The 220,435-nt window shown below is 45.3% G+C and overlaps 27 protein-coding genes across 36 annotated transcripts; 17 read left to right on the top strand and 10 right to left on the bottom strand.

Annotated features, from left to right (window-relative positions):
• Nucleotides 1-4,776: 4,776 nt before the first annotated feature.
• LOC6551330 (transmembrane protein 132B) lies at nt 4,777-11,012 on the bottom strand. The gene is made up of 13 exons (XM_001978384.3): nt 10,288-11,012; nt 9,772-10,064; nt 8,592-9,707; nt 8,325-8,530; nt 8,096-8,255; nt 7,624-8,024; nt 7,198-7,556; nt 6,714-7,133; nt 6,522-6,657; nt 6,336-6,459; nt 5,820-6,267; nt 5,504-5,757; nt 4,777-5,403 (listed from the first exon to the last, which is right to left on the bottom strand). The coding sequence occupies exons 1-13, from the start codon at nt 10,340-10,342 to the stop codon at nt 5,389-5,391; spliced, it is 3,987 nt and encodes a 1,328-aa protein (XP_001978420.2). The 5' UTR covers nt 10,343-11,012; the 3' UTR covers nt 4,777-5,388.
• Nucleotides 11,013-11,345: 333 nt separating this feature from the next.
• LOC6551329 (myosin regulatory light chain sqh) lies at nt 11,346-13,524 on the top strand. The gene is made up of 3 exons (XM_001978383.3): nt 11,346-11,502; nt 12,490-13,021; nt 13,082-13,524. Exons 2-3 carry the CDS (start codon nt 12,602-12,604, stop codon nt 13,184-13,186), a joined length of 525 nt encoding a protein of 174 aa, XP_001978419.1. The 5' UTR covers nt 11,346-11,502; nt 12,490-12,601; the 3' UTR covers nt 13,187-13,524.
• A 341-nt stretch (nt 13,525-13,865) lies between these two features.
• LOC6551342 (UDP-xylose and UDP-N-acetylglucosamine transporter) lies at nt 13,866-16,722 on the bottom strand. Of its 2 annotated transcripts, XM_026981981.1 has the most exons (3): nt 16,458-16,722; nt 16,232-16,337; nt 13,866-15,136 (listed from the first exon to the last, which is right to left on the bottom strand). In XM_026981981.1, the coding sequence occupies exon 3, from the start codon at nt 15,132-15,134 to the stop codon at nt 14,076-14,078; it is 1,059 nt and encodes a 352-aa protein (XP_026837782.1). In that variant the 5' UTR covers nt 15,135-15,136; nt 16,232-16,337; nt 16,458-16,722; the 3' UTR covers nt 13,866-14,075. The 2 variants fall into 2 exon arrangements, with proteins under 2 accessions (XP_026837782.1, XP_001978418.1); XM_001978382.3 differs by having other exon boundaries at nt 16,232-16,722.
• Nucleotides 16,723-17,236: 514 nt separating this feature from the next.
• LOC6551341 (vanin-like protein 1) lies at nt 17,237-19,103 on the top strand. The gene is made up of 2 exons (XM_001978381.3): nt 17,237-17,296; nt 17,448-19,103. The coding sequence occupies exons 1-2, from the start codon at nt 17,237-17,239 to the stop codon at nt 19,077-19,079; spliced, it is 1,692 nt and encodes a 563-aa protein (XP_001978417.1). The 3' UTR covers nt 19,080-19,103.
• A 13,339-nt stretch (nt 19,104-32,442) lies between these two features.
• Nucleotides 32,443-34,624, top strand: LOC6551340 (vanin-like protein 1). Its single transcript, XM_001978380.3, has 4 exons — nt 32,443-32,539; nt 32,597-33,239; nt 33,601-34,330; nt 34,399-34,624. The coding sequence occupies exons 1-4, from the start codon at nt 32,468-32,470 to the stop codon at nt 34,622-34,624; spliced, it is 1,671 nt and encodes a 556-aa protein (XP_001978416.1). The 5' UTR covers nt 32,443-32,467.
• A 110-nt stretch (nt 34,625-34,734) lies between these two features.
• On the top strand, nt 34,735-35,515 carry LOC113564501. The gene is given in 4 exon segments (XM_026981977.1): nt 34,735-34,743; nt 35,124-35,185; nt 35,250-35,399; nt 35,401-35,515. Coding segments are annotated over 4 exon segments (336 nt in total).
• A 930-nt stretch (nt 35,516-36,445) lies between these two features.
• Nucleotides 36,446-37,717, top strand: LOC6551339 (vanin-like protein 2). The gene is given in 8 exon segments (XM_026981976.1): nt 36,446-36,559; nt 36,562-36,704; nt 36,706-36,782; nt 36,785-36,949; nt 37,180-37,249; nt 37,251-37,480; nt 37,483-37,623; nt 37,626-37,717. Coding segments are annotated over 8 exon segments (1,032 nt in total).
• Nucleotides 37,718-38,132: 415 nt separating this feature from the next.
• LOC6551338 (vanin-like protein 3) lies at nt 38,133-39,893 on the top strand. Its single transcript, XM_001978378.3, has 2 exons — nt 38,133-38,867; nt 38,926-39,893. The coding sequence occupies exons 1-2, from the start codon at nt 38,159-38,161 to the stop codon at nt 39,789-39,791; spliced, it is 1,575 nt and encodes a 524-aa protein (XP_001978414.1). The 5' UTR covers nt 38,133-38,158; the 3' UTR covers nt 39,792-39,893.
• Nucleotides 39,894-42,271: 2,378 nt separating this feature from the next.
• Nucleotides 42,272-122,276, top strand: LOC6551337 (voltage-dependent T-type calcium channel subunit alpha-1G). The gene is made up of 26 exons (XM_026981648.1): nt 42,272-42,473; nt 43,293-43,469; nt 63,993-64,022; nt 82,012-83,002; nt 88,274-88,385; nt 89,641-89,872; nt 89,936-90,110; nt 95,579-95,700; nt 95,942-96,096; nt 97,196-97,288; nt 98,835-99,061; nt 100,514-101,141; nt 101,411-101,434; nt 102,200-102,556; nt 102,738-103,648; nt 103,733-103,942; nt 109,006-109,171; nt 111,858-112,013; nt 112,636-112,818; nt 113,036-113,329; nt 113,408-113,569; nt 113,652-115,078; nt 115,353-115,545; nt 115,610-115,759; nt 117,473-119,395; nt 119,458-122,276. Exons 4-26 carry the CDS (start codon nt 82,065-82,067, stop codon nt 120,400-120,402), a joined length of 9,783 nt encoding a protein of 3,260 aa, XP_026837449.1. The 5' UTR covers nt 42,272-42,473; nt 43,293-43,469; nt 63,993-64,022; nt 82,012-82,064; the 3' UTR covers nt 120,403-122,276.
• Nucleotides 122,277-123,486: 1,210 nt separating this feature from the next.
• On the bottom strand, nt 123,487-133,671 carry LOC6551336 (neprilysin-1). Of its 2 annotated transcripts, none has more exons than XM_026981424.1 (9): nt 133,244-133,671; nt 130,908-131,495; nt 127,969-128,067; nt 126,372-126,499; nt 126,194-126,311; nt 125,063-126,069; nt 124,843-125,005; nt 124,462-124,778; nt 123,487-124,407 (listed from the first exon to the last, which is right to left on the bottom strand). In XM_026981424.1, the coding sequence occupies exons 2-9, from the start codon at nt 131,329-131,331 to the stop codon at nt 124,135-124,137; spliced, it is 2,529 nt and encodes an 842-aa protein (XP_026837225.1). In that variant the 5' UTR covers nt 131,332-131,495; nt 133,244-133,671; the 3' UTR covers nt 123,487-124,134. The 2 variants fall into 2 exon arrangements, with proteins under 2 accessions (XP_026837225.1, XP_001978412.1); XM_001978376.3 differs by having other exon boundaries at nt 133,347-133,671.
• Nucleotides 133,672-135,933: 2,262 nt separating this feature from the next.
• Nucleotides 135,934-144,169, top strand: LOC6551318 (multiple inositol polyphosphate phosphatase 1). The gene is made up of 5 exons (XM_015155142.2): nt 135,934-136,305; nt 136,648-137,081; nt 142,884-143,275; nt 143,547-143,747; nt 143,810-144,169. The coding sequence occupies exons 1-5, from the start codon at nt 136,125-136,127 to the stop codon at nt 143,979-143,981; spliced, it is 1,380 nt and encodes a 459-aa protein (XP_015010628.1). The 5' UTR covers nt 135,934-136,124; the 3' UTR covers nt 143,982-144,169.
• On the top strand, nt 137,235-142,938 carry LOC26526319 (regulatory-associated protein of mTOR). The gene is made up of 3 exons (XM_015155964.2): nt 137,235-139,239; nt 139,298-142,717; nt 142,884-142,938. The coding sequence occupies exons 1-3, from the start codon at nt 137,802-137,804 to the stop codon at nt 142,889-142,891; spliced, it is 4,866 nt and encodes a 1,621-aa protein (XP_015011450.1). The 5' UTR covers nt 137,235-137,801; the 3' UTR covers nt 142,892-142,938.
• Nucleotides 144,170-146,155: 1,986 nt separating the features above from the next.
• On the top strand, nt 146,156-148,879 carry LOC6551316 (protein THEM6). Of its 2 annotated transcripts, XM_001978372.3 has the most exons (4): nt 146,156-146,215; nt 146,967-147,217; nt 147,788-148,002; nt 148,079-148,879. In XM_001978372.3, the coding sequence occupies exons 2-4, from the start codon at nt 147,058-147,060 to the stop codon at nt 148,487-148,489; spliced, it is 786 nt and encodes a 261-aa protein (XP_001978408.1). In that variant the 5' UTR covers nt 146,156-146,215; nt 146,967-147,057; the 3' UTR covers nt 148,490-148,879. The 2 variants fall into 2 exon arrangements, with proteins under 2 accessions (XP_001978408.1, XP_026838083.1); XM_026982282.1 differs by having other exon boundaries at nt 146,195-147,217.
• Nucleotides 148,880-149,839: 960 nt separating this feature from the next.
• On the top strand, nt 149,840-151,325 carry LOC6551315 (protein THEM6). The gene is made up of 2 exons (XM_026982283.1): nt 149,840-150,161; nt 150,472-151,325. The coding sequence occupies exon 2, from the start codon at nt 150,503-150,505 to the stop codon at nt 151,082-151,084; it is 582 nt and encodes a 193-aa protein (XP_026838084.1). The 5' UTR covers nt 149,840-150,161; nt 150,472-150,502; the 3' UTR covers nt 151,085-151,325.
• A 1,709-nt stretch (nt 151,326-153,034) lies between these two features.
• LOC6551314 (tetraspanin-9) lies at nt 153,035-158,663 on the top strand. The gene is made up of 6 exons (XM_001978370.3): nt 153,035-153,304; nt 155,981-156,051; nt 156,869-157,060; nt 157,130-157,324; nt 157,404-157,564; nt 157,627-158,663. Exons 2-6 carry the CDS (start codon nt 155,989-155,991, stop codon nt 157,865-157,867), a joined length of 852 nt encoding a protein of 283 aa, XP_001978406.1. The 5' UTR covers nt 153,035-153,304; nt 155,981-155,988; the 3' UTR covers nt 157,868-158,663.
• On the bottom strand, nt 158,551-159,880 carry LOC6551313. The gene is made up of 4 exons (XM_001978369.2): nt 159,501-159,880; nt 159,316-159,438; nt 159,123-159,254; nt 158,551-158,783 (listed from the first exon to the last, which is right to left on the bottom strand). Exons 1-4 carry the CDS (start codon nt 159,711-159,713, stop codon nt 158,700-158,702), a joined length of 552 nt encoding a protein of 183 aa, XP_001978405.1. The 5' UTR covers nt 159,714-159,880; the 3' UTR covers nt 158,551-158,699.
• A 1,566-nt stretch (nt 159,881-161,446) lies between these two features.
• On the bottom strand, nt 161,447-164,002 carry LOC6551305 (fibrous sheath CABYR-binding protein). 2 transcript variants are annotated; one of them, XM_026981686.1, is made up of 6 exons: nt 163,897-164,002; nt 163,737-163,840; nt 163,606-163,677; nt 162,277-163,529; nt 162,019-162,205; nt 161,447-161,936 (listed from the first exon to the last, which is right to left on the bottom strand). In XM_026981686.1, the coding sequence occupies exons 1-6, from the start codon at nt 163,985-163,987 to the stop codon at nt 161,541-161,543; spliced, it is 2,103 nt and encodes a 700-aa protein (XP_026837487.1). In that variant the 5' UTR covers nt 163,988-164,002; the 3' UTR covers nt 161,447-161,540. The 2 variants fall into 2 exon arrangements, with proteins under 2 accessions (XP_026837487.1, XP_026837488.1); XM_026981687.1 differs by having other exon boundaries at nt 163,606-163,848; nt 163,897-163,938.
• Nucleotides 164,003-164,240: 238 nt separating this feature from the next.
• On the bottom strand, nt 164,241-174,865 carry LOC6551304 (sushi, von Willebrand factor type A, EGF and pentraxin domain-containing protein 1). Of its 3 annotated transcripts, none has more exons than XM_026981683.1 (15): nt 174,643-174,865; nt 172,916-173,501; nt 169,482-169,744; nt 168,436-168,910; nt 168,224-168,376; nt 168,009-168,158; nt 167,750-167,926; nt 167,223-167,518; nt 166,754-167,162; nt 166,425-166,604; nt 166,225-166,351; nt 166,048-166,160; nt 165,632-165,985; nt 165,049-165,573; nt 164,241-164,881 (listed from the first exon to the last, which is right to left on the bottom strand). In XM_026981683.1, the coding sequence occupies exons 2-15, from the start codon at nt 173,055-173,057 to the stop codon at nt 164,748-164,750; spliced, it is 3,498 nt and encodes a 1,165-aa protein (XP_026837484.1). In that variant the 5' UTR covers nt 173,058-173,501; nt 174,643-174,865; the 3' UTR covers nt 164,241-164,747. The 3 variants fall into 3 exon arrangements, with proteins under 3 accessions (XP_026837484.1, XP_026837485.1, XP_026837486.1); XM_026981684.1 differs by having other exon boundaries at nt 172,916-173,492; XM_026981685.1 differs by having other exon boundaries at nt 172,916-173,446.
• Nucleotides 174,866-178,006: 3,141 nt separating this feature from the next.
• LOC6551303 lies at nt 178,007-180,784 on the top strand. Its single transcript, XM_001978366.3, has 6 exons — nt 178,007-178,254; nt 179,049-179,598; nt 179,663-179,789; nt 179,904-180,055; nt 180,115-180,443; nt 180,502-180,784. Exons 2-6 carry the CDS (start codon nt 179,161-179,163, stop codon nt 180,653-180,655), a joined length of 1,200 nt encoding a protein of 399 aa, XP_001978402.1. The 5' UTR covers nt 178,007-178,254; nt 179,049-179,160; the 3' UTR covers nt 180,656-180,784.
• On the bottom strand, nt 180,581-183,418 carry LOC6551302 (glutathione hydrolase 1 proenzyme). Its single transcript, XM_001978365.3, has 4 exons — nt 183,028-183,418; nt 181,983-182,968; nt 181,595-181,788; nt 180,581-181,524 (listed from the first exon to the last, which is right to left on the bottom strand). The coding sequence occupies exons 1-4, from the start codon at nt 183,116-183,118 to the stop codon at nt 181,017-181,019; spliced, it is 1,779 nt and encodes a 592-aa protein (XP_001978401.1). The 5' UTR covers nt 183,119-183,418; the 3' UTR covers nt 180,581-181,016.
• Nucleotides 183,419-183,452: 34 nt separating this feature from the next.
• LOC6551301 (regucalcin) lies at nt 183,453-188,038 on the top strand. Of its 3 annotated transcripts, none has more exons than XM_026981414.1 (3): nt 183,453-183,597; nt 186,983-187,701; nt 187,761-188,038. In XM_026981414.1, the coding sequence occupies exons 2-3, from the start codon at nt 186,983-186,985 to the stop codon at nt 187,951-187,953; spliced, it is 912 nt and encodes a 303-aa protein (XP_026837215.1). In that variant the 5' UTR covers nt 183,453-183,597; the 3' UTR covers nt 187,954-188,038. The 3 variants fall into 3 exon arrangements, with proteins under 3 accessions (XP_026837215.1, XP_015010629.1, XP_001978400.3); XM_015155143.2 differs by lacking the exon at nt 183,453-183,597 and adding an exon at nt 185,425-185,520; XM_001978364.3 differs by lacking the exon at nt 183,453-183,597 and adding an exon at nt 186,417-186,507.
• A 195-nt stretch (nt 188,039-188,233) lies between these two features.
• LOC6551300 (chromatin accessibility complex protein 1) lies at nt 188,234-188,915 on the bottom strand. The gene has a single exon (XM_001978363.3). It carries the CDS (start codon nt 188,906-188,908, stop codon nt 188,411-188,413), a length of 498 nt encoding a protein of 165 aa, XP_001978399.2. The 5' UTR covers nt 188,909-188,915; the 3' UTR covers nt 188,234-188,410.
• A 311-nt stretch (nt 188,916-189,226) lies between these two features.
• On the top strand, nt 189,227-191,459 carry LOC6551299 (protein LSM12 homolog A). The gene is made up of 5 exons (XM_001978362.3): nt 189,227-189,935; nt 190,257-190,387; nt 190,447-190,563; nt 190,634-190,765; nt 191,215-191,459. The coding sequence occupies exons 1-5, from the start codon at nt 189,791-189,793 to the stop codon at nt 191,341-191,343; spliced, it is 654 nt and encodes a 217-aa protein (XP_001978398.1). The 5' UTR covers nt 189,227-189,790; the 3' UTR covers nt 191,344-191,459.
• Nucleotides 191,460-191,677: 218 nt separating this feature from the next.
• LOC6551298 (pleiotropic regulator 1) lies at nt 191,678-193,367 on the top strand. Its single transcript, XM_001978361.3, has 2 exons — nt 191,678-191,905; nt 191,964-193,367. The coding sequence occupies exons 1-2, from the start codon at nt 191,793-191,795 to the stop codon at nt 193,291-193,293; spliced, it is 1,443 nt and encodes a 480-aa protein (XP_001978397.1). The 5' UTR covers nt 191,678-191,792; the 3' UTR covers nt 193,294-193,367.
• A 525-nt stretch (nt 193,368-193,892) lies between these two features.
• LOC6551297 (ubiquitin carboxyl-terminal hydrolase 7) lies at nt 193,893-199,820 on the bottom strand. Of its 2 annotated transcripts, none has more exons than XM_001978360.3 (4): nt 199,106-199,820; nt 197,290-198,734; nt 195,771-197,168; nt 193,893-195,680 (listed from the first exon to the last, which is right to left on the bottom strand). In XM_001978360.3, exons 2-4 carry the CDS (start codon nt 198,550-198,552, stop codon nt 194,931-194,933), a joined length of 3,411 nt encoding a protein of 1,136 aa, XP_001978396.1. In that variant the 5' UTR covers nt 198,553-198,734; nt 199,106-199,820; the 3' UTR covers nt 193,893-194,930. The 2 variants fall into 2 exon arrangements, with proteins under 2 accessions (XP_001978396.1, XP_026837510.1); XM_026981709.1 differs by lacking the exon at nt 199,106-199,820 and adding an exon at nt 198,807-198,897.
• A 345-nt stretch (nt 199,821-200,165) lies between these two features.
• On the bottom strand, nt 200,166-202,207 carry LOC6551222 (probable cytochrome P450 311a1). Its single transcript, XM_001978359.3, has 4 exons — nt 201,884-202,207; nt 201,446-201,823; nt 201,025-201,374; nt 200,166-200,944 (listed from the first exon to the last, which is right to left on the bottom strand). Exons 1-4 carry the CDS (start codon nt 202,032-202,034, stop codon nt 200,369-200,371), a joined length of 1,455 nt encoding a protein of 484 aa, XP_001978395.1. The 5' UTR covers nt 202,035-202,207; the 3' UTR covers nt 200,166-200,368.
• Nucleotides 202,208-203,498: 1,291 nt separating this feature from the next.
• Nucleotides 203,499-206,330, top strand: LOC6551221 (probable cytochrome P450 318a1). Its single transcript, XM_001978358.3, has 7 exons — nt 203,499-203,879; nt 203,946-204,137; nt 204,208-204,408; nt 204,897-204,966; nt 205,036-205,351; nt 205,408-205,903; nt 206,050-206,330. The coding sequence occupies exons 1-7, from the start codon at nt 203,714-203,716 to the stop codon at nt 206,232-206,234; spliced, it is 1,626 nt and encodes a 541-aa protein (XP_001978394.1). The 5' UTR covers nt 203,499-203,713; the 3' UTR covers nt 206,235-206,330.
• Nucleotides 206,331-220,435: the final 14,105 nt, after the last annotated feature.

Genomic DNA, 220,435 nt, shown 5'->3' with positions numbered 1-220,435 from the left:
AGCTGGCGGCAAAAGGAGCCCAAACGGGAGCAAGGGCGTCCGGTACCTTGATTTCGACCCCGAAACTCCAAGGTTCCCCACACAAACTGGCCATGGGGCCGGAATGAATCTTCCGGCAGACGTCGAAAAGACTGCATTTGCGATATTATCAGCGTATAAGGCAGTCACCTTTCATCATGATATGATATCATATTGCCCCATCATAATTCAGTTACGACGCATTATGTAGATAAGGAGTAAGGATTACTTAAAAAATACGAAACACTTGCGATTATTTGTTTTTTTTTCATTTTATAATATGTGGTTTATTAATAAATTATTTTATTTAAATTAATTTTGTCAGTTTTCATTTTTGAATATTTATAATATTTTTGTTTGCTTCTTTCGTTTGTTTGCCTTCCTTCGTTTAAACAATATGTGTCCTTCGCTTAATAATATTGTAATAATCGTAGTAATAATAATAATAATAATAAACTACTAAAGTGTTATACATGGCAACATTTAATTTCATTTCGTTTCGATTCGGTTCGGTTCGTTTAGTCTCGTTATGGATTTGGTTTTTTGGGTTGGATGGTAAGTAAACAAGGATATAACGATCGGAAGGATCGGGATCGGCATGAACTGATTGATGGAACTGAACAGCAAGCAAAAGTGTACGACTATCGGATTTGATCGTCTTCTATATGATGAAAAGGGGATTGAATTTCATTGCTCGAAAGTGTTATACATTTGGTATGATTTATATATGTATATATATATTTTTATAATCTTTATACGCTGTTTATATATGGGTGTGTATATACTATATAGTAATATAAGCATTTCGTGGAGATCACTCTTTTGTGTCCTAGTGTGTGTGTGTGTGTGAGTGTGTGAGTGTGTGAGTGTGGTTTTGCTTGCTAAAAAACTTCAGATTTCTGGGAGTAGAAGGGAGGATAAATCATATATCACTAGCTCTTAAAAGACATGCGCTGCCAATAACAACAAGAATTGAGTATCGCTATCTTTACCGTTAATCGTAATCGTTATTTTATCTGGGCTCGCGGGGGGACTGAGGGGCGGTGGAGCATGGGGTAAGCACACATTTACATACTTACATACATACATACACAACAACTACGTTAATAACCGATACAAATGTTAACAATTATGCGGCGGATCGATGGACATAGAAGTGCACTATATCGCACAAAAGTTTCCCAACGACCTTGGCGAGGGGGGCGGGGGGGCAGGGGACTGGGGGCGGTGCAAATCAGCGGGGTGCTTGGAGGGGGGTTGGGTGGCATCTAGGCATTTTCTCGAAGCGGGGATATCAGGCAGGTGGGACATTCATAGAACTTACATGGCAAAACATTAGATTCGTATAGTAGTTTTCCGAATTACTCCGATTCTTCTGCTCCTTAGCGTAATTAGTTATTTTTCTTGGTTTTTTGTTCTTGTTTTCTTTTCTTTTTTTGTTTGGATTGTTTATGGTTTTGGTTTACTTTTTGTGCCAAGCGTACACACTCATTTATATTCGATTTAAACATATACGTATTTAATTTGTATGTATATTTAAGTATAGCCTAATTTTTCGGTTTTTATTTTCCATTTTTTTTTTGCAAAAAGCAGCATAAACAACTTTTGTGATTCTCATTTTTTCTTAGCATTTGTATAATTTTTCGATTATATTTTATATGCATATGTTTTCCTTTTCAGTTTGGTTTGCATTACACTTAGCCGGCGCCTTCTTTATTTTTTAGCACAATATAGGTATTATATTATTAACTATATATAAATCGATGAATTTCCAAGTTTCAATGGGTTCGAAAAAAAAAATCAAAAGTTTCATTTTAAATCGTTTTCATATTTTAAGTGCATTTCTTTCATGTTCTTGTGTTTTTTTTTTTGCTTTTTTTGTTTTGTTTGTTTTGATATTACATACAAGTACATACAGCTTAGGTTTTTAAGGGCGGGGCGTGGCAGGGGGCGTTAAAAGCTTGCCTTGACTAACTATTAAACTATGGGTGTGTGGGTGTGTGTGTTGGTATGTATGTGTGTGTGTTTTGTATGGTGGGGGAGTGACAAAACGAACAAAAAACGCTTTGAACTGACTAGAGAAGATCTAAAATTCGGCTTAAATTCCAGTCGAAACATGCTAAACAATAATGTACAATCTAATATATGGGTGTATACGTATATATAACTAGTTTAAAAAGAAAAAAGGTATATAAAAGTCTTTGCATTGGAATCGTTAAACACATACTAGAAGGATTAAGCCGATCCGCGAATTGAAGCCAAGAAGCCAAGCATTTGTCTAGACTAAAAATGCTGATACTCGTCAATCGCCTCACGCCATTACAATTTTCACTAGGTGGTTCCGATCCGCACGGCGGTTCCAGACTGGACTCCAGATCGGCTAAGACTAAGTTCTTTCAATGGAGGGAGGCTGATGCTTCTTCGTACTCACTTCGTTCTGTCCAACAAGCAAGCTCGGAAGAAAGCTAGTGCTAAGCTCGATGCTGGGCGTGTGGCGTGTGTAAAGTTACATATATAAAGTTATAAAGTTATGGCACTGGTAAATGCTGGAAGCTTCAGTTGGCCTAAATCTCACTTTCACCAATGGCAGTGGCAGTGTGTGGGGGTGTACATATGTATGTTTGTTTCGTTTTGCTTGTGCGGACTAGGATCGTGGATATGTGGATATGTCATCGGGTGTCATACTGTGCGGGGTCACAAAAGGTTGAGGGGTTGAGGGCGTGGGGCATAGGCAATTGCATCTAGTACTATATGCTAATGATATTACAGGTCCAAATCGAAACAGGATGTGTCCACTGATGTGTTTAGCAGTCCTTACATCGATAGAGGGGGAGCAAATCAGGATTAAGTTTAATAATACGGCACAGTGCGTTTGCCAGCTATAAGGCCAGGATCTCATTCAGTTATTCTGACGCATTTTCGATCATAATTGGCCAGCTTCGTTGGCTTATGGCCGCGAAACGCACTGCACTTTCAACACCTTATGTACAGTACAGTGCAATAAATGTCCGCAGGTCTTTCAAGGACTACAAATTTAGTTTACAAACAATGCATTCGTGCGCTTCATTATTTAGAGCCTTACAAAAAATCAGATATAGATTGCTTAATTTCGTTTTACAATTGTTTGCTTTGCTTTTGCTTTTGCTTTTGCTTCTGCATTTGCATTTGCTTTGTTTCGTTTGCGTTTGTTTATCGTTTCATTCAGCTTTGTTTTGTTTCTTGTTTCTCATTTCATTTTTTTTTGTTTTTGGACGGAACAATTTACAACATATGATTATGAAACAATGAGAGAAACGAACATAATACTTAGATGGCCTCTAAAATATAAACTAATCGGATGAGACACTTATGCATAGCTACAGATGTGATTACAGATCTTACGAACGAAATTAAACAGACTTACACAAAAACGAAAGAAGACAAAAACGCGTTTAGTGGCTACAAGTATGATTGGCTAATGGAATGAAGTAGCTTTTGGGTGCTTTGATATACACATATGTATATATAGATGTACATATCCCTACAACTCGATAAGGAAAACGAACAGATGCAATTACAAATATGTACGTAGAAGGAGAGCGCGCGTGTGACACACAAGCAAATGAATATATAATCATATATCTTACCATCTATATGGAGATTTATAGATGGTAAGTTGGCCGTTCTGCTGACGGCATTTGGTTCATCCTTGCGTGTTACAGTGTGTCTTCGATTCGTGTCTAATTTCGCTATTCAAAGTATGGCTTTTCGATTTGGGTTTGAAGTAATTTTGCACTTGTTCCTTTTCTCGTTGGTAATAAATACAGTGTAATGATATAGTAATAATCGTAAGACAAGATAATAATAATCAGTAATAATAATAATGGTAATAAATATGCACGTATGCTATAAATATGGTAAATTTGTTATATAAAGCTTGGATCGCTCGGTAATATCATATAATATTTGGTTACACATTTCCCCGCTACTGTTTGTGATTCAATTTTTGGGGGTTCTGTCTGCTTTTAGCTTCCATTTCAATGCAATCGATCAAATAAAGCTCATAAGCGTCTATATATTATTTTGTGATTTGTGTGGTGTGTTGTGTGTTTCTTTTCTAGGTTTATCGATTTATGATTGGTATTAGGTATTGGGCTTTAATTGCCAACTTATAAAGCGACGATTTCTGTTCAAGTTTCCGTTTTAGATAATGTAGCATTTTGGATTATCCTTCGATTTGCTTTAGATTTTAGCGCGCGCTATATAATCATAAATATATATATATATATTTATATATACGTGTGTATAGCATGTATATTATTCAGTTTTTAAGTTCTAGCGACTTTTGGGAGCGGTGCCCGGCACATTTTGGAAACTCTCCTCTTTTTCTCAACTTCTCTCTGTCGCTGTCTCCCTCACTTTCGCATTCGCATTCGCTTTCGCTCTATCTCACTTTCTCTGGCGCACACACACACACGCACACGAAATGCAATCACACTCACACAGACGCAGATGCAGACACAGACACAGACACAACAGAGAGTAGATATAGGATATGCAAGATCGGGCCGAGATCGTTTGAATATTGAGATGTTGAATCGAACCAGACGGATGGGACACGCGACATTATCTAAGGATGCGTGTGTGTGAAGCGAAGAGAATGGGAAAAATGTCTGGATTAAGCTATGCTTTAGATGGCTGTTCCTTAACTGCACCATAGTACTGATGCAGATGCGGATGCAGATACTGATGCAGATACATATACAGTTACAGTTACAGTTACAGAGATATAGGTAGTTGTATACTATATGTGGTTGCCCGTCGATTCCGATTGTGTCAGGCACGCGCTCCTCGAGATACACTTGGATTATCTCCACGTTTACATATGCCTATAGGTGTATGCATTAAATATGAACTTAGCCTAGCAATAAATATGTTTCTCCATCGAATCATCTCCTTCTCCTTCTCCTTGCCTGTACGCCTGCTCGGCTGACGAGTGCGTTTTGGGGCCGCCTTGCTCGACCTCAGCACGGATTGTTTACGGAGTTGGTGGAGCGGCATCAAGGTTTGCTTTAGAGTACTGGGGGAGTATTGCTAGAATTGCGTTTAGATGTGTGCCAGGTTTGACGTCTAGAACTGCCTGCTCTCGATGTCCAACGCTCCATCGTAGGCATCGAATGCATCAGCGGCATCGTCGGCCTCTCCGTCACCCGTGGCCAATGGTGTTGCCTTGGTTACGGTGATGGCTGTGGCCGTTGCCACGCCGGCGACCAGTTCGTCGAGCAGCTGCATCTGCTGGCGAGTGGGCGAGGTCAGGGGCGTGGCAACCGTTTGATATCGGTGATGGAACGTTGACAATATCTCGCGAATTTTAGCAATGATCTCCTGTACTCAGGCATTTGACTCCTGCGGCACACAAGTGTTACATATCAAAGAGAGAACGACGCGAATTCATTAGATTTCTCTGCTGGAGCAGCTCAAGTGCACAAGCGTCGGGTTTACTCACCTTTAGGTTGTCAAAGTAGTGCATGATCTGCTCGTAATCCATGTCAAGATCGTCCAGACCAAGACGCTCTCCGGGAGCGACAGACTCATCGACGGTGGCCGAGAACATCGGATTGCCCACCACGGTGGCGCGCTTGACACGCGACGATTTCGTGGTGGGCTCCTGGCTGACGGCGCTGGCTGGCAGCCTTATAATCTCGTCCGTTCCATTTGAGTTGGCCGCATCCCCAGTGCTGCTGGCCATGCTGTGGTTTTCTGTTCAAACGGTTCGTTAGAAGGTACCCTCTATGCTAAATACTAACTAAATATATGTCTACCTTTAGCTTTGCCCTGGACTGCTGATGTGGACGGCGTTGCCGGCGAAGACGCGGCTGCTTTGGTAACTCTCTTTGGTGTCAGCGAATCGAACTGGAACGCGTTCTTCTGGTGCGGATTCGTGTACTCCACCAGCTTCTCGGCGTTGTGCAGCTCCTCGTGTTGCTGCTGCTGTTGTTGTTGCTGCTGCTGCTTGATTTTGTTGTGCGCCGCCTTAATGAGTGGCTCCTGGGTGAAGTTGTGGCTGTGGCTATGGCTGCGCTGATGCTGGTGCGGATGAGGATGTGGATGTGGATGGGCATGGGCTAATGGATGAGGGCGCTCTGTTGGCGGCTGCTGATTCGGCTGCTGATTCGGCTGCTGTGCCGGCTGTTGGTTGGCATTGCTATCGCCGTTCTGCAAATGCTCACGTCTGTACAGCTGACTGTATCGCTTGTTGGGTGCTGCATCCTGGTAAGTAAAAACAATAAACAATCAATATAAGCTCGTTGATTTGAAGCTCGCGTTTGAGGACATACCTTTACAGATCCAGTACCGGGCACTGGCTGAACCGGCAGGCATGCTCGGGCGCCCACATTCCTGTGCGGCGGCACTGGCGGCTTGTAGTCCAGGGCATTATCCTTGCGCTCGTTGGCCAAATAGCTGCAGATAAGTGTTTAGGTTAGCGTCGACTGGTGCAGAATACTTCTGGGCGCAATACTCACTGGTCGGCGTGCTGCTTGTTTAGATTGGAGGCCGGCACGATATGCGTCTGCAGCTTAGGCTGTTGGTCAAAGGAGCTGACGCGGCGGCCATTGTCGTAGTTGACAATCGGATTGCTCGTGATGCGCATGCGGGAATCTGCTGAAAAATGTTGCCTTAAGTAAGTTAAACCTTTTGTAAAGCTCAAATGTCACCTCTGGGATTCAAATGCGTGTTGGTTTCCGCCACAATGGACTGACGGTCGATGGTGGAGCGGCCCAGCCAGACCCAATCGTGTGCATTCGTAGTCGACTCCTTTAGGCGCACATCCCGGAAGCCTCCAGATCCACCAGAACCATTGCTCTTGCCCGCCGACAGAGGATCCAAGCCAGATTCAATCATTGCTGGCCGGAATTTGGAGGCATACACAACGCACGAGATCACAAACACAATAATAGCGAAGCAGAACGCCGTGAGCAGGACGTACATGCCCAGTTCCATGGTGGTCATGGTGCCTGTGCCAGCAAGACCCTTGCCGTGATGACCCTTATGAACCGCCTGAATGCTGCCCCGATGCTGACGCGCCTGAACAGTAGGCTCGTACAGCTGGCTGGAGTCCCGCAAAGGGATGCCAACTGAAACAGGGATTAAGCAAGAATAAGTATAAAGAGATACAGTCATAATATAATCTGCACCCACCAATGATGTCGGCCAGATCTCCAGTTTGCCTATAGTTCTTTCTTTCCCTGCCCACAGTGCCATCATTTTGGATTGCCTCCTGCTTGTTCACGATATCCACATTGTTGAAATCCACTTCGATGGATGCCAAAGCACTGGCCAGTGGTGCTACATTCGATTTGTTCTGTTTGGAGCTGCTCAGCGTGCCACGACGCTGGCGGCACTCCTCGGAAAGTAAAAGAGTCACGCGCAGCAGGTTACCATTGCCCTCGCCGACGGCTATGACACGTGGATGATGGGAAGCCAGCATGGGAGCAAATGCCACCACCTCGGTGTCCAAGCTCTCCACCAGCAGGAAATAGTCCTCCACGGCAATATCTCTGTAATCACAATAGTTACCATTTTATTGAATGCAGCCCAGTTGTAAGTTGTAAAACATTCACTCACCGCAAAGGAGTTTTGGAGCCATCGGTAAACTCGAGATCGATGTCAAGCAGTCCCTCCTGATACTGAGCAGTCAGCTTGTGGGTAACGGATGTCTCCGCCAGGTAGCCGTTCTCAATCGTGTTGTCCGGACTGATCGTGAGCTGCAGGCCCGAAATGACGCGCACTATGAGCTTGGAAAGGTTGACCTTGTCGCTGCCCACACGGATTTCCTTGGTGCCAATTACTCGACCCGTTATGGGCGACAGGACCTGCACATCGGTGCGTCCCATGGACTTGCCCTGCAGAATTCGACCCTTCAGAGATGCGATCTTGGGATCGGCCACACGGAGCAGCGGCTGCACCAGATCCGTGACTCTTAAGCCCGTACGCCGTGAGATAAAGTAGCTGGTGCGTCCAGAGTTCTGTTTCAAAGGGATGAGGCAAACAAGAAATATAATAATTTTTGGCGCTTAAGACGCTCAGTGAATCTTACCTGATCCACGGCCAGGAATTTGGCGTACACCTCCACGGGACTCTGCTGATAGCGCGCTCGACAAATCGTCTTGTCTGCTCCCAGATTGTTATAATAGTTGGTTCCGTGCTGACCCCAAACGTAGGATCTCTTCTTTCTCCGACGCGACTGCTTGTTGTGTCTGCCATAAAATGTATCAGAATGATTGGTAAGGCATATTCGTGGTTAAACTATAGGATAGTCAGCTTACAGATAGTGATTGTCATCGGTTACTTTCCATCCCTTGATCTGGGAGAGACGGAAATCGGATATGTAAACCTCCAGCGGGAACTCGGGCATCCAAACGATGAACTTGGCCACACCCACATATGTACCATACTTGACTATGACCGAGGCATTGGATGAGCCGCGCTGCTCGGAGCCATCCACATAAACAGAGCTGCAGGAGGAGGAAACCTGAAAGAAGTGGATTGGTTATTTAGCTATCAATTGAGTAGACCACAGTATTCAGACGCACCTTGATCACACTTTCGTCTTCGGCATGACAGGAGCTCTGTAGCGTCACATCGGCCACCTTGCCAGCCTGCGAAACGATAAACACCTTCATGGCCTGGGCTACCTGCCTGCCGGTTAGCACCGCCGTGTTCATCACTTCCCAGATCTTGGCCATCGGCAGCACCGCCTGAATGTCATCCTTGTTGATCTCCAGCTTGGCAATTAGTCGCTTCTTGTTGTCATCGGGTATGACCAGTTCTCCGGAATCCTTGTCCTTTGGCGTGTCATAGACATGGGTCACGGACCACACAATCTTGCCACCGTCCACAATATCATTGGTGTCCTCGGCCACCTCGAGCAGCCATGAGAATACCTCAAACACCTCGCTGGTTAGGTTACCTCCGCTTTCCAAACTCGATTCGGCTTCTTTGCGAAAAGCAGTGACCCGGGCGGTGGTGTGTTTGGGATTCTCCTTCTCAACAGAGACGCTCCATTGGTCTGTGGAGGCAGTGGCGCCCAAAATCTTCAAGCCCGCCTTGACGCGAGCTCTCACTGTGAAAGAGGCCACCCGCTGATCGGGATATTGGTGGAGAAAGACGGGCACATGGAGACGAGACAGTGGATACAGTGGATGTTGGGGCAGCAGAAAGGTGACGGCATCATCGGCACGCAACATACGATAGGGAGTCCTGGCGGCCAACAAAGGCACCTGGGCGAATGTAGTCAACGGTTGGATTTGCACCTTGGGCTCGCACTGCTCGGGATTCCTCAATGGTGGTTCAAAGACACTGTACGAGACCTGGGCATACCGCTGCGGCACTTTGGGTGGCGCCTGGCCACTGCCGTCTTGTGTGGGCGCGGGCAGCTGGGGCCACCAGCCCAGTGGCACCACCACTTCGGCTACGCAGACACCGTCCTCGCCCTCCGGCATGCAGCGTCCTTTAAGCGGCTGCTCCGAGCCCATGGCTACGTGCAGGAGTACACAGACCTTCTGACGCTGCAAGTGACCACCCGGATCGGCTCCGGCGTGGAATAGTACCCGAAGCACGGGAGCATCCTGCGATACACTGGAGCGTACTAAATGGGCAGAGATATCCAGGTGCATGTTCGGCTGCTGGAGCTCCAGTAGAGTGGCATTCTGGGGGGGAGAAAGTGGGTTAATAAAACGCCTGTTTGCTGGCCAGGATTAGGGGACAACTCACGTTCATATAATCGCCCGACTGGCTGTCCATTGTGTCCGGCACAATGTAGCGGGCTGGCACCGTTTGTTTCGTGGAAAATGGTCCATAACTGGCGCGAATGGACACCGGCTGCGTGGTCTCCACCACAGTGAATCTGTCCAGGGATAACACGGAGTCGTAGGATGATCGTTGCCGTAGTGGCGGCACCGCCGAGGATGTCTGCACGTTGGCGATCTCCGGCGTCACAGGTGGTTGGCGGGCGTGCTTCAGAAAGAAGCCGCTGTCCGGCGCCTCGAAGTGCACCTCCACGGAGTCTGTCGAGGATTGGTTACGGATTTTTCGAGGGTTGGGAGCAGATAAAGACGAGAATTAGTTAAATTATAATTGGTAACATAGGGGTTGGGGTTTTTCTTGAGCACGGAGGTCACCCAATCCTCCTTTACCCCCTCCCCCTGGCTTACTCCCTCCTCCCACTCCATCGTTTTTTTTTTGTGCGTTACCACCCCCCTTGGTTTGGAAACTTTATTTAATACTTACATGCCAACGACAGCTGCAAAGCAATTATGAGGCAGTATCTCATCATCTTGTTCATGTGCAGGAATCCAAAATATATCGAAATCCTGAAATCCTGTGGCGACCCACTCGTTAATTTGCTAATTAACTGTGCCCGCACTCTCGTTATTTTCACTGTTCACTCGGTTGTGGGGCTTGATTGACCGTTAATCCGTTAATCGTGCCAAAAGTTAACCGTTAATTCGCTCTGGCTAGCACTTTTCGTCCTTTTTTCTCGCTCAGCAATACGCAGCACATCCTTTATTGATTCTTTCCAGTGTGCCCACACACCAACACACACCCACAAACCAACACACACTCACACGCTGCTCACACACACAGCCGTGGGCCACCTCGCACACAGATACACATGCACATGCAGGTATAGACACATCTCCTGCAAATCGCGCAGTTAAGTTCGAAATTAATTGGACCGCGACCGTGCCAACCGATTCGATTTCCACTCGACTCGCTTTTCACGCGCTGGCAAGGATCTGCTGGGCTGGAAAATCCCTCGTTCGACGCCCTAATGCATGCCTCTTTTCATTCAGGTCTCTTAGAATTTTACACAAATATCGAACATCCCAAACACTTTGCAGTGTGTCCATACCGTATTGAAAACAATATCCTAAAATAGTTGTACTACCGTATTTGGAAATGCTGTAATAACGGGCTGCCAGACTGCGCAAGTACTCCTGAAACACTCCAATCAGCACGCGGGCATTTTAAAAAGTTAATACCAAAAAAATACTAATGTATGACAGGGAAAATTAAAATTAGCAAAAGGCATTGACTATAAATATATTTTTAGCAAAAACCGGATATCCTACAAGGCAAATGGTATTTCTTTATAAGGAACATTTTGAAACTAATATGTTTTAGACAATTTGCGATTCTAATTGGAAAAACCTTTAAAATGAACTTTCCTTAGACTCATTGTTATTTGCATTCGATTTTGGTATGTAAAATGTATTTAATTTATTTTTGAGTTTATTATTTTGAGTGCAAAAACATGTAGTATTTGCAGTATTATTTAGTATATACCGCGGTATTCTTTGGTTAATTCACACAGCTTGTATGTTGGCCACACTTGCCCTTCTCATCGAACCGAAATCGCTTTTATAAAAGACAAGAGTGCAGCTGGTTACAAGTTGCATTAACGAAACTTCAAAAGTATTAGACACTCGACATTCGGCAGCTGTGAGTATGAATCAAATCAGGCGCAATCAAGCAAACATAATCGATCAAATAAACGAACTGCAGTCCCAAAGGGCGCTGCCCTTTGTGGGTGTGCGTGTGTGAGAGTGTGTGCGTATGAGTCAGCGTCGGCAGCGCGCAAAAGAAAACAATTGTTTTTGTGCTATAAATGCATTTAAATGTCCAACCGAATGTGTTAAATCAACGGAGTCGCAAACATTTGGCCCAACTTGAGATCTCGAGTGTATTTGGGTGCTTCAACTGCTGTTTTTTTCGGGCCTTTTAAGGCTTTAATTGAAATGTGTGCGCTAGTGTGCGTGAGAATGTTTTCAATGAGCCAAATACGTGTGTGATGTTGTTTTTGTTAGCCGCAGTTCAACAGCATTGATAAACACCCATACACATGCACGCTCTGTTGGAGAGGAGAGAGCGAAACTCCCATACGTGTCATTTTCGTATGCGCGAGTGACTCAGAGCAGCTGCGCATGTGTGCGTGCATGAGTCGCACACAGTGGGCGCCCGATATTGTGAACTTATAACTGTAAAGGAAGCCTGAAGTTATCAAGTAGCTTTTGCTGTCGTCTGCATAGCCAGTAAATCCCCTTCCAGACATAAAATTCTTATTACCACTTGCATATCTAGTAGATCCCCGTAGATCTAGTAGACCCAAAATTCTTTTTACTTGGATTTATTCATAAATGTAATTTTTTAGTTACAAACTTTGTAGTTTTTTTTAGTTTAGGAAGAGGTAGTAAAACTTTCATATATTAGCTATTTTCTAAAATTAAAACTTGCTGAGTATCAAATAGATGTGATAAAATACAAATGGTGGAAGCATTGTAGCGAGCGTCCACTGTATGTTGACACAGTTTGTTTGGAGAGCAATGAAAATCGGTTTCAGCGGAATTCGCTGCAATATGTCTATATATAGCCATAAATACATACCCGGCCGCCGAAATGCTAATGTGAGTCGTCGTTTTTCGATTTCAGATCCACGCCGCACACACATCACTTAAGCGCGAACCACTAGTGCCAGTAGCTCCACAGGCCAACTCCACTTAGCTCCATTTGCTGCAGCAGAACCACCACTCCATCAGCAATCATGTCATCCCGTAAGACCGCTGGACGTCGCGCCACCACCAAGAAGCGCGCCCAACGCGCCACCTCCAATGTGTTCGCCATGTTTGATCAGGCGCAGATCGCCGAGTTCAAGGAGGCCTTCAACATGATCGACCAGAACCGAGATGGCTTCGTTGAGAAGGAGGACCTGCACGACATGCTGGCCTCGCTGGGCAAGAACCCGACGGACGACTATCTCGATGGCATGATGAACGAGGCGCCCGGCCCCATCAACTTCACCATGTTCCTCACGCTCTTCGGCGAGCGGCTGCAGGGCACCGATCCCGAGGATGTGATCAAGAACGCCTTTGGCTGCTTCGACGAGGAGAACATGGGCGTCCTGCCCGAGGATCGCCTGAGGGAGCTGCTCACCACAATGGGTGATCGGTTCACAGACGAGGATGTAAGTTGTCAAGTTTATGATATCAAATTGCAGTTTTTCTATATTCGTTCGGATTTACAGGTGGACGAGATGTATCGGGAGGCGCCCATCAAGAACGGTTTGTTCGACTACCTCGAGTTCACGCGCATCCTTAAGCACGGTGCCAAGGACAAGGATGAACAGTAAGATCGAGAGCAATCGATGCATAAGCCAGCTGCCTATCCAATCAGCCTGTCCAAACTATCCATCATGAGTTTCGTTTTGATAATTTAATATATATATATTTTTTTTGCTCTCGCACCTTCTGTTCTTTGATTCCTGATATTCCTGTACTTACCTGTGCATTTAAATTAAACAAAAGAAGCCAACACAAGCGAATGTTATGTACGATACTGTAGTGTGTGATGTTGGAGCCAGATAACACGATTTCCCGAAAAACTCCTTTCATAAGTATTAACTCATTGAATATACATATATATTACCTATATACAAATACATACTTATACAAGAATGTGGCAATAAAAGTTTGTTTTTCTTACACTCGAACGTGCGCACTTCCAACTCAACAGAACAGGCTGCAGAAATCCTTCAGCCAAAAAACTGATCAAACAAGAGAAATTTTTGGTAAACTAACAGCATTGTGTGAAAATGAAAGAGAAGGGCTGTGAAACACCTTCGATTTCGGAAATTAGTCAAAAGTTTCTTGGAATCTTCGACAAGCTGACTAATTATTCACGTCTCGAGGTCCCAAAAACTCAATCTTCAAAGCTCATATCTTATCGCATATTTTGGATTCGGAGATATTACAGTTTCCGTAAATATATTTTTCAAGAATTTAACGAAAAAAAAGGAATCAACGTTGTATATTACAAACTTTTGGACAATTATTTATTAAAAAAAACGAACATTTGAAAATGTAGAATGACACGCATAAGCTCATTTTGCGATGGACGAGAATTATAAACCAGACAGAGACGGCTACACACTAGGCAAATTCTATGTACAAACAAGGCGCTTAAACTACAAATTAATGGTTAATGGCCTCTGCAGCAGGAACCAGCACAGCCCTCGGAGATTACTCCACCTTCTTGGCCAGCGGAGCTTTGTCGAAACTGGTCTTCCGGCTCGACCTGGTCCGATAGGCGTCCCTCACCTGGTTGATCACATTTGCGAAGAGTATTGTGCCGAAGAAGACCAGGATGGTGCCCAACCAATGGTTCATGGTGAAGGGGTTCCGGAAATAGATGATGGAAAACATCAGCGAGACGAACTTGCGCAGGGTGACCACCAGCGTGACGGTTAGCGAGGCACATTCGGTGGTCAGGACGTAGACGGCACTGATGCACACATACTGGGTGACCACATTGCACAGGAGGTAGAACAACATCAGCGGGAATTTCCATTCCAGGCCAATGGCTCCCAGCAGTGGCACGGCCACTGGCTCCGATGACCATGCGATGCCAAAGTGTTGGACTATATTGCCGGCCATAATCAGAAAACCGGGCAGGGGCAGCATGTGCGTAAAGAATAACGCCTCACTGGGATGCTTGCCGTACTTCTTGTATATCACCTCCTGGTAGATGCCCATGTAGGCGGTGACCAGCAGGGCGATCGTCAGCAAACCAATGCCCACCGTCCACCAGAAGAATTCAGAGTAGGAGGTATCCACCTTGAGGCTGTGATGGGTGTTATCCTTGACATCGCCGCTGGAAACAAGGGTGCATAATATAATGCCAGCCGTGATCATGGCCACAGAGCTGTACTGGCGCAGATTATAGCGCTTCTTTAGCAGCACAATGCCCATGATCATGTTGGCCATCAGTGATCCGCTGCGGAAGATCATGTGCAGCGGCATGGGTATGTTGAAGTTAAACGCGTAGTTGTTGCACACGTTCGCCCCAAAGAACAGGGCCACCAGGATGACGTAGTCCTTCAGCGCAATCTTCGGTCGCACCGTAAAGAACTTGGAGGTGAAGACCAGGCCCTCCAGCGCGATGAACAGGAACTGGGCGAAGGTGATCAGGTTACCGGCTCCCGGATCTATCTGAATGATCAGCTCCAGGAAGACTACGTTGCTGCAGCAACCGATGAACACGAACAGCATGCCCAACAGGGCCTTCAGATTGAGCGCCATATCTGAAAGGTATGTGAAATTTAATAAAATATAGATTTAATATTGAATAAACCATTGACAAATTAAATGGATCCAACATATGCTATGAAAACAGGCGTCTGAACAATCGATGTAGAATTCCGTGTTTAATTTTGATTTTCTGAGTATTTTGTTGAGAGTTTTTTTTTTATTTTATCTTGCTTGTAAAACATTCCGTGCTATCGGGTACTTTAAAGGGGTAATAAGTAAGTACATACATATGTACACACTTGCACGAAAATTACTCAACACATTCGCAAAACATTGTCATGATTACGTAGCATTTATTGCATTAAAGCGTGCTCTGAATATGGTAATCAAAATAATTAAGAACTATTGATTATTCAATTTTATTTTGAATACATTGCTACTAGCTGATGAAAATACATTTCCAAACCATTATTAATTCGCAATTCAGCATAAACGATTGAATTCCAGCACACGGTGTTACCGAAGAAAAACATACATATGAGTATAAATGTTTTAAAAGAGAAATACACATTTGCATATGTACATAAATTATTATAATTCCTGCGCATTGGGAATAAATGTGAAGCTTATCATTTAGCTCCGAGATTTATGACCCTTCATAGCTAATAGGTTTATGAGATACAAAAATGGTTTATGCAAAAGTGCTTACCAAAACTAGAACTGATCGTAACAAAGCGCCATAACCGCCTTTTCGGTGGAATTAGGTACATTTGTATGTACATATGTATGTATTTATGATGACAGTTTTATTCACTTTATTACTGAGATCATGCGGTACTAACAATTTTTATTGAGATATTAAGATTCTAAGAGAGACTTTCTGCCAATCCATGATAAATTTTTAGTCAACCCGAATCGTATCGAATAATGGCCGATACCTGATCGATTTTTTCGATATTTGTGATCGAATTCTGGCTCTTGCTCAGCCGTCACTGAACTCAAAGGGCATTTCCAAGGTCGGTGGGTGGATTTAAATCGCTGCCCGCTCAGGGTTAGTCGACAACTTGGACAATTGTCACGTTGCCGATAAGAAATACGCGCTTCGTTTAAACTGAACACAACTGACAATCGTTATCGGTGTTACTTACCTTCGCAATGGGAGATATTCTAATCCGCGGGATGTGCGAGATAGCGATGCTTGCTGGTCCGGTTTGTTGACGGATCTCAGATCGCGATTCTCGATTTTTTGTCTCACTGGCGGGATGTTGAGATTCAAGATTGATTATATCAGTTGCTTGCTGTATAAGCACTACTCGCACACACACACACACAAATGCGAGCTATTAGAACATGAATATGCACCAACACACGAACCTGCGAATCAATTATCTCTATCTTTCGCAGCGCGACCTTCACCGTTTTTCTATCTCTCTCGCGCGCTATGGGCTCTCCTTGGAATGAAGTTTACCGTTCGTTGGGCGCATTGGAACTGCGGTAATTAGTTTTTAGGTAGCCCGCTAATAACTGTTAACAGCTCTATAACAATCTTATTGTTTTGTTGTACTTGCTGCCGCGTGCTGTTGTTGTTGAACAGCTGAGGTTCGCTGCTGCAGTGTGACCAGCTTGTGTTGGCTCGAAAAATGCCGTCGGTTGGAGAGCTTTAAGTTCCGCGCGACTATCAATATCGCTTGCAACCATAATCGCCAATCGAATTTGAATTTTAAAATGCATAACATTCCACTTGTTAATTGTTTATATAATTTAAATATGGAATTAAATATTATTCCGAAAATATTATATGAGAGCCATTTGCATATTGGAGCATTATAAAGCGCAACGTGAATAACCATAACGGCTTTGACCAGACAAATACGACACCTCATTTAATTGCTATTTTTTACTTTTAGTGTTTTCATTTAAGCAATCCGCCAAGAAATCATTAACCCCTTGTTGACGAGCATACATTGCACAGATAAGTGTTATATGAATATTGGGGGCTCTAAACTGCCGAAATGCAGTATCAGTCGCCCCGTAATATAATATGCATATATGCAAGATAGTGAGATTTCATTCACCTGATTCCTGATGCGTAGTCTTCGTTTTTGGCCAAGATCTCGATGGCCTGGCAGTTGGATTTCGACAAGCGTTTTAATATGAAGTCCATGCACTTGAGTTTTCTGCTCCTGGCAGCGCTCCTCAGCAGTTCACATCAGGTAAATTTGGTTTTACTACATATTTCAACATGGGAATAAGTATATAAGTGCAAAAATCGGTAAATGCATGCATTATTAGGAAATGCATTATTTTTCCAAGAGTATTTTTTATTATGAAGGACAAAAAGTGTGATTTATATTCTATCCATAGCTGTCCAAGCCGGAAGATCCCATCTATACGGCAGCAGTGGTGGAGCACAGCTCGCCAGAGGGCGATTCTCCAAGGACACGCACCATTCTAGCTTCGGAATCCTTTCAAAAGATCATTGGAGAAGTCGGGGATGTGGACATCATAGTGTTTCCCGAGCACGTGCTCAATAGTGACGCCACGGCCACCTTTGTGCCCCATGAGTTCCAGAACATAACGCCCTGCTACCAAACGGACTACGAGCTGTTCCTCATCGAACTGTCCTGCTCGGCGAGGGCTAATAGCCTGTATGTGGTCATAAACGTGGTGGAGAAGGAACTGTGCGCCCATGGAGCTGGTTCCGACACCCTTGATCCTTGTCCTTCGACTGGAGTTCGGTACTTCAACACGAATGTGGTGTTCGACCGAACGGGCAGGATTATCTCGCGTTACAGGAAAACCCATTTGTGGCGACACGAGTACTACTCAATATCAGTGCTGCGAACTCCAGATGTATCCACATTTACCACAGACTTTGGCGTAACCTTTGGCCACTTCATCTGCTTCGACATGTTGTTCTATGACCCGGCGTTGAAATTGGTAGTGGAGCACAATATCACGGATATCGTGTATCCCACTTACTGGTTCTCCGAGCTGCCATTCCTGGGCGCGGTGCAACTCCAAGAGGGTTGGGCATTTGGTAATGACGTCAATGTCTTGGCCGCAGATGCCAGTAAGCCAGCTGGACGCACTTCCGGATCGGGTATCTATGCTGGACGCGGTGGCCGACTGGTGGCGGAGATTTTCGAGCAACCCACCACCAAGTTGTTCATTTCGGAGGTGCCCAAGAGGAGCCATGGGCAACTGTCACCCAGCTTCACGCCGCTGTTCACGCCGCAGCGGAAAACGCAGAGATTGACTGGCTTGGCGGCCTATCGGGATAACAATGTGGATATATTCGAAGGTGAACTTTTGGCCGAGGACTTTCTGAGCTTCGAACGCCAGTTGTGCCACGGCAGCTTTTGCTGTTCCTTCTCCATCGAACGGAAGGTCACCAGCCCCGCGGAGAACGAGGTGACCTCCAGCGAGGCGAAATCGTATCGCTATAGGATCGGCGTCTACTGGGGCAATGAGACGACCGTCATTGGCGTGGATCGCACTGAGCAGGCCACTTGTGCTCTGTTTGCCTGCACGGATGTGCGTATCGCCAGTTGTGGCTACATATTCCCGGAAAACCAGGAGGTCATCAATACGCACCATTTCACCAAGCTGAGCATCTCTGGCAATTTTCCAGCTGCTCCACGTGGTCGTCGATTGATCATGCCCAGCACCTTGAATGCTCTATTCCTGCCCGTTTCGGTAGCCGATTATGAATGGCAGGAATCACCAGAGGCGGCGAAAAATCTGGATCAGCCCATATTGGTCGATTTGAAACTGGCGAAGCCACAAAACGACCTGCTGACCTTTGCCATTTGGGCCAACTATTTCACCGAGATACCCAGCACCCACAATTTGGATCACATGCAGCCCCATGTCACCAGTCCCTCGACTTCCGCATCCTCGGGTATTTCAGCACTCGGGATTTTCTGGGTTCTCAGCTGTCTCCTTATCGTTAAGATTACTTCAGATTACTCAAGGCAAATATCTTGGTCATAATGCTAACGAATATACTTTGTTTCTTACCCCCCTCACTTCATGACTCAATTGTTTTATTCGGTCATGTTTGTTTTTGCTTATCTGAAGCCAAAAATATACATGTAAATGTATGTAGGACAGGCAAATCTTATATCTTTTTTATTGTGCGATAAAAGTTTTGTAGAATTATGGTAGGCGAAAAATTCAGCCAGAGGAAAGACATTTCCCAAGAATGAACAAATGAACAAATGAACACAGTTGTGGATGCAAATCTCTACAGAAATTGACCAGCTCCAAGCAGATCCAATGCAATTCCTACGAACTGACCGTTACTTTCGCTGCCGTTCGTGGGTCTCCAAAGGGAGTCGGTTATTATTTGAATGAAGGCAGCACAGTAGCACCACCCACCCACAGTAGCAGCACCGCCCAGCAGCGCCGACGAACGACCTTGTGGAGATTTGCTTCCAGCGCAGGCGCTCCAAGGACCTCTGCCAGCGCTGTTTGCATTTCCAACAGGTAGCGACGTCGCCGTCGCCGTCGCCGTCGACTTCGAAGTCCATGCAACAGTGGCCGCTGTTTATAATGAGCCAAGGCCGATGATTAGGGGGATGCGGGTGTGTGTGTGTGTGTGCCACCCAGTGGGTGGCAATCCTCATCTGCCTAAGACTCACACACTCACGCATCAATGTAGCATCTTCAATGACAACGACGACGACTTCTCTGCGGGAGAATCCTGCTGGACAGGATTCACGCTGTGACTTTCCGTGCGATTAAACATCATTTGCTTGCTGATGCCACGCCGTCACCTGCCACGCCTCCCGCACTTCCGCCCACCGCGGAGAAGAAGCAAGAGTACAAAAAAGGAAATACAAACCAAAACTTTCTTCGAGTGCGAAAAGGTGTCCAGAAAAGTCAACAAGAAAAAAGTGCCGAAAAAAGAGTTTACCATGTCCAGATTGCCAGCATATTTGGCTGATTTGAAACAATTATGGCCACGCCAGGTTAATTTGTTACTAATATCTTGTTAAATGTTATGCAAAGTTCAATTTCTTCGATTTCATCTTAATTTTCGTGCTTTTACCGCAGAGTACAAGGACATAAGCTGTTTGAATTGGAGTTATACGCCCCCACTTCACGCCCACTTCACTCCCCCTTCACTCCCCTCTGTGTAATTTCCCTCCATTTATTTTAAGCCCCCTCTCCCCATTATTTTTTCCTCCCCCACCACCATTCAATTCGATTCCCAGGCCTTGGTAAACACTTTTTTCAGCACAAAAATCAAAAACTTTGGGCTCGCTCCGCTTTTTAGGGACACCACGGGTGGTTTTAGGGTGGTTTTAGGGTGGCTCAGGGTGGTGCTACGGCTGCTGCTGCTGCTGTGGCACCTGCCACTTGAAAATTCCACGCGGCTTCTGTTACATTTTGATTTATTTGTTGAAATTTATTGTTAAGGTGAATGGAGGCGCAAAGTTGCCAGCGAAAGGGGCTGATGAGTGTGGAGTTTTGCGCTTATGTATAACAGGTGGTGAAGGTCGCCGTCTCAGCCATGAAATATCTGGCCGTACTGGCTTCTCTACTACTTTGCTTTTTTCAGCCGATTTCCAGTGGCTCGACTCCGACCTGTCGAGTGGCAGCGACGAGGAAGGATTCTCAATCAGAATCAGTTCCAGTCATTGACACACACACACACACACACGTACGGAAGGTCGCCGCATTAGCAACTAACCGCACTCGGAACTGGGAACCAATTCGATTACCATTCTCCTGGCCACACAGTGCACAAAAGTGTGCAGAAACGTGCAAACGCGAATTCTTCAGCAATGCTGATTCCGTAAAAAGCTTGGGAAGTTACCAGATTCTATAACGTAAGCATTTTCATATCATATCATATCTAGATACGCGAATTTTTCAGTCATGGGCAGTTTTTCCATTCTCGTTCCTTGTTTTTCGGTTTGTATTTTATAACCTTGTTTTTGGCTGTGCAGTTGCCTTTTCGCCACCTCCGTATCGCCAGTGCTACAGTCACTTCCCTGAGGTCTCAGGCAGAACTGATTGAATTGAATATCAGTTTTCAGCTGGCGCTGCTACCCAGATTGCCACGCCCCCCGGCGCCACCTCCCCACAACTTCCTTCCCTGTCGTTCTGCCGTGCGATTTGAATTTGAATGGAAATGATTTCACTTGATTTTCATATTTTTATTACGTTCCCGCTGGGCTCACCTGGCACACCAACACACACACATACACGTATGTGTGTATATGTATCCGGAGTTATGCCCCATCTCACTCGCTCGTTGTGCTCGCCCCTCCCTTTCGCACACATCCGAACGCCTTTTTGACTTTATTAAAATGTATTGTAAACATGGCTGTGAGGGAAAGCATCTTGCCATATTTACCAGACTTACCTGGCCACAACTTTTGGTTTTCGGTCGCTGCCAGAATGCAATTCTCTAATTGTCTGCCGATTTGGCCCAACATTTGCGGCTTTTAGATGGGCAAGCAATCCGACTAACACCATAAATTGGTACTACATATTGCCAACTTTCCCAGGCGACTAGAACTGTATATAAAGCCAATTTAAATGTTCAAAAACTGCGTTTTAAAATATAGTGATACTAGCAATATTGGTGTACTAATTTGTATATATAACTGTGCAGAATATTCATAAATTATCGACCAGCGAACTGCTTTTGTAGTGGCCCACTGCCATTGATTTGGGAGACCCAATTTTTGGCCACTTGTCCACGCAGCCTGCTCAGGTATATATTCGTACATATATGCACAAATGAAATATACATACATATATATTGTATATATGTATCCGAAAATTTGTATGTGTACATGCAGATGTATAATTTAGCTGGAGTAGGGGAAACCGGGCCGAAACAAAAATATAAATAAGAAAGAATATGATTACGTATACGCAACGTGGAACTTCTTTAACTTCAAGTGCGTGAGAGTGTGAGTGCGCTAGTGAGCGATTGTGTGCGTGTGTGTGTCTGTGTGTGTGTGTGTGCCTGGTCATTACGCACGTAGCATTTGTATGAATGGAAAAGCCACCCACCATCCACTCAACAGCCCACTCCATTCACCTTGCCGCATCGCTGAGCACATAAAAATAAATCAAGTTTTTCTTCATTTCCTTTGCTGTTCGTCGACTTTTCCGCCCCTCGAATTTTCACCCAGACTTCTGCCATTTGCGTTGTTTGTGCGCCAGGCATATGCCATTTTCGTTCTTTTTTTGTTTAAGATTTTAACTTTATGTGGCATACTTACGGAGGCGAAACGCCCAGGTGGAGAAGCTAACGATGCCGCTGACCGCGTGCGTTCTTAACGCGTTTTTTATGCTAAACCCAAATGAAGTCAGCGAAGGCAGCTAACTGGTGACTGGTAACTGGTAACTGGTGACTGGTAACAGGTAACAATGCCCGCAGGACAACAGCTAATATCTAAAAAATAATAAAATGCCACGGCGGGCAGCCGCAGACAAGTGTGCAACAGCAACAGGCTATAAAACCACAAGTGGTTACACCATCGACAAAAAATGCCACAAACTGAAAACTAGCAGTTGCACGCAAAAAATAGAGTGGTCACAACCAAGCTAAAATATGCATATGATGAATCTACAACTTAACACATGGCAACAAAGCCTTATTGGGCAAATGCAATTTTCATAGCATACTTTTATGCACTACCCAAAGACTTTAGAGCTTGTCTTTTATTGTTGTTCATACAAAAACTAAAGACCTAAATGTCACTGTTTCCATTCAGTGTAGGCAAATGAAAATTACCCAAAAAAGAAAACAGCGTCCAAAACAAACAGTAAAAAACGCGTAAAGCGGCCACAACGTTGCCAATAAAAGTATTTATATAACCGCACCGCCAACAGACAACAAGATCTCAATTAGTTTACATAAAACCAGAAAAAGCGCGACATATTAACCATAACCAGCAGCAACAGGCAAAAGTGTGGAAAAACTGAAATGAAAACTACAGAAAGTTATGAAAGCTTTGGTGCATAAATCAGAGTTAGCATAAAGGAAATAGATTGAAAATCCAGTAAATTAGCGTATGTATTGTAGTTCGCAAGGGAAAATTAAGCAACAATGTCACTCAATAACAAAACAACTAGCAATGTAACGAGCGAACAATACGAATTGCAAACCGCAATTTTGATGGAAACTCGAGTCGGAAAACGCCCCGTAAAATTTGTGAATAATATGAGAGATTATTAAAGTTAAACGTACATTTTTGTTGCGCTCATCAAATGTGTGGAAATTGAATTGAAAAGCATTTTATTGCCAAGGCAATTCACGTCCCCCGATTTCCCATGTACCATGTACCATGTACCATGTGCCATGTACGATGGAACCATGGAACCATGGAACCACCTTTTCAATGTGTGCTATAACTTTCAGCATTTTCAACACGTCAACGCTACGTGTTGATGATGCTAACAATTTTCCATTCCCATTGCAGCAACAAAAACGGGTGTCGCGGGTGGAAATTCATTCAAACTGCAGTGGCATCCAGCGCCATAATAATGCCATTGCCAGAACTTACACACGATTGCACTGCGAGCGTTTATATTTCATTTCCTGTTGCATTTTATTGCTGACTCCATTATTGAGGGGCCAGCGGGACAAAGGCGGCCAGCAGGTCGGGAAGGCTGGCCAGGATGGTTAGGATGGGCATGGATCTAATCGGGTTATGCCACTGGATGACTGGGTGCAGCGTGAGTGCGGAAGCCAGGGATTAGTTGTATTCCATGTCACCTAGCGCCGATGTGCTTTCAAGGCAATGAATAAAGTAGAACTTGATTGGATTTCGAGAGGCTTGGCATTTAAAAAATATTCACATATTGGGCATGCAGAAACCGCTGAGATTTAACAGGCGCTTAGGCAATCCATTCGTACTTTCAGCACATATCTTACACGTATGCTGAATAGATCACAAATTTATGCTAATTCTAGACCTCATCCATGCAAATATTGTTCTACAGCGAGCAGTTCGAAGTGTGGAGTATTTTTAGAGATCCCAATCGATTGAGCCACCGATTTGAACTGTCTGTTATTACTTTATTGTTCTATATTTATGCACATGCACTGGCTCAAGTGTCCTTCGAACTTCGCACACACTCACACAGACGCACGCACACTGAGGCGCATAAATTCACACACAGATACAGGCACAATGCAGCGACGTCCTTGCTCCTTGATGGCATTGAATGCCGCGCACCGCCCACCACCCACCGCCCAGCGCCCAAAAAGCAACCCACATTATTTTCATATTAGTTTTGAAAAGCGCATTAAGTGCGGTTGGCTCCCGTTTCGCATTAAGTTCATGTGTAATGGCTCGCATTATTATCCTCATTTCGGAGTCCTGTGGCCGGCACCAAAATGGAAATATGCAAATGCCAAAACGGCTCCGAGCTTCTGAATTCGTTGACATGGCTGCGGATACAGTATACAGATACTGTGAAATTGCCTCACCGCTAATCGCTGGCGGTGAAAATCGAGCGCCGACACATTTCGAGGACATCGCAAAAGGCCAAGGATCAAGGACACATAACACATATGTAACTTTTATTCAAGTGCTTCTAGGTGTTACAGTTCTCATTTGACTGCACTTACATGTATGTTTTGAGCAAAAATATTCTGGCTCGAACATTTTGACAAAACAAAGGCCCAGTAGACATTTCCCCTTTTTCAGGCAACTCCTGACCTGCCGAAAGTTGTGTCATCAGGATGTCAGATCCTGCGACACACTCCATTGCCTAAACGAAACGGTTCCAGAATGTTTTCGCATATATAGTAAGTAATTTCGGAGCTTAGCCTATGGGCCAAATCAAGCGTAAACTGTCCGATAAAACGATAAACAAAACAATTAATTGCATTGTGGCCATGTCCGTGTCCATATACATGTCCTGTGCCAGGACCCTTTTTAATGACTATTTTACGCACACGACTTGCCTTTCGGCACACGATTTATTATGATTGGGGCTCGGAATTTGGGCTTACGTTTGGGATTGGGACTGGGATTGGGATCCACCATTGCCTGGGTCACTGACTTCTCCTTTGGGGATGCAAATGTGTGTCCCGCTCGGCCAGAAAGCGGAAACTGCTCGAAAAGTATGCCATAAATAAGGACGAGGGCAAAGTGCACGGCATATTTGGCTCCCGAATTGTTCCTTCGAGAAGTGCGCAATATACATGTACATAGTACACATATATTTTTTGTTGTGCCGCAGCGGCGAGCAAACGAAATATTTAATAACAGTGTGGCATGCCCCAAAAATTCGTTCCTCAAGCCATTCCCGACCCGCAAAATTCCCGCTTTTATTCGGTTGCTGCACAGAAATCTCGCCAAATCACGAGAAAACACTGCAGGTACACAAAATGCCATCGATTAATTCCTGAAATAAGTTTCTCCGTTGCAAACTTTGCGATTGGCTACCTTAGTCCTGACAGATAACCAATTAAAAAGTGTCTTGATTATGAAAGTTTAGCCGTGTTGTTTATAAAACAAAAAATCAAACTGATATGCTGAGCAAATCTAGCTTGTAAGGCAACTATTACATTCAACTTTAACAAACTCGTATTTACTTTAAAGAAGTAAGGGAAAGAAGCAGGGAAAATCCGAGGCAAATAAGCGAATAAAAACGAAGGTTGCAAATTGAATAAAGAAGTGACACAATCGACAAGGATACTGCCGCTGATACTTCCGGCCGAAAAAAAGGAGAAAAATAAATAGAATGGCATAACTGCAGCTAGTCTGTGTGCGAGGGAATTTTCCACACAGTTGTGCGCCGATTTTCCCCAGAATTCCTATCGCTTTCCACCTTTCCACCCCGCCACCCCGCTCCCCCGCCAGCCGCCCACGTATTGCCTATAACAAGCCGCCAATTACGATAGAAATCTAGAGAATGTGCAAAATCGAGCAAAAAATTTGCGACTATAAGGCGAAAACAAATTTACATGCAAATCCATTTCAGCCATGGCAAGGACACGCCAGGAGCCAAAATGGCGACACGCTCCCTGTCTGTGTGACTGTATGTCTGTGTGTGTGCGTGTGCGTGTGTGTGAGTGTGCATGTGTGTGTATTTCAGCCAACAAATTATCTCAATTTAGCATAATATTTACTGAACTGCATTGAACCTTCGCCAGACGACAGGAGCAGCAAAAAAAGAAGGCGGCAGTGGAAAGGAAAAGCCAGTGAAAAGCGATGAAAGCGGTGAAAGCGGAAAAGCTGGGCCAAGAATGGTGGCTGCATCCGAGGGAATCCCCCAGAATGTTGGCAATAAGAGCTGAACGGAGCTCGTGATTGTAATTACGAGCTTATAATGTTCAATTGGCCACGAGAGTGGCCTAAACAAATGTTTCCAACACGTTTATGGGGCAAATGGAAGTGCCAAGTTCAAATGTAAAGTTTATTAAGTAGATAAAGACTTCAAATAATATACCTTATATATTGCTACTGCTATGGGTGATATTTGAACTGTTCTGAAGGTAATATTGTTAAATAGTACTTCAAATGTAGGCATTCCGATGGAAAAGCATCAATTAACGTTTGCTGGGAAAAAACCCATCAAACGTTGTTAAATTAAATAAAAATTAAAAAGTGTATAAATTGATGGCCATCCATGATGAATTGGAATCCAGCTTAAAATGTGAATTCCGTTGAAATGGAAACAAATATTTAGCCTTTAATTAAATGAAGCAAGTTTCTCAATGGCATAAATAATATATATAAATTATATTTTTTTCAAATGGCAGATTTCAGCGTAGGTCAATGGATAAATGCAACTCGCTGTTCATAATTGAATTCACTCATTCAAGTGAAGTTGCCATCCAATGCAACATCCACTGATTTATTGGCCAAATTCGCGTATTTAATAAAGTGGTTCTCGTGTACGCATTTGTGTCACGACTGCAGCACCGAAGTAGCAAAAATATCGCGAGCTAAGAAATTGAATTTCAAGTCCTTGTCATCCTGCCACTGACTTATGGCTGGTCCTCCCCCATTTCCCCCATTTTCCCCCCTGATTCACCTGGCTGTCGTGGGCATCCATTTCATGCATGGCGCTCTGACATTCCATTCCATTCGATTCGATTCCATTCTTTTCCATTCAATGCGATGCCACCGAGGCAGCCGCGGCTCCTCCATTCGATATCAGTCAAACTAATGGCGCTTGATTCTGTCTATTGAAAAGTCCCATTGCTGTCATGCCTTCGGTGGAAAATTTTTCGGTGGTCTGTGTAGGGTTGGCAAATTGCAAACTTTCCTTTTGCCTTGCTGCATTTCGCTGACATTGAAAAAAGGCGCACAAGACGCTGGAAAAGTCGATGCAGCCACCTGAAATGGGCAAAAATTCACCAGGAGTGCCACAAAATTCTCCAGTGTCTTCAAGACTTTTTGAAAGGCTGTCCAAAAGCATGCCGCACAGCATTTGACTTTCCCTTAATTTGTTTGGCTGGAGCATAGCTCTCGACACCTTTTCACTTAAATCCTCAAAGGTTCTGGATTTCCATGTGGCAATTGCAGCTGAGGAAATTGTGGCACACTTGCCAAATTGCTAAACCAATTATGACTGCCCAATTGATTAGGGACCTTCAATTATCACAAATTGAATCCCGATTTACAGCGAAGCCTAATCCAGCAAATAGAATATATTGCTGCCAAAGGTGTGGTCCTGCCAAAAGGATTCACTTTCAATTTAAGTCCTTCTCTTCTGCCCTGTGTGTGTTTTTTCCCCAGAGCTTTTTCAATTTACTAACGGAAATCCAGGCAGTAAAGCGCATTCAATCAACTGCTCCTAACTTTGTTGTGAGGTGGGATTTGGGATTGGAGGCTGGGTGGCATGGCCAACATTAAATTTATATGTCAATAAATCTCGAGGAGCAAAAGCCAAACGGCAAGTCATTGGCTTAGGCGGATGTGCGAGTAGTGCAGCCAGCCATTCCCATTCCCCGCCTGGCAAAACTTATTAGCCGACGCGTTTAAGGCCATTAAACCAAGTCAGGTGGCGTGGGGTCCTGCCACATACACGGCCATAAATCAGAGGGCCGACATGGCCAGCCATGGCCCACAGGTTGGCAGGGGCACTTTGGTGGTCCAGTGACAGTTTCCCGATACAAAGGATTAACATGGCAACTCAATAACACGGAACTGCTGCCCTAAGTTGACAGACTCTTGTAGAAACTCGTGCTAGATTTAATTGAGTGCCTGCAGCTTCGCTTTCCCCGAAAAATCGATTTGATTGCTTTGAAAACATAGCTGTCTTAAGCATAGCTAAATATTCGATATTTGCAAGGGATTTCTGGACATATATTGGATAAAAATGCACACACAGCTGCAGGAATGACTGTTTTGTGCAGTTTTGAATTAAATTAACTTTAATTTTGTTGCATTTTTTGTTGCGGGATTGCATCATCAAATTTTGCCAGAAAATCGTCTCAATTTTAAGTGTTTTGGCTGAGACGCCAATCGATTGGCAATTAAGTTACGAGCTCAACGAGGTATTCCATATTTGGCTTAGTTTTGGCATTGTTGTCTGAAACACTGCTATAATTTGGCAAAAAAGCTATGTTTTATTTAATATTTTACTGATAACTTGTGCAAAATAAGCCACACAACTTAAAACTATTGAAAAATGATACATTTTTTTAATTTTAGATGGTTTGGTAAGTGTGTAACATTATTAAAATCATTAAGATGTGCAATGGGAAGGCCGATCGACTAGAAATTCCAGTACGAGCTCGACGAGTTATGACATTCCATATTCGAACCATTTTGGAACTTCCTATTGGGAACTAAGCCACGTTTGACATGCAACAGCTTCACTACAATGCCACTTTAAGTTTGTTTCCATTTGCAGATGCACTTCGAGTACGCTTAAGCGCAATATTACTTCGAATCGGGCGGAATACCACTTCGTCCTTGGCAGTTTTCTGCTGCCACAACAAGCGGCTAATCGCACACATGTAAGCACACTTCTCAGGCTTTTCCACCCACTCATGTGTGTGCATACAGTTCATTTTCGCAGTGCGTATGCGTAATAATTCGTCACAGGTTTATGTGGCTTCTTGTGTGTCTGAGTGTGAGTGTGTGTGAGTGTGTGTGTGTTGTCGGTTGCTTGTTGGCTGCTGTGTTTGCCGGATTTAAGCGTTTGTGATTAATCAGACAGCCAGTTCGCAAGCAACTGACCCACTTCACACCCATGGCCACTTTTCGGCGACTGCCGCTGCTGGTGGCATAAATCTCAGCCAACGTGTCGTATGAGCGATGTCAAATGCAGGCCCACTGAGTGCGAAGTGGAGTCAGTCTCCTGCCGCTCTGCTGGCGCATCATTAATAATACTTTTTAGTTTGCAAATACGCATGTATGTGTGTCTGTGGGTGCCTTTCCTCCTTTTTCCGGCTAACAAATTGCCCGGCTCAGGGCACAACAAAACTGCAATTAATCAAGCAGACAAAAATGTGCCGCAAGTTCCAGGGCCAACTTGCCATATAAGAGCCAACCCAACATATGATTTTGTGGCCTGACTAATCAGTGATTGAGCGAGCATTCATTCGTTCATTTCTGGTCATCGAAGTCCTGGCCTGATTATGCGCAAACAAAAGAAAAAAAGGTCCAGGACTCAGCTAGAAAAAAGAGCGGGCCTAATATACGTATAAAATACGACCCAAGAAATGAAATAATTTGTTAGTCAGGGAAAACGGAGATAAGAGGTCCAGGAAGAAGATCTAAAAAGTGCCTGACAGCAAGGATTGCTCGCACCGCAACACTGCGAGAAAATGGGGGTTGCAACAATACAGAGATCAAGTGCTTAGACATGTTAGAGATGTGCACCCAAATAGCTGACATGAAATTGTTGCATTTTTTAAGCCAAGCAACTATTGCTCACCACTGATTTTGCTGAGTGCAAATCCCATATTAATGTGTGTTTGGTTGTGTGTGATGGCTTCGTTCGTCTGGCTGGGCAACAAGTGAAAATCCATTTGTTAGAGGAAATCGTGCAAAAAGCTTAAATACGAAGCTTAAACATAAGTAGCAACGAATGCCGCACACACACAAACACACAAGCACACACACGCACACACACCCTGAAATGTATGCGCACAAAGGTATATGTATATGCATATGTGAAGCAGGCCAAAAACTAAATGAAGCTGCCGCCGTTTTGCCATCTTTAAAGGGATACCCTAACTGTCAATCGGCACGTGGGACATTTTCAAACATTTGTCTGGGAAATATATCAAAATGTGTAATATGTCAAGCGGCTATCAAAGTTTACAGTATGTAAATGGTATTGACTGTTATAAAAACATGAATCAGATATCTTTATAACCATTGCGTTTGGACTTAAACGATTAATTTCCCGTCTATGATGTGTTGTAAACTGTTAAAAAAGTTGATGTGAAAACGATGGTACTATCGATATTATCGATGGAACATATCGATGATATTGCATGATATTATTCACTTTTTGGAAGAGCATCCTGTTATCCTGGTTGTGGGGATTAGAAGTCTCTTTCAACCTTTTTGTGCTCTCTCCTCCTTCTCCCCATTCTCCCACGTCGGCTTTTGTTGCTGTTTTTGTTGGGACCTCGTCTTAGCTTTTAACGTGTTTTACCGTTCGTTTCTTTTTGCGCATAAAATGAGCAGGTAACAGGCTTGTGGGTGTGTGTGTGTGTGAGTGTGTGCGTGCATGGTTGAACTCCCTTGGGTAAATTTTCGTATTTAAAATATATGACCAAGACATTTTCAAACATTATTTTTTAATTTTATTCTTTTTTCTCTTCCTTTTCCCTCGCCTCAGCCTGCTTGGCAAACTTTTTGCGCACTTTTGCTTGCCGCAAATCAATTTGCCAGGACGAGGAAGAAGTGGAGCGAAGTGGGGCTGAAAAGAAAGGAAGCGGAAAGGATTGCCGAGTAGACTTTGTTAGGGGAGTTCCCCGAATTTGTGCTGCATCCACCACGAGGCGAACGCCTTTTTTCCGGGGGCATTGAGTCGGCAGTGGAGCGTATGGAAATGCATTAAGTTCCGAGATGACTGCACGTTTTGGGATTTGCGAATGGGATTATCTTGGCACGAAAAGAGATCTTTATGCTTATAAATGCTGCTGCATATTTATGGCAGCTGAATAAGCCCAATAATGCTCGAAACCCCGTCAAGTGCTTTGTGGGCCAGAATTGTGGCCTAATTTAGCCGCTCGATGGAGTGTGCCACAATTTCCTTGGCAGACGGATAACTTTGTGCTTTTGCCAGGTGGCTTGGCATATTTTCTAAAAAGTTTCGATTGAAATTTATCGTAATTAAATTAGCTGTTGCTTACCAAACTTGATTTAATTCAGTTGGCATGCAAGCTGCAAATAAATGCCTAAATCATTTAGCGAAACATTTCCTTATCTTGTCGGCAAGTGTTATTCGCCACAATAGCTACAGTTAATTGCAGATAACATCGAAGTGTGCAGATAACATATTGGACAGCTATATAAATGTTCTGATAACTCGACATGAAATCGCAAATGTCAGTGGAAGTGACCGATAAAAGTGGATCAATGTGGATATGTAGTGGAGATGCAGAGCACTCACCAGCGTACCTAGCGAAACATTTACGACCAACACGTTTTAATAACAAAATGGCATAATTTTCTCATAGGAAAAGAATAGCATAGTGCCTATGGCATAAAAGAAAATCAAAGGAAACCCAGATACCCTAATTTACTAAAACTGACAACCCACCGCTGATTTATTTTGCCAATTGTGGTAATGGATGGTAAACATTTAATGGGCGCAAATAAAAATCAATGTTGTAGTACAAATCGAGGGAACTGATAAAGAAGTCTGTCATATAATATAGAAGGGTATGGGTTCGGTCGACAGGAGAGAACATCGGACTTGGATAGTCTGGGTTGCGGCGATAAGACTGCTGGCAAAATAGTTGGCCCAAGCCCAGCCAGTCCAATGTGCATCGCAGCGAACCCACTAATCACGCTCCCGGGTAGCGGACATGACTCCCGGAATAGAACAATGCCAGAACAACCCATAAAACCCCTTTAAAATTAGCGATTTAGCCGAGCTGGTGCTGGCAATCTGGCCATTTTCTTGCTTTTAATCATACTTTGATTGTTTGTGCCTTAATGGAGTTGGTGTACCTTACCTAAATGCTAAATTCCTCCTTTTATGGTTGTATCCATTTGGTATACTCTAATACCTAGTAGTTTCTTTGACTTGGGCACATCATTCAACCACTAGTATCTGAATTATTGGCAGCACTAGAAAGAGCGAACCATTCGATGTTCATAGAGCAGACCCCAAGATAAGATTAAGTAGTTCAGGGTACTATAAAAGCCTCGATGCCTGAAGCTGTGCCAGTCATTGGCGATTCTCAGGCTCCACGCGAAATGTCGAATACTTGGTGGAGGCTTTCAATAGTGCTACTAATCCTGGGGCTAATGCCTGGCATGAGTCAGCAGGTGGGGCTTCCATTTGGCAACTAGTGGATTGGTCTTGATGGCTATCGCAATTTTCAGGCGGCCCTGGCCGAATCCGATTACTATACGGCCGGCGTGGTGGAGTTCCAACAGTCGATCTTCAGCTTGTCGGCCTGGTCGGACTCCCTCGCGGGCTATGTGGAGATCATCAACTCTGAGAAGGCCAGTCCCACCGACATCATTGTGTTCCCCGAGAGCACCCTAAACTCCGCGGGCTCCACAACCTTTGTGCCCAATCCCGCGGATCAGATAAACCCCTGTTTGAGTGACCCCAATGCCATCTTATACGAGGAGTTCCTGGTGACCCTGTCGTGTGCGGCCCGCAATGCCAGCAAGTACATTGTGATCAATCTCACCGAGAAGCAGAAGTGCGAGGATGTGCCCGAGGATACGAGGCCCTGTGCCTCCAACGGACTGAACGTCTTCAACACCAATGTGGTGTTCGATCGCCAAGGAGTGGTGGTGTCCAGGTACCGAAAGGTGCATCTGTACGGCGAGCCCAAGAACAGCACTTTTCTCCCCGAACTGAGCACCTTCGAGACGGACTTTGGGGTCACATTCGGGCACTTCATCTGCTTCGACATCCTGTTCTACACTCCAGCCCATCAGCTCATCGTGGAGCAGGGTATCACGGACTTTGTGTATCCGACCATGTGGTTTTCACAACTGCCCTTCCTCACGGGTAAGACTTAGACATGGGCGATAAGGAAAGTGGGGGCTAGTTCATTGACATGTGTCTCTTATCGCCGCCAATGGATTGCTAATTGATGGCTCTCGCAACCTCTCGAATTGGAGTGCCTGGAACCGATTATGTGTGGGTATCAGGCTGTAAAGACTAAAATGTCGCAGGTGGCACGTGATTAGGCAGCTACTTACTAGAGACTGAATTAGTAAGTCAAAAAGTAAGCAAATAAGCCGCGCCTAATTTGCTTTGTAGAAGCTTTATCGTTTCACCTCTTACCACGCGAATTCTTCAGAACACCTAAATTAATCGAGAAAATGGGCAGATTCTTACGATTTTTAAATGTTTTTTGTTTCAACAGCTGTTCAGACGCAACAAGGTTGGGCCTATGCCAACGACGTGAATCTCCTGGCGGCTGGAGCCAGTCGTCCCTCCGTTGGAAATAGTGGATCGGGCATTTTTCACGGACGCTCCGGCACCTTGACCAGCGTTATGCGCCAGGACTCCGGCGAGAGGGCCATCTATGTGGCCCAGGTGCCCAAGTACACTCGCACTAGAGCCCAGCAGCAGCGTGTGAGGAGGAGCACGCGGGAGATCCAGCCCCGCCAGGTGGCCTCAAGCTCGAGTTACCACATGAAGCGTGATTACCTGGAGAACTACGAGTCTGAGCTGCTCCAGCTGGACGGGGGCGCCAGTGGAGCTATCAATAGAACAATCTGCCAGGGCAGCTTTTGCTGTAACTTCGACCTAGCCTGGAGATCCCTGGGCACGGCGTCGGAGAATGGTAGCTACTACAGCTATCGATTGGGTGCCTACGATGGCTGGCGCAACGAGTACAATGTGGATGCCAATTACATACGCAACTGCGCGCTGTTCACCTGTACTGGGGACTCCATCGATGATTGTGGCAAGCTACTGCCCACCGAGGGCGAGCTCCAGCAGTCCCGTGTGACCTTCACGCGCCTGGAGATCGGGGTCATCTATCCCGAGTCGCGGGAGTTCCTGCTGTTTCCCGACACCCTGCTGGACAGTCTGCTGCCCCTGGAGCCCAGCCAGTTTGACTGGTCCCAGCGGAAGCCCACGGCAGACAGGTGGGTTATCGAAGGGACGTAGTATTTGTAGGTCTTATATTATAATACGGGCTTTCCTTGTTCCTTAGCTATGTCCAGGAAGTGCGCTTTGCGCTGAAGGAGTCCCAGGAGCTGAGCAACCTGTTGACCTTTGGCATCTATGGAAATTACTACGACAACGCGTGCACTTTTGGTGTTGGCACCGCGGAGGAGCAGCTGGCCTGCGGCTACAGAAGCGGATCCGCCGGACTAGGAATCCTTGGCGGATGGCTCGCCATGCCGATGATTATCCTGGCTATTGCCAGGATAGGTTAATAGGATCAAAGTGTAAGTCCAAGCAACACGGATTTCCTAGGCATTTTATGCAAATACCTTAGGCTCCACATTGTGTTGGATGCTTCTTTTTTTTTTAGACCTTATGCTCGATGCTAACAGTATTTATGTTGTAACAACCTAATAAAAAATACTCTCGACTTGTTGATAATTATTTAAGCCTCTTGGATATGCAACACATTTTTGTACATTTAGTGAAGACGTGTGTTTCCCTTGTTTTAGATTATTAAATATTTATGAAATTCTTGGCTAGTTTTGGTGGCAATTTTCACTTGAGCAGATAGCAAAGTAGGGAAAGTTGGTAAAGTTGGTTAATGAAATAAATTCTGTATAGCAATGGACATATTACGATTTGGCTGCTTATAATTATCTAAATTAAAAAATCAAGGTTCGTATAAGCAGCCGACATAAAAAGCCGTAGTTGCTGCTCCAAAATCGTCAGTTATTCTTGAAAAAAGATTTCGAATCCACCGAACTCTAGAAAATAACTTGGATATGGACACTTCTTCTGCTGGGACTCGCTTTTTTCGAAGAAACATCTGACGTACATTGGTTTCTTTAACTTTAGGGGTTCAAGCATATTAACATATTTTACAGCAGGGAATTGGCGAAATGGCGAAATCAATGCAGCAGTGACGAAGAAACTGAAAAGTTTTTTGGATAACTTCCGGAAGAATAACACCGAGGTTCTCAACTGGATTCCAAGAATCCGTATGGCATTGAATAGTAATACCACCTGACTAGCGAATAAGTTCGAGTTTTGGCTTCGAGAGTTTGGAGCAACAGATTTTGGATCGCATTGAGGAGCTGGATAGCATTATTCCCCATCAAAAGCATTCAAAATTAACTGAAATTGAACTTCAAAAGAACTGAAAAAGGCTCTTAAGCAATCCAATTTCAAGAAAGTCGAAAACTTGTCCGTACTATCATTTTGATGCCAACAATTTCCCATATAATATATTATAATGATTCGAAACATCCTTTGATAGGTAAAATGTCGCAGAGCCACAAGGTATAAATAATCCCTTATACAAATCACAAATTGCTGATTATTCCTTTATCATAATTTCACATATTGGTGATTGAATACTTTTGGGCACATAAGGTGGGCGTTTACTTTATTTGAGGGAATCTGGGCATTGAAGATTTTGAAGTGCCAAAAAAATGTTTGTTTAGTATGAAACTGTATATTTTTCGCTTGGCACCAGCAGATCTCTGCTCTTTTAAACTATTAATTTATGTAAGATAGTATTTTGCACTTTAGCCTCAAAAAAGTCACGTGTCATCGGTGATAAGTGGATTACCTAGTTGATAACACCGGTCTATTAAATTGATATATACTTGTAGGCTTAATTTTAAGTGCAACTGACTAAGTTGCTACTTCAAATAATTCGATTTTCAAAGCATAAGTTTCTTTTGGTTTTTTTCTATATATATGCAAGCTATTTCTTAATTAGGAATTTCGTGCTTACATATTATTGAAACTCTTATTTACTTCATAAATAAGATTTTAGCATTTATTGTTGTGTTTTAGCTAGTTTGAGTGTCAAAATATGGAACCACTTAATCTTCGAAGTGCAGACAGCATTTGCTTTTGACATGTTTTTGGACAGATAAGATTATCACGTTTCTCTTGAAAGTTGCTATAAAAGCCGCAAAATTTAGAAAGTGGTAAGTCACTTGCCAATTCGAACTGGGCAAAGAGCATGGCGATGAATTATTGGGGGTTTTTCCTCTTTTGTTTAACCCTAGGCTTAATGCTGAATTTGAGTCAGCAGGTGGGTGAATGAATCTGAATCTATAATGCACTCACCCTTGGAATTTCGGGTTTCACTTTTCAAGAGAGATTTCTATACCGCTGGTGTGGTGGAGTTTAAGCCGTCCAATGTGTTGTCCGCTATTTGGATAAGCCACTAATAGCCACTGGCTATTTGGAGATAATCCACTCGCAGAATGCCACTTCTACGGACACTATTGTGTTCCCAGAGAGCACACTCAGCGACATGGGTGCCACGACCATTGTGCCCAGTCCCGAGGATCAGATAAACCCCTGTTTGAGTGACCAATGAGTGCACCAATGTGGTGTTCGATCGCCAAGGAGTCGTGGTGTCCAGGTACCGCAAGGTGCATCTGCACGGCGAGAACAGCCGGAACTGAGCACCTTCCAGACGGACTTTGGGGTCACATTCGGGCACTTCACCTGCTTCGACATCCTGTTCTGCACGCCTGCTCATCAACTGGTGGATCAGGGAGCCACCGACTTTGTCTACCCGGCCATGTGGTTCTGCCAACTGCCCTTCCTCACAGGTAAGTCGAGAAATGGGTGAAAAGTGGGTCAGTTCACTGACTTGGACCTATTAACTGGGTCGAGTGATTGCTAATTGATGGCTCTCACGAAACCCTTGAGATGAAGTGTCCTTCATGCGGAATGTTCAAGTGGTTAATGCTTGCAATCTGCTCTTGGAATATTTAAACCTGTGGCCAATTCAATGGTGATAATTTGCACTTAATAGTTGATGGTATTTTCTCTTCAAAAGCGTTTCAGGTCCAGCTGGGTTGGTCCTATGCCAACGATTTCAAATTGTTGGCTGCTGGAGCAAGTGATCCCACGGATGAAGCGGGATGTCACCCGTCAAGTGGCCACCAGTTCAAGTTTCCACATCAAACGGGATTATCTGGAGAACTTTACCAGCGAGGAGGTGAAAATCGACGCTGGAAGAGCCGGTAATCTTAGCCAGATTCTGTGTCACGGTAGCTTCTGTTGTCACTTCGATCTGGCCTGGAGATCCTTGAGGAATCCGGCGACTAGTAACACCAGTCACTACAGCTATCGAGTGGGCATAATGACCAGAGGTTGGATGTCAACTATATGTTATGGCATTCCATAGATGATTGTGGTCAGCTGCTGCCTGACCTTCAGAGGCCGCTGGTGACCTTCACCCATCTGGAGATTGGGGTCACATATCCGCAGTCACGGGAATTCCTCTGTTTCCCGATACCCTGCTCGATAATCTCCTGCCTCTGGAGCCCAATCAGTTTGAATGGTCACAACCACAGATCTCCGAAGAGAGGTGAGTCAAGATCTACGAAAAATAGAAACCATCTAATTATATATTCTTTATAGCCAAGCACCTCTTGACCTTTGGCATTTACGGTAATTACTACAATAATGAGTGCACTTCGAAGATATAAAAGATACATTATAAATGGTAGAATAATTATACTTTGGAGGTATCTTCTGAGCTTGTAGATATTTTCAAATAGAGCCCGAAATTCTACTTTAGTTCCTAAAAATCCTATGCACGCACAAATCTGCTGACTTGGCCAGACTGATTACCGATCCAAGCGATTAGATAGTAAATCAGGCGAGACCTGATATGCCGTGGGAAATCTAAATCTAAATATAAATATAAATATACATATATGTATATATGAATGTGTGTATACAAAGCTAGTATGAAAGGTGAAAAAACCGGTTGGGATTAGTCGGCTTGCGATCGTTGAGCTAAAACCACCATGGCTGCATTCCTCCGCCGTGGATTTCTCTGGCTGCTCAGTGTTACTTTGCTTTTGGCTGATGTGGATTCCACTGAGAATACATTTTATACGGCTGGGGTAGTGGAATATCGACCGACGATTATGGGCAGCAGTTCAGATCAGCTATTGGAGGCGAATCTGGCTGGTTATCTGGAAATCATGGCTTCTGGCAACGGCACCACGGACATCATAGTCTTTCCGGAGGCCACTCTGAATAGTGTGGTTACCCTGACTGCGGTGCCAGAATGGACGAAAGAAAGTTTGTGTGAAGAGCAGGTTGGCGATGATCCGGAGATAGCGCCTTTCCTGAGATCTTTGGCCTGTGCTGCCAGGGAATATAGCACCTATCTGGTGGTCAATGTCAAGGAGCGGGTTCCGGAGCAATGTACTTCGGATGAGACATGTTCCAGTCGCGGCTATTCGATACACAACACGAATGTTGTGTTTGACAGACAAGGAGCGGTGATATCGCGCTATAGGAAGTGGAATCTCTACTTAGAACCATCCACCAATCGGACCGAATCCCCCGAAATGGCCACCTTTACAACGGATTTCAATGTGACCTTCGGTCACTTCATCTGCTTCGATATGCTCTTCTACACGCCGGCTCAGGATTTGGTGGAGCAACTGGGCATCCGCCATGTGATTGTCACCAAAATGTTCAACTCAGAGCTGCCTTTCCTCACAGGTAATCAAGGACAATAATTGATTAACGAATACAATTATATTAATCGCCTTCGTGGCAGCCTCCCAATTCCAGCAGGGATGGGCGTGGGCCAATCGGGTGAACCTCCTGGCCTCCGGAGGAAGTCTTCCGCAGGGTGGAATAAGTGGCAGTGGAATTTACGCTGGTCAACAGGGCGCTCTGGCGCGACTCATGATCACGGATGCACTGGAGGGCGAGAGGAAGTTGCTTTTGGCCAGAGTTCCCCTCAATCCTGAGGAGCCGATAGCCACGGATGAGATTCTGGAACCGGAAAGGACGACTCCGGTGAAACTAAAACTCCTGCAGCAACCGGAACTAAGTAACTTTGCCACCTGGGAGTTGCCCATGGTGCGGGGTAGTTCGGTGGACAAGAGGATATGCCAGGAGGACTTGTGCTGCCAGTTCCGGGTCACTTGGACCCCGATGGAGGCCCAACAGGAATATAACTACAGATTGGGTGTTTGGGTTGGCCAGCGGCGGTACGAGGAGGAGCAGTACAGTGCCATCCGGCTGTGCGGTCTGTTCGCCTGCAGAGGCTCCACTGTGGAGAGTTGCGGCCTGGTCAGCGAGGAACAGGAGCACCTGCAGGGGCACCGAGTGGTGTTCACCCAGCTGGAGATCCTTGGGGAGTTTGTCCGCAGACCTCGACGTCTTTTAATGCCCAGCACTCTCAGCTCCTCCAGTCTGTATGCTCTGCAACCATCCCAATTAGCGTGGTCCATGGAGGAATTGGACAGTGTAACGCGGATTAAGATGGAGCTGCGCCAGCCTCACAGCCAGCTAATGACCTTCGCCATATATGGCAACTATTTCGATGAGTATGCGAGTGGTGGTGCTGGAAGATTGGGAGCCCTGCTGTTTCTCCTAATCACGCCGCTAATTATGAGTTATCTATTTCGGGAGTAGGTCGATCCGCGCCACAGCTCATTTCTACTTGTTTTGTTAACTATTTGTATGCTAGTCTATGTTTCAAATTAAGAGATTCCCCTTTTCCCCTAATTTTTTAGAAACATTTGAAAATATTATTAAACATGAATCCAAATGGGGGAAAACTAACAAATAAAATGATTCAGAAATGCGTAATTTTCGTTGAGCACTTCAGAACTATTTAAATTAAACAAGTCTATTATTTGCCAGTCGTTTTTCGCAAATTCGCTTTAATGTTCGTTCATAAATCAAAGAGAGATGCATAAAAATGTTGATTTATTCGCGAGCCTGTCAAAACGATTAGGTTCGTTTTGTCGCCTGTGCAACTCATTAAAATCAATGCGTACATGCATAAGTGTGAGTGAGTGTGCTCGTGTGTGTGCGTGTGTGTGTGCGTGAGTATATGTGTGTGGTGTGTTGCATTTGCTGCGGGCTGCACTTTATATTTGCCATTGTTTGTGTAGTTGCCCTTAAGCTGGCACATTGTAATTAAGTGTCGCTCAAACAGAAGCACACTGCCAAAAAATCCGGTATTTTACGGTATGAAAGTACATAATAAATATGTGGAAATATTTTCATTACCTTAAGGCGCCATGTGGCCAATTGCAATTCAGATAATAATTGCGATGCAAATATATGATACGCTATGATACATGTAAATGCTTTTGATATTAGTAGATATACATACCCACAACTATTATTCATGAAATATAGATGCTTTATAAAATAAATATGCTGAAAGTATTTGCCCAATCTATTTTCTTCTGTTTAGAAATATAAAAAGTTTCTAACATTTTTAGTTTATTTCATGAACTAACTAGCCGTTTACAAACAAAGTGCTGCGTAATTTTGCCCACTTTTTTCCAGTGCATTGGACCGCATCACGTTGTCTATTTGGCTGCCTACTTTATGGAAATGGAGGTATCGGCAATGAAATGGTGTCAAGTTCATGTCATTAAGGTGTGATTAACAAAAATTAGTAGCTGCTTAACGGGACCAAGAGCAATCCACCCCGAAAATCTCCCCTCAACTAACCAAAACCAAAAACAAAGAGCAAAAAAAAGAAGAAAAACAGACGTCTCAGCGAGAGCAACAGTGTGTTGGCTGGAAAGAGCAACAGCTAACGGAAAGGCGACCTCCACCCACCCACTGGGAAGCCACCCGCCACCCACCACCACCCACTGAATTCAGCAGGTGAAGCAGGCGAAGCAACACATGAAGCTGGCTTCGCTGTACGCGTCGCTGCCAGCGTCGCTGTCGGCGGCGACGTCGAGGAACGAACAGCGTCGAAAGTTTTCATTCATTTCAACTGTTGCTTTCCACTTGTTAGCGCACGAGGCCGACTGGAAGGCGAAGGGAAGTCCGACTGGAAGGGCAGCAGCCTCAGCAGCGTCACGCTCTCCGTGGAAAGTCTCCACTGAGAACACCTGAGCACAGTGCGCATTCTGACTAAATTAAATTACCAACAAAAGAGCACACTATAATTAGAATCAAATAAAAGGACTAATGATTTCCGCAGAAATAGAGTGCATATTTTTGTATATTTTCTCTCATTTTGGTCGAAAATGTTCATTACTATATGTATGTTCGTAAAATTAGTTTGGTAAATTCAGTATTGCAGTGGGTAGAAATTATTTGATTTGAATTAAAAGTTGAATATTTTAGTTCCAAGTTTTACTTTTCCATCCCACAGTGCGGAGTGCGTGAGCGAGGACGTGTAGAGTTTGCGGATGGCGGCGTGTAGACTGCGTTATATTTGCCTTGAATTATTCAGGCAGATATGTTTTATAGATCAGGGCAAAGGCGCTGCGCTTTTGGACGGCCGCGCTGGAGAAAATGCAATTAACGGAAAAGACTAACGGGGATACAATTTCTAGAAACGCAGTTAGTCAGCGGGCGATCGTGGAGTTATTTAGTCAGAGCGAAGTTTAATTTAATGGGGTATAATTCTTTTGGTCTCCTTAAATAAGTGTTTTAAACTAAACAAGTCCAATATTCTCTTAGCTTGCACTGCTCTTAAGTCTCCGACGCGTGCGCATTATTAAGTCAATTATTTAGCCCAACAGAATTATTTAAATATGGCATATTTATATGCTGTAATAGGCTCATTGCTAATTAATGCAAAAATTTGGTAAATAAAAAGCATAGCTCAAAAACTGCGACTAAAAAATGCTAATATAATTTTGAAATGATTCCACTGATTTGATTTTGATTTGATTTGTGATTATAACATATTGGTAATTGCTTTTGTTAATTTCATTATTTTTAAACGTTGGCGTGCTTAAAACTGTAGCTTCAGCGAAGCTAGATTGGCGAAATCTCCCCTGGGCTTCCGAGTCCAGTCCGGTGTATCGGTCGTGTCCGTTCGTGTTCCGTCGTGTTCGTGCACGTCGCTGTCAGCGACGTCGCTGCTGCTCTGCCGACTGCGCCGCCGACGCGTTGCGTGCTTTGGCAAACGTAACGGCACATTCTGCGGAAGCTTTCGGCGCGTGCAACATCCAAACATCCAGTAGGCGTTCAGCCTCCGAGCGGATAACACTGCGTTGTTGTAGTTCTTGGAGTCCCAGCGATACGATACACACACCACCCACTAAAAACACACACACACCCAGTAAATAAAACACCAGAGGAGCAGTCACACCAAAATCAACACTTAATACCGTTGGCATTCATATTTTCAAATAAATAATTAAATAATACATAATTAGTGCGTGGCAAACAGAAAACCAAAGACAGATTTCGAATTTTTTTAAAACGTTTTTTTAAGTTCCCAAAAGTTCTGAACTCTTGAAGAAAACAAAAAAGTGATTGACGATAAAGCTAACAGAGCGATCTTTTGAAAATCTTCTAGAATACTGAATGCATACGGAAAGAAACGCCGTTTTTTATATTTTAAGTTAACATTCAACAAATAAATAAAAAAAAGTGATTTTTTTTTGGTATTTGTGCGCTAATCGTTTTAAACTTTTTGATCTTTTTTCTAATGAAATTTACTTTATTACCATAAAGTGCTTCTTAAATTTTTGAATACCCGAAAATTAGCTTGTAAATAAATAACAACTTTTCGATGCGGTTTTTCAATATTCCCATTTTCATTTTTATGATTGCTTCTCAATAAATAAATAATAAACGAGCGTGAATGATTGCCTTACATTTTGCTCGGATGTAATTTATATTCAGATTTTCTCGTTTTTTTTCGAAAGAGTTCTGGTGTTCGGAATGTGTTTTTTCATCGTTACCCCGAGGTATTTTGGCATCGAACGCCGACGGGCGATTTACAGCAACAACAATCAACAATCGCGGACTTCCTGGGCGCGCAACTTTTGTTTTGAAATTCTATATAGTTCGATATATGTATATATATATATATATATATATGCCGATCTCTATCGCACACGCACACACATGCTCCCTCACACCCCATTAAAAAGAAACCCAATGTTTGTTGTTTTTTTTCGGTTATTGTTGTGACTTTGGCAGAGACACCAGATAAAAGACAACATCAAGCTGAATGCGAATCGAAAATTCGACAAGAATATTCAAACCCGAAATTGAAATTGAAACAAAGCGAAAAGTTTTCGGAAAGCAAAGCGGAAAAGGAGAAAATCCAAGGTAAACAACAACCACCAAGTAAAAAGGCCTTCGCAGCGGTAAAAGGTGAGTGAAATTGCCAATGGAACTTGTTTTCTAAGAATATCGTGCAGGTGGTGTTTTTATTTCTTAAAGTACATTCTGCGGGAATGTGCTTTAATTGTTTCATAATTAATAACCAATAAGGACCAAGTTTGTATTTTACATTACCAACTCGGTGTCGGATTTAACAAGTACCAGTAGATAGGCACATTTAAATACAGGCTGCTTGTATTTTTAAAGTGTTAATGGAATGTTGATAGAGCCTTAACGAAAAAGTCATGTTGGAAAAGATAAAAATCGAAACAGGCAGAGGATAAATCACAGAGTTGCGACTCGTTGCTGAGATATTTTCAAGCACTGCCCCTTGGGACTTACACTTTTCATCGGCCCTTTAATATTTTCCTTTGGCTTTTGTTTGTCCGATGCTTTCTTAATGGCTTTCCTCGGTCTTTGTGTGCCATCGAACACTGTTTACAATTCGATTTTGCATTCTTCTGCCATTCCCATTTCTCAATCACTGCTTGCTCTTGCCCAATTTTTTTCGGAACTTGTCCTCGCATTAATTGTTCCTTGATGTTTGTTCTTCCATTCTCCAATTGATTCCTTTTTTACTTGGTCATTTCCTGTGATTTTGTAATTAAATGGAAGCGGAGCTTTCTCGGGGCAACACTTTTTCTCTTCGTGTACTTTAAATTTCCATTGACTGCGTGGCGAATCAAAGTTGCCAACTGTGCTTATGATTAATATCCTAAGAAATGTGCCAGATTGTTGAGCGAATTATCAAAAGAAAATGTTTTTGAAGGCGAGATGAGGTGAGGCTGACGCACTGGGTGTATGGGGTTATTGGAAATGTTTTTTCCTTAATTATTGGCCAAACGGCATTAAATTTTCAAGTATTTACTAAAGCTTAACAAAACACAAACAAAGGCGAACACATTTTCCCTGATTTTCCTCGGTTTTTCACTAAATAAACGGGCCAACTGAATATGTGTGTGTGTGTGTATCTTTGGCTGTACATAAGATTATCGAGTACTGGAGGCATTTGGATATTGGCAGCTGTTCGATCTGTATCTGTATCAATAAAATGCCCTCTCTCTTTCCCTCGATTTATTCTCTTAGATTTTCCCATTATTTACTTGTCCGGATTTTGCTAAATGAATTGATTATAAAGCCCATTGGGGGGTTGGCACATGTCTACACGCATATTTTTATGCACATACGTGTATGTATATAAACAATTAGCAAACTGTTTTTGATTGTTTTCAAGATATGGTGCGGGGGGTGGTGGAGTTTTTCTATGTGGTTTTTCTTAGATTTTTCCTGTTCTTTTAGTAAATTGAATTAACGCAAGTTGTAATTGTGAATGTAAATGTAATGCGCGAACAGCTAGCGATATCTAAAAAGCAAAGCTACATACATATATGTGTGGACACACACACACGCATGCACATATGTACCTGCATGTATGTATATGTGGCTATATAGAAAATCCGGACGGACAGACGGACAGCCCGACGGACATGTAAACAGAGGCAAGCCAAAGGTAACAAATGGCTTTTCAAATAAATTAGCGGGCGGCAATTGTAAACAGAGACAGACAGAGAAAGAGCAGTCCATATATCTATAAGGAGCGAAAGAGAGAGTGAGAGAGAGAGAGACAGGGACACAAAGAGGGAAAGAGAGCGCTGGCGAATACTAGAAAGAGAGGCAAACACACTGGACACGGTCAAATGGTGATGGAATTTGCGACCAGCAGCAGCGGGTTGCCCGAATAATTACTGCATTTCGCACAGCCCGATGAATCGAAAATAGTTTTAATTGATATCAGGCAAATATTGAAATCACTCACTCGTTGCCATTCATGTTCAGAAATTATTTTGCCATTCAATTAAGGGAGATGCATACATAAAACTTCTTTTTAATTTAATAACTATATATTCATAGCCTATGTGGTTAATATTGAATCAATCTGAATTCCCAAAGTAAGAACCTCATTATAAGGCTTAAATAAAGGCAAATCCTAAGATGAAATTGGAATGCCCATTGGTGATGCTGCTTCTTCAGATGGATATCAAATTCAAAAGTCCAAATCAAAGTCTCTGGATTTCTCTTTCCGTTCAAAGGATAAACATTATCCCATTTAGGGGACGCCATTGCTTTGGCGACCCTCGTAAAAAGGGATTGAGAACTTGGGTAGGGGCATTGCCAATGGATGGGATGGCAGCAGATTTAACCGGTTGTGAGCGGTTTTAGAAATTTTCGTTTTTGGAAACTATCCGCACCGCACTCACCCGAGTATTTGCATTAAGCGTCCATCGACGGCGGGCAGCGTTCATTAATTATACAATTACATCTAGCGGTGGCCATTTAAGGGGTGGCAGGGGTATAGCAGGGGGGCTTGGGGCGAGTGGGCGGTGGGCGGTGGGTGGTGGCCGGTGGGTGGTGCATAGACAGACCATTCCGCGTTGCACATGGCTTACGGGGAGCACTCAGCTCATTCAACTGCAAAGCAATTCGCGGAAAACCCAACTGAGTGTGTGCGTGTATAGGTAGTACGTAGTACTACTACTGCTGCTGCATTAGTGTGTGTGTGTGTGGGTGTGTGTGTTGGAGTGCTCTTCTTCTTGCCACTCTTCTTTTGTGCTGTTTGCTTTGCCCCGCGTTTGATATGCAAAATTCAGAATGTTTACCTTGAAATATGCCATGTCACTTTGCAAGCGATGCGAGTTGAATACTCGATGGAGCACAGCCAGAAAGAGAAAGAGCATAACAGAGAGAGATGGAGCGAGGGGGGAGGGGAGAGACGTTGCAAAATATCCATGTACATTGTGCATTGTACATTATGCTGCCTGACAGGTAAACTGCAAGAAAAATCAAAAAAAAAAAATCAACTTTGAAAACGATCTTTGATATTATACAAAAGTCTACGGTTTCAACGTTGACAAAGTGAAAAGATACATAAGGTTTCTGTCCATTATCATAATTCAAAGAATAGAATTTCGTGTTTCATACATTTTTCTAGATATGTAGGTCTTTTGAAGCGTATTTTCCTCAGAGATCCTTCTTTGATATTATGTAGAAAATATGACTACATTTTCTTTCCGTGTGCGAATTGCAAGGGCAGATTAACTTTCATGAGCTTCAGTCGAACGGTCAGCGGTTAATGAGAAAAGGAGGCGTGGTTTGGGCAGGGGGGGCGTGGCAGGTCGGAAAGGCAGCCACATAGCCGCATTTGATGAGCTTCTCCGTCCGGAGTTCCACAGTTTCCGAGCTCCCGAGCTGTGGAGTTTGAAGGTGAGAGGTCACCAGAGTTGCAAGAGCAAATAGGGAGCGGATGGCAGTTGCTCACTCACTACCAGATATGGCCAGAAATTGGCCAGACTTGCCGTTTGTTCATCCGTTAGCAGTGTTTTCCCTTTTCTGGGCCACCTCTTACCTGTCATTTAGCCCAGTTTGTCCCAGAGATCAGCTTTTGTGCTACGCGGTCGTTGCAGTCGGAATTCCTGGGACTTTACTCACGGAATATTTGCTTTACAGGCACTCCGGACGAGTCCTTTCAAGTGGCTAAAGTCTGAATAAAAAGTGAGAAAGGGGAGAGGTACAGCTTGTGTACTTAAATTTTGAATAATTCAACTGACTTGAAATGTATCCCCAATGAAAGGTATCACCAATAGGCTTAAATTCATTTTTATGTACATAGACATTTTGCATTCGGAACTCTGTAAATTATTTCACATGACATAATTAATTATTAGCGAGTATTTATTGAATCGTAAATTAAAATGGCAACACACAAAATCGTCGTTTAATGAGGAATGTTTATTTGTATTTTATAGGAAAAAGTTATAAACTTAGGCTGCAGAATGATTTTCGCCATAGCTGCTGGGGCTTTAAGTTACAAATTATTTGCAATATATTTGCAGATATAAAATTACCAATTATGTGTTCACAGAAATAGTTAACTATACAAAGAAGAAAGGTTTACTGAAGATGAATTAGTTGGGATTTTTTCTGAAATTTAAGTAAATGTTTCATTATTTCCAGCAATGATCAACCAACTCTGGCTCGTGTTATTTGCTCTGAAATGTTATTAATTTCTCTGTTTAATATTTGCTTGTACTCAACCTCGAATTCCGTATATTAATTAGACCTAACCGTATTTGCATAGCTTCTTATTGTTCGAAACTAGATGCTGCATTGGGCCAAAATCACCTGCAGCTGTTTGGGATTGCAACTCTAGATATTCGCAAGTGAAGCATTGGTATTCATTTCAGCCACATGCCACGCCCCCAACGCCTACAGCTCGCCCCGTACCGGCACTTAACCTTCGACCTGCTTGCAATCGCAGGACTTCAGGCCAGACACATGTACATTCCTATGTACACCTGCCATTTTGGTTCAACTCCATTTCCGCACAACAACGGCAACTTGTGTGGGGCAAATTCAATATGGCAGCAGCGTTTCCGGCTTCAAGTTGCAACATGCAGCTGGACTTTTGTCATTGCATTTTCTCTTCCTCCTCTCCCTGAAATTACTACATGCAATTACGTTTTCTGTTTATTTGCGGCTTCATCTCCGAGTGAACTTTTCTCCCACTTTCCTTGCGGGAAAAAGCGACGGCGCTGAGTGGGCGCAAAATTTGAAGGCGGGAAAGGGGGCGGGGCGGTGGCAGAAAGAGAAGGGCCTTAAAGGAGCTGCGGAGGCGCGCGTTTTGCTAACCGCGAATACATTTTAATTAGCAGCTAAAATATTCAAACTGAAAATTGCCCTTTGCCTGGAGGGCAACAAAGCGCCCAAAACTCCCATTCACCCAGCCCTAAACCCGCTCCTTCTAAGCACCCAAAACAGCTCAGCCACCCAGTCATCCAGCCACCCAACCCCACTCACCTGTGCCTGTGTTTGTTTTTGTGTGAGCACCCAGCTCCAAAAGTTTTCCAGCCTCAGCAGCAACAGCTTCACTACACAGCGAAAAATGCCAGTGTTCTTGGTCAGCACTTAAATAATAAATGAAGGACAAAATATTTGGTGTTACATATATTTAAAAGACATTTCGAACCAACAAACAAAACCAGAAAAAAAAAAAATCAAAAATAATTATTTACATTTATAATTAATTTGTTTCTCATATAACTTTCATTTTTTCCTGCTTATCGCCCTCCTAAAATGGCTATGAATTTTACAGTTTAAAGAGAGGCCAAGGTTTGGACAACTTCCCTCTAAATACTTGTGAAAATATGTCAGCAAAAGTTGGTGGGACCAAGCAGATTTGAAATATATATGTATATAGAGTATATTCAGTCGTGCATATATATGCAATAATAATTATCATAAACATAATTTTTAAAGACTGTCTGTAGCTTAAAGGTTTTTATTCTTATTTTTCGGCCCAACAGCAGCCAGGGAAGTGAATGAAATGAAATTTGAAAGTCGTTGACTGTGGCTCCTCATGAATTTTAATTCGAAAATCTTAACATTGCGAAACTTTGGTCCTTTGAAAGAAAGAAAAAAGAACAACAGACAGATCAAAGAATAAGCATTCGGAATTCGGGAAATCCATTGGCAAAATTGCGGTGAAGTGGGCGGTGTCTTTCAGTGTCAAATATGCTAATTAATTTTATCTGCTGTGCAATGAATAAGTGACAACAATTATGTACGTGTCGCTCATTCCAAAACTTGCCGCATAAAAAGCCCACACACACTCGTGCACGAAAATGATATGGCAACAATGTCTGCGACAATCGACATTGAGCCCATAAAATATGATTAATTATACAGATGTATGCAAGAAACACGCATATAAATGGCTGTAAGGCAGTTGAATGGAAAGTGGTTATTATATTATCTGATGAAAATAAAAGAGCGTAATATTCATATACGGTAAGCAAGAAATGTTGGTTAACTCTATACGTATACGTGATTTTTGACTTCTTGCGAATATTAAGTATACGCACTGTTTCTAATTTCATAAAGCTCTATAAGTGAATGGAAAGTGGTTACTATATTATCTGACATATGATAGCTAACATATCCCGAAAAGAGGTTAATATTCATGTATGGTAAACAAGAAATGTCGGCTAACTATACGTATACGTGATTTTTGACTTATTTCGAATATTAAGTTACGCACCGATATTAATTTTATAAAGCACTACAAGTAGCCCATTGCTGTTTGCTTGAAAGCGGGTTAAAGCCTTGGTTAAATGAAATTTTTAGAATTTGGTGTCCAAGTCCAGAGCTGGAAAAAGCGGATTGCTCTTCTTCTGTGCAAAGCCTTAGTGAAATGCGCACAAACATACAGAGACATTAGCGCTGGTTAAAATTGCCAAATAGCAAAAAAAGAGAAAGTATAAAAGTTTCCAACGGAAGAGGAATTTTTGGGGAAAGGGTAGAAAGCAAAAGTTCCGACAACAAATAACCACAAGTGGATGCCACAGCTGGCCAAGCCGTTGCTTCTTTTTAAGTCTTTTTTTTTTGGTTTTTGTTTTTTCACATTCACCCCCTTTGTATCCCCGTTTACTCACCACTTTTCTCTTTTTTTTTTTTGGGAGCTTTTCGTTGTTTCTGTTGGTTTTCTGTTTTTGCGGTAACAGTTGTCAAAATATGGTTAGGACATGAAGTGAATTGAATGCGAGCATATTTCATTCCCCTGGAATTCGGGGGAAAGTGTGCAAAACAAAAAAAAGTAAGTGTGCGGTGGACAAGCGGGCGAAAAAGTCCAGAGTTTTCCTCACGAGGTACTCGTATTATTGAATCAAACTTTTACTTGGCCGGAGTCCTCTGTGCTTGCCATTTGGGAGGCTATTAAAGTGAAATTTTGTTGGGATTCAATAAAGCTTTGAAAGTGGGAACGCAAGTAGCAAAGACACACTTGTTTTTCATATGGTGTAGGCCTTAAGTGTAGCACTTCCCGATTTATGTGTGAATCTGATCAGCTGATCCAAAGCCAAAGCAAAGCTAAATCGTTCAGCGAACTGTTTTCATTGATTGGAATTGATGGGCAGCACGACGAGTTCTGGTTTAGTTAAGGCGTATCCAAGGAAAATGTGTGACACCCACTCAATCAGAAGCACCCTTGCACACACACACACACACTCACACTCACACACACTCAGACACTCGCAAGCAGCGCGATTCAATTTCCGCTGTCAGTTTCTGTCTTCATTTTGGCATTCGGTTTTGTTTTGACTGTGAGGTCTTTTGTGGACCAACTGTTGCCATATGTATAGATTCCCACACTGAGCACTGAAAAAAATGATATTTTTGATACAACAAAGCACACAAAAGTATGTATAGTTTTCCAGCTTCAGTACCGAGTTTTGAAGTATAACTCAATTTAAATATTTGATGAATGCTTCAAGGACATGCATGTTTTCTCTGTGCATCCCATATGTGTATGTGCATTTTTCTTTATGCATGTGGTTCTTGGGCCACTTCGCAGCACCTCATCCTTCCATTCAGCTGCCTTCTTTCCAATCACTTGCCATTTTCCTCAATGACGAACAATTCAATTTGCCGCCGAAGTCCTTTCGATGGCTTTTCCCCCGCTCTATAAGCCCCTTTCTCGCACTTTGGCAAGGTGTCCTTTTTGGGTCCAAGTGCACTTTTTCAATTCCAATTCGAATCTCTGGCTTTGATTTTCCCTCGCCTTTGCCTCGCATACAAATTATACATATTTCTGTTGTGTCTGGCATAGTTTTATTTCTCGCTTTGTTTTTCCCTCTTTTCATTGGTCGCTGTAGTATTAGTTCTGTTGTTGTTGTTTATTACCTGTGCATTTCCAAGTGTTTTGTTTATGGAGCTTTCTTCTTTTTTCGAGGGCATTTTGTTCTTATGATGCTGTAAATTATTCGCTGCCTGTCGATGGGCAAACTCATAAATAACAAATTGCGAAGGCAAGTGCAGAACTTTAGGATAGGAAAGGGGTTGTGCGGAAATGTGAAAATGTCAAGGGGAATTTTCCTTTAAATAGCTTGAATATTGAAAATTGAAATATATCCCGAATAAAATTGTAAATAATAATCCTCGGCTAACTGCCAATTTTTAGCCACATATTTTGCCAAATGTAATGAACATGATTTAAACCTGATTCCAATTTGTTGCATTCCCAACATATCTATGTCAATGTATATTTTATTATATTTATTTTCTATTCATCTTTATTCGTGACCTGCTTTCCCCATCCGATCCACCATTCTGCGCCGGATTATAAATTCCCCCTTGTAATTTCGCGCCGAATGTTTGTCTCGCTTTCAGCAATATTTACCCATCCCATTCCGCTTCTCCTATTACCCGGAGAATACAATTTCCAACGCAAACAGCAAATGCGAACAACAATTGTAATTGGGCATTAACATAAGCAGGCGCCCGCAGAACGAGACCCTCTTTAACCACCCCTAAAACACCCAACACCCGCAGCTACCCAGCAATTCCCCATGTTAAACATCAGCGATGAATCCTCCAGCGAAACGTGAGCTCGTACTGGGAAGCCCACTCCTTGCCCACTCCTTGCCCAGCCTTTGAACACAGACCCCAAACCATCGAAGGATCCGTATCACAGCTCCCTCAGCTCCCTCAGTTCCCTCAGCTCCCACGGCGCCCATTTGAATGTTTCCATTTCGGGGCGTCAATTTATTGAATTTTAATTAATTTTATTGCCCGGCATTGTCGTAAAGCCCTTAATGATAGCATCGCTTACCACCACGATACAGTGGAGCCAGCGGAACGGGGGATTTAATATTATTGGACAGGTATAAGCCTGGCAATGTACTTAAAGTTATCGGCTCGAGACTGTTATTGAAATCAAGTGGACTCTATTTAAGGATATTTGCCAAATGCCTAAAGAATAAAAGCTTTCGATCCTTGAATGAATATGTAGGTTGAATATGGAATACATATCCCAAACGGTCTGCTTAGAGTTTGCTTAAGTGTGCAAGGTCACACTGCACAGGAAAAGCAACCCTGATGAGTCTTTCCTCGTGCCGAGGCTCCACTGTGTTTTGGGCAAATTTTATACAAATGCTGAAATTATGGAAACTGCGTTGACGCTGCAGCATAAAAGCAAATGTGCCACGGGGGCCAGAGGGTGGTTAGCTGGGTGGATGGGTGGCTGGGTGGCTGGGTGGTGACATGGCCTGCCCCACCTCTGATAGGCAGATGTCAAGGCCGTGGCAATTGTAGACGCAGCTCATTATGCCAAGCGGATGCCACTTGGCATACATTTCGCAGCGAGATGAATCTCCGGCACTCTGGCCCAAAAAATAAGCACTCGGGGTCAGGTGCAAGGTCCTTCCAAAAAAGGGGTAAGGAGTGGGCAAGCAGTGGATAAGAAACCCAGTAAGTGGCCGTTGGTGAACTCGATTTGTCGCCATTGCGTGGCCAATTAACACGCAGCAATCATCAAACAAACGTCAAGTGAATAGGAAGTTAATTCAGTGCGGCGAAAAAAAAAGAACAACAAAATAAATAATAAAATGACCCACCAATGTGGCCCGTTATGAAAACGGCAGTTAAGCCCCAAAATCCGGGGAGTTGGGGAATGGCCATAAGCGAGCATAAATAGCAACACGTCGCCGTTTTGCATGTCTAATGGTCATTCCAGTGAGTCGCCAGCACTTCAATCACTTCATCATGTTATGGCATCGAAAAAAGGATCCTTGAATGAAGATGTAGGTTGAAAATGGTGGGGACAAAGCACCAAAGGCAGAATACGCAAAATGGCAACGAGAATGACTGTGCCCCTAGGCATCCCAATGGCCAAGAAAGCAGTCCCCATGAATGGGCCGCTTTTATTGCATTGCCAACATGAAAATAACGAATAAAAATTGAGTGGATTGCCCTCAGACTCGAAGAGGAGAAAAAAATAAAATAATAACATGGGGTTAATGGAGAACTCGGGCAGTGTGGGGCGGGCTAACGAGGTGAAGCACTTGAAAGCGGGTTAAGGGACAAGGACCTGGGATAACGCCAAGGTGGTTAAGTAATGGCCGCCGCAAATCCCCCGCCATGAGTCCAGTAATTGAGGAGCTCGGCCTAGGGATGTCGGATTAGAGCGGCCTCTCAATCCCCAGAATCCCTGGGATGAGATGCAAACAGTTGGATTTAGGGATAGATGGCTGGTGAATGAGTGGGCTACCAACGAAGCCCAAGGACCAAATGTTAGGGCTGGGCGAGGTAAATAGGCTGGATATTATTTGGATGGGCTGGATAAGGAAGCTTAGGGGCTGATAACCAAAGACAAAGACGGAAAGGGCTATCAAGTAAAAGGCAACGGAACATAAACCTTAAACTTGAAATTATCCGTTGACCCAAGCAAGCTGGCTACTTTTTTGGGAATAGGTTGTCGCAAAGGTTCCTTCTATGTACAAGGCGCTCTTCAACTATCGTCATCTCATTGCTTTCCGAAATGAACCGCCTTCTTTTGCTCTTTTTCTTTTTTTGTAGTGCCAAGTCCATGGGAAAATTGCATTTGTCGTTGGCCACGGCAAACAGTTCCATTCCGCCTTTCATTTCGGCTGCCTGGCTCCGTGTCCTGGGTCCAAGTATGCCATGGGCTTCCGGCATTTGGCACTCGTTTCTAGACTTGCATCAACTTCCGTTCCGTTTCGGAACCGCCCAGCGCCCACCTTTCCACCCAACACCCCACTTTTCCAGTGGACATGCCGGCAATTTACGCGAATTTCCGCTTGACGGAAATGCACAAAGTGAAAGCAGCCGAGGCAAACGAGAACAAAAAGCAAAACAACGACAACTTGAGCCTGTCATCACATGGGCAACAGTTTGTTGGATGGGCAACTCCCCGCCTCTCAGTTTTCACCTTTCACCGGCCATTTGTGTCCGTTGTTTGCAATTGGTTTATTCTATTAGATTCACTCGGGGCATCGGGGCCATATCGATAAGGCAAATTGAGTCAGTCGCTGCACTCTCTCAGTGGGAATGGCTGAACAGCCGTGATGGAGTGGAAATCCTTGAGGGATTGCAGCCAAAAATAGAAATCGAAATGGCTCAATTTGCTCCAAATCGGAAAACAGATACATGTGCAGCTCGCTGGAATTGATTTGCCGTGGATCAATTTATGGCCAAATCCTAGAGTGCTGTCCCCAAATTGGTTTCAATCCGATTACTTCTTATCATACTGCTACTTTTGTCTACTTTATCTATCCAATGTTAACGTCACACGAAAAACCCGTATTTAGGTCAATCTTTGACTTGATCTCCTTGCAAAAGTCTCAATTGGAGCTAAATGGCTTTGTTAACTTTCTCATTTGACGGTCTTATCGCTCATTAATACAGAATGAGTGAACTACTGCTCAAATAGGGAGTGCCGCATAACGGGCAATCAATTATTTGCACATTATGCTTCGAGTACATATGTATGTATGCCGTTGGTAAACGCCTTTTGTGTGTTGAGTTGACCGCTTATTAGCGTTCAGCTGGTAAGTATGCTACGCAAATTGGCCAAGTGGCGCCGCACGTGAGGTCACAAGGGTCCAGGTCCGCCAGGTGGTGGCCGAAATGGAGGGGGCAGGGGGTTGCTCAAATTATTCGCGGCTAATGAGAGTGTTGCGCCATCCAATTCCGCTCCGCGAGCAGCTAAAAATAAACTCAGTCGGGGGAAACAAAACTATCCCAAAGTAATCCGCTGAAGTAGTTTCTCCCTTCCCCCATAAACAAATAAAAAAAGTACAAGTGGGGTGGTGGGCGGTGGGTATCTGAATAGGGGAAAGAACTGCCAAGATTAGTTTCACAGCTTACAGCAATTTGTTGTGACTACAACAGCAGCGGCGGCAGCAACAGAAAGTTGCTCATATTGCGATGGGAAGGCTGCACTGAGAGAAATTATGCGCAACGTTAGAGTTATGTTAGCTGGTGGCAGCCAGAGATTGAAAAGAAATTGTGTCTGCCTGCCGCCCTTGGTTAGCTAAAGCATTTGAGCTAGTCATTTCTCTTTTCTCTCAGTGCACGCTGCTTTCTCTCTAAAAAGCAGAAAAGTAGAAACGAAGCCAAAGCCGAAAGCCAAAAGCGGCAAACGTCGTCGTCAACATTTGGCTTAGCTGAGTTTCTGTCGCAGCGGCTGGCGGGGGGCGTGGACAAATGGGCGGTGTGCGGAAGGCGTGGCAGGGGACTGGCAACTACTGTAGCAGTAATACTTTAAGCCTTTACGCAGACGACAACCAGCAGGAGAGCTTTCTGCCCCGTTCTCGGTAACGCGACCACAGTGGCAACCGCAAAATGCAATGATCCACGCGCACAGTGGTTCAAAGTGCACCCAGTTAGGCATGCAGTTTATTAACCGTGGGCTTGGGGGGATTTGGTAACCGTACTTTGCTTGTGTGCCACGGGCTTATTAAATCATTTGAGAAGTGAGCTCAACACACTTCGCTATTGGGTTAGTTGCAAAGCAAATGTAAATATATTAACACATGAAACAAGCAGAGACATGTCCATTTATTAGCTGGCTTTTTTTAGTTTTGGCGCCATGCATTCCTATTTCGTTTTGGGCTTTGACCTTTGAACGCTAAACAGTTCCGAACGGTTTGAAAATATTTATTTCTGAATTGTTTTCTTTTTTTTTTCCTGGTGATTCGGCTTCTCCCACCCACTGTGCCATATGGACTAGTGCTGTTTTCAGTGGCTGCTGTTCTATTTTTATGCGACGTTGGCTAAACACTAAAAGTAGGCAAACAAACACTGAGCCAGGGGCGCACGGCGGGGGGTGGGGGGGTTCGCGAGGCGAGGGAGCAACCGCAACAATAACAAAAACCAGCAGCAACAAGGACACGGCATAAAAAGGATTTACCAGGCGGAAGCTGAAACCGAAACTGAAACTGAAGCTGAACTGTGCGGCGTCTTAGCAACTTTGTTGCGGGTGCGAGCGGCAGCAAATTCAGGCGTACATCTGTTCGGATATGCTGCTACATGTGTTTGTTTCAGAAGGCTTAGCCCGTTGGTAGGTGGAAAGGGGAGTGCGGGTGGGGGATGCAGCTGGCAACTATTCCCCGGTTTCTCCCAGTTTACCCCAATTCGTTTCGGCCACTTGCCGTGTGCACTAATCACATTTGGGGGCCATTCCGACTTCGGACTGGGTCGCCGGCTGTCTGCCTCTTATTTTCCACGGACATGGTGCGCCGTTTTGTTTCGCTACACTGCCCAAAATCTCGTCTCAGCACACGCCATTGACCTGCACGTGAAGTTAAATGCACTGTCTTGCTTTTCACCCAATTAAATGTGTTATATTGTACTAACATTAACTAATGTGCTTACATGAATGAAGATAGAGATTTCACACGAAACTGTTTTTCTTTTACCGACTTCATTTGTTTATGCAACTTTACTTTGCACGTGTATTTTATTTATGGCTACTTTTTCGCTCAGTGCAGGCCGACCCGCATAGTTTCAGCAACTTGTTAGACATGCGCTTCCGCTAACGTTGTTTCCGCTTCCGTTTCCCGCTGCCTGCCGCAGTTGCCACTTCATTTTTTCCTGCCCAGCTCTTGTTGCTTCTCCGGCAGCCCCTCCTCCGCCTCCTCCGCCTGCTCTGCCTGCTCCTTCTGCCCTTTTTTCTCTGGCCAGGATTTATGCGTGTCAGATTTTCATGGACACGCCGGTCGACGAGGATGGCAGGCGGAGGCGGAGGCGGAGGCGGAGGAGGAGGCTGGAGCAAAAGGAGCAACCCATGGAGCAGCCACATGTGCGCCATAATTCAAACTTAACGGTGCTGCCAGAGACGAGTGACTTGCAGCACCTGTGCTCGCAGCAGATCGGATGGGATTAGACCCGGCCAGCAGAAGATGATTCCGGGCGCGTGTGTGTGGCCACGATTTATTCTCTTGCCTTGGCCAGCGTTGCGGCAGTGGGCATAATTTGCTTAAATATTAATCTCGTGGGAGGACTTCAGCGGGCCATGGAGATTAAATTTGCTAGAGCTCAGCAGAATGCACTGCTTGCCGGCTGCAAACAGCAAGCAGTTTTCGATCCTGGAAGGATATACATATACGGCACTGAATGAGTTTGCCAGCATAGCACTTCGGAACTTGGCTTAGCGTGTCCAAAAAGTCATGTTATTGAAAGTATTAAATTTAAAGCTAATTAGTCATGTCATATACTTGTATCTATCTAGGCATATTGCATTGCCCGAAATTCCAAGTGCCCGAAATTCATGCAAACGCGTTTGTCTTTTGAAATAAAATTATTCATTCGGAATTCCGCTTGCTAAGTGCTGCATAGCAGTCAACTTGTCTCCGTGTTGCCGCATTAATCGTTGCTGATAAAAAGCAAAAAATACAAAAAACACAAAAAAACTAAGAAGCAAGAAAAGCAAATGCAAAGCGACATGTACGCCGGCCATTATAATTAAAAACAAGATAGAATGATGTAGTCGCGTTTCCCGACTATCAGATACCCGTTACTCAGCTAGTGAAAGTGCAAACGAGAAATTTCTACATTTTCTGGAATATCGGTAGAAATTGCGCAAAAAAATTCAACAAAATTTAAAATTTTTCAAACTTGTGATCGTGACAGTTTTGGGCGTATTGTGGGCGGTAGAGTGGGCGTGGTAAAAAGTTTTTCGGCAAATTTACAACATTTGGAAATAAAATCTCAACTTTTTAGCTTTTGTAGTTCCTGAGATCGAGGCGTTCATACGGACAGACAGACATGGCCAGACCGATATATATATACTTTATATGGTCGGAAACGCTTCCCTCTGCCTGTTACATACTTTTAAACGAGTTTTGTATATAAAATAAAGCAGCAGAGCAACAAAATCTTTTGATTAAGTGCTGTCTGTCGCCGGCAGGGGGCGCTGCACTGGTGGGCGTGGCCAGACAAAGGGCGTCGCCAATTAATTTATGAGGCACCCACTCAACGCACACAAACACCCAGGCATATTAATTAATTACTGTGATTTCTTTTAGCGCGCTCGCTTTTTTCCTTTTGCTCTCGCCCTTTTTTATTATATTTTTGTTTTTTGTTTTTGCACGCTTTTATCCCGGCTGCCCCGCCCACACGCCGCCTTACCGACTGCCACGCCCCCTTTCCTTCATCCGTTGATTTATGGCCGTCGACCGCGCTGCTCTCAGCGTATTTACTGCTTATTACAGAACGCCAACAATAACAACAAACTGTAGCGGTGTGCTGCTGCGAGGGGGGTGGCGTTAAAAGGGGCGGAAAAGCGGAAAAGCGGGCAAGTGGGCGGAAATTGTGGGTCAGCTGGCTGCGAATTTTTCCCTCGCGGAGGTCGCGAATACATTTTCACCCCCGCTCCCCGTTGACAATGCCATTTGTTTTGCTTTTTGGTACCCGACAATCGCAGATCGGCGCGGTATATCCATTATCTCGATGTTAGATCGTATTGTTTTTATGCTCCTCGCATAAAGTATGCCTTAAAGTATGCAACAAAGTAGTTGCAAGGCATCGTTACTTGCATGCTTTTCACTTTCTCACAAGTCTGGAGCATTTCCTAGATCCAAATATACCTTTGGCTTGGCCAAGAGTTTTGGCCACTGCCAGTTTTGGGAACAATGTATGTCCTTGTGTGTTTATAGTTTGCCCTAAGTACCGGGTATCCAGATAGTCTCGAAACTCCCAACTTGTTCCTGTTTGTGCCTTCGCCTTGCTGGTTTTCCCACAATGCGCTTTGTGTGCACGTGGCGCGCCTTCGAGTGTCCATTGTCCTGCTGGCCGCCCACTTTCTTCGCCGCCCCCCAACAATTTCCCTTATCGCTTTTCTCTGGGGCCAATTGTCAACTGGCCAAGAACAACAACAGGAGCTGGCGCGTTGGCGAGAAGAATGGCCACGAGAGCAGGAACAACAATCAGTTAAGTTATCCTAAATAAACACATTTTCCAAGCACGCAGCGCCAGCAGTTTTCACCTTCCGCACCGCCCACTTCCTGCTCCCACTTGGAAAAGTGAAAGGAAAATTTGCTTTTGCTCTTTGCACTAAGCAAACTGTTGCGCTGCGTTTGCGTTTGCGTTGGCCAGGACCGAGCAGCCAAGGCTAAGACGTTGTTGTTCAGGTTTCAAATTAAACTTGAAAGAAAAACAAATTAGGCAAGCGACGGACACAAAGCATTCATCCCATGTTGTTTACCCAGTGGGCAGAAAAAGTAGGCGTAGGGCGTAGGGCGTAGGGCGTAGGAAGTTACTTTCCATAGGAAGGAGGCTCAAATTAAAAGATGTCCCCAGAATGATAATTGCCGGTCACTCAAGGAGAAAGGTCCATTCACAAGGACTTGGCTGACTTATGACCTGGCATTTACATGGATTCCCAGACAAATTCCCACTCATTTTGCGCCACTTGAAGGGGCTTCCACTTCTATTTGCGGCCATCAATCATGGCCAGAGTTTCAACCTTGCACTTGGGACTCCATATGAACGCCCTTTCCCAATCAATCGATCCATCGATTGGAGCAATCAAAAGGTCTTCAATTCGTTGATGTGCAGAATGGGCGGAATCGTGGCAGGTACAAAGTGCCAACGATTTCAGGTCATTTGCATATTTCATAAACACCCGGGCTCATTGCGCTCTTTTAGCCAAGTTATTGCAGTGCGTGATGTGCAGTTATCTGTGCCCATATAATATACACCGGCGATACAGTGCGTTTCATGAATGTGTTGTTTCACAGAACATCATCGTTTTAGTTCGCTATTTAAGCGGGCAATGACAGTAAGCAGGATGGCGTTCAGTTGCTATGGATTGCTGATGAAATAATTCGCTTTATATCAATTATTTACTGTTTTGAAACGTACTTCTCCACTGCACACTGGTGTCCGTATACATATACTGCTGTATATGGGTCATCATAATGCTTCAAGTTTTGGTGAAACGCTCGCAAAAAACCTGGCGATGTGCAAATCGTATGCAAATGAACATATCTGCAGGGAGATATGAACGTGCATATGAAACTTATATATGAAGCACACTGAACCGTACCCAAAAAAACCAGATGAATGTGTACACTTGAAAAATAAGTTTTTGTTGAGGTGACCACTTAAAAAAGAAAACAAAAATATAAATGTGTTGAAGAACTTTCACAAAAGATTAAAGGCTTTCGTGGCGAGAACTTTAAATGTCGTGGCTTTACCTAACTTTGCTAAAAGTTGGCGACATGGGAATTTCATAAATTCTGCTTAATAATTCTCAAGTTTCAAATCTGCATAATTCACATTGTGGCAGTCAATTTAGGTAATGGAAAAAGTGACTAATATGTATTATTACCATACCTTTGGGGACCCTAAAAAGTGATTTTAAATCACCAGAGCTTACTGTTGCTGTATTTACACACACACACACATACATACACATGCATGTGAGTAAATAGATAAACAGCCGTGCCCACTGATCCCCACCCCTCCGCCCCCTCCTTCGGAACACGCCCATGGCCCTGCTCCCCATTCTGCGTGCCCATATGCATTATAGATGCAAAAGGCCCACGGCGGCTGCTTCGTCTGTGGAGCCCACTGTGCCACATGCCCCACTGTCTCTTTGCCTCCATCAACTGGTGGTGCGGGGAGGGGGGTTCTGCACAGGGGGGGCGGTGCGGTGCTGCTCTCGCACAGCCCATTTCATTTTTAATAGTTTCAGTCGACGGACGTCGGCGGCGGCATTTCATTTGCCGTTTGTTTACTTTGCAAACTGGGTCTTGTCTCGCCTGCTCCTCCCCCCTCGTTTTCTGGACCCCCCTCCGCCGTCCTGTCTTACGTTTTCCGCAAATCAAACAGAAAACGCAACCAAAAAAAAAAAACAGCAAAAAAACAAATAAAAAATGTAGGAAATTTCTTTTTTGCTTTGGATTTTTCCCACATTTTTGTTTTGTTCTTCAACATATATTGTTGATTTATGCGCTGCGACGCTCACTTTAAAACAGTCACGTTTTTGATGAACTTTACCTTTTTGGAAACCATTTTCTTTGGCCGGTAATGGGCCAGACCAATTACAGTTGCCAAATATGGACTTTAAATGAACCGAAGGTATAAAGTTCTGCACAAAAGTATTATTAAATCTCTTTATATATGTGTATATTTGATACACAATTCATCTTATGGAACTTTTACTGTGTGCATGTTTGGAAAACTCACTGCGGTTTTGTTTACAGTTTGCTCAAGGCGTTAACGCAAAAATAAAAGAAGGAATAAAACCCTAAAAGAAAGCGTACTAGAAAAAGAGTAAATCCGTCCGTAAACAAAGTGCGATAGCAAAGGTGACAAGTGGAGGAAATGTGGAAAATAAGAAAATTGTAGGAAAAGCATCAGGCAATAGACATCGCTTCACCTTTAAAGCGAGTTGATAAGTTCGCGCCGTCATCGTTATGTCAATCGAATGATGTCACACGACTCGATGTGGCATAAAATAAATAAATGACAAGCTTCACACACACATGCACACAGCAGACTCACACACACACACAAAGATAGAAAGATAGACACACACTTCAGGGAGACAGAATATTATCCCAAAGGCCTGCAAACTTAAGATGACACACTCATACAATCGGGGAATAGGGAATTAAAATAGGCAAATGGAGTATTTCGGCTATAAAAATACTTGCGCCCTTCTCCTCGCTTCTCACAAGTGGCACGTAAGCAACAAGGCAAGGTGAAAATATACTTCATATTTCTAGTATATTTATACTAAATATTTCTGGTATACGCTTAACTTTTCTGGTATATACTTAATAAATAATATATATACTAAAGATTTATAGTAAAATATACTGTGCATACTTAATATTTGTAATATATACTTATTTATTGAATTACTTGTATATATACATATGTATATTCATTGTATTTCTAGCTAAAAGTATATATACTTAACATTCCTAGTATATACATATATATACTTAACATTTATGGTATATATATATACCTAAGATGTACTTACAGAATGTATTTCGGCTATAAAAATACTTGCGCCCTTCTCCGCGCTTCTCACAAGTGGCACGTAAGCAACAAGGCAAGGTGAAAATATACTTCATATTTCTAGTATATTTATACTAAATATTTCTGGTATATACTTAACTTTTCTGATATATACTTAACTTTTCTGATATATACTTAATAAATAATATATACACTAAAGATTTATAGTAAAATATACTGTGCATACCTAATATTTGTAGTATATACTTATTCATTGAATTACTTGTATATATACATATGTATATTCATTGTATTTCTAGTTTAAAGTATATATACTTAACATTTCTAGTATATACATATATATATACTTAACATTTATGGTACATACATATGTACATATGTAATATTTCTAGTATATTTTCGTCATTACTTCGGTTAAAAGGAATAACTCAAGAAAACTACTGTTTTTTGGAGCTGATGATCAAAGCTAACGAACTCTTATTAGCTGGTACACCAATTTATCAATTTTGATAATTTTTTCAAGGGGTAGTAAACAAAAATGATCAAAAAATAATGTTTTAAGGCTTAAACGCCATTTAATCGGAAATATTTTCGATATTATTGCTTTAAAGCTTCGACTTTTGTGATAGTCAACTACACGTGCTCAATAATAAATGTAAACTTAAAGCGTTCACAAGGAATCCTTAAGGACATGGAAGGATTAAAAAGTGACACATTTGTCGCCCTGCTGCATTCTGGCTGTCTGCGTGCGAGTGTGTGTGTTAATCCATTCATATTTTATGTCCGTCGTAAGCCATAAAAGCGAAATCCAAAGCCAAAGATGGTGCCATACAGTCCACGTAGCCGTACAGATATAGACCAGACCTCGGCCTTAAGCAAAACATGCATATAGAGCGCATTTATATATAGTCGTAGTCGTACTCATAGTTGTAGTCACAGTTCACCGTCACAGTCTCGTGGCTGTAAAACAGGATTTGCATAGCATCCCAGCCCAGATTTACATGCAGATGGCGATGGCGATGGCGGCAGTAAGTTTGACATTGTTGCTCATTGCGACCAACGAGCTGCATCTAATGCAAATGCACAAATGCGATTTATGACAAGCGAGAGGCATCAGCTGAGATATATGAGCATACGTACTGGGGCTTGTGCGCCCCAAGTTCGCCTTGTTTTGGCCGCACACTCGAACACGCGTAACCCACTCGGATATAACTTGGACCACAGGCCACCCCCAAAGCCCAGCACCGCTGTCATATCATCCATCATTTGGCCTGTCTGTCAGTTGGCCCATTAACGCCCCGGGGACGGGATCCCTGATCAGAGGCCAGAATAACCTGGGCCACGGTCATGTGATATTGCTCGGTTCAACATTCAACAATCCGCCGCCAGCTCGACTCCCGTCGAAATTCAATGAAAAAATGTTTGATTAATTGTCCCGAAACTGGCAATGTTTGCCTAGTTCTTGGTTACGTTTACCAATGGCTTACGCACTGAAAGGACTGGATTAACACTTGATAAACATTCGCTCTAATACGGTCACAAATATTATCCAACAACAGCAATGAAAAAAGATATAGATACTCGTACTTTTTAAAATTGTTTATAATTCAGCTCAAGTTACTTTGACGGCCAATTTGACATGCTACTTTTGCTTTATCTTTGCAGGGTCTAATTCTTTCCTTGAGCTTGACAAATGTAAGTATTTGTAAGTTGTACTCCACCTTTACTTGAAAATAAGCTGTGTAAGCCGTAGAAGGGCGCTAATTTGAAATACATTTTCTAAATTGCTTCTGCTGCAAGAAACGAGCAAGTGGATGGGTCAAGCTTATGACGATAATCTCTGCCAGAAGCGCAGTGGACAGGTGATCATCGTCTGCAGTTTTCAGCGTACTCGTATTCCCCGAAACCTTTTTGCACTCTCCTAACTGGCAGAGTATTCGATTTGAATATTTTATTGGTGAAAGTTCCCCCTGCCTCGCTGGCAGCTTTTGCAACCTCATTTTTCGGGGTTACCTGCTACATCACTTCAGCGCCTCCCCCAGAGAAACTGTTGCATTATTCATTAGGGCTGTAGTGGTACCAGGAGTAGGAGCGGAGCTGGGCGAAACAACGTGGCCCTGGCCCTGGCACGACTAACAACTTCCGGGTGCTGGCCGGCAATGAAATGGAACAGGGGGATGGAGATGGCGATGGCGATGGCGATTGCGATGGTTGGGCAGCGGAAATTGCAAGCATGGCCAAATAATGACTCACACAGACAATTCTGGGCGGGATGTTCGTCGGGGTGAGGCGGCCAAATCAGCGCACTTGTCAAACATCTTGATGGACAGTTGAAAGGCGACGACGAGGATGGGAAAAGTGGAAAACTGAATCGGGAAATACACCAAGAAGCCGAGGCGGCGAAGGGTAAGAAACGAAGAAGGCACCGTTTAAATTGCTTTTAAAAATACTCGTACACTTTACACGCTATGTTTTCTTACGCTTTTCCTTGTTCACTGACTAAAAATAGTTTTTGACGGAGATATGTGAGCTCGTGTATAAGTCATAAATGTGCCGTGCGCGGTGTGAAATACGTTTAGTGGGCGAAACCCCCACCCTGGCTGGAAAAAAACCAAAAAAAACATATTCATAATCGTTGAGGAGGCATATCAAGCATACGCCATGTGTGCCATTTGCGGGGGGAGCCGCTTTGGCGCCGTCTGCTGTCAACGCAGTCAAGTTCCATTTCCTCCAGCACCACCATTTTCAAGTGCTGTTCATCGACTCAGTGGGGCACCACCATCCACCATCCACCAACTACCATAGACCATAGACCATAGACCATATCAATTCCTGGCCATATCTGGCGCTATATGAATATCGCTGGCTATGCATACAAATGATTTATTTATTTATTTGCTTATTGCCAAATGTCAAAATGACGCAGCTGCCACGATATCGCACTCGTATCAGTCCTCCCCCCCTGTTCGCCACCCACATGTATCTATTTTCCAATTGCGCGAAATGCAGTGTTTGCTGAAAAACTAAAAAATAAGAGCAAAAAAATCGAAAAAACAATGTAAAAGCTGATGCCAAAGCAACAGCAGTTTTCCCGCCCAACAACTTGATAGAACTGCGAATAAAATACATGTTTGGCGGATTTGTAGGGTTTTTCTTTTACTGGCATTATATGTACATCAATCAGGAACACATGCAAATTGATCACTTTCCATTCGGTTGAGCTGGTTGCCATTGCATGGCGCTTTATTGAAATGGAAATACATCACCATTCACTTAAAATCTTAGCAAATTAATCCCATTTGCGGACGCCTCTAATTTGAAGGCCCATGTCAGAAGCACACCGATCTATTGCTTTTACCCAAAACATATATCATTCGCACAATTGATACCCCCTGCTAATACCCTCGCTTAGACAATTACGAATCTCTATTTGACAGACTGAGGAATGAACTTGCCGCCATTGCTTGGCTCGAAGTTCTGAGTTTTTGGGAAATTGCCTCATTTCCCAGTGTTTGCCGGGAAAGTTTCCCAGCCATTTTACCGCCCCCCTCCCCCTGCCCCCCTTGCGTTTGTCATTAATTACGAGCAGAAGTGGAGAAGCAGAAGCTCGCCGGCTTCGTTAGATCATTAGTCCACTTGCTAATGGCCCACAAAACAAAGGAAATTTTCCTTCTTTTCTCCCCGTCGATTTTGCTGCCCTTTCCCATCTCCTCGTTTCCTGTGCACTTAATTATGAAATTATGTCTTTTGTCATTTACTTGCTGTTCTCCCCGCCAAATGCGTTTCCCCAGATTTCCACCAGCAACAACAAATTCATTATCGCGCTATTTTTGGGGCACGGGTAAGCCCATTTTGTTATACTTCAAAGTTAAATTTCGCTAAAAGCGTTAGTGCAGATGTGGGAAAGCGCTGTGTTAACTAAACCAAGCACTTTCTGAGCTACAACACAGGGTATCTTATAGTCCGCACATTTCCGCCTCAAGTGAAGCACTTGCCTTGGAAAATGGAGGCACATGTTGCTGGCGGAAAATGTTTGAGGTGGCGTTTTTTTCTTTGGGGATTTCTCGGTGGCCGCAGACAAAGTCCCACGACTTTGCAACGGCGCAACAGCTGGTAACTGTAATTTGGCAACGCCAACTGCCACGCCCACGCACACCCCCGCCTCTAATTGCGTCTTTCGGTTTCCCATTTTGCATCTCTGCGCGTTGAGCTCCCCAGCTCCCCATCGCTCCATCTTTCCATCTTGAACTGGCAAATGAAATTTACATTTTTGACTTCATTTAACTTGGCAACTGTGGCAGAGTACGGCTGCTGCTGCATGCGGCTGCCTTCGCTTTGTGTGTGGCACGCTGACATATGCCAATTGACTTGCCACTTGGTAATTTAATATGTGTGCTTGCCACTCTGCTCGGCTTTTTAGCGCTGGCCAAAAAGCCACCCCACCCACGCCACATCGTTAATTTTCATCCCAATGTTATGGCCCTCAAGCTGCCAAGGACAACGAAGCCATTGTTCATTCATTCCTGTCACAAAACTGGACGGCGGCGGATTGGCAATGGGGCAGGCAGGGTGGTCAAATCAAAGTGAGCATTTCACTTGGCCGAAAGTCCGGCCAGGACCAAAGAACGCGGAGGAGCCATTGTCCGATGGCCTTATGCAACTTTAATTGAATTGCACGCTAAGCCGGAGGGCCAGGACTTGGACTTGGGCAAGGACATGGGCGATGCACTGCGCCGAATTGGGCGTAGATCTAGTCAACGCATTTTTGCTACACTTGCCAACAAATTGTTATATTTGTTGTACTTAGGCTACCGCATCGACTGCATTACCTATTAAATTCGTTTTGGTCTTTGAAATTGTCCAATAATTCCTCGCAGTGCTTTTGGTGGTCATATTCTGGCAGCCCCAACTGGCTTATCAATAAATTACTTTCTGTCCCAGTTAAGATTTCACTTAAGAACACACTTCACACTTTTTGAAGACACGACTTAGGATTTTCGCCATGTGTCGACCGAGGACAAGTTCGATTTGTTGACAGGCCGAGGCGGAGAAATTTTCATTAGATTTATTGATTGCCCAAATGCCCGACGGAGTGTGAGTGAAATGCTAAATGGCCTCAAGTGGCAGCAAGTTTTGCCGAAAATTAAATTGCCCTGCTGTTTTCGTTGAGATTTTGAGGTTGAGGTTTTCCGCTCAATGTTTTTCAGCGTAATTGTTTTGCTGCGGTCCTCGCCCATTTCGGTTGGCTGTAATTAGCATCCAAATAATGTCATTATAATGCTGATCCATTAAATATGCATTGTCGGCCATTTTGCTGCAGTGGCCAGTGTGCGAGTGGCGCATTAGATGCCAATTAAATTCTGATTTGCTGCCAACGCAGGCAGAAGTGTGAAAGGCAAAACAGTTTGTTCCGCAGTTGGGTCAACAGTTGTGCGGCCAATGCGGCCAATGCGGCGTATGCGTGATATCCATTCGGCTAATTATCGATTTCATTCGATTGAGCTGCCAAAACCAAGCAAATAGCAAAATGCTTTGCCAGTTCTCTGCCTTTGCACTTGCCGTCAACTGCATACCTTCCGCAAATTGGCCAGAAAGGTGGCACAATGAAGCACTTGCATTCAATTAAAATTCAAATTGAACTAAATACCCTATAAAATATGAAGGCAGTTGCCTTGATGGCACAATGCATATGCGAGTGAATTGCTTGGTTAACCACCAAATAATTCATTTTAAATGATAATAAAAGTTGGCCATTGTGGTTGGAATAAATCGATATTCAATTTCATGTATTTATTATGTTCAAACCAATTTATAAGTCAGGGCTGAAGACCATTTTCTTTAAATGACATCAAGGAACACACGAGTATTTCAACATGTGGCATGCAAAATTCTTAAAAATGCCCAAATTGGACGGAAATTGGCTATTGCTTTTCAAATTCACCAGATATTAAATACTTTTCGTGCATGTATGTATAGCTATTCCAACAATACGCAAACATTTCCCTTTGCGATTCAGCTGACATATGCATATGTAATCCGATTTAGGCAGTCTGTTTTTCGGCAGCGGTGGTGGCTTTAATAAAACATTTCATTCTCGATGTTTCCATCACCGTTCCCGACCAGTTTTCCAATTGGGATGACGACCTGTGATGATGGAGCCCCTGCTTAAGTTGTTGGCCTGTTTTCAGTTGCCCTTGTTTGGTATTATTTTGTTTTGCTTTCTATTGCATTTGCTTGTTGTTCTTGTTTAAGGCCAGGGCCACGAGTATCTGGCTGTTGTCGCCATTGTTTCTCTGGGCCAAACAATGCCTACTAGTCAAAGATCCAAGATCCCAGTCGCCCGAGGCATTAATTACAACTACGAGCACTGGCCCATCCGTACAATTGGCCATTGTCTCGCAGGATTCCGCTGAAGACACCCACACAGCTGCAGAGGCGCACACAGATACGGATACAGATGCGGATACAGATACAGACTCAGGTGGTAGTGTGCAGGTGCAAGTGCAGGGCCAGGACTCCAAGGAGGTGTCCATTGTTTGGCTAAAAACAATTGAAACTGCGCCGAGTGGCTGCCAAACTGCCGGAAGTTAGCTATTACACAGGGAGAAACAGATGGGTATCACACAACACTAAACTCTCGATCTTAAGCTCATCTAATACTTCACATATATCCATCCCAATTTGCACGTGTTTGTTAACAGCTCCTGATCTTCCAAAATGACTGATTAAATTTCAAGTTGCGGCTAATGAATAGACCTAAAATGATACACATAGCCTAATACAACAGCCTAAATTCATTTAAGTTTCCCTACCAAGCCGACTGGATGTTTCCCTCCGTGCAACGTTGGCTGGTTGTCCGTTTGTCCGTGTCGTCTTTGGTTTGTTAGCCATCATTGTTTTGGCCAAACGGCTGCTCCGTCCTCCGTCCACGGTTCGTGTCATGGCGTGTCTCTTGGCCAGCATTGTTGGCATTTGCGCTGCGGGGCTCAGGTAAATTGATAAATGCACCTGGCTAACTGAATTCCCCGCTGCCACTTCGCCCACTTCGCCCACCTCCCGATTCCGATTCCTTTGCGTTGGACTCTTTTGTGCCCGGGGCCATTTGTGCCATTGATTTGATTGCTGGCTGCGATCATCTAATTGATGCGATGTGCTCCCGCTGGTGAGGCTGCCTAACATGCACAATCCTACATATACGTGTATGCATGTGCACTTGTGGGACAATTAATTTGGAAACTGACACGGCTCCCGGGCTCTCCAGTAAATCGTGGTAAAATTCCAAAGTGCTGCTCAGCACTCGTGTTAACGAAAACGAAGCAGGGAATGCAATTTAAATTATAGTTGCTAACTGCCTTGGACTCGTGCCATTTCCAGCTAGACAACCTCCTAGCTGTGCCACCCAATCGCGGATACGGAGTCCTCAATCCTCGAAGGCTGCATTTTTCGGGCCACGTGTGGATGACAGCGGCAGCCTTGGGCCTTCGATGGCAGGTTGCTTCGGCTTGTTGCATCAACAGATGGCAAGCCTGCAACACCACAAGCGGAGTCTAGCTTACGTGCACCGCGACACGGCCAATTGGCCTGTTGGGGTGGCAAAGTGCAAGGTGTGCCAGGTGTGCCAGGTGTGGGCGGTTGGACAGCGTGGCAAGCTCTTGATGTTGTCAGTTGGCTTAGAAATGCTGCATAAAGGACAAAGGCGCCGCGGAGCCCGAGGAAGCGGGCCAGAATAACAACAGATGCGATCCCGCCCAAACACCAACCACCACCCACCGCCCACCGCCCACCGGGCCAAAAGGGTTTTCCACAAAGCGATGTCAGCTGCGCAAATGCAACTGGCACGCGTGCACTTGGCGAAAATAAGCCCATGTCACTCCTCAAAGTGGCAATTAAATTTCCTTTGCTTATTCCCTTCAAAACTCGGAATTTTCGTTAATAAGAAAGTAAATCCATTACCTGAATGGCAGTTTTTTGTGTTTTTTGCTCAAAGCATTTAGGTTTTTTCGCTCTCTGCACAGACAGCCAACTTTTGCCTTTGAAGCACTTTCCGCCGCCTTTGTGCTGCTCGTGCTCTTTGTTTCTGCTAGTGAGCACCTGAAACCACCCATCACCCAACGCCCACCGCCCACCGCCCACCACCCACTTCTCAAAATGTAAGGTCGTTGGAGTCGCTGGCTGCGTTTTTTGGGAGCACACTGTGCACTTGCCGCTTTTAATGAAGGCATTTAGCAATGCAAAAAAAAGAAATGTAAAAATGGGGCGGGGAAAAAACAGAAAAAACTGAAATGTGAGCGGCGATGGATAATTGCTGGCGATTCACAGTTGCACTTGACCTTTGACTTGCACAGGTGGAATGACGAGGAGGCGAGGAGGAGCTGCAGCTTCGATGGCGGTTCCCAAGTTGCCAGTCGGCGACCTTCAGGTTCTTAAAGTGCCTGAAATAAACTGTGGCAGAGGATTTCGTTAACTTCCTAAAAAAATGCCTGAAAAAGAGATCATTCCTGCGGCTTCAAAAGCAGACAATTAATGGAAGGAAAAATATATAAAGTGGTAAACAATGGCAATGAGAGGAGAGCAAACTTTTGGCAAAGTGCCATTAAATCTGATAAGCTGCAAAAACGCTTGGCCCATTAATGCCCATTTATGCCCCAAAGTTGGGGCACTTTAAAAGCACTGTCTTTTAAGTGGGTGCATTTGCATCCCACACAGCCACATACAACACGAAACGGACACCTAAATGAAAACTAAAGTCTAAATTGTAGAGCAGCTGCTGAAACCGGAGCTCAAGTGGCCGGCGGCCATGCGTGGAAAAGCCCGTGAAAAGCCCGTGAAAAGCGGGCGGCAAATGTGGGCGAAAACTCGAGAAAAGTCCGTGGAAAAACGCGAATAGCAGTGTCACACTTGGAACATTTTTTTTTCTCTTCTTCTCGCATGACAGATGGCAAATGACCCGCGGCCCAAGCTGTCCAATGTGGTGACCCCATTACCATGGTCCACTCCGTGCCCGATTTTTCCGGAAAAACTCACGTCTGGAGTGACGTGGGCTAATTGATTTCAAGATACTCGGAGGGTTGCCAAAAAACAAAAACCCGCGACGACAACTGTCCGAAAAAACAGCTTAATTATATTTCAAGTTCGAGTTTCGAGTTTTTTTATACTTGGCAATTGTGATTGCTAAAGGCGGAGCGAAGAAGTTGCACTTCCTACGGCCAGGTTAATTAATTTTTCCTTTTCTCCGGCAAAACGGAGCACCGACAGGTGGCAAAGTTTTCATTCAATCAAGTGTGCCAAGTGCGCCGCCGCCAAAAAGAAGAACTTTGAACTTGAAGTTGTTATTTTTTTTTGGCAGCACCTTCAGCTGGTTCCTCATCTTTATCCGCCTCAAATGCCAGCATTTTAATTAGCCTAATTAATTTTTGGCACAAAACCGAGAGAACCCCAGCCGAGAGCCAAAACTTTTCACGGCATTTCCTTTGCCGTTTATTTTATTGGTGGGTGGATTTCTCGAAAGGAAAAGTTGGAAGCGAAAGGAAATGCAGTGGCAAAAGTTTCCAGCAGCTTGCCAAGAAAACGAAGTGGAACGATGGTGCGTAGTTTCTCAAATTCATTCCAGTAGTCAGTGTATAAAAACATAGGTGATTCAACCTGATTCAAACAGCTAGATACTATTATTATGCATCTTGCAACCTATAATGTTGCCTAATTAAAACGTTACTTGAGAGCCAGGAGCAGTTAGTGGTAAAATGTGCGCTCCAATTTGCAGTAGATCGTAATTAGTTCAGTGAAAAGCGATTGGCGGAAGCGGAAACAAACCAATAATGCTCGTATAACCGCCGCATTTCCCCCCGTTTAAATACCAATAAAGGCGGCACAGGCAGCCGCCCCTTTGTGCCCTTTCGGTTCAGTTAATAAACATAAGTTTGCAGCCAGGACCAGGACCAGGACCAGATGCTCCTGGATCCGCCGGAAGTATGCAGGCGGGCTGACAAACCCGTTTAGGAAGTTGAATGGCCTGACAGCTGCGAGTGGCGAGCAGAGAGCAGGACACGGGACACGGGACACGGGACACAGGACTCAGAATAGCAGGAAGGAAGGCAGGAAGTGTGTAATTTAAGCTGCGGGCGGAGGATGCAGGATGCGGGATGCAGGACATGGCGTGGAGCCGCAGGGCGGAGGAAATCAGGAAGCTGGCTAAACCAAAAATGCAACAAGCATCAGATGGCCAACAAAAGCTAAGTATTCCTGGTATTCCCAAATTAGGTGATCCGCAGTTGAGAGGGAATATCCATGCTACCATTGAAAATAAAATTGACATAGAAATTAGCTAAAAATACTCTGAAACCAATTATATAGTCAACACACAACAAAACAAAGCCACCAGCTCTGTTGAATTAGCGCAAAGCCTGTTCAAATTTGCCTTGTTAGTGCAAACATGTAAAATCACATTTATTTTCCCTTATTATTTGTCACTTAGTTGCAAATAAATATCTGTGCATTGATATTTCATAACGTTGGCCAGTGTCAACATAAATGTTTTCTGTGATACGATTGTGATGTACGATGGAAAGTGGTATTTGCTGATGAAGTTACAGCTTTTTAGCCCGTTTACGATGCGGTGAGTGCCGTGCTTGTTTGGCCCACAGAGTCCAGCAGTCTCCAGTGGCAAGTATGCAGAACGGCCAAATGCACTTAGTGGATATGGCTGCTCTTAGCCAAAAGTTGTTGCTGTTTTGCCGAAGTTGCACATAAATCGTGGCAACTTGTGCGCTCAAAGAGCCGAAAAATGACATCCAATGGTGGCATTGGCATCCGAGGAGCTTACCATCCTGGGATGGGATGCTGTGGAGCATCCAGGACGAAGGACTAAACAAAATATTTAACGGTGTGCGAAGAGAGGGCAACAAATGGCAGCTTTGGCATCAACTCAAGTGGCCATAATGGCATAGACGATGTACAGGAAGCCGCTGTTTTTGTTGCTTCTGTTGTTTCTGTTGTTGCTGGAGGGGCGGAATGTGGGGAAGTGTCACCGGAAACAGGAAGTGCGGCAGATAGCAGAGCAAAAGTTGGCTATGTCCCAGTTTTAGTACAACGACACCACCACCAGGCATCATCATCATCACCATCATCATCATTACGACGGCAATCATCATCATCAAAGCGGGCCTGGTCTGGAAAACTGAAATGTATGTATAACTCAACTTATGGGGAATCGTCATCATCGTCATTGGGTTTTGCGCCTTAATTATGCGCTCATTAGACGTCTGCCTTTGTGGCACACGGATTTCAGTGCCCCCAGTTCAATTGAATGCTTTTCATTTCATTTCATTACGTTTGATTTCATTGCTTTGCATTGCATTGCATTGCGTTGCGTTGCATTGCATTCCATTTCAATTCGTTTTCATTCCATTTCGTTTGGCTGCACGGCGAACTGACAAATTTCTTAATTGCAAGGCAGCTTTTCATCTACACGGGCGTTCTGGCCTCCGAAAAATGCAAACAGAAAAATTGAAAGCAGCAAAAAGCGGGAAAGAATTAACGTGCAAAAATGAGGCAAGCCCGAAAAAAATGAAGAAAAACTAAAAAAACACATAAAAGCGCCATTGTGCCGAGCGTTCAGACTGTAAGATACCCTTGTTTCTCCTAGGAGTACATTTATTACTATATACACATATGTTATATTACTATATTACTATATATATCTTAAGCTCGACACCGAAATTGGGCAGTGTTGCCCAAATGCTTGCTGAAAACTCGAAATGTTGAATTAGAAGAGCTTCATTTGAGGCATTCTCCAGCGAATAATCGATCATCACACTTGACATGCCCCGGCAATGCCCAATATGCCCCAGTAATGGGTACCAGAAAGCAGAAGGGGAGAAATCAGGCCAGTCAAGCGTGGGATCTGTTCAAAAACTGGACAAATGCGGCAAGGGGCGGTGGGTGGTGGGCGGTGGGTGGTATCTTGCCTAATGGCCGCTGGCAAATGCAAAAAGGCTGTTGCCTGTTTGTTGCTGCTGCTGTTGCAACTTGCTTCTGTGGGCAACCTTGAAGTTGCACAGTTGAATGCAGAAAAAAAATTGAATTTAATTCAAATTGAGCTTGCCACACACACAAGCACTCGCACACACACACCGAACAAAAGAAATGAGAACTGCTCTAAAAAGAGCTCAACAATGTCTTGGCATAGTAAGCCCTCCATCCGAAGCCCCGACCTCCGACCTCCAACCTCCAACCTGCAGCATCCAGCAGCCTGCAACCCCCAGCCATGCACCGTACATCTAGTCGTTTCTTTTTGTGGCATGTGCTTAAATAGACAAGTTTATTGCCAGTTTTGGGGCCTGTGGGGCAAACAATGACGAGGCCAAAAGGGTAGACAAGTGCTAGGCCATGTTGTTCTTATATTCTAACATTCCTCTCGCACTGGCAAAGGTCAAAAGTGTGTTTCTGTTTTCTGTACTCGCTATTCTGATATTCCGTATTTCGTATTCCGTATTTCGTATTTTCTGCTCTTTGGTTTAGCACCAGGTCAAAATGCTGGGACAGTTGTCATGTGGCTGGCGCATAGGTCTCAAGGTGAACAACTTGAGTCCCAGTCCCACTCGCAGTTCCTTTGCCCAGTTTCGTATTTCAGTTCCATGAGTCCGCTTCTGTTGCCGAGTTGCCGACATAGGGTTTTCTTTTTTGCCATGTGTCGGAAAACTGGACAAGATCCCGGGCCTCCTCGTCGTATCTTTCGGCTGCAGTCTCAGCGTATTTGGGTCCGAATGGGTCCAGTTTTCTGCCAGTGCGGTGCGGCTTTCAATGGGCTTTGGGCCTAATTGTCATACCACCTTTTTATGACGGCCACGGAAACTGGGTTAAAACAACCGAAACACTCTTAGCTGTGGACGCTAAGCCAAGGGTCAAGATGGCCAAATTTGGTTGGGTTTCTTTTATAGCTGGGTGTAATAGTTGAGGGTTTCTTTTACACTGAGCACAAGTACACTCTGTGCTATCAACAAGTTTATGCTAATTATTAGGGATTTTTCAGCATTTTTTTAAATCTGAAATCGTCGTATTTGTATTTGTGTACGAATGCTAAAATTTCCGATAAAACTTAAATTTCCAGTCGCCCTCTACACCCACTTAGTTATTCATTCGACTCAATTTGCGAAATTCGCTGCCGCATTTCCCGCCGCATTTCCCGCCGCCTTTCCATTTGCCAAACATTTCTTTTTACGAGCGGCGGAAAAGTTTTCCGTGCCGTTTTCAACTCCCTGAAGACGGGACAATTAGGCAAGTTTTTGAACAAGCACCACTCCCCTTTCCGCCTTTTTTCCCAGCCTAATCAACAGACCAACCTGAAGGGGAATGGGAGTGGGAGTGGGAACGGAATAAAGGCATAACAACAAGACGGCAAGTAAATTATTTGGCCAATTTCAAAGGCCATGCTGACCCGATGACGGCCAATTAAAAACCAAAAATTGCGCCAACTGACAAAGCGGACAAAGGCGAAAATATGCGAAGGGCGGGCCAAGTTTAATTGAAAATGATCAAGAACAGACTTTTCGGCCATAAAGGCGGGAATACATTTATCTCGGGGCGGGGTCAAGGGTCAGCCACCCCGGTGACAAGTGTTTCCGCACAGATCGCACCATTAAATGCCCTAGGACAGATACAGATGATTTCCTTAACAAACTTCACGGCGCACTCGAGATACGAGCACTCCATTTTAAAGACATTACGGCCCACTGCTATGCGGCATAAAAACACTGTGCGAAAGTGTGCCAGCTTCAATTTCATTCCATTCATTAAATCTTTGAAGAGCTACAAAAATTAATCCATAGAATACATAGAAATACTAACAATAGTTATTTCATAGTCAATTCAGAGCTTACTTTTGTGCTCATAGTTAAAAGGGAAACTTATCAAATTGAAAAAAGGCCCATCTACGCATATTTTTGTCTCTGTGTACCTGCGTGTTTACCTTCAGTGCAAGCCGACACGTTTTCAGTGCTTGATAAAATGAAATTTTATGGCATGGAGCACCGGGCACAGGACATTCCACTCCATGGAGATAAAAAGCGAGAGCGCGAGGAAGAACAAGGATGCGGACGAGGACGGAGACAGGACCTCGACTGACCGAAAATTGAAACAGAGCGGCTATGAATTTGCAGCCAAGACAATGGCCACAACGTGCCCGGCCTTTACCTGCCCTCTTCCTACTCGTCCTTCGCATCCCTCGCATCCTTCGCGTCCTGTTCGTCCTTTTTGGTCCTGGGCCGAGCAGTTTGGGGCTAGTTTCATTCCCCAGACGAGACAAACAAACAAACGAAACCAAACCAAACCAACTGGAGAGTCGGGCGAATGTTCAAGATAATTGAATGAAAATTCATTCGTGTGCTTTTCGATTTGGGAGTACGAATACGAATACGAATACGAATACGAAAACCAAGAAAACTTTTGGCCCAGCCTCTGGCTTTTTGTCAACAACCGAAAATTCGCTTTCCTTCTTTTCACTTTTTGTTTTCTTTTTTTTTTTTTTTTTTGGTTTTTTTTTGTGAGACAAGTGAGGGATATTTTGTGTATTTCACATGTTTTTGTGGGGGTGCGGGCAAAAGTATTTACATGTCGTTGTCATTTCCGAAATTTTCCCTTCCTGGCTGGGAAAATTTCAGACTTAAATCGAATTAGAGCTTTGTTGTCCCTTGTTGTCTTATTTGTTTAATTTGTGAAAAGTCTGCGCTCCCCTCTCCCCTTCGACTCGCTCAAAAAATATAAAAAAAGGAAAAAATAGCTTGTGGCATCCCTTTGACTCAACAAGTTGAACCCGAAAAGAATTTGCATAAAAATTCATGGGGTTTTTGGTCCCGTTTGGCCCAGATATTTATATCTGTATCAGTTTTCCCACATATACTATATGTATATACATATGTATATATGCGTTCGAGCTAGTCGGCGATTAGTTTGGTATTCCCCAGAAGCATTAAATCAGCATAATTCCGTGATTTCGCTAAGGGCAGAAGGATTGCTTCTTTGTTTTCACCTGGGTTTTCCGCAGGAATCCTCAATGTCAGCTAGAGCGCAGCAAAAGTAATTTACAATATCGATGTGACATGGCCACAACCTTGGATGGCTTCCATTTCCTTGGCATTTTCCCCGTGAATTTTCCGCAATACCCCCTGCTTTTCCACCTTTTCCACCTTTTCCGCCTGTCCCATTCTGTATTATTTAACAGATGCTGCCAATGAGGCGGAGATGAAGGCGCCATCGCCGTTCTCATTACTTAAAAGCGAGACGCCAAAAAACGTTGACTGAACGATGGCGCGGCCCACGCGGCGTATGCGCAATAATTTGCAGCTGAAATTTTGCAACTGCTTGCTGGTGGTTAAGGAAATGCGGTTAACAGTTAACAGTTAAAAGTTAAAAGCTAAAAGTCAATAACAGCAAGCAAGAAGAAGAACATTTAATTCGATTCGGGGTCGAATTTCCACTGGAGTCGTCGCAGCGCAAAATGATCAAATTAAGTCATCGGCAATCGTTGAGCGAATTCAATTGCTGCAATTCCATTAAAAGCGTTTCGATATTGATTGTTCGTTCAACTCGCCAGGGAGGCCATTTAATATAATGCATAACGATGCTGATGAGCTTACGATTTTAAAGACCTTTTTGTGATTAAAATGAAAAATACTATAGCCAAGGCCTGTCGATAATTACGACCATAAACCAAATAAAGCGTGTATTTTATGGCACATTTACGAGAGCTAACGACGGCTGAAATATGAGTGCCTATTAAAAATACAATACAAATGTTTTGCAAACGGGCAATAATCATAATTATGATATTCATGACTACTAAAGTAAGAATAATTTGGTAACTGATACGACTATTCCCCTAAGCAGGGAATTTCAATCGAAAATCTGGCATTTCTCTTTGATATTTATTACAAAACCACTGTCAATCGATTTCTATCGATAGCCTGATCCGCTGAGCGATTGACGCGGCCATAAATCGATTTTATCGATTGCGGCTTCCATTACCAAATTGAATCGCACAACCCTCGGCCCCCAATCGAAACTCAAGACGTGCATTTCACATGCTCGCATGCTGAATATTTATCGAATAATGAATAAGGCACACACATACCCAGACAGATTCCATTAACCGTATTACGTAAAAGTTGCAAATAAAAAAGTACGGAATTTATCGAACTGCCAAAAAGGAGAAGGCAATGTGTGTACAACGTATATGGAGGATGTTGAAGGGATTCTGTGGATGCTCTGCTCGGAAATTTACGGTTGTGCTCTACTGACTGCGCCAGGTGGATTCCGGAACTTTGGATACCGCATGCTGAATTTTCCGACCGGCTTAGTGGACGCCATTCATGGCCAATAAAAAGTGACGCATAAAAATATGAATTTTATGTCTGCGTATTTAAAACGACAATAAGCAGAGCGTGTGGCCGTGAATGAAAAGAATGAAAGTAAGGGAAAGTAAAGCTCAAGTCCCCAGCCAGGCAATCAAAACAAAAAAATCCAAAGAAAAAAAGAAAAGCAAAGCAAAGAAAAGCATGAGCATGAGCAACAAATGCGCTCAATGAAGCTGAAAAGCAAGAAAAGCGGTGGAAAACGGTGGGCCGCTTGGATTGGAAAATCAAATGAAAGCAAGAAAACCATGCTCGACCAGGTATTCATATATATATTCGTATATATGCAGCTGTCTGTGTTTCTGGCAGCTGCTGAACACGAAAATGAGTTTTCGCCTTCAACTGCCTTTTTATGCCAGTCAAGCCAAATAAAAATAATAATAAAATCAGCGCAATAAGCAAGCAATGAAAGCGGCGAAAGCGAAAGCGAAAGCGAGACCGAGCATCGATTTATACACAGATGAGCAATCATAAATATTAATGTTAAATACAGCAGGGCTCGAGAGATTGCAACTGGTATGGTATTCCCGGGAAACCCGTAGGAGATCCGAAGAAAGCCGCATACCCATAACTGACCATTGCCCAATGGGATGGCAATCGCAATGGGCATTGATAACCGAAAGTTAAGTTGTAATCTGCTCAAAGTTCTCACTTCCCATGCCGCCAAAATAACAAAATGGCACCATGGCTTTATGCTAATGTCGGCGACTTTTTCCGACAGTCCCTGCCTCATAAGGCAGACGGTGAGCATAAATCTTCCAGGCTCGAGAAAGGACTCCCTGAGCTGAGCGGCACAAAAAAGGATCTCCAAGCCGTCGGGCGACATCGAGGCGCGCTGCCACTGATTTATTTGCCAACGTGTGTACCACGCTGCGTATGCTTATTATTCGTGGGACTGCCTTCTTGATTTTCCCCCTCGCGTTGCTTCAGTTTTTTGCTCGTGTTGTGTGCTATTTTACTTTGCCGCTGCTCCAGAGACAGCTATCAATGACAGGGGCTTGATTTTGCATTTAAAAGTGAATTATATATCCGCAGATTCCACCGACAGCCGCAGAATAAAAAGTGTGCGGGCCATGGAGGACTGTGCAAATATCTTGCCACATAAGCGGCAATTTATTTGCATATTTTCATGGCACCGACAGTCTGAAGAGTGAATTGTCCTGGTTGTTGTTTACATTAACCCGCCGGCGGAAAAGCGAAGGGGGCCAACTACCAGACAGCTATGTATGTGTGGGTAAATAACAAATTGGTTGGTGATAAGTGAAAAAACTTGCAAGGCAACGAGTGACAGTTGTGTAGGTACACATGTCTTAAAGGTTTTATTCCTTTTTTCTAATATAAATTCTGAAGGAAATATAATTTTCAGCTCGTACTTAACAAAAGTACGGGAAAATGTAGCTGTTATTTTATGTGACTAATGGATTGAGCTCCTAGGCGTGCCCTTTTTTAATTCCTTTCAATTGAATTGAGTTGCAATTTGTTATGCGATATAATAATGCACAATGGCTGGCAAATCCATTCGGAACGAACTCAATAAGTCCGCTCGTTTTGGGAAACCGTTTATGGCGATGTATATCTACAGTTTGAGTCCACTTACAACATAAATTCATGTTGCGCACTGTGTTGACCCATTTCAAATTGCTATCGCGTTAATATCTGACATGTTTGAATGTCACATTGATCCCGTTATTCGGCTAAAGTCTGCTTGTGTGTGTGTGTGTTGGGTTTATTTGTATTTTTGTTCGCCCTTTGACTAATATCAACACCAAAGTTGCCTTACCCGCGCTGTTTGTGTTTAATTATGTATATCTGTGTAAGGCGCACACACACAAACGCAGAGAGCCGGGGTAAATCGCACACAGATACAGCCTGATTGTGTGAGGTTACATGGGTGCCATGTGTTTTTGTGCAAGCCGCTTACAATAGTTGTACCACTGTGTACATGTGTGCGTGTGTTTGCTCCTGTCTCCTTAAGCCTGCTCAACATTTTCCAAATTATAGGGTAACTTTTGTATTGTCACGTGCGTCTATGTATGCCTGTGTGTTTGGCATTGTTTGTCTTGGCGCTGACTTCCGTTTCCGCCTGATAAACAAATGGCGCCAGTCGACGATTAATTATTGTGATTTCTAGTCCTAAGGTCCACCCACAAAATAACCATAACAATAACGGCAGTAGCAACAAAAATACAGCTAAGGGACACGTGTCCTGGCAATTCTCAATAGCCCATTCGACAAACCATTAAATCAACGGATTTGCGTACGGACAAGAAGACGCTTATAACATCATTTAAGGATTTAGTTCTTTATTATAAGTATACATTTTAAATTTTAAATATTCATGCATACTTGTCCGAGTATTAAACAAAACCTTCTGCGATTATTTGCGTTTACTTAAATGTATATCAAACGACTGTTTGTAGTTTATCTGCATTTTGATAAATTGTTTGAAAAAAAAGGGCTTGTTCAATCGGTTCAATAGATCCGCACAAATATCTCAATAGCTTTTCAAAGGAGCCTCATCCCTTGTGGCATTTCTTTGGCAGCCTATCAATGAGCCAATTTTCACACAATTGCAACTGTGTGTGCGTGTGTGGGAAACCACAACGAAGCACTTTTTGGCACGTTAATGTGTTAGAGGTCCTCACCTCACGGCGAAGCACAAACACAAACACAGACACAGACGCAGACGCACACGAGCCGTAATTAATGATTGAGCGCACAAGGGTCTCCCCCAAAAAGTATGCTACGTTTCTTGTCTATACGCACAAAATGTGCTTCTCATTATTTTTACGTACTACACACGCACGCACCCACACATACTCACACACACCCACACACATACATCAAGTTTTCAGAAAAAGCAACGCACGTGCGTATAAATTATGTTTTGGCTTCATTATGTGGGTGAGTGTGTGGGTGGCTCAGTTTGGGAGTGGGTGGTGCCCATTGCTGACGCCAAGTATCGCATTAAAAATCAATTCCCGAAACTCTGCACGTACACCAGAAGAAAATTGTTCTAATGAGCTCATTAAAGCGTAATAAAATAAGTAATGCGCTTAAAATTGGAAAAAAAAAAGCGGAAACTGGATTTTCGAAATGAAATTATACAAGTCCTAATTAAATCCTGTGGATATGACAGCGATTTAGTGGCTTATGGTTTCCTTTTTTTGGAAATAGTGTTAATTAACTTTGCTCTGGTGTAAGCTGATGTTGCACTTATAATTTAATATTCGACTTTAATGACTGTACTAATTGTTCACTTACCCCTTCATCAATTTCAGCAATCGGCAGGAAGATGGAATGACCGAAATTCGCTTAGTTGGCACCCCAGAAAATGCTGCCACAGCCAGCGGCGGCAACAACAACAACCACAACTCAATCAGCAACATCTGCAACATCTGCAACCTCGACAGCGGCAACATCGGCGGCAGCAACAGCAGCAGCAGCAGCAGCTAGGAATGGCCAGCGACGTGGCGTGGCAGCAGCAACAGAAGGCTGCAACAGCAACAGCAACAGCCACATCGGCAACAGCAACAGCAACAGCAAGCTCAGCAGCAGCAGCAGCATCACCAACAGAGTAAGTCAAATGCATTCCAACGAAGAGCCGCCCATGACGGTGATCGTCGACGGGGGCGGTGGCAGCAACGTGTCCGTTTCCGGTGGCAGCGGCCATCGGCGTGGCAGCCAGCGGTTGCGGAAAACCAGTTCCTCCAGTGCCAATGCCAAGTCGGCGTCGGCGTCGGCGAATCCTGCGGAAAGAACGAGCAGTCAGACGAGCGGCCCGCGGTCATCGCATCGCCAGACATCGAATGCCTCGGATGGTGGAGGCAGCAGCAGGCGTCGCTATCAGGGGAAGGAACATCACGATCGACGTGACCGCCAGGATCGGCAGGATCGGCAGGAGCGCCGCGATCGTCGCGATGAGCAGAAGGCGGCACGTCGGCGAACAGGACGCCGGCACAGTGGTGCCTCATCGCTGAGCGATGCTGCCGCAGCAACAGCCGCAGGACGATCCCGATCCCGATCCCGATCTCGATCCCGATCCAGAGGAGGAGGTCGCACTGGTGGAGCGGTCAGCTCGTCGACCGCCTCCAGTTGCAATGGCAGCTGCAGCTCCGACGACGGCGACTCATCGCACACCTCGTCCTCCAGCTCGTCCAGCTCGTCCGGCGAACCGAATCTGCCGTATCCGGGATTCCCCGAGATCTCCATCAGGGCGCTGACGCAGTACACCCGGCCGCGCAACTGGTGCCTGATGCTCATCACCAATCCATATCCTTTGCACAAACAAAAACGGAGCGTGTTTGGTGGGTTGATGGCTGGGCTGGGATGCCCTAATTGCCATTGTCCTTCGCTGGCAATTTACCCATGGGTGTGTGTGCTGAAGTGTCCTTGTCACACATTTCCCAGGATGTGCGTTGTGAGCCTATTGATTTTTCTCTTCTTTTTCCGCCCTCTTCCTCCCGCTTTTCTCTCTCCACTTTTTATTTTTTTTGTATTATTCATGCATTTTTTTAATACGCCTAAGGATACTCGATTCAGTGTAGGATGCGAATTTGTAACAGGTGCATCCTTTTGATGTCCTTCCTTGGCAATCTTGCTTTGGGTAATCTATATAGCTAGGATTCTATATGATCTACAAGCTCATAGTGCTCAGGTTATAGGCGGCTCAATATAAGAAAAATATATAAAATATGTACTGGGTATCTCTTATTCGATCTACTCACCAATTTCTCTGTTTTTCTTTTTTTAGCTGCCTGTTGCAAAATTCATGCTACAATGTCAGCAGTTGCAAAAGGTATGGCGTGTGTGTGAGTTCGCTGGGCATAAATAATAAATATCTGAATGGGCATCGTCATTGAGAGACGGAACCAGTGGATATATGTCCCCCAGTCCCAGTTGCCAGATTCTTCCGCTGCCGCCTTGTTTTCATATCTGCCGCATCCCCGCCCATTTTCTGGGGGGATAATGTGCGCCAATCAGTGGGATGTGGGAGGCGGAGGAGGCGGCGGCGGCGTAGGCGGAAGGAAGAAGTTGACAACCCTGGCGATTCGATGTTGTTTATCTGCCAGTGCCAGACCCCCTGCTACCGCCTCCGATCCTGCCCCTGCTGCTGCCTCGAGTGGCATGTGGCACATGTGCATGAAAAATCGCTTTGCATACTCCTTGGCGCGCACTTCACATTTCACTTGGAGCGAAATTAAAATTGACTGACGTGGATATTTATTTATGCCCGTGGTTCTGGTTCTGGTTCGGAGTCTGAGTCTGAGTAAATTATGATAATTGAGTTTCGAACGTCGAGTCGCTGCTCCTGGGACATCGCAGTGAGTGGAATGTCATTATTTTTAGCCCAAAAGCCGCGATGATGGCTGCGATTTAGCCACTTGATGTGCCACATCCACACCCATGGAAATCTCCGTTGCTTTGTGGCACAAGTATGTAATCGCTCTCTCGGTACTTGCCACTTAATTGTTAGCCATAAATTTTGATTTGCCCCATTGTTCGCGCTCTTCAAGCGTCGCCCCGCCATTGTATTGTTTTCTATATCTTGCTGACATTTTATGGATTTTATTGTCAAAGTTTACGATACGATGGCGATGGCGATGGCATGCCCAATGCCGCCTCCCTCAGCGCCAATTATTGTGTAGAAAGTGTGGTTGGCGTTCAGTTGAACACTGGCAGCCGCAGCGATTTTGTGGCTGGGCTGCGGTGCAACTTCGCCCTGGTTGCAATCAAACTGCTTTGGCTAAACTAATTTAAGTGCAACTTGCTTGTGCTACCCCATTTCCACTTCCACATCCACTTCCGCTTCCCTTTCCCTTTCCCTTTCCGCTTCCGCTGGCGACGCTCGTCTCGACCGTGTCTTTGGTGACCCAGACGTGACTTCGGCTGCAGCTGAGGTCAGCGGTGCCATTTGCCAAAAAGTTAAAGCCGCCGCAGCGTCGCCAGCTGGCCTTGCGTATCAATATCGGTTGGCATACGCTTCCTTGCCGCTTTTCCCACCGCCGTCCATCGATGGAGCCACTCTGCCAACTGTTATCAAAGGGCACGTCTAGAATATTAATCAGTTCGCTTGGAAAATATTGGAGAATAACTTAATTACAAGCAATGCTCCCTCACACAAGTTCATTTGCACAGGTTGCCATTATATCATTATATCGAATCCTAGGATCCTCAAGAAATTTTTCTCTGTGAGGTGACATTGGCCTTTGCAACTTTTCCACCCAAATTAGCAATGCAACTTTAAGCACACCCTCATATGGGATGATGCATTTTCGTGCAGTTTCCGCAAAGTTGTCTCCTTCATTTTACGGCGCTTTTAGCGCGAAATGTGCGCGGCACGTGCAACGTCCATATATACATATAGATGCATCTGTGTGTGTGTGTGGGGATCGCAGGAGCGGGCGCTAAGTGTCGGTTTTGGCGGTCAGGGGCTGCCAACCAGAGGCACCCACACCAGCTGGCTGCATTAGGAGCACACACGGCTATTCGGATGCGCAGGCATCATTAGCAGGGAATGCGGGCCAGGATTCGCTCCTTGGACAATGTGAAGTCGCTCCGACGGCCATAACTAATTATGACGGAGGACCAGGAGTCGGTGTGAGTCCCCTTTGGACTCGCTGACCGCCACGGAGTACGTGCATTGTATTCGTTACACTAATGCGTCTCGTTCTGCCAAACGGACGAGTAGCGAGAGTCCTTGTGCAGGTTGTGTTAACTGCTTGTTGACTTTCGTTTCCCTTTCCTAATGCCTTTAAAAGCACTGCTAAAGGCAATTAAATGGCTCAAGTTGTGTTATCCAGCATATGTGGCAGTAGCTTCGTTTTCCTAGCAACTACCCACTTTGTATCGCAAATCTCTGTACGGATGAGTAGTCAATTAGATGGACCTCTGATGTCACAGGAGCAATTAAATCGAACTGAGGCGAACTTGTCCCTTGCGCAGCCAATTTATCTCAAGTTTTTCACTTTCACTTTTACTTTTGGCCTTTTCGTTTTCCAAATGTTTGTTTTTTATGTTTCGCTTGCCTCATTCGGGCCTTGCTTATTCGTTATTCGTGATTCGTTATTCGTTATTCGCCATTCAGTATTCAGCACTCTCCGTTCTTCAGGCGCCGTCGCCCCGTTTCAGCAATTTGGCATGTTCAGTCATCTTATTCGGCTTTTGCTTTCGGGGCCTCGTTTTTGTTTGTGGCTCTTTTAATTTGTTGCGATTTCTGCACGCCTGCATGCGTCCCCATTCCCCGACCCGACCTGCCACGCCCCTTAATGGCAACGCCCCATCCGCTGGCCGACTTAACGCTCGACTTAATTTGTTTACTGTTGGCTGGGGGGCCATCGCTGTAGCCAAATCAAAAATAATGCGCGCACACCCGGGCCCGACCTTCCCACCCACTTTACCACCCACTCTCACACCTGACCAGGGATGGGGATGAATAGGGTGGGTAGAATATCAATGGGGTAGATGTCATATCGGAACATCTTGCTTTGTAAATTTTAGTTTTTATATGGAATTTCCTTCGATTGCAGACAGCTTTAATCCGCAACCATAAAATTGACGTTAAAACCGAAAGGCTGGACCTTAAATATCGCTATTTTATTTGGCATAAAAAAAGCGCAACTTGGTATAATATTTATATATCGTGCTGTATTTTGGCATCCCTATACGTGGGATATATATACTATACCATGCCTCCCTTTGAAGGCAGGTTGAATGAAATGAATGCGCCAGGGTCGATGCTGCTGCCACTGCTGTCGCATATTTGTGCTGCTGCAGTATTTATCCAGGCGGAGAGTGGGCGTGTTCCCCGTGCCGCCCCGCCCCCTAGGGAGCCGCCCATCCCGCCCTTTTTGTTGGCCTGGTCGCGGCCCTTTGTGCCGTCTGGCCGGCTCACATTTGTTTTTATGACACGGCCGCGGTCCCAAACCAAAGCGAACTGCACTGCACTGCACTGAACTGAATCCAGAACCACGAGCCCAAACTATCCGATCCGAGCGAATCCGATTCCCTGACCCTCGAACAGCATATGCCTCAATCGCCCCTCGCCTCCTAATGAATTGCCCTTTTTGTGGCGACTTTTCGTCCTCACCACCCGGGAATATTTCGCTTGTTTGTGCTTTTCCGTTATTTCTTTTTTTCCGCCCATTTCCTTGCGTTTTATTTCGGTTTCGCTGGTTTCTGGCCAGCGGATGGTGCGCCGCGTTTTATCTTTAATTGTGCGTTAATAGCGTAAACATTTTTGCCATTTTGCGCGTGTGCTCTCGATCCTTAATTGCTCCGGCGAAAGAATGAGTCCTTGGCGCTCATTTGGCCATGCATTAAGCCGGCTCGAAATCCCCCCCCTTTGCCAACTTGCTTGCCAACTTGGCCTTGTGCGAGTGTTTGTGTTTTCCAGTTTTTTGCTCTTCCTTTTTCGCCCGAGGCCCGAAAACCAAAGTGCAGCTGCGAGGCTTTTAGGCGACAAGTGGCAGAAAGGACGATGGGTTGGGCGAAAAATTCAGTCGCTGGAGCAGTCGATTGAATTCCATTTGATGAAACCCCCCCACCCAAAAAAAAAAAAAGAAAATAACGTGGAGCCCTAAAAGCGCATTACTTGCACTCGTATTTTGCTTAGGTATTGCGTTTGCCTGTGCGTTGCTGTATTTTCCACATTTCCAAGAGTCTAAAGAAAACAGCAATTAAGGCAGACAATTAAACTCTGACACAATTTCATTTGAGTGATTAAATTACAAAGAACTTCACACACGCACACGCACACGTATTTCCTGCTGCCTTGCGGCTTTCAAACTCGGCTCATTGTGGCTTCATCTAAGCCCAAATTGTTTGTTTTTGCCTAGTCTTGTTTTCTCTAAAAATGCAACATCTCGAACGATGCGAGCAGAGCCACACTGCGTATGAGCAATAAACTGTGGCATTTGCATGTATTAACTGCTTAAGTGATGGGTATTTGGGCCGAGGCCACACTGCGTATGAGTGTTAAAGTTTAGGGACAGAGAAAACATATAAAACCAGTAATTTACAATGTTGCATTCAGCTGAGCTGCCTGCTTGGCCAAACGCATTTAGATCGAGTGTTATGAGCTGACTGCCAACTGTCATCAATTTGCTGCATTTGCTGCCTGGGAATGGGAATGGGATTGGGATTGGGAGCTGCAATGGGAATGCAGAAACCAAGAGCCCCAAGCAGCCAGCCCCACTAAACCAAAACCGAGAGCATTCCAAACGAGACCGACAAACGACAACCGCAGGAGGCGGGTGGAAAATGTGGGCGGTGTGGGTGGCTGGCTGGGTGGCAGGCAAGTTGACAAGCACTTGAGTGCGCATTAGAGGCAACTGCAAGTTGTTATCCGCCACGCCCCCCTGCTCCGCCCCTTGCCCGCTTCTTGCGCTCGACTTGCTTCGCCTTCAATCAGCGCACAAAAGTAGGCAACGACTGTGCCACGAAAATATCTCTGTGTTTCCCTTTGACCTCGTCCTTGTTTGCCGTTCCTTTGGTTCTTCCCTTAACTTAGATACGGACTTGCCTCCATTTGGGCCACCCCACATGGTTCGAGCGCGTCTCCATCCTGGTCATCCTGCTCAACTGCATCACCCTCGGCATGTATCAGCCCTGCGTGGACGACGCCTGTGTCACGAACCGCTGCAAGATTCTTCAGGTGAGTGGAACTAAGAGAAATTAAGATACCATAGGATAACTCATTGAATTTGGCTTGTAAATGTTTGAGTACGAACAGCATGAAAATTGCAATGCCATGTCAGTGCATTTAGTACTGCCTGTGTGGAATATTTTTAATTGACATAATTATGGATCCATCCCGGGGGCTTAAGGTTAATTTGATAGGAAAAATGATGCGAAAAGTGTGGCGAAGGACTCGAATGGCTGGGTCTCGCTTTCTTCGCTGGATATCCTTGCTCCCCAGGTGGGCCTGTCAGCGTCGGTGTCACATTAAATGCCATTTATTTAAGCAATTTTTTGGCTCACTTCCTGCCTGCCTGCCACACTGATGACACCCCAACGAGGCACTTCGGCTCATTAGGCGGCACCACCGCAGGTTTTCTTCCTACATTTTCTTTTTTTTTGCCTTTGGGGAGCGTGATGCGGGCGGAGTGGGTGCTGTGCAGTGGAGTGTTCAGTGGGGCAATTACAGACAGAGCATAGAGAGAATAGCCGGGCTCAACGTGCGAAAATGTTTGTAAATGATATGTAAGTCGGGCGACAGTTTCGGCGGCAGCCAAGTGTAAAGTAACAGGACAGCCGGGCCAGGACCTCCCGAAAAGCGGGGGACCAGCACCAGTCGCGCCAGGATACTGGATACTGGATACTGGCAAGGACAAGGATGAGTTTCTTGCGGAGATGGCGATGGAGGTGGCAGGAAGGACGAGACAAGACAAGACAAGCGAAGGCATCGCCAAATTGGCACACAGCACAAAGTCAAAATGAAAACGACAGCCGCAGTCGCAGTCAGTGACATAAGTGGGCGTTACTGCCGCCCACTCTGCCACCCTTATCCCAACACACATATATATATCCCGACCATCCCCCAAAGAACCCAAATTACTTGACACAAGACGGTGCACAAGAAAAAGACGACGACGATGATGGCAATGGCGATGGCGATGGCGATGGCGATGATGATGACGCCGCCAAGGCAAACTCATTTCGATGTGCATGTGTGTGACGCCTGACGTGTCCTTGCCACCCCCGAACCACATCCCCTTGCCCCCCTCCCATAAGCATGGTTTGCTAATTTTAATTTGATCAACTGTCGTTAGTTCGTTAGGTATAGGCCATTAATCGAATGGGGTTTGCGGTGCGCAGCAGTTGGTGGAGCTCTAAAAAGCGGCTCAAATTAAAGAGCGAACGGAAAGAAAAAGATCATAGCTACCTAGATACATGTATTCCTTTTTCAGATCTTCGACGACATAATCTTCGCCTTCTTCGCCCTGGAAATGACCATCAAGATGGTGGCCATGGGCATCTGTGGCAAGAACACCTATCTGGCGGACTCGTGGAACCGGCTGGACTTCTTCATCGTACTAGCCGGTCTGCTGGAGTATGTGATGCACGTGGAGAACCTCAATCTGACTGCCATCCGGACGATTCGAGTGCTACGCCCGCTGCGGGCCATCAATCGAATACCCAGTAAGTTTGCAGTTGGTAGCTGGTGGAGTTAACTCCAAGGTTGTGACGCCTAATCCACTGCAGGTATGCGAATCCTGGTGATGCTCCTGCTGGACACGCTGCCCATGCTGGGCAATGTCCTGCTGCTCTGCTTCTTCGTGTTCTTCATCTTCGGCATTATTGGCGTCCAGCTCTGGGAGGGCATTCTACGGCAGCGGTGCAGTCTGATGCGAACCGAAGGCATGGTCTATCCCCTCACGTAAGTACAAAGTTGGGGCGAGTCCTAAGCACTCGATTTGAGTATGAAAAAGAAAACCAGGTCGTATGGGACATATAGGCCTCTGTCTGCCGGCGCCTCCGGGTCTCATACATAATCGTACATATCTAGGCATATAACATACATATTGTACATATCGATATATACATATATATATGCCCGTATCGTGTATTCCGATTCGAACTTTCTTTTGTTGCCTTGAGTGCTTTGGTTTTTGGTTTTTGGCTTTTGGCTTTGTATTTTTTACTCCGCGTCATCTAAACTTAAATCGAGTCCAGACTTTCAGCCGAGTCCTTCACAACTGCCTGGCTGCTGCTTTCCCAATCCTCCCGCTGTTTGGCTTTTTTGGTTCCATGGCTTAGCTTTTGGTTTTTGTTTGCCCTAGCCTTAGCCACAGGACACAGGATACAGGACACAGGATACAAGCACATATCACTCACACAAACAACGCTATAAACGCCTTAAACAAAAACAGTTGCATCAGAGTCCGATGAATTTGCATAAGAAATCCAAAAGGCCTGATGAAGTCCGTTCTGCACACTTGGGCCCAATTCCCTTCTTCGGTCCATCGGCCAAATCCTTGGGCCAGTTGTGGCAACAAAAAACAGCCGTCTGTGGTCCTGACAGCAGGAAGAAGCTGGCAAAAGGACCGCACAGTGGTGCAAGTCCTATCAGAATTCCCTGTAATTAAACAAAAGTGAAAGACAAACCATGGATGCTTAAAGAACTGGTGGTAGTCATCTTACAAGTGTGTTTAGCTTTTTAATTGAAAGCAATTTTTCAAATATATTCCAATATCCATGTATTCAAACATGTCTTGAATTTTGAATCCTTTTTGAGTGGCTGAGAGCCACAGTGCTCTCTCGTCGGCAGCTGACAAAAGATTTTAAACTTGGCCAAAACAATCATTTATCATTGGCATTGTGTTTGCGTCTGTGTTTGTGCCACGGCGGCTTTATAACGTCACACGCAGAACAGAAAGGACACGCGTGCTCTCTCATTCTCACACACACACACACAGGGACACACGCGAAAAAAACAGAAGGACTCACCCATACATAGACAGCGCAGCCCTTTAAAGTAGGCAACGAAATTTTTGGGTCGCTGCGCGGATTGTCCAAGAAGATTCAATTTTTGGCGTCTTTGTTTCTCCCGGTTTCCTTGTTTATTGTTTGTTGTTTGCTTTTGCATGCCCAGCTGTACAAATTGTTTGTTTATACACCCGATTATATGTTGTTCGCAAAATAAATTTATTTTTGCGGCTGACTTTTGCTTTGCATAATTATCGTGCAACTGGCAATTTGCAGTCGACCGAATATTAAGATGATTTGGTTTGATGAGTCTGGGAAATTTAATTCCTACTATTGAAGTCTAGGCAGACATATTTTCCAAAAATATAGCATAAAACAGGTGCTTGCCCCATTAATGTTGATGGTGGTACTTTAATTACGGCAGTTCCCTTTTTGGTTTGAAATCATTTTGATTTGGTTTTTGGGCTTTTCGTTATGAACAAACTGTATTCGCACGGGCAGAAATTGTACCATACAATCAAAATTTCTGTGATATTGTGAGCTTCCGAAGTCATGCTGTATATACACCCACACCCACACCCATACATACACACAACAGACACAACACACACCCACACCCTCACACGCACACTCACAACAACAGACAAGCCTGTGAGAATGGCAAACAGAGTATAGATATATATATGCATATATGTTCTTTTCCAGTTTTTCGTTTCTTCGATTTGTTGCCAAGTTGTGACAAAAATCCGAAAAAAATAAATAAAAAATGAAACCAAAACAGAACAAGAGAACAAAAATATTCCTAATTGGCAGCCAAGCATATCAAAAATCCAAAATCTGACCTCCACTTATCTCTTTATGTTTCGAGTTTTACGTTTTTCCCCTAGAAGCAAACCAAACAAAAATAAATATCAAATACCAACAAAAGCAGATAATATGAAACAAAAACAAAAATCATACCGGGAACAAATTTTTTGTTTACAGGGTTCCTGAAGTGTACAGAGTTCGAGTCCGTGTTAACTCGTAAGATAAAATGATTTATTCCCCTCTTAACTTAACCCACACACTGACACACTCCCACACACACGAACACACAGTTACACACACTATTAAACCAAAGGAAGACCCCCAAGTGGACACAATAAACAGATACAGATTCTAATAGCCGTCTACTAGCTAGTCTACAACTAGATTCTGTCTATAAATACTGATATCAATGTTACTCTTCACCACTGACTTTAAATACCTCTAGCCTTCCTCTAACTGTGTCTGCCTTCACCAGCGCTAGCCTGCTAAGTGCTTAGACCTTTGACCTTTACCCCTAAACCCTTTGTCCCCTGACTAGTGGGTACTACTCTACCAATAGCTCGATATCTAAATGTTTTTCCCCCCTAACGTGAAGCGCGTTGGCCACTGTATCCAGCTTCTTTCCATAATAACATACTCTGTGGAATATACAATTTTCGCAATCGTATGCCTAGAAGTAGGAAAATCCGGCTTGATGGACCATATTCAATATTATCATCTATACATTCTCAATTTCTGCGTGTATGTAAGCCTATTGAGAATAGGATAATTCAGTGGCCACGGCGTTTGAATTGGATAGACAAAGGAATCAATACTTCACTGTCCAAGTACTTTCCACCACACACCCTCACACACACACACTACTCTATGTACCCCTCACGTTCCCACACACGTTCGATAGTCAACACACCGTATTAGTAGATGTGCATATCTATATACTCGTATTAGTTAAAAATGTGGCCATACGATAATACGAAATACGATTCTTTTAACTCTAACGTTTAACCAGCTAACTCTCTATTTCTATCCTTCTCTTTGTATAAGTAATACTTAAAGATTAATGAATATATATACATATATATACGAAATACCAAGCTATACTAAATATCAACTAAATTAAACTAAACTAGACTACCACTAAGCATCCTGCTGTTTCCTCCGCCCAAAATGAAAAAAAACTACATGTATTCACTATTTTGCCCACCCTAGACAACTGTACCAAAAGCAAAAGCCCCTAGTTAACCCATTTGAGGCCACATTTTATTTGCCACCTAGTCTAAACCCTTTTCCAGTTACCACAAATATTTTTAGCCTAGACTTGATGTACGTTCCTTTTTGTGTTTAGAGTAGTTGATGTGGCACCACTTGAACCTGATCTCAGCTGCTAACTAAACCACACACACTTCTTTATGAGTAGATATATATATATATACATAGACATATGTATATACATATATATAGAATCGGGGTCAGACGCCCCCACTACGATCCCCCTTTCAGCCGTTTTGTTTGTGTTGCATTTGCCAATTTTTGGGTTTCATTTTGCAATTTGCTGCTTTTGTTTTCATCATTGTTTGAGGTTCTACAAACGAATATGTATATGACATGTTTTGGAAGCCCCGAAAAAGAGAAGCTAGGAAAACACACAAATAACCGAAATAACAAGCATACCAATTAGCAACAACATACACACAACGTAGATCCGTAAACTGTATCTCCTTTCATTTCGTGTTATACGATCCCATTCCATTTAAACCAGATTTCAGCAGATTTTTATCAGATCTTATCCACCAATGCACCACATATAAAAAAGAGTCACAAACATTCCCAATAAACAACACCTTAGTGGTATAAAGAAGTTATTAACTTGTTTTTTTTTTCAAGAATGTTACGGATGGGTATTTAAAAGTCGGCATTCTAAACGTGCACAGTTCTGTGTTTTTTTTTAAGTTTTTTGCTCACCAAGTTAAACAACATTTTGGGGTCCACAAACACACACACACTGAAATACAGTAAAGTGGAGCACAGTGCAGTACAATATTTAGTAGAGTAGAGCGTAATACACAAACACACACAAACGTACAGCAGCACACAGGCACACTTGCCCCGCACTCACACACACACACACACACTGTCACGCTGCTGTGTGCGCCTATGTATGTGTATCTCTTGTAAGCTGAACTCTTTTTACAGGAAAAATCATCAGTTTCTATTGCAAAGGTATTTAAAGCTGCCCCTGCTTCTTCATTCGCCCTTCTCCCTTTCGCTCTCTCCTATTCACATACACACACACACACACACACACACGCTCGCGCAAATCAAGTACAACAATTACACATATGTACACACAAACGCATATACATGGGCTCCATAAAGTTTTGCATACGTTGAAGCGTGCGAATTGTGCAAAGAAATGGTAGGAAAAAAATTAACAGAATAGAGCGAGCGGGAATATTTCAAAATTCACTTGCGATGCCGCTCGTCCCTCGTCCTCGACTGTCATTGCCGTGCTTGCACGTGCATATTAAACACATTTTATTGTCACACGCACACGACAACACCCTGGAACGCAGACAAGCGTACACACACACACACACACGCACACTTTACGGTTGACACTTGGTTGAGGCAGACATTTTTTGAAGTCGCGAATTTCCGGCGCGTCGGCCATTTTGTGGCAACACTGCGCGTTTAATTTAAATTGCTTTGGCGTTTTCATTTCCTTTTTTACGAGTGTGTAGTCCTCTTCCTTTTTGCAACATCCCCCCCTCCCCTCTGCCTTACCAGCTGTCTTTCTTTGCTCTCCAGCTCCTCATTCCTTTTGTGCTTCTTGCTTTTTAGTTGGCGCTTTGTGGCTCGCTTATATCTCACTTTCTCACTTGCGGTACAGTTGTGTCTTCCTGTACTGATGCTCAGAGTCAGCAGCACTTACTATGACTCACTCCTTCCCGTTTACTCGCTCTGTGGCTATGTCCAGATCTCTGTGTGCGTGTGAGCCTACCAACAGCTTTTCGCTTCTTCCACTCGCTCTCGCTACTCGCCTTAGATAAACGCTATTGCTACTTGCTCTTGCTTACTCGCTCTCGCTACTCGCTATCGCTCACCTCTAACTGCTTCGCTCTTGCATTGATCAACCGTGTCTCACTTTTCAGTTCTGTTTAGATTTTTTATTTTGCCTCACGTATATTGGAATTGGCATTGTCTATCTCACTCTAATTAGTTGAATGTTTTCGCGGATCAACCGCGAAACTCAGCACAAATCAAAATTGACTTATTGGTATCATTTTCTTGCTTTATTTTTTGACATCTCTTTGCGTAAATCTCGATGTATATGTTTACGATACGCATTGAATACACAGATTACTTATATGGAACTACGATTACGGATTACGATTATTAATTGTTCTCTTTGTGCTCTCTCTTTATCTTTCTCTCACTCTCACTCCTTCCTTATCTCTCTATATGTCTCGATCTATATATATATATCTCTCTCTGTGGTGTGAACTTCTGTTTCGTACACTTTGTTTCTTTGTGTGCTGGATGTTCTTCCGATCTAAACTGACAATCGCATCCCATGACTCTCCTAATTCTCTGTACACATCGCACCCCTAGCCTGTCGCAGTACTACGAGTTCTCCAAAGACCAGGACTATATCTGCTCCACGCCCAACGATTCGGGGATGCATCTGTGCGGGAACTTCCCGCCTTATCGCATTGGCTCGCTGGTTTGTAATGGTAAGTCTCGCCCAATCCACACACCCATTCCTATTACCAGCCAACGTCAATTACATTAACTTTAAAGCTAAATGAAGTGCAAATTGCGCTGTAATCAAATTTGATGGCATTTTTAATTGCCCTCTCGCTGTCGCTTAATGACAGCCAGAGCCACCGAAGCAATCACAATTACAAACAATACACTTTCCGCCCCCATCGCCTCTAACATCATTCTAACATCTCTTCATCCCGCAATCCGCAGAGGAGGCCAAGCTATTCGACTTCAATGAGCCGACGAACACGTCCTGCGTCAATTGGAACCAGTACTATACCACCTGCAAGCAGAGCGGCGAGAATCCCTTCCAGGGCACCATATCCTTCGACAACATCGGCATGGCCTGGGTGGCCATATTCCTGGTGAGTGAAATCCCCGTCCCCGTCCCCGTCCCCGTCCCCGTTCCTTCACGGCAAAATAATTATAAGTTTTACTAAGGATCTAACCATGTTTTGTAAAATTAGATTACGACCTGCCTGTGTCAACCACCAGCAATACTACTTGCGTTTCCGTTGTGTATCCAATTAGTGTCCAACTTTGTTGAACAAATAGCAACAGGCGAGGAGCTGCGATAGAACAACAAAGTGTTGTATGCTAATTCGGCGTCAACTTCTGCCACTAGTAAAACTCCCAGCTCTACCAGCTTTCCCTAAACTAACAAAGCAAACCAGCCAGCAATTTGCATGCCCTCCGAACGGAAATCGGGGTGATAGTGATATCCAAAGTGATGGCGATAGTGATGCTGATGCCAAAACTGATGAATGGTAACCCACACTCGCTCCACTTGAATGGCACTCGTCCTCCGGGGCGGTCCTAATTGATATGGCAATTACACGGCGCACACCGCAAGCCAATCTATTGATATGCAGGTCAAATGATGTAATTAAGCTCAAATCAAGTGCACATTAGGCCATGAAACCAATGGCGGGTTATACGCGGCGGTTTTAGCGCGAGTGGCGTCTGTATTAAATGCCCTCAGGGAGTTAAGTCTGAACGGAATTTCGGCGCATTTGTGCAGGCCCTTGATACAATTGGTAATACAATTCACATAAGCTGCTAAATGGTCAAGGCAATCTAGTGCAATCGATAGTTTATTTATGCATTTTTAATAAAATCCATAAATATCCACTGATTTGTTAAGTCTCTGTAACTCTGTGCTGGTGTAAGTTCAGGTAGTTAATGGATAATTTCTTCGTGTTTCACCGCTTAAAGCCGCACATTACGCATACGTGACGTGGCCCCGACCAAAACGCCATCCTAATTGCTCTGCCCACAACTCGTTCCCTTGCCTTTCCCGTTTCATTTTGGCCAACAATGGCGGGCGTGAACAATAAAACACCAGCCATCTGCCTTCCTTATTTTTTCGTTGCATACTCGTACATTTACAAGTATACAAGTATATAGCTATATATCTACAGAGAGCACACGCTAATTACGGTGAAATATTTGTTGGATTTGCAGGTCATCTCGCTGGAGGGCTGGACGGACATAATGTATTACGTGCAGGATGCGCACAGCTTTTGGGATTGGATATACTTTGTGCTGCTGATTGTGGTGAGTGTTGTTCTCTTATTTCGGCGGGGGGATTTCAGAGGACTCAGTGGGTTAGCGGGTCAGGGGTCAGAGGCCAGAGGCCAGAGGCCAGAGGTGTCTGGCGACCTGCCGCTTTGATCATGAATTGAATATTTAATTTGTAGAAGGCTTTAAGGGAATCCAACTAATTGAGCTGAAGTTGCGCAGCTACCATGGTTTTTGGGGCTTAGGACGGCGGCAATGGCAGGCCGTAAGTATGGCAAAGCAATTTGGCCATGCAAATAACTAAATTCATTTTAAACTATGACCACACACGCACAACAGCTCCTGTGCCCAGTGGGCGCCTGCCACCAAACAGTGCGCAAGTTTGTCTACTTTCGTATGGTATGAATTTCATGAAGCTGCTGACATCGTGTTGCATGGCAGACATCAGACAGCAGGTGCCCCGAACCAGCCCCTTTCTCCGCCATTTTCCATTTCCATTTGCCACTTTCGCATTTTGCCAACCGGCGACTGTCCACTTTCGCCAGTGCCATCTTCGAGTGGACTCCAGTCTGTTGTGCTGTCATTTGCATGGCAGGATTTGTGCTCAGGTGTCCTTGGACTAATTAAAAGCCTTTATGGCTCACAGACACTCACACAAGTGGACACAGTCGCAGGCACAGGCACAGGCGCAGATACAGATACAGATACAGATACAGGTGCAGATACAAATGCGGACACACATGAGGAAATTTCATTATTTATGTTTAAAGTTTGCTTAACCTTTCTCTCTCTTGCTCACTCTAGCTCTTTCTCTTTCACTTGCTCTTGCTCTTGCTGTCTCTGTCGCTGTCGCTGTTCATTTCGTGTGCAAAATGATTTTGCTCTTGTTGCCAACAACTTTTGGTATGCAAATAGTTTCCAGTTTCCTCTAGAACTCACTCCAACTCAGCTCACTCCATTTGCTATTGGGCGTTCGCCATGGAAGGAAATTGCTTATTTATGTTTTATGCATTTTCTGCCAAGCTCACGAGTTCCAAATTAGAAGTGCTTTCTTTAGGCCACCTTTATTACTGGTGATACCATAAAGCAAAAGTTTCAGACTTCGTTGCTCCACTCTACTCTAGTTTCTAAGTTTTACAATAATCCGAAAGCCAGGCTTAACGAGTTAGGGCAGACAGGCGCTGGAATCTTAAGTTTAGCGATTTGAAGTTTTGAGATCGCCATCTTGGTGCCTTGTAATCCCACGATGACCACCAGGTGGCGTCTACCGATCCCCCAGCTAATTGAATGAATTTAAGCGGCTGCCCAAAAAGGTCCTCCCAAAGGGGCCATCGGGCGCCGTGTGCGGGAGTATAAAACAAAGGCATGGGAAAACTTATGGCTTGCACTTGTCGCTGGCAGCAATGAAAGCGCAAACTTTTAAACGGAAATGCGAAAAGTTTTTTTGAGCATCAACAGAGCGCCACCTGCTGGCAAGAGCCCGGTTCGCATAACCTTTTATTGCACATTTTAGAGTGGGCCTTCGATTCGTATCAAATGTATGCTGATTGATGGGGTTTTGTTCTTTTTGGAATCTTTACAGATTGGTTCGTTCTTCATGATCAACCTGTGCCTGGTCGTCATCGCCACGCAATTCTCGGAGACCAAGAAGCGCGAAATGGAGCGGATGCGACAGGAGCGGGCCCGGTACACCTCAACCTCGACCCTGGCCAGCAGCACAAACAACTCGGAACCGGCCACCTGCTATGCGGAGATCGTCAAATATATCGCCCATCTGTGGCGGCGCTTCAAGAGACGAATGTTAAAGAAGTACAGATTATATAAGTATGCTGCTTGTACCTTTTGATTTCATTCAATTATACCTTACGTTCGTTATTTTAGTTTCCGGTTTCCGGTTTCCGTTCCGTTCCCTTCCCCTCTCTCTGTCCCGCTCTTACTCTCACTCTCCCAGTCTCTGGCTCTCTATGTATGATTTTTCTGACCCCTCGAGCGCGAAACAGAAGGAAAACAATGAGAAAGCTGTAGGCTTTAGTCACTTGAAACTTGATTGATTACTAACCCCTTAAAGCGAGTAATTAGCACACTAATCTCTTGGCAAAAGCTCAGCTCGCGCTGACAGGAGAACTCGAGCCACTAACAAGGACTTTGCAACCATCACCAGTGATTCCTTCAAAAATTGCCCATGACTCGGGCACCTCTTTTTCCCAAGGAGCTTTCATTTATTTGAGTCTAATTTTTTGAGTTGCATTACTTAAGCAACACTTTGGTTTCCCAAATTTCCCAAATTTTATTATTTATTTATTTATTTTTAACGTTTTCAAACGTTTGTTGAGACTGCCCGCAGCTTACTTTATTTCAATATAAGTTTCTATTTTTTCTTTAAGCCTAGTTAGTTGCTTTGCAATTTGATGAGTATCCTGCGTAACGCATTAAATTAGCAGCGAGTCTAGTGGCCAGGGCATGAATGTGTATAAGCAAAAGTTATAAGCTAGAAGAGATGTAGTTATCCGAAAGTGCATCCACATTGCTACCATGTATTGAGTTCCCTAATGTGCACAAAAAAAAGTGAGGAATTCACTGTTAAAGCCGCTGCGCCCAGCTCTTTGACTCCCCTGAAGGAAATGTATTCGTAATGGTGTCCCACGCTGACCTCCTGTTGATGACCCATCTCTGTGACCATAATCCCATCCTTACATGTGCCTCACAATAGATTGTCGCCACACAATGATGCCGCATTTAGAACAGAGTACAGAATAACGAGTTAAGCGAATGACACTGAATCCGCAGATGGGACTCGTGTTACTTTGGATAATTTGCATTTTTGTACTGTCGTTGTCCTTAGTTCATTTGATTGAATTATGTAATTGCGATTGTTGTCTGTCTAATGGCTAAGCACACATACACACACACGCACACACACGCACAACACACGCACACATGCGACATGGCACTGACACTAATGAGAGTGCACGTACAAATGGAAACCCCAGCCGAATCACCCCAAACCATCTGACCCACCCTTTAGCCGATGCACGTGCAACGCAACTATCCACATCTCTGTGCCACCTGACCCACCTGCCTCCCCCAATCGACCCCAAAACATAGAACACGATGTTTTGTGTACAGACATGAGTGTGTGAACCCCGCGTGCCGTCTCTCAAGCTTGTCGCTAATCAAATTGTTATTTCACCCACTCTGTCAACCTGCCATCCCCCATCAATGTACCACCGAACCACTGGGAACCACTGGGAACCACCGCAGGTACCAGCGACAGCAGCGCAAGGAGGGACTACTGCCCAATGCCGATAACTTGACCTTCTCGCCGTCGCGGATCAAGTGCCATCATCCCAAGTGCCCCAAGTACAGTAATCGCAAGCCGTCCAGTATCCAGGATCAGATGATTACCGTCATGGTGCCGCTCAATTCGGCTAGCAACAACAATAACAATAACAACAACAACAGCACCAGCAGCAACCACAACGGCAGTGGAAACCACACCGCTGCCGGCGTCGGCGTCGGCGTCGGCAACAGCAGCAGCAGCGGCAACAACAACAACAATGCCGCCAGTTGCACCACAGTGGCGCTGGTCAATGGGATAAATGGTAGTGCCGCCAGTGTAACCATGTCCTCGGCCCACCACCAGCAGCATCAAATGCTGCAGCAGCAACAGCAGCAGCACCAAAACCAGCAGCATTTGCAGCAGCAGCAGCAGCAGCACTCCTCCTCCGACAACACGGAGCAATCTCTGGCCGCCGATGGACTGCCCCGCAGCTCCTCGCTGAAAAAGTCCACCGCCCACCATCAACTGAAACCGGAGGGCAGTGCCGCCGAGCAGAAGACCATATTGCTGAAGCTGCCGCAGCAAATGATTGACTCCGAGCAGCTAATTGTAAGTATGGAAGCAGGGCCATCTCTACAGCATTCAGCTCGATTCACAGAAATAGAACACCCAAAATCGATTCGAACCAAAAACAGTAAAGATAAACAGCTACAGAACCAATTGTTTCAGAATTCCAAATTATCGAACCCAAAATCTAAATGGCCAGCGAACAAAAACAGACAGCATTTCAAACAGCAGCCACAAAAGAAAAATAATAATAATAATAATAATCTTTAATATTTGCTAATATTTGTTATAAACCTTGCTAATTCTCAAAGCTGCAGTTGGGAAATTTGGGCAAGGTACTGAACAATAACAAGTTAAATAATATGTATAAATTGCCAGCATAATTTATGAAAGAGCGCAGCGCAACTTCGGTCCGCACCGAACTCTGAATGTCCTACCGATAGATCGATAGATCTAAAGAGGCGGTCATGCGTGACCTCTGGCAAGGACATTCAGCCAGCGACCAAGTATCACCCGAAAATGCTATTCACGTTAAAACCAGCGGAAAAACACTTACAAATTGTAGATACAAACGATATGTTTGCATATTAAGTGCATTCGAAATAGCTTTTTCCCTTTTGTGTTTATTAGCACACTGCGAATTGATTGTCCCATTGATAAATCCGTAGCCCATTGTGCCAGCCCATTGTCCCGTGGAAGCGCCCATTAATTATTTACATTATTCGTTTTGTTTGCGTATGTAAATGCCCGTTTGTAATCAGAGACCATAACCCAGCCCGTATGTGCTCGTTCGTCCATATGTCGCCCCTTGAAGCTATAGTAAATGCAAAAAAGGTTAAAATAGTTGCCAAAATTAAGTATCGCTGTAAGCCTTGTAAATAAGAACCCTATTTACTGATGCGCAACCATATCAATTGATTTCTTTAGTAAATGAAGGCACTGGAACCCTGCGAAAACCTTGTATATAGTATTTGCTAGTACCTAGTCATAGAACCAGTTGAGCGTTATCTTCCATTTCATTCCCTCTAAATGCCCCAAAACCCCCGTTCACTGTTTGCGCCGCCTAATAACTTTTATTTCGAATCGCCGCACACTCGCAGAGTCATCCGTGCACCTCGGGCTTCCTCAGTCCACCCACCTCGGCCAGCCGGCGACCATCGGTGATGTTCAACGAGTACGTGCTGCTCCACACGCCGCCCGCCCTCAACGCAGATCCGGCAACGGGCGGTGGCACCACCACTACGGTGGCCCCAACAGTCGCCACCGTCGCTGGCACGGCGGCGGCGGCTGCCGCAGCAGCTGCTGCAGCAGCGGCGGCATCAGGAGCCGGCGGTAGCAATAGCAACCACCAAAACGGCGGTGCGAGTGGCGGAGCTGGCACAGGGGGCACCACGGAGAAAAGCAACATCTTCTCCACGGAAAAGATGACCCAGGCTGGCGATGGCAGCATCTGGCAGGTAAGCTGTGTCACGCTCCTGGTGGTCAAGTGGCGCCTGGCCCGCACAGGAACTCAGGTGTTGTATGTTCGTGCTCGGGCGCCATATAAATACATTTTCGTCCACTGCTATTATTAGCATTGTTCAGCTATGGAAAAGAGCCAGCAATCAGTTCGCTTCTATTTTGTCATTCTTCGCACAGGTCAATCTGCCGCAGAGCATCGGCACCATTGCCAATCCCTATGCTGATTGCTCCGAGCTGGGTATACACGATGCGATGACCTGTCAGGAGCTCTTGGCATTCTCTGTGGCCTTTTCAGCGGCCTTGCCGACAGGCCAGAGCACGCTGGAGTCATTCTACACATCGCTGGCCCGCTGCGATCCCCACACCGCAGAGGCGTTGCGGGCGCACCACAAGCCGCGCTCGGTGGCCACTGGGCAAAACCAAACGCCACCGGGCGGCGAGGGAGGAGCCACCGTGATAGTTGCCTCAACGGCTGGTGACACCGGGCAGACACTGCAACCGTCGACAGTGTCGGCAGTGGTGGGCGGACCCATCGATAGCCATGGGGCGAACCACCGTCGAAAAGAGCACCACCAGCAGTCGCACCACCATCATAACAACAACAATACCACCAGTCACAGTCGCAACTATCGCTCCCGGCAGGGACAGGGGAATTCGCGAGTGCGCGAGCCCCGCACCCCCACTGGCAACTATATGGAGGACTATGCCTGCTGCTACGATCTCTACCAGAACGCCCTGTCGCCACTGGACGAGCGGCCCAGGCAGAGGTCGCCGACGACTCGGTGCCTAATCTCCGTGTACCGGTGCATGTCGCGCGTATGCAGCTGGATTCGTCGCTACATCAGGCGATTGGTGGAGCACAAGTACTTCCAGCAGGGCATCTTGTTGGCCATCCTGATAAACACACTGTCCATGGGCATCGAGTACCATAACCAGCCGCCGGAACTGACCGCCATTGTGGAGACGAGCAACGTCGTCTTCTCCGGCATCTTTGCTGTTGAAATGCTGCTAAAGGTGGTTGCAGAGGGTCCATTCCGCTACATTGCCAACGGATTCAATGTTTTCGATGGCATCATCGTTATTCTCAGGTGAGTCAAGGTGTTTACTACAAGGAAGATACCTAAGAACCTACGCGTCGATAATCCATTTAACTCTCTCCCCACCATCAATAGTGCCATTGAGATCTGTCAGACGTTCATGGGCAACGGAACGGGTGGCGGTGGCTCCGGTCTGTCCGTGCTGCGGACTTTCCGCTTGCTGCGAATCCTCAAGCTGGTCCGGTTTATGCCCAATCTGCGGCGCCAGCTATTCGTGATGCTGCGCACTATGGACAATGTGGCCGTGTTCTTCTCCCTCCTCGTTTTATTCATCTTCATATTCAGGTGAGTTGGATTGCCGACTGTTCACAATAACTCACAAACACACACACACACACGGGCACAAAACACACCAACACACACAGAAAGACTCACCTGTACAAGAAAAGAAGACACCAACACGAACACATACACAGACACACGAGAAGAAAGCGGAGATAACAAAAGTAAAAGAAAGAAAATTCAATATAATCTACAATCGATAGCCAATCAGTTATCGAACGCGACCCCACAAACATGAAATTAATTATGTATTGAAAAAGAGTGATTAACACAAAGAAACCGAGCCACAAAAACAGAAACAGTTCAGTTTCGTTAACCCATAGCAGTCGTCTTATGCCTAACAGTTCCTAGCGCCTCCTTAGCTGCTTACTACATAGATAAGAGTCCTTCATCTAACCCATCCAGCCAATACCTTCTCATTCCAAAACACCCATCTCTTCCAAAGAATTTTGTCCATTGTAGGGCAGTTTTTTTTTTTATTGGTGATAGAAAATGCCTTAAGAAGTCTATGGATTCTAAAAAACTACTCCTTAAAACATAGCGGTAAATGAAATCTTAAGAACTTACCAAATAATCATAGCTATGCTCTATGTCAAGTCGTGATAAATAGAGTGCCTATGCTTAGACTTTCTGAATTCAATCCCATTTATAATCGACTTAGTAATTTAAGTTTGAGTACATTCCCCATATCTCATCCCTTCCCCAGTTCTCTGGATCCCATAGATCTCTGCCTTTGTCCACCCCATGATCATACAAAACTTACACGTACCTCTTGAGCCCCTGACTCTCCGAACTTCCATCCTCATTTAAGTGCTTCTTCGACACGATCCTTTCTACTGTGTACTACTTGAGTATTGCCTATATAAGTAAAGATTTGCCTTAACGTCTCTTCAAGTGATCTCTTTACGACTTCTCTCTCTCTCTCTCTTTCTCTCACCGCTTATTCTTAAGTTCTAACTCTTGGTATTTTTCTCACTTACTGTGTCTGAGTAACATTTGAAAATTCTGGAAGATTCGTAGTTAGATGACGTTACAAGTTGTGTAACTTTTAAAGCAATCGATCTCGTATACGTACCAGCAAGAAATGTACCCGTATCACTTGATATATATATATATCTCTTTCTATCTTGCTATATATTTCCCGAGCTTCTTAACCCCCATTTACGTCATTTTATCCCACCCCCAAAGTGCCGTTAGTTGTCGTACACTTTGACTCCTCGTTCGTTCACTTTACTTTACACTTACACTTCTTAGACTTTCTAACACCTCACTAAGGCGAAGAAAATTTTTTCCCCCATCTCTCTCTCTCTCTCTCTTCAATATATGAATTTCTCTGTATCCATCACTCTTTCGCTCGGTTCACTATTGACTTGAGTTCGATTTCAAGCACCGACCACGTCGCTGCCTTTTTCGATCATTTTTTTATGGTACACGATCTGTCTACTCAATACCTTCGAACATTACTTTCCAACACACCATGTTCACGGTCACTCTTTCAAACACTATCACAGTCTTTTGCTTTTTTCTATCTGTACGACATCCAATCATTTGAAGCTCTTTTGGTTAAACACACTACAATTACAGCAATAACAGCCACAGAAACAATTAGTTAGCTTAGTTAGTTAGCCAAAAACGCTTTATTCCATTTCAAATTAAATAAGTGTGTATCCTAGCTTCTTTTAGCGTTAACCAACACTGCAACAGACATATACACACACCCCAAACACAAAAGGCTCGGCTTGGCTTGATGCATTTGCCAAAAGACCTGACAATGCGGCCTTTAAAGCTTTCCTGCTCGGAGCTTATCACACGAACACGGCACACGCACACTCACGCTCAGAAATACACCTGACACAAAGTACTTGAAAAAATTGAACATAGAAAAAACTAAAAAGATCGTACGCTTACTTATTGTGTAGTTGCAGTCGCTGCAGTTTGATACATACCTATATATACCTGTACTCTCTATCTCTATATATACCTATCTATGATTACTCGTAATTGATATTATTGTATAACTATGAATATCAAGTAAACACACAGAACTTCAACAGTGAAAACAATAATAAGAACACGCATATTAGCTAGACTAGTTGCTAAAGTAAATGTAATCGAGTTTGTGTAGTTAGAATAGAAAAGACACAACAGCCACACGAAACATCCGACCAGACTCTATATAACCCTACTATGTACTAAGAAGCGAATAATGAAACGAACGAACTGTAAACGGAGCTGAAAAGAAGCCAGCATCGTCAACGATAAATCAACTCAATAAATGCCCCGAATAAACTCGAAAGAGAAAACTAAAATAAAGCTGAAACTGAAAACAGACTATCAAAAGCCAGTCCAAAAATAAACCACATCCAAGGGACCGATTCTCCCCATTAAATGCAAGGCTTTAGCTTCTTAGTTCCTTTGGAGCAAACTGTACCTTTGTTTCATTTCAATTTTATTCCGTCGTCCGGTCTAAGTCGCTCAGATGGTTCTCTAAAGGCGTCTTTATCACCATTTCCCTTTTTCCGAGAGCTTTCATTTGCTAGCTTTCGTTTGCCGCTCACTTCACTAACAAGAACACTTACTAGCTCAAGCCTTTTCTCCCTTGCGCTCTCTTTTAGTCTCTGTAAATCAATCACCCACACTCTGTCTCTTTCGTTCTTTACTATCTCTCTCTTTCTCTCTATAAATATATTTTTGTCTCTCTCTCTCTCTTTCTCTCTTTGTCACACTCCACACAATTTAAAAAAATTTACTAAAAACAATCCAATAATAATCAAATAAATTGAAACCGAAAATTAAAATAAACCTAAAAAACTGTATGCTAAACACAACCCAAAAAAATACCCCAAAAACCAAAAACACAAAAAATATATAAGAATATATATTTAAATGAAATTAATCGAAAACGAAAAACCCAACAACAAAATATATATATATATATCATATTATATATCAACAAAACCAAACCATCACTTTAGTATACTCGGCATGAATCTGTTCGGATGTAAATTCTGCGAGAAAGTTAACGGAGAGATGATTTGCGATCGTAAGAATTTCGACAGCCTGCTCTGGGCGCTCGTCACAGTGTTCCAGGTAGACCCATTGCTATCAGCCTTTTACCATACGTAAACCTATATATGTACATATATATAACTATACTACTACTACTACTACTACTACTACTTCTAATGTTACGCCATAATCTGCTACCGATATGATTACGATAACTTACTGTTTATAAAACCGAAAAAGAAAAAAAAACAAGATGAAAGCCCAAACCCATTACGAATCCCAGTGAAATACGTTCTGATACGTTGAGCATTTAGCTTTCCTTCGTTTTCACTTTTTTTCTATTTCGATTTTGATGGTGTTTCTGTTTTAATTTCCGTACCAATTCGATTACCCGATTGTTTTCTGATTAAATCGATAACTGTTGTGACGTCCTATCGCCCCATAACTCTCGCTCTGAGCCTTCGTCTGTCTGACTAACCATGAGTTCTTTGAGTGCGTGCGAGTGATTTTAAGGTCTAGAAAGCGAAATAATCACCCGCACACACAAAATCTATTATTATTTTTTATGTTTTTTGATATTGCTTTTCGGTTGCCAGACATCGAGATCGACTAGCTAGCTAGCCATCTTGCTCGCTCTCACTAATTTGTGGTGTGCCCTTGATTGAGTGTGGTATTCAGTTGAAGACTTGATTTTATCTTTAGTTACCTAGATTTCGATTTCGATACCGATTACGATTCTTGGTTTGGCATGCATGCGTTGACTGTTGCGATTACCGTTAGCTAACCGTTAGTGTTAGTGATAGAATTGCCGTTGCCGTTACCATTACCGTTACGAGTTCCATAGCAAGCAGCGCGCATCCGCATGTCGTTCGGATTATTCGTATATGGGAATGTCCATAAGCCATATATGTTCATAAGGTCGTTGTATATGTGTATGTATTTATGTGATGTACATTGATGCACCAGGTAAGAATTTCGGTTCGAGTTTGTTGAGCTTCCAGCATGCAATACAATGTAAATATTGTATATATAAAACCGAGTGGAACTGTGTTTGCATCTAGCATCTCGAACACTTTGAAAACACTCCACGAAAAAAAACACACACACTCGCATTTTTTTACACCTCTCACTCTCTTTCTCGCTCTGTCTCTCTGTCTCGCTCGTGCTCTTCTTTATGTACTATATATATATGCCTCGATTTTGTCACTCACTTTGCTCAATGTCCTATTTTTAAGTATATACCTTTCTTTAGTCCATATGCTATCCTAGACTCTAAGTTGTATAGAACTCCACCCGAAAACCCTCTGAAAGGAGAACTCTCTCTGTCTCTGTCTCTCCCACTGTCTCGCACACAGACACAGCGACACACAAACACAAGCATAACCAATCAATCTCCCACTGTAATCTGTAACCAAAGTCCCCCCTTTTCACTCAGACCCTCCAGGCACACGTACCTCTTATACGTACATACATGCGAAACACATACAGATTATCCTGTAATCCGTAGAATTGCTTGGTCATTTCAAGTTGGGCTTCCAATGGATCTGAGATTAACTGTAAAATACAAAGAATCTCTTCCGCCATTGTCGAACTTATGCACAGCACACATTTCTAGAGATATATGTAAATATGCATTGAGGCCAGATCGAGAACTACCCATCAACAACTGTGTATATAGACAGACAGAACTCACAAAAAACAAGTTAGAAAATAGCAGAAGAATCTCCAGGCCAGCAGAAGAACAGATGAAAAGACTCTTCTCTCTGTTTCTTTATCTTCTTTATGAGATCACAAGTATCCCCGAATAACACCCAAGCCACATAATGTACAGGGACCACTAGATGAACCTACTACTACTCGTTTATATCCTTAGACATAAGAATCGCAACTATATATTATATAAATATATATATATATACGAACCCAGCTCTCTCTCTCTATATCTATGAACCAGTTTAAATAGCCATTTATGAACTATAATAACAGACACACATCTATGACTTTATAAATAATACAAATGTATACGGTATATATAAAACATATATATAAACCTGCAGCATACTCGGCATGTATCTGTTTGGCGGTAAGTTTTGTAAATTTTTGGACGAATCCGGACTCGAACGCGAGTGCACGTGTCCCGAAATAATCAGCCGGCATCCGCAATGCGAGTGCGATCGCAAACACTTCAACAACATTTTGTGGGCCACAGTCACAGTATTCCAAGTAAGAACAATAATACAGCAATAAACTACCTAAACCACCCACCCACCACCCGCTTACCCACAGACCTGTTCCTCGAAACCTCCCCACCATCCAAAAGCTGAACCACCCACAACCCCAAAGAAAACCCACGTTGAACAACAGCTACAACAATACCCATCAATACCAGTCTGAAATTCTTGTGATTATGATAAAGTATTTAACGAATTCCTACGTATAGCCACAAAAGTTTCCAGTTCTTCGTTTCTGCTCTCTTTGCCCTCCTTGTTTGATTTATTTTAAAATTAACCTGCTCCTAGTCTTTAACTAAGTACCCACCAGTTGCTAGTATTCCTTGAGTTCTCTTATTATTCAGCTTTGTTTTCGACCTTATTTTCGATTTCGATTTCGTTTCGATTCCGATGCCAGCAATTGTAGTCGTAGAGCTCTCCACATAACCAAACACCCACAAACGCCTTTACGCATTGACTCACGACCATTGGGTAGGATGTTAAAAAGTTATGTTTACAGTTCATTCCTGTAAATATTGAATAGAAGGACATTTATTTGAACTTTAGCATCAGTTTGTGTGTATGTGTTTCCTCCTTGAAACTTTTCCTTTCTGTCACGTTCTTTCATGTTCGGTATACAAATTTATTAGAGATGTCGGGCTTATTTCACAATCCATTCAAAGGGTTATTCTGATAAAATTCCATAAATAATAAATTTCTCGCGCCACAAGTTTCTGGCATATCTATGTTGGACATTTTAAACCTAAATCGTTGTCAGAAGGCAATGTTATTACGTTATCCTAATAAGCCGATACCATCGAATGCACTGACATCTCTAGTATGCAGTGCCCGTACAACTGTACCAAAATAACTAGAGGACCGTGGAAAGACTCGCACTCGCCTCTCTCACATCTTCTCTTTGTTCTGTCTCTTTCTCCCTCTTGTCCCCCTCTTTCTCTCTCTCTCTGTTTCTGTCTCTCGCTCACACACACATACGACATAAGCAAAAACCGTTAACGCTGATGCTCCGAGTTTTGTTGCATGATTTTTGGGATCCTCACATTGATTTGCCTTCGGCTTTTGGCTTTATAATTGTATGCCAGACCAGAAGCAACTATCGATTGCGACCACTCACGACCTTGCAGAGAACATAATGAACCATTAACAGCCACACTCACACCTACTGTATATATTTGATTTAAGTCTTTTGTTTGTTCGATGGTTTGTTTGTTTGTTTGTTGGTTCGTTGGCTTGTTCAAACTGAAACGAAAGTTTTTATTTCTACATTTGCTGGTGCTGCTGCTGCTGCTTCTTTCCCCTTATATATATATATCTTTCTTTCACTAGTCGATCCATTTTCAAATTTGTTGCTAAGCAAACTGTGTAAAAAGCGTTATTGATGCATATATTTTTAAAGTTGCTTATGCGCAATACAAATGTACAGCCACAAAAGATTAGAAACAACATGAAAACCAAAATCAAATTAATTCGCCTCTTATATAAACCGCATTCGTATTGTATAGCAAATAAATCATTAAAAAAACTGAATTGATATGAAATAGAAAAACCCATTGGCATTTTGTGTACAAAGCGAGAAAAAAACTGCGAAAAAAACCATAAAAAATTGCCAACTTTTTACAAATTCCTATATGCAAGAGTTTTGTGCGCTTTTTTGCTCTTTGATTTTAACCAAGAGCCTTTGCTGCTTCTCTTAAATTATTTGCTTTTAGCTTTGCTTATAGCGTGCTTATATTTTGGTTTCAACTTGGTTTTTATTTAGTTTTGCCTTCTGTTTGTTAAGTATGCCACACCACGAATTATTGTTTAAGGGAAATCAGTTTGAGCAGCTTTTTAACGGGCTGTCTACGAAGATTCGAGATTTTGAGATGAGCTAATGCCACTGCTTAATCTCCCTAAAGTCCCCATCTATATGACATTCCTCAAACTATCTCACTTTATAAGGCTTTACCCTTTCCTGGGTGTTCCTGGTTAGCTCAAAACCATCAAATACCATATTTAAGAACATTAGGTCACTCTAGGAACACTCTGGACTAATATTTGTCTGCGCTTTAAGTTATTATAGCCCATTGTTTGCCCCTAAATTGCAGGATATTTCTTCAGTTTTACGCTTTATTTTATGTATGCGCCTGATTTTCCACCAAAATGACCAAACTGCTAGTGTTCGATGCTCATCCATGGCATATGGGTACATATAAGTATGCCAATCTGTACTTATGTGCGCCTATGTATATGCTATATGTATATGCTATGAAAACGATAACACTGTTTGCCGTTTTGATATCGCTCTATATCTGTCTGTCTTTTGTCTGAACTTTGACATTTTTGCCATTCGTTTTCCATTCGTATTTCGTATACTAATTACTTCCTTACTTACTTACTTACTTACGTTCTTTGCCACCGCCCACAATATAAAAATTACAACATTTGTTTATCGGTATTTCGTTCTTTTTCTTTCGCTTCTTACGATATATATCCGATATGTGTATCACGACATATATATCCATGCGTATGTATGTTAAATCTGCACCACGTTTGCCGCCCGCCACTCTGCAACTGCCACCGATCAACAACTACAATTCAACAACTCCAACTCCAACTCCAATCAAACGCCAACAACAACAATCAACAACAACAAATCACAAAAAAAAAAAAAAAAAAAAAAAAAACAATGTTTTTAGATACTGACGCAAGAGGATTGGAACGTCGTCCTGTTCAACGGAATGGAAAAGACAAGTCATTGGGCCGCATTGTACTTTGTGGCACTAATGACGTTCGGCAATTATGTGCTATTTAATTTATTGGTGGCCATTTTGGTTGAGGGATTCAGTTCAGAGGTAGAGTTTTGCCAACACCATTCCCTTGTCCCAAAAAAAACCTCAACAAACTAACTCTGGCCCTTTCGAAAAGATCTTTGGATCATCTTTGATTGGCTACAATTGCAAATATACCATCTACGATTATACGCATGCGACGCTTCAAATTTTGATAATGTAAATGTTTCTTGCAGAGAAATATCCGAGTAGGATTAGAGAATCAAATTTTAAGCATGAGTTCAGTTGGAACTCATTGTTACTTACAACTTCACAATACAGCAGTACAACTTAAGTTACTAAGATACAAAGATACTTTACTGTCCTTTTTTCTGCACTTCCTGAAAGATTACCCAAAGATTACCTGATAATTGAAAGTACTTCATCAGCTTGGGGCAACTTAGAACCATAATATGAAGCATCGTGTGCGTCGCGACCCCCATCCCCATGGCCTGTGCCTCCATTTCCCGCCCCTTTCTCCATCGGATGCAATCCGCCGGAAGTGCCAGCCGATCCAGGCATCGAGCACCATCGAGCAAGTGGGTCAATCGATGCTCGATGACCCCCAATGCCAACACCCCGTACCCATGCCGAAATCCCCGCCGGTTGACGAGAAAGTCTAATTTTGAAATTTTGATTCCCTCAGCGAAATGAACGTCGCGAGCGCGAACAGCGCGAGTTGGTTAAGAAACTGCGTGAGGAGACGCTAGCCGAGAACTACAGCGATGGTATGTACGATGAGTCGCGGAGCGAGGCGGACTCCTCGACCACCAATGATAGTTACTACGAGGTGCGCAACCGCTGGCGATCGGCGGAGGATGTGCGCAAGGTAAGTGAGCTCGAGCGGATCACGGATCAAGGTCCCTGACCAGGATCCCCGACTGACCAGGTGTGATTGAGTCGAAAACAAAAAAAAAAAAAAAAGAAAGAAAATAACAAAAAGCTAAAAGAAACCTAGAGCGTATGATAGTTGCATGCTGCATGCGAGTGTATGTCCGTTTGTTTGAGTGGCACGAGTTGAATCCACGGTTCGTAATCCCCCGCAGCTACAGGACTCCGCGGAGCTGATCATCGAGGCCAAGAGCAACATGCACCGCCAGCGCCTGCTGCAGCCCACCCACGACTACCAGATCAACGAGCTGCCCGCCTCGTCTGCCGCTCCCTCCGCCTCTGGCACCTCTGGCGCCTCCGCATCTGGCGAGCGGGAGAGGGACAGGGACAGGGACAGGGACCGCGACAGAGACAGAGACAGAGATAGGGATAGGGAGCGGGACAGAGAGGCGGGCGGCGGCAAGGAGGAGGGGGCGCAGCACACCAAGCCGCGCGGCGGCCTCAAAAAGGTAAGAGCACCACATGGAGCAAGCCTCGCAGACAAACATGACAAACACTTGACACCGCCTGCACCCCGTCGCACACAGACATACTCCATCAAGGAGCGGCGCAGCGAGGCGCCACGCCTCTCCAAGATCCGGCTCGCCCGGGATCCGCCCATCATCACGACAACGGCGGCCACGCCGCAGGACTCGCCCAGCACCACCTTGGAGCCGGGCATGAGCTTCCGCCAGTGGGGCGACATGGAGGTGAGTGCAGGACTACATTCTAGTCCCAGGCGGAGCTCCCACTTGACACTACCTACATTCAACCCATAACTACCATCCGCAGCCACCCAGTCCGCCCTCCCCATCGCTTTTGCGACCGCCGAACATCTTTACCGGCGGACAGCGGAGTCTGGACGAGGGCATACCCTCCATCGATCTCATCCCGCCCTCGCCGGTGCTCTCCCACAAGCCCCTGAACATCCTCAATGCCAGCCAGCTGGGCGTGGGCGTCGGCGTCGGCGTGGGCGTGGGCGTGGGCGTGGGCGTGGCCGTGGGCATGGGGATGGGCATGGGAGGAGGTGTCCCCAGCACCGCCGGCAGTTCGGGCAGCATGCACAGCGTGATCATCGACGACATTTCGAAGAGCTCCAGCTCGACAGCGGCGGCTACGCCCATTTACGTGCCCACCATCTCGTCCACAGCGGACGCGCAGAGCCAGAGTCACAGTCTGAACGATGTGAGCGTGGGCTCCAGTCCAGGAGTGGAGATTCCCGCCACGGGAGTGGGCAGGAGTGCCAACACGGGAGCCTCGACAAGTGGCAGCTCCTCCAGCGAGCGCCTGCCCTTGGCTCCACCTCCTCAGCAGGGGAGTTTCAAGCAGCGCTTAAGGCGCGGCAGCTCCAAAAAGCGACGTGCCTCTGCTTTGGCCCTGGCCACAGACGATCCGGCGCGGAGGACCCTGGATAACCAGGCTCGACGGACCCAGGACGAGGAGGAGGAGCAGCAGCAGCAGCAGTTGAATAATGGCGGCGACAACAGCTTACTGAGAAGCAGCAGTGCTGTGGTCAGTGGCTCCTCCTCGGGCACCAAGGAGACCAATCGCCTGAGTCCACAAAACTCCATACGAAGGCTATCCAATACACTGAGCATAGGCAGCGGACCGGTGGGCAGTCGTCGGGCATCGGCATGCATTTTCAACTCGCAGGTGTACCAGAATCTAAATCAGCCGCCCAAACTGCGCCCGGGATCGGGACAACGAAGGATGAGCTCCATCGAACTGGCATTCAGCAAGACTTCGCACCTGAATCTGCACAACCTGGAGGCCAACCGCAAGTCGCTCTCATACACGAACTCGAAGATGGACCTGGACAAGTGGAACAAGTCGTACGGCAATCTCAACGAGCCGGACAACATGCTGCAACAGTACATGGAGGCGCGGGACAAGCGCAAGAACTCCATCAGCCACTACAACCTGAAGAAGCGGCTCGAGGAGAAGGAGCTGCAGCAGCTGCAGCAGCTCCACCAGCAGCAGCTGCTCCAGCAACGGCAGGACTCCTTCTCCTCGACCACCCAGCAGCAGCAGTTGCAGCAGCTGCAGCAGCACCGCCTGTCCAAGGATCAGCAGCAGCTGGCGATGCAGCCACATTCCATGGTGCCAGGAGGCGGCGAGCGCTACTCCAAGCTCAAGATGCTCATCGAGCAGCTGACGCCCAAGCACTTTACCACCGAGCGCGAGGACTACTCGCTCTACATATTCCCGGAGAACAACAGGTAATCTATGTTACTGATTGATGGGTTTCTTCTTTTTGTTTGCTTGTTTGTGAACAGTAGGTTCATAAAACCATCAAGCTGTCAAGCCTTGGCAGTGCTCATTTAATTGGCAAGTTCTTGAGTGGAGCAAAACCAGCTTTCAAATCAACTCCCATTCGCCGACTTAACCATCTTTTTTCCGCACTCGTTTTACCGAGCGGAAAATTCAATTTCAACTTTGTCTGCCGCAAGTTGCATTTCACGTATTTGCATTTCGACGCTCTCCGTTTTGCAGGTTCCGGCAAATCTGTACGTGGTTTGTCAACCAAAAGTGGTTCGACAACGTGGTCCTGCTGTTCATCGCGCTCAACTGCATCACCCTGGCCATGGAAAGACCAAACATCCCTCCAAGCAGCACCGAAAGATTGTTCCTGGCAACAGCCAACTACGTGTTCACCGTCGTCTTCACCGTCGAAATGTTCATCAAGGTCAGTAGGATGCATTGCACACAATATGATGCACTATGTACTTATAAATATGATTGAACAACAGGTGGTGGCTACGGGAATGTTTTACGGCCACGACGCCTACTTTACGTCCGGCTGGAATATCATGGACGGATCTTTGGTTACCATTTCCATAATTGATTTGTTAATGTCCCTGATTAGCGAATCGAGTCCGAGGATATTTGGGATTTTAAGGGTAAGTACGGGCTCGCGGCCCTTGGACACTTTGCTATCCGAAAGCAGCAGCAGTAGCCAGCAGTCCTCAGTCGACCAGAAAACCAGAAAACCAGAAAACCAGTAAACCAGAAAACCTGACAACCAGAAAAACAAGCCAATCTCAAGCGATTAACAACAAGCAGACCAAGATCAACCAGAACAGCTATTACCAAGAACCACGCCCAGAACCGACCACGCCCATTTACTTGGCTGCTGGGCTGCGAACTCGGATCAGAAAAGCTACCGCTAATCGCTAATCGCAAATCGCAATTTATAGCTAAGCTAATGCTAATGCTAATGCTCGAAATCCCCAATCAAATTCGCTCGCTATATCGCCTCGAACACATAGCTCTGTCTCTGTTTCTCTGCTGATTGGCTATCTCTGTCTTTTATGTGCTCTTCTTTTTCTTGCGCACACCCGCACACTCTTACACACACACACATCTACAAACCTAAAAACACACACACGCACACGATTCAAAATTCTTTAATGAAACATTATCTTAAATCTCTTCAATTTTGGGTTCACCTACTACTTACACACATCTCGTGTCTATCTCTATATAAAAAATTGTGTATATAATACCTATACATATATATTGTATATCTCTATGAAAACTTCAGGTAAATTTCCGCTGCTATATGCGTTAATCAGCAAGAAATCGAATTTGTTTTCACCATTTATTATGTGTGTGTAGACCCCACTTCCCGAAATATACTCGTAACTTTAAAAAGTATCCCCCCCTAAAAAAACCCAAAGCAAACTAAAATTCAAGTAATCTGTTGACTCTGTTTTGTATTGTACATACTTGATTGTTCTCCCTTTCCTATCGACAACCCCCAAGTGAAAGGGTTATGACACTTGAAATGAAAAGGCCTTTAAGAGTTTATCATTTAAAACCAAAAACGCTATCTAAAACCCTTTCTCCGCTTTTCTCGGTTCTCTTCGAGTTGCCTATTCCATTAAGTTGATTCATTCATAAGGTCAGTAGTAGTGTCAGTTGGTAGTGTCATACCCCTATTCAAAAAGCCACCATTCCATTCCATTCCACTCCATGCCACTCCAATCGAATCGAAACGAACATCTCCTACAACATCTAGCTCGTTGTACTATTACATATCCATTTCCGTTTCCGCCTTGCTTTGTTGTTCAAGCAGTGTTGGCACTTATGTATTATTTTTGGGGCACTGCTGCCCCATTTGTTCGACATTTTCCAAAATAACTCCATTAGTTACAGCACACCAGTGGTTTTAGTTTTACAAGTTACAATTCGCATAACATTCAAGTGAAAAATGAAGTGATGAATATAATACAATTTGACATGGCAATTATAAAAATGCACTATTTATTGGGTTGCTTCTTGTATTACTCATATTATATTTTGTGTAATTGTGTTGGTGTAATTTTGAACAATGGCGAAATTACACTGGTGTGCTTTGTTGCTACTTCCATTTGTACATGTATATGTTGGCTTCATACTGAGTAAATATGTATATTCTATATGGTTTTCATGCTTTTACCTCGTGTGTGGCGCCGCCTGGCGTCCGCTGGCGGCAGCCGGCGAAGCAAGCAGTGCCTCGCAAGAGGCGCCGCCGATAAAGCAGTGTAGCCGATGCACCAACCACAACCACTCTTCTCTTCTCGCCCCTTTCCTTCTGTTCTGTTCTCGCCCGGAATCCAATGTCCTTGCAGGTGTTTCGACTACTCCGATCCTTGCGGCCGCTGCGGGTGATCAACCGAGCCCCGGGTCTGAAACTAGTCGTGCAAACGCTCTTATCGTCCCTGCGTCCCATCGGCAACATCGTGCTGATCTGCTGCACCTTCTTCATCATCTTCGGCATCCTGGGCGTTCAGCTCTTCAAGGGCACCTTCTACTACTGCGAGGGAGAGAACATCAAGGGCGTGCGGAACGCGGACGAGTGCCGCAGGATTCCCGGCAACGTGTGGACCAACCGCAAGTACAACTTCGACGATCTGGGCAAGGCCCTGATGTCCCTGTTCGTTCTGAGTTCCCGCGACGGCTGGGTGAACATCATGTACACCGGCCTGGATGCGGTGGGCGTCGACCAGCAGCCCATCGTGAACTACAACGAGTGGCGTCTGCTGTACTTCATCGCCTTCATCCTGCTGGTGGGTTTCTTTGTGCTGAACATGTTCGTCGGCGTGGTGGTGGAGAACTTCCATCGGTGTCGCGAGGAGCAGGAGAAGGAGGAGAAGATCCGGCGGGCGGCGAAGCGGGCTCTGCAGATGGAGAAGAAGCGCCGCCGGATGCACGAGCCACCCTACTACACCAACTACTCACCCACCCGGATGTTCGTGCACAATGTGGTGACCTCCAAGTACTTTGACCTGGCCATTGCCGCCGTCATCGGCCTAAACGTGGTCACCATGGCCATGGAGTACTACAAGATGCCATCCGGACTCAAGTACGCCCTGAAGATCTTCAACTACTTCTTCACGGCGGTCTTCATCCTGGAGGCCAACATGAAGCTGGTCGCCCTGGGGTGGAAGCTCTATCTGAAGGACCGCTGGAACCAGCTGGACGTGGGCATTGTCATCCTCTCGATCGTGGGCATTGTGCTGGAGGAGCTGGAGACGAACACGCACCAGATCATACCCATCAATCCGACAATCATACGGGTGATGAGGGTACTGCGTATTGCCAGAGTGCTGAAGCTCCTGAAGATGGCCAATGGGATCAGGGCACTCCTGGACACCGTGATGCAGGCCCTGCCCCAGGTGGGCAACCTGGGCCTACTGTTCTTCCTGCTATTCTTCATATTCGCGGCATTGGGCGTGGAGCTGTTCGGGCGACTCGAGTGCTCCGACGAGATTCCCTGCCAGGGATTGGGCGAGCACGCGCACTTCGCCAACTTTGGCATGGCTTTCCTCACATTGTTTCGCGTAGCGACTGGCGACAATTGGAACGGCATCATGAAGGATACGCTGAGGGATAATTGCGATGACGCGGCCGATTGCGTCCGCAATTGCTGCGTCAGCTCAGTTATTGCTCCCATATTCTTTGTGATATTCGTGCTAATGGCGCAATTCGTTTTGGTGAACGTCGTCGTGGCTGTACTGATGAAACACCTCGAGGAGAGCCACAAGCAAATGGAGGACGAGCTCGACATGGAGGTGGAGCTCGAGCGTGAGCTGGTGCGCGAGCAGGAGTTCGCCCAAGAGCAAAAGCTGTGCCAGCAGCTGGCGGAGGCGCAATCGAAGGCGGCCGCTCCCCCGCGCCCCCTGGCCAAGGTCAAGTCGCTCCCAAAGAACTTCATCTACAGCACCCCATCGCTGGACAAGAAGTTCCCAGCGGTGTCGGGCATCAACAATCCCAACTCCAGTCTAACCAGCTCGGCGGCCACCAATCTCAACCAGATGGCGTCGGCGGGAAGCGGGGGTGCGGCACCGGGAGCGGTACCGGCCGGATCGGGAGCTGGACCACGGAGGCAGACCGTGCAGTACTTCCAGCAGCCACCACAGTCCATGCTCGGCGGCCTGAGTCTGGCCGAGATGGGCGGCACGCTGACGCCTCAGGCACTCGGTGCCCGATTGGGCGAACCCTTCGGCGGCGGAGGAGGAGGCAAATCTGGGCCACGACGCCAATCCTACTGGGTAAGTTGATGAGTTTGTTCGCTAGACCTGCACTTAGCTGTATTCTCGTTTCATAAATGCAGCAAATCAATCCAATCCGTAAGCGCGGCGTGCTGTCCAAGGAGCGCTCACTGGACGAGCAGGCCATCCGTCGACGGAATCTGGAGGCCAAGCGCACCAGCTGCGACTCGCTCCCATGGGGCGGAGATGCCCTCGACTGCCGTAGGGGCACGATCTTCGAGAGCCTCGAGTCCGATGGGGGAGGTGTTGGGGGTGGTGGTAGTGGTGGCGGTGGTTTAGGAGGAGAAGCAGGCGGAGGAGTTTCCTACGATTTACGGAGCGTGCGCAGCGCGGATGTCGGCCATTCGGAGACCGATGGGGACGTGTCCCTGTCGGTGGTCAGTGCGCTGGTGCCCTCCGTAACGACGCCACTGCCCCCACCCCTGTCCTTGCCCATTGTCACGCCCACGTCAACGCCCACGCCCACGCCCTTGCAATTGCCAATGCAGATGCAGATGCCGATGCCGATGGCATTGCCCATGCCGTTGGCACACCCTCCACCACGGAGACCCTTTGGATGGTCGCAGTCCGTGGACCAAGGATGCTTGCGCAGCAACTTGCTCCTCTCCGTTCCCAGATCCATGCCGCCGCGCAGTCGCAGTGGCAGCACCAAGCAACTGTTCAAGCAGCAGGCCCTGGACGAGGATGCCGACATGGATGAGAACTCGCTGCTGCTGCCAACAGCAGCTGGTGGCAGATCAGGACCAGGATCGGTGGCAGTCATAGCCTCGAGCTCGCTGGATCTGCCAGATCAGAGCGGCAGCTCCAAGCAGATCCTGCCGGACATCGCACTGGGGGTCAGTAAGTCCGATTCCTCGGACATTCTGCGCATCATCAGCGAACGGAGGCGCATGGATCAGCGGGAGCAGAGGGAGCCCGAGCAGGATCAGGACAACGAGGCGGAGGACAGGGACAGCGACTACAAGGAGCTGCTCCTGGTCAAGTCCCCCCAGTCCTCCATGGACTAAATGCAAAAACACACAAACACTCTGTAGATCGTTACATGTAGTTATCTCTAAATAGGGCCAGGCTTACAACAATAATGATTACTGTAGAGCTGACTAACAAGGATAATAGCTAGGATAACAGTTCGGAAATCCCCCGATTTCCAAACCTCTAATTTGGTCCACCTACAAGCGAAGGAGCTTACTGTTAACCTCTAGAACTCTATTTTCCATAATTCAAAAACCTGGCCGCCATTAATGAATACATTAGGGAATTTTCTAAAAACTATAACTATAGCATTAGGCTTTAGGCATAAAGATCGACGAGTGTGGCGAGGAAACAGAAATAACGATTATTCGATAGCTAATATACTATAGAGAATGCCGGATAAAGGATAAATGGTAAATGGCACACTCTTAGCCAAGAATATGGAGGAAATCCAGTAAAATAGAATTGAAAGCAACGTTAAGTAAACCAATGAAATGAAACGTAAAATTACAGCTAGTAAGCAAAATTGTCAACTGTTTTTAGTGCAATCCTACGGTTTTCATAACTTTAACAAGCAAAACTTATAAGAAGAACTCAGAACTAATAGATCGCCAGAGATCGGTGAAGATGAATAGCTAAGTTTCAAGTTGATTAGAGTGTTTTCCGTTTAAATGTAGCTGTCGAATACGAAGATTATCCAGGCGGGGATGGTGGATTATATACAAGTGTTATATGCGATTTACATATATACAGTTATATTACATTTACAGTTACTTATAGGGGATACTGCATTCGAAACAAAAATGATGGAAATTTGTGAACAAAGAATCATCAACTCTGTGATTAGCTCTTAAAGTTTAAACGTTTATATGAGAAGCCGTGCAGACACCAAAAACCAAAAACAAAACCAAAACCATAACCATAATCAAAACCAAAAACACAAACACACGCGATCTGTATATAGAAGGCCTGTATGTAAACATATGTATTTGAGTGTATTTTACGTAGCTAAGCCAAGGAACAAGAAACTAACGGAATGATACCGAAGCGAGCCATCTGAGCGAACCCATTGATAAGCAATAGAGAACTGTAGCTCTTAAGATCGTACCTAACCTACAAACCTACAAACTAATAAAGCTGCGTTGTTCCAGGGTGAAAAACGGATACGGAAAAGGGGAAAAACCATTTAAAGGAACCCACATAAGAACCTTGTGCAAACGAATTTACTTAGGTACTTAAACACACACACTCACACACCCACACACACCAAGACACGCCCCAAACAAATAGCTCGTACGATCCGGTCGACAATCTTCGCTAAATTTAAATACCCTACCCATGTCTGACGCTCTATCCCCCAGAGGCTTCCAAAACTTCTAGATCCCGCCCCCGGAAAAACAAGCAGACATCCGAAATACAGTGCCAACGCAGTAAGGGTACTCAAGATGTGTTTTTTTTTTTATATAAAGAATAATATAACTCTCAAGGTATCCAGTAATGAAGGCAACAGACGGCAGCGGGAACTATAAGAGGAACTTTAAAAAGTAGCATTTATAAAGAAAAAGAAAGAAAAACCAAGAGAAACGTAGTAGAAATTTAATGATTAATGTTTAATGACTATATATAGTGTATATATGGAACTATCAACGAATTACAATAGAGTATCAAGATATTTCTTCAGAAGGCATAACTAGAACAAGACAATGGAGCGAGGAACCGAGAAGAACACTAACTTAACACTGTCAATTTTTCAACATGGTCTAAGCTAATTTTTCAAGGAAAACCAATGATCTAAGAATGAAAACAATTTTACACTCTTTGTACACACTGTAAAAAACGAAGTGAAGGAGCTCTCCAGTTTAGATAAACTTTAAAATCAAACTTAGCAAACGATTCGGGTGCAAGCGAGCAGAAGAAGAAGCAACAAATTTAATTATACGATAATTTCATCTGTGCCTTTCTCTACGAATATATATATACATTTATACATATATATATATATATATAGCAAATGTATCAGATACTGTCTCTATCTCTTTCTACGCTCCCAATCCCTCTCTCGCACACTCACACACACACAATGAATATACCCTACTCAGCACACCACCACACCACCACACACCAACACGGACACCAAGCAAGCAGTGCTAAATGTAACGGTGATGGCAAGCAGTGCCTCGCGTAGCTGAAAATGCAACTCTGAAAACTATTTACGAGGCAGGAAGAAGGAATAATAACGAAAAACCAAAATAACTACTTAAGCTTACTAATAATTGAAAACCGAAAATACAGAAAAATGAACCTACAAATTCAAATTAAATTAAAGAAAAGCATCAAGTTTATAGGTTAATGCGCTAGTAGTTTTGAACTTTTTTTTTGTAATTTTTTAACGTAGCCGCTTTCAAGTAAACCAAATGAAACTATATACATACGTTTTTGGTTTTAGTTGTGTGTGTCTGTTTTTTTGTGCGAAGCGTAAAGCAACTATAAAGAGCGTTTCTTCTTGTTGATTAATAATTAGGTACACTGCTACAAAACATAAGTTAATTAAACAAGAAACAAAAAAACGAAAGCATAAAGAAAACCGAAAATAACCGGAAAACCAAAGCCAACAGCAAAATTAGAAAAAGTGAGTTAAATTTAAAATTATAGCCATAACGGCCAACGAAATGCAAACTAAGTAAATTTGCTTTTAGCTCCATGCAGGCAAAAGAGGAACCCACAAAAACCAAAAACCATTGATTCTTTGCAAAACTAAAATAAGCCAATTAAATGTGAAATTGTTTAAGAAGGCCATAAGAAACTAAGCACTATCCCCTGCTGCAAGGCCACCAACCGAAACTCTGTTAGACAAATAGCCAAAAAGCCAAGTTGTAATCATTTCGTTGCGTGACCTTTGCGTATAATTTGAATGGTTCGATTGGTTCCACTAGAGATACGTACATACATATATACTGAGAACACATACTATGTAAAGCAGCGAAACAAAACCAAAAAAAAAACCTAAGAAAACGAGCATTATAAATTAAAGAGAATTTGAAAAGAATGTATGCCCCCATGTTTTTGGATGTGAATTAAGCTGACTCCTGACGAACTTTCCCTACAACAAAACTTGTGGGTTTCCGTACTTGGTTCTTTATTCACGAATATAATGCCGGTAAGGAGAGGTGTGTGAAAAGTGCGGATTCGGGGCTTTTGTGGGCTACTCGGATAGCGCACTCGTGTACAGCAACAAACACACTATAATTCTATGTAGCCAGGTATAAAGTACATATGCAATGCAGCGCCATAACGAACAGAATATAAAACGGGGGACTACACAACAAATTGGAACAGCACAGATCAAACTGGTCCTCGATCTCATCGCCCTGTTGCGTTGCTGTTGCGTTGCAGTTGCGTTGCAGTTGCGTTGCAGTTGCGTTGCAGATGCGTTGCTCTTGCATTGCTGTTGCGTTGCTGTTGCATTGCTGTTGCATTGCTGTTGCGTTGCTGTTGCATTGCTGTTGCGTTGCTGTTGCGTTGCTGTTGCATTGCGGTTGCGTTGCTGTTGCATTGCTGTTGCGTTGCGCTGCTGTTGCGTTGCAATTGCGTTGCAGTTGCATTGCTGTTGCATTGCTGTTGCGTTGCTGTTGCATTGCTGTTGCGTTGCTGTTGCGTTGCTGTTGCCGCAGGTGATCTACAGTACTCGTATGGTGTATATCGATATGTATATACTATAGTATGCGATATAAATATATAAAAAAAAAAGCATCTACGACCGCGGCGGACTACCACACGCTGCACTTTTTCGCCGGATTCATGGTGCTGCCCAGTGGGCATTTGTAGGCGCTGGCAAAGTCGCGCGAATTCGAAAGTGGCCCCAGGACACGAACAAATCCTGGCGAGTGGACCGCGGATCGGATTTTGGTCAGAGCGTCCTCCGGCCGCATCGATCCGCACCAGATTTGGGCATAGTTGAGAAAGAACAACTGGTCGTGGGTCATGTTCAGGCCGGGCAGCAGCTGCTCCCGCCCATGTAGGGTCTCCCACTTCTTGTAGGCCTGAAAGGGCAGAACTCGGAGGGTTTAGGATTCGTTGACAATAGATGGACTTACCCGGAATGCCTGCTTGAGACCGCCGTTGTCGGCGATGTTTTCGCCCTGCGTCATCCGCCCGTCCATGAACATGTTCACCTCATTGATCTTGTAGCGCGAGTACTGATCGATGACGCACTGCGTCCGTTCGCGGAAGGCCTCGATGGTGGCATTGTTCCACCACTGCATCATATTGCCCTCCTTGTCGAACTGCCGGCCCTTGTCGTCGAATCCGTGGGTAATCTCGTGGCCAATGACCACTCCAATTCCGCCGTAATTCAGGGACTTGGGAAAGTGCTGGCTGTAGAACAGCGGCTGCAGGATGCCGGCAGGAAATACTAAGGTATGAAAATGCATGCAAGTGAGTAAGACGGATTGGCAGGTGAATGTCCTCCGACCCACCTATATCGTTTTTATTCGGGTTGTAGAAGGCATTCACCACCGCCGGTTCGGTGGTCCACTTCTCCTTGTCCACCGGCTGGCGAAGAAGTCGCAGCATCTTCTCCGACTCCCATTGCAGAATGCTAAGGACATTGTTGATGAAGTTGTCGGGCACGATGGTTAGCTGAGGAGGGATAACTAGAGATTGACGAAACTGTTGACCTGTACTGTATATACCCACATTCACGTACTCCTGCTCCAGCTCGGTGGCGTTGGTCAGCAGCTCCGGATAGCCGATCCGCTCGTTCATGGAGTCCGCCTTCTCCTTGGCCACCGCCCGCGTCTCGTTGTCCATCCAATCGTTCTCGGCCAGCAGTTCGTTGAAGGCCGCTCGTATGGTGTGGATCATCTCGAGGGCCACCTCCTTGCTCTCCTGATTGAAGTTGTCCCGGATGAAGAGGGCTCCCACGGCGACGCCCAACTTCTTGTTGGTCCACTCGACGCACTGCGACCAGCGTGTCCTCTCCGACTGGATGCCCATTAGGATCTTGCTGAACTCCACCCGCTCCCGCTGATACTCATCGATCATGTGTGACATCAAGGACATGACCAGGCGCCACAGCATGTAGTTGTGCACCACCCGGCGATCGGTGTGCGCCAGTATCTTGCCCATTTCGGTGAGATACTGCAGGCCGTACGTGACCACCGGCTCGTCCTCCTGCAGTGGAATCCCTGGTCCCAGGGCGGCCTGCAGATACTCCTGCCACTGCACCTCGGGCACCAGGTCCTGCAGCTCCGGCAGCAGCATCTTGCGATACACCAGGCTTGTGTCATGGCGATCCGCCTCCGGCAGCGACACATTCACCAGCTGCGTCTCGAAGAGCACCACCTTCTCCAGTTCCGCGGCGGCGGTGGCCGGATTCGCTCCCAGCAGCAACGCCACCTGCGTCATGTACCGATGGTAGGCCCTCCGGTCGTTGGCACTGCTCTCCTTCAGGTAGTAATCCCGCGAGGGCAGCGCATACTGCAGCTGGTCCATCTGCAGGATGTTCACCGAGCTGTTCTTGTCGTCGGCGCCCACGTACAGCTCGATCATCACCGGTTCGCTGTATTTCAGACGCAGCTGGCCCATCAGCCGCTCCACGGAGAGATCCGCCGGCGGACTCCAGTCCCGCTCGATGACCGGCCAGCCGCCCAGGGATTTCAGCACCTGCTTGAGTCGCCCCGTTCCGACCTTGCGGATTTGAGCTGGAAGGAAGGAACAGCAAGTAAGGTAAAGTCTTATTCTTATTTCTGAATGATAACTATATTATAGGATGCTTGGAAGTTGAGCGAAGGTAGTGGAGTTGACCCAATTAAGAGTTCAACTTACGTATATCCATGCAGCTCTTGAAGAAGGTTTTTGCCTTTATCGTGGCCTTGTTGTCGCGTTCATCTATGGGCTCCTCCAGAACTGCGCGCAGGATAACCTGCTGCTGATCGGACAGGACCTGCAGGCAATGGGGATGGACACTTAGCAACGCAGTCTTAGCAAATGTCGGAGCAATTACCTCAAACGTGCTGATGGAGCTGCGGTCCTCGGGAATGGGATGCATCTTGTTCCACGTGCCGCACGCGTACTGGAAAAAGTCCTCGCAGGGATCGGAGCTCAGGTCCATGCCCGAGAGCAGGGAGGCCGCTGGATTCAGATTTGGACAGTTTATTGTGCAGTAAGCAAGTGTACAGTGTGGTAAATCAAGCCCAAGCCGTTGGGAAACCCTTCAGCTGGAGTGCAATTAGTGCTTCACCCCGTGGAGGCCACAAACTTGGACCACAAATCACCAACGCAACTTTTACGATAAGCGATAAGTAGTTTTAGCCCGCAAAATCCCACTTTTCCGCGATGCAACTTTTCGGCCACACAAAAGTTGCGAGTGAATGCGGAACTAAACCAACGAGAAGGAGCGATTTCCCTGGTTCACTGGTTGCGCTGCCAATCCATAAATCAACGTCATTAAGCTGAATTTCATTATCTCGGAAAACTAAGTGCGGCACTCATTAGTGTGCCCCCCACTCTTCCAGATTCTTCCCACTTCTGGAAGCGTTCTTGATTTATGCTGTAGCTATGAGGCCAGAAGGACACTTGCTTGCCAGCGAAAATTGCATTCTGGGAATTCAAAAGTGTAAGTCGGGCACTTAAGCAATTTCCCTAATTCAACAGCTTAAATGATGGCAATCTGTCCGTTCCCTTTTCAAATCCTACAAGGTGTTATTATCTAGAGAACATAGTCCAACCGCTTCGATTGCTTCAATTAAGGAGCCCATTTGGGTTACCAACTGCGGCGAACCCCCAAAAAGTGTGCTAAGTGGAGCACTGGAATCGATGGCTCCGCCTGGTAATTGTGGCCATGTATATTTCAGGAAATGTCCTGCACCTGCACAAGTACAGTAGATCCATACACCCTTCCATCCAGCCATCCATCGAACCAGCCATCAATCTATCTATACACTTCTGTATCTGTGTATCTGCGGCATGCCAAGCAGTCAATCACCGTGGCAATTTCCTCGGCAAGTGACTTTGAGGTGTTTGGTTGCCCGCATTGCTTGACATAAGTGCATTTGGATTGGTTGAAGGTACATACACGTGGCTGAGCAGATGTTCTGGTCCCCACCGGCGGGCAAAATGAGCACCATACCCCATATACCATATCCCATATACCATATACCATATCCCATAGACCATATACCACAGACCATATTCCATAACCCATAGACCGCATCGCACAAGCCCTCCAAAGGGGCACTTAGCTATCTTAATGGCTGGTAAATAATTTACAACTCAAATAAAACCGCACATATTGGAAATATGCAATAAAAACCTTCGCCTTCCCCATCCTTCACTCCATTTGATTGGCTGTGGTGTAGTAGAGCTTCTTATGGATGGATTACTCCATCTCTTCCATTTCACTATAGATACCATACTCATATGGCTTATGGGGGCTTACAAATATATCTGGTTTCTACATAGGGCAGTTCCACTGTAGTCATTATGGGTATTGGATTATTGAAGCTATTTGCAATGCAATTTGATTGTTTCTACCTTCTAGAAATGAAACCTTCCAGAAAACCCCCAATATGCCAGCGATTTTTAATTGGATCTGAGCTTACCTGTTCTCACGCACTCCTGGGTCATGCAAATGTTATCCGGCCCCTCGTGGGCGGATCCCGAATCCTGGTCCCACCTGCCTTTCGGTCTGTCATCGTTGTCTGCAATTAAAGTTGGCGGATTTCAGTACAGCACACACGGCGTATGAGCAATTTGGTTTTATCAAGACAGCCAGCGATTCGCGGGCCACTCAGCTAAATTGAATTTGAATTTCTCATCAAACGAGGCTCCTTCTCCTCCCTCGCCTCCTGCCCCTCATCCAGATTCGGATCCCCCTTCGGCGCCTTCTTCCCAGTTGGCTTTATCAAATTAAAATAACGAAAGCCAAGCTCGTTGGCTGAATCCCCTCGAACCCGCCCACTGGCCATCGATTGCCGCCTGGACAGGACACATGTTGCATGTCGTCCTTGTCGAGGCTGTCAATAAAAATGGGATGTTCGGCGGTGGCAGGAGGAGCGGTAAGGGGTTAGGAAGGGTGGCGGCGCGTTGGAGATGGCAGCTCTAGTTATTAATTAAAGCGATTCAGCCATGCGAACCCACGTCCACCCAGCTAATACCATTTTGCCCGGCGTTAATAGGTTTAAGTGGACCAGTGGAAGGTTCCACTGTGTGGCAAGTGGCAACTGGCAACTGGTAAGTGGTAAGTGGCAAGTGGCAAGTGCCCAGCTGACCAGTTGCTCGGTTACTCGGGTTGAATGTCCAGGAGCTGCAGCAATTATGCTTCGGTGAGGGGAATTTCATTACAATAAGGACTAGAAGTGAAATCGGCGGGGAAAGGAAAGCAATCGATTTAGATAGCCATAAAATATTATCCCCCGGCTTATTCCCTTTAATGCTTCAATATTGAGAAATATCTATCTGAAATATCTGTGATTAATGGTTATTACAACCCTAAAAGCCATAGTAAAATGCTATGAGTATTACTGTGCTATTATTGTGAAGAAAATTCGGCGATCTTTAGTTGGTGCGCCATTCCAACGAACTTGGCGTCCGCTCGCTTAAAGCTCGAAAGGAGAAAATCGATGGGTCGAAAGGGAGTGGTGGAAATGGAAAAGTGAAAGGGTGGGAAAGCGGAAAGGCGGGAAGGCGGGAAAGCGGGAGAAAAATCCATAGTCAAGGCCAAAGGCCTACCACAAGTCGCTGTTGCCGATGGAAAATGTTGATGGCCATGATGAAGGTGAAGCCGATGATGATGATGCTGGGTATTTGCGGAGATGCCGCCAATGAGATATTTTTAAATGGCTTAAATGGGGAATAGGCTTTGATGGTGCCGCAGCCCGATGAATGAATTTTTGGCGCAAAGCATTGAAAACACGTCTTATCACGGTAAATATAAACAGGATAATGGACTGTGCAGTGGTGTGCGTGCGGCGCATAAGTGTGTGCATATTCAATTAGCCCAAGGAGTCAAGGAGTCCAAGGAGGAAGACGCCATCGATGGGAACGGCCGTTGAAAAATTCATAGACATCCCTAACCCAAGCGGATTGATTGCTTTTCGTTCGTTGTACTTATATACTTGTACTTGTTTTTTTTTCGGCTGCTCATGTATTTGGTTATTTCCCTCGGTTTTATTTATTTTTATTTTTTTTTTTGCTGTTTCCTGTAATCGAGGGAGCACATGAACATGTAAATTATGCCGGGACAGACATCCTTCCATGGAGCAGCCCGGCTCGCAGCTCCTGAATATTTCAGTTGCTTTGAATCGCATTATTCCATGTGCCAACGAGCAAATGCAGAAGGGCGTCGGGTCTAGAGCACCACCCAATAAAACCACCCGCCCGGCCGATAACACAAGATAAGAGCGGCAAGGGCAGGGAAGACAGTGTCCCTGGGTCTACAGGAAATAAAACATTCCAGTGTGTCATTAATAATAATTCCCTTTTATGCCTAATATTCCTGCACATCTTTGGCAGCAACAAGCTGAATAATCGAATTTTTCAGTTCGGTTTGTGCATGTTTGCCCCACTGTGGCGCACCACAAAAAGGCTGAATGGAGGAAGCGAGTGCCGTCATTGTTGTTCCTGCTCCCGCTGCTCGTTTGACATATTCTGTAATTGAATTTCAAACAAGGCGCATTACTACAGGCCAGGACGACCGAGGACAGGACAGAACGGAGATTACAACACCCCCGGCGGACCCACTGCCACACCCACAGCCACACACTGTGTATGTACAGCCGGGTCCACTGTACCAGTGTGCCACTGTACCAGTGCACCATTGTGGCAATGGCATCCTTCAGCCTGTTGCGCGCCATTCCCTGTGACACGGAAATTGAGTTTATGCTCCATTTGTTTGAGTCACCAGCGGCCAGGCGTTAAATTCAGTTAACATGCTTAGGTGGCTGGCCAAAAGGGTAGCGGCACTTGCCTGCTGAGTGACTGCTGACCCAGTTGCCGAGTTCCCAGCTCCTGCCAACAGGTGCCCACAGGTGCCAACAGGTGATCCCAGCACTCAGCACGTTTGCTGCAGGGAAAAGCAATGATTACTGCGCTCTCCCAAAGTGAATTATCTACGATTTCAAACAGTTACGAACTCAAACAGTTGGCCAAAACAATCTCAATTGCGCCATCTTGACAAGTGCCTATGTGTCCTGTACTAATATTTCGTGGCTTAAATATGGTTCCAATTTGAAACAAGGAAGTGTGATCATGAAAACAATAATCAAACACCAGCAGATGATAGCTTTCGATGGCGTGGTTATAAATCGAGGGACAATGGAACTCAAACTGGTAAGTAAGCTAAAAAATAGGGAAAGTTTTGGTCTAGGGCTAAGTAAACCTTGGTCTGGCGCAAGGAAAGGCCCATCCAAATGGTACTTATCCTCCATGTGGCTGCACCCTAGTTATGCGTCCAGTTTATTTTCGTATATTGCACACTTAGCTGCATTTTTATTTATACTCGTTTACGTATATATTTCATGTATTTCAGGGTTAACCTCACCTGGCTCCACGCGGTACAGATGGCACCGCTGATGGACGCTGGCAAAGTAGATGGCCAGTGCGCCGATGGCCGCTCCCAGGACGGTGAAGGCGATGGCCAGGACGAGCAGGCGGCGCCGCTGCTGCGACTCCTTGAGCAGCCAGTCGCTGTGGCTCCCGGTGCCCGCGGCTCCACCGGGACTCGCCTGCGCTGGATTCCCTCGCTGGATTCCCACGCCCCCACTGCCGTCGGGCGCCAGGAACACGACAGTGGGCAGCTTGTTCTGCTGCTGCTGCGGCTGCGTCTGCTGCTGCACCTGCGGCTGCCCCAGGAGTGGCGACACCACCGTGGCACTCAGCTCCTCCAGCGGCGCATTCGCCTGCAGGTAGCCGTTATTCAGCGGCTTCTCGGCGGCGGACGCTGTTGCCTCGTGTTGCTGCGCCATCTTCTTGATGGGGCGCCTGGTTTGTGGACCGCTGAGCGATCGGCGGACAGGTGAAGCGGTACAGCGGTACAGCGGTACAGCAGTACGGCGCTGCGACGGACGGCGTACCGTTCGCAGTTAGAGCGACAACGCCGGCGACGCTGGCAGCATCAGCCTCGATGGCACTGAAAGAAAAATCATCAAGGTGAGCCATTCGCTTGAAAGAACTTCCTACTGTAGTACACCTAGTACACCATTGGTGTCTTATATTTCTGCTGCCAGCTTCAGCTAGGAACATAATTTCTTATTTCTATACTATTTAAAATAGGGCATGTGGGCAGTTTCCCATGAACGAGTTTCGCACAAGTTTGCTTCACTGTAGGCGGGCTTTCGGCAATTTTATCAGACGTTTCAGAGCAGACCGGCCAACACCGGATTCAACCAGATCTTCCACAATGGACGCGTGGCCGATTGGCGCATCGAGGCTTCACTGTGCTCTCGGGTTGCTTAACAGGGGAGCGGATCGTTGGGGAATGCGCCGCAGAAGTTACATGTACCGGCTCTTGAAGCTTTGACAAGTAATGATCTTCTGATATCATCTCTTCGCACTCTTGTTGTTCTCGGTGTGGTTTTTAGTGCTATGTTGCCTTAGTAGGCAGTTGTTTTTGCTGTTGCTGTTGTGTTGCTACTGTCGTTGTTGCTGTGACATGCGATCAGGGCCAACGTGTTTTTCGCGCAATCGCAGCCGGCAACTCAGCAGGGGATGCAAAGCCAAACAGTCTGTGCCGCCGATTAAAGTAGTCATTGGCTAAGAGGGCCGCAGCGAAAGTGAACCTATTCACTGCCTAATTGGACACACTTTGGGTCACCTCTTTTGTGGCCTATCCTTAGTTGGCCAACTTTGCATTACCACCAGTTCTGACTCGTCTTTAACATTGCCTAAGTAAGCGGCTAGAATTACTTGTATTGAAATAAATAAAAGCTATAGGGTTTTACGTAAATTCTGTTGAATACGAGTATATGTATGTACTGCCAACAAGAAGTGGTCGAGATACAGTAGTTAGTCATCCGTTCGCTAATGAGCTGTTGTCTTTCATTCACGAATTGGTATTGGGCACATCCGACCTGACTTTCTAACCGATATCCACTGTGACTGGAGCTCGGATTAATGCGCGACAAATTTAGCTAAACTCGAAACTAGTTAACCCAGCTGCGAATGGGCAGCGACGTCGGCGGAGGCAGCGGACTATGTCGTCTATATGCCAAGTCTACCAGTCGATTTGATTTGATCGAATGGCTGATAGCTGATGGCTGATGGCTGATAGCTGATGGCTGATAGCTGATGGCTGATGACAGATCGCAGATCTAATGCCCATCGGAAACACAGCCAATACATCCACAATACCTAATATATTATACACAGAGTTCTCAGCTCGCGATCGTTTTCAAAATTGGGCGCTTCTGATGAGCCACGTGAAATGCGATACAGTCGCCGTATTTTCATATTAATTCTTTTCCACATGAAGAAGGGTAGCGGGGGTGGGGAGCGGAGAAGAAACTCGAACGGAGCGACATAAACTAAAATAAATTAATGCGACCGTCGTTAAATTCGCATCGTATTACCGCAGCTGGTTCCCAAGCTAAACAAAAACTTTGAAATATATAATCGCACGGGCAAAAAAATACAAAAAATATTGATACTTCTGACTGGCGTATTAGAAAAGGTTTAGCTGCCTGAAAATTGGCCTAATCGTTCAGGATCGTAGAAACATACTATAAAAAAAAGAACTTTTCAAACAATCACTGCACAGAAAAAAATAGCACAGTTCTGAAGTTGATCAATAGATACTGATAGAGAACTGATATCTGAAACATGTTGAGTCCGCAAAAAAAACTGAATCCCAAAGTTTCACACATTTCACTGATGGAATACCTTTGCGATATCAGTTCCGAAACACAGATCTTATGATCTTATTTCTTTCTGTGCACTTTCCGGTTTCTTGTTATATTTTTTGTTTAATATTTTAGTGCATTACTTTTTGTTGTGCTGCTGGCTTAGTGTTTTATTGTTATTGTTGTAGCGCTGGGGGTTACCGTTCTTGTTGTGTTTTATTTGCACTATTCGTATTATTTATGTCTTTTACGACTTTCACTGCCTTTGATTTGATTTGATTGTTTGTTTGTTGTTTTGAATTCGCCTGCGAGTGCGAGTGGGCGCGCGCTAGTGTTGCGCTCTCTCTCGGCCACTCACTCTCTGTTTTTAGTTAATATAAGTCTTCAACTTTTTTCTTCTTTTTTGTTTTTGTTTGTTTTTTGCCGCCAAGCGCGCGAGGCGACTTTTCGATGCCAACTGAGCGTTCTCAACGCGTGTCCTTAGCTTTTAAGCAGTCGCTGTCGCGGTCGCCGTCGCTGCCGGCGTCGCAGTCGACGCAGTCGCCAGCAGCACTAACAACAAATTCAACCAAGTATTGCCAATGGAAGTGACACCCCAGAGGTGTATATTAAATTAATGCCAACTTGGTTACAGGGCCCCAAAACGAATTAAATAATATGGGGCCAGATGTCGCTGCCAGTTCTCCGCACGAATTATGTATGGTCAAGCACTAAAGTTCCTCGAGAGATTTTGGCCAGCTAGTTGGGCTGGGCCAATGCCATTTAAGGTGGCCAGCATCTCATGGATTGACTGAAAACTTATCCCTAAACTTGTGCACTTCTACTAAGGAGTGGAAAATTGTTCAGGGTTTCAGATCTTTCAAACTATTTTTGGTGCATTTACATATGTATTAATATTCCCCTTTGCGAGGGGGTACCTCCCAGTCCATCGACTAGTTAGCCACCCTTTTGTGCTGCAGACTGGACTGGACCACCTGGCAGGTGGTGTCGCTCGCCTGTTTAGGGTAACTCACTACTATGGCAGTACTACAGGTACGTTCCATACACGAAGCGGTCTAATCGCGGTTGTGTTTTTTTTTGCATTTCTTTGCTCGTCTGTCTGCTCCAGCCAGCATGACGCTGGAACCGCCGGCAGTGGCCACGGAACCCAGAGAAGCCGGGGAACCAACCAAACCACTGGCCATTGGCGTTGACATTATCATTATCAGTGCGTGATCAACGCGCCGTTGTCAATGGGCTCCGGACAGAAATACTAATTACCACCCAGTCCGGTCCGATAAGTTTGGAGATTATGGAGCACTCCCCCTGCCCAAAACCAAAACCACAACCCACCACCGCCCCCAGTTCAAAACAAAACAAAAACAGCCATCTTTGTGTTATTACTTTGTGACACTTGTTTTTGGCCACTCGATGCGGCAGGTTTGATTGATGGGGTACCAGGGTACCGGTACCCAATCCACACACTCCCCAACGATCATATATGGCCAGCGGGGTGGAATGTCGCCCGGAATTCGGTGGGCAGTGCGGGGATTTCCCCGTCCCTTAACGTTACCAAGCCACCCACGCGCACCTACAACAAAGAAAAGCCATCATTTGATCGATTTTCGTTAGCTGATTGCTATCCTAGCTCACAAAAATAGATTGAAAGTTTCCAAACACGCGCTTTAAGCTCCAAAAAAAAAAAACCTACAAGAAATGGGCGCCCAACAGGTGGCGTGAATACACGGCGAGATAAGTGTTGTGCTTTCAATTTATCAACCAATTAAATTGGCACTATAAATAAACAGATTACACAAAGCTCTGGCCATTTATCGTAAATGTTTAAATTACTATGCACATGTCTGGTATCATTTTATTATTTTCCCAGGCCAATTACGCACTTGATAGTATCGATGTGATAAAAGGTTTCCAATTGAAAAGTAACATACATATTGAATGTGGCTAGTAGACATTGAGCATCCGCAATATTTTTATAAACATATATTTGCAAATGTAACTACTTATGAGACGCCTGATTTTTTCCAGTGCAGTAGCGTGATTTGCTACCACAAATAAAAGTCGCGCACTTCCAATGTTCCCGCTCCTGCTCCGGCTCCCATTCACAAATCACCAAAAGGACAACGACTCCGAGTTACCGGTTACCTGGAACTTTAGTTTTGGCGCAAATCCTTTGGCATGTGCGTTTCAGCTTTTCCTTTTTTCACTACTGACATTGGCGGATTGTGACTCCTTCGGCGCCATATGGCAGCCAAAAAACCACGAGTGGAACCTCGATAAGCACAAATTCTACCGAAACTCTTTAGAACAAAAACTAAGTGGTCACACAATACGAGTTTAGGGATGTATTTATCTATTGCAATTTGAAATTCGAAGTTTCGCGTTTTATTCTGGACGGGAATTCCAAATTTGTTCCCTTGCCAACGCTTATTCCTTTTGCATGTTTGGCGTGCGACTAAACATATTTTTAATCGCTTAGTTTGCCGGGCCGGTTAAAACAGAGCTTTTTTAAGCAGAAAGCTCGATTGGGCGAACAGAACACTTGTTGAGCGGCAACGCGCTGACTTCTGCACCTGCAAAGCTAACTAAATTTATTATAAAATAGTTTCATAATAGCATCCTCGAATGGAAAATCCATTAAATACATTCATTTGCTGCTGTCAAAGGCGCTGTTCAAAAATACCGCCCATTAGCGGTTGAAACGGGTTTTTTTTGTGCCTGCCCTCTGTGTTGGGCTGCCAGATGATCTGACAGCCTTGCCACCATTCGCCAGTGGCACACTTGTCAAATTGTTTTTCTTTCGTGTTTATTATTTACTAGATTTATTTTGCGCTCGCATTTCGTTCTGTTTTCCATGTTTTAATCCCGTTTTTCGGAAAACCTCGACACCAATCTTGTGACAAGTTTTTCCGTTCCCCGGAAAGATGCTAAGCCAATTTTACTGTTTGTTTTTGTTGCTCCCCATCTACTTCTTCGTGGACATGACGTGGGCTGAGGAGGGGGACTGCCGTCGCCTTAACCGCGCAGATATCGAGGGCAGACTGTCCACAAAGACGCCGTACAGAGCGATCGCCAATTACGACGAAACGCCACCGAAATACGCCGGTTTGTATTTTTGTTGTTTTCTGTGTAACGCACCCACAGTGGGCACCCGCTTTGAAATACCAAACATATGTTGTGCCATGTGACAGTTAACTGAGCTCTCTTGGTACAGGGAACCCATAATCGTGTCATACTCTGTACCGCAAGGGCGACTTAATTATCGAAGGTATTTTCATTGATCATAAATGAGTGAATCGTACAACTAGTACACAGTTTACAACCTTCAGATTAAAAAGAAATGGAATTGTTATTATATTCTTACTCGTTTATCATTGCCGGTGCCCACTGCTCACATATGGCTATGAAACAGCTGATTTTTTTCGTTTACCCGTTTCACCCGACAAGGCTGCCACCCGACGCGAATTTGGTCCATCATCCGACACGGAACACGAAATCCCAGCGAATCCGTTATCCTGCAGGCGCAAAATCGCCTGTCAGAAATAAAGAAACGCATTCTGGATCAGCCGAAACCGCCGATCTGCAACGCTGAATTGAAAAAGTTGCGCCAATGGCACTGGATGCACCTGAATGCCACCGAAGATGAGAAACTACTAGTGGCCGAGGGTGAGGATGAGTTGATTGAGCTAGCGGAACGGATGCAGCGTCGATTTCCGAATCTTCTTCCCGAGTTGTACAATCCGGAGTGGTACTACTTCAAGTATACGGCGACCCAGAGGACACTGAAAAGCGCGGAAAGCTTCGCCACGGGTTTGTTTGGTCGTCATCGCATCCATACTGTACGATATCCGCCGCCTTTGCACGAGGATCCTGTTTTGCGGGTGAGCTGACCTTTAATGTTTCCTTACAATATAAGAAACGAGAAATTAAGTCAATGCGTTGAACTAAATTTTAATTGCGCGCCACATTTGAGTTCGCACAGATCTGGCAGCGCAGTGGCGTTACAGTAAGTCCATTTATCGATTATTATCGATATAATTAGTTGTAAACCGCTTGCTAGTGTGGCCGCAACGCGGCAATCGAAAAATCATCGATTTTTGTTCCAGCTCTATTTTCTGCGCAATTCTTTTCGTATAATATAATTCGATTAAACATAAATAAATAAACCTAAGCGCAACTAAATAAACCCATTAATGCGCTTCATCTTCCGCCGGAGATCGCTCGCGATAGTTGTACGGTTTTTATTTTGGCCCGCCCTCGACTCAATCGGCCCAGGCGGCGTGTTTTCCCCGAGTTCTTTTTAACCGTATTCGGGAAATGGGTCGCGATCCGTAGGCGGAAAACGTGGAGAAGAGGAACGAGGAAAAAAAGCAGAGAAGCGCGGAGGAGGCACAGGCGGTGCAGGAGGAGCGGAAAGTGCGAAAAGTGTTTGGGGTTATGTGCTAGAGTCCCCTCGGGGGGATTTTTAGCTGCTTGGATCCGCGACAGAGACGTAATCGCTCCGGGAAATCGCTCGCATTGCACTGCACCCTATTCTCAGCAAACGAAAAAAGAAAATAGTAATACAGCGAGAAACAAAAGAAGCAGAAAGCACGCAAAACATGACAAGTGCCGTACGCGTTAAGTCCGCCACTGCCGCAGTCGGCGTCGCAGTCGACGAAAGCAGCGGCAGCAGTAACGGCAGCATCGCGGATCAGGAGTTGTCTTCCGGTAAGGAGACCGACCTGCGCATCCTCATCCGTACGAGATACGAAAACTATACATTCGCTCGTTGGGACGATCCCATACTCGTGATAGTGGACCAACTGGAGCACATCGAGCGCTGTCAATCCTCCGCCTTGGAGAACCAGGTGGCCATCGGCCGGGAACGATCCCAGGACGACTCTCTGAACGACCTACGTGAGGTGGTTAACAACATAAGGCAGGACCACTCACTAATCCCAATCGTGAAGCACATCGAGCAAATATCCGACTTCCAAGCGTCTAACGGACAGGAACAGGCCTCCCTCGGTTGCTTGAGGGAGTTGATCAAGATTATTAGGAAGGAGTGGCCCCGGGACGACTTCATCCAATTGCGGACGAAGCGAATACAGAGCATACAGGCCCAGCCGCCCACGGAGAGCATATGCTTCGGCGAGCATCTCCGCGACGACAGGTGCCCGCTCTCCCTGCAGACTAAGCGGCACAAGGAACGCATCCAGGCCATGATGTACGAGCGACAGACGTGGCGTATCCGCGAGCGCATGAAGACGGCAAGCGTGGCCCTGGTTCTGTGCCTCAACATCGGCGTGGATCCGCCGGACGTGGTCAAGATCCAACCCTGCTCACGGCTAGAGTGCTGGATAGATCCCAGCTCGGTGTCCCCGCCCAAGGCCATGGAACTCATTGGGAGCAACCTGCAGATGCAGTACGAGCGCTGGCAGCCAAGGGCCAGGTATAAGAAGTGCAACGATCCCACCGTGGATGACGTTAAGAAGCTCTGCACCTCCCTACGCCGGAACGCCAAGGGGGAGCGCATACTCTTCCACTACAACGGACACGGAGTGCCCAAGCCCACAGCCAACGGAGAGATCTGGGTTTTCAACAAGACCTTCACACAATACATCCCCCTGAGCATATTCGAGCTTATCACGTGGATGTCAGCGCCCTCAATTTACGTGTATGACTGCTCCAACGCCGGGATCATCATCAATTCGTTTCAGCCATACGCTGAGCAGCACGAGAAAGAACTGGAGAAGGCGCTGGCCGCCGCCCAGCAGAGGGGCGGAGTCCAGCAGATGGTGGGCGGCTCAGGTGGTGCCGGCAATGTAGCCGCCAACCAGGTGCAGTTGCCCAACCAAATGGTCAGTTACAAGAACTGTATACACCTGGCCGCCTGTGCTGCCAATGAAATTCTGCCCATGAATGCGCAGCTGCCGGCGGATCTGTTTACCAGCTGTCTGACAACACCCATTAACATCGCGCTCAAGTGGTACGCCATGCAGGAGAAACTGGGCATGGTGCCGCGTATCCAGAGCGAACTGATCGATAAGATTCCAGGTAAGTTTACGCCTTTGCTCAGTCACGGACTTCTGGTAACCATTAAATTCCATCGCAGGCAAGGTCAACGACCGGCGCACCATGATGGGTGAGCTCAACTGGATCTTCACCGCCATTACGGACACGATAGCGTGGAACACACTTCCTCGCGAGCTTTTCCAGCGCCTGTTCCGCCAGGATCTGCTGGTGGCCAGCCTGTTCCGCAACTTCCTGTTGGCCGAGCGCATCCTGCGCAGCCACGACTGCACTCCAGTTTCCCTGCCCGCCCTACCGCCTTGCTATCGCCATCCGATGTGGAAGGCCTGGGATCTAGTGGTAGATCTGGCTCTACAGCAATTGCCGGAAATCCTGGATCACAATGCGCCGTACCGCCAGTTGCCGTTTTTCGAGCACCAACTCACGGCCTTCCAGGTTTGGCTAGACAGCGAATCGGAGTCGAGAACGCCACCGGAACAGCTGCCCATTGTGCTGCAGGTCCTACTGTCGCAGGTGCACCGCCTGAGGGCCCTAGAGCTGCTCGCACGCTTTCTGGATCTCGGTCCGTGGGCCGTTAATCTCGCCCTGGGCGTGGGCATCTTTCCATACGTGCTCAAGCTGCTGCAGAGTTCTACGCGCGAGCTGCGGCCTGTTTTGGTGTTCATTTGGGCCAAGATCCTGGCTGTGGATCCAAGCTGCCAGGTGGATCTGGTCAAAGAGTACAAGTACTTCCTCTCCGTGCTGCAGGACACCTCCGTTTCCAAGGAGCACCGCACACTCTCCGCCTTTGTACTGTCCTCCATAGTGCACAACTTCCTGCTGGGACAGACGAGCGCTCTTCAGGGTCCCCTTCTGTCCATTTGCCTGGAGCAGCTAAACGACGGAAGCTGGTTGCTGCGCCAGTGGCTAGCCATCTGCCTGGGCATGTTGTGGCAGAACTTCGAAAAGGCACGTTGGTCAGGAGCACGCGACCTGGCGCACGAGAAGCTGTACGTTCTGCTGCGGGACTCCATTCCGGAAGTGCGAGCCGCTGCCGTCTTCGCCTTGGGCACATTTATCAGCTCCGTGACGGATCGCAGCGAGGAGCAGGCCAATAACATCGATCGCATCATTGCCATTACCATGCTCGAGACCGTGGGCGAGGATATGTCGCCGCTAGTCCGCATGGAGTTGGCCGCCGCTCTGCAATGGATGGTAGTACTCTTTGAGTCACAATTCGTGGCCGTGTATCTAGCTGAGCACATGCGTGGTCACGTCTCCGCCGCCTCATTCGTGATGTGCCCCGATCCCCGGGAGCTTACATTATCCACGCACAGCCTGGAGCGTCATGTGACCATACGCAGGGGAGCCAGCTCCAGCTCCATATCTAACATGGGTGGTGCGTCAACCGGCTCGGGGACAGGATCATCCAGCAACCCCTTAGGTCGCTCGAAGAGTGGCTCTGCTAGTTCGGGAGGAAGAGGAGCAGCCGGAGCTGCGGGCGGTACTAACAGCATACCCTTCCAGTCAATCTTTACCAAACTGTGGATGGGCATCTTCAATCTGGCCCAGGATCCGTTTCCCCGTGTGGCGGCCATTGCCCAGGAGATTGTTGACCATGTGAGGGATACGGCACTGTGCCCCATCATGGCCGCCAAGGAAGCCACCATGGCCAATGCCTCGGAGAAGTGCAGTAGCCTAAGTGTGAGCCTCCCGCCCAGTCCAAATACGAGGGTTAATTACTTGGGTGGTGGCGGTGCACCAGGAGGAGCTGGAGCAACTGCAGAATCACCGCCCGTCGGACCAACTGCCTCGTCCGCCAGTCACTGGGCCCAAAAGCTACGGCTATCGGGCAGTGGAGCTTGCGTGGCTGCCGGAGAGCCTCAAACCATACTGCAGCGCAAGCTGCGCACCAGCTCCATCAACGATGAGACTGACAGCGGACCAGCGTACTCCAGAGGAGTGGCGGGCGCCGGAGCTGGTCTGGGACTGCCCAGCGGACCGAGGGAGAGCACCCATTCGGCGCGGAGCAGCGGCAGCGAGAGCAATCACTACTTGGAGCCGGGGCACAGCCTCACGCCCATTGTCCCTACCGATTTTATACCCTGGGCCATTTCCTATTTCACACGGCCGGGCAAGGAGCGCTACAGCAGCGCCGAGGGACCAGCAGAGGAGGGACGCCAGCGCTACCCAGTGGACCGAAACTCAGCGGAGCTGCGACGCAGAAGGTTGCGCTTCCTGAGGAATGAATTTGTGCGCCGACATGCCGGCCGCAAGCATCAGGAGCTGACCGATCCTTACGGCTTCGATGTGTGCGTGTGGAACCGGAAGACACAGTTCACGCCTTCAATCGTCAAGCTGCTGCCTTACGAGCCGCAGATTGCAGTGGCCTACAGGGAGAAGGTCCTGGTATACGACTTCCAGTACAATTCGGTACGCACATACGGCGCCGAGGCTCTCGGCGGCAACTCCACTGGCTCCAGTTCCGGTTACGGGTCAGGTTCCGGCTCATCTTCCTCGCTCAATGGCAGCACTCCGCGGAAGTCGGGCGCACACCCAAGTGGAGGAGGAAGTGGATTTTCCGCCGCCCCCTTTGCCCGCGTTAGTAGCATCGAGTTTATCAATGCCCAGGATATGGCGCTCAACCTGGTTGCACACGAAGACGGAGTGGTGCGCGTCTGGCAATCCCCGCCGCCGGCCAGCTCGGCCACCTCCGAGGATACCCCGAGCAAGGCCCGATTGGTGACTGCGTGGACAGCACTGGGTCAGGTTAACCAACACAATCACCGCCAGCGCAGCGTGGCTTCCGGCGGCAGCATTGGCAAAGGTGCGGACGCATCGGGACTGTCGAGCGGTGCAATTGGATCCGGAGGGATTGTGACCGCATGGCAGCAGTGCAGCCAGCATCTTGTGATAGGCGGCGGTGGCTGCCGATTTATCCGCATTTGGGACGTAGAAAGAGAACTGAAACTGGCAGATATTCCATTGGGCCGCAGCGAAACCTGCGCCCGGGTGCTATCACCCTACCTGCCCAATATGCGTTCCGATGTGATCCTCGCCGGCTGCGACGACGGCAGTGTGAGACTGTTTGACAAGCGATGTTCGCCGCAGGACGCTCGCATCTCCGTTTACCGGCGCCACAGTGCCCCCATTCTTCATGCCAGCCTGCGGGCAAACGTACCGGTGCTGGTCTCCGGCTGCACCGAAGGTCGGATCAGTGTGGCGGACATGCGGTCCAGCCAGTCCTCCATCAGCCTCAACGACGTAGTGCACGAGTGGGACGCCGGTGGCGATGTGACGGCCATAACCAGCCACCAGCTAGGAGACACGGTGGCCTGCGGCAATGCCTCAAAGATTGTGATCTACTCGCTGGACGGACGACAGCAGAAGGTGTTGCGGACGAACGAGGGTTTCATTGGGCCCAAGATCGGTCACCCCACGTGGCTGTATTTTCACCCATACAAAGTGCAGCTGGCGGTGGGCTTCGTGGACAATATGGTGGCCATATACAGCCCCACCCCAGGTAGAAAAAAATGTGAACAATGAAAGTGAGAAGACTGTAGTTTCTTCTATACGAAAATATCAAGAATGTCAAGACCCAGAAAATATTTGTATTTGTTAGTAATAGTGAGCCTAGTGATAACCCAGCGCCTTATTCCATTAACATTTATATTCATGTGTCTTTGCAGTTCTATAAGGGCTGTGGCAAGTGGAAAACTGACGTCGATAAGAATCCCGAAACCTTGGTCAACGCACGCAGGTTCCTTGCGGAGCCGCAGATGCAGTCAGCAGTGCAGCATGTACGGAGCAGCACCCGGCTACCGGATCTTCAGCCGGAGGACGTTCAGCTTATGTATACGGTGTGCGCTTTCGAAACGGCCTGGCATCGCCCGCGTCGCAACTCTGGCTCGATGCCAGATTCGTCATACGAATCCGTGTGGTGTAACTTCTTCGACGTGGCCGCATTGGAGGCGCTGGAGTTCTTTGAGGATCTGGAGTACTATTGGAACGATGGCTACGGCTATGAACTGACTCATCGCATTGCCTGTCCGGCAATCGCAGATATGTTTGCGGCCATTAGGTGAGTTCGCCTCCAAGCTGGCAAAACTGTATATATAAGAGGACTTTTCAGTAAAAACATCAAACATCTTGATCTTGATATTTGAGGCATCTACGGCAAACAAGTCTAGAACGCTAATTCTAGCCGTATCCGGTTTTTTATATATATGTACATAGTTTAATCTGCATCACTTTTCGTTCTCAACTTATCTTCCAGATTAGGAATATTTTGTTTTAATTCGTTTAGCATCTTTTGTTAATATTAAATTAAAATATTTAAATGTATATTACAGCTCCTCTGAGGAGAAACGGCCGCGACGGGCCAACGCCACGTTGTACTTTACGCACTCGGGTACGCTTCTCAAATTGCTGGCCCACCTGGGATTGGCCCGGGATAGGAAGCCGCTGACGCACAAACACTTTGCAAGCGAGCGTCTTTGGCGCACAAGCCAGATCGACGCGTTCGCGACCAACTTGGCCTTCCTACGTTACGAGTAAGTTGTGCTAGATATGTAGGCCTGATGTAAGACATCTAATAGCTAATCCTCCCCTGCAGTTGCGACAAGGAGAAGCCGCAAGTCCTGGTGCTGCATCAGGAGCGAGTGGTGCGCCTGCCCGGCTGCCCGCAGGACAAGGATCTCTGTCCGCTGGCCACGCTGCGTCGCCTTTACGCCAAGAGCGTGGACCACTGCGACCGCGAGGAGATGTGCCGAGTGAAGGCCAACTAAGGCGCACAATCGGAATGGCGCTGCTGATGCTGAAGGATCGTTGTTTTGTGGCTCTGCTGCCCTGCCACTGAATGACCACGGGAACGGAGATTCGTCGGAAAGTTTAGGATACAACTGATATAAAGATAAAGTTAGGAATGGAAAGATGCGAAGGAACTGGAGTTAAGCGATTATCAGAATAGGACTAGTTTTGTAAGAGATGAGCGGAACCGGAGAGTTATGTGTTGACCAAGTGGCGAGTCGAATTCTGTGTGTTTTGTATGCCTTATTAATCAATGTGGACTATCCACTCCAATGCAAGAGAATTTTGAACAGGAGTGCACGAGACAGAGCGAGATAGAGAGTAGAGAGAGAAAGGGAGAGGGAGTAGGAGAGGCTAGTCCGTGTCATGTTTTATGGACTTCAGTCTATATACCCCGGATGGCTCTGCAAACGCTGTAAAGATCACGATTTATCTTGGGTTACTATTTTTTTTGTTATTCGGTTAATCATGCTATACCCATAGCCTCATCCTTATCCCGTAGCCATGTGGCAACGCATACTGTACATATATAAATACCTGATGTATAAGATAATTAACTATAGTTATATTTACCCAACACACCACACATATATACATAAACACAATCGTAGTTGTATGCCTCTATTGTAATCGATCCTTTGCCCCCAAAAGAAAACGTTCGTTGTGCTAACTTGTGTTATATACCTATAAACGAGACAGGATATATATTTGATAAGGCAAGAATGTGGAACACACGTTGGGTTCATCCATTAATTGTTCAGCGGAGTGGGAGACCCACACACTTTGTACATAGCACTTACGACTTTAATCACTTTTGTCTAATTTTGTTTGTCCTATCGAAAGCCCAACAACAAAAGCAACCGCAGTAACAACAAATAAACTAACGAAAATTCTAGTTTAAAGCTTAACTGGCTTGGACTTTTCAATTTGTTTAAGCTGAAAATAAAGAAAACTGAAAATCAATACGCACCTGTGGTCGCATGAGTTGGCTTTTTAGCAGGCTTTTAAATAGTTTCTTCGATTTTTCACCCATTGCTTTTATTTTTATGGGTGCAAACTTCCCGTATTTGCTCAACGTGCTGCCCTCCTAGTGTTTACAGCCAGCTAATTTGTGTTGCCGGTCGAGAGGGCCACATATACTACGTATATTCCACCCGAGTCAGCGGAACAAAGGCCATCTCTGGCCACATCCCGAGACGTGGGCGTGTTAATGGAGGTTACGACAGATGTAACCTGAACTTCAGCTGTAGCTACCGATCGCAGCGCAGCGATTGACGCAGCGAATCAAGTGGGATTATTCGAATGGCACTAGGTACCTGGTCTGAGTTTGTTTGCCCATTTGGGCCGCGCTAAGAGGAAGCATCTGATTTCTGGCTAAAATAAGAGCTCAAGTTCAGTTCGCAGTGCTATAAGATATTAAACTATAGGGACGTAATGTTACCTTGAGTATAAAATTGTTTAAATAGTTATAAGCCATATTTGGAATTCTAGCAGACGAAGATCCTATTGCAAAACTGTATCTAATCGTATATATTTTTGCATAGCGGAAAACCGGATTTTCCCATTTATTAGTTATACATGTATACTTGCAGCCACCTAATTATCGTTAATTGGGCATATGCAAGCATTGAATTTTCTTATAATATTCTGTGCTTAATTCTGGCGAAGTAATAATTAGCATCTAATTCTAGGTGCAGCTACTTCGGTTTTTGCTTTAATGAATGCTCATTATCTAGCTTGCCTTTTGTTCTTTCATAATCTTTTATAAGAAATTGAAAATATGATGAGTGAACTATCTTAAAGGTGTCGAATATATTCTCAAAGGTTCATGTATGCCCGGAGTTACCCAAAGTAGCTAGAAAGGCACCTGATACTTGCGCCTTTCGTCACGTCCATCCCGATGGATCTGGTATACCCCTATGCTCTATGGTATCCAATACTTGTGGTGGCGGCGGTGATGGGCGGAATGGACTGGGACCGGGACCGGGACCGGCAACAGGTTCAACCCTTAGCCAGCGGAGCTTTTCTGGCCAAAAGCTGCGAGGACGTCAGCTGAGAGCGGCGAGCGCGGGAGCTGCGCAGGCGTTGACTGCGACCGCGACCGCGACGGAGGCGGCGGCGGCGACTGAGGCTGCGGCGGACTTTCCGCCAGCGGACGGATTTGGATTTGGCCAAAAAGGCGATTCAGTCTCAGTGCGCTGTTGTCGCTGCGGTAGGTGCTTCGCTAGCACGTTTTTTTTGTTTTGTGCATTTTGGCTTGGTTTTTGGTCTAGAGCATTTTCGAATGAAACAACACCATTTTGCTGGCCGTTTTCCTCGTTTTTGTTTCGTGTGCCTGTTCCTGTAATTTAATAATGTGCGGTGTGTGCGCGTGCGAGTGGTTTTTCCTGTTATTGGAAAATATCGAAAATGAATTCGTGACGGGAAAGCTGGCCAAGCTGGGAGCAGGGAAAGTGGCCGGGTGGCCTGATGTCCCGTCGTCCGAATGTCCTGGCCATAAATCGAGCGACGAATCAACAAATTAGGGGTTGTCCTGGTCGCGCGCGAGTGTTTTTCACGGTGTCTGTGTGTGTCTGCTACACGGAAACGATTCGGGGATGCTTTTTAAAGGATTTTTAATAAACTATATAGATTAGTTTTTTTTTGTGCCTAACGTGTGGTTGTGTGTGTGGGACCTGGCCAGTTGAATCACCTGATGGTGAACACATGACCCAATTCCGTCAGCATCCTGGCCAGCTTAGTCAGGACCAGAACCTGAACCGCGCTTAGAAAACCACCCCGGGAACCTTAACCCTCGAACGCAAAGTGCCGAGCCAAGTGCCTCACCCTTAACCCTTAGCCAAGCACTTGCCTGGCTTCCTGCTTCCGCATTCTAATTAGATTGCAATCATTTCACAATTTGATTGCCAGCCGCCTTGATGAACCACCCATACCACTTACCACTTGCCACTTGCCACTTGCAGCGCCTCCAGCTCCACGGACCGCGCCCCCTAGCCTGTCCGCCCACCAATCTGTCAGCCTGCCAATCAGCCATTCCGCCAACCCGCCAGCGGAATGGACCAGCTGTGCTACCTGGCGCTGAGCGTCCTACTGGCCATCATCGTGGTCTACGGCCTCCTGGAACTCCACTACTTCCTGCGCATGTGCCTCTGTGTCCTGCTCGCCCGCTTTGTGAAGAGGCGCTGCCACATCCTGGACACCACCACGGTTAACGGTGAGAGCTTCGTGCGATTATCCCTGATCCTTTGTCCTCAATGCAAACTGAAGAGTGAGCATTGCCACTCTGGACTAATGCACTGAAACATAATTAAGTATCCAGTGCCTTTTAAAGTTGTGAAGTCCACTGAATTATCCTACAAAATATCTAGAAAGTAATTTTCTGAGCATCTGAGTGTAGATGTGTTTCAAAAAGAATTGACAAGAATTAAAGTCAAGCTTAACTTTATAGGAAATATACAAATATTAATAGCTCTAGAGTAATTGTGTAAAAGTGCATAGTTTTGCTCTTCAAGTGTTCCTGAAACGAGTAGACTAATTACGTTTAAGTGCCATCAAGCTGTCTCTAGAGATTATCACTCATACGCAGCGTTGGCTCAACTCGAATGGTTTAAGTTTATTTACCATTTGAAAGCAATTACTTGTTTCAGAGTTCCAGGTTGCCATGGTACTGTAGCTATTGGACGTGTTTTTATGGCTTAACAAGAAACATAGCTATGACCATTAGATGATCCTACCAGCGATGTTGCAGCAACGTAATCCCCCATTAACCTTTCAATATTTTTAGGACTCTGCCTCACCAACGACGTGGACACTTTGCTGTACCACATGAACAACGCTCGCTACTTCCGCGAGCTGGACTTCGCCCGCGTGGACTTTTACGAGCGGACCAATCTCTACCGCACCATCACGGGCATGGGCGGTTCCGTGTTCCAGGGGGCGGCCACCATACGCTACCGTCGCTTCATCCGCCCCTTTCATCGCTTCAACATTATCTCGCGGGTGAGCATACAAGCCAAACAAAATTAAAAAGTAAAAACACCCAATTAAGCATTTCTAAACGCTCATTTCGTTTCAGATTATTTACTGGGACGAGCAGTCACTCTTCATGGAGCATCGATTCGTGCGTCCGTCGGACAAGTTCGTGCACTGCATCGCCATCTGCCGGCAGCGGGTGATCGACGTGTCCATGGAGGCGGTGATGTCGGAACTGCTGCCCAGGACCTCCTCCAACGGATTCCGGGCGACGGTGCTGCCCTCGCTGGCTGCTCCCTCGCCGGCGGCTGGTGGAATAAGCAATCCCGCGATGGACACTTCGCTGGCGGAGAACGGACATGGGACGACGAGCGGGGGCGCGACGGGCACAGGCGCCACGCCCACCGCGACCACGGCGCACTGCCTCAAGCTAAAGCCCTCGCTGCCGCCGGAGCTGGCCAAGTGGATAGAGTACAATGATATGTCGAGCAAGAATCTACGCAGTGGCTGCTGACTGGAATCGTTGGAGTCGCCGGAAGCGGATGCGCAACCGGAAACGGAAACGCCCATTAATGCGTTTGTTTTTTTTTTCGTTGTCTCGCGTGCTTGTGTGTTGTGTGTGTGAGTGTGCGTGCTAAAGTGTGCTAATGTTTAATGTCTAAGTGTGCACGTGGAATGTTTGTACTGTAAGCTATGTAAGGGTCTGAAAACAGAAAAAAACAAATAAGAAATACCCGCCCCCTTTTGGCCTTAACTAATGTATTGTATAATTGCCCAGAGATCAGCCACGCCCCCACGAACAATGAACTAAAAATACAAAGAAAACTCCTTGGTAGTCCACAGTGTGTAAGCTATGATGTACAATGATTGTTTAGTAAATGAACAAACTAATGTGAAAAAAGAAGCAACTAAATGAGTGATTTTCTTGGCCCTTGGCTTTGGCGCCTAAAAGCAGGCTACACTTTGCCACCAATCTAGCTGGTGGCGCACGATTTATGGTTAATCTGTTGCTTAAGCTGAGCCTAAACCCATTGGCAAATATTGTCTTTCGATTCAAAATCACCTTGTGGCACTGTGAGTAGGCCCCATCTTGAACTTTCAGCAGCAGCCCTTTGAAAATGTTGTCTATTCGGGTAATTTGCCGCGCCGATGATGGCTCGATGTTTGCACCGATCGGGGAATAGCTTTATTTACCTGTGAATTTGCTTATTACGCCACACCAGAGATTCCCACACACATCAGCGAACGGTCGTTGGAATCGAAAGCAATCGATTGCTTGGGCAAGATGGAATTATCTGTGCAGGTGAGCCAAGAAATGCGGGGAAAAACAAGCGCAAGTGGGCGAGGGCGGGCATATGGAGGGGTCATTCCAGTGTTGACCATAATTATTTGAGAAAAGTAGCTAAAATACTTATTTAACCTAGCTACTACGCTCCGCTGCGGCTAAGTCTCAATAACTGTCGAAAAGTGACATCAATCTTAGGGTCACAGCAGTGTAATGCAGTATTACAGAAGTCACAAGTTCCATTATTTACACTGGTTAATTGCAATGTTTACTTAGAAGCTCCGCTTTTAAAACAGCTAACTTAGGCCCCGTATTACTTGACAATATTTTATTGCGTAGACGCCTCGTTAAAATGGTTCTGCTTAATTATTAGTATTATTATATTCATTATATTAGTATATTGTATATTATATATAATTCATTATATTATATTAATTAGTATTACATATTATTTAATATTTTTTGCTTAATGCCACTTAATTTAGCTCGAAAATAGCTAAATTATTTTCATCGCCCGCATTCAGTGTTGCTCAAGGGTACTTTTTCTAGCTATTATAGCTGAAAGCATATACCTAATTTATAGTTGCCATCACAGCTGGCGTTGGTTAACTTCGACTGATTGCTTTCTTCTGCTTCGGCACGGCGTCGTCTTCGCTCTTTTCCTATCGGCAGTCTTCAGTCTGCAGTCTACAATCTTCGGTCTTCAGTCTTTAGTCTTCAGTCTTCAGTCTACAGTCTACAGTCTACAGTCTTCGGTCTTCAGTCGACTGTCGCCTTGCTTCCCCAACGGTTGTGTCGCTGCCTGCGTACCGGTCCGCCCGCTTTTACCGCCCGTACCGCTTCCCCGCTCGTACCGCTCTCAGTTGCTAGAGTTTGGCCAGCTTAACGGCCTACTGCACATGTAAGTGTATATACTTGGCGGTGGGGTCAACCAATACAATTGACTTTCACGGCAACGAACTTTGGCGATCCGATAAATCAGCGCCAAAGTCTGATGCACATAGAAAAAATTAAGGCTTTGTCATAATAACATGCTTATCCCAATAATTCTTACAAAAACTTTTCCTATCTTTCTTAATAACAAGTTTATAGCTTGAGAACTTAAGCACAAGCATTATTTTTGTCATATTATTTTAGTTCCCCTTAAAATATTTTTTCATGTAGTTACAACTTTCGCTGCAACTAACAAGTTTTCGCCCCCATCGTTTCAGTGGGAACTCAAGCACACAATCAGATACCGCGATGTCTTGGCTGGTGGTTTTGCTGATCCTGTACGTGATCTGGGATGTCAACTATTTCATCCGCTGCGTGTTCACGGTCTTCGCCGGCCGGCTGTTCCAGCGGAAGCGCAAAGTCACGGACACCACGGCAATCTACGGGCTGTGCACCTCGCAGGACGTGGACATCTTCATCCGGCACATGAACAACGCCCGCTATCTGCGCGAACTGGACTTTGCCCGCTTCCACTTCTACGCCCTAACCGGACTCTACGAGCGCATCCGGGAGCGACGCGGCGGAGCCGTTCAGGGAGCCAGCAGTGTCCGCTACCGCCGCACCATACCCATCTTCCATCCGTACAAGATCCAGACCAAGCTGATCTGGTGGGACGACAAGGCCATCTACCTGGAGCAGCAGTTCATCACGCTATCGGACGGATTTGTGCGTGCGGTGGCCATGTCCAAGCAGAACATCACCAACTGCAATGTGCTGGAGGTGCTGAAGACCTATCCGGAAACTGCCCAGCGACCGGAGAAGCCGGAGGAGCTCAAGCTCTGGCTGGACGCCATCGAGTTGTCCAGCCAGAAGCTGCGAAAGGACAAGTGATCGATTCCTTCCTCCCGCAGCACTGCTCATTTATGCTTGCCTCATTTGCTTAGTCTTATAGTCATCTTATTACTATTATTTTTTTTTGAGTGCACAGTAAAGGAATACTGGAATGAAGGGCTTTTCACGCAAAAAAGCGTACAAAATGTATACAGGCAATGATTTTCAACAATAGCCCATTGTTACTTAAAGACTTTATGTGCTAGTTATAAAAATATTGCAATAATGGAATGGCCGAAGCTTTTTAAATATATTTTTTTACAAACCCAATTGTACATACTGAAATACTTTTGGATTATCACCGAAGATACAGCCCTTGTACATATATCTTTTCCATTTTGCGCTTTTTATCACATAGATTTCCTAGAAACGCGTTTTTTGTGGACGTTGGTCGTTGAAATTTAATTTTTCAACTTTCATTTATGCTAAGTTTAATATCACGCAACGCCAAGTCTGTGTCGATGAGTGGATTGATTATTTTCGATATTTTCTTTTACGCTGTTTCCATTATGAAGCGGCTAATTATGAAGACTGCGTTTTGATTATGTAATTTCGAAACAAAACCGCTTTCGGACTGCCATCCTCAGCAGTTTTGCCCCAGCAAAACGGTTTGCAAATATTTGGAAATCAGCATAAAGAATGTGGAAACTTAGGGATCCAAAATATTTGCATAATACCATTATGTAGCGGTTTTTAAGTTGAAACTTGGCCACAATTTGTCCTATTGTTTCTTTTTGCAGTGCACAAGCCAAGCAAACAACACGAACTCCGCAGGCTTTTGAAAAATTAAGTTTTTATTAATTTTTGGGAATTTAGTCAATGGTAACATATTCAAAATTTGCGAAAAATTATCCAAAACTTAAGTTTCTAGGCTGGGATTGGCATCGATTGGAAATTAGTTACAACGTGTGACATTCCACATTTAGACTATTTAGACAAATTAATACTTATTTACGTTGTCATGGTTAAAACGCTGATTTTTCCGAAAAATACGCACTTAAAAGATGCGATTTTTTAAATGGGTTTTCACCTATAACTTGTGCAAAATACCTAAGCTGTCGATACAATTTGTTCGGCACAAAAACAGATAATTTTACTGATTTGCCAACTAGCGAGGGTTCATTGAACCATTCGTAGCCCTACGTTTTTCCACCTGGAGATAACAATTATTGTTGCAACCTTCTGTTTGGTTGGATGTGGCTTAGAGATCGGGAGACAGCTGAGTGCCATCCGTAATCCGCAGCGTAATCCGTGACGTCATGTCGGATGCAACAGCTGCACACATGGCGTATGAGTGCTGACCACTTCCACTTCCCGTCGTTATTTATTTGAAATCTCTCCGTTTGTTGTGCTCTTTTTGCCTTTGTTTTTTTGTTTCGTTTTTTTTTTTTTTTGCTGTATGAATTAGGCCGAAAAGTGGATCAAAACGTGACACTGAAATCTAAACATAAATCTCATTCATAAAGTATGCAGACGGCGCGCGTCGCTATTCAGCTCTCTTTTGGGGGCGCACGTACTCCCCGATTCGCCCAGTGTGTTTCTCTCAGAGAGCGAGTTTGTAGTGCAACTGTCACCAGTAAGTACACGGAGAAAAATCGTAGGTATTTGTAGAAGAACGTGACCAATTGTGACGTCTATGAAGTTCAGCACCTAAGGTTATGCACTTTTTCTCATTTTTACTACAAACCCCAAGAGTCTTAAGTAAATTGTTTATAATTAGTTAAGATAAATCTTCCTAATATAGGAAATCTACTCTAAATCTAAAATCTCTAAATCTCTAAGGAAATCTAATCTAAAGGAGCGAAAATGTAAATCCTTGCACTGCTTTCTCGCTGTGCATTACAAGTTGCAAGCGAAGCGACTTCGGCTAGGCATTCGTGCCACTTCGGCTGCTGCGCGGCGGCGTTGCTTCTTTGCTATTTTTAACTGACAACGCGAAGAATTGTCAGTTTACGTTGAACAACCGCGGCGAGCGCATAGAATACGCCAAACGAACCGACTGCCTGAAATTCCCAAGCCAGCGATCCGAGTATCCCAATCCGAATCCGAATCAGAATTAGAAGTGCAGAACCAAATCGAAAATTCCTGCAGTTAATTGGAGCAGAAAGTGTGTCGATTTGTTTGTTTTCCTATTTTTTTTTCGAGTTCAATTCTGTGCCTTGTAGTGCGAATCGAAATCGAAAACCGTTGAAAACAGCGATAAATCGTCCTGAAGCCAATGTAAATGTCCTGTTTGTATAGCTAAAGTTGAAATACATATATAACACACACATACAATGTACATAGCATATAGAAAACCGATGCAGTGACAATAACAACGAACTTTTGCAGTTTATTGACAGCAGCAACAACCACAAAAACCAGATTGAAAGCAAACAAACAACAACTTGAAGTAATTTGCAACTGAAAAGAAATGCGGCAATGGGGCACAAACAAAGTATAAGCACATAGATTGCCCGATCGGCCAGAAAGGCAGCGGCAACAACACCGCCAAGTTACAACAAAAAAAAGAGAAAACTTTTCGTGGACGACACTTTGAAAAACCAACAGCAACAGCAACAACATTAAGGGGGGGGTCTCAACGGTCAGATGGTGAAAATCTTTTTCAAAACGACTGATCTTGTTGCTAAATCTTGTTACCCACTGGTTTTTAACGCCTGCTACAGTAATCTCCCCGTAACTTGCCCCCGGATCTTTTGTGATCTTCTGTTTTGTTATTACGAAATATTACACATATCTTTCCTCATTTTCAGTCACTTTTTAGTGTGGGAACTTGAAATCCAAGGATAGGCTCAAGCTGCCTTTTCAAAACATATGTGTATTATGAGTATGATAATACGTGATATGATATAATATCAGCTGTAGGTTTATAGTTTTAGCTTGGAGATTTTATTACAGATTATTAAGGTTTTTGTGCAGGAATGTAAGCGAAATTATTTCCCACCATAACTTAAGTTCTTCAACACAGTATCTCCCGCTTTGATAATGAGAAGAATATCTTTACATCTTCTTACGCATCGAGGGCAAATGCACGTTAATGGGCATTTCAATTTGCGAGTGGAAAATATGAAAAGCTAATCGATTTAACCCATTACTGCGACAATTTGGCAAAACTTTTGGCTAAACGAAAACAATTTGAGATAGCATAAATCACTCTGCCACATCCGCAGCATCGCAGATCCAGCTGCTCGAATTATGATAAATGCCCACAGCGCCGTGGAAAGTGTGTAGGGTATGGTGTGTGCGGCATGTGGCGGTGTATGGGTATAGGGTATGTGCGGGGCGGTACGGCGTAGTGGGTGGGTAAATCGCAAATTTTCAGCGTCAAATGCCATTAAGCCAGTCCAGCGTTATTGAGTTAAATTGGAAAATAAGCGAGCGACAGTTGCTGTTGCTGTGTGTGCCTTGTGCAATTGTTCGCACTTGGAGACGACGAACTGGCAACTGGGAACTGGGAACTGGCAACTGGGAATGGTAATCTCAGTCGCAGTGGAACCGAGCTGAAAAACTGAAAAAGCTGAAAAAGCTGCAAAGTGGACAGGCGTGGACAGGCCAGACCCATTACCCCGCCCATTGCCGCTTATTATTTGCACTATTTCATTATTATTATGTTCATGGGGACGATCCTCATCGCGGATGATAGTTATTCCAATTATATGGTGGATAGCCTGACCCTCGAGCGGACATTCCTAACCCCTCCGTATGTGAATCTGAATGTGAATCTGTTTATGAATCTGAATCTGAATCCCAAAGGGGTAGCGAGATCGTAGGAGGATCGAGATTAGGAGGCACGTGCTCTGGAACTTCAACTTGCGATCAATTAGTAAGGTTATTGCAAGTCAGACGATTACAGTTGAGCAAATTAAAAATCATAAGTGAAATAGTGTGAAATGATTGATTTTCAGAGAGAGTTATATAGTTTTGAAATCAACTTTATCCCGGATAACTCTGGGCAATCTTTTCGGAACCCCTCTTGCCAAGCAGTGCATCTCAAGAGAAAAACTCTTTCGCTTTTTATTTGGTTTTCATAGCTGGTTCACACGCAATCTGTTTTAGTTTTTTTTTATTTGGTCAACACGAATTTTCCCAGATCCATGGGCTTGATTGCAACAAAACATGTGATCATTAGCATGTAACCAATTCAAAAAGTGCTGCTTCTTTCCCATGAAAGTCGAGAAGAATGGTGGTTTTTGGCAATTCAACTCTTGGTTCTCTGCACATTCGCAATGTTCCTAATAGGTTTTTTAAATACTCATATATATACAAAGTTGGTAATGCTAAAGGGTTTTGCCGCTTCTTTGGACACTTACATTGTATTTAAATTTCTTTAGAATCAATGAAAGTTGATGGATAATACTCGACCCTGGCTGCTTTTTTTGCCACCCATAGTTTAAATAAACAGATGAGAACACCCATTCATTTGTTCATCTGCTTCGGTGACCGTGGTCATTACGGTCGCTGCTGTTGTTAATTTAGTTACTTTTTATTTAGTTATTGTTTTCATTGAATCATACAAGATATTTGCATAGGCGAGTGCCCACCCATGTGTGGACACTTGTGGATTGCTGCATTTGTGCAGCAGTTGCAGTTGCAGTTGCAGCTGCAATTGCCTAACCAATCGCCCCCGCTGGCACTCACACACGCATGTATCTGGGTACTCCAGTTACATGGCACTGGCAAAGGAAATGCCAATGGAAACCGTAGTTTTAATAGTAACATAATAATAGCAGAATATTATATTCAATGTATGAACTGCACATATGTACAATCAATTGCTGCTTCAAATTGGTTGTTTAGTGGCTGCAAGGTCTCGTTTTCTCACAGGATTTACTAAATAAATATGATAAGCTATAAATATAATTTACTATAATATAATAATGTATTTCTTCTTTGCAGATCCCGCGATGGGCAATGCCGGCTACACTTGCATACGCCGCACATTCTGCTGGCTCAACATCATTCTATGGGTGAGTTATTGGCATAACCCAAATACTACTAGTTACCGAGAAGGTGGTACCTCAAGCTATGAAACATTCTATGAAACATTCCGAGCAAGCAGTAGGTTCAAATTTGATACACATAATAATATTCTGACTGCCGTCTCATTTCGTCGAGAACGGATATGCAGCATCAGATGCACGGGCAAAATCAAAATCAGAAGGTAGGGCGGCTAATCAGTGCCACAACTTTGCCGTCGTCTGCGGCGGAAGTGTCTTTGTGGCACCATGTTGCATTGTCTGAGCGCCTGTCACTGACTTTTGCGTTTGCCTTTGGCTTTGGTTTCGATTCAATTCAGTTTCAGCTCAGTTTCAGTTCGGTTTCTGTTCAGTTTCAGTTCAGTTTCAGTTCAGTTTCTGTTCAGTTGTAGCTCAGTTTCAGTTTCCAGCTCGACTTAAACTTTGGCGGCGTGTTTGCCTTTAGATTTCTGGATCTGCAGCTGCAACTTCCGTCCGCTTTTGTTTTTTGCCGCTGGGTTGTCCCCCCAATTCCCTGAGAATGTCAGATGTCAGTCGTTGTACACATGCAACATGCTCTCAGTCGATGGTATTATCGCATTTCCCTTGTGAATCCCTTTGATCCTTCAGCGATTCGAGCAGCAATGCCTATTAATCAAGGTCTGTGTCCAAGTGACTTGTGGATTTGCATCCAATATTAGGCTGGGGTTCTTAATCGTAATTGTTAGTTCCTCTGCCAATGCAGCTGCCTCTCACTTTTCGCGCATTCTGCATGGTAATCAGTGCCTTTCCAATTTCTAATTTCGAATTTCTAACTCCCACTACACAGCTGTGTAGCTGCGCGTTCTTAGGAGCCGGACTCTGGTTACGGCTGAGCTACGCGGGATACGCCACCTTGCTGCCACAGCACGCCGGTCTGAGTGCGGACACCATCTTCATGGGCATCGGGGGCACCGGGTTCGTGGTCAGCTTCTTTGGCTGCTGCGGCGCCTGGGTGCAGTCCCGCTGTCTCCTGGTGTTGGTGAGTAAATTGGGGGATCAGGGTCAAGGGAGTGGATTTCTATTTTGCTTTGGTGCAATATACCCGCAGTACTTCATGCTGATTGTGATGCTGTTCATGAGCGAGTTCCTGGTGGGCTCCATCGCCTTTCTCTTCCGCGGCGGACTGGGACGGACTTTGGCCAACGAGCTGCGCTTCGGTATCGAGCGGCACTACAACAGCAGCGATCGGGGATCTCTGGTGGCGCCTTCGGTGGCCTCCATTTGGGACAGCGTGCAGCAGTCGGTGAGTTGGTGTTGCCTTTCGCTTGTTGCCCATGCAAACATGATCATTGGTCATTGCAACATTGATACCCTTGTTGCAGTTCGAGTGCTGCGGCGTCTCCTCCTACGAGGACTGGTATGACATACAGTCGTGGCCGGGCAGGCGCTGGGTGCCCGAATCCTGCTGCAGGACCCTCTACGATCAGCGCCAGGTGCTCACCGAAGGATCCGGCGACGGAATGATGCGCCCCGACTGCGGCAGGTGAGTTACATTTGGAGATCTCTGCTCAGGCAACTATACCATTGTTTTCCCCTCCGATCTAGATCCGAGAATCCGTCGCTGTGGTGGGACAAGGGCTGTGCCCACTCGCTGCAGAGCTGGTTCACCGGCCAGCTGAACGTGGTGGGCGCCGTGGGATTGGGGATCGCCTTCGTCCAGCTGTTCGGGTTGATCACATCGATGCTGCTGTTCTGCACGGTGAAGCACAAGCGGTCCTCGGACACCTACAAGTCGTACTCCCCCTCAATCGATCCCCAGACCCGCACCAGCAGTTGGGAGGATTGAACGCGCCTGTGAGCGGCGGTAGGCGGACTTCTAAATTGGCGGATCGGATTCGAACGGATTCGGACCCATCCCGTCGCTATCTCTATTCCCCTCTTGTTAACTCTCTTAGTTTCTAATTAATTCTGCGAAATGTGCCAAAAATTAATTTAATTCAAAGTGTAATTTTTTTTTTGTTTGTAATCTGTTTTGTTTGTAATCTGTAGGCGAAGACATATCGAACAAAATTAAACTGGCAGCCAGATGACCAGTGTGAACGTGGCATAAGGCTGCCGGTAACAATCACATATTTAGTTAGCGGTGTATCCATATTGTGATGTGCTCTCTAGTAGTATAGTATAAGGCCCAAGTACCGAAACGCACCTAGAAACAGGGTACACTGCGTTCCATACTTATCAGGCTGGCTACTTAGATGCCAGAGTGAGTGCCCGAGATAAAGCAGCTAGTGTGAGTAGGAATACTTGGACCGGAATATGCTCGTAACCCTTCAACAAAATCAATATATCAACTATATATTTATACATAATTATACAATACTTATGTTACTTTATGGAACTATGTAGTATTCGAAATAGCAGAAACCGCAACTGCCCGAAAAGCGTGAGAAAACCGAGTAGACGAAGTGGACGAAGTGCATGATGTGGAGTAAGTGGGTGCAAATAGTTAAAGCAAATATTACACAACTACTATGAGTATGATTATTTTATTCATACATACAAATATTTATATCGAAATGCATTCCTACACAACATGTTCGTGTTAAGTTACAAATAAATTAAAGTATTTATTTAAATTACACATGCAGCCAAAACAGGCATACTTTTGTTTCTTGCCTTTAAAGGCCCACCAATTTGCCACCGATGACATCCAGTTGAGCCGTAATTCCCTTCGTCACGCTGCGCGCCAACTCTTTGGGTTTCTGCGGGGGAAATGGAGGGGAAGAGTGTGGTCAAGGAGGGAAAGCTGGAACTGACCTTGGTCAAAGCGAAGCACACGACTAATTGCATAAGCAGTGCCAGCCAGCAGTGGTGCTGTCAAACTGGCTTGAAAATAGCCAGGACTCAGGCAGTTGCACTGAGCACAGTTAAAGTAGAAACATTGCAATTGACGACTCAGGTCGTAAGTTGATAGATCTATCGATTATACATATATGTTATCGCTGGGCGCATTATGCAACGTGTGTGCGAATGAATCCACCATGGAACCGGGGAAACAGGGCAAACAAACACAAGAAACACAAACTGCACAAACTACTCACCTGAATGAAGGTGTTGAGCAGGTTGGAAAAAGCCTCATAGCCGTTGACAATGGATCGCGAGATGCCGTCGAACATGTCGCCGTTGTTGCCGTACTTCTCGTGCTCGCCGATAGAGTCCAAGATGGGAACGGGCTGCAATCGAAACGGGGTGCTGGTGGCTCCATTTGGGGCATATGCATAACACACCACTCACCTGCGCCAAGTCGGCCAGCTTCTTTTGGCTATTATCGTACACGCTCAGCACCTTCGAGGGAATGGCCTCCTGCTCCAGATTCACCGATTCCGCCGTCTTAGCCGGAGTCGGCAGGAGCGAGATCTGCCGGGAAACAAAGGCAAGTCACTTGGAGGTACAAACACCCACCAGCACACACCACTCACCTTGAATCCGGCCTCGCTGGCCTGCGCGTGGGTGGATTCCGCGGAGCTGTCGGCGGCATCGAAGGCGTCCTGGGCTCCAAAGTCGGCGGCCGAGACGCGGGCGTCGATAGGCGTGGCGCCGTCGGGCGTGGCGGGCGCTATGGGCGTGGCGCAGACGCAGTGCATCACGGCCAGGAGCGGCAGCAGATTATGCATCTTCTGAGCTGCCACCATCGTCGTTTTTCTATGCGAGGCGAAGGGGAAACGAGATGAGCCAACAAGATGGTTTTCCAAGAAGGCGAAAACTTCCACGTCCAAGTCCCAGCTGGAGCTTCGATCCGAAGCCTGGTGAGTCCAAAATTCAACTGAATAGCTGCGTCTGCGCAACGATTTTATTGGTTTAACCCGACCACGAGAGTCGCCGCTTTGGACATTGAGCCACGATCGTTTTGGCTTTAGTTTGGGTTTCAGTTGGAAGCTCAGGTTTTCAGGGGGCAGTGGTCGGGGGTATGCGACTCGTGGAGCCGCTGCACAGTTATGTTTCATTATTACGTTGCACGAAATCCACACATTTAACAGCGAGAGTATGTTACCAAAACAAACAGTGCTACAATTTACTTAAATAACGTTCATTTTGATAAGACTGATCAGCACCCACTGAAGTTAAATGCTTGAAAGCTTTGAATGAATTATAAATTAATTATTTATAAATTAGGTTTAGTTTTGATTCTTTTAGGAAGTTCACTTTTACACCTTGTTCATGGCTGACTTTAAGAGATCCAAAATAATAACGAATGCCTTCTCCGTATCGCCAGAGCCGCCTAATTTTTTCCGACAGTGTAGCGTATTGGTCGTAATGAAAACGACAACAACAAACAGCCATAAAACTGTAACAATAACAACAAAGGCCAAATCTGCAACTTGTTGCTGTCAACAAATGTTGCCGTCATTCTGTCGCAACAATGAGGAAGGAAACTCGGTTTACTTGGTTTACTCAGTTAGTTGGTCAATCGGGGTAGCCCCGCCCCCCACCCCCCACCTACTCCCGCCTATCCATCGGAAAAGTCCCCTCGACACATATGATGGTTGTGCAATTACGGCTCCACACTGTGAGAAATTTATTGCAATGACGTAAACATTACGTGAAACCATATAGAAACGCCAAAACACTTTATATTGAAAGTAAAATGATTTTTTCCCGCTTGGCCGGATTTTTTGCCAATGAATTTGCCACCCAACGCCACCGACGCTCACTTTTACTTTTCATGCGAGTCGGTCAATTAAGATAGATAGATAGTTACTCAGCAACATGGCATATTTACTTGTAATCAGTTACAATAATCAATGTAATTATGTGGCTAAGTAGTGTTTCTACTTCTGACGGCAATCGGAAGGATCTCCAGCTTAGGCCTTGTGAGGATTAGAGTGTCTTCGAGGTTCTCGATGTCCTGTTCTTTATATGAGCTTTAGAAGCTTCCTGGTTCTGCGATTTGGCAGGTGAAAGTGCAGTTTCCCTGGCAATCCATCAAAAAGTCCACCAAAGGTTTGCTTCCTCAAGGGAAGGAGATTATTTCACAGGCCAAACAAATCAGCTCGGCTTTTGAAATATTTTACTGCATTAAGTTGCGAGATCAACGAGGTATCCAAATTTCGATGGGCAATTTAATTACCAGCAGTCCAATGTTTTTACCCAAATACTGATTTTTATTGCATACTTTTAGACAGCTCTGTACATTTGAAACGCAACGATTTTAGCTGCTATAGTTTAATTTAATTTAAGTATTAAATATTTGAGTAATTATAGTTATCTTAAAAAGCTATTAGACAGCTCTGTACATTTCAAACGCAACGATTTTAGCTGCTATAATTTAATTTAAATATTAAATATTTGAGTAACTATAGTTATCTAACAAATTGGAGGGAAGAGATGCAAAGAATACTTTTTAAGTTTTATATTAAATTGCAAATTTGAACAATTCAACAACTGGGCATTTTTGCGTAATTTACATACACTGTAAAATTTAGTAGCCAAATAATACGTTTTATCGGTTGTCACACTAGCTACTCGGCAGCTGGCTCTGGTGCAGGATCGGCAGGAGCAGGAGCTTCTGCCTCTGGCTCTGGTGGCGCTTCGGCGGCAGGCGCCTCCTCCTTGGGCGCCTCGGGTGGCGCCACTTCCGGTGCAGGAGCATCTGGAGCTGGAGCATCTGGAGCTGGAGCCGGTGCATCCGGCGCCGTTCCCTCGGCGGCTGGCTCAGCTGCGTCCACCGGTGCGGCATCTCCGGCTGGCGGAGCTTCTCCGGCCGCTGGTGCGACAGCTCCTTCTTCGCCAGCGGGAGCCTCCGCGGCGGGCGCTTCTGCCTCTGCGGCTGGAGCATGTGCCTCCGGTGGATGAGCCGCCGCTGCAGCTGCTGCCGCCGTCTCCATTTCCTGAGTGATTTCGGTGGCCCGCTTGCTCTGAAAAGATATTGAAGATAAGACATATTATTACGCCGCAAATTAGTAAGTATTTAGGTATGAAAACTCAAATAGAACCTACCTTCTTCTTCTTCTTTTCCACCTCGACGACGACCTCCTCCTGGGCCTTGTAGTCCTCCGGGAAGAACTTGAGCGCCTCGTCCTTGCCGACATTCACATTGGGACTCACATAGCTGGGACCGTACGAAACCAGGGATAACATCATATTGGACTGCACCTTGTTGACCTTCAGCACGATCTTGTCGGTGCTGCAGTTGAGCGAGAAATAGGATTGAACGTGAGGTAAAATGCACGGGCTAATCCCGGCCAGAATACGTACGGTGCATGAGGGCTGCTCTCGTATTTGTCCGTTGAACTGGCAATAAGTTCGGCCTCGTCCGGCTCGGCGCTGGAGAAGAATCCGTAGAGCGGCACATCGTCCTTGTGTCGATCGACCACATGCATGATCTCCTTGCGCTTGGAGGCGTCGAAGGCCATGATGATGTGCGGTGGCTCCGGCTTGGGATCCGGTGGCAGAAACGCAGATGTCTGACTGCGGAAGAACACATAGATGAGGGCGGCATGGGTGCGCCGATTGTTGGGCACCCAAATGGGTGGCATTTTCACCGTCTTGGTGCGAGTGAGTGGCTTCGGTTGCTCATCCTCCTTAACCTCCGCCACCTCCTCCTCATCCTCGCCGGCCTCATCGCCGGCATCCACTTCCATCTCGAAGCCGGGCATGGAAGGGAAGCCGCCCATTGCATCGCCTCCGGGCTCGGGCGCAGCCGTCTCCTCCTCGCTGGCCTCCTCCTCGGCATCCAGATCGGCGGCTTCCTCCTCGGCCAGGTGCCCCTCCTCGTGGATGACCGACTTCGTTTTGGCCTTGCTTTTGGCCTGGTGCAGCCTCGCCTCCTCCTCGGAGCTGATCTCCTCCACCCAAGTCTCGCCCTCCTTCAGCTCCACCTCGATTTTTAGTTTCATGGTCGTGATAATCGGCGGCAAGACATGCTCCTCGGGAATATCATCGTTGGGCGGCGCCACGCGCTCCTTGGTCAGCTCATTGGCATAGGCCATCAGGACGTTGGGCACGGTGCCGATGCTCTCGTCAATCTTCCAGAAGCACATGAGCAGCTCCTTGCCGTCCAGTTGCTCGATCACATCCGGCGACATGGGATTCTTGCATGCAAAGTTCACAATCTCGAACTGGTCGGTGCTCACCTGGATGATCCGGCGATCCTTGCACTGCATCTTAAGTGCTTCGGCTGGTTCGGTTAGCTTCTTGAACATGTCGCGATTGACCTGCGGTCCAAAGACCGTCACACCTATATCGGGTATGTTCTCCATGATGCAGTCCGTCACCTGGGTGAGATAGTCCACCTGCTTCTTGTGCTTTATCTCGCGCTCCGCCCGCTCGGCCCGCTCGATGGCCTCCATCTTGATGCGCTGGTGCTCCACCTCTATGGGCTGCAGCTCGTCCAGTCTGTAGCTGGCCTGACGTGATGCCTTCTGCGTGGTCTTCTCCAGCTCTTTGACCAGCATGGACGTCAGCTTGGGCACATCCGAGCCGAACATAAGGTTAACAGCCCTTCCTCCCTAAAAATCGCATATACGCATATATATGGCCATGAAATTGGTGTATGAACTTTAACCTTGGATAACCAAGACTTACGGTCACAAAAAGCCAGATGGGCTCACTCCGCTTATTAAATCGTTTCAAGGACGTGATGGTGTCCGATTTGCACTAGGTTAAAAGTCAGTTAGCGAGCTGAAGCACAAAGTGAATAGTACGACTTAACCCACAATGGCCAGATGCAGATTATCGCCGCCAATCTCCAGCTTGATTTTTCGCAGGGATCCCACCAGGCCCTGGCAAGGACCACACCATTCCGAGTAAACATCCAAAACTGGTGGGCTGTTATTGTTAGAATTGCAGGAACTTTACAAGCGGTTGCAGACAAACCCAAGAGTCCTGGCCGCTCCATGAAACGCTCCAGCTCCTCGTCCGTCTGGATGTCAGCCTGCAGTTGTTGTTGTCCCCCCTTCTTTGCCATTTAGCCGAAAATGACTCTTCCTGCTTCCAAATAAAATGAAACAAAAGAAACGAATTTTTTGGATTTTTCCGAATTTTGATTTTTTGTACTATTTTTTCTCCCTTTCTTCTGGATGCCAAACCGAAAACTGAATGTTCCATGAACTATTGATTAAACAAGACGCCCCCTTTACTCCCGCCCCCAATTTACTACTTTTTGCCATTTCTTTTGTTTTTTGCAGTGAGCTGAAATACACTTGGTAATCGCAGACAAATTAGTCAACCACAATAGTTTAATTGTTCGTAAAATTACGCTTTTTACATTACACACATTGGCGAGTTCTTACACATTGCATAACAAAAAAATTGTTCACTCCTCACTACAATAGTTAAAATAATTTAAACAACACAAACAAAAAAATACGAGTATGAATATGGAGCGGATATCTTTTTTCCTACGCGACGAGTCACGATTTCAGTACATGGACTGCATAGTAGGTACATCGATTTGGACATGTTAAATACACATACTAATTATAGTAATAATAATATAATAATAATAATAATAGATTATGCGGTATATGGATAGACCTACAGTACATGTGCATAGGGTGAGCAAGTTTTAGATTTAGGCGAACTACGAGTAACTCAAGACCTCCCTTAAACAATTAATATGTACAGTTATTAACACAAAACTAACGTTAAACGTTCGTCAATTAACTCTGCCAGCCGGTGCCATCCTTTGGATTGCGATATCAGCACAAAGATACAGTGCTCCATCTCTATCTCACGGATATCCCATTGATGGTGATCACATTACTGGCCACCGGTTCCGGCTCGTAAACCTCATCATTGGTGCGCATCTCGTAGGGAGCGTCGTAGAATTGCTCGTTGGGTATTTGATCGTAAATGTTTTCTGTAACGAAGCAAATTGTTATTCAACGTTTTTGCCAATATTAAACGGGCTGAAAACCATATCTGCCAACGCTTAAGGTATGTACAATATACGTTTTCATAGGTCAAATACGTTCCATCATCAAATCATCAAAAATCTATGTTCTCTGTATTTCATATCCCACGTACCCGAACGATTGTTGTTCAGTCTTTCGCCATTGCTGTTTGCATCCGGATTGCCGCCGCCATTGTTCCGTCCGCCGGCGCCGCCGTGGAACGTGTTGAACGTCGCCGACGGATTGTTGTCCATGTGCATCCGATTGTTGGCCTCCAGGGTGGAGTACGACATGACGGCGGCATTGCGCTCGTCCTTCGTCTCCGCCGCCTGCACGTTCTCCGTGTTCTTGACGGGTCTCGCCTTGTTGCGATAGAGGAAGATCAAGCCGAAGATCACCAGCAGGGCGACGATCACAGTGGCCCCAATGCCCACGCCCGTTCCCAGCTCCGAGGTCTCCTGACCCTCCGCCGTGGCCAATTCGCAGCGCGGCTGCTTGCCGCTCCAGGCTCCATCCTCGGTGCACTTGCGCAGGTACTGGCCAATCCGGTTGTAGTTCGGTATGCAGTGGTACTCCGCCGAACCGCCGTACAACGTGGAATCGTTGACCACAATCACCCGACCATTCTCGATGGCCAGAGGACGACCGCAGTCGACGGCTATGGTTAAATATCAAGGTAAATATGCATTTTTTCGGCTAAAACGGGATATACTTACGTCTGCAGGTGGGACTCTTTCCGGTCCACTTGCCGTTCTTCTGGCAGACGCGCGTATCATTTCCCATCATGATCCTGCCCTTGGCACACTTGAAGGTGGCCACCGCTCCCACAGCCCGGGGACCCGCCTCCACGATCAGGTTCTCACTGATGTTGGGCGTATCGCAGACCACCTCCACGCATTCCGGCGCCTCGTGGCTCCAGTTGCCGTGCTCCGTGCACAGCCGTCGGGATACTCCGTTCAGCTTGAAGTTCACATTGCACTCGTAGAGGACAGCGGCTCCGTAGTAGGTGGCATTCGTGGCCAGCACCACCTTGCCATTGTTGATGCTCTCCGGTGCGCCGCACTCCACATCTGAAATGGATTGCCATATAATATCGAGTGATGAGAAGACATTCATATAGTCGTATACTCACACACACACTCCGGAATGGTGCCGCTCCATTGTCCGCTATCCGTGCAGGTGGCCAGTGCCTCACCCACCATCTTGTAGCCCCGTTCGCACCGGTACTTGGCCAGCGCTCCAATCCTACAGAGGAAAGTGTCCAATAGAATTAGCAGGGGCACCACGAATGTTGGGATCTATCACTCACTTGTAGGTCTGAGCTGTGTTCTGCGAGGATTCGGATGTGCGGATAAGTGTTCTACCATACATGCGGTCATTCCCGGTGACGGAGAGCAGACTATGCGCAGCCAGCTTGGGTTCCGGACAGCGGATCTCTGCGAAAGACGGACGACCGCGATGAGCAACTGCATCAATGGGCCATCTCTATGGGCCTATTTGTATACTCACCCTCGCACTTGGGCGACGCATCGCTCCAGACAGCCGATTCCAGGCACGTGCGCTTGAGCACTCCACTCAGCTTGTGCGATTGGGAGCAGCTGAACACCACCTCGGATCCCACATAGGTGGTATTCGTCACGTACTTGTGGCTGCCATACGGAATGGGCAGTATTGTGCCGCAGTCGATATCTGTATCGGAATGAAATATATATATTATGTATATAATGGAAAATCAAAAGAGTTTGTGAAAACAGTTTCATGAGTGCAATGGAAAGCTCTTCAGTGAAGATCTCCATAATTATTATAAGAATGAACCTGAATAGTAACTGATGACTTACACTCGCAGTAGGGCGCATCGGCACTCCATTCCCCGGTGTCCAGGCACTCGAGCACCGGCGTGCCGTGCATGATGTGACCGGGATCGCAGTTGTACTGGATCTTCGAGTGGACATTGTAGTCGTAGCCGATGACAAAGGAGCCGGATGGCACGGGTGGCGTCTCGCAGGTGACCAGTTCGCAGACGGGCGCCTCGCCGGACCACTTGCCGTCCCGGGTGCAATAGAGCTCCGACTGCCCGTCCAGCCAGTGGTCCTCGTCGCACTCGTACTTGACCACCGAGTTGACGGTGGTGGTGCCGTTCAGCAGGATGGCAATGCCCCGATTTGGTCGCGCCGGCGCACCACAATCGACGAATCTGCACGAGGGCGTCTTGCTGGACCACTCGCCACCCAAGCCGCACGAGATGATCTAGTGGGTGTAGTTAATTGACTTAGTTGGTGGCCCAAAACTGGATGATGCATCACCTACCGCCTCGCCAACTAGCACATAGCCCGGCTCACACACATACGTGGCCGTGGATCCGGCCCGCTTGTCATTGAATCGCACATCTCCTCCGGCAATGGGCTGCGGATCCGGACACCAGTCGACCAGACACTCCGGCTGCTTACCGCTCCATCCGTCCACGGCGCACGTGCGGTTCTCGTTCCCGATTAGCGTGTAGTTCTCGTGGCAACTGTACGTGGCCACCACGCCGAAGCTCGTCCGCTCCTCCGACATGTGGATGGATCCGAACTTCAGCTCCGGCAGACTGCCGCAGTCCACATCTGCGGGGGAATTCAAGGATTTCGTTGTGAGAAGCAATCAAAACAGATCTTCATGTACTATTAACTTCAATGTGGACTGGACTTAAGTACATGCTTCAATGGAACCCCATTGGCCATAATATTCCTGCACAATTGTCCATTCAACTCAGTAATTGGCAGTGAGGTAATTGATGATTGACGGTTTCTTTGCTTTAGCTAACTGAAGCAGTGGTATTGCACAACATGGCTTACATTTGCAGGTCGGCGAGGAGCCACTCCAAGTGCCATCCGGTCTGCACTCCCGTTCCGTCTGACCGAGCAGCGAGTGGCCCTTGGGACAGGTGTACTGGATCTTCTCGCCGAGAGTGAACTTTTTGCCCATGACAGTGGTGTTTTGCTGGGCATCCGGTGAGCCGCAAGACAATGGAGCTGCCGGAAGAAGCAAAGAGACAAAACAGAGACGGGTTGGTGAAGTGCCGATGACACTGACTATTCCCATGGCAAGACCTACAGTGCTGGCAGATGAAGTGCAGGTAGTCCAGGTTGCAGCCGACGTCGTTCCACAGCCAGTTGCGACCTCCATCGAGGACCACACAGTTCTGTTCGCCATTGTAGTTATTCGGCTGATCCTTGCCCCAGGTCGGCTTTTGCACCACATCGCCTGTTGGGGATGATGATTTTATTCGTGATGAAATAAAATAACAGCAGACAACTAGTTAGCCTCACCGTTCACCCATTTCCAGGTGCGCGATGTGATGCCCGGCTCCTTTTGGGCGCCAATCCACACGAGCTGCGGCTTCAGCTCGCTCTTCCGGCGCTCCAGCTCGGACAAGATGTACGAACTGGTGGCGCCACGAAAGTTGTGTACCAAGTCGCCACCTGTAATTACGAAGGAATTGTGGGCTGTGCGGCATAGATGGGCTGGATGGCCAACTCACCAGTCTGCTTGCAAATGGCTTGCGCCTTGTCGAAGCTTTCTCCTTTTGTGATATGAAAGTCGTAGCAGGTTTTCGAGAATGTCGTTACCACGGTGTCCACCCCGATTTTCGGACTCAGGCAGCGGTCCACGGAGAACTCGTCGTTGGTGAAGGTCTCCACCTCGCACAAGCTGAGGCTGCCCTCCACGCCCACCAGCTGAATGGCCACGTACTGACCGACCAGTGGGCGGGCACAGGTGAAGGTCTTCACCACGCCCTCGTCGAGGGTGCCCGGGTACCAGGCGCACAGCGGATTCCGCTGCAGGTCCGCGCTGCTGTTGCCCACCCGGATCTCCAGATCCTGCAGTGGCTGATGGCCGCAGCAGCCGCGCGTCGTTATCCGCACCACGTGCACCGCCTGCGGGGTCAGGAGGTCGACGCGCCACCACGGCGACGGCTCCTTCTGCGTCTCGGAGCACTCCTGGCCATCGGGATTCTGGGAAGGCAGGGCGAAAGAACGTCATTTCATTCCAGCTCAAACTGAACCTTTTCTCATTGACCAACATGGCGGATGAGTAATATTTCCATATTCTATGAAGTTTCATTATCAATTTGACTAGCTTGGGTTTATGGTGATATTACAAAACAAATAATAGGAATCACTGGCCAACAACTTGAACATCTTGTTTTAAATCGCATTTTAGACACAAATACATCATTATATTTTGGCCAGGCCTGACGGACATTATTGTTGGCCAGCTTTGTTTCCAAAGTGGCACATAAAGCAGAAACTGCACAACTAGCAAACTGAATGTATAATTTCCAGGCGATTAATGCGAAGTTCAATTGGGCACCATGAACTCTGACTTTTCGGATGGGACTGAAAAACAAATGAAAAGCAAAACAAGCTGAAGAGCTTGTTGATAATACCGACACTTCGAACTAATAATCTTTGAGGAATCAATTGAATCAGCATCGGTTGAATTTGATTTTAGTCTTTTTAGGCTTTTCTCCAACTGCATTCCGGATGGTTCCTGCCCAAAAGACGTGGAAAGGACCGAACTCACCTTGTTGCCCGGCTTGCCATCGTTCGCATAGCTGGCGGGACCGCTGCGGGTGTAGGAGCTCTGGTTGACCGGCTTGCGGTACGCGACGTTCACCCCGCAGAAGGGCAGGTCCCGCTCCCAGCCCGTCCGCCGGTCACACTTGACCGCCGATGGCCCAAAGAGCTCGTAGCCAGCGTCGCACTCGTAGTGCGCCTCCGCGATCTGGGTGTCAACGGTGATGGTTCGCACCTTGGCATTCAGCGGCACCGCCGGCGGACCGCAGACTGCAAAAAAGTTCATAAACAGCACACATAAGACGGTGGTATTTGTATGATATATGTATCTGTATATACAACACGACAGACTTGAGTATCGGGTATCTACACTCGCCGCTTGACGCAATCGCTTGTTTTATGCCACGAAACTGGATTAATTAAATGCCAGAAAGCGTACTTAAATCGTTTTAGACGCGCCACACTTCATTTCATTTTGGAAAGTGCTAATTGCTGTGAATTTCATATTTATCGGGGAAAATTCTTAGGTTTTGAAGGGGCGTTTTGGTTTTTACAAGTCCGTTAAGCAAACGTGTGTAAATGTTAAATATTTCCAATAGCAGCCTAATTAGAAAGTCACTTTTAATATACATATACAAAATATCTAAATAGAGGTGTGCAAAAATGTATCTGAAGCACGTAGAGCCCCAAAAATAAACCAGTTGAATCGGCTGAGTCGGGAGTTTGCTAAACGATTCCTTATATAGCAGGGCGCCAAAAATCGTGTCTCTTTGTCTTTTTCTCTATGCGTGGGTATTTTCGTACTTTTTCGTATCTCCAAGCTTTGTTTCTCCATCTGAATCCCGTGACCCATTCGAGAAAATTGTAATTTTATAAACGAACACTTTGAGTTAAGAACTTGTGAAAAGTATTTTTTTTTCTATTCCCATGATAAATATGCAAAAGCCCACAAATTCCAATGCTCCCACAATTGTTTCTTGCCCACTAAATTAGCAAACAAAACAAAAATAAAAGACTACATAGTTATGCTGTGCATATACATATATATGTATATAATTCTTTGGGCCTGAGTAATTTCATTAAGAATAAAGCGGCAATTAGGGGACAATGTGAAAAAGAGCGCGAAACGGTTTCGCAAACATGTTTTTGGCCAAGTTAAAGGGCAAGTTGGCTTAGCGGCTGTCTTGTTTCCAAGGGGAACGCCGTTTTGCGAGGCAAGCAAAATGGTTACGAAATGCAAAGTGCGGTCTGAGTGCCCCAGTTACCAGTTTTCTGTATTTCTTGACTGTCTTACGGGAACCTAATCTGCCATAGAGATGCACAGACCAGGTGAATTCCTCTCAATGATCCACCCACTCGCAGGCTCATATTTTGGCCAATAAGACACCCAAGTACCATCGAAACCTGACCAAATCGAATTGAAAACATTAGATCTCCTACTTTTTTCTTTTTTGCATACGTAGGTTGCTTAGATCGAAATTGGCTTGGGACTAAGCCATCAATTGTATTTCTTTTTCGACTGCAGCTGGCTGATGCCAGTCAGTCTTGAATTTTCGCAAAGGTAAAAAAATGGTAACAGCTGCGCTGGCTGAACTCGATGATGTTATTTTTTGCCAACCGCCAAAGAGCCGTTATTGTTATGAGTTTTGAATCGCAGTCATCCGGTTTTACTGGTGTCAATGATCTTCCTACACACTCCCAACCATCCCACCATCCCACCATCCCCCCAACCGTCCACCTTCCTCCGAAAGTCCAAGAGGTAAAAAAGCTGAAAGGGCGTAGAAATGAAGGAAACCGGGTTTTTGACAATTTTTTTTATGGAAGAACCCTGGGAGGATGCCTGAAACTTTTATAGATATGCTGCATGCCACGCACAGTGGGAAAAATGTGGCACAACTGGGGACAAATTACAAGCAGTCACTAAACTAAACCCCATTTACTCATGATTAGTTCTGATAGGTAATAACAAGTTATAAACTTTCAATTTATTTTTAAATAACAAACATACACGCAAGTCCTGATCAATCCCACTGTGCGTTGGTCCGAAAGTTGCGTATTAAACAACATTTTTGGCCCGGAGATTCATGGCTGACCTTCGGAAAACTGAAGTCAAGGGGAAAAGCGTTCAAAGACCCCAAGAAGAAATAGTTTCGAAATCGGGCTATAACTTATCCTTAGGCAAACCAAAAAGTATATAATTTACAACTTTTTTCTGGCCTGACAAGTAGCTTGCGAAAAAGTGAGCGAGTAGCAGCGATTGTAAGCCATTCATTTACGTACTAAAAGTGGCTCCTTTTGTCGATATTTGGTGTGGTTGGTGCCGGCTATTAGAAAGGTGGCCCATATAGCCGATGTGACAACATCGGTAGGCGATGTTAATCAAACGCAAATCGCCAAGGGAAATTGGTATTTGGGGCACGTAGGAGGGCGCAATACCTAAATATGTGTGGCTGGATGTGGATACCTGTAACTGTTGGCTGGTAAATGTACAAACGGTGAAATGTACAAACGCAATCACGTATTGCACGACGTGAACTTGTGAAACTTTTGAAATAAGAATGTCACAAGCAAAGTGGCTTCCTCCGAGCCAAGTTAAGACTCAACTCAAACACATTGTCGCAGAAGTCGTTCAACCACTGAGTCTTCAGTCTTTGAGTCTCTGAGTCTTTGAGTGTCTCAGTCTTTCGAGGCACTGCGTCTCTGAAACTTTCACTGCTCAGTCCAGCTGGCTGTCCATTTCTTCTTGCCCCTCCCTCCAGGTGACCCAAAAGAGTTAGCCCCATTTACTTGCCGCCGAAGCAAACAAGCGACCAGAAACAGAAACAGAAGAAACAGGCCATAAGGCAATTTATGTCTTACAGCAATTTGGATGTCTCTTCCCAAACTCCAATTGAAATCACCGCATCAACTGCAGAATCATTACTATGGATAAAGAAATACTACTTGAGTTTCGGACTATGGCTAGAACTCCAAGTATTTCGTATTCAAACATACGTGTATCAAGAAAAGGCAGTAAAATGCTTTACGACTTGTACTTCATTACCACCTTCCTTATGAGTTTAAACAAGATGGCTTTACTCCAAAAATGCTCCGCCAATGTGTAGATTGATTATCATAACACGATGGTACACAGTTCGCAAGATAAAGATTCTGACAGCCAGACTTGTATGTTCTGTGTTAATTTCCCTAAAAACAGAATAATAAATTACCTGAGGATTGCATAAATCGAAAAGCGGCTGAGTCTAGCCAGTTTGTATCGTAATTAACTTGAAGCTGCATCTGCCGCTTTCCCATGAGCACAATGAATAAGTTGGACAAACGACTTGAGAAATTCTCATCGCGCTGACCCCATTTAGAGGTGATAATTGGAAAATGGAGTGCATGTGTGGCTACGCTATTATATTTAGATTGGGGTCAATACAACTGGATGGATGAACTTACTTTGGCCGTTTCCAACGGCGCAGAGTGCGAACAGCAGCAGCATAATGAGGGCCATTGCATTTGGAGGTGTCATGGCGCTCTTTGTGGCACGTTGTAATGTGGATATGGATGTGGCCACGGATATATATCCGTGCAACAGCATGTTGCAGCAAAACACTGGCTGCTGGTGGCAGGTGTGTTAATTATCCGTGCCGCCGTATTGTTTCCAACGCCCGGGATGCTGCAAAAGTCGCTGCTGAAGTTGAAGTTGAAGTCGATGATTATAATGCCCGATGCCGTTGGCTGCCGATTAGCATTAGCTTTGGCTATATAGCTTTGCTTCAACTCTGTTGTTTCAGTTGTTGTTGTTGCGGCATCAGCAGCGATTAATTTATGCATACACTTGTCGATTATTCATATATATATCTCGTTTTTTTTTATTTTTGGTTGTTGTTGTAAGATTTACACATAAACATAACACATAGATGGCGTGAGCGATCGTGATGCGTTCATTAAGGTTTCACTTTTGCATTCACACTGAATTTCCACTGGCTAATTATGATGTTTTATGTATATTACATACTGGATACTGTGGATACTGTGGATACTGCATTAAACCCAGGCGCATTGTAATAATCGTGATAATCACACAGTACTCGTTGTCGGCCGTTGACTTCACCCTCACCTGTCCAATTCAACCGCTTTCCTAAGTTCCCATACCTTGCAAGCCATAAGTATATGTACAGACATATGTATGAATAGATTTATAGTTATACTGTATAGCTACAGTCTGTCTGGCTGTCCGAGCGACTCAGTTCCATTCGATTGCTTCGATTGAAAAAGTAAAAGTAAACTTTGAATGGCTTCCCTTTTTGGGGGCTGCCAGGCTATACCATTGGGTATTCGAAAGAATAAGCCAGCCACAGACATTCGATAAAAAATATATATATAGATACGAGTATATGTGTGGTATAGTAAAGTATAGTATGGATGAAAGAGAAACAAATTAAATCGCCCGAGGGCGAGTGTTGTGTTTTGGTGTTGCTTTCAAGGTTGCCTACTACTATGCTACTCCGAAGAAAAAACAGAACCCACTGGGACTTGCGACTTGGTTTCACTTTGCCCCGGGGATATGGATCTGAAAACTTGAAACTGGGTACCATCCGGTACAACTTTCGTGCGAGAGCCAAGCCACTGGCTTAGATATCTATCTTTCACTAATTATCGGCTACTGTGTATAGCCTCTGGTGGAGAATTAGGAAAGTTTCGGCTTGGGCACTCTAATTCGATTTTGGTTGGTGCTAATTTGAGCCGTGTGTGAAAGTACGCGGTATTGGCTTGATGGAGAACTAGAAATATTGGGGCACACACACGCAGACACAATCACAGCACTCGATCAATATCATTCCCGATTTTATTTGCATATATAGTATGTATGTGTGCACATACGTGAACTGCTAACATTCATATCTGAGCATGATTCAATATGACCGGATTTAGCCGTTTTTTTTCCATTTTATTCTGCCTGCTCCGGGTGGGAGCTGTAAGACAAGCAAACTCACTGAATCTCTGACCAGTTCACACATAAAAAAAAAGAAACACTATGAACACCACTAAAACAAAAATATATACAAAACAGTAACCACACACAGGAAAAAAAATCGAAATGAAGAAAAGGCGAAAAGAGCGCGGCTTGGTTTTGCGGCTGAATTGGAGTGGCGAGGAAAATGGGAAAAATTAATGGCTACCTATGAACGTGAACTTATTTCTCGTTTTGGGCGACCTGGCTGCATTTGCACGAGTTAACGCTGCTGCTGCTGTTGCTGCTGCAACGGCGAAACAAAAAACCGCCGCTTTGCGATGCGAAACTCCCAGCAGGTCTGCTTGGAATGAAAGTTGGCTTATAACTGGTTTTAGTGTCCCACAGAAGTTCGCAACGAGCCGCACTCCATGCTGTATCTTGGCACTCTGTACCAAGCCGAATCCATGCCTGCTTAGCCGAACCTAGCCGAACCTGGCCGAACTTAGCCGAACCCATCCGAAGCGACACGATGCGACACGATATGAACTGCGCTGCGCTGGGTACTGCGCATGTGCAGCGCCGACTTGGCGGTGGAACCAGCGCACCATGGAGCAAAACAAGCACTTTTCCACTTATGACTAATTTTCCTCAAGGCGCTCTATGGTTTCAGAATTTTCCACAGTACGATATTCCCAATATCCCCAAAGTTATAGAATCCTTGGCAGCTTTTCAGTGGAACCATTTATTCCGTGGCCGAAATGGAAAATTTGGTCAGTGGCGCCCATTGTGCAGCGTCACCAACGTGAGGTTGACTGGTGGTAGCTTGTCTGCTTCTGCTTGGCTGACCGATCGCCGCCTACACTTGACAAACGGCCAATCTCGAAATTTTCTAAATATTCCCGAAATTGTAAAGACAACGCACGTGTATTCAGCTTTGCTTCTTCCTCATTCTTCATTTAAAGCGAAAGTATGCAGCGGAAGCACTTGGGAAACCTGGAGGTTCTCCCACACTTTTCTTATCACTACGATCCGAAAGCGACCTTTACAGCTTATTAGCTACTCAACCGGTTCTGAGTAGAAAGTTATTTAATTGTTTATTTCTAGATATATTTATATATTTTGTTTTAGCTATAATACCTAAAACATTTCATTGTATTTCTTGTAATTTGGAGCTTTGACAAGTGCCAACAAATATGGTTCCCAGACTTCTACATACATTCTAGTTTTTGTTGAGATTTTCGCAGCGACAGTTCAGCCCCTTTTCTGGCAGTGTAGCAGCCTTATTTACCGCTCGACGAATGGCGGACGGTAGTTCGGTGGGTTTTCGCTGATCGCTTGGCTGTCTCTGCATTGTGGCGTCGTTGGCGACGCAACGCGAAACACAATATGCGCAATCGCAGAGCTTTACACAATTCGCTCGAGAGTCGATCCAAGCGTTCCACGTACTGCCACTGCCACTGCCCTCTGCGGAAGTTTATCCGATCCATCAAGGAAAACGCGGTGGCTAAACCTTACCATATTACTTACTACCATATTACCAGATGCTCACCGCACCTTTCTTCTGGGATCTATCCCAAAAGAATCTTTATGTACAATATATTTTAAGAAAGTCCGTATTTGGATAGATTGATAATGCTCGGGCTGCACACATGCGTAAAATTGTACAATGTGTATAAATTTATGCCGCCAAAATGGCTTAGCTATAAAAATTTGTGCAGATTTTGCAATTAGCGTGGGCGAAAAGGCGCGTGACCAAAATCAGAAACAGTCTTTCTTTTAGCATCAACAAGATGTTACTAATGAATCTTGTCTCCCTTTTTGATCGTAGAAGTGTTGGTTTAAATGAATTTCACAGATACTGCTCATTAGCTTCATAACTCTAAAAACTATACAAAATTGTTGGTATTATACAGAATCCAAAACTCTTTTACACGCCAAGGGTATTCAAACTTCGGATTCGCCGTTTTCTGGATTTTGCTGGCTAGTTTGTTCCCAGCAAAGTAACCCAAGCCGAGTACAAGTTAATGAAAGAAGTAGGACTTGAAACCCGTACTAAAACTGGATCACAATAGTAACCGTGTACTGTTTAATACCGATAATTGGTTCTAAGTCGCAAACTGTGGCAAATTGTGCAAATAAAAGGTGACGAACGGACTTTCGGATTTTATTTCTAAAGTTGTTCTAATTCCAGGTTCAATATACCGCAATGACAAGTGTTATTTTGGCAACTAAAGGTCTAAACTATGCAGAAAGCCCATAAAAGTCGATGAACGAATCTGCAGATTATAGTTCAACTAGCGGAAAAGGGAAGTCAATTGTCATCGTAACATTTTCATTCTCAATCCATCATTGCGCATGATTAACAATTTATTATTCCGCAACATTTCGCAAAGGTGCATTGGTCCGTTGGCCAGGCTTTGTCGTCATCTTCATCGTGAAAACAAACAGTCCCCCTTTTTTCCCAGCTGACGTCAGTTTATGGTCTTTTGAGCCTGCACCGCAATGCTTCAGTTGGCAAATATTATTTAACATTTTTACCTATGATATAACTAGATTAACTGCTAAATGCAAAGACAACTGCAAAGCAATTCAGCGGTCTTGAAATCGAGGGCTAACAAAAGAGTGGCTAGCAAAAACAAAACTACTGACCATTTTAAGCCCAACGTCTTGGCTTAGACGTCTTGCCAACTTGAACAAGAGCTTTTTATTGCTGAACCGTCTAGACTCAAAGCTTAGTAAAGATAAGCTTGCGAATATCGGTTAAGGTATAGTATGCAAATCCAGTTAAATGGCAAATTTATAGTGGGAGCTGTGAATCTACAAGATACGTTTGAAACTTAGAAAGAAATTACAAAATGCTATGATTATTTTAGCTGTATTCTTATCTTTACACTTAAATACTATGTTTGTGTTATTCTTGTTTCTTAACATGTATGATATACATAAATACATACATGGATCTATTGAAATGCTATAAATGTTATAAAATATATAGCTTCAAAAGGATTCAGATCCTTATCCTTATTTATATGGTATAATAAAACAATCAATTAACCGATAATTTCATGATAATTTCTTGAGCATTACAAAGTACACTCTATAAATTCCAGCTTTGAAAGGGAATGCAGATTCGTTTTAAAATAAATCACCAAATATTAAAACATTTAAAAATGTAAAATGTTCTATATTAGTTTTATTATTTTTCAGTTCATTATTTGGAACGCTCTCTGCTTGGATAGTGCTGATCCCCATCCACATTCCCCAAAAAACCGAAAATGTGGAAAAGCATCTGCTACTTTTTCACACGCTGAAAGTGGGCAATAGTTTTAACCTTGGCTGCAATGCCTTCCACAAGCACAAAACGGCACTTTTCCCGACTCTCTCGCGATCTCAGCTTGCGTTTTACAACTCCTCCAAAAGAGAGAGAGAGAGAGAGTTAAAGAGAGGGAGTGCGGGAGCGTAAGGGAGAGTGAGAGCGAGGTGGCGGGGAGTACCTGTGTTCAGGTATTCGAGGTGTAGCCATAGGTGTACATGTATATGCACATGTATAGATCTGAGAGCATGCATTAGTGGAAATGGCCCGCTTAAAGCGCTCGATGAGAATTATTTTTAGTTTGTTTTCGCCTCTTGGTGCGTACAGTTGCACTCACGATCCGTCCAATCCGCTTATATTTTTATTTTTTATTATTTTTTTAGTTCAATTTCAGTTCGATTTTGTTTTGATTTCAGTTCGTTTCGGTTCGGTTTTTTTTTTACTTCATTTTCCGTACGCTGCTTTCCCCGCCATCGCTGTTCTTCATCACAACGATTTCCGAATCGGACTTTCGTTTTTCTGTTGGTACGACAAGTTGGCTCTTTATAAAGTTGTAATGTTTTTTAGCTTGGCACAGCAGACGATCAGAAATGTTTTTTGTTTATTTCGGTGTGAGTGTCTCCCTAAATAGATCGAATGTGGTGGAGTTTGGCAATCAGAGGTTTATATATTGATTGCACAGCGGCTGAAATATCTTGGTATTTTCACATGAAACGAAGGCCTGTTCAGCGATCCGTAACTGTAGAACCCAGAAATTTGGAGAGTTTCAACAACCTGGCCAAGTAACCAGCAAATACCAATATCGTCGTTCTCTGGAATTTGTGAATAACTAACATTAACTACTCCCTCTCCCGCTCTTCCTATCACTCTCTCTTTTTCTCTCTCTCTCCCTCTCTGTCCCACTCCCACTGTATCCATCTCCCTCTAGCATCATCAATGGATGCCAACGACCCATTTAAAAACCGGAAAAATCTATGAAACCGGAAAAAATGACTAATCTTGAGTATAGGTTTCCGCACCGGTGCTTTGAATCAATAGGCCTTTCCCTTGAACTAGAACTTGTTTTCTGTTTTTAAAGTATAACTAATATTAAATATCTACGTATCAAAATATTGCGATAAGATTGCAAGACTTCAAAATATAAACATTAAAAACTAATATTTGCCTTCAAAAATAGTAGCATAACCAAAGGCGTGGGAATTTTCATCGAAACCCACAAACTACAACAATCGCCACTTGATTATTTAAGAGCTCAGGTTACATTTAGATATACATATGTAGTTAAAGACAGCTAATTTAATGAAACTTTTTAATTGCAGCTAATGCAGCCGAGAGTACTATGCTCGTAGCACCTGGAGCGCTGCTCTCGCCTGGATTCATCCTAGTTCCGGAATGCCCATCTAGCCAATCTAGCCAGGCGATTGGGAAGTCATGCCAGTGCAACCAGTCCGACCCGTGAGCACCTACGACAACTTGGGCGCCTCCCAGTCGAGGCAGCTGGCCTGCAGCATGGCTGGCGAACCGGAAGCGGAAGTGGAAGTGGAGCTCAATGGCGGCAGCCACACCAGCCACAGCATAGCCGCTGTGAAGGCGGCTCTGAACGATGCCAAGTCCAAATTCTTTGGGATCAACAACTATGAGTCACCCGCGGCCAGTAAAAGCGCACCAGTGACGCTCGTCAAGCCGGAGCCAAAGTACCAGAATGTTCCGCAACGGGAGGAGCTGCCGGCAGTGGCTGCGCCCGATCCTGCATCGCAACCAGTACAGCTGCCGGCTCCAACTGGCGATCATGGTAGGGCACTACGCTATGCGACCACCTACGAACAGGTTCCCCTCAGCGACTTGGATGCGCCGTCGCAGGCCTCGCAGGTGACTGACTCAAACTAAGCAATCGAAATATCCAAGTAATCCCTCGATTCTCTTACCGAAAAAGGCCGTCTACATGAGCACCACGGTGCCGCAAAACATGAAGGGCATGAAGATCGCCGGACGACATACGCCAACTCGCAATAGCTTGCGGCACAGTCGCATGATCGTCGTCAATCACAAAAACCACGACAGTAAGTTCTCCACATGTCTAGCAAAGGTGTGAGGAGTGTGGGTGTCACACAGTCATCTTTGGATTGGGAAGAGCAAATATATATTTATTAATATTATTAATACTCTATTTACAGGTCTCCAGGCCACCAGGAATCTGAACATATCCCGCCAGCTTCTAGTTATGCAATTAGCTGTGGGCCTGTGCATCGTGGGTCTTGCCGCTTGGATACTAATCCTAGCTCCCAATGCGTCCATATTGATCAATCCGTATCTGAGCGGACTGTCGGTAAGATAAATAGATGAATGGATGTGGATGTCTTTCAACTGAACCTACCTCTTTCTCAGCTGCTTTTGGCCAGCATCGCGGGTCTCATACTGCTGCGAAGGGATCACAAGATCACGGACCACAGGCCGCCCAACAGTTGCTACAAGGTCCTGCTGGCCGAGTCCTACGTCTTTACTGGCCTGGCGTTGATCTTCTGCTGCTTGGCCCTCGTCTGTGCGGCGATCGAGTTCGCGGAGCTCATCTCATCCGCTGACGGCGAATGCGGGCCAACATCGAGTTCACTGCTGAGCTATCACAATTGCACCTGCTTTTCGGCAGGCGAGGCGGTGGTCAACGCCTCCTCCGAGCCGCCAACGGCATTCATTGCTGGCCAGGAGGATCCTTCACAGTAAGTGCACAACTGCAGTAAACCCAAACATCGGTAAGGAGAATATTATACTTTTTAGAAACGATGGTTGTGCCGAGCTTCGGATCGAATGGAAGTATCTGCTCGCCTTCTCAATGGCGCTCAACACTCTGGGCATAGTTGCAACATTCTTATACATAACGCTATTTATTTGTTGCCACCGCAACAGAGAGCACTTTTACACGTCTGTATGAGTAGGCTTACACCTAGGCTATTACTTGAATACTTAAAAATTACTTAAATTATTTTAGTAACTGATACGAATTACAAATAAATTATTTTTATATCTAGGCACCATTAAAGTAACACAAAGTTTAAACAAATACTCGATGTTTTTCCTCTCGAGCGATAGCATATATTAAATTAAATGTTTGGCATACTAACTACTTGAAAAATAATTGTCTAAATCATATATTTGAGCAATGAACGTGTCTGAATAAGTTTCTGTTAGAAAACAGAACATTATTAATACTTGATGTAATACTATATATTTGCTACCATTCTTGGTTTAATTTGAGAAAAGTCAGCAGAGACGCATCGTTGGAATCAGACTTTTTAAAATCCACTAACCCCACCTGGCTTCCGAAAATCAGAGTTCACCCAGATGGTGCCATTTTCTTGAGCGATGCCACAAATGACGGATCCGCGGTTCTCATAGCGCTCGCATCGATGTCCTCTATCCTTCAAGCTCTCCATATAGCTCTGGAGTAGTCCGTATTCGTAGAGCAGGACGTTGGGCAACATTTGATGATGGATGCGACTGGCATCGATGGCGGCCTTGATGCTCGCCTCCTGCCAAAGGATGCGCACGAGAAGGGGTACGAGGGCGGAGATTATTTTGGTACCGCCAGCGGCACCCACAACCAAGCGAACTTTGCCAGTGGCACGTTCCGTGACAATCACAGGACTCATGGAGGACATGGGACGGGCGGCAGGAGCTACACCATTCGTGCCAGCCACGAAGGGCAGATCGAAATAGTTCTTGAGCTGCTCAATGGAGAAATCCGACATGGCGTTGTTAAAGATTACACCTGTGCGTCTGCCAGTTCGTCCACTGCCGAAACTGTAAAGGTATGAAAAGGGATTACTTTTTATACACATCCAATGGAATAAGCTTAGCAATGTGTAGTTACTAGAAATTGATGGAGCTGGTCACTGAAACTGCATCGTTTTCATGCAGCACTGATGTGTGCGCAGTGCCGTGTTCATCTCGTATTTGAATGCCAGGGGCAGCACCATAGAACTCTGGGCGGTCAAAGGTCTGTGTGTGGTTGATTTGCCTGGCCACGGATTTGGCCAATTCATAACTGGTCAAATTCGCCAAAAGCTGCGGGAGAAATTAAATAATATAAAGGCTATGTTAAGATATATAAAGGCTATATCCACTAATCTTTTATAAAGATATTCACTTTGCTATACTATATTAAATATTAAGATATTACTTATTAACTAACTTCCTTTTATAGTCTACATATATATTTGCAAGGCCCACGGATTCGAAAGAGACGGAAATGGGCTCACCTCCTCGCTGGCCGATTCGTCCAGTTGCCATCGCTTGACGAATCCAAACTTCATCGCCTCGACCATCAAATGAATCTCCCGTGGGCTCATAGTTCCGGCTCTCGAGAATTCCGGCCGGAACTCCTTCAGTATGTTCATGATGAAGCCGAGAACGTGACCACTTCCAGGTGGAGGGGTCAAATGGAGATCATGTTCATCCAGGGGCAGCACAATGGCGCTACTCAACTTGGCGTGGGCTTGGTTGAGGTCTTCCTTAGTTATTGCACTGCCCGCGTCCTTTAAGTCGGCCAACAGATCATCGGCGATGGAACCCCTGTAGAAACTAAGTGGTCCCTCTGTGGCCAACCTATCGTAGGTTGTGCACAGTTCAGCCGAGGGGCGGATGAGATGGCCCAATGGCCAGAAGCGCCCGGTACCCGGATCGATGAACATCCGGCGCAGGCCAGGATCGGCCTTAATCATGTCCTGATTCAGTACGAGCGCATCGTACTGGTGCTTGTACAATCGGTAGCCACGACGACACAATTCCAAAGTGGGCAGCACCAAGTCCTTCCACTTCAGCCGCCCGAATCTCTGGTGGGCCACCGCATATCCGGCTAATTCAGCTGGCACGGCTATGGCCCATCCGGATCGCTTGAAATCCTGCTCATCGCGAAACGACGAGAAGTTCTCCGCCCGCAGTGCCAACGGAGCAATTTCCCTGGCCAGAATGCTGTAGGATTTGCCCTCCTTGGCAACGTAAACGTTCATCACCATGCCGCCACCGATGCCCATGCTCTGCATCCCGATGAGTCCGTTGCAAATCAGGGCCGCCAGGGCGGCATCCACAGCACCTCCTCCGTTCTTCAGGACTTTTCTGGCCAACTGGCTGCATACATCGCTGTCGGAACAAACGGCCGCTCGGGAGAATTGGTGGAGCGGCGAGTTGGAGGGCGGCAGTGGATCCTCCGGATTTGGTGGTCTTCTGGACGCCTTCTTGGTGCCAGCTAGAACAGAAATGTGGGGTAATTGTGGGAAAAAGCTACTTCCTCAACGGTTAACCCACCATTTCCTCCCGGATGTCGGTAGAGGTAGGCTGCCACCAGGATGACAATCACCAGAGATATCAAACTATTCAATCCAATCCTAATGTACATCGCTAGCACCTAGGTTTCCATTGTTTTCAACCCCATTGCCGCACTATCGAAGGTCAAATGGAAATATCCATATCCTTTTCATTTCAAAAACCAGCTGTTTTCCGCTGTCTTCTAGTGGTGATACTGCCGTCGATAGGCCAAAAATCGAAGCGTCTCGAATATGTATTGAAATTTTAAAAAGACTAGACCATCTTACGTTTTCCATACCAAGCTAAAATTAATTTGTTCGCCGAATTCCACGCGCTTTCATTTAAAAATGTTTAATTTGTGCCCCTTGTTATCGAATTCCAGCGAACGCGCGTTGCCAGACAGTTGGCAACTCCGAAAGAGTGAATTAGGTGGCAGCTCTTTAAGGCGCCAGCTGACCCCATAGAGCGTTTTTGTTGTATCTTTTATCTTTTCATTTTACCGTTTTGTTTAGCAATTATTTTGCTTAATTTAATTGCATTTAATTGCGTCTTGCTAATCGCTAATCGTTGGTAAGTTAGCACAGGTTGCAAGGTGATGCACAGACGCCGCAAATCTGTCTAATTTGCACAATTATTTTAACCTTGACATAGAACGGGGGGCAATAACATTATTGATGAAAACAAAAACAAAAAACCGGTCCATCAAGCGCTTTTCACTTTTTCCTTTGCATTACCAATCTTCTTTGAATGTTACGGTATTTCAACAACAATACGTATTCTTTCTAAAATCTGTACGTAAATAAATCATTATATGTACATAAATATGTGCATAAACCGCAATTTTTAAGTTTTAAAGTTCAAGAAGTCTTAACCGAACCCAAAAACAGCACCAAATTCGCGCCGAAACCGATCAAAGCGAAATGGCAAAATATATGTATGTATTTGGGTTTGGCGCGGCTTACACGCGATTTTGGCGCGATCTGTTTATTGTTTTGGTGCGGTTTTTGTGCGGTTTCAAGTTTTTTGATTTCGAATTGAAAAAGGAAGAAAAGAATTTTTTAAATAACTCATATAACTACAAATTGTCTAAACTAGCTAAGTAATCTTTATCACGTTTGGAGAGAAATCCTATTTGAAGTCATACGTATGTACCTATAGCAAAGAAACCACACAACCAAAAGCAATAATTAGTTTTCAACAGATGTTTTCAAATTACAAACTAAATGAATATTCAAGTGTAAAGCATTTGGATTTCAATGCTTACTTTACTGTTACGATTTAAGAAGATTTATTGCGTTGACCCTAGCGAATTCGGTTGGCAAAAGGTTGTGATTTCGTTATCAATAATGCCAATGGCCATAAATCTTACAGCAATTAATTAAATAGCAATTCAAATTTAAAGTACCGATGAATTTAGAAAGTACCAGTCCAGGGGCCAAACTTGTGTGCCAACCGTCTGATGATAAGCAGTCCATCATCTTGGACCTCAAGTTTCGGCACTCGTAATCGGATTTGGATTTGGATTCTGTCCAGTCATGATTCCCAATCCCAAGCCCAAGTCCAGCATAAAACCCCAACCCATGGACTGGCAAAGGCAGCGAAAGATGGGCCATAAATAACCAGTGAAGGTCATGTGGGCAGCTGATACCATGGACCACAAGATCCCGAACCATGCCACATGCACCATGAACTTAGAGATACATCCTTTGGCGACTTATCGCCATCCACTGCAACTTATCACTCGTCCAGCGGAAGCATAGAAATGCGCTTAATAAATGGGAATTACGAAGAGTTTGAAGTTTACAATTCGAGCTTTAAATGCCTTTTATCGCCTCTCGCCCACTCCTGTGCATTATTATTGTAGAATATGCCCTCTTTTCTTAACCCTACAACTTTTACTACATCCACTCAACTTTTAACTCAAGTTTTAGCTTTAAGCAATATTTAGTCTCAAAATTCAAGTTCAAATCTTAGGATTGCACTTAAGAACGCATATATCGAAGAACTGCTAGATGCATTTTATTTTGTAATATACAGGTATGTAATACCTGTTTGTTAAGATAATTGTATACATTCAGGCAGTTTAATTAGGCTCATTATGGTTTTCGAACATTTTGACTTCTTAAAACCTCGAGTTGCTTATAATTTGAAAACGCCTCGTTGGTGTTTTCGAAACTGTGATGCTGCGCTTTCGCAATCTGCCTTGAAATATTTTTGCAATTTGCCATCGGGTTAATTTGCCCGTTGCCGGCTACTGTAACTCTGTTATCAGGTCGGGCTATCCAGCCCTCCAATTGTTCGCTTATCAGTGGGCGGAGGAGGAGGAGGTGCTTTTGGCGAGATTGTGTGTCACGCCCGTGCCGCCTGGGGTATAAAAGAATTGGGGCGGATCGGGTGGAATTCAGTTTGAACGCGCCACTCAGCGGAGCCGTGTCCAAGGATTCTCGATTCTCGATCCCCCATCTCTCATCTCGAGCAAATACTTTCTCCAAGGTAGGTGCTCTCCAGCTCTCAGCGGTCCACCTTTTTTTTAAGTGTGTTTTAGTGTGCTCTCTTAGCCTATATTGAATATTTCTTTGGTATAATCGAAACAACATCAAAATTAAATGGAAATTTTTGGACTCACAAAAAATATTCCAAAGTAGTTCCAATTTTTTCTTTTGTACACTGTGCTATACAAAGTTTAAAAAATCAATGCGAATCAAATGTGGAAATCGAGAGCTGCAACTCAAACACTTTGTTATGCTCGACGCCTGAGAAGAAGACACTTGTGAGTTGGGCACTTTCGAGCGCACTTGCCCCACTGTGCCGCTGTCCCGATAACAGAAGTCCCTGCCGCTGAGCATCTCTTTAAGGTCTCCTCCACTTGACCAATTCAATAGCAGCAGCCGAGTGACACCAAAAGTCAATTAAAAACCTATAGCTAAATGCCAGGCGCAATCAAAGTTAAAAGTTAATCGCGGCATCTGTGCTGTGTTGTTGTTGTTGCTTTTGCCGAGTGAGTGAGTAGTGAAGGGCATGACGTCACAAGAGCGCAGCTGCATCGCACAGTGGAGCAACTGGGCAATCCGACTGGCAAAAATTGTAGCTTTACATACACACAAAATGTACGTAAACTGCATATTTAAAATGAAGCACCTTATAAATTGCTTAAACATGTTAAACCTGCGAAATGGCATATGTAACGATCTGAAAAATCGAAAAAAAGCAAATGAACAAAAAAAAACTCCACTGTGCACCGTCGGCCTGTGGAAAAATTGAACTTAAAACATGGAAATGGAAGTAAATAAATAATCTCACATTGTGTTCCGCTTGCGATGATGACGATGACGCCGATCTCAGCCAGTAATGTCAAGCCCCTGGTCTGGAGGTAATAAAAGCACCTCCGGGCGACGGGTTTGGGCTCAGTTTGGATTCGGAGCCCCAGAGAGCAAGATGTTACTGGTTCCAGTGGTTACACTCTGCCTTTTCGGCCTAACGGTACTGCATCTATACGTAGGACGAGGGGCTTTCAAGGCCCATCTAAAAAATTGAAAAAAAAAAGTGTTGCGAGTTTTCAGTTTTTAGGATTCTACAAAAACAATCACTATTTGAAATTCATTTCATAGTTATTTCGATTATCTTTTGTTATTCACATAGAAATTATGCTGTTAATTCGTTATTATCATGTTGATTGTTCAAATCGTTATTTATTTTACTTTGGAGTGTAATTTCATGGTTTAATCCTACACTCAAATTTCAATTTTGGTTGTTGCTAATTGTTCAATCCAATTAAAGTGTGCTGATTCAGCGATCTTATCCTCCAGTCGAAAATGAAGTCTAATCCAAATGGTATTTAAATCATATAATAACCGTGAAGTGATATGAAGCATTCCAAATGCTTTTTTGTTATGTAAATCCATATAATCAATTAGGTCCACTAATCGAAATCCCATGATCCCAATTTCGCCAACAGATGTCGTACAAGATTGAACCACTGCCCGATTCCTACGCCGGCCTGGGCGAGGGTCCCCACTGGGATGTGGCCAGGCAGAGCCTGTACTATGTGGACCTGGAGGCCGGCAGCCTGCTGCGCTACGATTATGCCCAGAACAAGGTCTACAAGACGAAGATCGAGGGCGAGACCTTGGCCGGATTCGTGCTGCCGGTGGAGGGACGTCCGCAGGAGTTCGCCGTCGGCTGTGGCCGCCGCGTGGTGATCGTGAGCTGGGACGGAGTCTCACCCAGCGCCAAGGTGGTGCGCACGCTGTTCGAGGTGCAGCCGCTGATGGACAAGAATCGGCTGAACGACGCCAAGGTGGATCCACGTGGTCGCTTCTTTGGCGGCACCATGCGCTACATTGGCGATGAGTTCGAGTTCCGTCATGGCGAGCTGTATCGCTGGGAGGCCGGTGGCCAGGTGTCGGTGATCAAGGGCGATGTGGGCATCTCCAATGGACTGGCGTGGGACGAGAAGGCCAAGAAGTTCTACTACATCGACACCACCGACTACGAGGTGAAGTCGTACGATTACGATTTTGAGACCGGTGTGGCCAGCAATCCCAAGGTGATATTCAACCTGCGCAAGAACAGTCCCAAGGATCATCTGCTGCCCGATGGCCTGACCATCGATACCGAGGGCAATCTGTATGTGGCCACCTTCAACGGCGCCACCATCTACAAGGTTAATCCCAAGTAAGATCACTATAGCATTCCAATCGTATGCGCGATTTAAATGTCAAACTCCATTGCAGCACTGGCAAGATCCTGCTGGAGATCAAGTTCCCCACCAAACAGATTACCTCCGCCGCCTTCGGTGGCCCCAACTTGGACATCCTGTACGTGACCACCGCCGCCAAGTTCGATCAGCCTGCTCCAGCTGGCACCACCTACAAGGTGACCGGCCTGAATGCCACTGGCTATCCCGGCGTCAACCTGAAGGTCTAGGAGCTGCAATCTCTATCCTTAGCCCCAGTATAATGTACCAATCGAATCCAAGTGCAATTATATGTTATGCTCTTTAACGTTTTAACTCGCGCCTTTGATTGCTTTGTATGCAAGGAGAAATTTGAATTTCTATTTCTATTTCTTATTCATTTTTACTTGCCCAATTATGTACTCAATCTGATAAACATAATGTACCTCCTACTTTAATGTGGTAGACTAAGTATCTGATTCTGAACAGCAATCTTATCAGGCGCAGACAATCGGTAATTATCCGCGGATCTTATGGTCGTTTAGAGGACGCAGTGCTCTTATGCTTCTTTATTAATCAGAGGTTCTATAGAAAATCGTTCACTTATCGTCTAGTCTAAAATTGAAGATAGCAAGGTGGCGTTGAAATCAGTCGGTGTTGGTGGACCATCCAGTCCATTTCCATGCGGAAATACAGCTGCAGGGCCCGCTATTCATCCGATTCTGAACCGGATTCGGATTCTTCGTCATCGTCGCTGCCGGCGGAGCGGTTTAGCCGCAGCATCTCCTTGAACTCATGCACCCGGATCTTCTCCGGCACGATCTGCAGCAGGAACTCTAGATTCTTGCTCTTGTTGACCAGCTGGGAGAGGTGCTCGTACTTGAGCGTTTCGCCCGGTCGCTGGTGGAATGCCTCTGTGTACGCCGCACCCGCCAAATGGCGAACAAACAGCTCCGTGCACTTGGTCATCATGAAGAGCACCTCGTTGGTGATCAGGCCCGTGTCCATGGAGCTCTTCATGATCGTGCGCACACGGCTGGAGGGCAGAAAGGTCTCTGCACTCGGCGGACGCTCCACGGGCGGCTGGGTCTTTGGTTCCATCATTATATATAATTCCTTTTGATTTTTGGTTTTCCGCTTGGCTTTTAGAGCTGGGCTTATAGCTATCGATAGTGTCGATAGTTCAGGTATATGCTTGAGTAGCATGCCGATATGTTATCGATGGCCTAAGGAAAAATTTCATTAAATTTTTGAACAGTTTTATATTTAATTTATGTATTGAGAAAATATCTTTAAAACAATAAAGCGATTAGGGAGGATTGGATCAGAAACTGAGTAACATAGAATTGCAAAAGCATTCAGGAAAACCGCTATTATTGGGCATATATTTCAGTAAGCAATAAATTTTAGCTTACCATAATATCTTTCAAACCAAAAGCTAAATAATCTGCCATTTTTCTGCTTTTTTCTACACAAATAAACTAATTATTATTTGAGAATGATATATTTCCAGCAACGTTGCCAGACTTCGCGAATCGATGTCTATCGAACCTATCGCTGCGCGGCATGTGCAACACTGCGTTTTCTGCTGCCCCCTTTTGGCTGTTGTTTCGTGTGTTGACCAATAAATTTTTCGTATATTTTTTCAACTTTTCAATTACCGAACCGCAATTGCCGCCAAATTAGATTGTCGATAGCCAACCGAGCGAATAACCAGCGAGTTTTTGGCCAAGTCACGCGAGGATCAGGAGCAGCGGAAGCAGGAGCAGGATCTCGACCAGATCGCCAGGAAGCGACATTTCCATTGGAGCGGTTCAAGTGAAAGCGAGAGAGCTACACAGCCGGAGAGAACGAGATAGAGACACGGAAAGAGAGTACGAACGAGTGAAATCCTTTCCAGAAATCCAGGAATTCAAGCATCCAAGCAGCTGCTTCGCAAAATCATCTGTTTTTCGTTTGAGCAACGTTGTTTAAGCAAGCGGCTTGAAAACAATCAGTATCCCAAAATTTAGTTCTAGATCCGTATCCATATCCACATAGCTTGTGGGTGCACTTTTCCAGTTGGCCAATCTCAACCAGCAATTAAAAATGGCCGCTGCCGCTGCGAGCGCAGTGAATGCAGTGAACGACTGCTTCAGCATTGGATCCACAGTCGTCTGCACGACCTGTTTCAACGAGGAGGTGGAGGGCGAGGTGCTGGCCTTCGATCACAACACAAAGATGCTTATCCTGAGTATCCTTTTGCAACATCAGCCATAAGCAAAAATGCCGAAAAACAAACACACACACTTGCCCGCCAGGTGAAAGTGAGCACTTTCTCCGGCTTTACATAACCCACAGGAATCTTTTGGTCAGTCACACTGTCCTTTAGATTCATTTATAATTTACTGCTAGCCTTGACTCAAATTCACACTACTAAGCGATCATCTTATATCACTTATCTCTTATCACACCCTAATGTATACTGCTTCACAATTTGGTTCTCCGTACATCGTATATCTTTGCCCCTGGCTTTGCCCCCCTTTTTTGCTCTTTTCCCTTTTCAACCGTATAGAATGCCGATCCAAGTCCACGGAGGAACTGAGTGATATCTACGCGCTGAACCTCTCGCTCTGCAGCAATGTGCAGGTGGTCAAGGAGTGCAACGGCAACTTTGATGATCCGCAAAAGCTGAATCTGGAACAGGTAAGAATACGAGCTCTCCCCAGAAATACTATAAAATCATAATTATAACTCTAAAACAGGTCAAAATGCGCCTGCGGAAAACAGTAGAGCGAAGACAGGACTACTTGAAGTCCAAGAATGCTGATGTGAGTCCAGAGGCACAGGAGCTCTATAGAGCGATAGCCAAACAATACGGGGTAATGACCTTTTGCAAGATGTCTTAGAGTTCACCATTGAATATTTACCATTACTATTACTATTTTGTAGTACAATGAAGTCTCTTGGCAAGGACTTAACATACAAATCCTAAATGAAGTCACCATCTCGCCGCCGTACCGAGTGGACAACGTGGTGTCCAGCTCGAACAACGAAACTTCATGCAACTACATCAAGCGCATCGTAAGCAAATGCCCAACCGCATAACTTTCACACAAACTGTCATAACTCCAAAAACAAGTTGGTAATATTCTACAAGCCTAGGGCAGAATCAGGACCACTTTAGAGAATAGCAAAACACCTTTATTTAAACCCAACCCCATAGCTTAAGCAACAATTTAATGTTGGTAAAACCGGCAGCAGTTGAATTAATGTTCAGAACATTCTAGACTCGGTAAGGTTTATAAGTTAATCACACGTAAAGCGAATCCCAATATTCCAAGTCCATTTTAATGTGGTTTAGGGTTTGATTATATAAAGGGATTAGAAACTGTGATAAGCAGTGGTTTTTACTTCTTTTCCTGTCATTCGGATTATATACATGTGCGTAAAGTTTGTTTTATGACAGAGTTGTGAAAGGTCAGCGCTGTTTTGCGGTCATAAGTGAATCAGCTTTCTTTTCCAATTCGCAGATCAAACAGTTCTTCAACACGAGGCCATCGCCCGTCCCAGAAAGTGGAGCTGCGGCCAGCACCTCGTCACCATCGGTGTCCCCCACGTCCTCATCTCTTGCATCTGGATCGCCGGTTCCCGCAAACTAATAATAAAAAGAAAAAACACAAACAAAACAAAACACAAAAACAAAAAAACAGAAATGTGCTTCAAAAAAGGACAAACCGTTTTTTTTAATCTATCAGTGGGCAGATAAAATACATTTTTTCCTCGAATTTAAAAAAGCGATTCTGAACGATTCAACTATTGGTTTAACCCATTCGGCTTAAACTTCTAATTTATACATGAAATAATTTTTGTTTTTGCACGTATGTTTATAGAAAAGAGGTTTTGGGAAGGTAAAAAGAAATACATTGAAATTCGAATAAAATTTGGCTCGAAAATAGCTGGTCATGTAGCATAAGCATTTGGCTATAAAAGAGCTAGCTGACAGCACTGCCCGATAACCGATAGTCCGACAGCTTGTGGTCAGCTGCAAAAGCCGCGCCGCATTTTCAATATATTTTAGGGAATAAACAATAAATAGCAGCCAATTGCCATGGAAGACGTACAAAAGCACAGCGTGCACACGCTGATATTCCGCTCCCTAAAGCGCACCCACGATCTGTTCGTCTCCAACCAGGGAAATCTGCCGGAAATTGACGACCATTTGTGAGTACACTGGAGTTGGTAACTTTCGCATTGCTAAGTTGTGTTCTTCCCGGAACAGAGAGAAGTTGCGACGTTCCATCAAGGCCAAGGATAGCTACGGCCTTGTCCTGGACAAGGCGGTGAAGATCGCCGAGGCCAGGAAGGCATCAGGCGCCCAGATGCCGGGCGACAAGCCACTGGCCATCACCGATGGCAGTGCGGCGGATTTGGCCAGCGGCGCCGGCAGTCTGGTTAAGTACAGTGCGGGCGGCAGGACAGCGGACAAGACAGCGCCTCTGGTTACCGGCACTCACACATCGTTGGTGCGCGCCTCCATGGCGAACAGCAATGGGGACAAGGGCGCCAATGGCAACGGCGCCAGCAATTTACAATTGATACCCAAGAAGGCGCCCAGCATACCCAAACCCAAGTGGCACGCACCCTGGAAGCTGTCCCGCGTCATCTCCGGCCATTTGGGCTGGGTGCGCTGCATCACCGTGGAGCCGGGCAACGAGTGGTTCGCCACCGGCGCTGGTGATCGTGTAATCAAGATCTGGGACCTGGCCAGCGGCAAGCTGAAGCTATCGCTCACCGGTCATGTGAGCACTGTGCGCGGTGTGGCCGTCAGCTCGAAGCATCCGTATCTGTTTAGCTGCGGCGAGGATCGGCAAGTGAAGTGCTGGGATCTGGAGTACAACAAAGTCATACGACACTATCATGGCCACTTATCGGCAGTTTACTCCCTGGCCCTGCATCCCACCATCGATGTGCTGGCCACCTCCGGCCGCGACTCCACTGCCCGCATCTGGGACATGAGGACCAAGGCGAATGTGCACACACTGACGGGGCACACGAACACGGTGGCCAGTGTGGTGGCCCAGGCCACAAATCCGCAGATCATCACCGGTTCCCACGATTCCACGGTGCGTCTGTGGGATCTCGCCGCCGGCAAGAGCGTCTGCACGCTGACCAATCACAAGAAGTCTGTGCGCAGCATTGTGCTGCATCCATCGTTGTACATGTTCGCCTCCGCCTCGCCGGACAACATCAAGCAGTGGCGCTGTCCGGAGGGCAACTTTGTGCAGAACATCTCCGGCCACACGGCCATTGTCAACTGCATGGCGGCGAACAATGACGGCGTGCTCGTATCGGGCGGCGACAACGGCACCATGTTCTTCTGGGACTGGCGCACCGGCTACAATTTCCAGCGCTTCCAAGCGCCCGTCCAGCCGGGCTCCATGGACAGCGAGGCGGGCGTGTTCGCCATGTGCTTCGATCAGTCGGGCACCAGGCTAATCACCGCCGAGGCGGACAAAACGATCAAGGTGTACAAGGAGGATGACGAGGCCAGCGAGGAGTCGCATCCGGTTAACTGGCGGCCCGAGCTGCTGAAACGCCGCAAATTCTAAGAGTCCTAGTTTGTAAGCTACCATAGACCATGATTTTCCAAACGACTTCATTAAAACTACTGCTACTAAACATGCTCGAATTGCAAAAGTTATTAAAGCTACGCATTTTCCAGAATAAGAAGTAAGAATATCCACATGGCCCAGAAGAAAAGATCGCTCTGTTGAATTCTTGGTATTTTATTGGGTTTTTGTTGGTTTTTTGTTTCTTTTTATTTTGTACACATAAATAAATTGAATTATTTGCTGCATAAATAATAATAGCATAGCAGTAGATTATTAAAATATTATTTGTTGTTGGCTCTTCTCATTTGATTGGGTTTTTCGAATCGGATCCGGATGCGGATCGCGAATCTTTCGCTATAGTTAACAAAGAAAAAGCACTAAACTGTGTATTATAGTAATTTATTAATTAATATTATGTTGTCTAGTCCTTTGCATACATTTTTATCATTTCATGTTTAAAAATCACAAATAATTGTTTGAAACAAATCTTATATTTTTCATCCCCACACGCTGTCTCTTTCGATTTGCTGCTCGAATACGAGTACATCATACCCATCTCCATGCCTCCATGCGTCCCATTCATCGTCTTTGTCTTCGTCTCGTTTGGTGCAACAACTTGATGACTTATTTTGTTTCGTTTCGTTTTGTTTTGTTTTGTTAATCGTAATGTGTCGTTTAAAGTTATACTTGTTACATAGTTGCTTTTAATTGTTTACAGCTCTTCCTCTCTCGTGTATTTTTTATATATATATACGTTTCTCTTGTTGGTTGGTTTTTATTTAGTTTAGGTTCTTCCTATGCCTTCTATTAGTTTAAACTTTTTCCTTTTCTTTCCTCTTCACTCCTCGCCACCTCTCTTTGTTACATATGCTTGTTTGTTTCCTTTCTCTGTTTGTTTATAATTTTTAATGGGCAACTTGCAACGAACGCTTATTTACAACAGACAAAAGTAACCGATTCGCTGTTTCGAGTTCACTTCTGCCTGCGATTAAACAATTATCGGTTATGAATATTATACCATAGAAAGCATACGCACACAGACACACACACACACACGTTTAAGTCTAAGCCTACATTGAAGTTACTTTAGTCCAAGCAATAGGTCAGTAGAATTTGGGAGACTGGACTCGATGCGAAAGCTGGATACTCTGGTCAGGATTGTTCGGCGGAAACGGAAACGAGAGCAGCCAGGCAGGAAGAGGGGAAAAGGAGGGAGCAGTGTGCGTGGCGTGGCCAGTGGCTCTGCAAACGTGGACATCGGCGGCGGGTACTAATAAATAACTAAAATTTACTTAGCTTTTAGATTACAAACAATATATATGTATAAAAATATAATGGTAAGTTCCGCTCGTGTGTGTGTGTGTGTGTGTGTATGTGTGTGTGTGTGTGTGTGCGTGCGTGCGTATGTGTGGTGTGTATGAATTGGTTTCAAGAAACAGACTCTTTGTTTTGAATTTTGAAAATCAATTGACGTTTGCCAAGCAACAAACGCAGCCGTCCCTTGCCCACAATCCATCACACATCCAACATGAATCTTTGAATCCCGCTCCGCACGCAAACTTGCTCCGCCTCCTGCATCCGGTTTACAGCTCACAAGCGGCCACATTCTGTTTGTGTCCCCGCTCCAAAACGCCCTAGTTGTATATCTTGATGGCCTTCTCGGAAAAGTTAAGCGAGCTGCGCTTGCGCGACTTGTTGATGTGATCCAACCCAAAGAAGGGCAACTGGCCGCTGGTCCACGAGCGATACACCTCCAGGTCGACGGGCGTGTTGTCGTTCACATCCGAATTGTGGCCCATGGAGATCACGGAGAATTTATAGTTTTCCCACTCCTTGTCCGGCACATTCAGACGTCGCTGGATGCGCTGCTTTAGCGCTCCATACGGCTCGCCGTGACGCGTCTTGGCTAGGAAGGGTACGCCGAACGAGTTGTACAGATCCTTGCTGAAATGTGCCACTGGGATGAGGAACTCGTTCTCTGCCAGCTGCATCTCCTCCGCTGGCACCTCCTCGATGCGATAAGTCTTTTGAGCGCCCTGTGTGGTCGTGATGGAGTCGTTGGTCTTTAGCAGCGTATCCAACGGGATGTCGTCCTTGCATATCGCCACGATTTTATGGTTGCTAACCTTCATCAGGCGCAGCTTGCGACGGCTGTTCTCCGCAAACGTGATTTTCTTGGCCGCCTCCTCCAGCAGTCCTTTCACCGTATCGTTCTTGTTGGGATACAGCACCAGCTCCTTCTCGTCCTTGAGGTCGCTGCTCACCCAGACGCACTTGAACTGCTTCTTGTTGTCCAGCTCGTGGATGCTGAGCGAGAGGCGCTGGTAGAAGATACGCTTGGGTGTGCTCTGTTTGGTGTAGGACACCAGATCCTTGATGGTACCCTGCAGGGAATGAAAACGACAGGCTTAGTAATTGAAAAAGCACAGCGAATGCAATGGAAAACTTAAAACCAAATAGTTGTATGTGGGTACCTTAAAAGTGTAGGGCACTGCGTTGCCCGCCGTCTCCTTGTAGTTGTTGATGCACATAAAGAACTGCAGCTTCTGTGGATCGGTATTCAAGCGCTCGGCCACCGCATTGGTGAGTTGATCGTAGTTATAGCGATTGGACAGTTCCAGCGTGAAGTCCGGTTCATTGGGGTTGCATTTGTCGCTGAAGATGATCTCGATGCGGTAGACCAGATCAAGGAAGTAGTCCTCTACCGTGGGCAGGTCGAGTTTGGCGTCGACATTTTCGCGTTCGAAGATTAGGATGTGGCCTTGCAGGTGATCCTGCGGTATGAACAGCACACTCTCGATGGGCTCGTTCAGGTTGGCCAGCTTCTTGTCGGCGTACTCATCGTAGATGGTCAGCTCGGTGTCCGCATCGAAGCCCAGTTTCCGGTTAACCTCCGGCACCAGATCAATGAGGCGGCGGGTGTGCGGCTGTTGGGTGCATCCAATGTAGTTTAGGCGCTTGTTACGCGCATCATAGTACTTGAGAAACAGCAGGGCTTCGGTCTTGGGATTAAAGGACGGCAGGGGACCAGGAACATCGGAGCCGGCCAGCTCCAGCCAGATGACCCACGGTTTCTGTGACGTTGGTATCTGTTCGATGGCTCGCGACGCCTCCGCCACGAAATCAAAATGCAAGAACTTCTGCGTCTGGGCGGTGCACATGTTCCACATGCGCATGCGTTCGCGCGACACTCCGAAACCCTTGACAAACATGTCCACCAGCTCGTCGACAGTCTGATTTTGCTTGATGCGGAAGATGCGCGGATGGGCCTTCTCCAGATCGAAGAGACGACGCTTGTGCTGGTCCTCGAAGTACTCCTCGAGGATCACGTGCACGGACACATATAGGTTGGCCTCGCTGCGCTCCTTGCGGCGCGCCATTTCGATGCGCTTCTCCAAGTCGAGGCGCTCGACCAGGTCGCTTGAGATCTCGTTCTCTGGTATGTCGCCGAGGACTCGCTCCAACTCCGACTGGCGGATGTAGACCAGCATATAGGCATTGCTGCACTTGGCATGGAACGAGATCTCGTCGTCCATACCGCCGTAATTCTGTTCGATCGCCTCCTGCTTGCGACAACTGGAGACCACATCGTCGTCGAACTTAAACCAACGTCCGTCAGCCTTTGGATTAATGAAGACCACATAGTGCCCGCCATGGTTATCGCCAGAGTGCACCAACACGGCGTGCAGAACGTAGTCCGCCGAGGTCTTCTCGCTCTCGGCCAGATAGCGATCCAGATTGATCTGTTCGTAGAACTCGAAGCGATCGTTGTACTTGATCGAGCTATCCGTGACGGGATCGTACTGGAAGCGCATCAGATGCAGATGCAAAACGGGTGGGAATGAAGTGAAGATGACGCCCTTGCTGGCTTCCTATATACAGAAGATAATGTATTTCAATTACTATTATGAATACATACATTGCCAGTGCAATAGAGAACTATTAAAGTTCAATTTTGGCTAGTTCATAAATTACAACCGAAACTCGACTCACCTGCAAGCCATGCACACCAGCATCGTATTTGTTGTCACCCTCCAGCGTCTCGGGGGCTACGTAATCCTGGAAGGACTCGTAGATGTTCTTCTTATCCTTGATGTTCAGCTGGATGTCGTAGAACGTCTCGTAGCGTGTGCTGTTGTAGTCGACGTTCTTGCATTTAATGTACGAAGACATTTTGCCCTCGAACAGACCCGGAATGGTGCCCTCCAGGGTGGTGCCCTTCATCTTCGACTCGAGCTTGTCGAGCAGCACGCGGAGGAACTCCTGGACATCGTGCTGCATGAACGAATCGAGTGTCTCCCAGCCAAAGGACTTGGTTAGCTTCTTGGTGCCCACGGGACGGTCACCAAACTGCAGCTCATGGAACACACGCTGCAGCGATAGTCCAACTGATTTGGTACTATCGTCAGCCTCCGTGGGTATGCGATACACAGACAGTCTTAGGGAATTGGTGAAGTACAATGTCTGCAGCAGCGAGTTCATATAGCAGGTGGCGCCCTGATTTTTGAGGCCCACATAGCCTGTGTGCTTCTTCGAGTCCCACAAAACGCCATGCGGTGCATCCGCAATCACGTGAACCTCCAGGGTGATGCTGTTGTTGTGCACATAGCTCTTGTCGGCATCCTGCAGCTCCTGCCAGGTGATAAAATTCGAGTAGCCATAGTCGTTCTCCTTGGAGTAGAACAAATGCTTAATACGGGCACGGCTGAATGGCTGTGCATCGGGCTTGTGGCACTTCAAACGCAGCTCGGCAATGGCATTGCACGACCAGGTGGGCGAATCATTCTCCCCATTGCACTGCAGGAAGAAGCCCAGCGCGCGATCATTGGGTATGACCATAATTCGCCATGGCAACATGCGGACATACACTGGCGGCGACAGTCTCTGCGATTTCAATTGAACCACATTCTCGACGGTGAATGAGAATGTGGTCTCCGAGCGGAACTGGTCCTCCTTGGACTCATCGTCTATACCCATGGCCTCAGAGTCGCCGAATGAAGTGGAGCTGCTATCCGCCAGTAGTTGCTGTGGCGGCACATTGCCGTTCTCGCTGGGCAATTGGGTGACTGCACCAACGGCGTGCAATTGTGGCTGGATAAGATTCTTGAATTTGGGCAATTGAGGCGGCGAATTCTGTTGCTGCTGCTGCGGATTCTGTTGTTGTTGCTGCTGCTGGAGATCACTGGTGAGGATCTCGACCTCTTGGGTGTCCTGGGTGTCCATTGCTTCAATAGACTGATCTGTTTCAATTTCCATTTTAGTCGGCACTTGAATGGTGCTGAATTCGGCGGCTCCTCCGCGGAGGATCGGTACTGATGGTATGGATTTCTCTGTTGGATTGGGACTCACTGGATGTGCTTTTTGACTGGACGACTGCTGCCGCTATTCGGCTTTTCTGTTTTTTTCGGGCTTCAAATTTTCTCACTGAATATCAAGTTCTGTAATAAACAAATTTCGAATTACAATCTGTACGCATATAACAGGAAAGCATACGCATGCTATGAACATACATGCAGAATATTGTACAATGACTGGATGAAAAGTGGTACATATACGTATTTACATTCATATGCATGTACCACCATGCATACATATGTATATACATACATGTGTATATTTTGTTTTATGCAATTTCTTGCGGCCAGCGGCTAAGGAAGAAGAAGCAGGAGCAGCAGCAGCGAAATTCGCTTTAAATGCGTCGCCGCTTCAGCGTCTTCTTCTTATGCCCCGCACGCCCACAAGCATGCACTTATTTTGCGTACATACATCCGCCGATGTACATATGTATGAATGTATGTATGGAGCTTACATTGCTTGTTTGCTGCTCGCTGTCAATAAATATAAATAAATATATCTATATAGTTGCGGGCCGTTTGCTCTTCGATTTTGCGGTATTGAAATACAAAAAAACAAAAAAAAAAAAACACAAAAAACTAAGAGTGGGTGGCGCTGGGCGGAGGATATTTTTGTGGGCGGGCGGCAAGGTTGATCTCACGCACGCACGCACGCTGGATATTCGGCAATTAGCTATCGAATCGGCGATGTAACAGATGTAGCGTAGCGAACCGAAACTGTGGCAAAAAACAGTAGATTCTTTCCGTATTTTTCGCTTGCCTTCTTTCCAACAATACAAAAAATTACAAATACACTTCAATTTATGGCATTTGTGTGGGTGTGTGCGTTTTTCGTATGCCTTCACGCTGTCGGTTTGTGTGTGTTGGCGCGCGTGTGTGTGTGCTGCACGTCGCTGTTCTCCACCGTCACTACGGTTCTGTACTTCTTAGGGCTCACGCAGCAGAGCACTTTATGCCGAACAGACAAGTACTGTTTCATATGCTGAATTGTTAAAGTTTAAAAAGAAACAGCTCCGAAATACTTCACACGGCACTGCATCGCATCGTTAAAGTATCAATTAATATTTTCGCACACACACATACACATGCAGCGAGCAGCTCGTGCAGCTGTCAAAAACGAAACGATAACGGCAGCACATGTTATCGGCGCCAGCAACGCTGCGTGCTCCTTACGCGACTATCGATAGCTGCCAGGGCAGAAGGAAGTGGCCAGATGTAGCTAAACTCTAGCTATTAGCTCGACTAAATAAAATAATAATTATTATTTTATCAAATGATTACATTAATCTCTTCATGCTGCATAGTATAAATGTGAAAAAGACATTATTTATTTGTTTGTATTTATTTTGTTCTTGCAATTAATTTAGCTGTAATAATTTTTAGCTTTTTTTAAGTTAGTTCACTTTCGGAAAATTTTATTTCCGTCATCATATTATGTATTATAAATATATATTTTGATAATATTTAAGTATGATAGTTGAATGTGAAAAGAGACATATTATTTATTTGCTTGTATTTATTTTGTTCTTACAATTATCTTAGCTGAAACAATTTTTAGCTTTTTTTAAGTTAGTTCACTTTTGGAAAATTGTATTTCCGTAATTTGGTAATATTTAAGTATGGCATCTTCCGCGAATTTCTTTTGTATCTATGTATGTACATACATATGTAAATATGCTTTTTTATTTAACTGGAATTGACATTTGAAAACACCTTTTTTATCGTTTCAAAAATGACACATGTATGCCCTGCTGGGCCTTCAGCACCATTTGGGCCTGCAGCTTGAGAGGAGCCTGTTCCTGGCCCAGTTTCAGATCGAATTCCGTGACGAGGCGGGCGGTGAGCAGCTTCATCAGGAGCAGGGAGTACCGCCTGCCGATGCAGACGTGTGGTCCGCCGGAGAAGGGAATATAGCTGAAGGCGGGTGGGTCGGAGGCGCCATCCTCCTCCCGCAACCAACGCTCCGGCTTGAAGGCATACGGATCCGGATAGTATTCCTTATCGTGCGCCAATCCGTACATATTTATCCACAGTGTGACGCCGGCACAGTAGATTCGTCCGCCAATCTCGGTGGATTGCGTGGTCTGGCGTCCAGTGCTGGGCACAATGGTGTACAGGCGCAGCACCTCCTTGATCAGGGCCTCCAGATAGGGCAGCCCATTGAGTTCGTCCAGGTCCATGGATTCATCCAACGCCACGTTCTGCAGCTCCTTTCGTAGACGCGACTGCGCTTCGGGATACTTCGCTAGAGCATAGAGTACAAAGGACATGGAGGCCGTGGTGGTATCCACACCCTGAAAGCATCGAACATAAAAAGGTATTTACAATGTATAAATATTAGTGCAAAGATCATAGATCATTGCGGAAAACCAACCGCAAACACAAAGGTGTTGATCTCATCGCGAATTTCCTTCCGACTCAGGGATCGACCCTCGAATCTGGCCAACAGGAGCGTGTCCAGGAGATTGTGGGATCTGCCCGGCGCTTCCTCCATATCCATGAGCTCCTTGGCGCGCTTCTCGATCACCGACTCCATTAGCGTGTGGATAACCTGTAGCTGCTCGCTGAGATCCCGCCAGAGTTGGGTGCGTTGAAAGATCCAGTCGGACGCGAGGAGCGGATTGATCATGCGCTTGAAGAGGAGCTTACTGCTCAGATGGAATGCAGCGATGATGGGCGAGTGATCTACGGACTGGGTGTCCAATTGGGCGCCCATGGAGGTGTCTGAAATGGGTAGGTAAACAGTATGGTTACTACTTGTATCAATTATTAATCTACTTCGTTCTCCAACTCACCCACAATGGCGTCTATGAGGCACGCGAACAGCGGATCAGTGACCTCCAGGAACTCTCCTCTGGTGGCCGCCAGTCGCCTGACCAAGCGATCCACATGCCCACCAATCGCAGGAGCAAAGCTGCGCAGCAATTGCGGCTGAAAGGCGGGTGTTAGGAGGCGACGCTGCCGTGTCCACTGGACTCCATGGCTGATCAGCAGACCGTTGCCGATGAGCGGCTCCAGCTGGAGAAAGGTGTTCGCCTTCTGGAGCGTGGGATCATGCAGCGCCTGGCGCGTCTCCTCCGCCGTATGAAGGAATACCCAGAGCTGGGTCCCCAACCACAGGCGATAGGTGGCACCGAAGCGATCTCGCAGCTCTGTGAAAACGAGAAAGATATCTGATGAATGGATGGATGAATGCTGATCGGCTATCCTCGAGCTACTGCATCGCTACCCACATTCCGGCCTGAGTTTTCCCACCATCTGAGCATTTCCCAGGAGTGGAAACGCCCAGGGACCCGGCAGACTGGTGCCCAGTCGCAGCAGTGCCCACTTTCGCATCAGAATCCATATGCCCAGGGTGATCAGTAGCAGTGGCCACAGCGCCATGTCGCCCACAAGTCGGTGGTTGTGTTCTCCTCAAGCGGTTCGATTGGACTAAATTGTTAGCTAAATGAAACCTGATTGGCAGCTAATCTGCACTGGGGTACATTAACCCTAATTAAAAATAGTTGTTCTCATTCGAATTTTGAACTATATATATGATGCATAAAATAATTTAAAATTATACATACTTTTTAAACTCTTATAAATCTTATAAATATTCCTCATGCTTATAAACAATATATAAAAATAATAAATAACAATGTGTTAAATGATTTTCTTATGAATTGATTAGTAAATGATTTATCTATAAATTGATCAGCAATGTTAGCGCAAAGCCCTCATGGGCTTTATAGTGTTAAGTACTGATCCACTAACAGATCAAGCAACTGTTAACAGTTAACAGAGGCCTAGATAAGATTATCGGATTTCAGTCCGACGGGCGTATATATAAATATATATATAAAGATGCACTTACTTTATTGTGCCGCTGGTTTATGCGGATTAATAAATCCAATTGAAAATACAATTGGCATTTGCTGGCTTTTTTCATCGATCAAAAAGCAATATCTAATCTGCGCCTGGAAAGATTGGCAAAAGTGCACTTCTGCAGCTTGAACTTTGACTTTGCCAATTTAGATGCAGTATCGTTGGGCGGATTTCTAGGTCTCTACTCGTAAAGATTCGTTGAAAAGTATGTAACAGGCAGAATATTCATATTGATCATATTCTTCATCAATATGATCAATAGCCGAGTCGAACTGGCCATGTCCGTCTGTCCATAAGAACGCCTCGATCTCAGGAACTATAAAAGCTAGAATATTAAGATTAAACATGCAGCTTCCAGAGACATTGACGCAGCGCAAGTTTGTTTCCAAATGTTCCCAAGCCCACTCTAACGCCCATAAACCGCACAAATTTAAAAAATTCAAAAAAAAGTTAAAATGTTTCAAAGCTGAAGTTCTTAAGTCCATAACTCAACTTATCTTAATCTGATTTTGAAGTGGCATACCTCTAAATATTTCTGTTCCCTAGAAATCTACATTCAAATTTAAAAATCTATTTTTTAAAAACTAATTTGGTATTTTTTTTTGATGTTATGATGTTGTAGAAATTCCAAAAAAAAATAAGAAATGTATAATGATGCAATTGAAGTAGATTATAGTTTTTTTTTTTGCTATTAACACTGGAACATTTTATAGTATTATGGTTGAATGTGAAGGTATACACATTTATACCAATTCGGGTTAATCCGGCTAAGAGTATGCATACTTTTGGGCACCTTTGAATCGCGTGGCACCTCTCATTGCCAAAATACTTGAACATATTTGATTGTATTTGACTTGTAGAACCGAAACCATCGCTGATGACCCAAAAATGCTGCCCACTGTCCGCCGGGCAATTAAGAATGCCATTTCAGTCGTAGACCAGCGGTGTTGCCAACAATTGCGTGTAGCACATTTCGGCAGTTGTCAACTGTTGGCCCAAGCGATCGGTTCGCCCAGCCCAGTTTTAGCCACCTCCATTGGAGCCACCGAACCACTGAGCCACCGAACCACCGAACCACTGAGCCACTGAAACCACGTAGATTGCAAGTGTGCTGCCTACAAATCACCACATTAGGCCGTAAAGAGCATAGCGTTCATCGGCGGGAAGCGCTGGCTGTGGTGGCAGTGGTACTAGCGATGCACCTGAACGTGGCCCTTTGGGCTTGCGGCGTCCTGCTGGCGGTGCTCCTCACCTGGCAGCAGCGGAAGTGCTGGCGGCTCATCTGGCAGCTGAACGGATGGCGCGGAGTGGTCCAGCAGCCAGTACTCTGGATCCTCCTCTGCATCAATCTGCATCCCAACAGTTGAGTGAAGTCTCACTTAATCACTTATAGTTAATGATAGTTTCACTTAAAATGACAATTCGCAGGCATTCTGGAGAAGGTATCCCAGTATCGGGTGTACTTCCAGCGCCCCTTGGCCGTCCTCGTGGGCACCCGGGTCCTTCTCTATATCGATGATCCTGCCGGCATGGAATGCGTCCTGAATGCGCCAGAGTGCCTGGACAAGACCTTTCTGCAGGATGGCTTCTTCGTGCGTCGCGGTTTGCTCCATGCCAGAGGTGAGTATCTGAAAGATATTCCAAAATATATTATGATACCTCAAGTTGCACTATGTGTGTGTGATTAAAGGGCAAAAATGGAAGTTGCGCAGAAAGCAGCTCAATCCAGCCTTCAGCCATAATATTGTGGCCAGTTTCTTCGATGTCTTCAACTCGGTGGGCAACCAGATAGTCGAACAGTTTCTATCGCAGCCCAATCTCCATGGACAGGCAGTCAAGTTTACGGATGCCGAGGATTTGCTCAGTCGCGCTGTTCTGGAGGTATCATGTTGTGAGTATTAATTATAATTAATCAACTGATTACCAACATATATTGCTTAACAATGGTTTTGTAAACGATCATTAACTGATTGCAGCCCACCTCCAACTGGAGAATCCGTTGCGGAATCTTTAAACAAATAACTAATTGCATTCACTTCCCTTTGGGGGGACACGTTCCCCCCGTTTCCATGCATCTCACGTAGCCGGAATCGCCTCAATATCCAATATGAATGTGCCTACTTGCAAGTACGAGTATATAGTCCCCCGATCCCCTTGAGTTCGCTCACGAACAGTAATCAAAATATTTACATTAATTTATGAGTGTTTGATGGAGTCAAACAATTGCTGTGTGCAGCGAATAAACATTCGTACTCAAAGTACTCAAAGTCTATTTATAGGTAACCTTAAGTATGAAACAGCTTACTATGTTGCAATTTTCATAAATAGTTATATGCAGGTTGGTTTTTAGTAATACTGTATCGATTTACTTTCTTGCAGTGACTATTATGGGCACTCCCACCAATTTCACGCAATTGGATGACGCGCACATTGCCAACAGTTACAAGCGGTGAGTGGAGAGGACTCCTTATGATTTCAGCTTACATTACACACAGAACCGCATCCCAATCCCAACCAGACTTTTGGAGATCTCAGCCGTTCGGGTGGTGAAGCCATGGCTCCAGATACGCCTGTTGCACCGCCTCTTGGCCCCGGAACTGTACGAGGAGTCCAGAAAGTGCGCCAAGCTGCTGGAGGATTTCGTGGGCGGAATCGTGAGGACGAAGCATCGCAACTGGCGGCTGAGGGACGCCGTTGGGGGTGAAAAGCCTGGTGAGGATTCGTCCACCGGCTGGCAGAGGCGCATCTTCATCGAGCAGATCTTTCAACTGGCCGCCAATGGGGAGATGACGCTGGAAGAGATCATGGACGAGGCTCAGTCCATGGTACTGGTGGTATGTGCAGAAATTGAATTGAAGTATTATTATTATATTATATTATTTCCTGCCAGTCCTTTGAGACGGTGTCCAATAGCATAATGCTGGCCCTGCTCTGCCTGGCCACCAACAAGAGCGACTGCCAGCAACGATTGCTGGCGGAGATCAGGGCCATCGTGCCGGATGGCGGCCAGGTGGGCTTGGAGCAGCTGCAGCAGCTGCGTTATCTGGACGCCTTTGTCAGCGAATCACTGCGCCTCCTGGCCACCGTGCCGATGAATCTGCGCCACGTCAGTCGCGATTTCCAGCTGGCGGGCAGGCAGCGGGAGACGATTGTGCCCCAAAACAGCATCGTGGTGCTGGACACCTTCAATATGCAACGCGACGAGCGCTGGTGGGGCGCCACCGCCAAGCAGTTCGATCCGCAGCGGTTCCTCGACCACGACCAGGAGCAGCCAGGAGCATCCAAGGGGCAGAATAATCCGGGATCGGGCGAAGCACGGAGGCAGCGCGACCGGCGACACTCCTACAGCTTCCTGCCCTTCTCCAATGGACTGCGATCGTGTATCGGTGAGTTGAATGAAGTGTCACAACTATCTGATACCCGTTAGTGAGCTTAAGATTATCGGTATGCGCTATGCCATTGAATAGTGTTGTAAAATTACATTATGAGGGCATGGAAAGCTATCTTATTGGTATGTGCCTATCTTTTGCAGGTCGCCGCTATGGACTTTTTATCATGAAGGTGTTCCTCGTGAAGTTAATCTCAAACTTTGATTTTCAGAGCGATTTTGAGCTGGAAAAGCTGCAGTTTGTCGAGAACATATCGCTAAAGTTTAAGAACGCCGATGACATCTTGCTGGCAATCCAGCCACATAACCAGTCCAAGGAGTCCACTTAACATGCATTGTTTTTCCCCTTTTCCAAATAATATAATTACACCTTTTTTTTTATTTCATGTATGCATTTAGTTACAATGTAATATACAAGTTAAGATTTAAATGTATCTTACGCAGTCAAAATAAATACCCCTATTTGTATAGCCATATAAAATATCCGACTAACGTTTTCCCAGCCATTTGAATTTTTGTGGAAAGCTTTTGCAGATTGTTGAGCAGAAAGCTTACTTATGTTTTGCAACCATTAAAACTTGAACACCAGGTGGCGCAAGCTGGGGTTGTTAAACAATAAATATCTATATTTTATATATATACTACCACTAGTATTATTTTGCAAACATTTTGAGTACAATTATTTTTTGGAATTTTCAAATTACTGAAATGCCAAAGTTTCTTTTTTCAATGTTCAAAGTTTTTCAAATGTAGTCAGAGTTTGTCCACCACCAAGTTAAACAGGACCATGCAACAAGGATAATTTGTTTGCAACAAAAGATCAAAGGCCCAACTTTGCGACTTGAAGTGGAAAATGGGTGTGAAACTGAATTTGAAACTGGGGGCACTGCATCTGTCATGGGATGCGACAAATGTCGGGCGAGTGCGGAGCACACGCGACTGCTAATGTGGCAGGACATGGAGCAAGGACTCGACTTGCAGCTCGCAGGACACCGTCGTATGATAATATGCCACAACTGTCAGCAATATTTCCGCTCTGCTCCACTCCGTCTCCGAGTTTTCCGCCAGATTTGCCCATCACCAATGTAGGTAGTATAGCAATAGTACTAGCAACCTTAGCTTTAGTACCTTCAGTGCCGGGCACATTCACATATCATTGTCAGGACTCGAGTCCTTTTGACTTGTCTGAAGAGTGGAGTCCAAAGAGCGTCCAAAATGCTGGCATCGCCTTAGCAGCTAAACGACAACAGCAGCAGGAGCAGCAACATCAACAGCAGTCAGCCAAGTGGCATCATTATAACTTGGTCTACACTGCGCGAAATCCGACATGGATCTCACTCAGCCCAGTGGGGGTCGAAGGAGGCATCTTGTTAGTTCCCAAATCATTCAGACAAGTGCTTTCAGGGACCAGGGTATTTGGGACCTGGACTCACTAAGCAGATGGCTTTTCCAGAAATCTATGCATTAGTCGATCAGATTCCAGGCAACTATGGTATACCCAATGGCCAATTTCAATCGAGAAGGTTCTGAAAACAGTTATTACCAAACATAAGAGCTACATGAAATTCGCTTGGGAAGTCTGTACGTAGATTAGGCAAAAGTAGAGGGTATGTGTCAGTTGAGTTGCCCTGCTCTTGTGGGCTGGGAGATTTTTGGCTTGTGAGTGGAACTTACCTTTCGCCAGGCAAATGACGCCGTCAACGAAGTCATTAGGTGAAGGGGGTGGCAAAAGGAGGGCGTGGGCGGTTGTTAGTGGGTGGTGGCAATGTCCTTGTAGCTGTTTCTGCTGTTGGTGTTGGTGTCGCTGTTGTTGCTGCTATCGCTGGTGGCATTAACTTGACACTTTCCCCATTGCCGTGAGTGGAATGCATTCGGTGCCTCCGTGTCCGTGTCCTTTGTGTCCTTCGTCCTTGCGCCAGGATGTGTGCGGAAATTTATAACTGGGAAAGGCACTTGAAACACATTCGCATGGAAATTTCCACCCCCTCCACACACATATTTACTTTGATTGATGTGCCGGCACGAAATCGCCACGGATAAAATATGGTTGCTCCACTCTAAAACGGAGTCTTAATTATTTGCCGAAGCATCCGGAAATGCTCGTAATTCCAACTGTCTACAGTGGTCAAGCTAGAAGAAGAGTTATGTGCAAAGCCCAATGGGGTTTTCCGCATCCGACGAGAATTCAATGGAGCCTGGGGTGAGTAGCTACCAATGCCCTACAAATTACAAGTAAATTGCTATTCCTGAGCTGGAAAATAGTTGACTTTTTGCATAGAGGTATAAATACTGCTTTTTATACAGCAACGTGCATTATGTTTAGTTCCGAAAGCTGTGAAATAAAGTTTGTATGATGAACGCTTTATGGCTGATCAGATGATCAGATGCGCCTGATGTCCTTTTATTTGAGCTGTTGCAAGGACTTGCCGGTCCACTCGAATCAGGTTCCTAAAATGCAAATCGTGCTGAATTGCATTTTTCAGCAAAATGCTTGGGCAACCGAACCGGCGAGTTTCAGCCACTGGACTTTTGCTGTGCGAGGCGTTGATAAATGTGTGGAGGCGCCCCGGCTGGGAAGCGGGAGGATGTGGTTGTGGACATGGTGTGGAAATGGTGGCCAAAGGACCATGGCCAGTGTCACTGCCACTGATGCCGTTAAGTGCGACAGAAATCCACTGAGCCGCATAAAAACGAAAGCGTGAAAATGCCAGCGGCCTGCTAATAGAGGAGTCTGCCATTCCAGCTGCACCACCATCAGGAATCATCAGGAGCTATGAGAGCCACCAGTACCAGCAGTACCACCAGTACCACCAGTACCACCACCAATACCAACATTCGCATTCACATGCAGCCTCCATCGGTGGAGGCATTCCAGTGTGGCCGGCATTTTTGGATCATTTTTCTTAGTTTTTGTTGGTCCTTTGGTTTCTTCGGTGGCAACGTTGTTGACAATTTGTCGACGTGTCAAAAGAGTCAACGTGAATGTGACAAGTGACGCTGACGAGACAGGCGCCTGCCCATCCTCCAACTCCTGGTCGAGATCCTGGTCCTGGTCCTGGTCCTGGTCCCGTTCCTGTTTCGACTACTTTTTCGGCACCCCATTTGCTGACCTACTCTATCGCAAAGGCTTTTACACATTGCCACCGAGACTTACTGCATAAGCCTTGGTTCCACAAAATGTTTCCCAATTAACATACCAAAACGAAGCACTTGGTTTTTATGATTATTTAATTTGCCCTTTTTATCATTCAAACTTGTTATGCCTGAAGTAAAAGAAATCAAGTCATTCATTTGACTTCATTAGTATTATTTTATATTATATTGTATATTATATTATATTGTAGCAGCAAAGTGCAGCATTTTTTGCGCCATCAATTTTTTGGCATTCGCGATGGATTGCTGCGACGACGTCGAAAATTAATTTTTTGCCAGATTCGAGGGCGTGGGAGGACCAACTCTCGACATTTGGTCATAAACGGCATAATTGATATATATACGACTGCATATGCCAGAGTGTGCGGATAAAGCTCATCAAGTGCTAACAGCGGTCCACCGTCCATCGTCCACCATCCATCCCATCACCCATCACCCATCGTCCACTGTCCATTGGCCCCTTGTCACTAATTACATGCATGTCAATTTTTCGCTCATCGTTGCATCGCCGCGCTGGGATTGGGATCGGGATCGGGATTGCTGGGCAACCCCGCAACCCCGCAGCTCCGGCAGCTCCGGCAGCTGAAAAACCAAACATATTTGGACAGTTTGTGGGCGGATGGCGGCTGTGGCGTCCATTTGGCGCCCAAGCCATCTGCATCTCTGCATCTCTTCATTGGACGCAGTGCAATGCAACGCAACACCCTTAACGATGTGCAACGCGGCGTATGCGCAATATTTTACAATATTTTGTACCCTTTTTCTCCAGAGCTAACGAGAAAAATTCGATCTGCTTGCGATTCCCGCTGCTTTTTTACAAAGCCAAAAAGAGAATATTGAAACTGTTCAACGTGTCGTATGCGCAATATTTTAACCTGTTGCTTTAATTACCCATCCAATGGTTGTTGAGATAGCATCACACACATTCCTTTGGATTTTAATTTAACTATCAATAGAACAAATATTATTCATTTTATTATTATCATAAATTACACATTTAGAACTCAAAAATCAGAGGAGCAGAGCATTGAATGCCTCGGCTTGCGACGCTCTCCTTACTTTATTCAATTTTTCATTATTTGCTGACAGCTGTCGGTAAATGGAATTGTTTATTACCTGTCGTCTGCCCCTGTTCATGTCCAAGTCCATGTCCTGCCATCGGCCACCACCTGTTCCATCCCATCGGTGCCCATTGGCCATCCCTATTCCCTATTCCCTGTTCCCTGTTCCCGTCCAGCGAGCAGACCACGTGGGTGATTATCATAACGTTTGGACAAACCCGACTGCTCCATCAACTGGCAGCTGAATGTTGACAGTTTTGGTTAGCAAAACAAAACGCTATTGTGGACCAACACAGGGCTGCCCTGGCTGATAATGATAATGATAATGATGGATGTGTGTGCAGAAATCAGGAGTTGAGGGTAGCTACGGACCAGTGAGCCACCAACGGGTTTAAGTGCCAATGGGGCAGCAGAAATGTGGACCGTGTACTGCGGGATTATGGGCCTTAAATTGAACCCAATTTGAATCGCATTATCAATGCGTGTTCATTTGGAAAGTTCCGTTGCGAAAATTATTCAACGAAGCACTGCAAAATTCGATGATGAATCATTACATGAAATAATGTATTCATGTTTTAGTCAGAAATTGAAAAAAGTACTCGTACATAGCTTAAATGGTACGGTACGAATTTGTATATTCTTTAATGTGCTGTTGTCAGGGCCTAAAATCTTGGTTACTTGCTGCAGAAATCGATTCGTTTGGACCTCAAATTCAAATGCATGCGATGAAACGACGCCTGGCCCACTTGACACCCCTTTTTCATGGCTCCACAGGCAATCGTGCCACCCAAAAAAGGAGTCTAATTGCCAGTGCCAAAGTGCCAAAGAATGGAGAGGGTGCAAAAAAGAAAGACGAAAGCCGACCTGGCAGCAGCTGATGCCTGCAACTGCAACTGCAACGGCAGCAACGGCAGCAACGGCAGCACAACCAGCCACATCTGCAGCAGCAACAGAAAAAGCAACAGCAAAAGCAGCATCGTGGACTTGCAACATGAGAACCAATTAAAGACATCGTTGGTGTCGACGACGGCGGCGTTGCTGGCAAACGTCAACGTCGAAAACTAATTAGCATAACAAGCGGCTGCAAAGCGAACTGGGGCCCAAACTCCGCTCCAAAACCGAACCGGAGACTCGAACTGGAGACGGAAACATCGCTGGTCACCAGGCGGAGCAGGAGGATGAGGATGAGTAGGATGGAACGAGGCTGCGGCCAGGGATGTTTGTCGATGAGTGGTGTAAGCGAGAAGTATAGAAAATAACGTTGGAAAATATCGTAGTTATCGAACTAGAAGCGTTTCGGGCGATAATTTGGAGTTGGTATCGAAAAGATTACTCAAATCCAGTGTTGGTCACACTAAACTGGTATTTTAAATTTGCTATGCATTGCAAGCGGCAGTCAGACTAAAACTTTAATGTTTTAAAGATATATAAGAATAATTCTTTTTCCTCCGTAATAATTATTTCCTTCAATATTTATTCAGCATCCCTAGTAAGCGAGGGCCATTGGCAAAATCTCGGCCATGAAGCAACCCAATGTGTGGGCTCCTCAAATCAAAAGTTCGCCCCTGGAGCCACCCACACATGCATATTTCTTTATATATATGTATAAGCAAATACAATTACAAGGCGGTCCACCCACTGCTGCACGTTGCAATCGCTGGCCACGCCCCCCGCCCAAAGCTCACTACGCCTCCGCCTCCGACTGGCATTAATAAACTGTCGGCATAAATAAAATGCAACCAAAATGGAGGAGGAAAGTCTTGGCAAATGGGAAATGCCATCCAGTTGGCGGGGAAATGGGAGAAGCTTAGGAGGGGAAAGTAGGGGGGAAGGAGCTCGGTCAAAGCGTTATGATTTATTCGCGCACGGCACTGAAAAAAATCGAAGAAACCTGAATTTATATACAGTACGAGTAGGTGGCCCAAAGAGAGACTTCTCATTTTCAGCACTCGTTTGGTCAACTAAGAATATATGCACATTGTAACCAAATTAGTGTGGCATCATATTGCTTCATGCACAACGAAAGAGAAACCATTTGTTTCAGTGCACGGCCCGCAATGACATCGATGCTGCAATAGCGTTTTCTTCCGGACTCTTCCAGAGTTGTGCACAACTAGCGCCGCGATTTTTTGGCTCGACTTGACTTGGTCGAAATAATAAAGGCCACGGAACGCAGGAGCCGGGAACTTGGGAACTCGGAAACTGGTAGATTCTGGCCGGGACTTGAGACTTGGCCTCGAAGTCCGCTGCGGCGGCGTCGCATGTTTGTGATGGCGACGAGACAGCCAGCGAGACAAACTCAAAGGGATTAAATTAAAATGTCCTTTGAGTTGTGTTTTAATTACTTCCTCTCTGGCAATGAAAACTGTATCAGACGCTCGTCCGCCCACTCCTGCTGCGCTGGCCAGGATTTGGAGTTTGCCAAAAGTTTACTGGAAGGCTGCATCCGACATCTGGCTGGCAAAACAGTCGTGGGATCACTGCAAATTAGGCAGGGATCAGCGGAGGATTTCCGTTTATTGTGAGGCATATCCTGAATCGGCTTCCATATCGGTTGAATGTAAATTTAAGATTTCTGGTAGGATTAAAGTGGTAAGTGGTAAACCAAGATCACTGGAATAGTTCAGTGCTGCGGGTAGCCAAAAGTGCGGACTTAATCAGTTTGGAACATTAACGGCTTAACGGCTGGGTAGATGATCAAGTGAGTCCATTTCGGCGTGCCCTTAACCCTTAGCCCTTAACCCCACAAAGCCCAGCAAAGCTGCGTCCGTTAATGGCCACATCCGCACTCACATGCACATCCGCATTCGCAGCACGCATAGATACATTTACATCTGTGCGACATTACCATCCGCATCCGTAAACGTATCTGCATCTGAAGCGGCGTATGCATCTGTATCTGTGTCTGTGTCTGTATCTGTGACTGCAAATGCATCTGTATCTGTATATGTATGTATCTGGAGCTGCGGCTTTATCCCGGCAGCGATGGCTCATTCATTCTTATCAGCGTATGGGGGATTTGTCGCCTTTCAAGACAGACAAACAAATGGCAAATTAATTGCCCGCCCGCCGTCGAATGGACCACTTGGTCTCCGAAAAGGCGGAGTGCCATCGATTGTTTATATATTTATTTATTTATGCCGCCTTCGATTGGCTACAATTGCCGCTGATCTGTGTGGCGGACAGCAGGCATCCGGGCGCGGATATGGGCGCGGATATGGATGCGGATGTGGACGCGGATGTCGCTGCGCATCCATGGCATTGCAGTGCTATGAATTTCGTGCCCTAGTCGCCCGGCGAATGTTTTGCATATCATTCGAATCCGACTCGGAATCGGAGTCGTCGGCTAGGTGGAATCCGTTCCAGGGGGCTTTGCATACATTTTCCCTGACTCAGCCCGGACAACATATTTTAGGCTCTCCATTTCCATCTCCACCTCCACCTCCACCTCCACCTCCATCGCCAATCTCCATCTGACTCCGACTTGCTTCGCAATCGCTCCGCCTGTCCCGCTCAGCATGGAATTTATTTGAGCAAATTTACGAATTATTGCCAGAGTCCTTGTTGGAGACGAGGTCGCTATTGTGCACGGACAAAATATTTATGGATATAACAAATTGAAATGCTAATGGTAAATGTCAAAAACGCTACGTCATTTAGGTAACTTAACGTTTTCAGAGACACCATAAATAATCCAATTAATATAAGCAAAATATGACGTATTTTTAAAATACATTTTCTTATTTCATTAAAATATTTATTTTTATTTATTATTATCACTAATTAAAATTGATTGAATAATTGCATAATTCATATGGACTGCATATTTTTTTATATGTGCAAGAGAGTTCGGGTTTTGCTCAGTGTATCTGGAGACGTTGGACATCTATTACGTTGGCCATTTACATTTCACAATTGCCTTGTTGGCATCTTTTGCCCCGTTTGTTATGGCACTGTTCTGCTTTCTCCGCCGCCGCTCCCCGCCCCACTTTCTCCTCACACTTCTTTCGCTTTGTTCCTTCATTTTTTAATGGGCTTTTGAGTGGGCGTGGCCCCAGCCGATTCCTGCTGGCCGCATATATCTGTATATATGTATATATAATGCCATATGCCATATGCCTTTTGAATGCTGAGTGGATTTTGGGCCAAATTGACGACAGACATTACAGGACATGCATGAATGGCGGCGCCGCCTGAAGATTATTAACTTATACCCCCAATAAAGCTTATTAATAGGTAATGCCATCTCAGGATTCAGCCATCGTATTGTGATCTTGGCTGAAGTCCCGCGAAAAGGTTAATCAAACTGCCAACCAATTCACTCTCCATATTTTGTTATTACCAATTTGTATACATCGCTAGAAAGGCATTAAACACATTGATCAGGAATCAATACATGATTCCAAGCAAAGAAAACTTGTGTTTCGGCTGCTCCAAAAGGTGATGACTTTCTCAGTTCTTACTTTTCACCAACTTGGCCATCATTTTGGCCAATTGGCATAGAAAGCCGCCAACAGAAAACCACTTATGGCAATCCAATCCTTGTGGATAGTTTTAAGTTTGTCGTGGCAGAATGTCTGCAAATATTGCGCATACGCCCCGTGTTTATTGTGAATACAATTGTACAATGTACGTTGCTTACTTTACATCGACTTTAGCCGATTAACGAGCCCAGTTCCCGATTCAAAGTCGATGATAAGCTGCTTCCACATTTTTCACGGCACAGCGGCTCCCTTGTTTGCCCCGATATCGGAGGATACCGAAGATACCCGGCATAGGCAGGCAATATCTTGCACAACAAGGACATGTACCAATCGTCCCGCCCAAAGGACTCAGTGGGTGTGGTGGGCGTGGTGGGTGCGGTGGTTGTGCGGACATGAAAGATGTAAATCAAAACCAGGAAAAATGGGAGCAACAAAAGGAGGAGCTGGGCCAGCCAGGACAATTCAATCGAAAGGGCATGGCAGATGACAGGACGAGAGTCCAGCAGCATCCTGGGGGCTAACCCATGGCAATGCCAAAGTCGAGGACACATCAAGCAGCCGGCTCACTGGATTGAGGTTCCAGCTTCCAGGTGGCAATGGGCTATGTGAACAACGGATTTGGATTGGCACTGAAATTGGCCAAGGTGGGCAAGGTGAGGTCCTGCCAGAGACTTCTGCGCTTCCAATGGCTCGCAGTCGGGCCGAGGCACAAACTGCCAATTAACCAAACAAAGAAAGCAACAAAACAAAAACAGAAAACGGAAAACAGAGCGCAAGTGAAAAATTCTGCGAAAGCGGTTATGCTCTTTCCCCCCAAAAGATTCAAATGATTCAAGGATTCAAGGAGCTAGCTAACTAAGTATATGCAAGAGAAATCCATAAGTATTTCGCAATTACGCTGATCTATAGAACAGTTCAGTAATAGATATGTTTATGAACGACTGCCATTTGTTGTACTACTTGCCATGTATTAACTTTTACAGGGCATTTGAAGACCAAACACCCGCAGTTGCGAAAGCGGCGCATTAGAAGGGTTCGCCGGTCCAACTGGGCAGGATAAAAACCAAAAAAAGAAGCAAAAGGCGGGAAAAAACAATATGAACACGAGACAAGGGCTGAGCCTGAATTTGTCCTGGCCAGGATACGAATGCGTTGCGATGCGTTGGTGGAATCAATTAAAAATTCTATGATTTTACACTTGATTGCATGCGTTTTGGGTCGTCCAGGCAACGTGGCCAAGAGCCTACTCCACCGGAGTGGATTGGATTGAGAAGGACGCACGATGTGGCATATGGTACTGGAATGGGTTCGACTAGACTGGATGGATGTGGCATGCACCTGAACTTGCCGCACGTCCGGATACCTGCGTACTGGGAGTTCATCCGGCATTGACAAACATGCCATACGCTCAATGACTGCTGGCCAAGCAGTCCAGTCCTCCTCCTCCTCCTCCTCGTGGGAACCAGGTGGCATGGGTTAAACGGACCCAGAGCAGCTGCCGTCAAGTGGGCAATTAGGCAAAGAGGCGGACTTCGGAATCGCAGAGGCACGCGAGTCCTGCGAAAGGATAACGATAGCCCCCAACATGATCGTTTCAATTAATTGTACAAATTATTTTTTCTAGCTTTATGTAGCCACCTTTTAAATGTTTTCGTTTGGCTTTCCACACCGCCAAGTACTCCACTTTGATTGGTAAGTCGGCCATGGCCAAGATAATCTTACGCAAAAGTGCAAAAGATTTTTCTGCATTTTAGATGCGTGGGTAGACTTCACCGGTTGGTAATTAGCATTTCGGTTTTGGTTTCAGTATTTATTTCAGCTTTGCCGCCGGTGTCTATTTGTTTGGCTGGTTTTGTAATCAAAGATTTTAAGCTGTAATTAAGCAGACCAAAAATTGCATGCCATATGTGTGTCTCTTTCCGCCATGCCAGCCATCTCGCTCGCACACACCCACTCACACAATGGACTTGTTCAGTTGTGCACTCGTAATACCCCAAAGAATTTAACACATTTTAGTTCAAATTAAATATTTAATGTAACAACAAATTGATATTTGAATTATTAAAATACAAAATAATGCGTCGCCAGAAGCACACACACAAATGCACGCTGATCCACACACTGGCGACTGAATGTGTGTGCATATTTATTTTTATCCAACACAATACAGTGCGTATCATAAGCATTGGGCCATTTGATGGGGAACCTAATTAGGAGCTATGCGATGAGGTATGAGGTATTATTTCATGCTGGGGTAATTATTTCCTTACAAAAATTGTTTTTTTTTTAAAGGGTTATTTTATCATAACTGGTTTAAAAAATGTCATATAGTTATACTAACATACTATAAAGTTATATAAATATTTTGCTTAGGGTATTCGCAATGTAAGCGAATGTTGGATATTGAGAAATTCATTTTTGGTTCAATTTTCGCAATTATTAAAATTTGCGATAAATGAAAAATTTTAAGATTTTCAACAGGGTATGATATTCCATTTTTGAATCATTATTTCTAAAGTTTTGGTCAAGGAAGTGATTATTTTTTGACGAAGAATTAGGAAAAAGACATTGCAAAACTGCTACATTTAAAGTGACAAAAAAACTTAGTATTTTACAAGGAAAAACGAGTTTTTGCTAAATCTCGATATTTGTGACCATCAAATATGGCAAAAAAATGGAGTTAAATAAAAATACATTTGACTGCCAATCGTTTGGGAATTGCAGTACAGTGTAACGAGGTATAGCAATCCGTATCTGGTCTATTGTTTCGAAATTTCAGCACTGGCCTGGATAAGTATTGAGCCCTACAGTCGCGGCACGCACTGTGCCCATACATGATTCAGTGAAACGCATTTGCACATGGCCAGGTGGGTTGGCTGCCTGACAGCCGGTCAGTTGGTTGGATTTGTTGTCGGCTGCTGTTGATTTTGCATGGCGGAAATATCAGCGACAAAGTTACCAAAATATTGAAAACAAATAAAATAAAATTTGCATAAATAAATGCTTCTTATGTGCATGCCGATATGCACACATTTGTGTGCGGGGGTGTGTGTTTTAAATCCCTAAAGCACTGAATTCAAATAATAATAAAAACAGAGCCGACAGCCGTGCAATAGCAACAAATTAACAACAAACATGTCGTCGAGCAGCAAAAAACCAAAAACATGCCAATTGTTTGTAAAATCCAACTGAGCGATACGATGGAGTGGGTAAGAATGTCCTCTGATGCGATTAAAAACGAATCTTTTTGGCCATTCCTTTTGTTGGTCTATGCCAAAAAATTCCAATAAGTGTCATATATATTCACTGATATGTGCTTTTTTTTTTTTTTGGTTTTTTTCTACATTTTTTCTACATTTTTCCAAATTTTTTCTGCATTTTTGAGCCCCGGCCATGACGTTTAATTTATGCATTATTATTAGCCAGCCTTATTCCCGAATACTTACACGCTGTATTAGGTTTCTTGAATAATTAATGAGAAGAGAAACAAAGTTGAAAACACACTCGCATTGTTCAATTTGTTCATTTTAATTTATGTACAAGTTGGTGGCTTAGTTTATAATATTGGTTAACCGAAAATATGTTCAAAATTTCCCATAGATGTGTCATTTGTCTGCTGCGAATTTATTCGCTTTACTGTGGGCCAAAAAGGATGCCACCACATTAAACCTCCAGCGTATTCCATTTTAAAATGTATGCATTTGATTAAAGTACTTTGTTTGATTTTTCATTATTTTCTATGCAAATTGAATTGCCTTGCCCGAAGATGGTTCGAAATGTTCGTGCTTTAAAATTAAAGTACTTATAAATATTGATATTTTTCTAAGTGCTTACAGATTTGTTTATATGAAAAGAATATTTGTTTTCGATGTAAACATCTACCAATATTTTGGTTCCGTAATATTCTGTAATTTGCATTGGCTTAGGTGGTAAATATTAATACAGGGTATCTACCGTTCTAATGAAGCATTTGCGCGTTGATTTAGTATTTTTATCGTTCGGTGGCAATTTTGATTTAAGCCAAAAAAATTCAAAATAAAACTGGAACCCGGCCAGATAGGGCTATCTATTGCCCGACTGGCTATCTTTTTGTTATTTTTTGTTTGGTTATTTTTGAACACGCATTTCCAACCCGCCGTAGGCTAATAATTCTTGACCATACCTCGACTTGGTTTTGATTTCGATTATGGTTTCAGTTTTTGAATTGGGCGAGTGGTCTGTTTGATTTTCCGCTGGCTGTTTGAGCATTAATTTAGTCGAAATAATATATGAAATAAAATAAAAGCAAATAATGCACAAGTGAATAAATAAATAAATCAATTTTACAATTCTGTTGCGCAAACAAAAATAATGTATGACAAAATGATTGAAAAATTAATTCGCGCGCACAAAAATGATTTCCCATTTTTCAGCCACCAATCGATTTTGGATGGAGGGCGAAGATTTTATAAATGCATTTATTCTAATATTTAATTAATGTAATTATTCGGTAATGCGCGCTGGTCGGCGGTTTTAAGGCGTTTGAATATTTAAGGACCTTTAAAATCTTTAATAATATAATTCGATAATTATGCAATTTATTTATGATATTATTCGATTGATAATCAGTAATTTTAATTTATTAATAATATTATTTGATTGATAGTCAATATTTCCATTTATTAATAATATTATTTAATTGATAATCAGTAATTCAATTTATTAATAAAATAATTCAATTGATAAGCAATAATTCCATTTATTAATAATATTATTCACTTGATATTTATAAACATGATTTATGAATATGCTTTTTGCTTGATGAATATTTCAAATGTCGCCCGTTTGTGGGGCGAAAATGGTAAAGTGACATTTTCAGGCTTGGCTGAAATGTAAAACAATTCCTCAATCTAAGTGGCCCAATCCACCTTGTCCCTTCTATTTTGTACGTTTTTTTTGTTTCTCCACTTTTTGTTGAGATGTCTTATCAAATCACCTTTGCCTCTTCGTTTGGGGCAATGGCAATAATAAAAGGGACTGAAAAGGGGCCAAAGGAAGTACAACAAAGCAATCGGAAGCAGCGGAAATCAACGGCAAACAAAAGCCAAACACAGTCGCGCGCTGACTGCAGCCAGAAAATGTCCCATTTCCATTTCCATTTTCATTTTCATTTCCATTCCAGCGGACAACCCACCACCCACCACCCACCACCCATCGCAGCACCCGCCCCTCGCTTTTCCGCCCACGCCGCGGGGCATTTTCTCCTGTTGCTGCCGCTGACAGTTTTCTTTTGCCCTGACGCTCGGGGAATTTTTCCTCGTTTTGTCTTTTCCTTGGTCGCGTGCGCGCGCGAAAATTAGGAAAATATTGTTTTGCTTGCTTTGCACCGATTTCGTTTGCTTCTTCATTTTATTATTTATTTCGCTGCTTTTTTTGCCCAGCATCAAATAAGCGGATTTCAATTTCAATGCCGAATCAAAGTGGCGGCATTTTATTCAGTGGGCGTGGCCGCGGGGGGCGGGGCCGCTGATGGGGGTGGTGTCAGTCGCAGGGCGAAGAGCAAGAGGCAGCAGAGCAGCCAACTGCAATCTCGTCACATTGGCCAAAACAAAACTTATGGCTATCCCAAACCCGAAATTCGATGGATTTACACATTAAAAGCAAAGATCTTGGACAGCAAAGTTAAGGGGAATTAAGAATTTTATATCAGCGGTTATTTATTAATAAACAAATTACAGAACACTTGTTTTATACCAAATTGGGGTTTAAATATCATCTGTATCTCAGTTTAAAACGATCCCATTGTTGGAAGATACTTTATTAGGAATAATTATCTGAATAATAAAGTAACGA

This window comes from Drosophila erecta, unplaced genomic scaffold (genome assembly GCF_003286155.1).
Source record: "Drosophila erecta strain 14021-0224.00,06,07 unplaced genomic scaffold, DereRS2 tig00000126-arrow-pilon, whole genome shotgun sequence".
NCBI classification, from domain to species: Eukaryota; Metazoa; Arthropoda; class Insecta; order Diptera; family Drosophilidae; genus Drosophila; species Drosophila erecta.
Note: the sequence above shows the minus strand (reverse complement) of the source record. Positions and strands in the feature narration are given on the sequence as shown.

Bases quoted from the DNA above. Each gene is read 5' to 3' on its own strand.
- LOC6551330 (XM_001978384.3), bottom strand. From the start codon at position 10,342: ATGAACAAGATGATGAGATACTGCCTCATAATTGCTTTGCAGCTGTCG. The intron at 8,531-8,591 runs GTGCGTCTGAAT...CACTTCTTTCAG, and splicing joins AAGACGAAAGTGTGATCAAG to GTTTCCTCCTCCTGCAGCTC. The intron at 7,557-7,623 runs GTGAGTGAATGT...TTGTGATTACAG, and splicing joins GGCTCCAAAACTCCTTTGCG to AGATATTGCCGTGGAGGACT.
- LOC6551329 (XM_001978383.3), top strand. From the start codon at position 12,602: ATGTCATCCCGTAAGACCGCTGGACGTCGCGCCACCACCAAGAAGCGC. The intron at 13,022-13,081 runs GTAAGTTGTCAA...TCGGATTTACAG, and splicing joins ATCGGTTCACAGACGAGGAT to GTGGACGAGATGTATCGGGA.
- LOC6551342 (XM_001978382.3), bottom strand. From the start codon at position 15,134: ATGGCGCTCAATCTGAAGGCCCTGTTGGGCATGCTGTTCGTGTTCATC.
- LOC6551341 (XM_001978381.3), top strand. From the start codon at position 17,237: ATGAAGTCCATGCACTTGAGTTTTCTGCTCCTGGCAGCGCTCCTCAGC. The intron at 17,297-17,447 runs GTAAATTTGGTT...TTCTATCCATAG, and splicing joins TCCTCAGCAGTTCACATCAG to CTGTCCAAGCCGGAAGATCC.
- LOC6551340 (XM_001978380.3), top strand. From the start codon at position 32,468: ATGTCGAATACTTGGTGGAGGCTTTCAATAGTGCTACTAATCCTGGGG. The intron at 32,540-32,596 runs GTGGGGCTTCCA...CGCAATTTTCAG, and splicing joins TGCCTGGCATGAGTCAGCAG to GCGGCCCTGGCCGAATCCGA. The intron at 33,240-33,600 runs GTAAGACTTAGA...TTGTTTCAACAG, and splicing joins ACAACTGCCCTTCCTCACGG to CTGTTCAGACGCAACAAGGT.
- LOC6551338 (XM_001978378.3), top strand. From the start codon at position 38,159: ATGGCTGCATTCCTCCGCCGTGGATTTCTCTGGCTGCTCAGTGTTACT. The intron at 38,868-38,925 runs GTAATCAAGGAC...CCTTCGTGGCAG, and splicing joins AGAGCTGCCTTTCCTCACAG to CCTCCCAATTCCAGCAGGGA.
- LOC6551337 (XM_026981648.1), top strand. From the start codon at position 82,065: ATGCTGCCACAGCCAGCGGCGGCAACAACAACAACCACAACTCAATCA. The intron at 112,819-113,035 runs GTAAGTGAGCTC...AATCCCCCGCAG, and splicing joins CGGCGGAGGATGTGCGCAAG to CTACAGGACTCCGCGGAGCT. The intron at 113,330-113,407 runs GTAAGAGCACCA...CGTCGCACACAG, and splicing joins CGCGCGGCGGCCTCAAAAAG to ACATACTCCATCAAGGAGCG.
- LOC6551336 (XM_026981424.1), bottom strand. From the start codon at position 131,331: ATGGCGCAGCAACACGAGGCAACAGCGTCCGCCGCCGAGAAGCCGCTG. The intron at 126,500-127,968 runs GTAAGCTCAGAT...ATCTGAATCCAG, and splicing joins CCAGGAGTGCGTGAGAACAG to CGGCCTCCCTGCTCTCGGGC. The intron at 124,408-124,461 runs GTAAGTCCATCT...CTGCCCTTTCAG, and splicing joins GTCTCAAGCAGGCATTCCGG to GCCTACAAGAAGTGGGAGAC.
- LOC6551318 (XM_015155142.2), top strand. From the start codon at position 136,125: ATGCTAAGCCAATTTTACTGTTTGTTTTTGTTGCTCCCCATCTACTTC. The intron at 137,082-142,883 runs GTGAGCTGACCT...GTGTCTTTGCAG, and splicing joins ACGAGGATCCTGTTTTGCGG to TTCTATAAGGGCTGTGGCAA. The intron at 143,748-143,809 runs GTAAGTTGTGCT...CCTCCCCTGCAG, and splicing joins TTGGCCTTCCTACGTTACGA to TTGCGACAAGGAGAAGCCGC.
- LOC26526319 (XM_015155964.2), top strand. From the start codon at position 137,802: ATGACAAGTGCCGTACGCGTTAAGTCCGCCACTGCCGCAGTCGGCGTC. The intron at 139,240-139,297 runs GTAAGTTTACGC...ATTCCATCGCAG, and splicing joins ACTGATCGATAAGATTCCAG to GCAAGGTCAACGACCGGCGC.
- LOC6551316 (XM_001978372.3), top strand. From the start codon at position 147,058: ATGGACCAGCTGTGCTACCTGGCGCTGAGCGTCCTACTGGCCATCATC. The intron at 147,218-147,787 runs GTGAGAGCTTCG...CAATATTTTTAG, and splicing joins GGACACCACCACGGTTAACG to GACTCTGCCTCACCAACGAC. The intron at 148,003-148,078 runs GTGAGCATACAA...ATTTCGTTTCAG, and splicing joins GCTTCAACATTATCTCGCGG to ATTATTTACTGGGACGAGCA.
- LOC6551315 (XM_026982283.1), top strand. From the start codon at position 150,503: ATGTCTTGGCTGGTGGTTTTGCTGATCCTGTACGTGATCTGGGATGTC.
- LOC6551314 (XM_001978370.3), top strand. From the start codon at position 155,989: ATGGGCAATGCCGGCTACACTTGCATACGCCGCACATTCTGCTGGCTC. The intron at 157,061-157,129 runs GTGAGTAAATTG...ATATACCCGCAG, and splicing joins CCCGCTGTCTCCTGGTGTTG to TACTTCATGCTGATTGTGAT. The intron at 157,325-157,403 runs GTGAGTTGGTGT...CCCTTGTTGCAG, and splicing joins GGGACAGCGTGCAGCAGTCG to TTCGAGTGCTGCGGCGTCTC.
- LOC6551313 (XM_001978369.2), bottom strand. From the start codon at position 159,713: ATGGTGGCAGCTCAGAAGATGCATAATCTGCTGCCGCTCCTGGCCGTG. The intron at 159,439-159,500 runs GTGAGTGGTGTG...GTTTCCCGGCAG, and splicing joins CCAGCGAGGCCGGATTCAAG to ATCTCGCTCCTGCCGACTCC. The intron at 158,784-159,122 runs GTGAGTAGTTTG...TTTCCCCCGCAG, and splicing joins TGCTCAACACCTTCATTCAG to AAACCCAAAGAGTTGGCGCG.
- LOC6551305 (XM_026981686.1), bottom strand. From the start codon at position 163,987: ATGGCAAAGAAGGGGGGACAACAACAACTGCAGGCTGACATCCAGACG. The intron at 163,678-163,736 runs GTGGGTTAAGTC...CTTTTAACCTAG, and splicing joins ATAATCTGCATCTGGCCATT to TGCAAATCGGACACCATCAC. The intron at 162,206-162,276 runs GTACGTATTCTG...GCTCAACTGCAG, and splicing joins GAGAGCAGCCCTCATGCACC to CACCGACAAGATCGTGCTGA.
- LOC6551304 (XM_026981683.1), bottom strand. From the start codon at position 173,057: ATGCTGTTGCACGGATATATATCCGTGGCCACATCCATATCCACATTA. The intron at 166,352-166,424 runs GTGAGTATACAA...CGTCTTTCGCAG, and splicing joins TGCGTCGCCCAAGTGCGAGG to AGATCCGCTGTCCGGAACCC. The intron at 164,882-165,048 runs GTACGTGGGATA...GCTTCGTTACAG, and splicing joins ACTGAACAACAATCGTTCGG to AAAACATTTACGATCAAATA.
- LOC6551303 (XM_001978366.3), top strand. From the start codon at position 179,161: ATGCCAGTGCAACCAGTCCGACCCGTGAGCACCTACGACAACTTGGGC. The intron at 179,599-179,662 runs GTGACTGACTCA...TTACCGAAAAAG, and splicing joins CGCCGTCGCAGGCCTCGCAG to GCCGTCTACATGAGCACCAC. The intron at 180,056-180,114 runs GTAAGATAAATA...CCTCTTTCTCAG, and splicing joins CGTATCTGAGCGGACTGTCG to CTGCTTTTGGCCAGCATCGC.
- LOC6551302 (XM_001978365.3), bottom strand. From the start codon at position 183,118: ATGTACATTAGGATTGGATTGAATAGTTTGATATCTCTGGTGATTGTC. The intron at 182,969-183,027 runs GTGGGTTAACCG...TTTCTGTTCTAG, and splicing joins CCGACATCCGGGAGGAAATG to CTGGCACCAAGAAGGCGTCC. The intron at 181,525-181,594 runs GTAACTACACAT...ATACCTTTACAG, and splicing joins ACCAGCTCCATCAATTTCTA to TTTCGGCAGTGGACGAACTG.
- LOC6551301 (XM_001978364.3), top strand. From the start codon at position 186,463: ATGTTACTGGTTCCAGTGGTTACACTCTGCCTTTTCGGCCTAACG. The intron at 186,508-186,982 runs GTACTGCATCTA...TTTCGCCAACAG, and splicing joins TCTGCCTTTTCGGCCTAACG to ATGTCGTACAAGATTGAACC. The intron at 187,702-187,760 runs GTAAGATCACTA...ACTCCATTGCAG, and splicing joins ATCTACAAGGTTAATCCCAA to CACTGGCAAGATCCTGCTGG.
- LOC6551300 (XM_001978363.3), bottom strand. From the start codon at position 188,908: ATGCTACTCAAGCATATACCTGAACTATCGACACTATCGATAGCTATA.
- LOC6551299 (XM_001978362.3), top strand. From the start codon at position 189,791: ATGGCCGCTGCCGCTGCGAGCGCAGTGAATGCAGTGAACGACTGCTTC. The intron at 190,564-190,633 runs GTAATGACCTTT...ACTATTTTGTAG, and splicing joins CGATAGCCAAACAATACGGG to TACAATGAAGTCTCTTGGCA. The intron at 190,766-191,214 runs GTAAGCAAATGC...TCCAATTCGCAG, and splicing joins GCAACTACATCAAGCGCATC to ATCAAACAGTTCTTCAACAC.
- LOC6551298 (XM_001978361.3), top strand. From the start codon at position 191,793: ATGGAAGACGTACAAAAGCACAGCGTGCACACGCTGATATTCCGCTCC. The intron at 191,906-191,963 runs GTGAGTACACTG...TTCCCGGAACAG, and splicing joins CCGGAAATTGACGACCATTT to AGAGAAGTTGCGACGTTCCA.
- LOC6551297 (XM_001978360.3), bottom strand. From the start codon at position 198,552: ATGGAAATTGAAACAGATCAGTCTATTGAAGCAATGGACACCCAGGAC. The intron at 197,169-197,289 runs GTGAGTCGAGTT...TTCTGTATATAG, and splicing joins CTGGTGTGCATGGCTTGCAG to GAAGCCAGCAAGGGCGTCAT. The intron at 195,681-195,770 runs GTACCCACATAC...CATTCCCTGCAG, and splicing joins CAGTGCCCTACACTTTTAAG to GGTACCATCAAGGATCTGGT.
- LOC6551222 (XM_001978359.3), bottom strand. From the start codon at position 202,034: ATGGCGCTGTGGCCACTGCTACTGATCACCCTGGGCATATGGATTCTG. The intron at 201,375-201,445 runs GTGAGTTGGAGA...TACCCATTTCAG, and splicing joins CCTCATAGACGCCATTGTGG to ACACCTCCATGGGCGCCCAA. The intron at 200,945-201,024 runs GTTGGTTTTCCG...CGATGCTTTCAG, and splicing joins TCAACACCTTTGTGTTTGCG to GGTGTGGATACCACCACGGC.
- LOC6551221 (XM_001978358.3), top strand. From the start codon at position 203,714: ATGCACCTGAACGTGGCCCTTTGGGCTTGCGGCGTCCTGCTGGCGGTG. The intron at 203,880-203,945 runs GTTGAGTGAAGT...GACAATTCGCAG, and splicing joins CATCAATCTGCATCCCAACA to GCATTCTGGAGAAGGTATCC. The intron at 205,352-205,407 runs GTATGTGCAGAA...ATTTCCTGCCAG, and splicing joins CTCAGTCCATGGTACTGGTG to TCCTTTGAGACGGTGTCCAA.